Raw genomic sequence first — 288358 nt, forward strand, 5'->3', positions numbered from 1 at the left:
TACCACATACTATGGTGAGGTGCACACATCTAAACATACTGGAAAAAAGTAGTAGCAGGTCTGACAGGGAAAATCACATGAGACACATCCACTATAGAACCGGAATTGGCTATACTAAATATAGGGATTGAGGCCTACCCCAAGTCTCACACAACGGTGGTAGCACACATCCTATTCGCAGCCAGAATAGCTATCACAAGCCATTGAAAATCTTCCTTCTCCCCCAAACCTGGAAGAGGTCATTGTACGTGTGAACGTGCAATGACAGTGTGAAAACCTCCTAGACCTTAAAAGAGAAGTAAAGGAAACATTTTCTTTTCCTGCATCCACCTAGGTAATTAATACTTACCTAGGTGGATGCAGCATTGGCCCAATGCTGCATCTGTCCCACGATGCCTCTATACTGGGATCTGAGTGTTCAAACATCGCCGATCGCTCTGTTTTCAGAGCTCTGAAAGCAGAGAGCTGCAGACTGTCAGTCACAGCTTTCTGCTCTTCTCCCTCCTCGCTCATTGGAGCGCTGAGTTGTGGAGGGGGCGGAGCAGCCATCTCAGGCGCTCAGTGGCTCGCTGAGAGGCTGAGCCGGGTGTCAGTCCAGGCACCTGGCAGATCCAGACTTCCATTGTTGGGATGACCCGGTGCCTGGACTGACATTGAGTCCGGAATACCCTAAGTGGTTGTATATTCAAATATGTGCTACCATTTGACATGCATTGTATTTCTCTTACCCTAGTAAAAACTTAATAAAAACATGGTTAAAATTTAAAAAAAAAAAATAAAAAACCTTGGAGACTGCTATGTACAAAATAATATCACAAAGTTGTGTGGGTAGTGCTCCTTGTGGGGTTAGTGCTCCTCTCAATACCTCCACTCAGCCGCACATAGAGAAAGAGAAACCACCATATATAGTGCTTTATTCTTTTAAAACTATTTATTCCTACTAAAAACCTCCAGACATACACTCGCATTTACCCAAACTTTAACAGTATATACAGTGTATCCAATAGTAATCAGCTTTCCCAAGGATATAGTTACCACTCTATCTGATGCACAGAGTGCTGTGACGTCATCCAGCCCTCCCTTACACGTTACGCTACAGGGCTTCATCAGAGGGGTGAAGAGGTATGATTATAATGTACAAATATTGCAAAGGTAAATCCAGAAACTATATTAAACTGTTCATGCTAAGATCCCTGAAAAGGACACGCATCCATGATTTGAGAATAGACGAAAATAGGTATAACCTTAGATTTTGGAAAGGGTTCTTTACTGTTGGCAATTCAAATGCCCACCAGCGCTCAAGTGCTGCCATTGTCAACCCCCAGCAGCTGGACAAAACAGCAATGCACCCTGGTGTATCAAAGTTCAATAAAAGTCCAACTGTCCAGTGCCTCAGGAACAAATTTACTGTCGAAGGTGAGTACTCACCTGCCACTCACTTCCCCAGACTCTTACCGGATTGTCTGACCCACATGTATCAAAATTGGTGTTGGGCAAATGGTTCTGGATCTGTAAAACTTCAGCCCAAACATCGCAAAGTGATGATGACTTTTTCCAATCACGGCTCAGTGCCCAAAGTTACACCCCACACTATAAAAAGTTCCTGCCTATAGAAAGCTTTTGCAGTGTGTTGGAGTGAAGATAGATGGAGCAGGGCTCAGTTTGCTGCTAGTGAGTTAGAGTGTTCATTTATTGTGACTCTAAGTGTAGAGTGTTGGTGTAGTGTTAGCATAGTGTGTGAGTATAGTGTGTCAGCATAGTGTAGTGTCAGTGTAGTGTGTTAGTGTAGTGCAGTGTTTAACACAGCATTACATAACATTTAGTGCTGTATACCCCCCTCTTTTTTGTGGTTGCTGCATGTTTTTTTTGTTTTGTATTTTTTGTCTTTTTTTTGTCCCCTACCTGCCCCCCTTTTTTTAATTGTCAGCCACAGTTTTGCAATGCTGGTGTTCCCTCTTTTAAATGTTTTTAATAGTTTTTAAATTTCTGCCAGCGTCAGTTCTCAATTTAAAGTGCACCAAATACCACTTTTCATTTAATAAAGTGCATCCAATCACACATTTCCCAGTTTCTATTAAATTTGGGTAGTACCCCCCCCTCATCATTTCTGGGAGTCAACAAGGAGAGGCGTTCCCATGCCACTATGAGGGGGCCAGCAGTGTCTGAGTTCACATATATGAATCTGCAATAATTCATTTTATCCACATTAAATCTCTTGTCAATTTTATATGCCATCCCTTTGATATGTATATGTAATGTATTCATGAGATCAACACCATGTGTATACATATTAAACCTTTTCTACTATGTGCATCATTGTTATGTATTGTCAGACTCAATATGCCAACTAAATATACTTTCTAATTATCTCACCTCCACAAATCAATAGCCTCATTCAAAGTCCCACCTTCCTTGTACTCATACCTCAACCAGGGATTGCGGCACACACCGTGTGCTTCATTTAAAGTCCCAAACTCCCCCTTATTATTCTGTGTTCACAGACGGACATAGTCTGCCTTCAGGCAGAGCACCTTTTTTCTCTGTTTAGTGATGTTGCTCATGCTTTCCAGAAACAGCATGCAGAGGAGGTGGTGGACTGGCTTACTAAACAATCCTCATCCTCCTCATCCTCTATGACACAAGCTGACACTAGTGTGCAGTCCACCATGGCTGCCAAAGTGAATTATTCTGCCTCCTTGTCCACAGCTATTCCTTACATAGTTACATAGTTACATAGTAGGTGAGGTTGAAAAAAGACACAAGTCCATCAAGTCCAACCTATATGTGTGATTATGTGTCAGTATTACATTATATATCCCTGTATGTTGCGGTCATTCAGGTGCTTATCTAATAGTTTCTTGAAGCTATTGATACTCCCCTCTGAGACCACCGCCTGTGGAAGGGAATTCCATATCCTTGCCACTCTTACAGTAAAGAACCCTCTACGTAGTTTAAGGTTAAACCTCTTTTCTTCTAATTTTAATGAGTGGCCACGAGTCTTGTTAAATTTTCTTCTGCGAAAAAGTTTTATTTCTTTTCTAGGGTCACCAGTACAGTATTTGTATATCGAAATCATATCCCCTCTCAAGCGTCTCTTCTCCAGAGAGAATAAGTTCAGTGCTCGCAACCTTTCCTCATAACTAAGATCCTCCAGACCCTTTATTAGCTTTGTTGCCCTTCTTTGTACTTCCTGAGGACTGGTGCCCAGAACTGGACAGCATACTCCAGGTGCGGCCTGACCAGAGTCTTCTGGAGTGGGAGAATTATCGTTTTATCTCTGGAGTTGATCCCCTTTTTAATGCATGCCAATATTCTGTTTGCTTTGTTAGCAGCAGCTTGGCATTGCATGCCATTGCTGAGCCTATCATCTACTAGGACCCCCAGGTCCTTTTCCATCCTAGATTCCCACAGAGGTTCTCCCCCCAGTGTATAGATTGCATTCATATTTTTGCCACCCAAATGCATTATTTTACATTTTTCTACATTGAACCTCATTTGCCATGTAGTTGCCCACCCCATTAATTTGTTCAGATCTTTTTGCAAGGTTTCCACATCCTGCGGAGAAGTTATTGCCCTGCTTAGCTTAGTATCGTCTGCAAATACAGAGATTGAACTGTTTATCCCATCCTCCAGGTCGTTTATGAACAAATTAAATAGGATTGGTCCCAGCACAGAACCCTGGGGAACCCCACTACCCACTCCTGACCATTCCGAGTACTCCCCATTTATCACCACCCTTTGAACTCGCCCTTGTAGCCAGTTTTCAATCCATGTACTCACCCTATGGTCCATGCCAACGGACCTTATTTTGTACAGTAAACGTTTATGGGGAACTGTGTCAAATGCTTTTGCAAAATGCAGATACACCACGTCTACGGGCCTTCCTTTATCTAGAAGGCAACTCACCTCCTCATAGAAGGTTAGTAGATTGGTTTGGCAAGAACGATTCTTCATGAATCCATGCTGATTACTGCTAATGATACCGTTCTTATTACTAAAATCTTGTATATAGTCCCTTATCATCCCCTCCAAGAGTTTACATACTATTGATGTTAGGCTAACTGGTCTGTAATTCCCAGGGATGTATTTTGGGCCCTTTTTAAATATTGGTGCTACATTGGCTTTTCTCCAATCAGCTGGCACCATTCCAGTCAGTAGACTGTCTGTAAAAATTAGGAACAACGGTCTGGCAATCACTTGACTGAGTTCCCTAAGTACCCTTGGATGCAAGCCATCTGGTCCCGGTGATTTATTAAGTTTATCAAGTCTAATTTTAATTCTGTCCTTTGTTAACCATGGAGGTGCTTGCTGTGTTGTGTCATGAGGATAAACACTGCAGTTTTGGTTACTGAAGCCCACCGATTCACTGGTGAAGACTGAGGAGAAGAATAAATTCAATACCTTCACCATCTCCCCATCCTTTGTAACCAGATGTCCTTCCTCATTCTTTATGGGGCCAATATGGTCTGTCCTCTCTTTTTTACTGTTTACATACTTAAAGAATTTCTTGGGATTTTTTTTGCTCTCATCCGCTATGTGTCTTTCATGTTCTATCTTAGCCGTCCTAATTGCACCCTTAATTTCTTGTTGCATTCTTTATAAAGTCTGAATGCTGATGATGATCCCTCAACCTTGTATTTTTTGAAGGCCTTCTCCTTTGCTTTTATATGCATTTTTACATTGGAGTTAAGCCATCCAGGGCTTTTGTTTGCTCTTTTAAATGTATTACCCAACGGGATACATTGGCTAATGCCCTTATTTAATATGCTCTTAAAGCAAACCCATCTCTCCTCCGTATTCTTTGTTCCTAATATTTTATCCCAATTTATGCCTTTTAGCAAGGTTTGTAGTTTAGGGAAGTTGGCTCTTTTGAAATTCAGTGTCTTTGTATTCCCTTTATGTTTCCTATTTGTGTGATTTATACTGAAACTAATTGACCTGTGATCGCTGTTACCTAAATTGCCCCGTATTTCCACATCCGTGATCAGGTCTGTATTGTTGGTAATCAGTAGATCCAGTAATGTTTTATTTCTAGGTGGTGCGTCTACCATCTGACCCATAAAATTGTCCTGCAAGACATTAAGGAACTGGCGAGCCTTAAATGAATGCGCGGTTCCCTCCGCCCAGTCTATGTCTGGATAATTAAATCCCCCGTTATGATAACACTTCCCATCCTTGCTGCTAATCCAAATTGTGATAGGAGATCTGTCTCCACTTCCTCCCTCAGGTTAGGGGGCCTATAGCATACTCCCAGTATTATTTTCCCCTTATCTTCATCCCTTTGGAGCTCTACCCATAAGGATTCCACCTCCTCCCTAGCTTCCTCAGTGATGTCATCTCTCACATTCACTTGTACCTTATTCTTGATATATAGGCATACCCCTCCCCCTTTTTTACCCTCTCTATCCTTGCGGTAAAGGGTATACCCTTGAATGTTTGCCAGCCAATCATGAGAGCTGTTGAACCAGGTCTCTGAAATTCCCACAAAATCCAAATCCTCCTCGTACAACAGTATCTCTAGTTCACCCATCTTGTCCGCCATGCTCCTGGCATTGGTGAACATGCCACATAGTTTAGACTGGTCGCATATTGTCCTTGTATTGGGTGTTTTGAGATTGCAACTAGGACTTGCTACTATACTTACCTTGTGTTTCTGTGCTTTGGTTAACCTACCACTAATGCCCCCAATACTACCCTCTGGAATATCTTCCGTGCTGACTATCTCTACCTCTGGACCCTCCCCCCCATCGCCTAGTTTAAAAACCCCTCTAACTTTTTGGCCATCTTCATTCCCAGCAGATCTGCACCCTCCTCATTTAGGTGCAGTCCGTCCCTTCTATAGTACCGGTTATCGACTGAGAAGTCCGCCCAGTCCTCCAGGAACCCAAACCCCTCCTTACTACACCAGCTCTTCAGCCACTTGTTTACTTCCCTAATCTCCCTCTGCCTTTCTGGTGTGGCTCAATGTACCGGTAGTATTCCTGAGAATACTACCTTGGAGGTCCTTTTCCTCAATTTAGCTCCTAAGTCCCTAAAATCGTTCTTTAGGACACTCCATCTGCCTCTGACTTTGTCATTGGTGCCAACGTGCACCATGAAAGCTGGGTCTTCCCCAGCCCCTCCCAGTAATCTGTCCACAAGATCCGTGATGTGCTGAACCCGAGCGCCCGGTAGACAACATACTGTTCAGCGCTTCAGGTCTTGGTTACAGATTGCCCTCTCTGTCCTTCTAAGAATTGAGTCCCCTACCACCAGAATCTGTCTTTCCTTTCCCTTCGCTGCCCCCCCACTCTCACTGGAGGAGTTCTTCCCCCGGCAGCTAGGAGGGTCCCTCAGCTCCAGCAGTGCTGGTCCCTGACTGGTTTCACCAATGTCACTCAATGGAGCGTACTTATTGGAATGCTCTAGTCCTGGATCGGGCTCCCTGGCACTTCCCCCTCTACCCTTCCTGACTGTCACCCATCTACTCTTTGCAAGTGCCTGCACCTCTTTGTCTCCACCCGCCTCTGCGCTGGCCCCTGCCGGCACCTGCCGTGTACGTTCCTGGCTCTCCTTTAGTATGGAGGGACTTCTCAGTGCTGACAGTTGCTTCCCCAGATTCAGAACCTGGGCTTCCAGGGAAACAATGTGCTTACATTTTGCACAGCAGTATTCGCCCTCGATCGGATGATCAAGTAACGCATTCATGTAGCAAGATGGACAAAGAGTCACCTCTCCACACCCGCCGGGCATTGTACCTATTAAATTTAATGAGGATTGGGGATTATACCCTGTCCAAATCACCTAACAGCTAGCTTCCTGGCACTAATACTCAAGACAATACACAGATACACAAGACAATACACAGGTACACAACAAGACAATACACAGGTACTCACAGACCTATGGGCACTCGCAATACACAAGTATACAGTACACAATACACAAGTACTAACAATCCACACACACTACTCATACAACACTCAGGTACTCACACTACACAGGTACTATGACCCCTGTTATAACCTCCTCTTTTAAACTCTTGTTTTAACTCACCACTTAGACCAGACCAGACCTATTCCTGCCATAGCTCCAGCATCATGCATGGAGGAGCCACTTGCCTCTTGAGGATGCACAGACATTACTTGATTCTTATGTTGGTTCTGAGGTAGAGGGAGGGAGTAGCATGAGCCTACAGAGGGGAGAACACTGATAAATAACAAATTGACAGTCATAATCCCCCGGCCACAGCGTATTGCCAAGTTGGCTCCGTGATGATGAAGATGGAAGGGATGATGATTTTGAGGTCACTGACACGACTTTGGTGCCAGATAGAGCAGAGGAGGAAAGTGTGGGGGAGAAACAACCTCAACGAGGCAGGATGTCCTCCAGAGGCAGGCATTGTGGAAGAGTAAAGAGCAGCCACCCTATTCCATCAGATTGTGGAGCTGGTCCACTTCCCACAGCTCAGCTGTGTGGGAATTTTCTATCACATGTGCAGCCAATCGCACTGTTGCAATTTGCAATATCTGCCACAAGCAGATTAAGCGTGGCAAAAACACCAGCCATTTGGGTACCACATCGTTGACAAGACACCACATGGTTGACAAGACATTTAACCTTCCAGCTCGTTGGCAAGATCACCTGAAAGCCACACACAAGGGACACAATTCTTCTCCTCCTCACTCCTCACCTTTCATGTCTACCCCATTATATCTTGAGACCTCTCAGCATCCTCCACTGACAGGGATTGTGGTATAGCAAGAGGTGTCACAGGTCCTTGCAACATGTCTGCCAGCAGCACACCATCAGCACATTTCTCTGCCTCAGCCAATGCATCAAAAAATACCCCTACCACCCACATGCCAATCTGGTAGATTCTGCCACTTATGCAAATTTGCAGAATGAGTTGTACCACAATGGCAGGTTACCAGTCACTATTTATTTGCACGTAAGGCCATTCCAGCTCTGTACCATCACATGGAAGGCAATGTTTTGGCATCGTTGGGCAAGGCAGTCAGCTGCAAGGTCCACATTACTGCTGATATGTGGTCCAGCAAGCATGGTCAGGGATGATATATTTTGTTCACAGCACACTGGGTAACTCTGTTTGCAACTAGGAAGGGTGCAGGACAGGGCTCAGTGCTGGAGCTTGTTTTACCGCCACGCCTCCATACAGCTGGTGATGATTATGTGAGATCTGTCAGCTCCACCCCCTCCCCCCTCCTCCTTTGAACCACCAGCACCCCCTAAACGTTCAAGGGGCCATTCAATGAGTCAGGCTAAAAGAAGCAGTGCAGTGCTTCAGCTGGTCTGTCTAAGGGACAGGAGACACACCGGGGCAGAGATTTTTTCAGCTCTGCAGGGGCAGGCCCAGAGGTGGTTCATGCCATGGAAGCTTGAGCCAGGAATGGTGGTGTGCGATAATGGCACTAACTCTCTGTCCACCTTTTGACAGGGAAAGTTGACACGTGCCATGCCTGGCACATGTCCTCAATTTGGTGGGGCAGTGTTTTTTTAAACAGGTACCTCGGTTTGCTAAAACTTCTTAGGCAGGCCAGAAGAATCTGTAGCCATTTCAGGCAGTCATACACAGCAAATGTTCGGTTGGCTGAAATTCAGCAGGAATTCAACCTGCCCGTAAACCGCCTGATTTGTGACCTACCCAGCAGGTGGAACTCAACCTTGGCAATGCTGCAGTGGGCCGTCAACGAGTACCTAATAGTAGTAGTGTGCATATGGCACAAGGACAGGCTCAGTACACCTTAGTTTTTTTTTCCCCTATGCCAATGGCTGCTGATAAAAGGATGCATACACTGTAACTGTATTGTCACTATTTGAGGAGGCGACAAGGATGTTGAGCCGTAACAATGCATGCATCAGTGACACAATCCCTCTTGTGTTCCTGCTGGAGCATACTTTGTGTGGCATTGTGGACAGGGCACTCGAGGCAGAGCAGCAGGAGGAAGATAAGGACTTCCTTACCTCTGAAGGCCTGCTTTATAAAGACATTATTCTTGCTACGCCACAGAGCACACAAGAGGAGAGGGAGGAGGAGGATTCTGGCAGTTTTGGAGGCATAGAAGCAGCGGAAGACATTTGTCAAACATTAAGAGATGGTTTTCAGTCCTCAGAAACCTTAGGAGTAGTATGTGGCTGGAAGGAGGCAGTTCCAGATGCTGCAATCCTCAGTGACCCGAGCACTCTGCCTCTCATGCCTCTGCAAACTTGCGATGCATGGGCTCCCTTATTCTTCTATTCTTCAAAGCCTGAAAAAGGACCCAAGAGTTTGTGGCATCAAGGATAAGGATCATTTTTGTTGGCAATCCTCCTTGACCACCGATATAAGATGAAAGTCTCGGAACTCCTCCTGCGGTCCTGAGTCATGAGAATAGACCACTGACCAGAACCTGCCCAGTATACAATTGAGCTGCTGGTCTGCCCTGCATCCAGCATGCTTTTTGAACAGGCAGCTATCAAGCCCTTGATCCTGATGTCACTGATTAAGTGTTATTGGGATCTTGAATCTCTGCAAGACTGTCTAGGATGTCTAGCTTTGTAGGTATTGATTTTATCTTAAAGAAATGTTTTGGTATAGGTTTCATGGGCACAATTAACACCCAAGGACCAATTTTTCTGCATCAGTTTGACCGAGGCATCAAATTTCCATTTTTTACAGCAAGGCAAATTCTTGCTTTCATCAAGTGTACCTCTGTAGGGTTATGGTGTTAAGGCACCACCAACACCCAAAGCCCAATTTTTCTGCAACTGTTTGACAGGGGTGTAAAATTTCAATTTATTATAGCAAGGCCATTTCTTGCTTTCATCAAGAGTACCTCTAGAAGGTTACAGGGTGAAGGCACCATCAACACCCAAAGACCAATTTTTCTGCAACTGTTTGATGGGGGCATCAAATTTAATTTCTTTTTACAGCAAGACCAATTATTGCTTTTATCAATAGTACCTCTGGAAGGTTACAGGGTAAAGGCACCACCAACACCCAAAGCCCAATTTTTCCGCAACTGTTTGACAGGGGCATCAAATTTCAGTTTTTTACAGAAAGGCCAATTCTTGCTTTCATCAAGAGTACCTCTGTAGTGGTGTGAAGGTGCCACCAACACCCAAAGCCCAATTTGTCCACTCCTGTTACTTCTATCCAAAGTCTGCCAAAGAGACACCAGACTTTATCTAAATAAAATTGTTAATCTTGGCCTGAGTTTACTATAATTTGGCTTCTTCACATAAGGCTTGCTCACTGTGGTACAAAAATGTGTTATTTCCATCCAAAGTCTGCTAAAGAGACACCACAATTTATCCATAAAATCTCTAATCTTGTTCCGAGTGCACTAAATTTTACCCTTACCATACAGACTGGCTCCCCAAGCCGTTGTTTACAAAATAAAGAAAGCTTGCAGGGAAAATCAATTTAAATGTCATTTTTTCCTTTATAAATATATGTTTTGCTGCAGTAGGTTCTATACATGGTACAGATGCGTCACTTTACAGGCAGACTAAGGAGACCCTCCAGGAACTATATTTAAATGAAATTTTCATTTTTGTTGTTTCACTTTAAGCATCATTAAAATCACTGCTCCTTTAAAAACAATCTTTTTTAAAAGTTTTTTCCATTGGTACATGTCCCCCCAGGGCAGTAGCCTGGCCCACATACCCTTTATATGGCCAATAACTTGCATATAAGCCTTCAAAATGAGGACTTTTGATTTTTCAAGTACAGGTCCTATAGACTTCAATGGGGTTCACTGTTCGGGTCTGAACTTTTGTGATGTTCAAGAGTTGTGGTGTGAACCGAACCAGGGGGTGTTTTGTCCATCTCTAATCAAAATGGGTCTAATAAAGCTTTACAACACCCCAGTCTCTGTGTCCTCTGTTCCTTCCAATAGTGCTTTCATTTCAATGTTTCCACACCTTACACAGAAATCTTCATCGTGTCATGTGTACATCACCTAAAACATAAAAAAAACTCATATATTGCAGTAATTATGAAGTTACCATAAAATGTTGTTACATTGTGCTCACATGTATAATGCGTGTGACAATCAAGCGTGAAAATCACCAGCGATACGTGACTTCTCACCCCTCCTGCTTATCTTCTTATCAAACATCCACTTTAAAAGGCTTATAAATTCACTCCAAATCCACATTCTGCTCCCCAGAATTCTCCTCTTCACTAACTGTCACTCAAAAAAAAAATAGCCAAAATAGTGTAGTATCACCACAACGAATGTACACTGAATAAATTGTGCTCACATTAAACCTTGCCCCAAAAAGTGCAAAAGCTGTGAATCTATTAATACAAGCCACCATACACTGCCCCAATGTGCACAAAGCACCTTACAAAACTCCATCCCTAAGGCACAGGGTTGTGTGATAATGCATCTGATAATCCTTTTAGATGTCACTCCCCAAGTCCTCTTATTGCACAGACACCCAATGGGTGAGCACAATTTATTTACTTTTGTTTGAGTGACACAGAGAAGAGGAGGAGAACTTGGATTTTGAGTAAATTGATAAGCCTTTTAAAGTGGATGCTTGGCAAGAAGATAAGTGGTAGCGGTAAGAAGTCACTTATCACGCGTGCGATTATCACACATGTGTAAGCACAATATAATAACATTTTTAATGGTCATTTTATAATTACTGCACTATATGAGTTTTTTTTTTTTTTTTGGGGGGGGGGGGGTGATGATGAGATGAAGATTTCTGTGGAAGATGTGGAAAAACTGAACTGAAAGCACTATTGGAAGGAAAAGAGGACACAGAGACGGGGGGTGTTGCAAAGCTTTTTTAGACCCATTTTGATACATGTGGGTCAAAAAATCCAGTAAGAGTCAGGGGAAGTGAGTGGCAGGAGAGTACTCACCTTTGACAGTGAGTACTCTCCTGCCTGAGGCGCTGGGCAGTTGGACTTCTGTTGTTCTCTACTGCTGTAGCCATAAAAATGTGGAACTCCTCTGGATTAGAGAAAGGGGCATGAAACAAAACATGTTGTCATGGTAACCGACTTAATGTATTGTTACTTTGTGTCCCTTCAGTTTGTTCTGTGTCAGCAGCTGATGACTTCTGGGTTCTAGTGACATCACTTCCTGGTTAGAGCCCCTTGAAACTTTCCCACCATGGCTGGCAGCCATCTATCTCTTTGTCCTTGCTGGATGTTTGACTGGAGATTGGAACACTACATCTGCTGTCAGCCTTTAAAGTTTCCTTCACTGCCTGGAATTACTGCTCGACACCATGTAAGATTTATTTTATAACTTCAATAAACTTGCCACTTTCTTGGACATTCTTGTTTTATGTGGAACTTACTTTAGCCCAAGACTGTGTTCACATGCTTTAAATCCAGCTATTACATTCCCTATACATACAACATTTTGCTGGGTTTTTTACACTGGAGCGCCTGTTCAGTACTCTTTCTTCCTATTCATCTGCTCCACTACCCTAGTGGCAAATTTCAAGGCTGCCCAAAGCTACCCATGCACCTAGCTTTGCAGCTTGTGTTGGGATTCCGTGCCCAGCCTTCTTTGTAGTTATTGTATTAAATAAAATACACACTCATATACAAATATAGGGTTAACTGGATGGACCTGCCTTCAACCGTAACTATGAACAAAATAGTATTGACATCACCAAATCTTCTGAGGCTAGCAGTCAAAGGCAGACATACCAGGAAGAGTAAATAAATTATAGACAGCGCTTTCTCCACCTAGTGTTATACTGAATAAGTAGTGCTAAAATATTCAATATCTATCACTAAACCTTATCATAAAACAACTTGTACTAGTGAATTCATTAAATCAATGAATTAATTATATCAATAAATGACATATAAAGTGCATACATAAATAGCTTTGTGGACCAAAGTCTTTTCTTAATAATAAATTGATCAAAGTAATCAATAAAGAATTTATGGACAATTTAAAGTGCATAAAGTGGTGGCTGTGCAAAACAAAGCCTTTTCCTTGAAAGAAAGTGCTGTAGTGCTCCGTATCCCAATAATATCTGTGCATCCACCTCAAGAGGGACTGTAAACACTCTGCACTCACCAGATATGTTGGACTCCCTTACCATATAGCAAGATGAGTCTGTTGTGCCTGTAGGTCTTTCCAGAGACCTATCCCACTACGATATCCTCTGGTTACCCCCTGCTGGTGTGGGTTACCTCCAGTGGTGACTCCAGAGCTCTAGAAACAGAGTGTGCAAGTGTACCAGTGATATATGGAGAGAAAACTCCTCATAGTATAAAATCCTCAAAAGATTTATTGTATATCATCATACATGATAAAATTCCATGCTCTAGGCAGGGACCACTACTCACACATGTAGGGCCATACTGTGAGGAGTTTTCCCTCCATATATCACTTGTACACCTGCACACTGATCCTGGAGCTCCGAAGTCACCACTGGAGGTAACCCACACCAGCAGTAACCAGAGGACATCGTAGTGGTATAGGTCCCCAGAAAGACCTACAAGCAGAGCAGAATTCTCTTGCTATATGGTAAGGGAGTCCAACATATCTGGTGAGTGCAGAGTTTTTACAGTCCCTCACGAGGTGGATTCACAGATAATATTGGGATACGGAGCACTACAGCACTTTCTTACAAGGAAAATACTTTGTTTTGCACAGCCACTGCTTTATGCACTTTAAATTGTCCATAAAGTCTTCATTGATTACTTTGATCAATTTAATACTAAGAAAAGATTTTGGTTCACAAAGCTAATTATGTATGCACTTTATATGTCATTTATTTATATAATTTATTAATTGATTTAATTAATTCACTAGTACAAGCTGGTTTATGATAAGGTTTAGTAATAGATATTGAATATTTTAGCACTGCTTATTCACTATAACACTAGGTGGAGCAAGCGTGGTCTATAATTTATTTATTCATCTTGGCCCACTGTGGGGACAACATTGACAGCAGCAGCCCAATTATACCACCACCCATCACCAAGGCGCAGGTGTTCAATATTTTTATACCAGCAAGGGCACTGCCATTTTTCAGGAGAAATTCATGAAAAAAGTAAATTTTTTAGGGCAATGCTCATAGGCACATAGCAGATCTCCACATTTTGAACTTAGTTTCACATTAATGAAATGTATGTTTTCCTTTAAAACTATCCTGACCTTTAAATTGTTATGCAGTGACCAAGCCAGTTGAAAAAAAAATCTCTTGCATGTTCTATGTGGTGACAAATCCATGCTTCTTGGATGTATTATCATGTAAAACTCTACTACATACCAAATAGCACCTTCCATTATCATTATATACACATTTTTTAAGCCTTGCATTTTATAAGCAGCTATTTTGTATCCCCTGAGATGTTGTAATAGACACATTTTAAATATATATGCATTATGCATCTTCTATATTACAATTGTCAATAGTTATATTTTACATATATATGAAGTTCCTAAAGATATCCATCCCATTTATGTACAACCACTGCACATTTGTTTACATTTTGGAGGTTATTGCAAAACTCTATTAATGAATGAAAAATGAACAAAATAGACAATAGCAGGTGACATACGCAAAAACAGGTTTGTGTATTCAGATCCAAGATTTTCATATGCAGTTACGCTTGGCTAATTCCAATTGCATTCCTCAGCATTACTAGAAATGTTAACTTTTTTGTGTATGTTTAATTACTTCTTTCACAGCTGTACTGTAACAGATCTGCAATAGAAAAAAGCAATATAACATCACAAACATAAAATGCCTGTTTAATTATTCTATTTGCATTGTAAGACGCTTGTGCAAAGAATAATAATGATGAGCAAAGTGCACTGAACCAATACATTCCTTCTAATTTCTAGTTTATTAAATAGATTATTAACAGGTGAATTCCAATTGGTTGCTATGGGTTAAGGCAAGAGGGACTGTAAAGTCGCGTACACACGAGCGGAATGTCCGACAGAAAAAGTCAGACGGAAGCTTTTCATCGTGTATTCCGATCGTGTGTGTGCCTCATCAGACTTTTTTTTCTAAAATTCTGATGGACCTAGAACTAGAACATGTTCTCCATATTATTCCGAGGGAACCAATTCCTGTCAGGAAAACCGCTCATCTGTATGCTGTTCCGATGGACCAAAAATGACACATGCTCTGAAGCAAGTACGAGACAGAAGCTATTGGCTACTGGCTATTGAACTTCCTTTATCTAGTCCCATCGTACGTGCTGTACGTAACCGCGTTCTGGACGGTTGGACTTTAGTCAGACTTTGGTTTGACCGTGTGTAGGCAAGACCGCTTGAATGGAATTCCGTCGGAGTTCCGTCGGAGAAACCTTCAGAGTTTATTCCGACAGCAAAACCGGTCATGTGTACAGGGCATTAGAGGCTTTACCCTTAAGTATGATGCTATTTACAGATACTGATTATTCTAACCAAATTAGTAGAACAGTAAATCTTGTTAATGGAGTTAAAGTGACACTAAAGAATTTCCTTTTTCTCCAAAAATAATTCATATGCATCCACTAATTAATGGTCGTGTAATCTTTTTTTCATGAAATTGTTGTGTACTGTGTTTTTCTGCCTCTTTGTAGGTAATTGTAAGTTCCTTAACCTCGCCTTTACCCTTACCTCCATTTGTTTGAAACAAGCAGTACGTGTTAGTTGCAGTCTCATGCACTGCTCTATGCACACTACAAGTCACATAGTCCTTAGTCCCTAGCCCATCTCTAGAGTGAGCTACCTATGTTCCTATGGAGACTACAAAAAAATGAATATATGAAATATGAAAGAAGATGTCAGAGTCATCAGGTTTTAATGAACATACATTTCTTTATTTCAGAAAAAAATGTGTTTCATGTGCCTCCCATGCCTTCTTATTTCTTTTCTTAATATAGTATAATTGAAATATACCTGAGGTGTCGGTATCTAATCTTTCCAATATTCATGTATGGTTGCTGTACACCATTTTCACTTGATGTTTTGTATATGTACAGTTTATAATAAAATTTGATATTTTTATAATTCTTACTACCTCTTTGACTTTAATCTACCAGTGCCGCTATAGTCCCACCCCTTGAGGGATTTCTCCATTTCCCTAGCAGCATTAAATGCCATTGTGAAAACAGAAGGCAATAGCTTTCTGAACAGTCTCATTACATAAGGCTGTCTTGCGAAGGAGTGGCAAAAGAATACAGATATACTGTATAATTTCATACACACTATGGTAATGAATACAGAAATTTTTAATATTAGAAATGAAGACTATAAGACTTTAAACCAAATTTGGTATTAATTTGCCACAGCCCAATTTATTGTTGGTATTAATAATAAATGAATTGCATATACATATCTTCAATATTGATACTCCATAACTGTACATAAAGTCATCGGGCTGCGACAAATGGGCGGGAGGTAGGGCGTGTCTTTTTAAGCTGTCACCACTGCTCTGCTGAATAACAAACTTTTTCACTCCTATATATATATATAGGTAATCCAGGTCACCTGACCCAACTGACAAGAGCTTGTGCATACAGGTCATTTTATAGTTAAAATTATTTTATTTGTTTGATTATAATAGCTTTATGCCTACTCTGTCTCCCTACTCTGTCTCATTCCCATATGAGGCAACCTAATTGTTCCCCCTCTTTTATGGGAATGACTACTGAAATAGATTTTTAATATTGAAATTAAGACTTTAAGACTATAAACCAAATTTGGCATTAATTGGCCGTAGCAAATTTTCTCTAAAAATGTAAGGCCCAGAGACAGTAACCATGCTAACCTAGGAACTCTAAAAAATGGGGAAAGCTGCGCTAAAAATTAAGTCCATAGTAGTTGACATGAGGAAAAACAAAATGTCCATTGAAAATATGAAAAATAATAATGACACCACAGTGTGCATATACAAACAGTGTGCCCAACCACCGTAGCTGTTGATTAAGCACAGTGGGCGGCACAGTGGTGCAGTGGATAGCACTTTTGCCTAGCAGTAAGAAGGGTCACTGGTTCGTATCCCAACCACGACACTACCTGCCTGGAGTTTGCATGTTCTCCCTGTGCCTGCGTGGGTTTCCTCCGGGTACTCCGGTTTCCTCCCACACTCCAAAGACATGCTGGTAGGTTAATTGGATCCTGTCTAAATTGTCCCTAGTATGTATGAATGTGAGTTAGGGACCATAGATTGTAAGCTCCTTGAGGGTAGGGACTGATGTGAATGTACAAAGTATATGTAAAGCGCTGCGTAAATTGACGGCGCTATATAAGTACCTGAAATAAAATAAAATAAATAATAAATTAAGCTTACCAGACGGCAAGCTTAATAAGGCAGATGGCTATAGCCCAGCCAAGGCCTCTAAGCTCATTGAAGATCACAGTATTCGGATGGCAGGGAATCACAGTATTCAGGTAGCAGGGGATCACTCACTAGGGCCCACTTCCGGTATCCACATACTCACTGGAAAGCCATTTAAAAACAGCAATATCGCGCATACACGAGCCAGCCGGCATGTAACAAAAGTGGAGCCTGTTCTCCTACTCCGATGCCTTCCCAGACTGCGTGCCTTCCCAGATGTGTTTCGTCACCCCTCGTTCCCCATTGACAACGTCAGACGATGACGAAGCGCATCTGGGAAGGCACGCAGTGACGTCACCACGCCATCGGAGTAGGAGAACGGGCTCCGCTTTTGTTACATGCCAGCCGGCTCGTGTATGCGCAATATTGCTTTTTTTAAATGGATTTCCATTGAGTATGTGGATACCGGAAGTGGGCCCTAGTGAGTGATCCCCTGCTACCTGAATACTGTGATTCCCTGCCATTCGAATACTGTGATCTTCAACGAGCTTAGAGGCCTTGGCTGGGCTATAGCCATCTGCCTTATTAAGCTTGCCGTCTGGTAAGCTTAATCAACAGCTACGGTGGTTGGGCACACTGTTTGTATATGCACACTGTGGTGTCATTGTTATATTTCATATTTTCAATGGACATTTTGTTTTTCCTCATGTCAACTACTGTGGACTTCATTTTTAGCGCAGCTTTCCCCATTTTTTAGAATTTTTGGTGTTATTGCACTGTATGCTGCTGCTTTTTGTTATTCTTTTGTTAGCGCGGTATCTTTATATTTCTAACCTAGGAATTACTTCCAAAAAAAAACAAGTACTGTATTAGGAAGAACTAAATGTAATTGAAATAAATTAGCAGATAGATGTTGATTAGCAGAACGCAAAAAGGAGTACCAACATGCCCACGTGGCATTGTAGTTTGCCCCTTTACTTGGCAGGAGCCAAGTAATTCCAAACTGCAACCTGAACATTGGCTAGATTATTGACCAAAGCAAGACAGGGCATGGCTGACCATGAAGATCTGCTTCTGGAAACAATTCTCCGAAACGATCCAGCTGGAATTGAGACAAAGTGTCAGCTATAGCATTACAATGACCCGGTACATATTTCGCTTTAATCCAAATATTAAAAGTAAGGAACTTAAAAGCGAGATGGCAAGAAACAGTAAGGACTGGAAGGGACTTAGAAGACATGCAGTTAATGGCAAACACCCATTATGAAAGAGAATTATGAAATCAGTCACCCCACAATTCAAGAGCAATCAAAATAGGAAAAATTTCTAGGAAAACAATGTTCAAATTCAAACCTTTATCCAACCAAGAAGAAGGCCACAGAGAAGCCTACCAGTGCCCATTCCAGAAAACACTGTAACCAAAATATCTAAAAGCATCAGTGAAAAGTGAAATGGCTGAAGCATCACAAAAAGGAGACTGCCAATATGAACGGCCATTAAAAGAAGCTAAAAAACAATCCCAAACTCTCAAATTCTCTCTCAAAGCAGAAGTAATACAAACAAAATGGCGAGGATTCTTCAAACCAGTTAGCGCCTTGTATAAACTCTTACAATATACTCCACCAACTGCTATAACCCGTGTTGTGAAAGCCAACAAACCCGATAAAGATTGCAACGTGCGCAGAGTAACTTTAGGCCTACTAATAACAAAAGATACTAAAAAACGCAAATGTCTCACTTTATCGGAAGGTAAATGGAATTCCATGCAATCGGTATCAATCGTAATACCAAGGAATTCAAGAGAAATAGTTGGCCAAACTGATTTGTTGTCTGCCAAAGGGACACTGAATTTCCTATAAACCATCCTAAACACCGTAAACATATATAAATAATCATTTGAAGAGGCAGGGCCTATGAAAAGAAAATCATCAAGGTAATGGATCAAATTCTCAGAACCAGTGATACGGGAAATCGTCCATTCTAAAAAGGAGGAAAAGTCCTCAAAATAATAACAAGAAACCAACCGAATACCCCATGGGAAGACAGTGATCAAAGTAAAAACCACCCTCAAAATAAAATTCTAAGGTATTAAAAGCGGATGGGTGGATCGGTAACAGACAGAATGCTGACTTAACATCAGCCTTAGACAGTAAGGCAAACCTACCTACAGCACACACAGTTCATCGAATGAACTCTATGTCACCGAACAAGCATCAAGATTTATATCGTCGTTCAAAGAACTACCTGCTGGGAATGATAAGTGATGAATCAGTCGGAAGCTCTGGGGATCGTTCTTAGGAATATGACCTAAAGGTGATATCCTAAAATTCTGGAATGGGGGAGCGGAGAATGGACCCACAACCCTCCCTTCAAGCACCTCTTTTTTAAATTTTATTTGATACAAGAGCATTATACCTATTAAGAGAAGGTAAACAACCTAAACCAGAAAAGGAGGGCAATAAGAAACCAAATTGAAAACCATTAATTAACAATTATGCTTCCTGACATCGAGGCCAAATGTGGATAAACAGCAACATTTCTATTAACTTCACTGTTGTTACCACCTTTCTGAAAAATACCCTTACTGGGTGGATGGGGAGGATGCGTACTTAAAGCAATTTTTTTAAAGCATCTGGAAGCCGGATGAGCACCTATACAAGAAGCACATTCATGTTTATATCTGCAAATCTTTGGCCATTTGCATTGGCCTTCAATAAAACTGAAACAAAAGCCTTTCCGAAAAAGTATCTGACTGCATAGAAGGAGGCTTTTGAAATGATTTCTGGGGCAACAACAGATTGAGCCATAGCCCCACATCTTTCGTACCCCATTTCAAAGATTTATGAACCGCCAACTTCTGACGAAATGATTTGTCATACGAATACCAAGATGAACCTGAAATTTTTTTATAAGCTTCCAAGATGATTTCGACATGATGAAACATACCGCAACAAAGTTTGGAATGTCGCTCTCCCATCACATTCGCATATATACAAAAGGCTTGTAGCCAATTATTTAAAATGCGTGGTGCAAGCTTGCATCTATCATCATAAATTTTATCCAAATCCCTTTTATCAGATCTATTATCAGCAGATGGTAAGAGAGATAATATGTCTACATAGTCACCTTTCCAGATTTTAGCTTTAGTAGCAGCTGATAAAAGGAAACCCAAAGGCAACATTGCACATGTCATTGCTTCTCTAAAGCAACTCCCAGGTATCACAGAGCGCTTAGAAGTATGCAATACTGGATCATCAATCACTACAAGTTGTGGAACTGAAGTGGATGAATGAGACCATTAGCAGCTGGTAAAATAGCATAGACATTATCAGCTTAAATTGGTCAGCAAGAGGATTTTGAGATGACACATCAGCAATGGGCACAGGATCCTGCGCTTCTCGTGCCGGGACATGCAAAGGTTGTTCAAATTGTCCTGCATGACAGAAAACATTACAGGCAGCAGGGAAATTCAAAGCAGAATCAGAGGCAGTATTGCCGCGTACACAGGACCGGACTTTACGGCATACTTGGTCCGGCGAACCGGAGTCCGTCTGACAATTTGATCGTGTGTGGGCTCCAGGGGACTTTTTTTCTCAAAAGTTCGAAGGACCTAGAAATGAAACATGTTTCAAATCTGTCCGACGGACTCGGCTTTCTAGAGTACAAACCGGTCGTCTGTGTGCTAGACCGACGGACCAAAACTGATGCATACTCTGAAGCAAGTACAAGACGGAAGCGCTCGATCTGGTAAAACTAGCCTTCGTATTGAAGCTAGCACATTCCTCTTCTGTGATCTTTTAATACAGCACATTCTTTTTTTCTTTATAATGCGAGAGGAATGAAGTTGTTTTTCTGCTTATATTCACACAGAGTTCTCACAAACTACTTTCTTCGTTATTTATCCTCATGCCATGACTAATATTATAGTTTTTAAAAGGCAGATCTCTAGAAATAATGTATTAACTTATTTTTTTGACTCATCTTTAGTATTTTTATATTTAATCAATATCTATTTTACAATTTGTGCTAAATTTTTTTTTTTTTTGAGTTTCAAGTTACCATAATAACCTTATTATTTTGTATTGTTTTAATGAACCTTAATGAGGTTTGTGTCCCTTGTTAATTTGACATACGGGGGTTATTTTCAAAAGGCAAATTCATTTTGCTCTACAAGTGCAAAGTGTACTTGAAATTGCACTGAAAGAGCATTTGGAAGTGCAGTTGCTGTGGATCTGAGGAGCACATGCAAGGAAACCCCCAAAAATTTTTTTATCCTGCACATGATTGGATTATAAAATCAGCAGAGCTTCCCCTCATTTGAGATCTTCCCCTCAGATTTACAGCGACTGCACTTCCAACAAGTGCACTTGCAGTGCAATTTCTAAAGTGCACTTTGCACTTGTACATTGCACTTCAATTGCAAAATGATTTTGCCTTTTGTAAATAACCCACATAGTCTTTTTGACATGTACCTGCCTAATCACAAACAAAATGTCCTTTTTGAATCAAAACACATAGTCAATAATGTAAGGTAAAGAAAATATCCATTTATTTTTGGAAAAACGTAAATGAGGAAGGCAACACTGGAGACACTTTTGGAATGTGTGAAGCCTTTTGTCCCCCAGGACACACATCAAGTTAGTGGAAAAAAAAATTGTGATCTTGCAAATAGGGAACACAATCTGCATCTTCTGTCAGACCAGACTGAAGCCAGTCAACCACCTTCGACTCTTCCATGAAGCCTTCCCTGCACGCTGCCCTGCAGCCTTCCCTCCACGCTTCTCTGCAGCCTTCCTTGGGGGCTGTGCCTCTGGTGGTGTACTTGTGGCAGGAGGAGGAGGAGGGGCTTCATCTGAAATATGGCTTTTTGGAGTAGGCTCCCCTCTCAACCCCTTCTGAAAGGCCTGAAAATTAAGCCCCTCACAGAGGAGGCGTTGCCCCTTCTCAAGTTCCACCAACCTGATGGCCATATAAGTTCCATAGGCCTGTTCAGCATTGGGTGGGGTACTGAGTATTTGGCTGGCTTCTCAAATGAGGGCTAGTGATTCCTCCTCTGTTCGGCTGATCTTCCTGGGCCTATTGGTGGTAATGCGGAGGGGAGGCACCTGACATTGGGTGAGGCTTCTACTGGGCCCAGCCACCTCCTGCCTGCCACTGGGCACGGCCTCCTCCTCTCTCCCACTGGGCACGGCCTCCTCCTCTCTCCCACTGGGCACGGCCTCCTCCTCACTCCCACTGGGCAAGGCCTCCTCCTCTATACCACTGGGCATGGCCTCCTCCTGGCTGAGCTCATACTGTGTAAAAAAAAGGGACATAGTTGTAATTTTTCCTTCCGCAATTACACATAATTTTCAGCTCATGACTTGCAAATATAATTCTAAACAAATAGAAAAGGCTATCTTTTTCACCCCACCATTATTCTAGCTGATCACCAATATTTGAAGTACATTTTTGGCCACTACTGTCTAGTGATATGTATACGTATTAATGATTGTGTTTAAATCATTTTTTTTAACCACTTAAAACATTTTAGAGTTTACATCATTAATATTTACACAATCCAAAATTCTGGAGTGGAGGGAAGGGTAGAGGTGGAGGGAAGTCTGGAGGGAAGGGTGGAGGGAAGGCTGGAGGGAAGGGTCGAAAGTGATTACCTTGCTTCTGTCTGGTCATCCAGAAATCTCAGTTTGGGGTAGTACCACAGCTTGGGGACATAAACCTTGTCTGCTGCTGCTCCTGATCTGAGGGAATCCTGGATCTGCTTGTGTTCCCACCTATACATATTACGCAAGATCCCAATTTTATTTTGCACAAACTTAATGTCTGCCTGGGGGACTCGAGTCTTAAGAAATTCCAGAAGTGTCCCCAGTGTTGCCTTCCTTGCATGTCTAATAAAATACAATGGGTGCTTGACCTCCCACAGGTTTCTGTTCTCTTGATACAGATCAATAAAATGAGACAAAAAATCTTCCTCCTTAAAGGGATTCATTTTTGCTGAAAGACAAGACACAAGATAAAAACTGTAATGTCAGTCCAAACTCCCAGTATTATTTTTTGCAGAATATAGGGTACACATACACATACACACACACACACACACACACCAAACACATTCACCAAACACACACCCACATTTAAATCTTACCTTTGTTTATGACGCTCTCTACTTCCGCTCGGACATACGTAGGCCAGCGTAATAGCTTTATATACACTGCGCATGTGTCATGCTATGCCTGCGTCAACCGACCCCTGACGTTTTTTAGGACGACTAGTCCCCGCCCCTCCACTCTTCCTTGCGCAGTGGGAGTATACAGAGAAAGATAGCGGAGAGATTATCTGGAACCAGCGCAGAGGAAAGCCCGGAGCCACAACCATCCAGATCCCGGAGAAAATATAAGGCCACCAACATGGCCTTTGAAGAGATGGTGGATATGGTGTCCATATTGAGAAGGGAGGACTATGATGCCAAAAAGGACCGTACACCCAACCCAATATGCGGAAGGACAAAATAATGTCCTCAGTTGTCACCGCTCTTGAAGAAAAATTTGGCATTAAACGGGCTAAAAAACAATTGAGGAAATGGTGGTCTGACCTCAAAACTAGGGAGCCTGAACAATATTGGTGAATCAAGAAGTTGCTTAAAAAAAGTAAGTACTTGTTGTGTGTTCCTATTGAGATACTTAACTTGCATGCTGATCCATATGCTTTTCATTTATACAGCATCGTACGTAAAGACCGTTCTTTTGAAACCATATATGATAATAATAAAATGGCATTTGTTTTGCAAGAAATACGATGGTACAGGGTTGGACATACATTTAGGTCTTGATAATTTGTCGTATTCCAAAAATTTTGGGGATGTTGTGTAGATGTGTTTGAAACTAGAATGCTTATTAAAAAATGATTCAGTGTAATGTAAGGACAGGACACAGCAGCTGTTTCCACATCTGGATTCACGAGCACTAGTGTACTATGTGACACCAGACAACATTTTTGAGGGCAATCCACACAGGGCCTCCAGGGGATACTTGAGGTGTCTGCATCTGTGAAACTTGTATCAAAATGTGTATTGTTTTGCATTTTTGTTCAGAGTGCATTTGAATCCTGTCTTCAAAAATATTTTGTGAACAAACTGACAACTGTCCCCAACTTCAAAGCAAGGTTTCATATTCCTATTTCAGGACTGAAATATCACTGTGTTTTAAGTATACCTTTTGTTCCATTCTCATAGGGGAGAAAAAATTCAGACAACAGTCCGAGGATCCCAGGACCCCCCAAGTCACCAGCCTGAAGCAGGAATTACCCCAAGCCCCAGCCCAAGACCATGCCCACCCAACGATCTTGAGGAAGGAGAGGTGGAGGAAGTGTGCAAGATTTGCACCCCACCAAGTGAGTGACTGACACCCCAGCTTAAGGTAATCCATTTAGGCGTGCATATTTTTATAATTATTTTTCTCCACAAATTTTAGGTGATGTTCTGGTTGTGGAAGGCCAAGCGGCGGAGCCATTTAGCACAGACAGTGCACAAATACTGATTGGGCAGATAATGGTGTGGAATGGCCAAATTGATTGAATGCGAGAACAAATTGACAGCATGAGAAATCGGCTGGACAGCATGTAACAGGAAATGAAGAACATGATTGATGTTTTGGGCAGAATCTAATCACTTTTTGCCTAAAAACATCAATCACGTTCTTCATTTCATTGTAAAATTTTAACTTTTCAAATTTGTTTAAGTTGTGAAATAGTAAGATCAAAATTTAGCAGATGCACATGGTGCGTCATCATGTGCTATCTTCCATCAGGGGATATCAATGTACTTGTTTTGTGTTTGCAACCCCTTCCTCATAATAATGTTATTTTGTGAGAGGAAAAAAGGGATTGCACACACAAAACACACCCATTGCTCCCCCATGATAGCACAATTTGTGTGCATTCTGCTAAATTTTGATTTTACATGGGTGACACCACCAGCACTGTTTTTGACATGTTGAACTTTGTAAGTTCCTGTTATTTTTTGTTATTATGTTTAAAAAACCCTGTTGTCAAGCCTAAATTTGTAACCAAAAAATATTTTTGATAAATATGCCTAAAATAACCCCCCCCAAAAAATATTACTGTTCCAAAAAAAAAAATTAAATAAAAAAAAAAAAAAAAAACATAAACAACTTTCAATGTGCGCACAGTAAAATGTTTTTACTACTACAATGTGTGTGGCTTATTATTTATCAATAACAGTTTCTTAATTTTTGGGGTGTTTACAATGACAAAGGGCCTTATTAACTAAAGGGAAATGCCTTTTTATTTGGTAAAAGGTTAAAGTTGTTCTTGCATTGCAATGGCCCCCCGACCATTAAAATAATTGACATATCTGTCCCGCACTTGACGGGCGGTTTGGGGGGCCAAGCCAGTACGGGCAGTATCCAGGCCTGTGAGTGGAGCTTCGCCACTAAGTCCGGCCTCAGGCCCAACAGAGGTAAGATATGTAGCAGAATGTCTTCTCAAAAAATTATGGAGAATGCAGCAAGCCATTATCACATAATTTATTTTATATTCCGCCAGATTTATGGTCGAGAGGAACAAACGTAACCGGCTGGCCAGAATCCCGAAGGCATTCTCAACAACTCTTCTTGCTCTGGCCAGCCGGTAATTAAATACCCTCCTCTCAGGGGTGAGGAACCTTTGGGGGAATGGCCTCATCAAGTGCTCGCCAAGAGCAAATGCTTCATCAGCGATGAAAACTGAGGGGAGTCCATCAACGTTCTGGTCATCAGGTGGTAATCCCAGGCCACCAGTCTGGAGACGCTGGCACAACTCGGTCTGTGCAAAGACTCCTCCGTCAGACATCTGGCCATTCTTCCCCACATCCACAAACAGAAAATACAATTGTGCCGAGACCACCGCCATCAATACTACACTATGAAACCCCTTGTAGTTAAAGTAGTAAGACCCCGAATGGGGTGGTGGCACAATGCGGATATGCTTCCTATCAATCGCCCTGACACAGCTGGGAAAGTCCAAACAGTCAGCGAACTGGGAGACCACAGTCTGCCATTCCTGTGTGTTGGAAGGAAACTGTGGAGTCAAACAAGAAAAAAAAAATTATAAGTACTTTTAAAGATAACTTTGCTATCAGATTACACAAAAACATTCTTGAACAACAGCAGTTGAACATTTTTAAAATGTGTTATTAATAAAAAACAAAAAAATAAGGCCCACTTATAAGATTACTCACCCCCTCTGATGGACCATTGATCAATTTGCATGTGGGGGGAGGGGTTCTAATTTTGGAGAAGAACACACCTGACATTTAGAAACATTTCAGGGGGTGGGGGAGGGGTTCTAATTTTGGAGAAGAACACACCTGACATTTGGAAACATTTGAGGGGGTGGGGGAGGGTAAAGCAGTACAATGGAGCTGACAATATACATTGTTAAAGGGACTATAGGCTAGAGGTATAAATGGACCCAGGATTGCATGGTGGGGAGGTTAGTGAAGGTAAATATGCATGTAGGGCAAAAAATGATTAATGAAAAAAAAAATGCATGAAGATAAAGGGGACATTCACAGCATATTCCAAGCATGGTAATTATGTAACAAAGAAATTTAGACAATACATTAGCAAACATTAAATACATATCATGTTAGATTAAAGGATAAAAAAATTACCTTCATATAGTCCTTCTGCAGGACCTGAATTATAGCAGAACAGGTCTCTGGGATTATGATCCCCAGAGCCTGGGGGGAGATGCCTGTCGAGAACTTCAAGTCCTGAAGACCTCTCCCAGTCACCAAATAACGTAACGTGGCAACTAGCCTCTGCTCCGCAGTGATGGCTTGCCTCATGCAGGTATCCTGCCTGCAGATATAAGGGGTCAGCATAGCCAGCAGACGCTGAAAAACGGGGTCCGTCATCCTGAGATAATTCCTGAAATCCTCAGGATTATTCTCACAGATCTCATGGAGCAAAGGCATGTGCAAGAATTGGTCACGCTGGCGCAACCAATTCTTTGTCCATGAACTCCTCCTCGCCCTGTTCATGGACTGGACTCGGGTCAAAGTATTAACCCCAACACCAAGTCCCCAGGCAGCACGAACTCGAGAATGAGTACGTCCACGCACCATGGCTTCAAAACGGTCGGCTGGTCAAACAAACAAACTTAGAACAAACGCACTGAAGAACAGCAAGGTCTATGAAGAGCGACCTGAAGATCAGGAATGAGCGGACCAGAACAGCTTGCTAGGCAGTAGGGATGAGCTTCGAGTTCGAGTCGAACTCATGTTCGACTCGAACATTGGCTGTTCGCAAGTTCACCGAACAGCGAACAATTTGGGGTGTTCGCGGCAAATTCGAATGCCGCGGAACACCCTTTAAAAGTCTATGGGAGAAATCAAAAGTGCTAATTTTAAAGGCTAATATGCAAGTTATTGTCATAAAAAGTGTTTGGGGACCTGGGTCCTGCCCCAGGGGACATGGATCAATGCAAAAAAAAGTTTTAAAAACGGCCGTTTTTTCAGGAGCAGTGATTTTAATAATGCTTAAAGTCAATCAATAAAAGTGTAATATCCCTTTAAATTTCGTACCTGGGGGGTGTCTATAGTGTGCCTGTAAAGGGGCGCATGTTTCCTGTGTTTAGAACAGTCTGACAGCAAAATGACATTTTGAAGGAAAAAACTCATTTAAAACTACCCGCGGCTATTGCATTGCCGACAATACACATAGAAGTTCATTGATAAAAACGGCATGGGAATTCCCCAAAGGGGAACCCCGAACCAAAATTTAAAAAAAAAATGACGTGGGGGTCCCCCTAAATTCCATACCAGGCCCTTCAGGTCTGGTATGGATATTAAGGGGAACCCCGGCCAAAATTTAAAAAAAAAAAATGATGTGGGGTTCCCCCTAAATTCCATACCAGACCCTTCAGGTCTGGTATGGATTTTAAGGGGAACCCTGCGCCAAAAAAAAAAAAAAAAAAACGGCGTGGGGTCCCCCCAAAAATCCATACCAGACCCTTATCCGAGCACGCAACCTGGCAGGCCGCAGGAAAAGAGGGGGGACGAGAGTGCGGCCCCCCTCCCTCCTGAATCGTACCAGGCCACATGCCCTCAACATTGGGAGGGTGCTTTGGGGTAGCCCCCCAAAACACCTTGTCCCCATGTTGATGAGGACAAGGGCCTCATCCCCACAACCCTGGCCGGTGGTTGTGGGGGTCTGCGGGTGGGGGGCTTATCGGAATCTGGAAGCCCCCTTTAACAAGGTGACCCCCAGATCCCGGCCCCCCCCCGTGTGAAATGGTAAGGGGGTACATAAGTACCCCTACCATTTCACGAAAAAAGTGTCAAAAATGTTAAAAATGACAAGAGACAGTTTTTGACAATTCCTTTATTTAAATGCTTCTTCTATCTTCCTTCATCTTCTGGTTCTTCTGGCTCTTCTGGCTCTTCTGGCTCTTCTGGTTCTTCCTCCGGCGTTCTCGTCCAGCATCTCCTCCGCGGCGTCTTCTATCTTCTTCTCCTCGGGCCGCTCCGCACCCATGGCATGGGGGGGAGGCTCCCGCTCTTCTCTTCTTCTTTTCTTCTCTTCTTCTCTTCTTCATTTTCTTCTCCGGGCCGCTCCGCAATCCATGCTGGCATGGAGGGAGGCTCCCGCTGTGTGACGGCGCTCCTCGTCTGACAGTTCTTAAATAACGGGGGGGCGGGGCCACCCGGTGACCCCGCCCCCTCTGACGCACGGTGACTTGACGGGACTTCCCTGTGACGTCACGGGGAATGCCACAGGGAAGTCCCGTCAAGTCACCGTGCGTCAGAGGGGGGCGGGGTCACCGGGTGGCCCCGCCCCCCCGTTATTTAAGAACTGTCAGACGAGGAGCGCCGTCACACAGCGGGAGCCTCCCTCCATGCCAGCATGGATTGCGGAGCGGCCCGGAGAAGAAAATGAAGAAGAGAAGAAGAGAAGAAGAGAAGAAAAGAAGAAAAGAAGAAGAGAAGAAGAGAAGAGCGGGAGACTCCCCCCATGCCATGGGTGCGGAGCGGCCCGAGGAGAAGAAGACAGAAGACGCCGCGGAGGAGATGCTGGACGAGAACGCCGGAGGAAGAACCAGAAGAACCAGAAGAGCCAGAAGAACCAGAAGATGAAGGAAGATAGAAGAAAGAAGAAGCATTTAAATAAAGGAATTGTCAAAAACTGTCTCTTGTCATTTTTAACATTTTTGACACTTTTTTCGTGAAATGGTAGGGGTACTTATGTACCCCCTTACCATTTCACACAGGGGGGGGCCGGGATCTGGGGGTCACCTTGTTAAAGGGGGCTTCCAGATTCCGATAAGCCCCCCGCCCGCAGACCCCCACAACCACCGGCCAATGTTGAGGGCATGTGGCCTGGTACGGTTCAGGAGGGAGGGGGGGCCGCACTCTCGTCCCCCCCTCTTTTCCTGCGGCCTGCCAGGTTGCGTGCTCGGATAAGGGTCTGGTATGGATTTTTGGGGGGACCCCACGCCGTTTTTTTGTTTTTTTTTTGGCGCGGGGTTCCCCTTAAAATCCATACCAGACCTGAAGGGTCTGGTATGGAATTTAGGGGGAACCCCACGTCATTTTTTTTTTTTTATTTTGGCCGGGGTTCCCCTTAATATCCATACCAGACCTGAAGGGCCTGGTATGGAATTTAGGAGGACTCCCACGTCATTTTTTTTTTTTAATTTTGGTTCGGGGTTCCCCTTTGGGGAATTCCCATGCCGTTTTTATCAATGAACTTCTATGTGTATTGTCGGCAATGCAATAGCCGCGGGTAGTTTTAAATGAGTTTTTTCCTTCAAAATGTCATTTTGCTGTCAGACTGTTCTAAACACAGGAAACATGCGCCCCTTTACAGGCATACTATAGACACCCCCCAGGTACGAAATTTAAAGGGATATTACACTTTTATTGTTTGACTTTAAGCATTATTAAAATCACTGCTCCTGAAAAAACGGCCGTTTTTAAAACTTTTTTTTGCATTGATCCATGTCCCCTGGGGCAGGACCCAGGTCCCCAAACACTTTTTATGACAATAACTTGCATATAAGCCTTTAAAATTAGCACTTTTGATTATTCATGTTCGTGTCCCATAGACTTTAACGGTGTTCGCATGTTCGAACGAACTTTTTTCCTGTTCGCATGTTCTGGTGCGAACCGAACAGGGGGGTGTTCGGCTCATCCCTACTAGGCAGGTTACGAACTGACCAACACGCACTGAAAACCAGATACAAACCTCACAAGCACAAACTGAACCGCAGAAAATGATCAAAATAAGCTGAAGTGTGTAAAGCGCGAATCGTCTCTAACCAAACTTCTACTAACACGAGATAAACACGAGATTAGCAGAAGGAGCCCAAATGGTGGCGTAATGGGACATGAACTTCCTTTTTCTAGTGCCATCGTATGTGCTGTACGTCACAAAACCATCAGACTTTTGTGTGATCGTGTGTGTCCAAGTCCGTCCGTTTGTAAGTCCAGCGCACCTACACTACAAAGTCTGTTGGAAAGATCGCCGGACCAAGTATGCCGTAAAGTCCCGTCGTGTGTACGCGGCATAACAGGTACACATACACTGGGAACAGCATTAACCAATTCCTTTTTTGCAGAAGCTTTTTCAGTTTTATTTAGCAGGGAAGGAAAATTTTTTGCCCCCTTACCCTTTCAACAGGTCCTAGGTGGTGATGGGGATTTGAACCTGTGGCTCCTAGACCTAGACCTTCCTGACCGTTCTACGCATGTGCCAGCAGGACACACGCTATCCAAGCTGACACCCACTTCATGAGGGGTAGCCGATAACGCTGAAGGGCAGGCTGAGGAAATGGCAAGAGGTGGAGGAAACTGCTGGGAACCTGAAGCCTGTGGAGGAGGGAGTATGTTCTGGGGGACCGGAGGTGGAGCTGTAGGAGGAAACGACACAATAGCAGGAGACACCAACAGAGGATCTTCCTGCCCTGCCAAAGGAGATGGAGGAGAGAGAGACAGGCAGCGCTTAACCCACTCGTCCCTGCCGGGCGCCGCCGCCCGATCCATCAGCTGACGCAGGTAAAAATGACAAGGAGCGCAGAGAGTGTGTCTTTTTATGCTGTCACTGCCGCTCTGCTGAGTAATGACATTTCTCACTCCTTTATATAGGTAGGGATGGGCGAACGGTTTTGGCCTGAGCATAAGTTCGGGCTGAACTTTAGCTGCTCGGATATTCACCAAACAGCCGAACAAACGGGTCATTTGACCGTTTGTTCGCCCCCCGACCGGACCACAATGCATTGCGGGGCTGAACAGTACATTGCAAGCCCTGATTGGCTGCAGCGGTTGAAAGCTTCACTCAATCAGGGCACAGAGCACTGTCAGAGTCATGATTGGACATTGTCATCATGACTTTATCCAATCATGGCTCATTCCCGCCCGACAGAATAAAAGTATTCTTTTCATTTTCAGTGTGATTTTGGCGTGGAGAGAGATAGAACAGGGCTCTGTTCAGTGCTATTAGTTAGTTAGTGTGCTATACTGTGCTATTTTGCTTCAATTGTCAGTGTAGAATATTAGTTTATTGTCAGTCTAGGGATAGTGTGAGTGTAGTGAGGAGGACCATCATTCAGCTTTGCATAGTGTGCAGCTAGAGTAGGGACAGCTCAGATAGTTTCACTGTAGTGTAGCGAGACTGTGTCATTCATACATACATTAGTGTGGAGTAGGGACAGCTCAGATAGTTTCAGTGTAGTGTAGTAAGACTGTGCCAGTAATCTTTACATTAGTGTATAGCTAGAGTAGGGATAGTTTAGCATCAGTGTAGTGAGGGTCTATTTGATTGCGTTACTGCCAGTTTAACGCCATATAGTTCTGTGCGTGTTACTGTCAGTTTAACGCCATATAGTTCTGTATGCATTACTACCAGTTTAACGCCATATCGTTTTTTTTGACACAAAAATGTGTCAGAAATGTCCGATGTGTCCGCCATAAAGTCACAGTTATGATAAAAATCGCTGATCGCTGCCATTACTAGTAAAAAAAAAATTAATAATAAAAATGCCATAAAACTATCCCCTATTTTGTAAACGCTATAACAATAAACACTTATTGAAAAAAAAAGTTTTTTAAAAAAATTTTTGGGGGATATTTATTATAGCAAAAAGTAAAAAAAATGATGCGTTTTTTTCAAAATTGTCGCTATTTGTTTGTTTATAGCGCAAAAAAAATGCAGAGGCGATCAAATACTACCAAAAGAAAGCTCTATTTGTGGGGAAAAAAGCATGTCAATTTTGTTTTGGGAGCCACGTCGCACGACCGCGCAATTGTCAGTTAAAGCAATGGAGTGCCGAATAGCAAAAAGTGCTCGGGTCAGGAAGGGGGTAAATTCTTCCGGGGCTGAAGTGGTTAACACCATATAGTTCTGTGTGCATTACTGCCAGTTCAATACCATATAGTTTTGTGTGAGTTAATGCCAGCTTAATGCCATATAATTTATGTGCGTTACTGCCAGTTTAACGCCATTTAGTTCTGTGTGCGTTACTGCCAGTTTAATGCCTTATAGTTTTGTTCGTTACTGTCAGTTTAATGCCATTTACTTTTGTGTGCCTTACTGCCAGTTTAACGTCATATAGTTCTGTGCATCACTGTACATTTGGCGCATTATATTGCACTATATTATAGTGTATCCATGCAGTGTGTCTGTGTAGTGTGAGTACTCAAATTAAAGTGCACCAAACACCTCTTTACATTGATTAAAGCGCATCCACGTACAGATTTCAACTTCTTCTTTACATTTGCTTATAAGCACCGCCCCCTCCCTTCCAATAATGTCTGGGAGGACAACAAGGAGAGGCAGACATTCCCATGGCACTGTAAGGGGGCCAGCAACAAATGTGTCCACAGGTAAAGGTGGACGTGGTGGTCAGTCCTCAAGCAGGGCATCATTTGCTCTGTTTAATGAGTTTGCCCAGGCTATCCAGCCACAGCATGCAGAGGAGGTGGTGGACTGGCTTACTAAACCTTCCTCATCCTCCTTATCCTCTGTCACACAAGCAGAGACAAGTGTGCAGTCCCCTGCAGTTGCCAGAGTGGATAAACCTGCCAGGGCAAGACCCAGACCCCTATAACCATTGTATGCCCAATTACTTGCATATAAGCCTTCAAAATGGGCACTTTTGATTTTTGATGTTCGGGTCCCATTGACTTTAATGGGGTTCATTATTTGGGTCCGAACTTTCACAGTGTTCAGAAGTTCTGGGGAGAACTGAACAGGGGTCTGTTTGGCCCATCCCTATATATATAGGTAATCCAGATCACCTGATGCAACTGACAAGGGCCCGTGCATACAGGTAAGTAACCAATCAATTTAAAGTTTTTTTTTTTTTTTTTTATTTAACAGCTTTATTCCTTCTCTGTCTCATTTCCATATGAGGGGCAACTTAATTGTTCCCCCTCTTTTATTCCACAGATTCTGGCATTTTTGTGCAGGCAGAAGTCACAAGTGCACTATCCAGCCCCAATGCCAGCAGCCTGAAAAAGTCTATAAAAGACTAAAAAGGCGGCAGCTATACAAAGCTGGAGGTGTACTGAGTGCTACTAATGTTTAGGGCCATATGTGCTCAGAGATGAATGCATGAAATGCAGGCTTTATGCATTCTCATCCCTGCATACATATTGCCCTAAACGTTAATACCATTTAGTTCACCACGAAGCTACTCCATTTTCAGCCTCTGACTTTTACAGGCTTCTGAAAGTGGGGCTGGATGGTGCTCCTGTGACTTCCATAAACATGGAAACACAGAAATCTGATTTGGGACCTTAGTCTGAGAGTGGTCGAACATCTGATTATCACACAATATAAGCTCTTTAGAGATCCCATTTCAAAACCATGTGCATTAAAGCCTAACTTTACTTACAGTATAACAACTTGATAAAAAATTGTTTTTTAGCAAGGAACATACATTCCACAATAATAATTATGCTACCAAACTCAGCACATGCTGTAATTTGCCTCCTGGTTTGTTCTTGTTCTTACTGGAAGCCACCATTTCCATGAAGTCCAGAGCAATCGCTTCCTTATTGAAAACTCTTCCTCTGCTTGGTCTCAAAAGCTATATGTCACTTTCTGTAATTCAAATGTGTGCAATTCCAGTCTTAATTGTATTTTTTGATTCAGTTAGCTGACAGTGCTCAGGTTCATCGTTGCCGATGCCAGTGTGGGCAAACAAAGGAGGGAATATCAGGAAGACAAGACACTATCTTTGTATGTTTAACTCTTTTTTTTTCATCTCCCCGGCAGCGGAGTTTGTCCTGCTTCTTTTTTCTAATCTCAACTCCATCTGTACAGTCTGTGTTATTCCTGTTGTTTCCTCCACCCTCAGTAAATCTTAAAGCTGTCAGCAGATCGGCCTCCAGTGAGGCACAGCGCCAAGAATAGAGAGCAACTGAGGCTGTGCAGAGCAGGATGAGACAGTGCATTACTGCATTTTAAACAGCATAGGCAATTATTTTAAATGTTTTACAAAGCTATAACAGCAAAAACAGCCAGCTTGAAGTAATTTATCAGGACTTACTTTTCTGACTAAAGCTCCATTTTAATATAAAGTTGCTTGTCCACTGCACTTGAAGCTATATATAACATTTGCCACACTTCTTGGAATATGTTCCACATTTTAAGAGTTTTTGTAGAAATGTGTGCCCATTCATTCAAAAGACCATTTGAGAGGTTAGGTACTGATGGGCTCTGTTCAGGGCACTCAGGTTCTTGCACACCAAAATTATCAAACCATTATTGCCGTGGCTTTGAGCACAGGAGAACAGATATGCTGGAACAGAAAAGGGTTAACTCTAAACTGTCATAGATTGAAAGTGCACAGTTGTCTAAAATGTCTGTATGCTGTCGTATTAACAGGACCTTTCACTGGAAACATCTGAATTTAGAGGGGTGTCTACATACATTTGTCCATATAGTATACAGTAAGGGGTTAATATATAGGGATGTTAACAGAAAAATCTAAATACTACATCAATTTGTATTTTTTTTTTACTTTGAAAGGTTCAAGAACAAATGGGATAAATCTGAAAGTAAAATAAATTAAATAGACTTTAAATTTAATTTTAATTATCAATAGTGTACTTTTTCTTAGCACATCTTTCCAAAAACATCCAATTTATATTATCTGAAAAACTCATAAAAATACAATATGGTTGAGTTATGTGGTAGTTCAAAACTGTAATGCTCAAATAATTGTGTATGCATTTCCTCACCTTTTAAAAATTATGAGAAGGAAAAATTCAAATGCGTATCCCTAATAATGACAGTGAGGTCACTTATCAAACATATCACATAAAAGGCAGTACAAAAAAGGAAAGGGATTTACTGAAATCATTGTCCGTGCTACACTGTGTGACTTAATTTTTCTCCTTCATGTAATTTGGCACAGCTATGTTTGAATGATTGAAAATGATCTTTGAAACATTTTGTTTCTTTGAAACTAGGAAATATAATTTGAAGTCATTTCAAAGTAAGCAAGATACTTGTTGAAAGTAATACACGTTTCAGCCAACTCTGAAAATTTACCAGATCTTATTTTTCAAGAGTCTGACCTAGTAACAATGTTTAAAGGATTACTTTGAAGGTTGAACACAGACTGGTAGCTTCAATTTGTGCCTAAAGGCTTTTCAATGTGACCAATTTTCTATGGTGCATTAATTTGTGCAATCCTCCACTGAATAACAGCAGCCGTTGCCTTACTGCACAATAGAGCCCCTTTGCCATGTGCACATTTAATTTCCTCTGCAGTTGTAGAAGCAGCTTACACACAAATACATCACATGCATTAAGGACTTGTAATGCAGTTTTTTATTCCCAAGGGAAATGTAAAATCTGAAAAATGAAAAGGTCACAGGATTCTGAGTCATAACATTTAGTAAAGTTGGATTTTTAATGTCTTTCAAACAAAAGTGTGTTTTTATACTTGCACAAAGCAACTTTGATGCCTTCAGATTCATTTTTTTTTTTCAAAAGTAGTACGATTTATTAATTCAAAGCCACAGAGACATGACTCCTTTTGTAAGAAAATGATTTCAATTCCCAATTTTTATTTAGAATTAAACACTGAAAAAAATATTATCTACCACAAAACCAAATTTTTGATGCATGGAGCTGATTTACTGTTCATTAGGTCTGTGCTACCATGTCATGTCCCATACCATGATACATGTTCCATCACATTCATGAAGATCTATGCGCTAAACCAATATAGCACCTTGGCAAAGGAATGCCATTATTCATTATGTAGGTTCAGATTTTACCTGTGACTTCCAAAGATGTGCTGCTAGGTAGAGTAGGGCCAATTTTTGAAACAGGTTTTCTATGCAGGTTACTTTTTAAATGGGAATTTGATAGATATGTAATAAGCAAGATGGTATATATCTTAGAAATGCAAATTACAGTACTTTTCAGTATAAAAACACACACAGTGGCTAAGTGGTTAGCACTTCTGCCTGGCAGCACAAGGGTAATTCGTTCAAATCACAACCATGGCAGTGCCTGTCTGGAGTTTGTATGTTCTCCCTGTGCCTGAGTGGGTTTCCTCCTGGTATTCTGGCTTCCCACCACACTCCAAAGACATGCTGGTAGGTTAATTGGCTCCTGTCTAAACTGGCCCTAGTATGTGTACGTATGAATATGAGTTAGGGACCTTAGATTGTAAGCTCATTAAGGGCAAGGACCAATGTGAATGTATAATATATATGTAAATTGATGGCCTTTAAAAATGTGCATTCATGGTAGTCACGCAGCGATCTTATGTTATCTTTTGCTTGCCTTAGCAGTGGTTCCCAAAATTGAACTAATGTTTGAGGTGCCTGTTTAATAAACAGCCAAGGTTTATTTATGTAAGTTAGTAAAAAAAAACTAAATCCACAGTGGCTCATTTTCCTTGACCATAAAACATAAAAATATTTCAAAGGTGGCGGGTTGTGAATATTTTTTAGTAGCACTGTATTGATAAAGCCCCTCAATTTATCCAGTTTTAGGTTAGCGCTAACTTTTTAGTGGCAGAAACTTGGGTTCAATTCTCACAAGAGATATTATCTACATTGAGTTAATATGCTCTCCCTGTTTTTTACATCTCAGAAACACACTAATAGGTTTACTGGCTTCAACCAAAAATTGTCCTTAGTGGGTGTTAATGTTTATGACTGTGGTAGGGTCATTAGACAGAAACCTTGCTTTGGTGCAGTGACTTATATAAATATAAAGTTCTGAGAAATATATTTTTGCTATATAAATGTAGTAACAGCAATAATAAATTTGCAATGTGTATATAGTGCCAACATAGTCTGCAATGTTTATGCCATTATTTGAACCATCCATAACATTCTATGTCACAGTGAAGCTTATAATTATGCTTATAAAAACATCCATGCATTCACTGTGGTCTCATTAGTCAGCCAATTAGCCTACAACTATTTTTGGAACAGTGGAAACCAGGATAGTAAAAGAAAAAAAAAAATATGAAAAATATGCAGAGGACTGTAAAGTAGATGTGGGCAGAATGACCCCTGGTTTGGTTTGCGGCACAACTTTCGAACATCACAAAAGTTCAGAACCGAATAATGAACCCCATTGAAGTCTATGGGACCCGAACTGGAAAAATCAAAAGTGCCCATTTTGAAGACTTACAGTATATGCAAGAGAAAAACCAAATTGACAGTATGGGACTTTGTGGGTGCTTATTATAAAAAAATAATATGTAACAACAAAGTATGAAAAAATAAATCATTTTATTACAACAACATGAAAAAAGACAAAGACAATAGTCACATAGAAAGGAACAGACGTCAATTATTCTATGTGTATCCACATGTCTATTCAGTTTTCCACACATGAGAACATGTTTCACCATGCAACTTCCTCAGGAACATGCATTGACATTTTTCTCTAATAAGTAGATACAAATATGTATATTAATTTATACAAATCTCAAGTTTGAAAAAATACAAAAAATAATTTGAACCAGATACATATATACATACATAGGTGCATCCAAGGAGTGTAGCAGAAAATTCACAACTGGTAGGGTCTGGCTCCAATGCTTAGGAGATTCAGAAACCAAGCTATACTGAGTGATGTCAGAGCAAATAATTGGGCACCAGAGCCCTAACAGAAAACACTGACCTATGCCTGGTCACCCACTGGGAGGAGTACCGTTGGTAGACTTGGATAGCGTTATAAACTCTATTGTTACCTATAAATGATCAAGACATAATAGTAATATATAGTGTGTCAATGACAGTACATGTCATTGCATAGACATAATAACTGAGTCAAAGTGTATAGACATCTTATAAGTAGATATAAAATATATAAAGTAGGCTTATATAGAGGGTTACTGTTAGATGAACAAAACTGGGAGCCTGGGTGTCCAACCAAATGCAGCTGCAACTGTATGCCTACATCCAGGGTTAAAAATCCATATCAATAGTCCTGCAAGAATATGAAGAATGAATATGAATAATTTGCAAAACATAAGGGGGACCAGTTTGGGCTGTCCTAACATAAATATGATAGAAGAGAAGTTGCTTGCCTGTGTGTGTTGTCAAATCTGTATGGTGAAAAAATCCTGGGCAGGACGGGACAGTAGGCTGACCAAAGTGATCTAATCTGTGAATAGACACAAATAAAAGCCCCCCGAAAGAAAAACTGGGGCATGGCACCTCTCTTGGCTAAGCAAAAGCATTGCATCAGTTTCTCCCTAAATGGAAAGGATTGTACCTGTATGCAGCTGTGTGGACATTGTGGCTCCCAGAAACTCCAGCGGCTTCTTCAATGCTACATGGAGCTATTTGTACTCCTCTCTAATGCGTTGGGTGGCGCGACGTGTGACGTCATGCCACCCAGTTGCAAAACGGACGTTGTCGGAAGATGCTGCAAAAATGGGAGACGGCCACTGCCCGCCACACCAGAAGCCCACAGCACACACAGGGAACCAGGGAGATGGGTACTCAGCAAACAGCATGCCCCGATGGGGAGTGCTGGATGCCGTGGTACCACCCCACCTGACCCCTGGGCAACCACACAATGACCCCACGGCGTGACAGAGCAGGACCGGATCCCAGACGGAGGTGCAACCCAGAAACTGGACCCACAGAGAATGCCCCCGTCTCCACAGGAGCTCAACATGGCCCCCATTGGGAAACAGAGACCACGCTGCTGCGGGTCCCTGGGCATCCATGTGGGGATACAATGGCAAAGAAATGGATGAATGTCCCAGGCAGTGGTGTCCAAATGGATGCCCTGTAAACATGAACTGTGGTGAAAGAAATGATAAACATACAAGTGCAAATACATATGAAATAAAAAATAATAAAAAATAAATGAATTAATGAAATGACACTGAAAGTAAAACTTTTACAGTATATGCAAGTAATTGGGTATACAAAGGGTATGGGGATGTGGCTACTGCCCTGGGGGACATGTATCAATAAACAAAGTTTGTAAAAAACATCATATTTAAATGAGCAGCAATTTCCTGATGCTTAAAGTGAAACCATAAAAATTAGAACTAACAATAAAAATGAAAAATGTATTTAAATATAGTGCCTGGGTGGTCCCCTTAGTCTGCATGTATAGTAGCAGTAAATAAAGCAATAATGACATTTATAAAGCCAAAAAAATGAAATTTTCCTTGCAAAAAAAAAAAGGCGTAGGGGTCCCCCTAAAACTCCATACCAGACCCTTATCTGAGCACATAACCTGGCAGACCACAGGAAAAGAGGAGGGGACGAGAGAGCGCCCCCCCGCTCCTGAACTGTACCAGGCCACATGCCCTCAACATAGGGAGGATGCCCCCATGTTGATGGGGACAAGGGCCTCATCCCCACAGCCCTTGCCCGGTGGTTGTGGGGGTCTGCAGGCGGGGGGCTTATCGGAATCTGGAAGCCCCCTTTAACATGGGGACCCCCAGATCCCACCCCCCCCCTGTTTGAAATGGTAACGGTACATTGTACCCGTACCATTTCACAAAAAAGTGCCAAAATTCAAAAAAAAAAAACAACTCACACCGAGGGGGAAGTCCTTTATTAAAAAATAAAAAAAATCAAATGCCCCACGTAGTCCATACACCTCCACCGACGGAACGAAAAAAAAAGCCGCATCGACCTGTCTCCATGGGAGGCACCCACCTTATGACGCGTGCTCGCAGGTGACAGCTCTTTTATAACTGAGGGCGGGGCCACACGTGACGCCGATGGGTGACCCCGCCCCCTCTGATGCACTGGGACACCCCTATGCCTTTCCCATAGCGTCAGAGGGGGCGGGGCCACCCGTTCTGCCCCCTCTGATGCACGGGGACATCCCTATGGCCTTCCCCATAGGCAATTGCAATTTTGACACTTTTTTTGTGAAATGGTCCGGGTACAATGTACCCGTTACCATTTCAAACAGGGGGGGCGGAATCTGTTGGTCCCCTTGTTAAAGAGGGCTTCCAGATTCTGATAAGCCCCCTGCCCACAGACCCCCACAAACACTGGGCAAGGGTTGTGGGAATGAGGCCCTTGTCCCCATCAACATGGGGACATCCTCCCCATGTTGAGGGCATGTGGCCTGGTACAGTTCAGGAGGGGGGGTGCTCTCTTGTCCCCCCTCTTTTCCTGCAGCCTGCCAGGTTGCATGCTTGGATAAGGGTCTGGTATGGATCTTTAGGGGGACCCCCACGCCATTTTTTTTAAAATTTTGGAGCGGGGTTCCCCTTAAATTCAGGTCTGGTATGGATTTTGAGGGGGGACCCCATGCCATTTTTTTTAATTGTGGCGTGGGGTTCCCCTTAATATCCATACCAGACCTGAAGGGCCTGGTATGGAATTTGGGGGGACCGCCACGCAATTTTTTTTTTTAATTTTGGTTCGGGGTTCCCCTTAATATTCATAACAGACCCAAAGGGCCTGGTAATGGACTGTGGGGGAATCCCATGCCATTTTTTTCAATGACTTTTTTGTGTATCGCTGAGACCCGACAATTCATTATAGCAGCCGGCACTAGCGCTAGTACTTTTAAATGACTTTTTTTTTTTCCTTTAGAAATGTCATTTTGCTCTTGGACTGTTCTAAACATGGGAAACATGTGCCACTTTACAGGCATACTATAGACACCCCCCAGGTACAACATTTAAAGGAATATTTCACTTTTATTGTTTCTCTTTAAGCATTAATAAAATCACTGCTCCTGATGAAACGGCCATTTTGAAAACTTTTTTTTGCATTAATATATGTCCCCTGGGTCAGGACCCAGGTCCCCAAACATTTTCTATGACAATAGCTTAAGTGCAAAACATAAAAACTCAAATAAAAAGAAGAAACAAAAAATGTGTACATGTGAAATACAATGATATTAATAGTGTGAAAATCTGAAAATCAAACAAACTCAGTCCATGGGTTCAAATATAAAAAGTTCATCAGTGAAAAAAAGCTTTCATCCACTATACAGCTCAGCAGCAACTAATCCCCCTATGAGTGGATTGACAAAGGAGAGAGATGTGCAGGATGGTGCAAATCCACTGGCGGTGACTCCAATAAGTGAGAAAGTTATAAAGGTGGACTCTTACCCTCTGTGTTGGATCCCCTCCTTGGCAGGGTCTATCAGGCATGCAGATTTTTGCCCTCTGCAGGGACCATGTAATGAGAAGATCTCCCCAGCAGCTGTTAGGAATGTTGTCTCCGATCTGGGCTGGTCCAAGTGAAACGCCTGGAGAGGGGGGGGAGGAAAGCTCTCTTGCTCCCAGTGTGGCAAAGGAAAAAACAAAAGAGCGGAGCTCCAATAGTGTAAAAAGTTTCGGAATTTATTAAATAAAAGTACAGACCGCAACGGAGAGTGCACACTCCGTGAGGTGAAAATACAATTAAAAACAAGCCGGCATATAAAAATCGTAATAACCCGTGCATAACATGGGGCAATCGTGACGGCTTACAACGTAGCCACGCCCTACATGTTTCGTCATTAGTAGACGTCTTCAAAGGGGCACGGGCTACGTGTTAAGCCATCCCCTATATAGTATAACTGTGCACACCAAGCCTCGTTTTCACCTCCACTCTCAGGGGAGGGAAAACCCAAGCCTCTACCTGGTGCTCCTCAGTGAATGGATGTTGCCAAGGTGACACATAGGACTGAAACTAAACAAAACTTCAGCCCCTCCCAGCAGAGCCAATCTCTCGCGCCATCTGGAGGAAGAAGCCCAGTATTACTAGACAATTAATATGTCTTACAGATGCTAATTTGGAACGTAAAACTGACAGAGCAGAAAGGAGAAAATCACTGAATCTCACCAAGAGGCAAGATGTGATGGAAAAAATTGTAAGTATATATGGAAATGTACGGAAAAGAAACAACGTTCATCTCCGTAAATAAAACCACATTCAAAAAACACATGTATGAAAAAAATATATATATGTATTAAAGTCACACTGTAATAAATGGAGGCCCATCCATGAACGTGAAGAGCACTCGGTATCACAATGATGCGACTAAATCATTATAATGTATAATATCTAAACATATTACTATGCTCCCAAAAAAAAAAAATTGTGAATGGATGAAGAGATAAAAAAAGTGAATGGATGAAAAAAAAAAAAAAAAAAAAGTTGTGAATGGATGAAGAAATAAAAAAAGTGAAGAAATAAAAAAGTGAATTGTGAATGGATGAAGAGATAAAAAAAAAAAAAAAAAGTGAATGGATGAGAAAAAAAAAAAAAGAAAAAAAGTTGTGAATGGATGAAGAGAAAAAAAAAAAAATTGAAGTGGATTTGCACCATCCTGCACATCTCTCTCCTTTGTCAATCCACTCATAGGGGGATTAGTTGCTGCTGAGCTGTATAGTGGATGGAAGCTTTTTTTCACTGATGAACTTTTTATATTTGAACCCATGGACTGAGTTTGTTTGATTTTCAGATTTTCACGCTATTAATATCATTGTATTTCACATGTACACATTTTTTGTTTCTTCTTTTTATTTGAGTTTTTATGTTTTGCACTTATATATTTTTACCACTCATGGAGTCATTTACTTGCTCTCAGTAGATTGTGGTTTTTACAACTACCCACATGTATTCACATCTATGTGTGTATTTTCATATAATTAGCGCACTTTATTTATTTTTTATTTTTCATGGTATACACAGATATTGGTGTATTTTGTGTGCAGCTTTTACCTTTGACCTTTTTTGCTCTGCAGCGCAGTTTTTCTTTTTATTTATGACAATAGCTTGCATATTAACCTTTAATATTAGCACTTTTGATTTCTCCCATAGACTTTTAAAGGGTGTTCCGCGGCTTTCAAATTTACCCCAAATTGTTCGCTATTCGGCGAACGGGCTAGCAGCCAATGTTCGAGTCGAACTCATGTTCGACCCAAACAGACAGCCCATCCCTACTTGCAAGCTTTCTTTATTATGTAAACAACAGTTTGGAGAGCCAGTCTGTTTGATGAGGCCACAATTTAGTGCACTGAGAACACTCTTAGAGATTTTTTTGGATAAATTCTGGTGTCTTTCGCAGACTTTGGATAGAAGTAACAGGTGAGGAAAAAATGAGCTTTGGGTGTTGGTGGTGCCTTCACACCTTAACCCTATAGAGGTACTGTTGATGAATCAAGTAATTGCTTTGCATCGTCAAGGAGCAAGTGGCTGATACTGTGTTCAAATAACTCAGCTGACAACTCCATGCCTGATGCTGGGGCTATGGCAGGAGTAGCTGTGGACAAGGAGGCAAAATAAGCCACTCTGGCAGCTGCGGTGGACTGAACACTAGTCTCTGCTTGGGTGATGGAGGATGAGGAGGATGAGGATGGTCTAGTAAGTCAGTCCACCACCTCCTCTGCATGCTGTAACTGGGCAACATCACTAAACAGAGGAAATTATGCCCTGCATGAGGACAGACCATTTACACCTTTGCCTGTGGACACAGACACTGCTGACTCCCTCACAGTGCCATGGGAATGTCTGCCTATCCTTTTTTGGCCTCACAGACATGATGGGAGGCTTATTAACAAAATGTAATAAAGATGAGGAAATGTGTACGTGGATGCACTTTAATCAATGAAAAGTAGTGTTTGGTGCACTTTAACTTGAGTACTTTTTTTTTTTTTCCACAAAAAGATTTTATTGAAAAAAGAATAAGATAGCAGGTACAATACATCGAAAGGGTATCATAAAGAATCATACAGTACACTCATTGGAAAATGATACATCATAAAGATTATTGTTGGAACACGTTCAGATTTACATCCTTGATAGCAAGGAGTGCACCATTATTGCTAATACTGTAGCGAAGATATTCCAGTGTCTCTGGTACAGAAAGGTCCAATACCCGTCCTGTTCCTTGAGTAAATTACATGTAAGGAGACAAGTTCGAGTGTCTGTGGTGGGGAATTAGGCACGTTATGACGGTCATACGTAGCGTATGACCCCAAATTCAGAAAAAATAAAGGGATGGGTGGGGAGGGATTATTAAGGCAAGGGTTAGGGGTTGGGGGGAAGGTATAGGGGAAGAAGGGGAGAAAAGAAAAGATAGCAGATAAAGAGGAAAGGCAGAAGAAGAGAGAGAGAGGGGGACCGCCCCTCGACCCAGGCCCCACGAGCGCCCCCACAGGTCATGGAGGTCATGGGTACTGGGCTAGAAAAAGGAGGGTGTTTAAAACGGGAAAAAGGATTTATAGTAATCGGTGGTTTTGAAATGGGACCAACAAGCCCATATGGCAGTAAATTTTTGGATACGGTCTTGGGATATGTAAATCAGTTCTTCCATCTCTTCAACCATTGCCACCTTGGTTAACCATTCTGTAATGGTCGGGGGAGTAATTGAGCGCCAGTGAGCGGGAATACACACTCTAGCAGCGTTCACCATGTGCATTGCTAATGACTTGTGGTAAACTTTTTTGGACAAGGTTGAGTGATGGAGGAGATATTGGGCTGGGTTAAAATCTAAGGAATAGGTTGTTACATGTGTAATAATAGAGTGTACCTCTTTCCAAAATGGTTGAATTAATGGGCATTCCCACCAGATGTGTAACATGTTTCCTATTGCCTTATTGCATCTCCAGCAAATGTTGGGGATGGAGGGCGAAAATTGATGTAGACGAGCAGGAGTTCTATACCATTTAGTGGCAATTTTATACCCATTCTCTTGAATTGCTACGTTCATAGACCCCTTATGGGCATATGTAAGGATAGATTCCCAGTCGTCGTTGAAAAAGTTGACTTGTAGGTCTTTCCCCCAAAATATTCTTGAAGTTTCCGTCTGTGGGCGAGTCGTCTTGGAGGAAGGAATAAATCATGGAAATTAAATGACCTTGTGTAATGGGCTGAGAATACATTGTTTCGAATGGTGTAAGTGGTCTTGTCCAGATGTTGTTTGTGTTGGTCGACGTGAATAAGTGTCTTAGCTGTCTGTATGACCAAAAGGGGAACTCTTTTGTGCGTGAGATAGATTTTAACTCGTTATATGTACGTATCCTCCCGTCAACAAAAAAGTGACGAGTATAAATATCGTCATGTGGCCACTCTTGTGTTAGAAAAGAGTTTGATTCTCCAGGAGGAAACTCTGGGTTGGCCCGAAGAGGGGTCAACGGGCCTGGTGTTGAGGATATGTGGTATAAGTTCTTAGCCGTGGAGAAAGCTCGCATTGATGGATATATAAGCGGGTGTGTTTTAACATCATGGGGGTAGTGTTTCGTTGGAACCCATGTTAGGGTGTGCAGGGGTATAGTACTAAAGGCATTTTCCAAAATGGTCCATAGTTTGCTTAGTTTATGAGTTTTCTAGTTTACCACTCTAGAGAGGTGACAAGCTAAGTAGTACTTATGTAGGTCAGGCAAAGCAATCCCCCCTTTCGTTTTGGAGCATGTCAGCTTCGTATATTTGATGCGAGGGGGACCATTTTTCCAGATAAATTTTGAACAGGCTTTTTTATAGGCCAAGAAGAAAGATGGAGGCAAGTGGATTGGGATCGTTTGCATGAGATACAAAAGACGGGGAAGAATTATCATCTTTATCAATGCCGAGCGACCAAACCAGGAGACATTCAGGGTACCCCAATTTTGAAGGTCTGTTAGGATTTTCGTCAAGGCATTGAAAAAGTTGTGATCATAGAGCTCTGTTAGATGCCGGGGGATTCTAATGCCTAGGTAGGTGATATAGTCATTTTTCCATTGAAATGGGAACGAGGCTTGGCAGTGGGTGACTTCTAATGGTGAGAGAGAGACATTAAGGGCCTGGGATTTGGAATAGTTAATTTTAAAGTTGGACAATGTTCCAAAATGTTTAATATCTTTCAACAGATTAGGAAGAGATGTGCGGGGTGTTTGCAATGATAGTAAGATATCATCCGCAAAAGCGGCAACCTTAAATTCCCTGCGGTTTATAGGGATACCCTAAATATCGGGGTTAGCTCTTATTCTGTTGAGAAGGGGTTCAAGAGACAGAACAAAAATTAGGGGGGACAGAGGGCATCCTTGACGGGTGCCGTTGCTGATGTGGAAGGCGTTCGACAGGAGGCCATTTGCTTTAACTCTTGCCGTTGGGATAATAGAAATCCCTTGGTATTAGATGTATTGAGCCATCGGTGAATGTTCAGGGTGCGGATGGTATTGTCTCTTGCCTCTCTGCCCGGGATAAAACCTACTTGATCGGGCAAAACTAGGTCTGGGATCAGGGGTAATAATCTATTTGCTATAATTTTGGCATACAATTTAATGTCTACATTGAGCAGCGATATGGGTCTATAATTGGAAACTAACATTGGGTCTTTGTCTGCTTTGGGTATCACTGCTATCTGGGTTTCTAACATGTGTCCAGATGTAGCGAGTGGGTTTGAAAGAAAATTGAAGGCCGACAGCATTTTGGGAGCTAATGCCTCTAAGAAAGTTTTGTAGTATATGAGAGGTAAGCCATCAGGGCCTGGGCTTTTGCCTGCCTTCGTTTGTTTAATGGCAAGATTGAGTTCTTCTATGGTCATAGGGAGTTCTAATGCCTCAGCTTTTTGTGCTGGTATTGGCTTGGGGCAATATTGAGACAGGAACTCTTGAATTTGTAAGGACCGGTCATGTGCGGAAGGGGAATCTGGTGCAATTTGAGGTAAGTTGTACAACTTAGAGTAAAATTCCTCAAAGTGCTTGGCTATTTCCTCATTTTTGGAGAGTGTGCCTTTCGCAGTGCGGAGGTGATGTATAGTGGAGGATGTTTTAGCTGCCCGGATTGTGCGAGCGAGAAGTCTCCCGCTTTTGTTGCCATGTTCATAAAACACTTTTTGACCTAGGATATATCTTCGCCTAGTGCGTTTCCCCAGTTCGTCTAGCAAGGTTGCTTTGGCCTGCGAGAGGGCTTGTAGTGTGGATTGAGAGATGGACTTTTTGTGAGTTGTTTCAAGTTTGTGGATTGTTGCGGTAAGGGCTTTAATCTGTTCTTGGTGTCTCTTTTTTTCCGCCGTGGCTAGGGTTATAAGTTTGCCTCTTAAAATGCACTTATGTGCTTCCCACAGCGTCACCGGAGTGATATCTGGGGTTGAATTTTCCTGGAAGTATAGTTGAATTTGGGTGTTCAGTTGTCGGATTGATTCAGGATGTTTTAGGAGAGATGGGTTCAATCTCCAAGTTTTGGTAGTCTTTTGCGATTCTGGGAATGTAAGGGTTATCGTAATGGGGTGGTGGTCAGATAGGAACATGGTCTCTATTGTAGCTTGTGAAAGATATGAGAGGTCTGGTTGGGATAGAAATAGATAATCAATTCTAGAATATTTCTGGTGTGGGGGGGAGAAGTACGTGTAGTCTCTATCTGTCAGATATAAGGTGCGCCATGAGTCGTGTAGGGTGAGGTTTTGTAGTTGAAGTTTAATTTGTTTTAAGGCCCGGAATGGGAGTGTGGAGGTGCCAGTAGAGGAGTCAAGGCAAAGGTTCAATGGAACATTAAAATCTCCTCCCAGTATCAGAATGCCTGTTTGAAAGGATAAAAGTAAGTCACAGATTTTCCGGAGGAATGAAACTTGGTGGTCGTTTGGGCAGTAGATATTCGCTATTGTAATGGGTTTGGACGCATATGTGCCTTTGACGAAAATGTATCTGCCTTCGTGGTCAATCAGTGTATCAGATAGTTGAAAGTCTGCATGTTTGGAGATAAGTATAGAAACCCCTTTTGTCTTAGAAGATGGGTTTGTAGAGTGTAAGGCCTGTTTGTATACACGGTTCGTCAGTTTAGGTATGGCTTTGGTCCGGAAGTGTGTCTCCTGCAATAATAGGAAGTGAGCTTTGTGTTTTGTGAGTTCTGAGAGAACTTGAGATTTCTTTTCCGGGAGGTTTAGGCCTCTCACATTAAGTGACAGGCATTTGAGTGAGAGTTGATAGTTGTTGGTGGTACTCTTCTGCATGGTGTTAGTGTTATGGATAATAAAAAAAGTTTATGTGGGTGTTAACCTGGACTCCTGTACTGTTAGCCTGATCGGGAGAGACCAAGGGTCGACGACGGGGAGCAGGATGGAGGGGCGGCCCCCTCGAGAAAATAAAACAGAAGGAAGAAAAGTATGAGAGGGGAGAAAAGTGAAAGAGAGAAAGGGGTGGGGTGAGGTGTTAGGGCAGGGGTAGTATGAAATGAGGGAAAGGAGAGAAAAGGAAGAAGACAAGAAGGGAGGAAAAAAAAAAAAAAAAAAGAGAAAAAGGGGGGGAGGGGACGGGAAGAGACACCAGTTAATGAACTGGGTGAGTCAGTTACCGGAGGTGGTCGTAGGCGTGCCTATCCACCTAGTAAAAATTCCGGGTTGGTAGTTCAAGTCCGTACAGACAGCTATGTGGGGTACGTAGGGTTGAGCGGGTGTGAGATCCGTTGCACTGGTGAGGACGAGTGGAGAGATATGCCTCGGCTGCGTGGGGTGTATAAAAAACAATAGTAGTCTAAATTTCAGGAGGCAAAAGACATATGGCATTTAAGTAGGGAGTATGGGATATGGGCTATGGGCAGGCCACAGTGCCTAAGGTGGTCGGGTCCCGGGCACTATAGCAATGAGTAAGGACCTGGGTCAATGTTGATTGAGAGTAACAGGGCTACTAGTACCAAATTGAACTTAGAGAAAACAAAAACACAGACATAAGCATAAACATAAGCCTAACAATAACAGTAACGGTAACAGTCCGGACAGCACGGTGTAAACTCTCTCTCCAGCAGGGCTAATTTGCGTTATATTATATAAGTGGGGATAGCGTATATCAGTACCGCAATAAAACATTGTGTGAGACATTTTGTAAGTGTATCCCAAGACTCAATTGTAGTTGCTCTATGAGAAGGAGAGTAAGCTGGCTTGTCTAGAGCAGTAGTCTTATATTATCCCATTAAGGGTTATTTAATCACTATAGGGGTTTAATTAACTCCTAGAGTGAAAGACTGTGTGTTTTTGGAAGCAGGTCTTTCGGGATCGTGAGAACAGTGCACAAGTTAGCTAAGTTTATCTGCAAGCGAGTGTCTTAGAATACCCCTAGTCTGGGTTGGTGAGATTCAAAGTAGATGGGATTGGTTTGGTGACCCTCCAAGTCCATATGGATGCTCCACGAGAGTGGACACCCACGGTCCAAGAGGGTGACCAAAGTGAGATAGAGAGGTTATCTCCATCAGCATGTGTGCATGTGCAAGTAAACAATACTTGGATATAGGATGAGTAGGTTACATAAACATAAGTCCATTTAAGGCTTCTCCTTCTTCCTGTAGAAGGTAAGAGGTGGAAAGTCCCCGTGATCTTCGATGTTCTTCATTGGAGTCTGTGGGGTGCGGTAACTGAAAGTCAACATCCATAAAATAGGGCTAGATTGGTGCTGGAAAGAAAGAAAAAGCTAGTGCTGCCCGTGTATGCGTGGCTAGAGTGTTCAGGCGGTTATCATGCCAACGGGAGGTTTCGTCGCGGGGTGTCATGTCGCCCAGGACTGTGTACAGGCATGCCTCCGCATGATAGGCGGTCTCCAGGAGAGGTAGGATCCAGCCTGCGGCGTCTCGAGTGTTGCCTTTGAGCTTTGGGGGAAGAACTAGTAGATACTGGCTTCCACGGTTCCGTGGGGAAGTAGAATGAGTGCCATTCAGGGATATCCACCAGTGGAATGTCCAGCTGCTCGCAAAAATTGGGTAGGTCTTCTGGGGTTCTTAGCAAGGCTGTACGACCTCTGGTTGATGCAGAAAGACAGAAGGGAAATTTCCATCTGTATTGAATATTGTGGAAACGAAGCACATCCAATAGGGGGCGTAGGGTGCGTCTATTCTGCAGTGTGATTTGTGACAAGTCCTGAAATAATTTCACCTCAGTTCCATTAAAGGTTATAAGTCCTTTTTCTCTCGCCTTCCTAAGGATTTCCTCTTTGAGAGGGAATTTGACAATACAGCAAATAATGTCTCTGGGTGGTTGGTTGTCTCGAGGGGGGGGACGCAAGACTCGGTGTAGACGCTCCATTTCTATGGGGGAGTCTGCCGGGCGGTCAAGCAAGTCATTAAAGATGGTACTGACTGTTTGGGGAAGTACAGCCTGGTCAATCCCCTCCGGGACCCCCCTCACCCGGATATTATGCCTACGTCCCCTGTTGTCTAAATCTTCCACCTGTCTGTGTAGTTCAAACATGTGAGGCAAGTGGAGATCGTAAGTTTTTTGTACTTGCCTGATAGCTGAGGCTTGCAATCTGGCGTTCTCCTCCACTTCATTGATCCGATGGGTTATAGCATGAATGTCCTCTTTGAGATCAGAGATTGCTGACATCATGGTGTGTTTAATGTCCAGAGCGACCTTTTGGAGGTCTCTTTGGAGGTCTAGCAGGCTTGGGTGCGGATCGGTGTGGTCGCTGCTGTCCATTAGTGGGTCCGTGGCGCTCCTAATCGAGTCCGGGGATGCGGCCTGTATGGCGTGTGTGGCCTGCGATGAGGCCTGTGACGCCTCTAGCAGTGCGGACTGGCGGGTCCGGAAAATGTCCGGGATACTACCGCTAAGTTGTGGTGTGGGTTCTTTCTGTGTGCGGGGTGTGGAGGTACTCCTGTTTGACTTTCCCATCGTGGGACAAGTCGCAAATACCCCAGATTTAGCTTCTTTCGTCCTTACTGTGCGGGAGCTGTCTCTTCAAGCAGCCATCTCGGGTCCCGTCCAGGCCACGCCCCCTTAACTTGAGTACTTACTACACAGACACACTCCACTGACACACTACAATATACTACAGTAAAACAGCATTTATGATGTCAGTTATGATGAAACTAGTAAGGTGGAGTCTATGCTCAACTTACCAGTTTGTGATCTGCAGAATCTTTTAACCCAGGATATTTTTACTTTTGTTGGACTTGTGGACTCATTCAATAAATACCACGGTTTTACACTACAGTATGTGGCAATCTCTCTCTTGCTTTATATCACTTGCATAAGAAAATAAGGAAAAGGAAAAACCAGCAAGGCTGCTTTCCATGGATGGATCCTTAATGGGGTGTGTGAATCCATGCTTTGTTTGGCTCCTATAACGTGGAGTCTATCTATACAGTAAGGGCACATCTTTTATACTTCATGCAGGAAGATACACTTTGGGTGTCTCTGTTATCCTTCATTCCAGGAATCATGAGGAGTGTTTGGACACTTATATGGACACTTCTCTGGATTTATTATCCAGTTTTATTCAATAGACACTAGAGTGGCAATTTTTTATTGTTTTACATGTTTTTACACAAATGTTCTGTTGTGTGATTGCCAGCAGCTTCTTTTTTTGATTCATGATTATTTTTCACCTGCGCAGTTACTACATTTTCTTTTCAGTACTCTGTATTTAATTTAAAACTCCAAAGCTTTTAAATTTCTTTAAATCCAGTCATTGCTTCAGTGCTCTGCAATTACCAGTATAAAGGGATCCCTTTTCCAAATTCCCATTTTATAGAGAAAATGAGTTACTCCTAAAGTTATTTACATTTACACTGTAAATTAAAGACCACATCACCCTATATAATACCACTCCCTAGGCCCGTGTCTCCCAAAATATGAGACGCAAAACACAAGTTGTACTCTGCTTAGTATAGATAGGACTTTGGGATCTGGATCTCTATGCAAAACCATCTTGCAGGAGTACAGTGTGGCTCAAATGTGTTAACATCCTACGTAGGTGCTGATAGTGCAGGTGGGTGGGAATCTTTAATAGTGTCTGGTTCAACTTTATGCATTGACATTCCTCCTTAGACCCAGTATGTCTGAACAATGTGGTCATCTGCTGACTTGGCACCATCCACGGGCAGCTTAACTCTTCAATAAGACACAGAATTGAAGGCTTGAAGGCTTTTTAGTTGAAACGCGTAGGGAGTTTGCTTCCCACGTTGCCATTATTTTATTCTGTGATCACTTTTTTATCCTGTAAGGTTTTTTATCCAATAAAACCCCTTTACTTTTTGACCTATGCCATGTGGAGCCCCTTTTTTTCTTTTTTCTCCATGATTTCATCTACGATTCAATTGCCTCTGACCTCTTGAACCCACCTGGAGCTGGAGAGTGTGGTAGTGAGGGGATAGTCGCCATCTGTGACGATCTGGGCTGTCGGTGACCGCGACCCAAGGGACACATCCTGTCCATCTGTGATCGGGACCGAAGGGATAATCTGCTGGATTTCACGGGAGGCTACCTCCACAGGCTCTGTCAGACGTACTGCCATATGGCAGATATGTCCCACAACATCCGGTAAGAGTGTCCAACCTTAGATGTTTATGACGCATTACCTGTGGTTTCCGTGCAGTTCAGGTTCAAGTCAACATCCTGTGTCTAAGCACTCCCACTGTTTGAGAAGACTGTTTTCATCTTTATTTATGGACTCTGGTTACAGAGTTTAGCATATGACATTATAGACATTTATACTTACTTCAGTAATCTTTGTGGTGACTCACTCCATTATTAGTTACTATATTATATGTGGTGATTCACTTTATTGCCAGTTATTATATTACACACAATTTCACATGTGTTATTCTTTGGTATTTATATGATTTTTGGTTATGGTTTAGCGCTGCACTTATTTTATATATATTTGTTGTGACTTGGTCTGTCTGTGTGTTAGCCGCTACCCGTTATATTATTTACACAATCTTATTTTTGGGCCAGCGCAGTTTCCTTTTTATACCACGATACTACAAAACAATAACAACCTAATGCACTGTGACACCGACAAATTAGATGAAAGTGGAGCATAAGAAATAGTAGAAGTAGAACTCCTGCACTGTCAAGCTTGTGATGATGGACCACAGTTAAGCAAAGCTTGGGGAACAGAGAAATCAATGTATGTGAAAAAAGTGGTAAAATGCAAGATGTGTCTCTGTGCTTTCTGTGCTTCAAGGAATCTTTCAAAATAAACCTTGATGACTGTTTTCCTACGTATGAAGATATTTAAAACACATCCACTGAAAAGAACATCAGAAGTAATAAATGCAGACCATTTGTCCCCCACAGCACCAGTTATTACATTTAGTTGATTTTTAATAAATCATTAGTGCAGAAATGTATTTGGTTTTTTAATAAATAGAATATATTAAGCAACATGATTAAAAGATTAGTTCAACAATGTTGTGTCATCATTTATATATCTGACCACCCAACTCCATAGATTTTATTGTTCCATGGGAATTAATATAATTTAATAGCGGGCAGCCAATTACTCCAATAATTCATAATCTGAACAACAGCAAAAATGTATTGCATTTACTGACCATAATATTTGTCATATTTTCAATTAAATCAGTTTACCACTTACAAATAAAAAATATTTTCCATGGCATATGTAGAATAATTGTCACTGTGCATCTTCATAAAAATATATAGCAACTGCCAGAACAAAACTCATTTGCAAATAAATATAATTACAAAACTCCTCATTTTACATGTCAACTCAGTTGATTTTTGCTCCTACCCTCCATCCAATTTATATTGTAATGTAGCTTTTATTGTTTCTATCAAAATAACAGCTGCAATGATAATAGAACAAAGCAGACGTTTTGGGTTGGTTAATTATGTACTTATATGAAGTTGAAGTGAAATGAAGATGTTATTTTAACCTTTCATCTTAAATATAACATGTGTCTTACAAGATGGGAAGTTTTGATCTGACGCACCTATATGCAAAAATAGTATTTGAGTTGTTATGACATGAAATTATACAAAATACCTTCCACGCTTATCAACTTAAGATATTAGCCTTTTTTTTAACATTTAACACACCGTAAATAGGTCTGCAGTATTCAGCATAACTCTGAGTTAGCTATGTGAGAATTCACATCTCACATTTGCCTGCCAATTATAAGAAAATATGTTTCTGCATTTACTTGCCAACAGATCAAGTATTTTTTGGATTGAAAAAGAAATACATTTATTGAAGAAGATAGAAGAAACATTTGGGGGGGGGGGGGTTCAGAGGAAGCAACAGCTGAGGGTGAGCAAAGAACAGAGGGCAATAGTGGAGTCAGTAGTCATAATATAGCCATAACATCTAATCCCTGGGTGAATAAGTGGACAAATCAAAAATAAGGCAAGAGAAAACAAGGAGTAGTTAATATGCACTTATACAACACTGAAAGGTGTATGTACAAATGCCAGGAGCCTAGCTAACAAAATGGAGGAACTGGAGCTGCTATTACACGAGGAGGACTTAGACTTTGTGGGAATAACAGAAACTTGGTTTGACAGCTCACATAAGTGGCTGGCAAAATATTCAGGGGTATTCCTTGTATCAGAAGGACAGAGAAGGTAGAAGAGGGGCGGTGTCTATTTATCAAAAATGTGAGTAAGTCTCCAAAGAGAAAATGTAAGTGGGGAATTAATAGTGGGGGTATGTTACATGCCCCCAACCTGAAGATCGAGGAGAAGCTGGACCTCCTATCACAGTTATAAATGTCAGCGAGGCAGGGAAATGTTATCATAATAAGGGACTTTATTTATCCTTGGCAGAGGGGACAGCTCACTCATTAAAGGCCCGTCATTTCATGAATGCATTGCTAGATTTCACCACTTCCCAACCAAGGCCATCATATGACATCCTGGACTTTGAGTGGATATTTCTTAATGATGCTGGCAGCTAAAGGCAGCATTCAAATATCTTCTTTTTCAGCCTGTGAGTCCCTACACAATAAGAACAATCATAGTGGCTGTTTTTACAGGTGGCAGAAGGGGACGTTACAGGCAGCAGTAGGGGAACTCACCATAGAGAATACCACAGGCTGGATTGCCCCCAACAGTCTCTATGACCTTCGGAGGACTGGGCACAATATTATGACATCACATCCAGCCCTGCAGATGTAAACACTGCTGTGTACTTAAGTGGAAAGGCCAAGATCAATTTTTTTTATCTCAGTCTTTCCAGCCTAGAGGAGAGATGTGGGGTCTTATTGACCCCACATCTCTCCATAAAGAGGGGCCTGTCATGCCCTAATCCTATTACAAGGAATGTTTACATTCCTTGTAACAGAAATAAAAGTGATAAAAAAATGTTTTAAAGGGTAAGTTTGAAAATAAAAAAATCTAAATAAAACAAAAAATAAAATTGAAGAAGCGAACGCATAGGTATGTTGCACTCACATTTGTACTGTAAATGGCGTTCAAAATACACATGTGAGATATCCCTGCGAGTGTTAGCATGAGAGCAACAATTCTAGCCCAAGACCTCCGCTGTAACTAAACTGGTAACCTGTAAACATTTTTAAAGTATCGCCTATGGAGATTTTTAAGTACCAAAGTTTGCAGATGACACAAAAATAAGCAAGGCAACAACTTCACATCAGGATAAAGAAATTTTACTTAAAAGATCTGAACAAAATAATGGATTGGGCAACTACATGGCAAATGAGGTTTAATTTGGAGAAATGTAAAATAATGCACTTGGGGACTAAAAACATAAACGCAAACTACTCACTAGGGGGAGAACCTCTAGGGGAATCAAGGATGGAGAAAGATCTGGGGGTCCTAGTAGAAGACAGACTGAGCAATAGCATGCAATGTCAAGCTGCAGCTACCAAAGCCGACAGAATATTAGCATGCATAAAAATGGGGATATACTCCAGAGATAAAACTATAATCCTACTACATTATAAAACACTGGTCAGGACACATCTGGAGTATTCCATCCAGTTCTGGTCACCAGTCCTCAGAAGGGATGTGCTGAAGCTGGAGAGAGTCCAAAGAAGGGCAAACAAAATTAACAAGGGGATTGGAGGACCTTAATTGCAAGGAATAACTACAAGCAATACGTTTATTCTTGCTGGAGAAGAGACGTTTGAGAGGGGACATCATAGCGATTTACAAATACCTCAATGGTGATCCCAGGAACAAAACTATTCAGTCTCAGGGAGTGTAGGAGGACATGGGGCCACACAATGAGATTGGAGAAGAAGTTTAACCTTAAGCTGCACAGGGGTTTTTTTTACTGTCAGGGCAATAAGGATGTGAAACTCTCTTTCACAATTGGTGATATCAGCTGGGAGTATTGATATTTTTAAAAGACTCATGGACATGCATCTTAACCACTTCTGGACAGCCCACCACACATATACTGTGGCAGGGCAGCCCGGCTGCACAAAATATCGTACCTGTAGGTTGTTTCTGTCAGCCAACCGCGATCGCTCCACAGAGAGGCAGAACGGGGCTCTGCCTATGTAAACAAGGCGGATCACCATTCTTACACGGGACAACATGGAGATCTGCTGTTCCTAGTGATCAGGAACAGCGATCTCTGTGTTGTACCAGTGAGCCCTTCCCCCACACAGTAAGAACACACCCAGGGAATACAGTTAATTCTTTAATCACCCCTAGTGTTAACCCCTTCCCTGCCAGTGTCATTTATACAGTAATCAGTGCATTTTTTTAGCACTGATCACTGTATTGGTGTCATTGGTCCCCAAAAAGTGTCACTTAGGGTCAGATTTGTCCGCCGCAATGTCAAAGTCCCGCTAAAAATCGCAGATCTCCATCACCAGTAAAAACAATAAAACAATTACTAGATGGTGGGAATGTGACTTGATCGTCCATTTTGGCAAAAGGTTTGTGACTTAATGAAACATATCACTGAGACTTCAATTTCACAACGGCTGCTTGCTGCCTATTAAATATTTCAAATGGTAAAATGAAAAGATACAAGAGATCTTTAACACGATTCCTTCTTACAGCTGCCAAAGCCCTGATTCCCAGATACTGGAAGACCACAAAAACACCCTCTATTAGAGAGTGGCTGCTTAATATACATGACATATACAGCATGGTGGAATTGAGAGCCATAACACACAAAAATATAGAGAAATTCCACACTCTATGGAGAGTATGGGTGATCTATAAATTTTCTGAAGATTATAAGACCCTTATGAATACCTGGGCAATAAGTGAAAACCTAATAATCTCATGGTATTCCTGAAACGCATCTTTACTTTATAGTACTAACAGTATCTAACAGTATCTAACAGTATCTAACAGTATCTAATTGCAGCATACCTTCTTGTTCTTTTTTGTTTGCTTTCTGAACAAAATACAGTATATGGGATACTGAACATGATTTAGTGACCCAACCGGTTTATTGTTTTAAAAGATATGTATAATGAACAAAACTAAGTGATAGATCATAGACTTGCAAACATGTTCTATTACTTTGTTTGTACTTTGTTTGGCATTATATTGCTGTAATATGATCACGGTTTTTCAATAAAACTTTATTTTGAAAAAAAAAAAAATAATAAAACAATTACAAGTCCCTAAATCTATCCCCTATTTTGTGGACTCTATAACTTTTGTGAAAACCAATCAATATTCGCTTATTGTTATTTTTTTTACCAAAAATATGTAGATGAATGCATATTGGCCTAAACTGATGAATAAATTAGTTTAAAAAAAAAACTTGGATATATATTATAGCAGAAAGTAAAAAAATTTTGTTTTTCTTTTCAAAATTGTTGCTCATTTTTGGTTTATAGCGCAAAAAATAAAAACCACAGAGGTGATCAAATACCACTAAAAGAAAGCTCTATTTGTAGGAAAAAAAGGACGTCATATTTGTTTGGGTACAGCATCGCACGACTGCTCAATTATCAGTTAAAGCAACGCAGTGCCATATCGCAAAAAATGGCCTGGTCATTAAGGGGGTAAATCCTTGTGGGGCTGAAGTGGTTAAAGAACACAACATACAGGGATATGGGAAATAATGATCGACACTGACACATGTACACCTACACAGGTTGAACTGGATGGACTATTGTTATTCAACCTTGCTGTGACGGGAGGGCCCGTGGAACTCATAATCCCTTGGAAAGTAGTGGATGGCCTTGTTTCAGCTCCCCATACACCTCTTATGTCTAAGTCACCCTGCTGGCACAGGGTGAGTGAGAAAATATATCTTGGACTACTTAAAATGGGACAGTAATATTTGTCCACAATATCTCCCAGGATGTATGTAGAGACTATTATTGGTTTGTTTGATTCTGAACTCAACCTGTTAATTGAGTGAGCTGATCACATTAGCCTCCAGGACTGGCTAGGAGACGAACTGTTGATGACTAGGCTGAGGAGGGGGGGATATTGTTGTTTGTAATGTTAATTGTAATTAGCTCCTGCTATTGTGTTTATACTACTGTGTGAAGCTCGGTGCCCAAAAGTCTGTGTCCTACAGGTCATGTCTCTGAGTCATCTGGTCTGGGTAAATTTTTAGTAAATTAGCTCATGTTAATTAGGTTAGCTTTGAGTCATCCTGCTGTATAAATTTGTGTGAGATCTCAAATAAAGGGTTAGTCCTGATGTACTCCAAGACTGGTGTTGTCTTGTTCTTGGGGGTCCCTATAGCCAGATCCATTGGACTCGTGTTCCAGAACTTAGGAAGCGGTATACTGACGGAAGCACTCAAGTGGAGTGTGGGACGTTTCGTGACACTTACCTACTATGTAACTATGTAAACATTGTACATAGGACAATAACACCTCAGTCCCCTTTCAAGGTAGGCACCTCGATACCTCACACAGTTTTCCCAGCGACTTTTCCACAAGATCCTGCGTCAGTATCTCTGACACAGTGATTTTTTTTTTGTTCAAATACTTTTTTTTTTAGTAGGTAAGGAGTATAACATACAGAAAATAATTTTTAAGTAACTCCAAGGAGAAACCAGGTAAGCGAGATGCACAATACGAATCAAATCTATTGGGGCGCAGCCCTCAAAATCGAGACCTAAAAGGTTAGAGGAGAGAAAACATTTATAACTCAGAAGAGAAAAAAGGAAAGAAAAAACGTCACACACACACACAAATAAAATAACCCCATAATTGTTTACAGTCGTGCTCCTAAGTTTACATACCCTGGCAGAATTTATGATTTCTTGGCCATTTTTCTGAGAATATGAATGATAACACAAAAACTTTTCTTTTCCTTATGGTTAGTGTTTGGTTGAAGCCATTTATTGTCAATCAGCTGTGTTTACACTTTAAAAATCATAATTACAACAGAAAGTACCCAAATGACCCTCATCAAAAGTTTACATACACTGGTGATTTTGGCTTAATAACATGCACACAAGTTGAGACAAAGGGGTTTGAATGGTTATTAAAGTTAACCATCTTCACCTGTGATCTGTTTGCTTGTAATTAGTGTGTGTGTATATAAAAGGTCAATGAGTTTCTGGACTCCTGACAGACCCTTGCATCTTTCATCCAGTGTTGCACTGACGTTTTTGGATTCTGAGTCACGGGGAAAGCAAAAGAATTGTCAAAGGATCTGCGGGAAAAGGTAATTGAACTGTATAAAACAGGAAAGGGATATAAAATGATATCCAAGAAATTGAGAATGCCAATCAGCAGTGTTCAAACTCTAATCAAGAAGTGGAAAATGAGGGGTTCTGTTGAAACCAAACCACGGTCAGGTAGACCAACTAAAATTTCAGCCACAACTGTCAGGAAAATTGTTTGGTATGCAAAGAAAAAGCCACAAATAACTTCAAGTGAAATACAAACATGTGGCGTGCCTGTTTTAAGATGCACAATAAGGAGGCACTTGAAGAAAGATGTGCTGCATGGTCGAGTCGCCAGAAGAAAGCCATTACTACGCAAATGCCACAAAGTAATCCACTTACAATATGCCAAACAGCGCAGAGACAAGCCTCAAACCTTCTGGCAAAATGTCATTTGGAGTGATAATACCAAAATTGAGCTTTTTGGCCACAACCATAAACGCTACATTTGGAGAGGAGTCAACAAGGCCTATAATGAAAAGTACACCATTCCTACAGTGGAACACAGAGATGGATCGCTGATGTTTTGGGGATGTGTGAGCTACAAAGGCACAGGAAATTTTGTCAATATTGATGGCAAGATGAATGCAGTATGTTATCAAAAAATACTGGAGGAACATTTGCATTTATCAGCCAGGAAGCTGGTCATAGGACGTACTTGGACATTCCAACATGACAATGATCCAAAACACAAGACCAAGTTGACCTGTCATTGGCTACAGCAGAATAAAGTGAAGGTTCTGGAGTGGCCATCTCAGTCTCCTGACCTCAATATCATTGAGCCACTCTGGGGAGATCTCAAATGTGCAGTTCATGCAAGACAGCCCAAGAATTTACAGGAACTGGAGGCTTTTTGCTAAGAGGAATGGGCAGCTTTACCATCTGAAAAGATAAAGAGCCTCATCCACAAATACCACAAAAGACTTCAAGCTGTCATTGATGTTAAAGGGGGAAATACATGGTATTAACTGGGGTATGTAAACTTTTTTAGGGTCATTTGGGTAGTTTCTGTTATCATTATGATTTAAAAAGAGTAAACACAGTTGATTTATAATAAATGGCTTCAGCCAAACACTAACCATGAGTGAAAGAAAAGTTTTTGTGTTATCATTCATATTCTCTGAAAAATGGCCAAGAAATCATAAATTGTGCCAAGATATGTAAACTTATGAGCACAACTGTAGGTGCGACTAACGTCCAGTCTAATCACAACAGATAGAGGGTCTACTCTAACTCATTGATATCCTCTAGTAAGGAGGGCTAATTAGACCAATGTAAAGGAAAGGGAAAGGGAAGGAAAGGAAAAAAAAGAGCGGTAGAGAGGCAAGAAGTGGAGGAGGAAAGGTTAAACCAGATAAAGAGGGATGAGGAAGAGGAGAAAGAAGACTCAAGAAATAAAAGAAGGGGAGGGTAGGACAAGAGGGGCAAGAACCGATCCTGGGGGGAAGGAGGAGGGACATGGATCATCAGCAGGGGGGTTCAAAGGGCTCACGATCAGAGTGGTCAAGGGGATAGTAATGATTCATCTAAATTGGCTGGAAGAAAGGGGTCTGCCCAGGATTTCTAAAGCGTTCAATTTTTTTGACTGTCTAATAAAACTGCTTCAATTTTGGCATGAATCATAGCTCTAGTGATTCTATTTTTGATCTCTGTGATATTAGGGGCCGGGTTTTTCAGGCCTTAGAAATCATTTGTTTCACGTGGAAGTAACCTGCAGGAGAAGTTTAAATTGTAGCCGGGTTATATCTAAAGGTTTTTTGTTGAGTAGATCTGTGGCTGGGTCCGGGTCCAGAGGATTATCAAACAGGGTAGATAGTATACAGAAAATTTCAGCCCAAAATGCTTGGGCCAGATGACAGGACCACCAGGTGTAGTGATGTGTGCCTGCATCTGAGCAACCAAGAAAGCAGGTGTGAGAGTAATTTGGCGGATATTTGGCGATCCAGGCAGGGACCAGGTACCAGCACATAAGGACTTTGTAGTTTGTTTCTAGTGTCACAGTATTCTGAGATGCCGACTTAGAGGCGGCCCAAATATCAGAACAATCTTTGGCCTCTATTTGGAGACCTAAGTTCCTCTCCCCTTTAACTGCATAATGGAGGGAAATATAGGGTGGAGGATTTAGAAGCTGGGCATAGAAAGTGGAGATCAAACCACAAGCATGGGGTCTGATTTGCATGTGCATTCAAAACCTGTCATGTTGGGGAGGGATGAATCCCTTCCCAAACAGGAAGGAAAGCTGTTTTTTTTTAATTTGAAGGTAACAGAAAAGTTCCAGGTTTGGGAGACCGTGCAGTTCACAGAGGGCATGAAACTATTTAAATGTGTCGGGTGGTGGAATTTATAGACTCGGATTGGAGGCCAAGATTACAGGCCTCTCTCATCTTTTTAAGTGGGAGAACTTGCACAATTGGTGGCTGACTAAATACTTCTTTGTCCCACTGTATAAACCCTATTTGGTCTTTGTGAATAAATTTAGGTGAGAGGAAATTATTTTGGCCATAATCTTGATGTCACAATGAATCATCTGAGTGGGGTTTAGGTAGCATAGAAATAATGGCCACAGGGAGCAAGATCTAAAGGAATGGCCATTTAGGATTGAGTTAAAGGCCTTGGCCAAGGGTGGAGTAAGAAGATATGTGAAGTGTTTATAGTAAGCAGCCGTAAAGCCATTGAGGCTTGGACGTTTGTTGGATTTCAGGCTTTTAATTGTGTTGCTAACTTCAATGTCCGAGATGGGGCAATCTAGGGAAGCTTGCTGTGAAGGCATTAGGATTGGGAGGTTTAGGCTGGAGAAAATGTCTGTGGCCGGGTTTCATCAAAAGTAGTTTTTCGCAGAATATAGGTCCGAGAGTTGTTTGCGGAACAGGGCTAGGATTTTCAGGTGATTGCTGGAGTATGAATCCTTGGCAAGTTTTGTGGTTTGTGTGAGTGGACAAATCTCTGGAGGGTCAGAGCTAGAAAGGTGTCTGGTTTATTACCTTTCATGTATAGCTTGTGCCTGGATTGGCGTAAGGCTTTTTCTGCGGACCCTGTCAGAAAGAGATCTAATCTGACTTTATCAAGGGCTTGTCTGTAAAAGTGAGTGGGGTCATCACAGAATGCAGCATGGGACTGATGAAATGCAGATTCCAGTTGCTGGTGTAGAGCTCATCACTCCTTCTTAAGGTGGGAGGCCTGGCTAATACAGACACCATGAATTACAGACGTATGGGCTTCCCAAAGGGTTGGTGGGTAAACGTCATTGAGTTGTATGATATGTAGTCTGTAATAGCCTGATCAATGTCTAATCTATGGGAAGGGTGAAGGATCATCCTGGCGTGGAACCAGAGATTCAAGCGTTGTGAGGGCAGCTTCATGGTCCTACCAAGTGTAGGGTATACTGATAGATGCAAGGAGGGCTGGCGAATATCAATATGTGGTCTATACGGGAAAAAAGTCTGGAGTCTAGTAGGGAATGTTGTTGTAGTAGTTGCTGAGATGTGAGTTTCATAGGACTGGATGGAGCAGAAAAGGGGGATTTGTCTAGGAAAGGATAGATCATCTGGTTGGAGTCGCCACCCATCAACAGGGTACCTGGTTTGTGTTTATTGATAACTTACGGTAAATGGGAGAAGAATGAGGTGGGGTTGCTATTGGGAGCATAGTATGATACCACTGTGACTTCCTCTTCGAAGTGGTGATCAGTCAAAATAATGTATCTGACTTCTGCATTTTTGATCTCTGCCTGGAGTGCGAAGAGAGAAATACGATAGAAGGACCCCTCTTTGTTTGATGTCTACAGAAGCAGACAATACTTGCAGGTAGGCAGTGCCAAAAAACTTGGGGGTGCGTTTTTTTTGAGAAGTGAGTCTCCTGCAGGCACACTACATGGTCTTTGGATGAGGCAAAGGATTGAAAGGCCTTAACTCGTTTATGGGGAATATTCAGGCCTTGGACATTAAGTGTGAGTATGTTCAGTGGAGCCAAGGGGAAATATGAGGGATACACTGATTATGAGTGCTAAGCCAGGAGTTTAGCCACTCCCCTGGGATGGGGAGAGAGGAGGGAGAGAGAGAAAAGGGGGGGAGTAAGGTGAAAGATGAGGCATAAGATGGACCTAAGGAGGTCAGTGGGAGGTTAGAGTAGGAAGGGGAAGGATAGAAGCCAAAAGGCTACCCATCTGGGCAGGTTGGTCAAACCTGAGCATAGGGGAATGAGGTGTCCAGGGAGGGCTTACAACGGGACCTCTATGGACAGGAGTGGGGGCTGCAGTGACAGTCAGCTGAGGTCGCACTCATCACAGGGGGTAAGCGAGTGATAAAAGTAAGAAAAGGGGTCAGGCCAGGTAACTTAGGTAAGGAGCTAACGGCAACCCTGAGAGATTTGCTTAACATGAAATATAACCAGAAAGTAAACTAGGTATTGCCCCCTGGAGGAGAGGTGAACAATGTAAGCATGCTTATGGTGGAAAAACGCAGATTAAGATGGAGATGTACAAGGGAGTTTAAACAATATGGTGAGGAAAACAGCATAAGATATAAATGAGTACAATATTGTGGTATATAATCATGTGGCCGGCTAGCGACTAATCACACAGTCCACTTCCAGCTGCGCTGAGGCCCACAAAGGTGCCACGTGGTCCAAGTGGAGTGTTGAGTGGCTTGTCTCACCTATAGAGATTCAGAAACCCGATAGGGTGAGTAGTATATAAGAGCATTCTGCTAATGGTCATTACACAGGTATAAATGGTGTCCAGGGGACAATAGATGCGTATGGATTCCCAGAGAGGATACATCAACAAACAATAATTAATGAGGAGAACAAAATACTGGCTTTATGAACTCAAACCCGGGAGGGTTAGGTAGGCGAGCATAAAGCTAGAACATCTTTTGTTCGGGAGACCATGTGCCATAGTCAAAATGGTTGAATCAAGTTCAAAGAGACATATAAAAGGTAAACTAAAGCTCAACATCAATAACAGTAGTGGTTAAACCCCCTCTACGGCCATTGGTGACATGTAATTTCAACAGAAACTGACATTTAAAAAAATGAAATGACAACTAGGCATCCCAATGGTCAAAAAACAGGAGGGAGATGTTGTCACCAAGAGAAAGGAGGGTAGAAGTCAATAAAATCAACTGTGGATGCAAGCAACCACTGCGAGTGAAAGAGGGAAAAACCAGTGAAGACATATGTTACCATCAGTCCATGGAGTTGGATGGAGCCAGAGGAGGAGATGCGAATCTATCACATTTGGAGAAACCCCAACTGTTTTCTGCAAAAGTGAAGGTAGAAGTCTTCTGGGGTGAGCAGGAGGCATAGCGTCAACGTTGGCACTGTTCTCCAGGTTATGCTGATGGGGTGGTGCGGTGCAGGTCTTGAAGAAGGGCCTGCAGATCTTCTGGAGAATCTGGAGAAATAGGAGAATAAATGTTCAATATAAATGAATGGGGAGAGGTCTTGGAATAATGCTGTCATGGTGGATTGGAGGTCCACCACCATCTCAGGAATGCCCTGGATTCACAGATTTTACCTACAGGCCCTATTCTCATAGTCTTCTAGTTGAGACTGTAAGGAGAGATTTTCTTCTTGGAGGGCTTCCATCTCATCAGCATAGTTGCCAAGGAAGGCTTCCAGATCACCCACTCTGTTCCAGATCAGAGGTTCACTGGCCCAGATCTCCCTAGAGAGGCGTTCAGTGATCTGGTCTGATGTCTGCCTAAGTGCTTTCTGTAACATTTGTTTGATCTGTCTGAGCAGGTCAGGCTGGCATATAGATATTGCACTGTCAGTCGCTGATCTTTGTGGACTGCAGCCCATACACGTTCAACATTCTCAGATGTTCTGCTTGTTGCAGGCCCTCCAGAATGTGGATCATTTTCAACAGATTCTCAACAATCATCGATGCATTTGTAATCTGAACACATGGAAAGAGGCTAGCCGCAAGGAGATCACTTATACCTCAAACACCAAAGCAAACAGCTGATACAGGACAACAGGCTTTTTTTCCCGTATGCTACACAGTGGCTCATACTGCAAACCGTGGTGAAATACCTCCTTGTGGGGTGAATAATAGTGGTGAGTGTGTTTCCTATGGGGCACCTTCTAATGAAGCACTGAATAACAGTTTTGAAGAGCAATTTGTCACTGTATTATCTATATGATATCTGGTCTTTGTTGTGCACCAGCACAGTTTACTTAAGAACTTTATATACATGCTGAGACTAGTGCAATATATTATTATCATATTATTTGTTTCACTTGCGATTATTGCACAGGAATATATTAATTTTTTTTTAGTGCACCATTATGGTTTTTGATTCATGTTTCTCATTTTATTGGATAATTTAATTCAGACTGTGGGCCTCTGCACAGGAGGCTCAAATCATTGCATGGGCACCTATTTTGCTGCTTAGGATTAGCAAATGAGTATATATATATATCGTTATTTTTTTGTGTTTTTTTGCACATTTGTATTTCCTGTCGCATCATGGCAGCATACACTTTGGGTTGTGACTCCGCCCCCACAATCTGATAGGACCACATAGCTATAAGTTGCAAAGAGAGCCCCCACCCCAGTATTCTCTTATTTTTCCTCACCTGTCAGGACCGAACAGATTAAGAAGCACCCCCTTACCGCTTCGCCCCAGCCAGGTTCTAGCCTCTCCTGGGTGGAAGTCCTTACCTGTACAGCCTCTAAATGAGCTAGATGGAAGGAACCCCGCTCTGGTGATCTCAGGGGTATGTCAGCAGCTCCAGTATAAGCCTTAAATAGGCTTAGTTGTTTTGCAGCGGCCTCCAAAATCTTTTAAATCACTCTTACTGTGTTCCCTGCGCCTTGTAGTACTCCTATGGCTCCCTGCAGTGCGCCGAGCGTCTCAGCGCTTCCGTGCATGCGCAGTACACGGCCTCAGGGCGTCCCTTCATTCTGCCAGACTCCAAGATGGGGCTGAGCATTGCGCAGCGCTACTGCGCATCCGTGAGCGGGTCGTGGCCTCGGCAGCCAGGGTGAGAGTTTTAAAAAGCCCCCTGATACTGTTTTCTTTGCTCCTGCCTGCTCCTTGTAAGTTTTTGGCTACATTTTCACTCTGAATGCAATCTTGGTGTACCCCCCTTTTGGGTAAGTGGCTATCTTATTGCATGCACATTTCTTGCCTTACTCTGCATGTTCTTACCTTCCTGTCTCTCTTAGGTGTACCACTCCTTTTTCCTATGGAGGCTGCTGCCCCAGCAGATCACCATCAGCCTAACAGGTAAGGAGGGGATCCTTTTGGTAAGTAGTGAAGATTGAAAAAGAGAGCAGGATTCCACTAACGCTGCCTAATTGGGCAACCCTATCAGGTCCTCAAGATCGTTCAAATAAAGACGAAGAGAGACCTAGCACAGGAAAAGCCGCTCACGTGGAAGAAGTCGCTCAGGCCACAGGGGAAACCGTAGAAGGAGCCGGTCCTACTCAAGGCATAGTCACTCCTATAGCAGAAGATCCCCTGCATGTAGACACCAGTCACCTGTGCACCCCTCCTGTCCAGTCGGGAACGCATGCTGGGTATGCAGGGCCACAGCCCTCCCAGATAAACTGGCTTGTTGCAGATGCATTGATGAAGCCACCAGGGGGAAAGACCTGGACACCATAGAACCTACTGGAGTCTCAACTCCGCAAGTCTCAACTCCCGATGCGGAGTTTACAGCCCAAAGCGCCTCACCCACTCATCCCAGTACATCAAGGGAACAAGAATTCCCGTTGGACTATGAAGAGCTGGAAACGGTCATGGAAGCGATAAACCGGGAGGACCATAAGGAGGTACAGCAAAAATAGAGGAAAGATTTCCCAAATCTCAAAAGAGTTCCAGAGGCTTTCCCGTTCATCGATGAATTAGATGAGCTGATCAAGGAGGAATGGCAGAACCCTGAAAAGAAGACTAGTCTAACCAACAGGCTTGCCAAATTGTACCCGCTTAAGGAGCCCAAGGTGTCCCTTTTAGTTTCCCCCCAGTAGTAGACGCATCCTTGATGCGTCTAGCCAGACACGTGACGCTCCCTATCAAAGATGCGGTGATGTTCAGGGACGTGCTCAAAAGAAAGGTTGATACTGACCTTAAAAGAGCTTACCTATTTGCAGGAGGCACTTGCAGACCAGCCGTGGCACTGGCTGCGGTGGGAAGAGCTATCTCCAGTTGGTTCTCAGGCACCGCAAAACTCGTTGCTGAGGGCGCAGACCAAGAGCAGCTAGTCAAAGCCCTGCAAGAACTTAAAGTCAAAGTATAGGGAGTGGCGCTGTTTTAGAACTAAGGGTGTGACTGTAAATTAAACAAGTGCTCAAGTGTATAATATAATGGCTTTTTAGAAGTGAAGAATTTGTTATAGTACGAAACTCTGAAAAAAACAATGTATCCCTATTCTGGTGAAAAATCCTTATTTAGTGATAAAAAGAATTTGCTACTGTATGTGCAAACAATAACACAAATTTTAAATCATTTAAATCATCACCATTATATAACATATATAAATCTTCTAATTAATAATTATAAAGTGACAAGTGCCAAAAACTGTGGTTATCAAACCATAGTGCATTGATGTGCGAAAACCATTTACAATAATAAATCATTAATAATATGTAAAAACCGCAACTTTGTATCAAAGAAAATCCCGTGTACTGTTTATTGCAAAATGTTCGTAACAGTGATATAATGTGCCGTGCACAAAAACCCCATAGAAATCGTGCAGAGAGTTCTTCTTTAGTGGTAAAGAGCCGTGCTGTAATTACTGCAGTCACCCCCCAATGTGGTTACACTCACCGGAGCGCCCCACCCCTGCAGGGGTACGAGCGTATGATGTTGATCCTGTCTCCCCGGTTATATGGGTGCCAGTATCCTTCCAAGCGTCCCAATCCTAAACACAGCTACTTGCATACAAGGAGGTAGGGGACTTCCTGTCCCTTGATGTAGTAAAGGTCCCCACTGGATATCCACTTAGGTGTTAGAAAAATAAAAAAAGGTTTCCACATAGCGTGATTCTGTTTTAAAATGGATTCCTTTATTTATATAAAACAGTCCAGTCACAAAAGACTGATATCACACTGGCGAATAAAATAATTAATGTTCCCAGACAGGAGAGAGAGCTCACAGGCTCGTATGCTCTCCACACAATCCCGCCACTTGCGTTCCACAGGTTGGATATCCGGAACCACGATCCGCGGAAGTGACGTTGTGCGTGCCAAGATAGTCCCGCCTTACGCGTTTCGTCATACGGACGTCATCACTTAGGTGTCCCCTTCCTATATAGGGGGGCTGCAGGTGTAAACCAGTCTGTAAGCGCGGATCTGTTGATATATTCCTGCAAGAACTTAGCCTTGCAGGAGATTTTGTAGCAGAGGCTTCCGGGGACACTATTAGATCCGCATCAAGGTCCATGCTGGCCTCTGTAATGGCCAGAAGGGCGCTATGACTAAAGCCCTGGTTGGCAAACCCTGCCTCTAATGCCCCGTACACACGGTCAGATTTTCTGATGGAAAATGTCCGATCGGAGCGTGTTGTCGGAAATTCCGACCTTGTGTGGGCTCCATTGGACATTTTCCATCGGATTTTTCGACACACAAAGTTTGAGAGCAGGCTATAAAATTTTCCGACAACAAAATCCGATCGCATCGATTCCGACCGTGTGTGGCCTGTTCCGACGCACAAAGTGCCAAGCATGCTCAGAAGAAATTCCGACACGGCTCAGTCTGGTAAACTTAGCGTTCGCAATGGGTACAGCACTTTTGTCACGGTGCAATGTAAAAAATGGTTTAATACATCGCTCTCTCTTCTTCTTTATAATGTGAGAAGAATTAAGTTGTTTTGCTGCTCATATTCACACACACTTCTCACAAACTTCTTTCTTTACTATTTATCGGGATTCCCTCAATATATTTTGATTTGTCACATCTGACAACATTATTTTGGTGTTGTATTTTTTTTTTTTTTTGGTTTTAAGGCAGATTAGTTATTTTTGGTTTGTATTTTTTTCAAGGCTGATTTTTGTGGTTTTGGATTTTTATTTGTACTCCAGAATATTTTTGTGTGTGTTTTTGTGTCAAGTTACCACAACACCATTGATATGTTGTTCTATTTAATCTGTAGGAGATTGTTTGGTGTTGTTGTCCCTTGTTAATTTCACATTGTATTGTAGAAATGTACCTGAACCGTCACCAACAAACTGTCCTTTTTGGATGAAAACACACATAGGAGAGTATAATTTTCCCAAAAAAATCCTTTATTAAGGGCTCACAACTAAACAAAGAGGGAGGCAATGCTGGAGAAACAGCAGAAAGGGGTGAAGCCTTGGACCCCCAGGGCACACATCAACTATTTTCAAGCAAAATTGGTGGCCTGAGGAGTCCATATATAAGGGAGTGCAGTCTGGTCCAGAAGTCCCAGAGATCCGGAAAGCAGCAGATGACATCTGTGTCCCCAGGCTGTGGTCATACGAGAGACTGTAGCTTTTGTCAGACCAGACTGAACCCAGGGCCATCACTCTCTTGTCTTCCTTCCACGCTTCCTTCCACGCGGTGGCTCTGGTGGTGGAGTTGTGGCAGCAGGAGAAGGAGGAGTAGGATGGTCCGACTCAATCACGTTGGTCTTGGGTGTTAGTTCCCCACTCACCACCTAAGTTAGGACTTTATAAAGCAGGTCCTCACAAAGCTTGCGTTGACCCTCCTGCATGCCCTGCAGTTTTGTGGCAGCCATGCAGGCAAAGGCCTCTTCAGGAGTGGGTAAGGCTCGGAGGGACTCAGAAGCCTTCTGAATGAGCCTGAGCACTGAATCCTGCATGTGAGTCGTCTTCCTCGCTCTTTTGTATGGAAGGCGGAGGGGAGGAACCTGCGATTCGGTCAGGCTGCGACTGGTCCAGGCTTCTCTTGGCTGACACTTAGCCCCGCCTCCTCCTGGCTGCCACTAATCCCGCCTCCTCCTGGCTGCCACATTCCACAACCTCCTCCTGGCTGAGGTCTTCCTGTGTATGAAAAAGGGACATAGTTTTAGTTTTTTATTCATCAATCACACACAATTGTCACCTCCTGACTGTTGCAAATTGAATGTTATCAAATATAACTGATGATCATTCTGAGCCCAGGATTTTTCATTCTTGTCCCAATTTTGGGTGCCCACTACTGTCTATTGATATGTAAAACACTTTTTTCAATCAGCAATTAGTGATCAATAATAACATCTAGTAAACATCATTTATTTATTGACCAGAAATCTGTGGAAGAATGCTATACCTGACTCCAGCTGGGCTCCTCCACTTCTTCCTGGCTGGAAGGCCAAGGTTGGACATCGAAAGCCTCAGCTGGGGTGGAAGGAAGAGTGGAGAGGGATTCCCTGACTTCAGTCTGGTCTGACAGAAATCGCAGTCTCTCATAGTACCACAGTCTGGGGACATAAACGTCATCTGCTGCAGCTCCGGATCTCTGGGAATTTGTGACCTTCTTGCGCTCCCTAAGATAAGTGCTCCTTAGGCCACCAATTTTGTTTTTTAAATAGGGGATGGTTGCTGTTGGGACCACCTGCTTCACCAACTCCAGCAGTTTCTCCAGCGCTGCCTGCCTCTTTTGTTTATTATTGTAATGGGGGTGTCTCACCTGCCACAGACAGGGCAGCTCCCTGTATTTGTCTATGAACAGGGGAAGGAAGTTGTGGTCATTGAAGCCATCCATTTTCTCTGCAAGACACGACACAAGACAAACCCTAATGTCAGGCCAAACTCCCCTAATCTTGTTACAATATAGGCTTCCATTTCGAAGCAGTATAGGCCCAAGTTTAGATCTTACCTTCGTTATCATGATCGGCACCTCCGATGCTCCTTCCTCCACTCACAGATCGTACGTAATATGCACGCGTGTTACGCTTTATACACACTGCGCATGCGTGTAACTCCGCCCGCCCCTGACATTCTTTCTAGTCTATTCCTTGCCCCTTTTCGTTTGGAGCAGTGGAGGAAGAGCACATGGCGGATACACAGCAGGTGTGTGCTAATTATAGCAACGAGGAGGAGGAGGAGGAAAGCCCGGAGCCGGAAACGTCCCGATCCAGAAGGAGATTTAAGGCCTCAAATATGTCCTTTGGGGAGATGTTGGAGATGGTTAACATCCTGAAGAAGGCCGACTATGATGGAAAGTATGGACCTTACCCCAACCCCAATGTCAGAAAGGCCAAGATCATGGCGAAAGTGGTCAGGAGTCTGCACCGGCATTTCGGGGTACGACGATCGAAAGATCAGCTCAGGAAGCGGTGGTTGGACCTGAAATTACGAGAACATGAGCAGTACATTAAGATCCGGAGAGTGCTGCAAAAAAGTAAGTAGTTGTGCTGTGTTCCTATTCTTTGTTTCTTACGTTCGTGCTGCTCCATGTGCTTTTCTTACAAGTGTACATTTTTAAATGGCAACTTTCATGTTCATTGGCACATTATTCGTTCGTATCAAACATTTTTCTTTTCAGTCTATAAAACACCATTGTTTAGGCCATATGCATTTGGCCACAATTTTTATGCCCTACTTGTCTGAAACTAATTTGGTTGTGTAGATGGCTTTGTTACTAGAATGAAATGCAAACTAGATTCTGTGTAAGGAGAGGACACTCAGCAGCTGTTTTCACATCTGGACACTGCAGCACTAGTGTGGGACACATGAACACCATTTTTATTAGGGGGCCCACACAGGTGCTCCAGTGTATACTATAGGGGGGTCTCCATCTGTGAAGCTTGTACAAAACAGGTAAAGTATTGAAGCTTGACAAAGGACACTGAAAATGCTCCATTTTGGAACTCGGCCAAAATAGACAATTGTACCCCACTTCCAAGCAATGTTTCAGATTTATAGTTCTGCCATCAAATATCTGTGTGCTAATTATACCATTTTTGTTTTACATAGGGGAGAAAAGACTCGGAGGACACCCCCCATCCAAGGAGACCACAGACCCCCCACCTCTGGAAGAAGGGGAAATCCACCCAACACAAGAAGAGCAGGAGGAAGAAGACGTGGTGGAAATTGTCACCACAACAGGTGAGTGTCTGCTACCACAGACTCAGGTAAGAGATGGATGCCGGCATATTTTTGATACCTTTTTTTTTTTTGGTTTCTCTCTTTTTAGGTGATTGTGATGTTGTGGATCCAGATCCTTTCACATCAGAAAGTGCCCAGATTCAGATCGGGGAGATCATGGGCTGTAATTTACAATTGGAAAACCTCAAGAAAAACATCAATGATGTTATTACAAAAAATAAAAACATCATTGATGTTTTGGGGCGAGTTTAAAACCCCTCCAAATCCCTTTATTTTTTGGTGTGCTACAGTGTTCTAAATGTTTTAGCGATTTTTCAAAAAGCCACATTTGGAGGATGCACACAGTGTGCCAACATGTGCTATCTGCCATCACGGGAGATCAATGGACGCGTTTTGGGGGTCCAACCCCCTCCTCAATAATAAAGTAGCTGAGAGGAAGGGGTTGCTCCCCCAAAACACGTTCCTTGATCCCCCGTGATGGCAGGTTGCACATGTTGACATTCGTAAATTGGTGTGCATCTTCCAAATTTGGCTTTTCCTGGGGTGACTTCACCCCATCTGAACGCAATATCAAACACAGTTCCTAAATACTCATGTCTGATATTGCCTTCAAATTCTACCAACTGTGAACTTTGTAAGTTCAAGATTTGTGTCTTTCTTGTTGGTTTTACACATGCCTGGTTTAGCTTAAATGGACATTTCTATTTTTTATAATGCTACCCCAAAAATTGTTATACAACAAACATGTTGGTTTGTTTTAAAAACCTTTTCTAAATGCACATGTGATTGTGCAGGTATTAAAAAGATTGTTCATCAAGAATGTGTGGATTATTGTCTCAACGCTACAACACTTTTGTGGGGCTCTAATTGCTGCTTTCTGTGAAAATGGGGGTTATTTCCTAAGGGAAAATCCTCTTTGCACTACAAGTGCAGTTTCAGTGCAGTTTCAAATGCACTTGTAGTGCAAAGTGTCTTTGCCTTTAGTAAATAACACCCAACAGTGCTTTGTATAAGGTTACACAATCACGCCATTTTCTGGACTCACCACATTTCTGTCAGAGTCATCTAAAACAAACACAAGCAGTAAATGTCAACAAAGATTTTCTTTTTTTTGGTTTTTTCTTTGATAAAGGCTTCACAAATTTGCTGGCATATTGATGGCCCCCCTACCTGCAAAGAACTCCAGGTATCGTAACCGGATATCACGGGCACTCAGGGAGGGCAAGCCAGGACCGCCACTTTCAAGCGCCATCAGTGTGGTTTCATGTATCATTCCGGCCTCAGGCCCAACTGAGCCAGCATAGTTGGCCGAATGTTTGCGTAAAAAGTTATGGAGAATACAGCACGCCAGGATACTCCGCCATATGGATGGGTGTCAGAAATAGGTGGAACCGGCTGGCCAGGATTCCAAATGTGTTCTCCACCACTCTTCTGGCTCTGGCCAGCTGGTAATTAAAAACCCTCTTTTTCAGGGTGAGGGTCCTCATCGGGAATGGCCGCATAAGATGGTCCCCCAGCGCAAATGCTTCATCCGCTACGAAGACGAATGGGAGTCCTTCCACATTGTCCTCTGGAGGTGGCAAGTCCAAGCTGCCATTCTGGAGATGCCTGTAAAACTCCGTCTGGGCGATGACTCCACTATCGGAATTCCGGCCATTCTTCCCCACGTCCACATACAAAAAGTTGTAATTAGCCGACACCACCGCCAACATCACGATACTATTGAACCCCTTGTAATTATAATAGTACGACCCCGAGTTGGGTGGTGGGACGATGTGGACGTGTTTCCCATCAATTGCCCCTCCGCAGTTAGGAAAGTCCCACCGCTGGGCAAAGTGGGAGGCCACAGTCTGCCATTCCTGTGGCGTGGAAGGAAACTGTTGAGGAAAACTAAAAAAATTTGTATTTTTGCACATAAACATGGAAAGAAGATTAGAGACACAAACATTCTTGGCCAACATCCAGATAACATTTATTAAAGGGAACTTTACAACACCAAAGTATAAGGTACACCTATCATATTTCCCCTCCCCCCCTCTCATGGGCCATTTCTAACATTATAGGGGGGAATCTTGGACAGGTAACCCTCTTCACTTCATTGAGAGATGAATGGCTAAATACAGGGTATTACTTGGAACAGCCCCTCCTTAGTTACACTATTGGCAGCCCACTGGACAGGTAAGAAGTGTCATAATACAAAGATATAAACATATATACACATTTGAGCACATTTGGACATTCTGCTATTACCTAGCAAGATAATAATAGGATAGAAAAACTTTAAACAGTACCATTTGAAAGTATACAGGCAGGCCCTTGCACTACATGCTTTGGGGAATTCATCCATAAATCTGACCACAAAAGAGATGGGTATAGTGTGTATGGGTTTGGCAAAGTCAGCAGATAGATGATTGAGGATAGATAGAGAATTGGTATCAGCTGACTTAGCAGTTGGGGGGAGGGAGGGTTATTAAAAATGATTTGGGGACACCACAAAAAAAAGCCTCTGGCACTCTGCCTGAATTTAAAGCACAAATCACATTTCTAAACATTTTAGGGGGGTTTGGGGTAAAGCACTACTATGGAGCTGATAAAATACATTGTTAAGTGACTACATGAGGTGAATATAGGGGCAGGAGAGCATGCTGGGGAGGTTAGTGAAGGCAAATATGTATGAAGGACATAAAAATCCAGCATGCATGAGGACAAAGGGGACATTCACAGCATATTCCAATCATGGTAATTAGGGAATGAGGAAAGAAATACAATATAATAGCAAACATTCAATACAATAAAATGTGATATTTAATGATAAAAATCTTACCTTCATATACTCCTTCTGTAGGACCTGGATGATGGCAGAACAGGTCTCTGGGATTATGATCCCCAGAGCCTGGGGGGAGATGCCTGTCGAGAACTTGAGGTCCTGCAGGCTTCTCCCCGTCGCCAAGCACCGCAGGGTAGCGATGAGCCTCTGCTCCGCAGTGATGGCTTGCCTCATGCAGGTATCCTGCCTGCTGAAATAGGGGGTCAGCAAAGCCAACAAACGGTGAAATACGGGGTCCGTCATCCGGAGAAAGTTCCTGAAATAATCAGGATTATTCTCACGGATCTCACGGAGCAAAGGCATATGAGAGAACTAGTCACGCTGAAGCAACCAATTCTTGGTCCATGAACTCCTCCCCACCCTGTTCATTGACTGGACTTGTGTCAAGGTCAGGACCCCAACACCAAGCCCCCGCACAGCACGAACTCTACGAGGAGTACGTATACACAACATGGCTATAAAACGGTCGGCTGCTCAGAACGAAGTAACAGAACGCACTGAAGAACAGCAAGGCCTGTGAAGAGCGACCTGAAAAACAGCAACGAGCAGGCAAGATCGCACAGAAAACTCCAATACGAACTTACTGCACGCACTGAAGAGCAGATACAAACCCACAAGCACAAACTGAGCCGCAGAAAACGATCTGAAACCCACGAGTCTGAAAAAGCGCGAATCGTCTCTCACCAAACTTTTACTAAAACGAGATTAGCAAAAGGAGCCCAAAGGGTGCCGCGCTTGGTTCTGAACTGGCCTTTTCTAGTCTCGTCGTACGTGGTGTATGTGACCACGTGGTTGGCGATCGGAAATTCCGACAACTTTGTGCGACCGTGTGTACGCAAAACAAGTTTGAGCCAACATCCGTCGGAAAAAATCCTAGGATTTTGTTGTCGGAATGTCCGATCAATGTCCGATCGTGTGTACGGGGCATAAGTCCAACTGGTGCCGAATCCCATACAACGGGAAAAACCTCTTCAGGACCAAGTTAGATACAGCTATTTCAAAAGTGACCGTCGGAAAGTCAGGCCTTATCCCATCGGACAAAAGACCAAAATAGCAGAGACCACCTCCCTTCAGACGCAGTCTCCCTGAGAGAAATAAGGATGCGAAAACCTATAGGCCCGGGAAGGAATATAGAATGAGTTCGAAGAACCCTCAGACGTCCTTCCTCAAATTACAGAAACCCAAAACCCCTGCCTCCAGAGACCAGAAGTCCTTTTGAAGGTACACCCGCACAGCCAGCAGTAGTGGGTGCCAGACTCACAATGTTCAGGTTGGTTTGGGCCGAAACAATAAAAGACCCATGGACGGTGACCACCGTACGATTCGGGCACAGATGAGCTATTTCTGATGGTCATTCAAAGGACGCCCCCCAAGGGATCAATTTTGCTCAACCAAGCTACCTCCATCCCGAGAAAAAAAGCTGTCTTTAATCCAGTACATCCAGGATCTTCTCCAAAAACAGGCGATAGTGGAGGTCCCGCTAACACAAAGAGGCAAAGGCTTTTACTCCCCGCTTTTCTTAGTCAAAAAGAAGTCAGGGGATTTGCGTCCAGTCTTGGACCTAAAAAATCTCAACCGATCAATCCGGCGGATAGAGTAGTTCAAAATGGAAAGCCTACAGTCGATACTCCAAGCAATAAACCTTGGAGATTGGATGCTTTCAATCGACCTCCAGGACTCATATCTGCATATCCCTATTCACGCCGCATTCCAGAAATTCCTTCATTTCACCTTAAACCATCGGCACTTCCAATTCCAAAGCCTCCCGTTCGGGACCTCTACTGCACCCAGGACATTTACGAAGGTCCTATTACCTGTAATAGCCTACTTGAGAGAAAGAGGACTAAGGGTCCACCATTACCTGGACGATATCCTGCTTCTCTCAGACGGCCAGGAGTCTCTCATCCAACATCAGGAAATTCTGGTCTCCACGCTGCAGTCTCTAGGGTGGCTGATAAATTGGAAGAAAAGCAATGTCCAACCCACCTAGAGAATGGTCTTTCTGGGAGCCGAACTGCACACCAGGGCGAACACAGTGGAGCTCCCACTGGAAAAAATCCCTCTCCTAATCCAGAGAGTGAGGAGGTCAATCTCAGCCAACATGTTACCAGCCAGAGCATGCCTCAGTATCTTAGGCTCATTATCGGCGACCATTCCAATGGTCCAATGGGCACAATGGAACTCAAGACCCCTCCAAATCTCCTTTCTGAGCCAGTGGCATGGCACGTCAATGTCCCAGCCAATCTCTATCTCAGAGGAGGTCAGGCAATCGCTACGATGGTGGACACGGCCTCACAACTTGAAGAGATGCAAGCACATAGTCACACCTCTTCAGGAGGTAGTGACCTCAGACGCCAGCCTGGAGGGGTGGGGGGCACACTATCAGAACTACATGGCTCAGGGCCGCTGGCCATTCAGGACACAGGACTCAGTGTCGAACATTCTGGAAATGAAAGCAGCATTTCAGGCCCTCCTGGCCTTCAGCCCTCACTTGAGGGGGAAGCAGGTCCTTCTGAGAATGGACAACAGAGTGGCTGTTACCTACATCAACAGGCAGGGGGGCACCAGAAGTAGCTCCATGATGCAGGAGGTCTGTCATGTTTTAGAATGGGCACAGCTTAACCTGTCAGACTTGAGGGCGGTTTACATCCCGGGGACCAAGAACCTCTTGGCCGACTCACTAAGCAGGAGCTTCACCTCCAACAACGAGTGGTCTCTGAGCCCCCAGGCATTCGCTCTCATATCTCGGACCTGGGGATCACCAGATATAGATCTTGCAGCAACACCAGCAAACACAAAATGCCAGAGATTCTTGTCAAGAATTCCCTTAACTTCGGCAGAGGGGGACAGATTGCCTCCAACACCCGTGGGATTTCCACCTGGGCTACATCGTTCCCCCGACTCCCCTTATAGCGAGGTTCCTTCTAAGGCTCAAGAGATCAAGGGCATTAGTAAAAGCAGTGATTCCCTTTTGACTGAGGAGGCCATGGTTCACTACCCTCCTGCAACTGAACACAGCAGACCCACTCCTTCTCCCGTTATCGGCGGATCTGCTCTCCCAGTACAATCTACTCCATCCGAACCCGGAGAAGCTACATTTGATGGATTGGAGGCTGAAAGGATTAGGTATTTAGATCAAGGCTGTTCCCAAAAGGTGGTAGATACCTTACTCCAGGCTAGAAGATCTACCACCAACAACACCTACAGAAGGATCTGGGAAAAATGTGTCGCCTTCACTCAGCAGCAAGGTTGAGACTCATCCTCTTCTTCGGTATCACAGATTCTGGAGTTTCTACAGTCAGGTCTAGAAAAAGGCCTTAGGTCAAGCACCCTGAAGGTCCAAATGTCGGCCCTATCTGCCTTGACAGGAGTTAAGGGGGCACAGGATCCCCTTGTTATCCAGTTTCAAAGGGCCTGCCTAAAACTAAGGCCCCCCAGAAAACCTTCCTTCCCGGTCTGGGACCTCTCAGTCATTCTGAAAGCCCTGTCTAAAGAACCTTTCTTCCCGCACGAAAACATCTCCCTCTGGGACTTAACACTAAAAGTTTCGTTCTTAATAGCCATAACATCGGCCAAAAGGGTGTCAAAGATGCAAGCCTTACTGGCTAGTGAACCGTACCTGATCGTTTACCCAGACAGATTAGTTCTGAGGCCTTCAGATCGCTTCATCCCCAAGGTATCCTCATCCTTCAATTTCAACCAGGAGATTAATCTCCCAGCGCTTGTCAAGGACCAGGGCGACCCTCATCCATTATACGTGAAGGGCAACATCTTGGAGTACCTCTCGGCAACCAAATCCATCAGGAAAATGGAAAGCCTTCTAATCATCCTGCATGGCTTCAAGAGAGGTCAGGCGGCATCCTCACGTACCATTGCGTCATGGCTAGTAAAGGCCATCAAGAAGGCTTATTCGCTAAGTAACCATCAGATACCTGAGGGCTTAAAGGCACATTCCACCAGGGCAGTGGCAACTTCCTGGGCGGCCTACTGTAGAGTCTCAGCGGAAACCATTTGTAGAGTGGCCACCTGGTCTTCCAGGAACACCTTTATGTCTCATTATAAGGTGGATTCCGCTCGCTTATCCACGGTGGATTTCGCAAGAACTGTTATCCAGGCCAACTCTTCTATTCTTTGTTAATAAACTTAGTTTGCATTCCCACCCAGTTTTGTGCGTTATTCCCCAAAGTGTATGCTGCCATGATGCGACAGGAAAACGGAAAATTGTATACTCACCTTTCTGTAATTTTCCTTTCCTGTTGCATCTTCATAGCAGCATACAATCACCCACCCTTCTGAGGTGATGTATATTTACAGAGAATGCTGGCTCTCTCTGCAACTTATAGCTATGTGGTCCTATCAGGTTGTGGGGGTGGAGTCACAACCCAAAGTGTATGCTGCCATGAAGATGCGACAGGAAAGGAAAATTACGAAAAGGCGAGTATACAAATTTCTGTTTTTTTTTTTGCACTTTTGTTTATTGTCAGTTACCACAGCAATAGCACATTAGTCTGCCATAACTATTCAGATATTTGTACTGTCAGCACTTTCTTCACTTGATATGCATTTTTGCACTTTGTTATAGCATTTATTTGACCAGGACTAATACTAAAAATTCACTACATTAATAGAGGTTTCTGAGCACCCCAAATCCAGAACAGTGCCATTTCTATCCCTTTTTTTCTCTCATTTTTCTATTTTCACCTTAGGGTGGATTTAGTGATAGAGGCTGCAGTTCTCTTCATTTATCTCACACCATAAGCGCAGGAGTTCATATCATTTTCATTGATGCATTTGTGCCACACTTTTATGTGCACTGCATTTATTGCACCATCCCCGAAAGCCTTCTGAATCATCCAAATAGTTTCTGTGGAGAAATGTTCAGGCTCAACGCTAATTCTAATGCAGATTTGTTGCTCTACTTGCTCATTCAATTTGAATGTGACAGGAACACAGTACACATGCTCTCTCAATGGCATCTAGTGCCCCCACTGACTGATACAGTGAAGTCATCATTGTACAGGCTTGCACATTCTAGTCCACTCTCCTTAGCTGCCAGGTTACATTTATGCTGTGCAAACTGTTCTCGTTATATTAACAAAGGCTGGACTTTTTCTGGACTGACCTTATATGTATATTGTATAGAGAGAGAGGAGGTTTCACTGAAATGTGGCGTTATTTAATCAACTTCATTACAGTCAGGGGAGGTCTATTTTCAGGATGTTTGGCTCACTTTTATTAAAGTAAACTTTAAAAAAACAAAAAAAACAAGGGGTTATGAACGCTGTATAAACAGTATAAACATTTCTCAGCCTCCTAGCTGTCACAACTCTGTCTACTTTGGACTGCACAGGCTCCTGCCCAGCACACATTGAAGCAAATTTACTAAGACTGGAGCAGGTAGAATCTGAATCAGCTGTGCGTGGCAACCAGCCAGGCTTCCAACTTACATTTTCAAAGCTTAACTGGACAAGCTCAAGTGAGATGTTGATTGGTTCTTCTACACAGATGCTCCGGCATCTGACTGCTCTAGTTTTAATAAATGCCCCTGATTTCAAGCCACAACCTGGTCTGACCACCTCTCCTTGAGGCCAGGGTAAACATTCTACAAGTGTCTCTCTCCACACACATATGCTGTTACAACAGCAGCGTGTCTCCAGGGAAAAGGAGTCCTTGACTCACAGGCAGCCTCTTGATTAAAAAGGTTATGCACACCTGCACCAGGGTGCTGGTCCCTATTAAGATGTGGACACAGAGTTAGATCTGTCATCTCTTCCAAGACTCTTCAAAGTCTCTGGATTCCAGAACCCAATCAAGACTTACCATTCCTGGATAAAACTGCAAAACCATTTTTTTCCATTCATAATAGACAACCTGGAGCCCCTCAACCTGCACCATTGAGATCCCTGTGTGACATTTACCCCTTTTCTGACACTGTGACAAAGCATAGCACAGTCTCAACGGATATTTATTTAAAAAAAAAAAAACAACAAGCACAAAAGTATTTGCAGCACAAAATAACTCAGTTAATTGGTCACACATGAATACAGTATAACACAGCAGTGATGTTTCAGGCATCCCTGCTTTTTTTCACTGACATAGAAACATGGTAACCATTTGTTGACAGATTTAAACATAATGTCAAAGTAACAATTTATCAATAAAACAATATAACAACAGCAGGAGCAAACACTGATCAGCAAGAAGTCTTGTGATGTGTATACTCCAGGATGAAATCTGAAACAAATGACCAAATTGCAATCCGATTTTAATCATAAAAAACAGCTTGAATCAAAGTATGTACTCCAACACATTGCCTGTGGCTGATCTCTCCTTTGTCCTCATTCCCCTTTACCTGTCAGACATGTTTGCACACAGATCAAATTCAGCTGACAAGCATGACTTGATTTATTGAGGTGAAGTTCCCTCATAAAAAAATAATAGGAGGTTGTAACTGAAAGTAACAATAGAAAGTAACAACACAGGATTTTTGAATTTTGGAACATATATATATATATATATATATAATATTATAAAGAAAGGGCTTTCCATAAGGCTTTTCCATGGCTTTCCATACTTTTAGCGATACAGGTAGGCAAACCCTGATTTATTGTCTTGTTGAGTACCTGTGTATTGTCTTGTTGAGTACCTGTATATTGTCTTGTTGAGTATTAGTGTCAGTAAGCTATTTGTTAGGTAATTTGGACAGAGTATAATCCCCAATCCTCATTAAATTTAATAGGTATGATGCCCGACGGATGTGGAGAGGTGACTCGTTGTACATCTTGCGGCATGTATGCGTTCCTTGATCATCTGATCGAGGGTGGATACTGCTGTACAAAATGTAAGCACATTGTTTCCCTGGAAGCCCAGGTTCTGAATCTGGGGAAGCAACTGTCAGCACTGAGAAGTCCCTCCATACTAAAGGAGAGCCAGGAACGTACACGGAAGGTGCCGGCTGGGGCCAGCACAGAGGCGGGTATAGACAAAGAGGTGCAGGCACTAGCAAAGAGTAGATGGGTGACAGTGAGGAAGGGTAGAGGGGGAAGTGCCAGGGAGGCCGATCCAGGGCTGGAGCATCCCAATAAGTACGCTTCATTGAGTTACATTGGTGAAACCAGTCATGAACAAGCACTGCTGGAGCTGAAGTACTCTCCTAGCTGACGGGGGGAAGAACTCCTCCAGTGAGAGTGGGGGGAAGCAAAGGGAAAGGAAAGACAGATTCTGGTGGTAGGGGACTCAATTCTTAGAAGGGCAGAGAGGCCAATCTGTAACAAAGACCTGAAGCGCCGAACAGTATGTTGTCTACGGGTGCTCAGGTTCGGCACATCACGGATCTGGTGGACAGATTACTGGGAGGGGCTGGGGAAGACCCAGCTGTCATGGTGCACGTTGGCACCAATGACAAAGTCAGAGGCAGATGGAGTGTCCTAAAGAATGATTTTAGGGACTTAGGAGCTAAATTGAGGAAAAGGACCTCCAAGGTAGTATTCTCAGGAATACTACCGGTACATCGAGCCACACCAGAAAGACAGAGGGAGATTATGGAAGTAAACAAGTGGCTGAAGAGCTGGTGTAGTAAGGAGGGGTTTGGGTTCCTGGAGGACCGGACCGACTTCTCAGTCGATAACTGGTACTATAGAAGGGACGGACTGCACCTAAATGAAGAGGGTGCAGATCAGCTGAGAATGAAGATGGCCAAAAAGTTAGAGGGGTTTTTAAACTAGGCAATGAGGGGAGGGTCCAGAGGTAGAGATAGTCAGCGTGGAGCATATTCCAGAGGGTAGTATTGGGGGCATTAGTGGTAGGTTGACCAAAGCACATAAACCCAAGGTAAGTATAGTAGCAAGTCCTAGTTGCATTCTCGGAACACCCAATAAGAGGATAATATGCAACCAGTCTAAACTACGTGGCATGTTCACCAATGCCAGGAGCCTGGCGGACAAGATAGGTGAACTAGAGATACTGTTGTACGAGGAGGATTTGGATTTTGTGGGAATTTCAGAGACCTGGTTCAACAGCTCTCATGATTGGCTGGCAAACATTCAAGGATATACCCTTTATCGCAAGGATAGAGAAGGTAAAAAAGGAGGAGGGATATGCCTATATATCAAGAATAATGTACAAGTGAATGTGAAAGATGACATCACTAAGGGAGCTAGAGAGGAGGTGGAAACCTTATAAGTAGAGCTCCAAAGGGATGAAGCTAAGGGGAAAATAATACCGGGAGTATGCTATAGGCCCCCTAACCTGAGGGAGGAAGGGGAGATAGATCTCCTATCACAATTTGGATTAGCAGCAAGGATGGGAAGTGTTATCATAATGGGGGATTTTAACTATCCAGACATAGACTGGGCAGAGGAAACTGTGTAGTCATCTAAGGCTCGCCAGTTCCTAAACGTCTTGCAGGACAATTTTATGGGTCAGATGGTAGATGCACCAACTAGAAATAAAGCGTTACTGGATCTACTGATTACCAACAATACAGACCTGATCATGGATGTGGAAATATGGGGCAATTTAGGTAACAGCGATCACAGGTCAATTGGCTTCAGTCTAAATCACACAAATAGAAAACATAAGGGGAATACAAAGACACTGAATTTCAAAAAAGCCAACTTCCTTAAAGTATGAGCATGGGTTTGCTTTAGGAGCATATTAAATAAGAGCATTAGCCAATGCATCCCATTGGGTAATAAATTTAAAAGAGCGAACAAAAGTCCTGGGTGGCTTAACTCCAATGTAAAAATGCATATAAAAGCAAAGGAGAAGGCCTTCAAAAAATACAAGGTTGATGGATCATCATCAGCATTCAGACTTTATAAAGAATGCAACAAGAAATGTAAGGGTGCAATAAGGATGGCTAAGATAGAAGATGAAAGACACATAGCGGAGGAGAGCAAAAAAATCCCAAGAAATTCTTTAAGTATGTAAACAGTAAAAAAGGGAGGACAGACCATATTGGTCCCATAAAGACTGAGGGAGGACATCTGGTTAGGATGGGGAGATGGCGCAGGTATTGAATTTATTCTTTCCTCAGTCTTCACGAGGGAATTGTGGGGCTTCAGTAACAAAAACTGCAGTGTTTATCCTCATGACACATCACAGGAAGCACCTCCATGTTTAACAGAGGACAGAATTAAAATTAGACTTGGGAAACTTAACATTATTAAATCACCGAGACCAGATTGCTTGCAACCGAGGGTATTCAGGGAACTCAGTCAAGTAATTGCCAGACCATTGTTCCTAATTTTTACTGACAGTCTACTGACTGGAATTGTACCAGCTGATTGGAGAAAATCCAATGTAGCACCATTATTTAAAAAGGGCCCAAAATACATCTCTGGGAATCACAGACCAGTTATCCTAACATCAATAGTATGTAAACTCTTGGAGGGGATGATAAGGGACTAAATACAAGATTTTAGTAATGAGAATGGTAACATTAGCAGTAATCAGCATGGATTCATGAAGAATCGTTCTTACCAAACCAATCTACTAACCTTCTATAAAAGGTGAGTAGCTATCTATATAAAGGAAGGCTCATAGACATGTTGTATCTGGATTTTGCGAAAGCATTTGACACAGTTCCCCATAAACGTTTACTGTACAAAATAAGGTCCATTGGCATTTACCATAGGGTGAGTACATGGATTGAAAACTGGCTACAAGGGCCAGTTCAGAGTGTGGTGATAAATGGGGAGTACTTGGAATGGTCAGGGGTGGGTAGTGGGGACCCCCAGGTTTCTGTGCTGGGACCAATCCTATTTAATTTGTTCATAAATGACCTGGAGGATGGGGTAAACAGTTCAATCTCTGTATTTGCGGAGGATACTAAGCTAAGCAGGGCACTAACTTCTCCGCAGGATGTGAAAACCTTGCAAAAAGATCTGAACAAATTAATGGGGTGGGCAACTACATGGCAAATAAGGTTCAATGTAGAAAAATGTAAAATAATGCATCTGGGTGGCACAAATATGAATGCAATCTATACACTGGGGGGGGAGAACCTCTGGGGGAATCTAGGATGGAAAAGGACCTGGGGGTCATAGTAGATGATAGGCTCAACAATGGCATGCAATGCCCAGCTGCTGCTAACAAAGCAAACAGAATATTGGCATGCATTAAAAAGGGGATGAACTCCAGAGATAAAACAATAATTCTCCCGGTCTACAAGACTCTGGTCAGGCTGCACCTAGAGTATGCTGTCCAGTTCTGGGCACCGGTCCCCAGGAAGGATGTACTGGAAATGGAGCGAGTACAAAGAAGGGCAACAAAGCTAATAAAGGGTCTGGAGGATATTAGTTATGAGGAAAGGTTGCGAGCACTGAACTTATTCTCTTTGGAGAAGAGACGCTTGAGAGGGGATATGATTTCAATATACAAATACCGTACTGGTGACCCCACAATAGGGATAAAACTTTTTCGCAGAAGGGATTTTAACAAGACTCGTGGCCACTCATTAAAATTAAAAGAAAAGAGGTTTAACCTTAAACTACGTAGAGGGTTCTTTACTGTAAGAGCGGCAAGGATGTAGAATTCCCTTCCACAGTCGGTGGTCTCAGTGGGGAGCATAGATAGTTTCAATAAACTATTAGATAAGCACCTGAACGACCGCAACATACAGGGATATACAATGTAATACTGACATATAATCACACACATGGGTTGGATTTGATGGACTTGTGTCTTTTTTCAAACTCACCTACTATGTAACTATATGTAACTATTAAAGTAGTAGAGCATCCCGTGGGTTTAATATTCCTGGTCCCAGTGAGTTTATGTGCAGATTCACCCAGGATTATTATTTTTTAAATCATAATGTTTTGCATGGGCTTTTTTGCTGCACCTAGTAGGTTTAGATGAGCCAATATAGGAGCTTTTGGTTATGCCAGCCCCCTCACTATGAATAGGGGAGCACAAAACAGTCAAAAGAAGCTAAAGCTTTAGTTAATTCTGATTGCAAGTTATCTGGGCTATTCATTTGACATTTATTTTATTTTGTGCTTGATTTGTGGTTAATGGTCATTTACCATAGCAAACCTTTCCATAGCAAAGGTCCTTCCCATAGCAAACCTTTTTTTTTTTTTTTGGGGTGGTATTTTCATTTTGTGTGACTTTTTATTTTATTTTATGTTGACAGGTCCTTTGTGTTAAACTCGGATTGTTAAAAGGTCGCATTCACCTGTTACTGATTATGGTTTCTTATGCCGCGTACACACGATCGGACTTTACGGCATACTTGGTCCGGCGTACCGGAATCCGTCGGACAATTCGCTCGTGTGTGGGCTCCAGCGGACTTTGTTTTCTCAAAAGTTTGACGGACTTAGATTTGAAACATGTTTCAAATCTGTCCGACGGACTCTGCTTTCTATCGGACAAACCGGTCGTCTGTGTGCTAGTCCGACGGACTCAAACTGACGCATGCTCTGAAGCAAGTACAAGACGGAAGCGCTCGGTCTGGTAAAACTAGCCTTCGTATTGAAGCTAGCACATTCCTCTTCTGTGATCTTTTAATACAGCGCATTCTTTTTTTCTTTATAATGCGAGAAGAAGGAAGTTGTTTTGCTGCTTATATTCACACAGAGTTCTCACAAACCACTTTCTTCATGATTTATCCTCATGCCATGACTAATATTATATTTGTGAAAAGCCAGATCTCCAGAAATAAAGTAGCACATTTTTTTTTGGACTCATCTATTTTTTACAGATTTCAACAATATAGATTTTACAATGTGTGCTAAATTATGATTGTATGATAAAATCAGCCGAGCTTCCCCTCATTTCAGATCTTCCCCTCAGATTTACAGCGACTGCACTTCCAACAAGTGCACTTGCAGTGCAATTTATCAAGTTCACTTTGCAAGAGTACTTTGCACTTGAATTGCAAAATGATTTAGCCTTTTGTAAATAACCCACATATAGTCTTTTTGACCTGTACCTGCCTACTCACATGCCAAATGTCCTTTTTGAATCAAACACATAGTCAATAATGTAAGGTAACGAAAATATCCATTTATTTGTGTCAAAACAGAAAGGAGGAAGGCAACACTGGAGACACTTTTGGAATGTGTGAAGCCTTTTGTCCCCCAGGACACACATCAAGTTAGAGGACAATAAAATTGGTATCTTGCACCTCAGGAACACAGGGAGCACAGTCAGAAGTCAGACCAGACAGAAGCCAGCCAATCACTTTCGAGTCTTCCGTGGAGCCTTCCCTGTACGCTGCCCTGCAGCCTTCCCTCCACACTTCGCTGCAGCCTTCCTTGGAGCCTGTGTCTCTGGTGGTGTACTTGGGGCAGAAGGAGGAGGAGGAGTAACAGGAGGAGTGGCTTCATCTGCTATATATGTTTTTGCAGTAAGCTCCCCTCTCAAGCCCTTCTGATAGGCTTGAAAAATCAGACCCTCACAGAGGAGGTTTTGCCCCTTTTCTAGTTCCAGCAATCTGGTGGCCATGTAGGTTCCATACGCCTCTTCCGCATTGGGTGGTGTACTGAGGATTTGGCTGGCTTCGCGAATGAGGGCTTGTGATTCCTCCTCTGTTTGGGTCATCTTTCTGGGCCTTTTGGTGGTAATGCGGAGGGGAGGCACCTGACACTCCGTGAGGCTTTTACTGGGCCCAGCCACGGCCCCCTCCTCTCTCCCACTGGGCAAGGCCTCCTCCTCTATACCTCTGGGCACAGACTCCTCCTGGCTGAGCTCATCCTGGGTAAAAAAAAGGGACATGCTTATGCAATCACACACAGTTTTCAGCTCATGACTTGCAAATATAATTCTAAACAAATAGTAAAGGCTATCTTTTTGACCCCACCATTATTCTAGCTGCTCATCAATATTTGAAGTATGATTAAATCAGAGAAAAGGGAATATAGGGATTATGACGGTGCCAGGAAGAACACAATATGTTCCAATATTAAAATAAACAATTTTTATTAATACATAACAATTATGAAAAATAAACAATAGAATTACAAAAGCATGGTGTGCATAAATGCTAAAAACATATCTGTAGCGAGCTTCACGTCACTTGGCCTCATAGATGTAACGGCCAATGCAGTAGGTAGGTATTTTAAGTATCCGACATGTTTCGCCAGTATTGGCTTCTTCAGGGATAAGTTATTAATACCTAGAGTGCTACAGTAATTCTGCAAGTCACCAAGGGGGTGCCACACACTTCCAGGGCTAAACCTCCAGCAAAGATCACAATAGGTAGCTGCAGGGGGCAGTAGGAAGGACCTGGCCAAATGTGTATAAAAAAATACTCTTTAAGGTGAGTAACAGGACACCAGTGGATCCTTGGCTTAGAGAAGAACTCTAAGCAGCAACAGGAGATGTATCTCGTTAAGTGGATGTTACAGTGAGATGCTGGGCTAGACAGAGCCTACAGCCAGCGATAGCACGGGTCAGATAGCAATCAGTACGTCGGTGTCCTGTAGCATCCCTGGCGTGTGACACGCCAGGGATGCTACAGGACACCGACGTACTGATTGTTATCTGACCCGTGCTATCGCTGGCTGTAGGCTCTGTCTAGCCCAGCATCTCACTGTAACATCCACTTAACGAGATACATCTCCTGTTGCTGCTTAGAGTTCTTCTCTAAGCCAAGGATCCACTGGTGTCCTGTTACTCACCTTAAAGAGTATTTTTTTATACACATTTGGCCAGGTCCTTCCTACTGCCCCCTGCAGCTACCTATTGTGATCTTTGCTGGAGGTTTAGCCCTGGAAGTGTGTGGCACCCCCTTGGTGACTTGCAGAATTACTGTAGCACTCTAGGTATTAATAACTTATCCCTGAAGAAGCCAATACTGGCGAAACATGTCGGATACTTAAAATACCTACCTACTGCATTGGCCGTTACATCTATGAGGCCAAGTGACGTGAAGCTCGCTACAGATATGTTTTTAGCATTTATGCACACCATGCTTTTGTAATTCTATTGTTTATTTTTCATAATTGTTATGTATTAATAAAAATTGTTTATTTTAATATTGGAACATATTGTGTTCTTCCTGGCACCGTCATAATCCCTATATTCCCTTTTTCTGATTTAATCATTAAATTTTGGGATGAGGTGCTGTATCATATTGAGGACCGCCCAGCTACATAGTAATATTTGAAGTATATTTTTGCCCACTACTGTCTAGTGATATGTCTACATATTAATAATTGTGATGAAGTCATTTTTGGTGAAGCGCTTCCAAAATTTTGAGGTTTACATCATTAATATTTACACAATCCCAAATTCACCAAAAAACTATACCTGGCTGAAGCTAGGCACATCCACCTCATCAAGGATGAAAGGGCCCAGTTCTTCTTGGGACTCCTCAGCTGGGGTGGAGGGAAGGGTGGAGGTGGAGGGAAGGCTGGAGGGAAGGCTGGAGGGAAGGGTGGAGGGAGGGCTGGAGGGAAGGGTGGAGGGAATGCTGGAGGGAAGGCTCGAAAGTGATTGCCTTGCTTCTGTCTGGTCATACAGAAATCAAATTTTTTGGTAGTACCACAGCTTGTAGACATAAACCTGGTCTGCTGCTGCTCCGGATCTGCGTGACTCCTGGATCTTCCTGTGTTCCCGCCTGTACATGTTGCGCAAGATACCAATTTTAGTGTCCACAAACTTTAGGTCTGCCTGGGGAACTCGAGTCTTCACAAATTCCAAAAGTGTGCCAAGTCTTGCCTTCCTTGCCTCTCTATTCGAATATAATGGGTGCTTGACCTCCCACAGGTTTCTGTTTTCTTCATACAAATCAATAAAATGTGTAAAAAATTCTTGCTCCTTAAAAGGATTCATTTTTGCTGAAAGACAAGACACAAGATAAAAACTGTAATGTCAGTCCAAACTCCCAGTATTATATTTGGCTCAATCTAGGGTACACACACACACACACACCAAACACATTCCCCAAACACACACCCACGTTTAATCTTACCTTCGTTTCTGACGCTCGCTACTTCCGCTCGGACATACGTATGCCAGCGTAATAGCTTTATATACACTGCGCATGTGTCATGCTACGCCTGCGTCGCCCGCCCCTTATGTTCTTTAGTACAATTTGTCCCCGCCCTTTCACTCTTCGTTGAGCAGTGGCAGGATATACAGAAAGATGGCAGAGAGATTATCTGCAAGTAGCGTGGAGGAAAGCCCGGAGCCACAACCATCCAGATCCAGGAGGAGATATAAGGCCACCAACATGGCCTTTGAAGAGATGGTGGAGATGGTGTCCATATTGAGAAGGGAGGACTACGATGGCAAAAAAGGACTGTACACCCGACCCAATATGCGGAAGGACAAAATAATGTCCTCAGTTGTCACAGCCCTTCAACATAAATTTGGCACTAAATGGGCTAAAGAACAATTGCGGTGGTCTGACCTCAAAAGTAGGGAGCCTGAACAATATTGGCGAATAAAGAAGCTGCTTAAAAAAAGTAAGTATTTGTTGTGTGTTCCGAATGAGATACTTAACTTGCATGCTGATCCATATGCTTTTCATTTATACAGCATCGTTCGTAAAGACCGTTCTTTTGATAAAACATGATACTAAGAAAATGACGGGTTTTTTTTTGCCAAATACAATGGTACAGGGTTTGGACATACATTTAGGTCTTGATAATTTGTCGTATTCCAAAAATGTGGTGATGTTGTGTAGGAAAATATAATGCTTCTTCAAAAATGATTCAGTGTAATGTAAGGACAGGACACAGCAGCTGTTTCCACATCTGGACTCACGAGCACTAGTGTACTATGTGACACCAGAGAAAATGTTTGTGGGTAATACACATAGGGGCTCAAGGGGATACTTGAGGTCTCTGCATCTGTGAAACTTGCATGAAAATGTGTATTGTTTTGCATTTTTGGGCAGAGTGAATGTAAATCCTGTCTTCAAAAGTTTTGGGGCCAAAAAATGACAATTGTCCACAACTTCTAACGAACGTTTCATATTCCTTTTTCAAGACTGAAATATCACTGTGTTTTAACTATATCTTTTGTTTAATTCTCATAGGGGAGAAAAGACTCAGACAACAGTCCAAGGATCCCAGGACCCCCCCAAGTCACCAGCCTGAAGCTGACATTACCCCAAGCCCCAGCCCAAGACCACGCCCAGCCGACGAGCTGGAGGAAGGAGAGGTGGAGGAAGTGTGTGATATTTCCACCCCACCAAGTGAATGACTGACACCCCAGCTTAAGTTCATCTATTTAGGCGTGCATATTTTACAATAATTTTTTATCCACAAATTTTAGGTGATGTTCTGGTTGTGGAAGGCAAAGCGGCGTAGCCATTTAGCACAGACAGTGCACAACGACTCATTGGCCAGATAATGGTGTGGAATGGCCAAATTGATCAAATGTGTGACCAAATTGACAGCATGAGAAATCGGCTGGACAGCATGCAACAGGAAATGAAGAACATGATTGATGTTTTGGCCAGAATCTAATAACATTTTGCCTAAAAACATCAATCATGTTCTTCATTTCATTGTCAAGTTTTATTTTTCTCAAATGTTTTAACTTGCTAAATACTAATGTCTAAATTTTGCAGATGCACACGGTGTGTCATCATGTGCTATCTTCCATCGGGGATATCAATGTACTTGTTTTGTGTTTGCAACCCCTTCATCAGAATAATGTTAGTTCGTGAGAGGAACAAAGGAATTGCACACACAAAACACGTCCATTGCTCCCCCATGATGGGAGATAGCACTTGTTGACTTGAACCTTTTTTTCACCTGTAATTGTGAGCATCTGCAATTTTTTTCGTTTTACATGGGTGACATCACCAGCACCATTATTAACATGTTGAACTTTGTAAGTTCCTGTTATTTTGTTCTTATGGTTTTTAAAACCCTGTTGTGAAGCCCAATTTTGTAAACAATGTATATTTTCGACAAATATGCCTAAACTAAAAAAAAAAAAAATATTTTTATAAAAAAAAAAAAAACAGGTTCAAACAAAATGCAACTTTCAATGTGCACACAGTGAAATGTTTTTACTACTACAATGTGTGTGGCTTATTATTTATCAATAACAGTTTGTTATTTTTTTGTGTGGTTACACTGACAAAGGGCCTTATTAACTAAAGGGAAATGCACTTGCCACTACAAGTGCACTAGGAGACAGACAAAACAAAATCCAAACAGGAATCAAAACCAGAGATTGTTGCCAATTTTTTTTTATTTTTTATAGTAAAAAAATTAAAGATCTTGTTGCATTGCAATGGCCCCCGACCATTAAAATAATTGACATATCTGTCACACACTTCACGGGCGGTTTGGCGGGCCAAGCCAATACAGCCACTTTCCAGGCCTGTGAGTGGTACATCAACACCAAGTCTGGCCTCAGGCCCAACAGAAGATAGATATGTTAAAGAATGTTGTCTCAAAAAATTATGCAGAATGCAGCAAGCAAAGATCACATAATTGATTTTGTATTCAGCTAGATTTATTGCGGAGAGGAACAAACGGAACCGGCTGGCCAGAATCCCAAAGGCATTCTCCACAACTCTTCTTGCTCTGGCCAGCCGGTAATTAAATACCCTCTTTTCAGGGGTGAGTGTCCTTTGGGGGAACGGCCTCATCAAGTGCTCGCCGAGAGAAAACGCTTCATCAGCGATGAAAACTGAGGGGAGTCCATCCACATTCTGGTCATCAGGTGGCAATCCCAGGCCACCAGTCTGGAGACGCTGGCACAGCTCGGTCTGTGCAAAGACTCCTCCTTTAGACATCCAGCCGTTCTTCCCCACGTCCACGAACATAAATTCCAATTGTGCTGAGACCACTGTCATCAAAACTACACTATGGAACCCCTTATAGTTGTAGAAATAAGACCCCGAATGGAGTGGTGGCACAATGCGGACATGCTTCCCATCGATCGCCCCGACACAGTTGGGAAAGTCCCAACGGTCAGCGAACTGGGAGGCCACAGTCTGCCATTCCCGTGTGTTGGAAGGAAACTGTGAAATCAAACAAGAAAAAAAATTTAAGTACTTTTAAACATAACTTGGATATCAGATTACACAAAAACATTCTTGAACAACAGCAGTTGAACATTATTAATATGTGTTATTTTTCAAATTTAAAAAAATTTTAAAAAAGGGCCACTTATAAGATTACTCACCCCCTCTGATGGACCATTGATCAATTTGTATGTGGGGGGAGGGGTACTAATTGGGGCCAAGAACACACCTGACAGTTGCAAATATTTGAGGGGGTGGGGGAGGGGTACTAATTGGGGCCAAGAACACACCTGACAGTTGCAAACATTTGAGGGGGTGGGGGAGGGGTACTAATTAGGGCCAAGAACACACCTGACAGTTGCAAACATTTGAGGGGGTTGGGGAGGGGTACTAATTGGGGCCAAGAACACACCTGACAGTTGCAAATATTTGAGGGGGTGGGGGAGGGGTACTAATTGGGGCCAAGAACACACCTGACAGTTGCAAACATTTGATGGGGTGGGGGAGGGGTACTAATTGGGGCCAAGAACACACCTGACAGTTGCAAACATTTGAGAGGGTGGGGGAGGGGTACTAATTGGGACCAAGAACACACCTGACAGTTGCAAACATTTGAGGCGGTGGGGGAGGGTAAAACAGTACAATGGAGCTGACAATATACATTGTTCAAAGGACTATAGGCTAGAGGTATAAATGGACCCAGGATTGCATGGTGGGGAGGTTATTGAAGGGAAATATGCATGTAGGCCAAAAAATGATAAAGGTAAGAAAACAGCCATGCCTGAAGATAAAGGGGACATTCCCAGCATATTCAAAGCATGGTAATTAGGTAACGAGGACATTTAGACAATAAATTAGCAAACATTAAATACATATCATGTAATGTTAAAGGATAAAACTTACCTTCATATAGTCTTTCTGCAGGACCTGAATGATGGCAGAACAGGCCTCTGGGATTATGATCCCCAGAGCTTGGGGGGAGATGCCTGTCGAGAACTTCAAGTCCTGAAGACTTCTCCCAGTCGCCAAGTAACGTAAAGTGGCAACTAGCCTCTGCTCCGCAGTGATGACTTGCCTCATGCAGGTATCCTGCCTGCTGATATAGGGGGTCAGCATAGCCAGCAGATGTTCAAAAACGGGGTCCGTTATCCCGAGATAATTCCTGAAATCATCAGGATCATTCTCACGGATCCCACGGAGCAAAGGCATGTGCGAGAATTGGTCACGCTGGCGCAACCAATTCTTCGTCCATGAACTCCTCCTCGCCCTGTTCATGGACTGGACTTGGGTCAAAGTATTAACCCCAACACCAAGTCCCCACGCAGCACGAACTCGAGAACGAGTACGTCCATGCACCATGGCTTCAAAGTGGTCGGCTGGTCAAACAAACAAACTTAGAACAAACGCACTGAAGAACAGCAAGGCCTATGAAGAGCGACCTGAAAAGCAGAAACGAGCGGACCAGAACGGCCTGCTAGGCAGGTTACGAACTGACCAACACGCACTGAAAAGCAGATACAAACCTCACAAGCACAAACTGAACCGCAGAAAACGATCGAAATAAGCTGAAGTGTGAAAAGCGCGAATCGTCTCTAACCAAACGTCTACTAACACGAGATAAACACGAGATTAGCAGAAGGAGCCCAAAGGGTGGCATAGTGGGGCTTGAACTTCCTTTTTCTAGTCCCATTGTACGTGCTGTACGTCACCGCGTTCAAAACCATCGGATTTTGGAGTGATCGTGTGTGTCCAAGTCCGCCCGTTTTTAAGTCCGGCGCACCTAGAGTACAAAGTCCGTCGAAAAGATCGCCGGACCAAGTATGCTGGAAAGTCCGATCGTGTGTATGCGGCATTAGAGTTGTCTTTTATTCGCAGCATGGCCTGCATCATTTGAAAGATAATAGCATAAGAACAGTATACACCTTAGCCACCTCACAATATATCACTCACAATTATTGCACCACTGTTACCTTATAGATAAAATAATATTTAGGCCTATTATCCCTTATTAACCACTTCAACTCTCACACCTGTTCATCCCTTAGGGGCCAGATGAATTTTTACAATTCTGCTATGGATCTGTTTTTAGCAGTAACTTTGTAATTACTAAAGATAACAAGGTAATACATACATTATTTTTTAAGAACAGAGCTTTCTTTTTCTGATATTGTCGTGCAACAATGATTTTTTTTTTTCACAATCTTTAGACAATACAAAGCAACAAAACTAAACAAAGCATACCTTTTTTTTTGTTAACAGTGTTTGTTTCAAAATAAATAGTGTTACTGAACATTTTGTAATTTGACTTGTTTAAAATGACACCAAAATTATGGTTTAATTACAAAGTATTACAAAGTTATTTACAAATGAAAGAATGTTTTTTTTTTTTTGTTTTTTTTTTAATGGGAAATGTGTAAATATATGTTAAATATAAAAAGGGTTTAAATATACATACTTAATAAAATAGAAACAAACAAAAAAAGCAGGAAAATATTAGTTGAAGAGAGAAGGATACTAAAAGGAGTTAATTAGGGCTGATTAGAGTAAACTAAGGGTTAATAAGGGTTTAAACAGAGGAACGTTTTATTTAAAAAAAAAAAAATTTTTTTTTTTACTTGCCAGGTTGCTTTAACTGACATAATTTGCAGATCTAAGTTCATCTCTTTGATCTGCAGATGAATAAAAGAATTATACAAAAGTAACATTATGTTACACTGTATCTTTGTATAACCACAGTCTGGAGAAGTGTTGTTTATAAACACTGATTCACACTGCTTTTTTGACAGCCAGAGCTGTCCACTAGTTCTCTGAATATATAGTAATGAAGCTTTGATCAAACACATCCGACAATTACTGTATAGTGTGAGGGGGTCCCAGAAGCAGAGCAAAGAGACTGGATGTGCAACACACACTCATCGTACAATGATGACATTTTTTGGGGCAACTGTAGCATGCCCAAAGTCTGCAACTTGTTAAAATCATCCAACTGCTGGCCAGTTTTTTACTAATGTATAATTCTGCAGTATCTTAATTTTGTAGTAAAACCCCAGCTTCATTTTCCTACTACATTGGCCAAGTTTACACTGCTGTATCATCTGCAGTCTCGTTATTCTTGTTAAATATATTTATTGAGTTTTCACAGAAGAAGAAATAAAATGATACAATACATGGATACATATCAATTGTCAGAAGATCTTTGCAGTATGATAAAAAAGATAAATAAATAAGTTAATAAAATAAAGTAATTTTAGAGATATCTTACAACCATATTTACTATACACTAGTTGGGATTCAGATGTAAGATTAGAGAAATAAATCAAGTTATTAGACTAAGTATCCACAGGAATATTTTAGGAAATAAAAGAAAAGGAGAGGGAGGAGAAATAAAGATGGAAAGAAGGAAAGAAGAGAAAAAAGAGAGTTTCCCGGGATGATGATCCAGCTCTCATTAGGTATACAAATATAATATATATTTCAGTAATAATATGATATATAACTTAATGTGGTAACAACAGAGATTGGTTAAAATCTGTAGGGAGGTAGTTTTTAACCCATGGTTGCCAAATTTTGCTAAATTTATTTATTTTATTTTCTTCAATAGCTGTCATCTTAGCGTATAAAAGTGCTCTGTTCATTCTGTGTTTAGCTTCAGCAAGAATTAGATTTTGGGACTTCCACGCCTTGGCAATCGTTTGTTTAGATGCAGTGCTAAGTTGGATAAACAATTAGAATTGAGTATGGGTGAGTATTGTGGGTTAAGGCTATGTTTCCACTAGTGCGACTTTTCATGCGACTTGGGACTGAAAAGTCGCATGACAAATTGTATCCCATGATTTCCAATGAGTACCGTTCATATCTGTGCAACTTCAAGTCGCAGCGACTTCAAAGTAGTCCCTGCACTACTTTGGTCCCACTTTGATGCGACTTGAGGTCCATAGATACAGGCATTGCTTCAAATCGCGGTAAAAAGTCGCGGTAAAATCGCGGTAAAAAATCGCGGCAAAATCGCGCGACTTTGGGGACGCACTAGTGGAAACATAGCCTTAAGGTTTAGGAGTGCCGTTGCAGGATCTGGAGGAATCGTGATTTCCAGGGCTTTAGAAGCCATAAGAAATATATTCTTCCAGAATTCTTCAACTACGGGGCATTGCCACCATATGTGAAAATGTGTTCCTGCTGTGTCACATCCTCTAAAGCAATTAGGTGAATATGTGGGGAAAAATTTAGCTATTCTAGCTGGTACAAGGTACCAGCGTGCTAGAACCTTGTAATTAGTTTCTACAGCAAAACAATTTGGAGAGGAAGTTTTGGTGGCTGACCATATATTCGACCAATCTTGTTTATTAAACACTCGATTCATATCTTGTGCCCATTTAGTTGTGTATGAGGGTAGAAACTCACTAGATATCATATTAAGTTGGAAATATAATATTGAGATAAGTCCTCTAATGTGTGGATCACTTATACAAATCCGCTCAAATTGAGTCATTTGATTAAGAGTTGAGCCTGTACTAAGAAGTGGTTCATAAAAATGTTTAATTTGTAAATATCGAAATATTTCAGTTTTAGGTAACCCAAAGGTTTCGCATAGTACAGGAAATGTATAAATAGCTTTAGTCGAGGAAAGATTGTATAAACAAGTCAGGTTCGTAGAGGTCCATGCAGAGAATGATTTTGGGAATTTCCAGGCAGGATAAAAGGCTGGATTATTAAGAAATGAAAGCAAGGGATTGTGTGTTGATTGAAGATTATGTGCAAATTTACATTTATCCCATACTGCTAGGGTCTGTTTCATGATAGGATTAGAAAGATGTATTCTATCAGCAGGACAGAGCCAAAACATATTTGCCACTGAGATAGGGTCACTTTCCACTGATTCAATAGCTACCCATAGGGGAGCTTCTACAGAAGTATGATACTTGGGTATAAGTGCTAGCTGTGCAGCGTAGAAATAGGAGGAAAAGTTGGGCAATCCCAAACCACCACTCAATTTATTAAGGTAAAGAGTAGATTTAGGTATACGAGATTTGGTGGTACCCCAAATGAAGGACATAACTCTACGTTGAGTAAGTCTAAGAAAGTAAGATGGTAAAGAAATAGGGAGTACCCTAAATAAATATAAGAATTTCGGCAGGATTGACATCTTTACCGCATTATTCCTTCCCAACCATGACAATGATAGAAGAGTTCATTGTTTCAGGAAGCCGGAAGTTTGTTTAAGGAGGGGTAAGTAATTTGCCGCAAAAAGGTCTTTAAGAGAGATTGTGAGTTTTATTCCTAGGTATGGAAGCTGCTTTGGAACCCAAGTAAAGGGTAAGGAAGTTTGTGCCTGCCGAAGTTCTAATTGAGATAAGGAAATATTTAATGCATTTGATTTTGTTGGATTAACATGTAGTCCTGATATTTGGGCAAAATTATCTAGTGTTTTTAGTAGATTAGGGGTGGATATATGGGGATGAGACAAAAATATGAGAATGTCATCCGCAAAGAGACATAGTTTATGGTGATAACCACCTAGTTCGATACCTTTAATGTCAGGATTGGTTCTTATAAGGTGTGCCAGGGGTTCTATTATTAGGGCAAAAAGTAGAGGGGAAAGAGGGCATCCTTGTCTAGTGCCTCTTTTGATATCAATCATTGTTGACTTATAGCCTGCATATTTGATATATGCTCTAGGATTATTGTATAAGGATGAGACCCAGGTTAAAAAATTGTTTCCAAATCCCCATTTACCAAGGACATATTCCATATAAGGCCACGTAACCGAATCGAATGCTTTCCTTATGTCTAAGGATACAAGGCAAGCTGGGATTCGTCTAGTTTTAGCAGCATTAATAAGTAAGAGTGCTCTCCTGATATTATCTCCAGCTTGGCATTTAGGCATAAAGCCTGTTTGGTCTTTATGGATTAGTAGGCCAATAATATTATTCAGTCTAGTGGCCAAAATTTTAGCAATTAATTTTATATCGAGATTTAGGAGGGATATAGGACGATAATTAGTCCAGGAGGTGGAGTCAGAATGTGGTTTGGGGATCATTGCTATTATAGAGGTGAGAGTCTCTGTTCTAAATGAGTTACCTTTAAGGATCGAATTGAAGGCTTTAGTTAAGACAGGTGTTAAGATTGATGCAAATTGTCTATAATATGTTGCCGAAAATCCATCTGGGCCTGGTCTTTTACGTAATTTTAAAGATTTTATTGCGTTAAGGACTTCAGTATCTGTAATTGGACATTTAAGAAGATCTTTCTGTTGTTGATCAAGGTTAGGAAGCGTGATATTGGAGAACAGTGTGTCTGCTTTAGTTTTATCAAAATTTGAGGCAGAAGAATATAGTTTAGATAACTTAGAGCGAAAAATTTCAAGTATTTTCACTGGGTTACTAGTGTAAGATTCCCAGGATACTTTTAATCTGATAGGCGTATGTATATGTTGTGAATTTTTTAAAATTCTGGCCATAGGTGTATCAGGTTTCTTTGCCCTGCGATATTGAACATGCTGGCGTTTACTTATAAGTTTATCTGCGGTATCAGTAAGAAAAAGATCTAGATCCAGACGGGCTTTTTCTAGTTTGGTACTGTTGGTAGCATTCGGGGAGGTTTGAAAAGTTTAATGACAGTCATTAAAGGTAGATTCAAGTTTTGCAAACAACAGTTTGCGTTCTCTTTTAAGGTTAGTTGCTTGTTGTATCAGTCTACCCCTAATGACTACCTTGTGCGCCTCCCATAATGTAATAGCAGAGACATTGTCTGTATCATTGGATTTTAGGTAATCAGAAAGTGCTTTTTCAATCTCAACACGATGAGAAGGGTGGGTCAGAATTGAATCGTTTATACACCAAGTGGTATCGTGTGATCTAGGAATTGTGGAAGCAATGGTAATGAATACTTCGCAGTGGTCTGTCCATGAAAAAGGAATGATTTTGGATGATATGATTTCTGGTAGCATACTTGACGGGATTAGAATATGATCTATTCGTGAAAAAGAGTTATGCGGATAAGAATAATGAGTGAAGCGCCTACTAATAGGGTTCATCTCTCGCCAAGTATCTACCAGGCTATGAGTGGTGAGTAGATGTTGAAAAGTCAGGTTTATTGAGTATGTGGTAGGTCCAGGGGGAGATTTATCTAAGAACGGGAAAATAGTAGCATTAGAATCCCCACAAATAACAACAGTACCAAACTTATGTACTTCTATAAGTTGGAAAAGGTGGGATAAGAAAGCAGTTGGGCGTTTGTTAGGGGCATAATAAGACACAATAGTAATAGGATTATCAGAAATAAATCCTGTTAGGAGAACATATCGTCCTTCAGGGTCTGTTATTTTGGATACAAGGTTAAACGGAGTGGAACGGTGAAAACCAATGAGAGTTCAGCGCTGTTTAACCGTAGCTGAAGCAGTATAGAATTGTGGATATGATGATGAAAGAAATTTGGGATAAACTTTGTCAGTAAAATGCGTTTCCTGCAAACATATAATATTAGCTTTTTTCATAGCAAAAGAGCATAAAGCCTTAGTTCGCTTATGTGGAGTATTAAACCCCTGTACATTTAATGACAAGATATTTATAGGAGCCATAAAACAACGAATGCGAATATTATAGCATAACAAGCAGAGTACTCACCGAGAGCCAGGATCACCAACCCGAGAGTCAGGAGGGAATAGCAAAGATTAAAGAAAGAAGCAATAGAATAGAAAAAGAAAAAAGGAGAGGAGAATCGAACAAACCCAATATGAAGACAATTTAGCAGTATATAAAGGCTAAATAATAGGGTGTAGGAGCATCTCAGGAGAGTTTTTAGAACTCTCTGAGAGGGTCCGGGACCACCAATAGAGACCCCCATAACAATGGTAGGAGTCCTTAGGTGGAATAAAGGGCAACAAGAAATTCCTAAGGGATGTATAACATCGGAGGACCACAGGAACTATTCCATTACTATCATGGAAAAATTTCGCTTAAATTGTTACAAAAAAAGAAAAAATAAAGTTCAAAAACTTGAGAGAAAAAAAAAACAGAAAAAAGTTAATATTAAAAAAAAAAAAAAAAAAAAATATATATATATATATATATATATATATATATATATATATATATATTTTTGTAACATAACAGTAGTATGTAGCCATAACTCATTTTAGTCATGAATATGGCCAGTTAATTAACTCTGTCAGCATACTGTGCTAGAAAAAAGTAGCAAGGACAAATAACTAGTCTGGCTTAGATTGTCAGTCCATTGAATCCTCATTGTTTGGTGGTGAATGTTCATATCGACCTCGCTTGTTAAGATTTTGATGGGAAGATGTGGAATAGCTGGGTTTTGGGTCTTTGTTTTGCTGTGTAGAACGAAAAGCTGAGCGCCTATGAGACTGGTCATTTGGTAAGATTGCTTCGGCTAGGCCCATATCAAATAGGGCTGACTTCAAGTCCTCTGAAGAGCGACAAACATATTTTGTTTCCAAATGAGTAAATCTGAGACAAAAAGGAAATCCCCATTGATAGGAAATTTGATTTCTCTGGAGTACCTGGAGTTGAGGTTTAAGTGCACGTCTTTTTGCAACCATTAGTGGGGACAAATCTGTGAAGAGTTGATAGGTATTGCCCTGGAAGCTAAGAGATTCTCTCCCTCTGGCAGCTGTTAGTATCTGTTCTTTGACCGTAAAAAGTGCAATTTAGCTATAATATCCCTCGGGGGGACCATTTATTTTGCGTGGGGCTAACGCTCTATGCACTCTATCCATTTCGAACCTGTCAATAGGGGTTCCAGGTAATAATTCTTGAAAGAGCGCCGTGATATTAGCCTGCAGGTCTAGAACAGATTCAGGGATTCCCCTGATTCGCAGATTCGATCGACGATCTCTGTTCTCTTAGTCCTCTAAACGATTTTGTAATGTAAGGTTTTCCTCTTTTAGTACCTTCATCTCAGACATGTAGTTCTGTGTAAAATTATCAATTTCATCAACCCTCAGTTCTAAGTCAGCTGTTCTCTGACCTAGTTCTCTAATTTCTTTAGTCAGTTTGGCAGTTATATGATCAGAAGTCTGTTTGAGGGCTTTCTGAAGCATACATTCAAATTTTTTGAAGATGTCAGACTGTGTAGCAGCTTGTAATTCACAGTATTCATTTTCAGACTCAGACTCACCGTTAGCAGCCTGTGTCTTCTGACTGTGAGGTAAAAATTTTTCAGTGTATTCACCGCTGTGCTGACTGTGAGGTAAAGATTTTCCAGTGTATTTACCGCTGTGCTGACTGTGAGGTAAAGATTTTCCAGTGTATTCACCGCTGTGCTGACTGTGAGGTAAAGATTTTTCAGTGTATTCACCGTTGTGCTGACTGTGAGGTAAAGATTTTCCAGTGTATTCACCGCTGTGCTGACTGTGAGGTAAAGATTTTTTAGTGTATTCACCGCTGTGCTGTGGGGGAGAGGATGCCGCCGCCATTCCAGCCGCTAGCCTGTGTGCCGTTTCCTTCGTTTTTCCTGCTTTCATTTTCATTTTAGGAGCTCTCAAGACCATTGTCAGTGAAGCTGACAGTATTAGGTAGGACTTTCTGCAGTTTTGAGATACTTGCTGGTTCACTGGGACCTGTAGTCCTCCGATGAAAACTCCCGAGGAGCGGAGCTCTAAGGTAGCATTACCTTCACCTCAGGCTGCCACACATGTGCCTCTGTCTCATTATTCTTAATGAGAACTTAATAGAAAACATCAGGACAGAATTGCATTAGTTTGAACAGGGACAATTTTATATTACTCTATTATCTGAGGTCAACTAATTTCTGTAGTTAAACACCTGCCTGTACTACCTTTTTGGCCAATTCAATGAAAATGTCCTGCTGCTGGCTAATTGTATTACAACTGTATCCTCTGCAGTGCCTGTACTCTTTTTACCTAGCACATTTTCTTTAATTCGCCCCCATACAAAATGCTCTGCTAGCCAGTTTTACCCTATTGTAGCCTCTGTTGGCCTACAGTAGCGTAAAACAGTTGGATTTTAGACTGTTGGCCTAAAATCCAACCATTAGTACGCTCCATCAGACAATTATTGTCCAACTTTCCGCCAACAAATGTTGGATGGCAGGCTAGTAAATTTTCGCCGGACAATGGTCTGTTGTCAGATTTTCCTATCGTCTGTACACAAGTCCATCGCACAAAAGTTGAAAGTACAAACACGCATGCTCAGAATCAATGCTCACCAAACATGACATTAGCAGAAGGTGCCCAAAGGGTGGCGCTCAAGAGTTGAAATTTCTCGTAGTACGTCACTACCTTCGCGTTTGTTGGCCAACAATCGTGTACCATTTGTATGCAAGACAAGTTCGTGGCACACGCCCTTCAGACAAAAGTCTGACGCTTTGTTGGCCAACAATCTGATCGTGTGTACCAGGTTTTAGAGTCTGTGGTATAACATCAATTGTAGTAATAGTAAATGAATGGTAGAAGGGTGGATAAAAAATAGATGGAGGGATGATGGATGAAGGAAGAGTAGATGGATGGATGGATGGAATGTGGTTCACCTTTGCAGCTCCTGTAAGATCTGGGCAGGATGACCTCATAAAGTAGGACACAGCAAAAAGCAAGGCACTGAGATTAATATCAAGCACAAAAACACCTTTATTAAAAGCAGCACTCTTACATGTCATAAATCACCAATGGATAATAAAACACAGCATGTTGAGACACCAGAGCTGATTAGCTGAAGATACACAGAGGGAATGGACAGCTGTCAAGCATGCAGGAGCAGGGGCTCTAGAGCTACAGCATTTAGTGTGGAGAGAAAGGACTGGTGGGGTCACCAGCTGAACTGTGAAGATGACAGCTGTCATAATCCTATGGTGATGTCAGGAGGGGATAAGCATAACACATTTCAAGGGACATGGCCCTCTTTATCAAATGCAAAGGTAAAGCCAGAAGCTAAAGGTTTAAGTAGCCAGTTAGGCAGGCAAGGGAGGAAAAGGGGTGGGGAAAAGCCCAGAAACCAAGCTGCTGCATACTCAGGTATGTCATAATAGTACAATACACAGGCACATTATGGTGGGCAATCCAAGTGTAATTGGAAAAATATGCATGAAACTTGTAACCTTTCTAAACTACAATACTAGAATGACAAATATAAAAGGAAAAAGGGATAAAATGACCTATATTTTAAAAAATATAAAAAAACTATTAAAACTGTGATAAAGTGAGCAGCTATATATCAATAAACGTGGAAGAAAGAGTACAGGGGTACCTAATAGATGTGAATACTATACATGATGCCTTAAAATACTCATACTACATGGTCTGAAGAGGGAAGGTGAAAGGGGGTGGGGGGGTAAGAAAAAGAAAAGTGGGGAATTACACAAACAAACTAAATAAAAACACATGGGAAATATGCGTTAAGGCTAAATAACTAATACAGTTAGCAAAAAAGGGGGAGGGGGATTGTTATATTTTTTTAAACATGTGTCATTTTATCCCTGTTTCCTTTTATATTTGTTGTTCTAGTATTGTAGTTTAGAAAATGTTACAAGTTTCATGCATATTTTTCTGATTACACTTAATGGATTGCCTACCATAGTGTGCCTTAGGGATGAGCTTTATATTCGAGTCGAATGCATGTTCCCTGCACAGTTGCACCTACAGTATAACTGCCTGAAACCAGGTGCTTGTGTAGGCTCTTGACATATTTCCAGTTACTGTACTGTGTACCCTGCACAGTTGCACATACAGTATAGCTACCTGAAGCCAGGTGCTTGTGTGGGCTCTTGACGTATTTCCAGTTACTGTACTGTGTACCCTGCACAGTTGCACCTACAGTATAGCTACCTGAAGCCAGGTGCTTGTGTGGGCTCTTGACGCATTTCCAGTTACTGTACTGTGTACCCTGCACAGTTGCACATACAGTATAACTACCTGAAGCCTGCTTGTGTGGGCTCTTGATGTATTTCCAGTTACTGTACTGTGTACCCTGCACAGTTGCACCTACAGTATAGCTACCTGAAGCCAGGTGCTTGTGTGGGCTCTTGACGTATTTCCAGTTACTGTACTGTGTACCCTGCACAGTTGCACCTACAGTATAGCTATCTGAAGCCAGGTGCTTGTGTGGGCTCTTGACGTATTTCCAGTTACTGTACTGTGTACCCTGTACAGTTGCACATACAGTATAACTACCTGAAGCCTGCTTGTGTGGGCTCTTGATGTATTTCCAGTTACTGTACTGTGTACCCTGCACAGTTGCACCTACAGTATAGCTACCTGAAGCCAGGTGCTTGTGTGGGCTCTTGACGTATTTCCAGTTACTGTACTGTGTACCCTGCACAGTTGCACATACAGTATAACTACCTGAAGCCAGGTGCTTGTGTAGGCTCTTGACATATTTCCAGTTACTGTACTTTATACCCTGCACAGTTGAACCTACAGTATAGCTACCTGAAGCCGGGTGCTTGTGAAGGCTTTTGACGTATTTCCAGTTACTGTACTGTGTACCCTGCACAATTGCACCTACAATATAGCTACCTGAAGACAAGTGCAGGTGTTCTCATACTAATAATACTACAGGCAGGCAGTTGATTCTGCTAGCTGCAGTATAATCAGTATATTATACATCCCAGTTTTGTGCAGCTACATCTCACTGCAGGCCAATAGTATGTCTGAAAGGCCAACAAGGAGAGGCAGACAGTCACAAGCCAATAGAAGAGGACAAGCAGGCTCTGTATCTAGATGCAACAGTGCTGGTCGTGGACACGGTGCATCCTCATCAGCACATGGCCGTGGGACAGGCTTGGCCTTTTTTTCGTCAGCTGGCTGTGTTGAGCCACAACATGCGGAAGAGTTGGTCGGGTGGATGACCAAGCCATCCTCATCCTCCTCATCCTCTCTCACCCAGGCTCAGAGTACTTTGTCTGGCAAAGCAGCTGCCAACGCGGCCTCTTCCCTTGGCTCAATGGCATCAGTGACTCCTTCCCTAGCAACACCATGTCCTCCTGAGGAGTCCCCCGAACTGTTTGACCACAGTGTTAGGTACATGCTCCAGGAGGATGCCCAGCATTTTGAAGGCTCTGATGATGGTACTCAGCTAGAACAAGGCAGTAACATGAGCCCAGACAGAGGGGATGCCTAAGAAGGACAGCAATCTGGAAGCCATGTTCCCCTGGCTGCAGCATACTGCCAGGTTTACTCCAGTGATGAGGAGGGAGGGGATGATGAGGTCACTGACTTTATGTGGGTGCCTGAGAGGAGAGAGGAGGAGGAGGAGGCACATCACCAACGAGGCAGGATGTGCTCCAGGGGCCAGCCTAAGGGTAGCACACTGACTGCATCACACCGCAGAGCCCTGCATGTGCAGGGCGCTGCTGTCTCTGCGCATTATTCCAAAAGGTCTTTGGTGTGGGCCTTTTTTGAGACGAGTGCATCAGATCGCACTGCTGCTATTTGCAACATATGTCTCAAGTGTATCTCGCGTGACCAAAACATCTCCTGCTTGGGCACCACATGCTTGACCAGACATATGTTGACCAGACATATGTTGGCCTGCCATGCAGTTCATTGGCAAGCGTACCTAAAAGACCCACACCAAAGAACAAAGAGGACCTCTCCTTGCTCCTCATCAGCTGGGATCTCCAACCCCACTATACCTTCAGTCCTCTCTGAGACCTGCACTGAGAGGAATGAAGGTGTAGAATTAAGTGTGTCACAGCCAAGAACTTGCGGGCAATCTGATATCGGTACACCAACGTCAGATTGTACCAGGCAAATTTCCCTGCCCCAGCTGCTGCACTGCAGAAAGAAGTTCGCTCCCAGCCATCCACCTGCCCAGCGGTTGAATGCTAGTTTGGCAAAATTGCTAGCACTTCAACTGCTACATTTTCAGTTGGTAGACTCTGCCCCCTTCCGTGAGTTTGTGGAATGTGCGGTTCCTCAGTGGCAGGTTCCCAAACGCCACGTTTTCTGACTGGCGATTTTAGCTCTCTACCAGCATGTGGAAGGCAATGTCTTGGCCTCGCTGGACAGGGCGGTCAGTGGTAAGGTGCATATTACTGCTAACTCATGGTCCAGCAGGCATGGACAGGGACGTTACCTAAGTTTCACAGCGCATTGGGTGACTCTGCTGGCAGCTGGGAAGGATGCAGGACAAGGTGCAGTAGTGTTGGAGGTTGTTCCGCCACCACCCCCCCAAAATGCCAGTACTTGTGATTCTGACACACCTCTCTCCTCCACCCCCTCCTGTTCTTCTTCCTCCTTGGCCTCTTCCTGTGCTTTGTCCTTGGAACTAGCGGTGCTTCGTAGGCATTCAAGGGGCTACGCAAGTACGCAGGCCAAAAGATGCCATGCGGTGCTTGAGCTGGTGTGCTTGGGGGACAAGAGCCACACTGGGGCAGAGATTCTGTCAGCTCTGCAGGGGCAGGTTCAGAGGTGATTGATGCCACGCCAACTTAAGGCAGGAATGGTGGTTTGCGACAATGGCACCAACCTCCTCTCCGCCCTCCGACAGGGACAACTGACCCATGTGCCCTGTTTGGCTCACGTCCTTAACTTGGTGGTGCAGCGGTTCTTGGGCAGGTACCCGGGCTTACAGGATGTCCTGAGGCAGGCCAGGAAAGTCAGTGTGCATTTCCGCCGGTCATATAATGCCAGTGCTCGGCTGGCAGACCTCCAAAAGGAATTTAACCTGCCCAAGAACTGCCTAATCTGTGACATGCCCAGCAGGTGGAACTCAAGGTTGGCCATGCTGCAGTTGCTGCACACGCAGCAGAGGGCCATCAATGAGTACCTGTGCGACTATGGCACCAGGACAGGGTCAAGGGAGCTTGTTTTTTTTTCCCACGCCAGTGGGCCATGATCAGGGATGCATGCACTGTCCTGTCACCATTTGAGGAGGCCACGAGAATGGTGAGCAGTGACAGCGCATGCATCAGTGACACTGTCCCCCTTGTCCACCTGTTGGAGCACACGCTGTGTGGAATAATGGACAGGGCACTTGAGGCAGAACAGAGGCAGGAAGAGGAGGACTTCCTTAGCTCTCAAGGCCCCCTTTATCCAGTCAGTGTTCCTGCGTGCCCACCGATCACACAGGAAGAGGACAAGGAGGAGGAGGATTGTGTCAGCATGGTGGTGGAGCCTGGCACTCAGCATCAGCAGCAGTCTTTAAGGGATCATTTACAGTCCCAAGAAACCCATGGACTTGTACGTGGCTGGGAGGAGGTGGCTGCGGATCATGTCGTCCTTAGTGACCCAGAGGACTCCGGACCGAATGCCTCAGCAAACCTATGCTGCATGGCCTCCCTGATCCTGCAAAGCCTGCGGAAGGATCCTCGTATTCGTGGTATCAAGGAGAGGGATCAATACTGGCTGGCAACCCTCCTTGATCCACATTACAAGGGTAAGGTTGCGGACCTAATCTTGCCGTCGCAGAGGGAGCAGAGGATGAAACATCTTTGGGAGGCCTTGCAGAAAGGTCTGTGCAACGCGTTCCCAGAGTATGGGAGATTACAAACTCCTGTTCCTGGACAATGTGTTGCTGAGGCTTCGGTCAGTCAAAGAAGGAGCGGTGGAGAAGGTGGCCGTCTGACCGATGCGTTTTTTTTTTTTGATCCGCAGCCCCAAGGTATGATCAGTTCCAGCAACCATCGCCAGCGCCTGTTTTACATGGTGCAGGAATACCTAGGGGCAAGATCTGACTTGGACACCTTTCCCACTGAAAATCCTCTGGGTTACTGGGTCTTGAGGATGGATCACTGGCCAGAGCTTGCACAGTATGCAATTGAGCTACTGGACTGTCCTGCATCGAGCGTTCTTTCGGAATGCACATTCAGTGCTGCTGAAGGCTTTGTAACCGATCACAGGGTGCGTCTGTCCACCGACTCGGTCGATTGACTGACCTTCATAAAAATTAATCAGTCTTGGATCACCACCAGCTACCAAGCACCTGATGCTAATGTAACCGAATAATTTTTTCTGAAATGTCAGATCCTTTTAAGACTGCCTATGCTGATGCTGAGTGACTATCCTGTTATCCTGAGTAATTATCCTCTTCCTCCTCAAGGATCATGCTCATAGCTTGTAAGAACATTTTTGGTTCTGGGCGCCGCCACCAGTGGCTAAGGCCCAATTTTTCAGCCCCTGTTTAACAGGGGCATGTAATTACAATTTTTGTTGCAATATTTTGCAGGAGGGTTTGATGATGCACTCAACTAGAGTATCTGTGAGGAGTTGCAGTGTTGTGGCACCAGCACCAGTGCCTAAGGCCCAATTTTTCAATCCCTGTTTAAAAGGGGCATGTAATTACAATTTTTGATGCAATACTTTGCAGCAGGGCTCCTTCCTGTGTTCCAACTAGAGTATCTGTCAGGGGTTGCAGTGTTGTGGCACCAGCACCAGTGCCTAAAGCCCAATTTTTCTGCCCCTGTTTAACAGGGGCGTGTAATTACAATTTTTGATGCAATATTTCACAGCAGGGCTCATTCCTGCGTTCCAACTAGAGTATCTGTGAGGGGTTGCAGTGTTGTGGCACCAGCACCAGTGCCTAAGGCTCAATTTTTCAGCCCCTGTTTAACAGGGGCATGTAATTACAATTTTTGATGCAATACTTTGCAGCAGGGCTCGTTCCTGCTCTCCAACTACAGTATCTGTGAGGGGTTACAGTGTTGTGGCACCAGCACCAGTGCCTAAGGCCCAATTTTTCTACCCCTGTTCAACAGTGACGTGTAATTACAATTCTTGATCTAATATTTCACAGCAGGGCCTGTTCCAGCGCCCACCAAGAGTAACTGTGAGGACTTACAGTGTTGTGGCACCAGCACCATCACCAAAGGCCCAATTTTTCTGCCCCTGTTCAACAGGGGCATGTAATTACCATTCTTGATCTAATATTTCACAGCAGGGCCCTGTGAGGGCTTATGCTCTGTACACACGGTTGGATTTTCCGATGGAAAATGTGCGATCGGAGCGTGTTGTCGGACATTCCAACCATGTGTGGGCTCCATCTGACTTTTTCCATTGGATTTTCCGACACACAAAGTTTGAGAGCAGGCTATAAAATTTTCCAACAACAAAATCCGATCACGTCAATTCCGACCATGTGTGGCCAGTTCCAACGCACAAGGTGCCACGCCTGCTCAGAAGAAATTCCGAGCCGGAACAGCTCGGTCTGGTAAAATTAGCGTTCGGAATGGATACAGCACTTTCGTCACGCTGCAATGTCAAAAATTGTTTAATACAGCACACTCTCTTCTTCTTTATAATGTAAGAAGAATGAAGTAGTTTTGCTGCTCATATTCGCACCGACTTCTCACAAACTTCTTTCTTTATTATTTAGCGGGATTCTCTCAATATATTTTGATTTGGCACATCTGACCAAATTTCTTTTTTGTTGTTTTATTTTTGTTTTGTATTTGTTTCAAGGCTGTTTTTATTTTTTTTGGGGTTTGTATTTTTTTCAAGGCTGTTTTTATTTTGTTTTTTTGGGTTTGACTCCAGAATATGTTTATGTGTGTTTCGTGTGTCAAGTTACCACAACACCATTGGTATCTTGTATTATTTAATCTCAAGGAGATTGTTTGGTGTTGGTGTCCCTTGTTAATTTCACATTGTATATTCGAAATGTACCTGCCTCCTCACCAACAAACTGTCCTTTTTGAAGGAAAACAGACATAGGCGAGTATAATTGAAACAAAAAATTCCTTTATTAAGGGCTCACAACCAAACAAAGAGGGAGGCAACGCTGGAGAAACAGCAGGAATTGGCGAAGCCTTTGACCCCCAGGGCACACATCAATTATTTAACATCAAAATTCGTGGCCTGAGGAGTCCATATCTAAGGGAGTGCAGTCTGGTCCAGAAGTCCCAGAGATCCTGAAAGCAGCAGATGACATCTGTGTCCCCAGGCTGTGGTCATACAAGAGCCTGCATCTTTGGCCAGACCAGACTGAACCCAGGGCCATCACTCTCTGGTCTTCCTTCCACGCTTCCTTCCACGCTGTGGCTGTGGTGGTGGAGTTGTGGCAGGAGGAGGAGGAGGGGGATGGGCCAACTTACTCAGGTGGGTATTGGGTGTGATTTCACCACTCACCCCCTTACTTAGGACTTTATACAGAAGGTCCTCACACAGCTTGCGTTGACCCTCCTGCATGCCCTGCAGTTTGGTGGCAGCCATGCAGGAAAAGGCCTCTTCAGGAGTGGGGGTGGCTCTGAGGGATGCAGAAGCCTCCTGAATGAGCCTGAGCGCAGAATCCTGAACGTGACTCCCCTTCCTCGGTCTTTTGTATGGAAGGCAGAGGGGAGGAACCTGCGATTCGGTCAGGCTCCTACTGGTCCAGGCTTCTCCTGGCTGCCACTTAGCCCCGCCTCCTCCTGGCTGCCACTAACCCCTGCCTCCTCTTGGCTGCCACTAATCCCTGCCTCCTCCTGGCTGCCACATTCCACAGCCTCCTCCTGGCTGAGGTCCTCCTGTGTATGAAAAAGGGACATAGTTTTAATTTTTTATTCATCAATCACACACAATTTTCACCTCATGACTGTTGCAAATTGAATGTTAACAAATATAACAGACTATCATTCTGAGCCCAGAATTTTTCATTCTTGTCCCAAATAATTATGAAAACTACTGTCTATTGATATGTAAAACACTTTATTAAATCAGCAATTAGTGATCAATGATAACATCTAGTAAACATTATTTATTTATTGACCAGAAATCTGTAGAAGAATGCTATATCTGACTCAAGCTGGAAGTCCCAGGTTGGACATCATAAGCCTCAGCTGGGGTGGAAGATAGGGTGGAAGGAAGAGTGGAGAGGGATTCCCTGACTCCAGTCTGGTCTGACAGAAATCGCAGTCTCTCATAGTACCACAGCCTGGGGACATAAATGTCATCTGCTGCAGCTCCGGATCTCTGGGAATCCGTGACCTTCTTGCGGTCCCTAAGATAAGTGCTCCTCAGGCCACCAATTTTGGCTTTTAAATAGGGGATGTTTGCTGTGGGGAACACCGGCTTCACCAACTCCACCAGTTTCTCCAGCGCTGCCTGCCTCTTTTGTTTATTATTATAATATGGATGTTTCACCTGCCACAGACAGGGCAGCTCCCTGTACTTGTTTATGAACAGGGGGAGGAAGTTGTGGTCATTGAAGCCATCCATTTTATCTGCAAGACACAACACTAGACAAACCCTAATGTCAGGCAAAACTCTCCTAATCTTGTTACAATATAGGTCTCAATCTAGAAGCAGTATAGGCCCAAGTTTAGATCTTACCTTCATTATCATGATCAGCACCTCCGATACTCCTTCCTCCACTCACAGATCGTACGTACTACGCACGCGTGTTACGCTTTATACACACTGCGCATGCGTGTAACTCCGCCCGCCCCTGACGTTCTTTCTAGTCTATTCCCCGCCCCTTTTCGTTTGGTGCAGTGGATGAAGAGCACAAGGTGGAGACACAGCAGGTGCGTGCTAATTACAGCGGCGAGGACGAGGAGGAGGAAAGCCCGGAGCCAGAAACGTCCCGATCCAGAAGGAGACGATTTAAGGCATCAAATATGTCCTTTGGGGAGATGTTGGAGATGGTCGACATCCTGAAGAAGGCCGACTATGACGGGAAGTATGGACCTTACCCCAACCCCAATGTCAGTAAGGCCAAGATCATGGCGAAAGTGGTTAAGAGTCTGCACCGGAATTTCGGGGTACGACGATCGAAAGATCAGCTCAGGAAGCGGTGGTCAGACCTGAAATTAAGAGAGCATGAGCAGTACAGAAAGGTCCAGAGAGTGCTGCAAAAAAGTAAGTAGTTGTCCTGTGTTCCTATTCTTTATGTTTATTACGTTCGTGCTGCTCCATGTGCTTTTCTTAACTGTTATCCAATTTCAAAAGGCAACTTTCATGTTCATGGGCACATTATTCGTTCGTATAAAACATTGTTCGTTCGGCCTAGAAAACACCATTGTTTTGCCCATATGCATTTGCCCACATTTTTTAGGGCCTACTTGTCTGAAACTAATTTGGTTGTGTAGATGTGTTTGTTACTAGAATGAAATGCAAACTAGATTCTGTGTAAGGAAAGGACACTCAGCAGCTGGTTACACATCTGGACGCTGTAGCACTAGTGTGGGACACAAGAACACCCTTTTTATTAGGGGGGCCACACAGGTGCTCCAGTGTATACTATAGGGGTGTCTCCATCTGTGAAGCTTGTACAAAACAGGTAAGTATTGAAGCTTGACAAAGGACACTAACAATTCTACATCTTGGAACTCTGCCAAAACAGACAATTGTACCCCACTTCCAAGCAATGTTTCATATTTATAGTTCTGACATCAAATATCTGTGTGCTAAGTATACCTATTTTTTTTTACATAGGGGAGAAAAGACTCGAAGGACACCCCTCATCCGAGGAGACCAGAGACCCCCCACCTCTGGAAGAAGGGGAAATCCACCCAAGCAACGCAGAGCAGGAGGAGGAAGACGTGGTGGAAATTGGCACCACAACAGGTGATTGTCTGCGACCACAGGCTCAGGTAAGAGATTGATGCCGGCATATTTATAATACATGGTGTTTTTTTGGTTTCTATCTTTTTAGGTGATCGTGATGTTGTGGATCCAGATCCTTTCACCTCGGAAAGTGCACAGATCCTGATCGGGGAGATCATGGGGTGTAATAGGGACTTGGAAAACATCAAGAAAAACATCAATGATGTTCTTCAAAAAATGAAGAACATCATTGATGTTTTAGGGAGAGTTTAAAACCCCTCCTAATCCCTTAGTTTTTTTGTGTGATACAAATTTTTGACATTTTTTGACAAATTGGAGAAAAGCCAAATTTTTAAGAGGCACACAGTGTGTCATTATGTGCTATCTGCCATCACGGGAGATCAATGGACACGTTTTGGGGTGCAACCCCTTCCTCAATAATAAAGTGGCTGTGAGGAAGGGGTTACACCCCCAAAACATGTCCCTTGATCCCCTGTGATGGCAGGTAGCACATGTTGACATTTGTAAATTTGTGTGCATCTTCAAAATTTGGCTTTTCCTGGGGTGACTTCACTCCATCTGAACGCAATATCAAACACAGTTTGTAAATACTCATGTCTGATATTGCCTTCAAGTTCTACCAAATGTGAACTTTGTAAGTTCAAGATTTGTGTCTTTCTTGTTGGTTTTAAACATGCCTGTTTTATCTTAAATGGACATTTCTACTTTTTCTAATGTGACCCCAAAAATTGTTATACAACAAACATGTTGGTTTGTTTTAAAAACCTTTTCTAAATGCACATGTGATTGTGCTGGTATTAAAAAGATTGTTAATCAAGAATATGTGGATTTTCGTCTCAACGCTACAACAATTTTGTTGTGCTCTAATTGGTGTATTTTGTGACAATGGGGGTTATTTCCTAAGGGCAAATCCACTTTGCACTACAAGTGCAGTTTCAGTGCAGTTTTAATTGCACATGTAGTGCAAAGTGTCTTTGCCTTTAGTAAATAACACCCAACAGTGCTTTGTAAGGTTACACAATCACGCCATTTTCAGGACTCACCACATTTCTGTCAGGGTCAGCCAAAACAAACACAAGCAGTAAATGTCATCAAAGATTTGAGTTTTTTTAATTTGAAAAAGGTTTTAGACATTGTCTGGCATATTGATAGCCCCCCTACCTGCAAAGAATTCAAGGTATCTTAGCTGGACATCACGGGCAGGGTGGGCAAGCCAGGACGGCCACTTTCAAGCGCCGTCAGGGTTGGTTCATTTGGAATTCCAGCCTCAGGCACAACTGAGCCAGCATAGTTGGCAGAATGTTGCCGTAAAAAGTTGTGTAGAACACAGCACGCCAGGATAATATGATTCAGTTTGTACTCTGCCATATGTATGGGTGTAAGAAATAGGTGGAACCGGCTGGCCATGATTCCAAACATGTTCTCCACCACTCTACTGGCTCTGGCCAGCCAGTAATTAAAAAGCCTCTGGTCCAGGGTGAGGGTCCTCATTGGGAATGGCCGCATAAGATGGTCCCCCAGTGCAAATGCTTCATCCGCAACGAAGACGAATGGGAGTCCTTCCACATTGTCTTCTGGAGGTGTCGGGTCCAAGCTGCCATTCTGGAGATGTCTGTAGAACTCCGTCTGGGTGATGACTGCACCATCGGACATCTGGCCATTCTTCCCCACGTCCACATACAGGAACTCATAAGTAGCCGACACCACCGCCAACATCACAATACTATTGAACCCCTTGTAGTTGTAATAGTATGACCCCGAGTTGGGTGGTGGGACGATGTGGACATGTTTCCCATCAATTGCCCCTCCGCAGTTAGGAAAGTCCCACCGCTGGGCAAAGTGGGAGGCCACAGTCTGCCATTCCTGTGGAGTGGAAGGAAACTGTGGAGTCAAAACAAAAAAACAAAATTATTCATTTTGCACATAACCAGGGAAAGCAGATTAGACACAAACATTCTTGGCCAACATCAAGATAACATTTATTTGAGGGAGTTTTTAAAGACCAAAGTATAAGGTACACCTATCAGATTACCCCTCCCCCCTCTCATGGGCCATTTCTAACATTATAGGGGGGGCTCTTGGACAGGTAACCCTCTCCATTTCATTGAGAGATGAATGCCTAAATAATGGGTATTACTTTGGCCAGCCCCTCCTTAGTTACACTATTGGCAGCCCACTGGACAGGTAAGAAGTGTCATAATACAAAGATATAAATACACATTGTACACATTTGAGCACATTTGGACATTCTGCTATTACCTAGCAAGATAATAATAGGATACAAAAACTTTAAACAGTACCATTGGAAAGTATACAGGCAGGCCCTTGCACTACATGCTTTGGGGAATTCATCCATAAATCTGACCACTAAAGAGATGGGTATAGTGTGTATGGGTTTGGCAAAGTCAGCAGATAGATTATTGAGGATAGATAGAGACTTGTTATCCGCTGACTTAGCAGTTGGGGGGAGGGAGGGTTCCAAATGATTTGGGGACCCCCAAAAAGAAGGCTCTGGCACTCTGCCTGAATTTAAAGCACAAATCATATTTAAAAACATTTTAGGGGGTGTTTGGGGTAAAGCACTACTATGGAGCTGACAAAATACATTGTTAAGTGACTATACGAGGTGAATATAGGCCTAGGAGACCATGCTGGGGAGGTAAGTGAAGGCAAATATGTATGAAGGACAAAAAAAATAATGATATAAAAATCCAGCATACATGAGAACAAAGGGGACATTCACAGCATATTCCAGTCATGGTAATTAGGGAATGAGGAGAAATACAATATATTAGCAAACATTAAATACAATAAAATGTGATATTAAAGGATACATCTTACCTTAATATACTCCTTCTGTAGGACCTGGATGATGGCAGAACAGGTCTCTGGGATAATGATCCCCAGAGCCTGGGGGGAGATGCCTGTCAAGAACTTGAGGTCCTGCGGGCTTCTCCCCGTCACCAAGTACCGCAGGGTGGCGACTAGCCTCTGCTCCAGAGTGATGGCTTGCCTCATGCAGGTATCCTGCCTGCTAATATAAGGGGTCAGCAAAGCCAACAAACGGTAAAATATCACATCAGGATTATTCTCAGGGATCTCACGGAGCAAAGGCATGTGACAGAACTGGTCACCCTGGAGCAACCAATTCTTGGTCCATGAACTCCTCCCCACCCTGTTCATGGACTGGACTTGTGTCAAGGTAAGGAGCCCAACACCAAGCCCCCGCACAGCACGAACTCTACGAGGAGTACATATACACAACATGGCTAGAAAACGGTCAGCTGCTCAGAACGGAGTAACAGAACGCACTGAAGAACAGCAAGGCCTGTGAAGAGTGACCTGAAAAACAGTAACGAACAAACAAGAACACAATGACTGAGTCACGCGTAGCTTGCTGCACGCACTGAAGAGCAGATACAAACCCACAAGCACAAACTGAAGAGCAGAAAACGATCTGAAAACCACAAGTCTGAAAAAGCACGAATCGTCTCTCACCAAACTTTTACTAACACGAGATTAGCAAAAGGAGCCCAAAAGGTGCCGCGCTTTGTTCTGAAATGGCCTTTTTTAGTCTTGTCGTATGTGGTGTAAGTCACCACGTTCTTGGCGAGCGGAAATTCCGACAACTTTGTGCGACCGTGTGCAAGTTTGAGCCAACATCCGTCTGAAAAAATCCATGGATTTTGTTGTCGGAATATCCGATCAATGTCCGATCGTGTGTACGGGGCATTACAGTGTTGTGGCAACACCAACACCTAAGGCCGCAATTTCTGCAGAGTATATAGTGCAGGCCCCTACTTTCAAACATCCAACTTACAAACGACTCCTACTTGCAAACGGAAGGAGACAACAGGAAGTGAGATGAAATCTACCCCTAGGAAGGGAAATTCTCTCCTGTAAGAGTTAATGGGAAAAACGTTTATCCTTTCCACTGATGCTTTATCACCAATCCTTGTTTCACTAAAAACCCCAAATTTTCTAAAAACATTTGTCATTGGGACAGAAAGTGAGGTGAAATCTTCTGAAGAGGAGCACAGACAGCAAAACAAATGTCACAGGGGTGACAACCCTTCCCTATGTTTTCCAAAAAGCTTAAAATAGATTTTTTGGCTGGAGCTAAACACGTTAAAAATGTACCAGTTCAAAATTCCAAACAGATTCTACTTAACAACAAACCTACAGTCACTGTCTTGTTTGCACTGCCTGTATGCTGCTGTTCAGAGTATGGGCGGCACAGTGGTGTAGTGGGTAGTACTCTCGCCTAGCAGTAAGAAGGGTCGCTGGTTCGAATCCCAATCACGACACTACCTGTCTGGAGTTTGCATGTTCTCCCTGTGCCTGCGTGGGTTTCCTCTGGGTACTCCGGTTTCCTCCCACACTCCAAAGACATGCTGGTAGGTTAATTGGATCCTGTCTAAAATTGTCCCTAGTATGTATGAATGTGAGTTAGGGACCTTAGATTGTAAGCTCCTTGAGGGTAGGGACTGATGTGAATGTACAATGTATATGTAAAGCGCTGCGTAAATTGACGGCGCTATATAAGTACCTGAAATAAATAAATAAATAATAAAATATAGGGCCTGGTGGCCCCACACCTTTCCTTTTTTTAATTTGGGTGTGACTCGGTTAAATTGATGATAGGCAACTCCTATCCTCATATTGATTAGTGGTTCCAAATTAATAATAACTACTGCAGTAGGGAACAGACACAAAAGATACGCTCAGCATCTTTCCAAATTACTGTTCTGCTTTATTATGACGCAATTGAAGGTTTTTATGCACATGATTACGTAGGTATCACATTAATATTACAATTGTAGGTTTATCGTAACAAGGGGCGTTACATAGGCAGGCTTATTCTAATCAGGACTCGAAAGAATGTAAACATTTACTGAAAACATTATTAGTGCTGTTGCACAGTGAGGGCAGTGTGCAATACATACAAAATACAATACAATTATATACAGAACTTACAAATTTCCATTACAGTCTCCCCTCTTTTGATAAATATTTTGATCACTAACCATACCTGCTATCACCTTTAACCTGGAACCTCCACGCGCTTAGGTGGAGGTAGTCCTGGCCAAAGAAGCAAAAACTCCATTGTGGAGAAAATAATAGCTGAGCAACTTTTTCATTACCAAAATGACTTTTCATTGTGAAAAACAAATGATTGATAAGACATATTTACAGAGTACTGGCTGTACACTCCTGTGGCCAGAATGGCCTTCTAGCTTAATTGTTGGCATGCTGACTTATCAGCATATGTAAACACAGACAATTCTACATAAAATGGAAGACATACAAAAGACAAATATGACTTCAACTTGGCTGAACTACTTTTCAAATATATATATATATCCCTTACAATTAAAGTAATTGAATAAAAAAGTACCCTAGACTGTGATCACAAGAGGGAAACAAATCAAACACAGAGATTTCTTTAATTTAGTCATTTTTGCAGTGTCTGGTGTGGATCCAGGTGACTTTTTCTTCACGTTTTGCAAAAACTGTACATGAAATAGATGCTGTATTGAGTCTCCAAACTTTTCCTTATATATAAATGTCTCTTAACAATCCACAAGTCACCTGGCTTTAGTTTTAGATCCTTCCAAACTTTTAGGATCTGGAATTGGGGAGAAAACACATAAATGAGTTTGTCAAAAAACCTTAAAAGATCAGCAACATTCTCTGTGAGATCCGAATGGAGGACTTCAGCTGCTGAGACAAAATATAAGCGAGTAACACACTCCCAAACCAAATCCCATAGGGAGAGAGTCCAACATCCCCCTTAGGGGCTTGATAAAATATAAGAAAACATTCAGGCAAAAGTTTTCTAGTTTCTTACTCTACTTTGTCCGCTACATTGTAGACAGTATGGGGTGTAAAAATAAAACCTCAAAACTTCTATTAAGGACTCTCCTATAAAAAATGATTTCCTCTGTTACTCTCTGTACTTTCTGGCACTCTGTACTTACAAACTACTTCTGATAACACTTTTTACTGTGGCCTTTGCAGTAGCATTTGCCACTGGACATCCAAAAAACATGTCCATACAGACAAAATGCATACTCGTAAGATCCTAACTTGGGCATCTGGATATATCTTTTATGTAATCTCTGGGAGGGATGTTCAGCTTTTGGTAACACCTTTGGTAACAGGTAAAACAAGAAGTGGTGTGTTATAAAAACAACTGTGGTGAACCCTGGCTCTATCCCACGCTCATTTACTAAGGCAGCCATAACTTCTTGTGACTGATGACACGGTCCATGTGTCAAGCTGGAGGGAAAATGGTGGCTGGCAGACATAAATGATCACCTTTTCCAAAGTCCTGTTTCATAAGAAGTTGCCCCCTGTGGACCACTTGTTCTTCTAGTTCTGGGGTCCTTAAAGTTGAATTATTAATCCCAGCTATACTGGGCCAGAACTAGGGTGGAATCTGTGAGTTGCACAGACCCATCAAGTGTCCGGGGCTGTAAATGCAGCATCCTTAGTCACATGGTCTGCTTCCATGTGTGAAAGTTAATATGGCTACCTCAGCAAGAACCTGGAAGGCTGAAAACAGCCGATCAAATTAACTTGGCATGCTTGGTTGGTTTACCTGCCGAAGTAAAAACAAACTTCTGGCCCTTCAAATGGAACCAAAAGCTCTCTATATCTCGACTATCTATATAAATATACACTCTTTTTATAGCTCACAGGCTTTGCTAAAACATGGAGCTCTGCTTCTTGAGCTGGGGAAAAAGGATCCAATGACTTTGAATACAGAGTATCCTTCTGGGTGATAAACTGCATACTCAAATCTACAAAAAATGTAATATCTGGGTCTTCAGGGAGTGTGTCCTGCACTGGGCTCACAGCAGCTGATTCCCACATCAATTTAACACACGTGTCTTCCTTTGTCTCCGGCCTCCAATAGAGGCAATAAGGTGACTGGATTCAAATGTACGCATTTTTCATTGTTAGATTTGTACATAAACAAACTCATATTTTAAACCTTTCATTAGACAAACATTTAGTTATCTGTATATTTGCTGCACAGAATGTCGGACCATTAAAAATTAAATGTTTGACCAAAACAATATCTAACTTTGTCTAATAGCACCTTTGCATAAAAACTGCAGCTCTGATATATCGGGGTGAACCCTTCATTACTGGGTCCAGCTTGCATAAATATATTACAATGGCTTGTGTTCTATCACACTGTTTGTGTAAGAACTCCAGTTTCATGTTTCAAAAGACAACTTCTTCCTGGCAATATTATAATAAATGATAACAATACCCTGCGGTCATGGAGAGATGCCCATAAATCCAAACTATTCTTCTGCTTATACCACTGCACTTACAAGAAAAATGGGCACATCATTTCACAATCCACACATTCTGCTTTGGATTTCAAAAATAAAAATAAATAAAAACAAAAGGACCAAGAATCTGTATGATGGACCAGAAAGCATCAAAAACTATAAAACAACTGGCTGCAGGCGGCATCTATCCTAACAGGGTGTGTGGACTTGATGTTATGGGTCTGTTATATTTAAATTTTATTTAATATTACTCTTACATCATGGACCGCACATCAAGTTATTATCAAAAACCTTAAAATGTCATTTTTATAGAAGAACTTCTTATGTATTCCATCCATCTTGGCTTTGTTAAATATTATGGCAGCTTTATTCAAAATAACAACCTCATCTTAATCTTTTTTTTCTCTCAATAAAGGCTTATTGTATAAATGTAAAATTACAAAATTGTTATCTTAATCTAAACTAATCTCATTCATTACAAATTTCCCCAATAACCTGGATTTCATTTCCAACCAAAGGTTGTCTAAACCAGTTTCAATATATCTATATTATTAATAAAATTGTTAAACTCATATTAGAAATTAATACTCATTACTACTTAATTTTACTTAATTTCCCTTTTTTAAATGCACTGTTTCCACTATCAAAGGATATTCAATTTGTGTAATACACGGTTAAATGTAACCTTCATTTTACCATGTTTGGAAAACAGATTCAAAATAATTGTGATCACATTGTTTACCATTAGATTCGTTAACCCGGCACATTTTGTTATAAATGTTTTGTCTAAAAAACTGGAATTGGCATTATGTCCTTCCAGCTTATCACTAACCTCTCAGGGACATTCTTTCAGGAGAGCACAAAGGAGGGGGTCACATCTGCGTACATGACACACACAAGCAATAGAACTTAAGGTCCCAGCATTCGCACACACATACACCAATATCTCTCTAAAATCGCTTACATTTTTCCCATTTGTGCACAACACATGCATATCATTCTCTCACTTTCTTTTAACTCTCATTAATATTTTCCTGTCTAAATTCTACTTTCTTTATTTTGTTCAGATATCTTTTATATCTAGCTTCTATGATCAGACGGGCAGCCAGAGTGCTCATCCCATCTTCCCTCTCTGACAACATATAAAGTATTCTGTTTTAACTCTCATTTCTCTGTTTCTGACTCTAATAGTTATAGTGCCTGACTCCAAATTCATCCCACAACTTTACATGAAAATGTCCCTTTCTGTCTAGTGTTAATGTCACCCTTGATCCATCCTGCTCACATAGATAGCTGTTTCTCTAGCTGTTTACTCTGCATGATTCTTAGTCCCTGTGGACTTTGGTAACCCAGTTACCCAATGTGGATCCCTGTCCACTCTAACCATTAATCTAGGGGCTCAGTATAGGCGGAACCGCACCTTTGGTTCATATGTAGCGCTCCTCTTGCGCTGGGCATTTTTGAGGGTCTCTTACCCTTCATTCCCTTACTTAATTCAATGCCCATAATGACAGGCCAGTCTTCTCTCTTCTCTACTTGTGCCTATACCCTCTTGCCTCTAAACTACTTTATCTAGCAGATGTACTACATATACCTGTGAACAGCACTATTCTTCCCTTTCTTATCTATAACACTCCGATGGACAGTAGACAGGGACAACATAACATATAACCACCAATCAATACAGTTCGATTAGGGGAGTAAAATAGGTACCCTTTGTCCCGAAAATGCCTTACCGATCAAGGAAGTCTGATAACTCAAATGTAAGCAAAAGGCTTATCTCAGCCGGCTGATTATCAGAAATTCCCGGATCGTCTCAAGCTCCTCGTTTCGGATACTCAGGGTCACCTGGAATCCCCTCCTAAGGCAAAGCTCGCCATGCTGACTCGGTTAAATTGATGATAGGCAACTCCTATCCTCATATTGATTAGTGGTTCCAAATTAATAATAACTACTGCAGTAGGGAACAGACACAAAAGATACGCTCAGCATCTTTCCAAATTACTGTTCTGCTTTATTATGACGCAATTGAAGGTTTTTATGCACATGATTATGTAGGTATCACATTAATATTACAATTGTAGGTTTATCGTAACAAGGAGCATTACATAGGCAGGCTTATTCTAATCAGGACTCGAAAGAATGTAAACATTTACTGAAAACATTATTAGTGCTGTTGCACAGTGAGGGCAGTGTGCAATACATACAAAATACAATACAATTATTTACAGAACTTACAAATTTCCATTACAGGTGCAGGGTTCCCCTTAATATCCATACAAGACCCAAAGGGCCTGGTAATGGACTGGGGGGTACCCATGCCGTTTGTCTCACTGATTTTCATCCATATTGCCAGGACCCGACATTACATTAAAGCCGCAAGCAGTTTTAAATGACTTTTATTCCTTTAACCACTTTAGCCCCAGAACATTATGCTGCATAAGGACCAGAGGACTTTTTCCAATTTGGCACTGTGTCGCTTTAACTGCTAATTGCGCGGTCATGCAATGCTGTACCCAAACGAAATTTGCGTCCTTTTCTTCCCACAAATAGAGCTTTCTTTTGATGGTATTTGATCACCTCTGCCATTTTTATTTTTTGCGCTATAAATGGAAAAAGACCGAAAATTTTGAAAAAAAATTATATTTTCTACTTTTTGTTATAAAAAAAATCCAATAAACTCAATTTTAGTCATACATTTAGGCCAAAATGTATTCGGCCACATGTCTTTGGTAAAAAAAATGTCAATAAGCGTATATTTATTGGTTTGCGCAAAAGTTATAGCGTCTACAAACTAGAGTACATTTTCTGGAATTTACACAGCTTTTAGTTTATGACTGTCATTTCTTGAGGTGCTAAAATGGCAGGGAAGTACAAAACCCCCCCAAATGACCCCATTTTGGAAAGTAGACACCCCAAGGAAATTGCTGAGAGGCATGTTGAGCCCATTGAATATTTATTTTTTTTGTCCCAAGTGATTGAATAATGACAAAAAAAAAAAAATTACAAAAAGTTGTCACTAAATGATATATTGCTCACATGGGCCATGGGCATATGTTGAATTACACTCCAAAATACATTCAGCTGCTTCTCCTGAGTACGGGGATACCACATGTGTGGGACTTTTTGGGAGCCTAGCGGCGTACGGGGCCCCGAAAACCAATCACCGCCTTCAGGATTTCTAAGGGCGTACATTTTTGATTTCACTCCTCACTACCTATCACAGTTTTGAAGGGCATAAAATGCCCAGATGGCACAAACCCCCCCAAATGACCCCATTTTGGAAAGTAGACACCCCAAGCTATTTGCTGAGAGGCATGTTGAGTCCATGGAATATTTTATATTTTGACACAAGTTGCGGGAAAGTGACACATTTTTTTTTTTTGCACAAAGTTGTCACTAAATTAAATATTGCTCACACAGGCCATGGGCATATGTGGAATTGCACCCCAAAATACATTTAGCTGCTTCTCCTGAGTATGGGGATACCACATGTGTGGGACTTTTTGGGAGCCTAGCTGCATACGAGGCCCCGAAAACCAATCACCGCCTTCGGGATTTCTAAGGGTGTAAATTTTTGATTTCACTCTTCACTGCTTATCACAGTTTCGAAGGCCATGGAATGCCCAGGTGGCACAAAACCCCCCCAAATGACCCCATTTTGGAAAGTAGACACCCCAAGCTATTTGCTGAGAGGCATGGTGAGTATTTTGCAGCTCTCATTTGTTTTTGAAAATGAAGAAAGACAAGAAAAAACATTTTTTTTTTCTTTTCTCAATTTTCAAAACTTTGTGAAAAAAAGTGAGGTCTGCAAAATACTCACTATACCTCTCAGCAAATAGCTTGGGGTGTCTACTTTCCGAAATGGGGTCATTTGGGGGGGGGGGGGGTTGTGCCACCTGGGCATTCCATGGCCTCCGAAACTGTGACAGGCAGTGAAGAGTGAAATCAAAAATGTACGCCCTTAGAAAGCTTGAAGGCAGTGCTTGGTTTTCGGGGTCCCGTACGTGGCTAGGCTCCCAAAAAGTCTCACACATGTGGTATCCCCGTACTCAGGAGAAGCAACAGAATGTATTTTGGGGTGTAATTTCACATATTCCCATGGCATGTTTGAGCAATATATCATTTAGTGACAACTTTGGGCAAAAAAAAATTTGTCTCTTTCCCGCAACTTGTGTCACAATATAAAATATTCCATGGACTCGACATGACTCTCAGCAAATAGCTTGGGGTGTCTACTTTCCAAAATGGGGTCATTTGGGGGGGTTTGAACTGTCCTGGCATTTTTTGCACAACATTTAAAAGCTTATGTCACACATCACCCACTCTTCTAACCACTTGAAGACAAAGCCCTTTCTGACACTTTTTGTTTACATGAAAAGATTATTTTTTTTTTGCAAGAAATTTACTTTGAACCCCCAAACATTATATATTTTTTTAAAGCAATTGCCCTACAGATTAAAATGGTGGCAGCAGGACACTACTTGTGCTTGCCACCTCACCAGCTTGAACTGCATTAATGGGACTCGCCACGTCACCAAGTGTTACTGCAGTGCTGGTTTGACTACGACCGGGGTGTACTAGGCCACTGGTGCTTGCCAGTTCACCAAAATGCTACCACAAAAACTGTTAGCGATCGCAGGGATCAGGCCTGACTCTGCAAACACTGCAGTTATGCGTTTAGTGTTTTGTAAGTGACAGTGATCGATCGATACTGCACTTGGGTGGGCTGGGCGGAGGGGCAAAATGCAGGTGCTAGCAGGTATCTGGGCTGATCCCGCTAACACTGTGTTTTTGGGAACCCTAAACTGCTGGGGACACTAGTATAGATCTGATCGGATCAGATATTGATCCGATCAGATACTATACCACTAAGTGAGGTGTACGGTGCGTGCGTGGGTGTTAGTGGTACTGGCGCTAACCTGACGCTGCCTGGGGCTGGTGCTTGCCAGTTCACCAAAATGCTACCAAAAAAACTGTTAGCGATCGCAGGGATCAGGCCTGACTCTGCAAATGCTGCAGTTATGCGTTTAGTGTTTTGTAAGTGACAGTGATCGATCGATACTGCACTTGGGTGGGCTGGGCTGGGCTGGGCGGAGGGGCAAAACGCAGGTGCTAGCAGGTATCTGGGCTGATCCCGCTAACACTGCGTTTTTGGGAACCCTAAACTGCTGGGGACGCTATTATAGATCTGATCGGATCAGATATTGATCCGTTCAGATACTATACCACTAAGGGAGGCATATGCTGCGTGCGTGGGTGTTAGCGGTACTGACGCTAATCTGACGCTGCCTGGGGCGACGCATATCACCGCCGGGCGATCAGGGGGCTAAACCTTTATTCGGTAATAAACAACGGGTGCCCTGACACTATAAAACATAAACTATCTAACCAGCCTCACCCGTAACAGTTATATGGTGGTGAAAGGGTTAACTAGGGGGCAATCAAGGGGTTAAAACATTTATTAGGTACTATATGGGGGTCCCTGTCGCTATAAAACGCTGACGGCGAACCTAAATATTTACGTCCCTAACTAGCGTCACCAGCTTAGTGACACTGGCGACAGGGGGTGATCAAGGGGTTAAAACTTTATTAGGGGGGGTTAGGGGGGTATCCTAGACCTAAAGGGGGCTAACAGTAACTGCCCTAACGCAGTAACTGTCACAAACTGACACCATGCAGTGATCAGAAAAAAAAAAAAAATTGCTTGGTGTCAGTGTGACGGGGGGGGGGGGGGGGTTAGGGGGTGATCGGGGGGGCGGGGCGTAAAGGGGGGTTTTTGTGTGCCTGGCATGTTCTACTGTATGTGTATGTGTTGTGCACTCACAGTGATGTCTTCTCTCCTCGGCGCCGGAACGGAATGGTCTCCCCCTCATCTCTGTGATCAGCTCACTCAATTAACAGGTTGAGTTCAGACTCAACCAAACCAATAATAGTCTCTACATACATCCTGGGAGATATTGTGGACAAATATTACTGTCCCATTTTAAGTAGTCCAAGATATATTTTCTCATTCACCCTGTGCCAGGATGGCACAGGGTGACTTAGACATAAGATGCATTCTGAGTTCCACGGGCCCTCCCGTCACTTCTCTCCCCTTTCGGCAGAAGACTAACACAGGAGGATACCCCAGACGGGTTGACTCAGAAGTTAGTAAGTAGTTCCAGTCCTCTACTGCCTGTACCCACACAGTACCCCAAATAAATTGTTCCAAACAAAGCATTACTCACCCAGCCAACCTCTGCCTCTCTCAGAGAACATATCTGCCGCTGGGGAGAGGCCTGGACTGGCCCTTCTCCCTGGAGTCCTTTCTGCCACTGGAGAGAAGACAGGGTGTCTGGGCTCACTCTGTCATGCTGTTGGGGATCGGGGCCCACTGCCCAGCATCCCTGGGGTATACAGGTGGAGACTGAAGTCCCATCCACCTTCACAGGAAATCCATCCTCTGTTAGTCGAGGGCAGAGTCCAGCAGTCCTCGGCCCTGTTGCCAGCCCTTCTGCTGGAAACCTCACACCATCTGTTCCGGCTAACTGTTGGGGAGGGAGGCCGACTACTCCGCCTCCCTGGAACTCTGTAGTTGTTGCTGGTGCTGGACAGAGGTTGGTAACACTCTGCCCTGTTGCCAGCACTTCTGCTGGGGACTCCGCATCCTCTGCTCCGGCTAACCGTTGGGGCAGGAGGCTGGCTTCCTCCACTCCCAAACTGTGTAGCTGCCATTGGGGAGGTGAGCCAGCTGCTTCCTTTTCCATTCCCTCATCTGGTTGCTTGGACGACATGTCTATGGTACTGTCTCCTAGGTGCACTGATCTTTGCTGGGGAGGGAAGGCCGCTTCCTCCACCCTGACCAACTGTTGGGGAGAGACAACATACACCTCCTCTCCCTTCTCCCCCTGTATCTGCTGCTGGGAAGTGATTGCCACCTTCTCACCCTGGGCCTCCGAAACTGCCACAGGTGTGGGGCAGAGGTCTTGGACCCTCTGTCCGGTTGCCAGATCTTCAGCTGGAGAAGTTTGTTGTAACTCCACAGATACTGCTGTTGGTGCTGGACAGAGCACAGTGAAGTTTGGCCCCAATAGCAGCTCTTCTGCTGGAGGCTCATCAGGTTGTTCTTCCTCAGCAGAAAAGTCTATTAAATCCCCTACCTCTATAACTAGTGTCTGTGGATAGAGGTTCACCATCTCCTGTCCGTGGAACTCAGAAGATGCCATCAGTGCTGAGCAGAGCGCAATGAAGTTTGGCCCTAATCCCAACTCTTCTGCTGGGGGCTCGCCCGATGGTTCTTCCTCAGCAGAAAAGTCTATCAAATCCCCTGTCTCTGCAACTGGTGTCTGGGGATGGAGGTTCACCATCTCCTGTCCATGGAATCCAGAAGATGCTATCAGTGCTGGGCAGAGGTTAGCAAAGCTCTGCCCGGTTGTCAGCACTACAGGTTTGGGGATGGCAATCTCCAGATTTTCCGCTGCAGATTCTCTGGCATGCTGCTGGACAGGCACATTCCTCCATCCAAGATCATCCCATGCAGAAACAGGATCATCAAGGTCAGTCAGCACTTGCAGCATCCGCCATAAGACCTCCGCCTCCCTAGCTGTGGGGGCAGGTTGGCAAAGCACACTATTGCTCTGCCACATTGCCGACTCTTCAGCCAGGATTTCTGGGTTGTCAGCTGGTATTTCCTGATAGTCCCAGGCAAAGGGAGCCCAGCCCTGGCACTGAGCAATGTCTAGCAGCCGTCTGTAGGCGATCTCTAGCTCCCATTCCTGAACGACCAGAAACTCCAAATCTTCCTGTGCCCAGTGCACTTTCGAAATGTTCAGTAGCCCTTCTATGAAATCCATGATTTCGTCCACCCGCCACTCCAAATCACTCCCAAAGTTAGGGTCCCCTGTCAGCTTCACATACAACAGTCTCAAGCCGCCGTAGCTTAAGCCTTCCGTTGGGCTGTCATCCGCTATCCAGGGACATGCTTGGGATACATGCCACCGGAGGGCTCTGTAGCTCTCATCCAGCTTTATCTCTGCACAGACCAGCCTGCTTAATTCAGCTGTCTGCTTCTTGTGTGGTTTTCCTCCCAAAAACCGCACCCGCAGTCCGTACTGCGACCAGTACCTTTCCTCGATGGAGGGGAGAACTTTTCCCTGATGTCGCTGCTCACGGGCTAGCGCTTCCTTCCAGAGTTTGCAGCGAATAGAATCACACCATTCCAGCAGGACCTGCTCCGATACTGGTCCTCTGTGCTGTATCGGCATCTCTCGCAACCTCCTTCTGAATTCCTCATCCATGGCGGCTGGTATCTGTACCTCTCCTCTCCTGCTATCTGGACCTTGGATCCAGATGGAAGTTTGGATATCCCAGACTGCAGGAAGCTATCCCACTGCTGCCACCAATGTCACGGAACGTCCCACACTCCGCTTGAGTGCTTCCGTCATATACCACTTCCTCCCAGTCTGTATACAGATATCAGATATTCCAACCTCTCTGAGCACAAAACAAGGCGACACTTGCTTGTTGCTAACATGAACTGTTTTATTTAGAATCAAAATTACAAGACTTTATATGCCGTTGGAACCTCCTCTAACAATACAACTGTAACCTAATTAACATAATTAACATGAGCTAATTAACTAAAAAATTTACCCAGACCAGATGACAGACTTATGGGCACTGAGCTTCACACAGTAGTATAAGCACAATAGCTGGAGCTAATTACAATTAACAATACAAACAACAATCTCCCCCCCCTCCTCAGCCTATTCATCAACAGTTCGGCTCCTAGCCAGTCCTGGAGGCTAATGTGATCAGCTCACTCAATTAACAGGTTGAGTTCAGAATCAACCAAACCAATAATAGTCTCTACATACATCCTGGGAGATATTGTGGAAAAATATTACTGTCCCATTTTAAGTAGTCCAAGATATATTTTCTCACTCACCTTGTGCCAGGATGGCACAGGGTGACTTAGACATAAGATGTATTCTGAGTTCCACGGGCCCTCCCGTCACATGGAGTATCTTCTGCTGATCACCTCTGATGTCTCAACCTATTGTGTTTTATTATCCACTGGTTGATTGATGATTTCTGACGTGTAAGGGTGCTGCTGATAATAAAGGTGTTTTTGTGCTTGATATTAACCTTAATGCCCTGCTTTTTGCTGCATCCTACTTTAATAGAAATTGAACAATGGACATATTTGTATCACTGAGAACAAGGACAGCCACTGCAAACTAATGGTTATTTCTGTCTGCCAGTAAAACTATTACAGTTTGTGAAAATCCATGTGCTGCTACTGTAGCTACCTAAAAAAACCTTTAAAAGAAAAAAAACCTAAAATGACGTTTTCGTTTAAAGGATGTTTGCACATGGATTATACTGTATATGCTAATAGCCTTTTACACTTACATTATATGCATCAGGCCTGAATAATTAATTTTTGTTGTTCTGTCATGATCTGTTTCTCCCCGTTTTAAATTCATGTTTTGGATTCATGTTTTAAATTATTAAAAATATTGAAAGAGAAAAAGAATGAAATTAATCATACAACTGTTGCTGTATGTAAGCTAAGCTAATTGCAAAAAACAAACAAACAAAAAAACAACAATTCCACAGCCAAATATGTGCTGCCAGTGTACACTGCTGTCACTGAGGCTGTACAGAAAAACTGTACTGTTTTGTAACTTCATGTACAGTGACTATGAAATAAAGTTGCATCATACATCAAAATATCTAAAATCCGAGATAATGAAGCATGGTCTGGAACAGCTTATCACTGCTTCTGAATTAGAGTAGTTTTGCGAGAAAAAGTTAGCTACATTTAAAGTGGTTCTAAACCCTAAACATTTTTACCTTAATGCATCCCCTGAAATAGTATTGCCCACTGACCCCCCCCCCCCCCATACTTGAGTCCTCACTCAATCCAGCGCTGTGCTTGTCTGTAACAGCTGTCTACCCTCTCCGTGCTCTCATAGGCCGAGGCAGCGGGAGCCACTGGTTCCTGCTGCTGTCAGTCACATCCTGTGATGAGGGAGTAGGGGGGAAGGGCCAAACAGGCTTGATGTGCTTAAAGATGCAGGCTCAGGATCAAGCCAACATGAGTGCCACCCATAGCAAGCAGAGGAGGAGCCATGAGCACCGACAGGGCACCTGAGAAGAGGTTCTGGGGCCACTGTGGAATTCCATTGCATAGAACAGGTAAGTATAACATGTTTGTTATAAAAAATAAATAACTAATAAGACTTTGCAATCACTTTAACCTCAGAAATGTGAAACAGTGGTATAAAATTACCTTTTAGCTGTAGTAATGGCAGCTAACAGTGACCCTTGCAGACCCAAGTTTACATTGTAATTGCCTAGGTACCCTCCCTCTTTACAAACCACCTATTGTTAGTTGGTTTAAAATGTACCTGTTAAACAAAGATACAATTATATGTACCTTGCCCCCATATTCTGCATCACTAGGAATGATGTCACCATCCTTCCCAAAAGTTTCCTGGGAAAAACAGAGCAGGTAGAATCTTGTGAGAATATGTTCTAGCCCTTTGCAAAATCATCTTTTTGCGAGATCTCGGCTGCTTTGTATTCCCCAAGATCTAGCCAAGAGGAGTATGCTAATATGATCTCATCTTCATCTAGCCCAGTGATGTTGAACCTTGGCACCCCAGATGTTTTGGAACTACATTTCCCATGATGCTCTACTACACTGCGGAGTGCATGAGCATCATGGGAAATGTAGTTCCAAAACATCTGGGGTGCCAAGGTTCACCATCACTGATCTAGGCACTGTGGGTGGAAAATGTAGTTGAGGTAAGATTAAACGCTTTTTTTTTTTTTTTTTTTTTTACAGGTACATTTTTTTTGCAGGCACACCTATTAATAGTAGGCGATTTTTGCAGGGGAGGAGGTCTGCACAGTGTAAGTGGATCCTGCATTTTCCTGATATTTCGGATAAGTTGGCTCAGCATGTAAATGGCATAAATTACACAGGTATAATGAAGGTTTAGTTCACACTGACTAAAGTACACCAGATTATAGCAACAACAGTACAGACTGGCACCTCTGGAAAAGAGAGCCTAATAAATAAGGTACTGAAATATAATGTAGGAACAGGAGCTTTATCATGAAGTGGTCTGGAATAATCAGCTTTTTCAGTGTATTATAGAGGATAAGCTTAGAGACCTGGGAAAAAAAATTTAATACCCACTGCTTGTGCTCTCAACATTGTTCTTTCTGTCTTTATCCATAGCTTACATACATTGACTTCAGTTAGCCCTTGATTTTGGTAGCATCCATGCTGTGAATTTTCTCCAAGAGATCAATTTCCCTGCTGTGCATAGATCTCTTCGACTGTCTGTTCTCTTCTTGTTCTATCATACAGTTTAAAACCAAATCACTGAACTCATGTTTCAGGTCTTATACTTTCAAGTTACAGTTTCATCTGTCGATTGTTTTAGTGAATCCTTCAGTAATGACAGCACATTTTATGGTAATACTCCAGTCAAAATTCTATTTTGAAAGCTAAAAAAAAATAAAAAAAATCTTTGAGCATAGTAAAGATTGAAGGATCAAATATAACATATATATTTTACGTTACCGTGTGAAGTTAAAATACAGTAGCAGTTTTGATAGTGTTTTTTAAAGTTTTATTTTTTTATTTTTTACAATATCTTGCCTTTTTCTTTATAAATTAAAGTAAAATGCAGCGTTTTTTTTTTGTTGTAAATGACAGCTTTTAGAACATCTTTGTAATTTTGTCATAAATGTGTAAAATATGGTAGCTCCTATCCAGCATATAAGGCTTAATAGAGACCTGCATTTGCATCTGCAAATTTGTGATGATTTTATATATATATATATCTCTATATATATAGATATATATATATATATCTATCAGAATACGGTGCAGCAGTGCATAAAAATCAGCTTCCAGGTTTTATTGTCAAAACTTAATTGAACAGGTTGATTAGAAGCTGATTGGTCACAATGCACAGCTGCACCAGATTCTGTGTGCATCGGTTTTAGTAAATCTCCCCGTGTGTCATTTTGTGATTGGAATTTGAATACTGAATATCTTTTCTTTATTTTGCGCTTTTTGTCTGTAATTTAAAGATGCTAGTTTTAAAGCACATAAGATATTACAGTTCTGTCTTCTCAAATTATTCATGGAATGTACTTTTTAAGTACAAAAAATAAGTATAAGTAACTGAATTTGCCGTGGTATTAGCTGCAGTCCATGTACAGCAGAGGTCAGAATGGAAAAGAAGGAAGCAGCATAAGGGGCCAATCGGCTCATGTGCTAATGAAGAGTGCAAGAAAGAAAAATGTGTCACTGTGATATTTCTTTTTCTCTCTCTAGTCACAAGTTGGGGTGGGGACATAACAGCCTGGGCTCAGAGGAAGTGGGTTGAATGATGTTGAGTGATGGCACTTTAACCTGGAAAACTCAGGACATCTAGTGGCAGAAAAGAAGCCTTGCTGAGAATAGATCCTGATTTCATCCAATATTTAAAAACTATTAGAAAGTGAAAAGTTTTTTCTTGACTTCTTCTTTCTACTTCCTATATCCTGTTCTAGGATAGGTCTAGGATGAAGTCACAGCACGCCTGCATGCACACACATTCTGCAGGTCCCCCACAGCATGTCTGTGAATGCACAACATCTTACAAACTGGCTCCTAAAATGCGTGACATAGCATCACAGAAGATGTTTGCACGATGTTGCACATGCGCAGACACACTGTGGGGGCCTGCCAGAGTACTAGCAAACATCCTGTAACATGTTTAGTCACACTGCATGATCTCTGCCAGACCCTGTAGACCTGGCTGAGGCTTGCGGTGTGTTTTGAAAAATGGAGAAGCTTTGCTTCAACCAAGACAATGCTGGATTGTCTATTAAATATGTTTTTTTTGAGACAGGGATCAGTGTTAGGGACTGGGACTTTTTTTTGGCTGGAAGGGGGGAAGTGGGTTAGGCAGAGTTCCTGCTTAATTATTGCAAAGAAACAATATAATTCTATTTCAATAAATAAATGTTTTATTATGTTAGTATGACACGACTCATGTCTTTGTCTTTGCATTTTCTTTAATCATCAAATGCATCCAAGCTGATTAGCAGAGTTATGCTTTTCTTTCTGTTATTTAAACTTTTGAACTTTTTGCTTGTCATCACCTCACTAGTCATGTCATGCTTTTCTTAGATAAAGGTGAAAGATTCTAATTTTTCACTTTTATTATTGTGGTCATTGCAAACACGTTCCTGACTAACAATAATCCCAGGAGTACCACTGTGTATTGGTTTTTCATCTATCTTTCAGTTCTTGATTTCAAAGCAGCTGAACAATTTTATATATGGTTCTCAAAGGATTTTCTTTTTTTTTTTTTTTTTTTTTTTTTTTTTACTTTTACAGTTTTCTTAGTTTGTGAAGTTTGAGCAATATCATGTTCATTAAAAAGTAACTGTTTAATTAAATAACTGCTGCACATAATGAGAGTTTTGTCACTGTTTTGCATCTGTCAAACCTGGAAAACCTTTATGTCTAGAGCTTTGTACTGTAAGAAAATTTATTAAAAATTAATGAAAGGATTAGTCCACCAAAAGCAATCCAAAGTTAGTGGCCTTAATCATTCACTAGGGTGTCCTTTTATGAAACTGAGATCAGCTGCGATCCCGAGTCTCGCCGCTGATCTCAGCTCATTACCAGTTTATGAAACTGAGATAATCAGTGGAGAACATGTTGATTATCTCAGCACAGTGAGAATCTGTAACTGACTGTCACAGAAACGACCAGTTTATGAAGGTGCGATCTTGGCACCTCACTGGCGATCTGTGACAGAATTCTCACTTTCTGATTCACCATTCCAGAGATGGAGAATCAAAGTGAGAATCATGAAGCTGGCTGAGTATTCTGGAGAAAGCAAGAAGACTTTTGACTTCTTTCTTTCACCAAACAGTCAGAGCACATCTTCCCCACCATCACACACCCCAAAACCAGCAGGATAGGAATTAATAGTGTGTATATATATATAATATATATATATATATATATATATATATATATATATATATATATATATACATATTTACATATGTAAATACACATATGTATTTATATATATGTATTTATTTATATATATATATATATATTTATTTTTATAGATAGATAGCGTACCACTGCAGGTGTCAATGTAAAGTTAATGACACCCCCAGATCATTTCACAGATTGCAGTGCGAACCATGTAATGGTGCAGGAATCGGATCGCATGGGTGTTCACACCCATGCAATCCGATTCCAGTGCGGACCAAATAAACCATTTGTGGTGCAAATGCAATATGATTTAGGGCCAGTTCCCACTGCTGCGGTGTCCGAGATTGGATGTGATTCGCACCGCACTGCAGTGCAAATCACATCCGGTCTATGTGCGATGCGATTTCAGCCATACAGATAGTATGGCTGAATTTGCATTGCATTCAGACCAAACTCGTACAGGACCCTTTTTTTGGTCCGCAGCAGAATCGGATCGCATGGGTGTTCACACCCATGCGATCCAATTCCTGTCTGAGTTTGCAGATCGCACTGCAATATGCGAACTGATTTGGGGGTGTCGTTAACTTTTAGGCCCGGTTCACACTTGTGCGATGCCAGACATTGCACAGGCATTGCATGTAATTCGCAGTGAACTGTCGTTCACATTACATGTGATGTCTGTGCGGTGCGATATTAGCCGTACAGATAGTATGGCTGATATTGCGCCGCATTCGGTGAAAACACGCACAGGACCCTTTTTTCTGTTCGGACCAGAATTGGATTGCATGTGTGTTCACACATATGTGATCCGATTCATGTCAGTTCGCAGTGCGATATGGAAGCTGAACTGGGGGTGTCGTTAACAATGTATTGACACTCCTCAGCGATTCGCATATGGCAATGTGAACTGACATGCGAGTCGGTGCGATGGGGGAACCTGCAGTGGATTCGCATTGTTCTCTTTTCGCACCAGTTTATCAATTTTTATGTTTATCAATTATGAAATATATTTTATTTTAATTTATTAATAAATATTTATACTTGTATACTTTATTAAAATTATATTTTAATGATTATAAATGTATTTTGCATTTATATGAATGGTGTATAGCTGCATTACATATGTGGATTACATTAATTTACTATACACCATTCACATTTAAATAGGGACATGTATGATCTTTAAATATTGATAAAACAATGTTTTTTTTAATAATTAGGTTAATGTATATTGTGTAGGGGGAATTTAACTTTATTATTTTATTAATGTGTTGGGGAATAATGTGTGCTGTGTGTTAAACTTCTGTATTTTTTATGCTTCCTCATACTGTAATCCCGCTACATCACACGAGATTACAGTGAGAGGAGCTGTTCTGAGGAGTTCCCAGCGTTTGTAGATCGCTCCTCAACTCAACATGAGAAGCGATCACACTTTCATAAACAGGCACTCAGAGGAGAGCGATCTCCTCTAAGAATGCCTGAGAACTGAAAAGCGGTATTTTTATAGGCAACATATCTAGAGCTTTAGGCTCTGACACTCTGCCCCCCCCCCCCAACTGTTTTTTTCTTTTTTATTGTGTTTTTTTTATTCTTTTCTTTGCAAATTTACAACGCTAATGAAACTTCCAGCAGTGGTAGTAAGACCTTTCATAAGACAGGTGGTCAGGCATACTGTCTCATGTTCAACTTTTATGCAGCCACTCTTTGTCTGCATGTATGCATTCCAGGGGTAGCTACATGACATTTCTCAGGAAGGTTTGCTGGTAAAGACAACAATGGATCATGCCTGCATAATGTGTCTTGAAATGATTACTGTTAGTGTCCATCGAAAAACTGTGTGACAGGTTGACAACACAGGAGCACAGCTTAGAAACAGGGACATCGTTTTGTCACTCTATAACTGGAAAATTCCTAAACAAGGAACTTCATGTTATGATCACCAGGTATTATTTTACCCAGAGCTGCAGATTTAAACATATTGAAGATGATTTTTAAAATTACAATTACCACTTGCTGTTCGCCCTAAAGCAGTTAGGGCGGCAGCTGTGCTTAGGATCATGTATATATTTGTGATTCTGCATTTCTGCCTCCAGGGGGCACGCATGCACCGCTGGTAGGGCGCTTCTCCTGTGATTCTTCACAGCAGAAGACGATTTGCAGGTGCCGGGCACTCAATGGACTCCCACCCTCCAATCCTAAGTAAACAACACAGTAAACACAGTAAAAATGGGCACGAGATGTCCTCCCACACGCCGATCGTCAGTAAACAACACAGAATGGGGATCTGCCAATGTAAACAAAGCAGATTGCCATTCTGACAGGAGGGACAGGGAGAGAAGGGATAGATCCTGTGTTTCTGCAAAGCAGAGACTAGAATCTATCCCTTTCCTTAGTAAAAGCAGCACATACAGTACACATACACTGGCTAGGCACACCGTTAACCCTTTGATCGTCCTCCCAGCCGGGGTCATTAATACAGTGACAGTGGAAATTTTTAGCACTGATCACTGTATTGGTGTCACTGGTTCCCACAAAGTGTCACAAGTGTCAGTCAGTGTCTGATTTTCTGCTGCAATATTGTAGTCCTGCTATAAGTCACTGATTGCTGCCATTACTACTACTACAAAAAAATTCCATAAATATATCCCATAGTTTGTAGACACTATACTGGCTGCGTTAAACAATCAATATACATTTTTTTTTTTTAACCAAAAACATGTAGAAAAATACATACTGGCTTGCATTTATGGAATGGATTTTTGGATATGTTTTATAACGGAAAGTAATATATATATATATATATATATATATATATATATATATATATATATATATATATCTTTTTCAAAATTGTCAATATTTTTTGTTTATAGCTCAAAAAAATAAAAAACTCAAAACCACCAAAAAAGCTTTATTTGTGGAAAAAAAATTACATCAATTTTTTTTGTGCACAGCATTGCATGACCGCGCAATTTAGTTTTGAAAAAGGCTCTTGCGCTACTTTGAAGCAGTGAACTAAATCAGTGTGTGATATAAATAAAAGTGCAGCAAAATCTATAAGTGTAACACATAACACTAAACAGTTTAAGTGAATAAAGTGATTTCGTGCAAATAGTGATAAAAGATTCAAAATAAATTATCCCACATGGCATATAGAGAGTATTTTAAATATTCTAAAGTAAAATTAAATAAATTGTGTGTTAGACATCTATCTATAATAACCAAATAAAATAATATGTGTAGATGATGTAATTTCACTCTTGCCGTGTACACTCAAACAGCATCCTTAATATACTTATGTGCAATTGGATGTGTATCACCTTGTGTAAGCCAAACCAAAAAAACAAAAAGAAACAAAAAAAAACACAGCTTTAAATTTCAATAAAATAGTGACAACAAATTCAAGTGATTGCTACAGTGAATGGGGAGTGGTGAAGTTCTTAGACTGTTGGAATAGGTGGAGATGATTATTCACAATAATCCTGTTGTGGCTCCTTTAACAGTCTGGTCTCCCAGGACTCTTACCTCAATGCTATAAATAGCCAGCAATCACCAATTGGGATACCCACTGACCTCCCTGGATAGTCGATGTGATCTTTCTGGATGATGTATTTAACAGTATTCCTTCTTAGGGTGCAGCGGTATGTTGTCCGATCAAATTAGTATAAGGAGGTACCTCAGTGTAAGAGAGGGAACAAAGAGGAAAAAAGGCCTCCAATAGTGTAGTATGTCAGATCTAAAAACGTGTTTATTAAAACATAGTAGCGTGGACTCTTCCCCAGATGAAGGTGTGAGAGGCAACGTAATGCGTATTGATTGGCCGGGAAGAGCAGCGACTGGAAGTGACGTGAGAAGGCGAGGAACAACGCCAATTTTGTTCCCTGTGTTATTTTTAACTTTTCTGTGTAAGAGTCCACACTAGGGATGAGCCGAACACCACCCTGTTCGGTTCGCACCAGAACATGTGAAGAGGAAAAAAGTTCGTTCGAACATGCGAACACCGTTAAAGTCTATGGGACACGAACATGAATAATCAAAAGTGCTAATTTTAAAGGCTAATATGCAAGTTATTGTCATAAAAAGTGTTTGGGGACCCAGGTCCTGCCCCAGGGGACATGGATCAATGCAAAAAAAAGGCCGTTTTTTTCAGGACCAGTGATTTTAATAATGCTTAAAGTCAAACAATAAAAGTGTAATATCCCTTTAAATTTTGTACCTGGGGGGTGTCTATAGTATGCCTGTAAAGGGGCGCATGTTTCCTGTGTTTAGAACAGTCTGACAGCAAAATGACATTTTGAAGGAAAAAACTCATTTAAAACTACCCGCGGCTATTGCATTGCCGACAATACACATAGAAGTTCATTGATAAAAACGGCATGGGAATTCCCCAAAGGGGAACCCCGAACCAAAATTAAAAAAAAAAATGACGTGGGAGTCCCCCTAAATTCCATACCAGGCCCTTCAGGTCTGGTATGGATATTAAGGGGAACCCCGGCCAAAATTAAAAAAAAAAAAATGACGTGGGGTTCCCCCTAAATTCCATACCAGACCCTTGAGGTCTGGTATGGATTTTAAGGGGAACCCCGTGCCAAAAAAAAAAAAAAAAACGGCGTGGGGTCCCCCCAAAAATCCATACCAGACCCTTATCCGAGCACGCAACCTGGCAGGCCGCGGGAAAAGAGGGGGGGACGAGAGTGCGGCCCCCCCCTCCTGAACCGTACCAGGCCACATGCCCTCAACATTGGGAGGGTGCTTTGGGGTAGCCCCCCAAAACACCTTGTCCCCATGTTGATGAGGACAAGGGCCTCATCCCCACAACCCTGGCCGGTGGTTGTGGGGGTCTGCGGGCGGGGGGCTTATCGGAATCTGGAAGCCCCCTTTAACAAGGGGACCCCCAGATCCCGCCCCCCCCGTGTGAAATGGTAAGGGGGTACAAAAGTACCCCTACCATTTCACTAAAAAACTGTCAAAAATGTTAAAAATGACAAGAGACAGTTTTCGACAATTCCTTTATTTAAATACTTCTTCTTTCTTCTATCTTCCTTCATCTTCTGGTTCTTCTGGTTCTTCTGGCTCTTCTGGTTCTTCCTCCGGCGTTCTCGTCCAGCATCTCCTCCGCGGCGTCTTCTATCTTCTTCTCCTCGGGCCGCTCCGCACCCATGGCATGGGGGGAGGCTCCCGCTCTTCTCTTCTTCTTCATCTTCTTCTCTTCTTCTTTTCTTCTCTTCTTCATTTTCTTCTCCGGGCCGCTCCGCACCCATGCTAGCATGGCGGGAGGCTCCCGCTGTGTGACGGTGCTCCTCGTCTGACAGTTCTTAAATAATGGGGGGCGGGGCCACCCAGTGACCCCGCCCCCCTCTGACGCACGGTGACTTGACGGGACTTCCCTGTGACGTCACGGGAAATGCCACAGGGAAGTCCCGTCATGTCCCGTGCGTCAGAGGGGGGCGGGGTCACCGGGTGGCCCCGCCCCCCGTTATTTAAGAACTGTCAGACGAGGAGCGCCGTCACACAGCGGGAGCCTCCCTTCATGCCAGTATGGATGCGGAGCGGCCCGGAGAAGAAAATGAAGAAGAGAAGAAAAGAAGAAGAGAAGAAGATGAAGAAGAAGAGCGGGAGCCTCCCCCCATGCCATGGGTGCGGAGCGGCCCGAGGAGAAGAAGATAGAAGACGCCGCGGAGGAGATGCTGGACGAGAACGCCGGAGGAAGAACCAGAAGAGCCAGAAGAACCAGAAGATGAAGGAAGATAGAAGAAAGAAGAAGTATTTAAATAAAGGAATTGTCAAAAACTGTCTCTTGTCATTTTTAACATTTTTGACAGTTTTTTAGTGAAATGGTAGGCCCTTACCATTTCACACAGGGGGGGGGGCCGGGATCTGGGGGTCCCCTTGTTAAAGGGGGCTTCCAGATTCCGATAAGCCCCCCGCCCGCAGACCCCCACAACCACCGGCCAGGGTTGTGGGGATGAGGCCCTTGTCCTCATCAACATGGGGACAAGGTGTTTTGGGGGGCTACCCCAAAGCACCCTCCCAATGTTGAGGGCATGTGGCCTGGTACGGTTCAGGAGGGGGGGGGGCGCACTCTCGTCCCCCCCTCTTTTCCTGCGGCCTGCCAGGTTGCGTGCTCGGATAAGGGTCTGGTATGGATTTTTGGGGGGACCCCACGCCGTTTTTTTTTTTTTTTTTTGGCGCGGGGTTCCCCTTAAAATCCATACCAGACCTGAAGGGTCTGGTATGGAATTTAGGGGGAACCCCACGTAATTTTTTTTTTTAAATTTTGTCCGGGGTTCCCCTTAATATCCATACCAGACCTGAAGGGCCTGGTATGGAATTTAGGGGGACTCCCACGTCATTTTTTTTTTAAATTTTGGTTCGGGGTTCCCCTTTGGGGAATTCCCATGCCGTTTTTATCAATGAACTTCTATGTGTATTGTCGGCAATGCAATAGCCGCGGGTAGTTTTAAATGAGTTTTTTCCTTCAAAATGTCATTTTGCTGTCAGACTGTTCTAAACACAGGAAACATGCGCCCCTTTACAGGCATACTATAGACACCCCCCAGGTACGAAATTTAAAGGGATATTACACTTTTATTGTTTGACTTTAAGCATTATTAAAATCACTGGTCCTGAAAAAACGGCCGTTTTTAAAACTTTTTTTTGCATTGATCCATGTCCCCTGGGGCAGGACCTGGGTCCCCAAACACTTTTTATGACAATAACTTGCATATTAGCCTTTAAAATTAGCACTTTTGATTTCTCCCATAGACTTTTAAAGGGTGTTCCGCGGCATTCGAATTTGCCGCGAACACCCCAAATTGTTCGCTGTTCGGCGAACTTGCGAACAGCCAATGTTCGAGTCGAACATGAGTTCGACTCGAACTCGAAGCTCATCCCTAGTCCACACTACTATGTTTTAATAAACACGTTTTTAGACCTGACATACTACACTATTGGAGGCCTTTTTTCCTTTTTGTTCCCTCTCTTACACTGAGGTACCTCCTTATACTAATTTGATCGGACAACATACCGCTGCACCCTAAGAAGGAATACTGTTAAATACATCATCAAGAGAGATCACATCGACTATCCAGGGAGGTCAGTGGATATCCCAATTGGTGATTGCTGGCTTTTTATAGCATTGAGGTAAGAGTCCTGGGAGACCAGGCTGTTAAAGGAGCCACAACAGGATTATTGTGAATAATCATCTCCACCTATTCCAACAGCCACAGAACTTCACCACTCCCCATTGATTGTAGCAATCACTGGACTTTGTTGTCACTATTTTATTGAAATTTAAAGCTGTGTTTTTTCTGTTTCTTTTTGTTTTTTTGGTTTGGCTTACACAAGGTGATACACATCCAATTGCACATAAGTATATTAAGAATGCTGTTTGAGTATACACGGCAAGAGTGAAATTACATCATCTACACATATTATTTTTATTTGGTTATTATAGATAGATGTCTAACACACAATTTATTAAATTTAACTTTAGAATATTTTTTTTTTTTAACAATAGATTTTTATTGAATTTCACTTTGTACATTACAGAGCATTCAATATAGACATTTCTAAGATTATACAAGGTGACGATGTATATACAACACTTACTACTTAAGTAATCAAGAATATACATCATGTATTCAAGCTACCGATTGGATTGTATGCTTGACCTCTATAAGAGGTACAGCCTGTCACCCCCTTTGGGTTCACACTGTGACCAGGCTTATTGCTGGGTAGGGATGAGCTGAACACCCCCCGGTTCGGTTCGCACCAGAACCTGCGAACGGACCAAAAATTTGCACGAACGTTAGAACCCCATTGACGTCTATGGGACTCGAACGTTCAAAATCAAAAGTGCTCATTTTAAAGGCTAATTTGCATGGTATTGTCCTAAAAAGGGTTTGGGGACCCGGGTCCTACCCCAGGGGACTTGTATCGATGCAAAAAAGACTTTTAAAAACGGCCGTTTTTTCGGGAGCAGTGATTTTAATGATGCTTAAAGTAAAAAAAAAAAAAAGTGAAATATTCCTTTAAATATCGTACCTGGGGTGTGTCTATAGTATGCCTGTAAAGTGGCGCGTGTTTCCCGTGTTTAGAACAGTCCCTGCACAAAATGTAATTTTTAAAGGAAAAAATCTCATTTAAAACTGCTTGCGGGTTTAATGTAATGTCGGGTCCTGGCAATATGGATGAAAATCAGTGAGACAAACGGCATGGGTATCCCCCAGACCATTACCAGGCCCTTTGGGTCTTGTATGGATATTAAGGAGAACCCCGCACCCAAATTAAAATAAGGAAAGGTGTGGGGCCACCAGGCCCTATATACTCTGAACAGCAGTATACAGGCGGTGCAAACAAGACAGGGACTGTAGGTTTGTTGTTAAGTAGAATCTGTTTGTAATTTTTAACAGGTACATTTTTAACTTGTTTAGCTCCAGCCAAAAAATCTTTTTTAAGCTTTTTGGAAAACATAGGGAAGGGTTATCACCCTGTGACATTTGTTTTGCTGTCTTTCCTCCTCTTCAGAAGATTTCACCTCACTTTTTGTCCCAATGACAAATGTTTTTTGAAAATTTGGGTTTTTTTGTGGAACAAGGATTGGAAAGCATCAGTGGAAAGGAGAAATGTTTTTCCCATATTAACTCTTACAGGAGAGAATTTCCCTTCCTAGGGGTAGATTTCATCTCACTTCCTGTTGTCTCCTTCCGTTTGCAAGTAGGAGTCGTTTGTAAGTTAGATGTTTGAAAGTAGGGGCCTGCCCTATATACTCAGCAGAAATTTGGGCCTTAGGTGTTGTTGTGGCCACAACACTGTAAGCCCTCACAGGGCCCTGCTGTGAAATATTAGATCAAGAATTGTAATTACATGCCCCTGTTGAACAAGGGCAAAAAAATTGGGCCTTTGGTGGTGGTGGTGCCACAACACTGTAAGTCCTCACTCGCTCTTGGTGGGTGCAGAAATGGGCCCTGCTGTGAAATATTAGATCAAGAATTGTAATTACATGCCCCTGTTGAACAGGGGCTGAAAAATTAGGCCTTAGGCACTGGTGCTGGTGCCACAACACTGCAACCCCTCACAGAAACTCTAGTTGGAACGCAGAAATGAGCCCTGCTGCAAAGTATTGCATCAAAAATTGTAATTACTTGCCCCTGTTAAACAGGGGCTGAAAAATTGGGCCTTAGGTACTGGTGCCACAACACTGCAACCCCTCACAGATAGTCTAGTTGGAACGCAGAAATGAGCCCTGCTGCAAAATATTGCATCAAAAATTGTAATTACAGGCCCCTGTTGAACAGGGGCTGAAAAATTGGGCCTTAGGCACTGGTGCTGGTGCCACAACACTGCAACCTCTCACAGATACTCTAGTTGGAACGCAGAAATGAGCCCTGCTGCAAAGTATTGCATCAAAAATTGTAATTACACACCCCTGTTGAAAAGGGGCTGAAAAATTGGGCCTTAGGCACTGGTGGTGGCGCCCAGAACCAAAAATGTTCTTACAAGCTATCAGCGTGATGATTGAGGAGGAAGAGGATAATTACTCAGGGATAGTCACTCAGCATCAGCATAGGCAGTCTTTGAAGGGATCTGAGATTTAAAAAAAAATGATTCGCTTACATCAGCATCAGGTGCTTGGTAGCTGGTGGTGATCCAAGACTGATTCATTTTTATGAAGGTCAGTCGATTGACCGAGTCAGTGGACAGACGCACCCTGTGATCGGTTACAAAGCCTCCAGCAGCACTGAATGTGCGTTCCGAAAGAATGCTGGATGCAGGACAGGCCAGTAGCTCAATTGCATACTGTGCAAGCTCTGGTCAGTGATCCATCCTCAAGACCCAGTAACCCAGAGGATTTTCGGTGGGAAAGGTGTCCAAGTCTGATCTTGCCCCTAGGCATTCCTGCACCATGTAAAACAGACGCTGGCAATGGTTGCTGGAACCGATCATACCTTGGGGCTGCAGACCAAAAAATTGTCTGAACGCATCGGTCAGATGGCCACCTTCTCCACCGCTCCTTCTTTGACTGACCCAAGCCTCAGCAACACGTTGTCCAGAAACAGGAGTTTGTAACCTCCCAGTCTCTGGGAACGCGTTGCACAGACCTTTCTGCAAGGCCTTCCGAAGATGTTTCATCCTCTGCTCCCTCTGCGATGGCAAGATTAGGTCCACAACCTTACCCTTGTAACGTGGATCAAGGAGGGTTGCCAGCCAGTATTGGTCCTTCTCCTTGATACCAGGAATACGAGGATCCTTACGCAGGCTTTGCAGGATCAGGGAGGCCGTGCAGCGTAGGTTTGCTGAGGCATTCGGTCCGGAGTCCTCTGGGTCACTAAGGAAGACATGGTCCGCAGCCACCTCCTCCCAGCCACGTACAAGCCCATGTGTTTCTTGGGACTGATCCCTTAAAGACTGCTGCTGATGCTGAGTGCCAGACTCCACCTCCATACTGACACAATCTTCCTCCTCCTCCTCCTCCTCCTCCTCTTCCTGTGTGATCGGTGGGCACGCAGGAACACTGTCTGGATAAAGGGGGCCTTGAGAGCTAAGGAAGTCCTCCTCTTCCTGCCTCTGTTCTGCCTCAAGTGCCCTGTCCATTATTCCACGCAGCGTGTGCTCCAACAGGTGGACAAGGGGCACAGTGTCACTGATGCATGCACTGTCACTGCTCACCATCCTCGTGGCCTCCTCAAATGGTGACAGGACAGTGCATGCATCCCTGATCATGGCCCACTGGCGTGGGGAAAAAACCAAGCTCTCCTGAACCTGTCCTGGTGCCATAGTCGCACAGGTACTCATTGATGGCCCTCTGCTGCGTTTGCAGCTGCTGCAGCATGGCCAACGTTGAGTTCCACCTGGTGGGCATGTCACAGATTAGGCAGTTCTTGGGCAGGTTAAACTCCTTTTGGAGGTCCGTCAGCCGAGCACTGGCATTATATGACCGGGGGAAATGCACACAGACTTTCCTGGCCTGCCTCAGGACATCCTGTAAGCCCGGGTACCTGCCCAAGAACCGCTGCACCACCAAGTTAAGGACGTGAGCCAAACAGGGCACATGGGTCATTTGTCCCTGTCGGAGGGCAGAGAGGAGGTTGGTGCCATTGTCACAAACCACCATTCCTGCCTTAAGTTGGCGTGGCGTCAACCACCTCTGAACCTGCCCCTGCAGAGCTGACAGAACCTCTGCCCCAGTGTGGCTCCTATCCCCCAAGCACACCAGCTCAAGCACCGTATGGCATCTTTTGGCCTGCGTACTTGCGTAGCCCCTTGAACGGCTACGGAGCACCGCTGGTTTCAAGGACAAAGCACAGGAAGAGGCCATGGAGGAAGAAGAAGAGGAGGGGGTGGAGGAGAGAGGTGTGTCACAATCATTAGCATTTTGGAGGTGTGGTGGCGGAACAACCTCCAACACTACTGCACCTTGTCCTGCATCCTTCCCAGCTGCCAGCAGAGTCACGCCTGCTGGACCATGAGTCAGCGGTAATATGCACCTTAATGCTGACCGCCCTGTCCCGCGAGGCATGGACATTGCCTTCCACATGCCGTTAGAGAGCCAGAATCACCTTCCGTGAGAAAAAGTGGCGTTTGGGTACCTGCCACTGAGGAACCGCACATTCCACAAACTCACGGAAGGGGGCAGTGTCTACCAACTGAAAAGGCAGCAGTTGAAGTGCTAGCAATTTTGCCAAGCTAGCATTCAACCGCTGGGCATGTGGATGGCTGGGAGCAAACTTCTTTCGGCGGTGCAGCAGCTGGGGCAGGGAAATTTGCCTGGTACAATCTGATGTTGGTGTACCAAAAGCAGATTGTCCACAAGTACTTGGCTGTGACACACCTAATTCTACACCTTCATTCCTCTCAGTGCAGGTCTCAGAGAGGACTGAAGGTATAGTGGGGTTGGAGATCTCAGCTGATGAGGAGCAAGGAGAGGTCCTCTTTGTTCTTCGGTGTGGGTCTTTTAGATACGCTTGCCAACGAACTGCATGGCAGGTCAACATATGTCTGGTCAAGCATGTGGTAACCAAGCGGGAGATGTTTTGGCCACGCGAGATACGCTTGAGACATATGTTGCAAATAGCAGCGGTGCGATCTGATGCACTCGTCTCAAAAAAGGCCCACACCAAAGAACTTTTTGAATAACGTGCAGAGACTGCAGCGCCCTGCACATGTGGAGCTTTGGGGTGTGATGCAGTCAAGGTGCTGCCCTTAGGCTGGCCCCTGGAGGGCACCCTGCCTCGTTGGTGATGTGCCGCCTCCTCCTCCTCCTCTCTCCTATCAGGCACCCACGTTGAGTCAGTGACCTCATCATCCCCTCCCTCCTCATCACTGGAGCAAACCTGGCAGTATGCTGCAGCAGGGGGAGCATGACTGCCAGATTGCTGTCCTTCTTGGGCACCCCCTCTGTCCGTGCTCACGTTACTGCCTTCATCGAGCTCAGTATCATCATCAGAGCCTTCCAAACGCTGGGCATCCTCCTGGAGCATGTACCCAACACTGTGGTCAAACAGTTCGAGGGACTCCTCAGGAGGACATGGTGGGGCTTGGGAAGGAGTCACTGATGACATTGAGCCAAGGGAAGAGGCCGCTGCTTTGCCAGACAAAGTATCCTGGGCATGGGTGAGAGAGGATGAGGAGGATGAGGACGGCTTGGTCATCCACTCGACCAACTCTTCCGCATCTTGCGGCTCAACACGGCCAGCTGCCGAAAAAAAGGCCAAGCGTGTCCCACGGCCACGTGCTGATGAGGATGCACAGTCTCCACGACCAGCACTAGACACAGAGCCTGCTTGCCCTCTCTTATTGGCTTGTGACTGTCTGCCTCTCCTTCTTGGCCTTCCAGACATACTAATGGCCTGTAGCTGCACTAAGCTGGGATATATATATATATATATATATATGTACTGATACTGCAGCTAGCAAAATCAACTGCCTGCCTGTAGTATGAGAACACCACCAACCTTCTACAGGTAGCTTTAGCTGAACACTGTGCAGAGCTCGCAAAAAACTAACTTGTAGCTTTTTTAGCTGCCTGCGGTAGTGATAGGATCAGGAAAACACCACCAACCTTCTACAGGTAGCTTTAGCTGAACACTGTGCAGAGCTTGCAAAAAAATAACTTGTAGGTTTAGCTGGACACTGTGAGGAGGACGCACCACACTAACTTGTAGTTTTAGCTGAACACTGTGAGCAGGACGCACCGCACTAACTTGTAGGTTTAACTGATCACTGTGAGGTGGACGCACCGCACTAACTTGTATTTTTAGCTGAACACTGTGAGGTGGACGTACCCCACTAACTTGTAGTTTTAGCTGAACACTGTGAGCAGGATACACTGCACTAACTGACTGTAAATAGTCTAGCTGCCTGACTGTGGTACTAATAGGATCAAAAGAACACCAGAAATTGTCTTCAGGTAGCTGTAAATACTGTAACAAGACAAGCCTGCCTGTCAGTAAGAAGATAACAGGAACGGATCTAGCTCAACACTGTGAGCAGGACACACCGCACTAACTTGTAGGTTTAGCTGAACACTGTGAGGTGGATGCACCACACTAACTTGTAGTTTTAGCTGAACACTGTGAGCAGGACGCACTGCACTAACTGTAAATAGTCTAGCTGCCTGACTGTGGTACTAATAGGATCAATAGAACAACAGCAATTTTCTCCAGGTAGCTGTAAATACTGTAACAAGACAAGCCTGCCTGTCAGTAAGAAGATAACAGGAACGGATCTAGCTGAACACTGTGAGCAGGACGCACTGCACTAACTTGTAGCTTTAGATGAACACCGTGCAGAGGTCTCACTACGCTAACTTGTAGTCTTAGCTGAACACTGTGAGCAGGACGCACCGCACTAACTTCTAGGTTTAGCTGAACACTGTGAGGTGGACGCACCGCACTAACTTGTAGTTTTAGCTGAACACTGTGAGCAGGACGCACCGCACTAACTTGTAGGTTTAGCTGAACACTGTGAGGTGGACGCACCACACTAACTTGTAGGTTTAGCTGAACACTGTAAGCAGGACGCACCCCACTAACTTGTAGGTTTAGCTGAACACTGTGAGCAGGACGCACCCCACTAACTTGTAGTTTTAGCTGAACACTGTGAGCAGGACGCACTGCACTAACTGTAAATAGTCTAGCTGCCTGACTGTGGTACTAATAGGATCAAAAGAACACCAGCAATTTTCTTCAGGTAGCTGTAAATACTGTAACAAGACAAGCCTGCCTGTCAGTAAGAAGATAACAGGAACGGATCTAGCTAAACTAAATACAGTGTATATATATATATGCAACACCTGGGATGCATATATATACACAATACACTGTAAGTGCAGCTAACTGACTGACTGTTCTGCCTAATCTATCTAACTCAAATCAAATGACACTGTCTGTCTCTATCTATGAACGCTGGAACACACACTACACAGGGCCGCCGTGTAGGCGGCCTTATATAGTGTGGGGCGTGTGCTAAATCCCCTGAGCCATAATTGGCCAAAGCCTCCTTGGCTTTGGCCAATTACGGCTCTCTGTTCAGACGGCGCTGTGATTGGCCAAGCATGTGGGTCATAGTGCATGCTTGGCCAATCATCAGCCAGCAATGCACTGCGATGCCGCAGTGAATTATGGGCCGTGACGTGCCACACAAATTTGGCGCGAACGGCCCATATTGTTCGCAATTCAGCGAACGGGCGAACAGACGATGTTCGAGTCGAACATGGGTTCGACTCGAACATGAAGCTCATCCTTATTGCTGGGTATCCGCATAGTAGCCTGCCATGGATACTATGAAGGATCCATGGTAAGGTAGACTGTGAGCAGTAAGTGCTATCAATTCAGGGTTATAAAACACAAACAGAGATATATAGTTGTCATAAATGCAGAGTGCAGAGTTGTCCCCACCCACTCAACACACCTCCATTATTTGCTCATTGGTAAGTATCCAACCTCTTCAGGTTGAAAGATGCTGTTAGCATACCACCGCACCAGAGACATTCATTGTGCGTTAGTGTATCAGTAAGGGGATTTCATGAATGTGAGGAGGCGTATTTAGAGGATTTCCAAATTTCCCACTGTTTATGGAAATTCGGGGATCCTCCTTTAGTATAGGCAAGAGCTCTTTCCATTGTATATTGGGCGTTTACTCTAGAAATAACTTCTTCTATTTTAGGGGGTACTAGTGAAAGCCATTCTTTTGCTATTGAAATACGGGCCGCAAATAGGATATGGATTACTACCTTCCTCATTAGGGGGGGATAGACTTCAATGCCCAGGATCAGCAGCGTTAGTGCTGGTTCAATTTTGAGGTGGGTATTGGTAACATTGTAGAGGAGGGATTGGACCTCCTCCCAGAACGGTTGGATGATTTTATAGCTCCAAAATATGTGGAGAAGGTTGCCTGTGGATAAGCATTCTCTCCAGCATAGTGCTGATATGGAGGGTTTCATCTTGTTCAGTCGGGAGGGTGTGAGGTACCACCTATGTAGTAATTTTTGCGTGTTATCCCAGTGGTCTATGCAAGAGGAAGATTTGCTATTGTATTTTATAGCTATGTGCCATTGGTGCAGAGGATATTCCCTTTGTAGGTCCCGCTCCCACTTATGCATTTTAGGTAGTTTGGCATGCAGATAGGTAGGGGAGGTGAATGTGTAAAACAAGGAAATGCCTTTGCGAGTAGGCGGGGATTTATTGAGCAGGAAATCCCATAGAATCTGCGGGATTATGATCGGGCGGGTCGGATTGGAGTGTGAATAGTGGTTTAGTTGGAACAGTTTGTGTCTATCAAGTTCATTCATTGTATCCAGGTCATTAGTGTAGAAGTGTACTCCCTGTTTCTTTCAGCTGTGGGCTGAGAAGCTCGGTATTAGGTACTCATATGCTGCTAGCGGTATTCTTAATGTGTGGGTTGGGATATCAGTGAACTTAGAATTCACTAGAGAGGACCATGCATTAACAGTAGCTTGTATGGCTGGGTATGAGGGAACTTTGGGTTTGTGATGAAGGCTAGCGGCTATAGCTAGTGCTGGTAGATCGTGACCAGGGGTCACTGTACTTTCAATATCTGACCATCTATTGTCCGTTTGACAGGAGAACAAGTAGCACATCTGGTCCAGTAGTGCTGCTTTATAGTATAGTTGAGCATTGGGGAGGCCAACTCCACCTAGATGTTTAGGTTTATAAAGCTGTGCTAGTGCGATCCTCGTTTTTTTTCCACCCCATATGAATTTTTTAAGTAGTTTATCTATGTGTATAAAGAATTGCTGGGGGACAGGGATGGGTACGGTCCTGAAGACATAGAGAAGTTTGGGCATTACTTGCATTTGATATGCAGCTATCCTCCCCAGCCACTTGAGTGGGAGTTTACTTATTTGATTTTGTTCCGCTTCCATTTTAATCAAAAGTGGAGGGAAATTGCAAGAGTAGATGTTGGTGGAGGAGGAGGACAGCTGCACACCCAGATATGTAATTGAAGGTGGGTCCCAGTTGCAGGGGAAAATTACCTTTAGTCTGGACTTTGTTGTTTCAGGCATGTTGATGGATAATGCAAAACATTTGCTAGTGTTGACCTTGTTGTAGGAAACATTTCCAAACTTATGTAAGAGGGAGTTAATAGCAGGTAAGGATGCAAGTGGATTAGTTAATGTTAAAATAATGTCATCACGAAAAGCCCTATTTTATGGGATTCGTGACCGGTGTTGATGCCCTCTATCGCAGCATCGCCTCTTACATATTCTGCTAGTGGCTCTATAATCAAGGAGAAGATTATCGGCGAGAGTGGGCATCCCTGCCGGGTACCATTAGATAACCTGAAGGGGTCTGAGAGCAACGTGGAAGTATAGATTTGTGCTGTGGGGTTCGTGTATAGAGACATGATGGCAGAGTGGATCAGGCCCGAGATGCCAAACTTGAGCAAGGTCCTGGACAGGTAACCCCAGTGGACCCTGTCGAAGGCCTTTTCCGCATCTAAGGCCAGAAATATGCTAGGTACCTTTTTGGTTTCAGCCATTCTCAGGAGATTCAGCATTCATCTAGTTCCATCCGGTGCCTGCCTGCTTTTAACAAAACCGACCTGATCCAATCCTATAAGGGAAGGGGTGATGTCTTTTAATCTATTCGCTAGGATTTTAGCATAGATTTTGAGGTCTGAATTCAGTAGGGATATGGGCCTAAAATTTTGGGGGTTCGATGTGTCCTTGCCATTTTTCGGTATTGTGACTATAACAGCTTGTAGCATCTCTTTGGGGAAGCTGCCTGATGTGGCCGCTATATTGAAAGCTTTAACTAGTGCAGGGGTGAGAGTCTGGGTGAGTGCCTTGTAATACTCGGCGGAAAATCCGTCCGCACCTGGTGTTTTATGCATGGGTAGAGATGCGATTACTGTTTCTACTTCTTGGTGGGTAATATGGGAGTTAAGTTTTTGGAGAGACGCTTGGTCCACCGAAGTTAGACGAATTCCGTTAAGGCACTCGTCTATCTCCGCGTTTGTGGGCTGGTGTGTTGCGGGATCATTGTTTAGGTTATACAGGGATTCGTAGTATTCTTTAAATACATTAGCTATGTCCTTGGGGTTTTGAAATACAGTGTTGTTGAGGTGATGCTTAATGTGAGCGATGTTCGAGTGTGCCTGTTTTTTCTTGAGTTGGGCAGCTAATAATTTTCCCGAGCGGTTGTTCTGGGAGTAGTAAGTAAGTTTTAGTTTTTTAAAGTACGTTTCGTAATCTGCTCTTAGTTCCTGTCTCAGCTCTTCCCGGCAGGTTGTAAGCCGGGAGAGGACCTCGTTGGTTCTGGTACTGGGATTTTTGTGTTTCAGCTCTAGGTCTGCTATAGTATCATGGAGTTGTGACATACGTTTCATTTTTTTTTTCCTCTCTCTAGAAGCAATCTGAATGAGGACACCTCGAGCAAAGGCCTTATGAGCACACCATGTCGTCATTGGGGAGCATTCCTCATTATCGTTAAAGTTAAAATATTCAGTCACTTTTTCTGCTATTTCATCCCTAATTTTGGGTTGCGATAGGAGAAATGTATTATTGCGCCACAGCGGTTTTTGAGTGGTCTTGCTGCCATCCACAACCTCAATTGTCACAGGAGCGTGATCAGACCAAGTGATGTTTTGGATGTCAGCGGTCTGGACCTTCTGTAGCGTGTACATATCTGTAAGGAAAAAATCTATTCTAGAATAGCTGTTATGTACTGCAGAGAAGTGTGTATAATCTCTTTCGGTGGACCTAAGGCAGCGCCAGGGATCAAAAAGCCGTTCCTCATGACAGAGGGCTCCCAAAGAGGGCCTCTGCCTAAGAGCCACAGAAGAAGTGTCCCACTCCACATTCATAACCATATTAAAATCGCCACAGATAATTAAACTACCTTTCTGCATTTTTTTCGTCATTGTGAATACTTTACGAATAAATTTTAGAGATCCCACATTAGGTGCATAGAAGTTTACCAGGGTATAGGTGACATGGTCCATTTCGGCTACTAGGATGATAAAGCGACCGCGGGGGTCAGCATGTACCTGCAAGAGAGAAAAGGTTAATCTGTCCCTGACCGCTATTAGGACTCCATTCTTCTTAGTGTTGTTGTTGGCAGTAAATGCTTGCTGAAATTTGGGATGTGAGCATTTCGGTGGTTTCGTGCTGGAAAAGTGAGTCTCTTGTGCACATAGGATGTCGCAGTTCGCTTCCATGGCAGTTTTCCAAAGAGCTCTTCTTTTGTAGAGACTGTTCAGGCCTCTCACATTGAAGGTCATCAGTTTAAGATTCATGCAGGTGGTAGAAGGTGCAGCTATGCCATCTGGTGGTGGAAACGAGCGTTGGAGGTGACGTAGGTGGTGCGTCCAGTGTGTAGGGAGCTCCCTGCATCCCCGCCCCATGCTGATCAGACAAACTTATGGTGTCAGGAACCATAAAAACTTGAACTAGTGAGATCTTATAACGTATAGATCGCATCAAACTTGGAAAATGTGTTACGGACATCATCTTGTAACTTGAATTGGGGTACTAGCGTAGAAGGTCAAAAAAGAAGAATAAAAATAAAGAAAAAAGAAAACAGCCGAACAACAGGCGGTTGATCCATTAGCATCACACTCACTATGTAGGGAGAAGGCACAAAGATAAGGGTATATCTGGTGTACCGAGTACATTAAGAGGAGGTTGGAGGCTTGTGAGAGGCAGTACAAGCCCGGATAAGGTGGTTACTTGGTTCTTCTTTGCCGGTTGATGGTGCTGTACCTCCCGTATAGAGGGTCAGGGTCTGCTAGCTCACCATTCTCAGGCAGTAATTTCCATTTGCGGATAAGCTCCAGGCCTTTATCCAGTGATGTGATTGCATGCGATTCGTTATGCATATCCACGATTAGTTTGGCTGGGAAGCCCCATTTATAGATGACTTTATGGTTACGTAGAATTTTGGTAATTGGCACCAGATTGTGCCGTGCTGTAAGAGTCGCTTGTGACAGGTCAGCATACAATGCAATCCCGGTAAAAGGGTCAGGAAGAGCAGGGTGTTGTCTTGCGTACCTCATCAGTTGATCTTTGATATGGTAGAAGTGGATGCGTGCGATAACATCCCTGGGGATCTGGGCAGGTAGGAAGGATGGCTTCGGAAGTCTGTGGGCCCTGTCAATTGTTAAATCCGCAGGTCCTAGTGCTGGGAGGGCCGTTATCATGAGCTTTTGAAGGTAAGCCGTAAGTTCAGCCGGCTTGACTGACTCAGGGACACCTCTGAATTTGATGTTGTTCCTGCGGGCCCTGTCTTCGATGTCGGCCATTTTAAGTCGCATAGTTTTGATCTCTTCCTTAACATCAAAATGTGCATCCACTAGCTCGTTATGTGCTAATGTGAATTCTTCCATTTTTTTCTCCACATATGTCACTCTTGTAGATACCTCTGCCACTTCACGTTTGGTGGTCTGCATAAATGCTGCCATATCGCACTGGAGGGCCCCTCTTAGTGTTTGTAACATCTCCTTCATGGTGGTGTCTAAGATGGGCTGCCCTGAGGCAGGGAAGGCATCTAGCTTCTGTGTGTAAGCAGAGGATTCCTCCATATCTTCCCCCTCCATCCCTGAGCTATCCCGGGTTCCATCCTCTTCCCCAATCCTCCTTTTTTGCTTTGCAGGGCTACTAAATAGGGAAGATGGAAACGGATGGTCACTGGCATTTGACTCACCTGAGGATGGCACTGGATGGCTGTGTGGCTGTGCTGTGGAGGCTGTTGAGCGGCTCTCTGCGCCGGCGCCATCTTGGAAATCCCGGGCCGTGCTGAGGGGATAGAAATCCGTCAGTTTTCTAGGTCCTTCTCTCTCCTCGCGTTTGGACATCGCTGCCGCTGTGTGCCCCACATCCTAGGGAGTCGGTAGATGTGCTTTTGGGGTGTTGTGATGCGCTGTGAGCCGCTTAATGTCGCCCGTTGTAGCAGAGCTTAGGTGTCACACAACCATCAGCTCTGGCTGCCGGCTCCGCCCCCTACTTTAGAATATTTAAAATACTCTCTATATGCCATATGGGATAATTTGTTTTGAATCTTTTATCACCATTTGCGTGAAATCACTTTATTCACTATGACCGCGCAATTGTCAGTTAAAGTAATGCAGTGCCCTATTGCAAAAAGTGGCCTGGTCACAAAGGGGGTTAAATCTCCAGGAGATCAAGTGGTTAAAGTATATGTAAACCCTCACCTGGTAAAACAACCAATTCAGTTTAAAATATAATTTAAAGGCAAAACATTTGTACCTTTTTCTTTCCAGTTTTATATGTGAACATTTACCTTTTGTTCTCAGCTGCATAGGGAGCTTAGGCCCCTTTCACACAGGAGGTACGTCGGCGGTCATTTTAGCAGCGGTATTCGGCCACTAGCGGGGTGGTTTTACCCCCGCTAGCGGCCGAGAAAGGGTAAAGAACCACCGCAAAGTGCCTCTGCAGAGGCACTTTGCCAGCGGTATAGCCGCGGTGCCCCATTGGTTTCAATGGGCAGGAGCGGTGAAGGAGCGGTGTATACACCGCTCCTTCACCGCTCCAAAGATGCTGCTAGCAGGAATTTTTTCAGCGTCCTGCTAGCGCACCACTCCAGTGTGAAATCCCAAATCTTTCACACTGGAGACACAGCAGCGGCTGCTTCAACTGCTTCAACCCAGTGTGAAAGGGGTCCTAGAGAGGAACTAGAGATAAAAGAAACAGCAGCACGCTGAACTTCCTAGCGAATGACATGTGCTGGTGCTGGCAGAATCCCTGCCAGGACTTTCAGAGATCCCAGTAGGTACACTGGGTGTGTCCTCTAACTAGCAAATGTAGTTAGGCATTTGACATGGATGGTGCTGTGTCTTATCACCAGCTATCCTAATGCATAGAGGTATAATACTTGCTTGTGAGATTGCCTGACTGTAGTTAACTGTGAGATTTACTGACTGTTTCAAACTGTAAATTTGCCTGACTGTTGCCAATGTGGATTTACCTGACTGTTCTCTTGCTTTCTGCCTGCCTAGACCTTTGTTTGGACCAGACTAAGCTCTTTTTTGCTGCCCACCTAAACGTCTGTTTATACCTTACTATCTCTTGCTGCTGCCTGACTTGTTCCTTGCTGGTCCTAATTACTCTCTCATCTGCAGCCCTGTAAACTGTCTCCAAACCATAGCCTATCCGTTCTAGCCACCCCCTTGGTGGGGTGATCCTGAGAGCTGTAACAGGGTGAAAGTAAATCAGGACCACTGTGGTTTCTGGGCAATCTCCACCTTCAGGAGCCAAGACCCAGACTCCCCTTAGGAGAAACCCACATCACCTGCAAAAGGGCAAAATAACACATTTCAAAGTGTCTAGTTTTATCGTGACCGAGCAATCCATACTTCTGTGCATCCTAACAAGAATGTAGGTTGAAACATACAGTCACTGGTGCAGTACACTGCGTGATGTCATAAGATGGAGTAAGTGGTATCAGAAGTACCAACTCACTATTTTTTTTTTTTTTTTTTTTATCACCTGTGAAAATCTGAGTGTAAAGTAGCCTACTGCCCATGGAAGAGAAAAGCTTATTTCTATAACAAGTGGCACAAACATCTACCTAGAAATGCATGGGTAGTATGCTTTATGCTAAATTAAAATCAAACCTCATTGTCCCCTTTAACTTTCCTCTATTAATATATGATTGCTGGTCTGAATGGTATGTCACATTGTGTAAAAAGAGCAATGATAGTCAGTGTTCTCATTTGCATGCAATGATCTAAACCTAAAATGTCATTACAGTTTAATAAATTATATATTTATGCAATCTTTAAATTGCTAAAATGTGCTCTGGGGATTTTATAGATATGAAAAAAAGAAATAATGAGACTTATCACAAGCAGATTTTTTCTTTTATGATAAAGCAAAGGCAGTTTGACATGAGGTATTTATAAATTACTAAAGTTAGAACTGCTACAGGCTACTATAAAATTAGATTAAGGCAAGGAAATTACACATATTTAATATTACCTGGTAAGAAATGAAAGAAATGCATTTAAGTTCCATGAAATGATCTCAGGTTATGGCATCTTCCTGCTTATTACATTTCTTCTTTGTTTCATTTAATGAGTCTATTGAAAGGATTGCTGGAAATTTGCTAAGGAAAAAAATGATAATATTCTATAAAACACTGCTACCTTGTAACTATAATATATTACTGAGACACGAAACCTAATTGTATTTCTTTATTTGTACATCTGTAATACTGAAAGATCTTTGCAGTGAAATGTATTATTTTAGACAGCTATGTATAAACTTGGTTTGCAAAAATTAAATACAAATATTCATATTTTAATCCTATTTGGAATGCCAACAGTGGTTTATAATATACCACATTAAAACAATGTTTAATTTTTTTTTTCATTTAACTGGTTTTATTGGTACAATCAATAAAATATACATTAAGAACATTATCACAGTAAATGTCAGGAAGGGTGACAATGATTTCAGTATGAGGGAAGAGAAAGTCATATCATATAGAATGGAGATTGTAATTATAAGTAACAGGGGGTTTACAGTATAGGGTAATACAGCAGGAGATATGGAAACATATTGTGTGTGGCACAGCAAATAATCATCATCCTTATAATTCCCACTCCACTGAGGGTACAATTGGGGGACCCATCTACCTATATACAAAAAACAAGTATGGAGGCGGGGCATCATCACAGAGTCTCTGGGGCTTGCAACCACTTGTCCCAAATTTTACCATATTTTAAAGGGCAACCTCTATGCGAATAAATCCATTTTTTGTATTTTAAACCGTTGTTTACTTCCATTAGCCACATCTTAAACTCTGGTGGGGTAGACCTCATCAATTCTCGCGCTATGGTTTTCCTAGCAGAAAACAAAATTTCATTTAAGAATATCCTAATGAATTTATTGATGTCTGGTTCTGGGTATATGCCTAGTAGGCACAATTTAGGGTTTAGTGTGATGGGGGAGCCTATGGTGTCATGGAGGAATTGGACTACTTGTGCCCAAAAGTCCTGTATCTTAAGACACTCCCAGATCAGGTGGTAGAATGTACCAGAGGCCTGAATGCACATAGGGCAGTTGGCGGTTTGGTCATTTTTGTACCTCGACACTCTAGTTGGGGTAAGGTATGCCCAATAGGTGATGTATATCTGTGTAAGGCAATCTGAGAGTTTGGGGGATACCAGTTTAAAATGGTCTAGAGCTTCACTCCATTCCTCATCTTCGAGTGCCCCAACATTTTCCTCCCACCTAGCCTTCAGTGCAAAAGCTGACCTACTCGCCGAAGGCGTGAGCAACATATTATAGAATGTAGATATCAGTTTTTTTGGATCCGAGCTACATATTACAGCCACAAAGGGGTTCACTACAAGTGGGGTAAAACCTGCTGAAAATTGTGTTCTGAAAGCGTGACGAAGCTGAAGATAGTGGAAAAATAGTTGGGCCGAAAGTCCAAATTCATCTCTCAGCGTATCGAATAGCTTCAGATCGCCATTGGAGATCAAATTGCATAGGTAGTATACGACCCTGGATTTCCATAGTTCCGAGTCTGGTAGGGAGCGAAATTCTGACAGGTCAAGATTATACAAGAGAGGAGTGTGGTCATGTAGTGGTGGTAGTTGGATTTTGGTCATTGTTATGGCACAGATACATCTATAGTGATGTAATAGAGTTGTCCTGTCTTTGGTTAAGTTGAGGTTTTGCGTCCGGCCTATAATGGTTATAAGGGGGTCCCCAGTTGAGTGGGCCCATTTGGGGCATAGGAAGGTTAAGAATCTTGCTCTATCAGTTTTCCCTATGTGGAACACTTGTGACAGTTGTGCTGCTATATAATACATATTGAGTTCTGGTAATGCTGTCCCTTCAAAATCAGTAGGGTTCTACAATTTGTGCCATGGGAGTTTATGCCTACTCTTCTAACATATGAATGCTTTTAGTATAACTCCCATTGCCTTGAAGTGCCGAAGCACCAGATATACCGGAGAGTGCCAGAGTATGTATAAACTTTTTGGTAATAGCACCATTTTAACAAGGTTGATTCATCCCATGACCCCCAACGGCAATCTGGCCCAAATTTGGGCCTTGTACTTGAGCATATCAAAGAGAGGTTGTACATTTAATCTGATGTAGTCCGTTGGTATCCTGGTGACGTATATACCCAGATATTTAATACAATCTACTCTCTGTAGAGGGAGTTGAGCCTGCACTTGGGTCTCTGGGAAACTGTCTAAGGGGAGTATATGTGATTTGTCCCAGTTGATTTTTAGACCTGAGAAAGAGCCAAATCGTTCTATTGTAGTTAAGGCCTTGTGAAGTGCATCTGTTGATCTGTCAATATATAGCAATGTGTCGTCAGCGTAGGTGCTAACTGTGTCCATTATGGGCCCTACTCGGAGTCCCACTATGTCTGGTTTAGAGCGCAAGGACACTGATAAAGGTTCTGCTGCCAGTGCATATAACAAAGGGGAAAGGGGACACACCTGACATGTGCCTCTGGTAAGGGGGAACTGGTCGGATGCCCAGCCATTAGCTATAACCCTGGCTACTGGGATCTGGTACAGTAGTTGAACCCACTTTATGAACCTGGTTCCTATACCAAACCGTTCCAAACAAGCCCATAAGTAGGTCCATTTGACAGAGTTGAATGCGTTCGCTGTATCCAGCACAACTATCATTCTAGTACCCGTATTGTCATGTTGTGTCTGCAGATTAATGAATAGTCTCCTCAAATTAAAGGAGGTATTTCTTCCCGGCATGAAACCTGCTTGATCATCATGTATAAGGGAAAGAATAACAGTATTGAGGCGGGTAGCCAGGATCTTAGCAAGGATCTTGACATCAACTTGCAATAAAGATATTGGGCAGTATGATTCTGGACGGTGTGGGTCCTTAGCAGGTTTGGGGATTAGTACTATCATGGCTTCACGCATTGAAGAGGGTAGAGTGGAAGTCTCAAATATATGGTTGTATAGTTTGTGGAGTCTAGGGACTAGAATCTCGGAGTATGTCGAGTAGAGTTCCACCGGGAGTCCATGGGAACCCAGTGACTTAGAACGAGGGAAGGCCGCTATGGCTTCAGCTATTTCCTTCGTGGAGAGAGGTCTATCAAGTTTCATCACCTGTTGCTCCGTAAGGTGTGGTAGTTGTATCTTGCCTAGAAGATTCAATGAGTGGGTAAGCATCGACTACTGTGGAGGTGTATAGGTTGGTGTAAAAGTCCCTGAATATCTCCGTGACTCTTATGGGTTCTAGTATCATTGTGCCATCCCCAGATCTAAGTGAAATAACTACAGCAGGGCAGTCCTCACAATGTACCAAATAGGCCAGTAATTTACCGGTCTTTTCACCATGCTCAAAAAGGTTTTGTTTGCAGAAAAAAAGTTTACGTTTTGATTCCTCATATTGCATGTGCGTGACCACCCTGGAATGCAGCTTAAGTGTAGCAGCCCTCTTCACTGAGGGGTCATGTAAAAATTCCTGCTCTGCTCTAGTTAAATCCGCTGTTGCATTCTCCAGGTCAGCCGCAGAAGCTCGTTTTAAACTATTTATGCGTGTGGTTAAAGTAGATTTGACATGTAATTTAAAGGCGTCCCAGACTACATGAGGCAGGGCAGAATTGTCATTTTCCGCAAAGTATTGTCCCCATGCTACAAGGATATCATCATCCTCCGGCAGCAGTGTAAGCCAGAAGAACAATGTTTCATTTTAGTTACATAGTAGTTACATAATTACATAGTAGATGAGGTTGAAAAAAGACACAAGTCCATCAAGTCCAACCTATGTGTGATTATATGTCAGTATTACATTGTATATCCCTCTATGTTGCGGTCGTTCAGGTGCTTATCTAATAGAATAAGATCAGTGCTCGCAACCTTTCCTCATAACTAATATCCTCCAGACCCTTTATTAGCTTTGTTGCCCTTCTTTGTACTCGCTCCATTTCCAGTACATCCTTCCTGAGGACTGGTGCCCAGAACTGGACAGCATAATCTAGGTGCGGCCGGACCAGAGTCTTGTAGAGGGGGAAAATTATTGTTTTATCTCTGGAGTTGATCCCTTTTTAATGCATGCCAATATTCTGTTTGCTTTGTTAGCAGCAGCTTGGCATTGCATGCCATTGCTGAGCCTATCATCTACTACGACCCCCAGGTCCTTTTCCATTCTAGATTCCCCCAGAGCTTCTCCCCCCAGTGTATAGATTGCATTCATATTTTTGCCACCCAAATGCATTATTTTACATTTTTCTACATTGAACCTTAATTTGCTATGTAGTTGCCCACCCCATTAATCTGTTCTGATCTTTTTTCAAGATTTCCACATCCTGCAGAGAAGTTATTGCCTTGCTTAGTATTGTCTGCAAATATAGAGATTAAACTGTTTACCCCATCCTCCAGGTCGTTTATGAACAAATTAAATAGGATTGGTCCCAGCACAGAACCCTGGGGGACCCCACTACCCACCCCTGACCATTCCAAGTATTCCCCATTTATCACCACCCTCTGAACTCGCCCTTGTAGCAGTTTTCAATCCATGTACACACCCTATGGTCCATGACAATGGACCTTATTTTTTACAGCAAACATTTATGGGGAACTGTATCAAATGCTTTTGCAAAATCCAGATACACCACGGCCTTCCTTTAGCTAGATGGCAACTCAACTCCTTATAGAAGGTTAATAGATTTGGTTTGGCAAGAACGATTCTTCATGAATCCATGCTGATTACTGCTAATGATACCGTTCTTGTGACAGACCCACTGGGACAGAGGCTTTTAGAGGGGACTGAATGCTAGCCTCTTGCCTACCGATTATGGGCCCTGGCATTTGGGGGAACGGTGCTCTTTGTGAGCTGTATGTCAAGGGACCCTTGAGGTGGTGTTACTTTAGATACAGGTCCATGTCCCCCAAGACACACAGACTCTGGGAACCCTGTATATGCTATATTAGAAATAGTGACTGATACATATTGTTGGATGCTAATGTCATCAACTCCAGCCACCTGTTTGTTGTCTTCTATAATGTAAATGAGTCTAGTCTGGCTTGCCACAGCTTCTAATGTCCTGTACACACGGTCAGATTTTCCGATGGAAAATGTGCGATCGGAGCTTGTTGTCGGAAATTCTGACCTTGTGTGGGCTCCATCGGACTTTTTCCATCGGAATTTCCGACACACAAAGTTTGAGAGCAGGCTATAAAATTTTCCAACAACAAAATCCGTTAGCATAAATTCCGACCGTGTGTGGACAATTCCGACACACAAAGTGCCACGCATGCTCAGAATAAATTCCGTGACGGAACTGCTCAGTCTGGTAAAATTACCGTTCGTAATGGATATAGCACTTTTGTCACGCTGCAATGTTTTAAATTGTTTAATGCAGCGCATTCTCTTCTTCTTTATAATGCTAGAAGAATTACGTTGTTTTGCTGCTCATATTCACACAGACTTCTCACAAACTTCTTTCTTTATTATTTATCGTGATTTCATGAATATAATATTTTGATTTGTCACATCTCCCGAAAAAAAATTTTGTTTTTATGTTTTTAGATTTTGTATTATTTTATTTAGTTTTTTAAATCCTGTTCTCCTGTTATTTTTTTTATTTTTTTTTTAACTCCAGAATAGTTTTGGGTGTGTTTTGTGTGTCAAGTTACTGCAACACCATTATTATCTTGTATTATTTAATCTCAAGGAGATTGTTTGGTGTTGGTGTCTCTTGTTAATTTCACATTGTATTTTGGAAATGTACCTGCCTCCTCACAAACAAACTGTCCTTTTTGAAGGAAAACACACATAGGCGAGTATTATAAAAAAAAAAAAAACATTTATTAAGGGGTCCTAACCAAAGAAAGAGGGAAGGCAACACTGGAGAAACTGCAGAAATTGGCGAAGCCTTTGGCCCCCAGGGCACACATTAATTATTTTCAGGTAGAATTGGTGGCCTGAGGAGTCCATATATAAGGGAGTACAATCTGGTCCAGAAGTCCAAGAGATCATGAACAGCAGCAGATGACATGTATGTCCCCACGCTGTGGTCATACAAGAGCCTACATCTTTTGTCAGACCAGACTGAACCCAAGCCATCACTTTCTTGTCTTCCTGCCACTCTTCCTTCCAGGTTGTGTCTGTGGTGTTGGGGTTGTGGCAGGAGGAGGAGGATGATGCAACTCACACAGGTGGGTATTGTGTGTGATTTCGCCCCTCACCCCCTTAGTTACATAGTTAAATAGTTACATAGTAGGTGAGGTTGAAAAAAGACACACGTCCAACCTATGTGTGTGATTATGTGTCAGTATCACATTACATGTATGTTGCGGTCATTCAGGTGATTATCTAATAGTTTCTTGAAGCTATCAATGCTCCCCGCTGAGACCACTGCCTGTGGAAGGGAATTCCACATCCTTGCCGCTCTTACAGTAAAGAACCCTCTACGTAGTTTAAGGTTAAACCTCTTTTCTTCTAATTGTAATGAGTGTCCACGAGTCTTATTAAACTCTCTTCTGCGAAAACGTTTTATCCCTATTGTGGGGTCACCAGTACAGTATTTGTAAATTGAAATCATATCCCCTCTCAAGCGTCTCTTCTCCAGAGAGAATAAGTTCAGCGCTCACAACCTTTCCTCATAACTAAGATCCTCCAGACCCTTTATTAGCTTTGTTGCCCTTCTTTGTACTCGCTCCATTTCCAGTACATCCTTCCTGAGGACTGGTGCCCAGAACTGGACAGCATACTCCAGGTGCGGCCGGACCAGAGTCTTGTAGAGCGGGAGAATTATCGTTTTATCTCTGGAGTTGATCCCCCTTTTAATGCATGCCAACATTCTGTTTGCTTTATTAGCAGCAGCTTGGCATTGCATGCCATTGCTGAGCCTATCATCTACTAGGACCCCCAGGTCCTTTTCCATTCTAGATTCCCCCAGAGGTTCTCCCCCCAGTGTATAGATTGCATTCATATCTTTGCCACCCAAATGCATTATTTTACATTTTTCTACATTGAACCTCATTTGCCATGTAGTCACCCACCCCATTAATTTGTTCAGGTCTTTTTGCAAGGTTTCCACATCCTGCGGAGAAGTTATTGCCCTGCTTAGCTTAGTATCATCTGCAAATACAGAGATTGAACTGTTTATCCCATCCTCCAGGTCGTTTATAAACAAATTAAATAGGATTGGTCCCAGCACAGAACCCTGGGGAACCCCACTACCCACCCCTGACCATTCTGAGTACTCCCCATTTATCACCACCCTCTGAACACGCCCTTGTAGCCAGTTTTCAATCCATGTACTCACCCTATGGTCCATGCCAACGGACCTTATTTTGTATAGTAAACGTTTATGGGGAACTGTGACAAATGCTTTTGCAAAATCCAGATACACCACATCTACGGGCCTTCCTTTATCTAGATGGCAACTCACCTCCTCATAGAAGGTTAATAGATTGGTTTGGCAAGAACGATTCTTCATGAATCCATACTGCTAATGATATCATTCTTATTACTAAAATCTTGTATATAGTCCCTTATCATCCCCTCCAAGAGTTTACATACTATTGATGTTAGGCTAACTGGTCTGTAATTCCCAGGGATGTTTTTTGGGGCTTTTTAAATATTGGTGCTACATTGGCTTTTCTCCAATCAGCTGGTACCATTCCAGTCAATAGACTGTCTGTAAAAATTAGGAACAACGGTCTGGCAATCACCTGACTGAGTTCCCTAAGTACCCTCGGATGCAAGCCATCTGGTCCCGGTGATTTATTAATGTTAAGTTTCTCAAGTCTAATTTTAATTCCGTCCTCTGTTAACCATGGAGGTGCTTCCTGTGTTGTGTCATGAGGATAAACACTGCAGTTTTGGTTACTGAAGCCCCCCCGATTCACTCGTGAAGACTGAGGAGAAGAATAAATTCAATACCTTTGCCATCTCCCCATCCTTTGTAACCAGATGTCCTTCCTCATTCTTTATGGGGCCAATATGGTCTGTCCTCCCTTTTTTACTGTTTACATACTTAAAGAATTTCTTGGGATTTTTTTTGCTCTCCTCCGCTATGTGTCTTTCATGTTCTATCTTAGCCGTCCTAATTGCACCCTTACATTTCTTATTGCATTCTTTATAAAGTCTGAATGCTGTGGATGATCCCTCAACCTTGTATTTTTTGAAGGCCTTCTCCTTTGCTTTTATATGCATTTTTACATTGGAGTTAAGCCATCCAGGATTTTTGTTCGCTCTTTTAAATTTATTACCCAATGGTATACATTGGCTAATGCCCTTATTTAATATGCTCTTAAAGCAAACCCATCTCTCCTCCATATTCTTTGTTCCTAATATTGTATCCCAATTTATGCCTTTTAGCAAGGTTTGTAGTTAAGGGAAGTTGGCTCTTTTGAAATTCAGTGTCTTTGTGTTCCCTTCATGTTTCCTATTTGTGTGATTTATACTGAAACTAACTGACCTGTGATCGCTGTTACCTAAATTGCCCCGTATTTCCACATCTGTGATCAGGTCTGTATTGTTGGTAATCAGTAGATCCAGTAATGTTTTATTTCTAGTTGGTGCGTCTACCATCTGACCCATAAAATTGTCCTGCAAGACATTAAGGAACTGGCGAGCCTTAAATTAATGCGCGGTTCCCTCCGCCCAGTCTATGTCTGGATAATTAAAATCCCCCATTATGATAACACTTCCCATCCTTGCTGCTAATCCAATTTGTGATAGGAGATCCGTCTCCACTTCCTCCCTCAGGTTAGGGGGCCTATAGCATACTCCCAGTATAATTTTCCCCTTAGCTTCATCCCTTTGGAGCTCTACCCATAAGGATTCCACCTCCTCTCTAGCTCCCTCAGTGATGTCATCTCTCACATTCGCTTGTACGTTATTCTTGATATATAGGCATACCCCTCCCCCTTTTTTACCCTCTCTATCCTTGCGGTATAGGGTATACCCTTGAATGTTTGCCAGCCAATCATGAGAGCTGTTGAACCAGGTCTCTGAAATTCCCACAAAATCCAAATCCTCCTTGTACAACAGTATCTCTAGTTCACCCATCTTGTCCGCCATGCTCCTGGCATTGGTGAACATGCCACATAGTTTAGACTGGTCGCATATTGTCCTCGTATTGGGTGTTTCAAGATTGCAACTAGAACTTGCTACTATACTCACCTTGTGTTTTTGTGCTTTGGTTAACCTACCACTAATGCCCCCAATACTACCCTCTGGAATATCTTCCGCGCTGGCTATCACTGTCTCTGGACCCTCCCCCCCATCGCCTAGTTTAAAAACCCCTCTAACTTTTTGGCCATCTTCATTCCCAGCAGATTTGCACCCTCCTCATTTAGGTGCAGTCCGTCCCTTCTATAGTACCGGTTACCGACTGAGAAGTCGGCCCAGTCCTCCAGGAATCCAAACCCCTCCTTACTGCACCAGCTCTTCAGCCACTTGTTTACTTCCCTAATCTCCCTCTGCCTTTCTGGTGTGGCTCGATGTACCGGTAGTATTCCTGAGAATACTACCCTGGAGGTCCTTTTCCTCAATTTAGCACCTAAGTCCCTAAAATCATTCTTTAGGACACTCCATCTGCCTCTGACTTTGTCATTGGTGCCAACGTGCACCATGACATCCGGGTCTTCCCCAGCCCCTCCCAGTAATCTGTCCACAAGATCCGTGATGTGCCGAACACATAGTTAATGTTTTATAAATGATTTCCTCACACATGAGGCATTGGCCCTCCTGCATGTCCTGCAGTTTTGTGGCAGCCATGTAGGCAAAGGCCTCTTCACAAGTGGCGGTGGCTCTGAGGAACGCAGAAGCCTCCTGAATCAGCCTGAGCGCTGACTCTTCCACGTTACTCCCCTTCCTGGGTCTTTTGTTTGGAAGGCGGAGGGGAGGAACCTGGGATTCTGTAAGACTCCTACTAGGCCCGGCCTCCTCCTGGCTGCCACTAAACCCCGCCTCCTCCTGGCTGCCACTAACCCCCGCCTTCTCCTGGCTGCCACGTTCCACAGCCTCCTCCTGGCTGAGGTCTTCCTGTGTATGAAAAAGGACATAGTTTTAGTTTTTTCTTCATCAATCACACACTATTTTCATCTCATGACAGTTGCAAATTGAATGTTAACAAATATAACAGACTATCATTCTGAGCCTAGCATTTTTCATTCTTGTCCCAATTATTTTTGCTCACTACTGTCTATTGATATGTAAAACAGTTTATTAAATCAGCATTTAGTGATCAATAATAACATCTAATAAACATCATTCATTTATTGACCAGAAATCTGTAGAAGAATGCTATACCTAGCTCAAGCTGGGCTCCTCCACTTCTTCCTGGCTGAAAGTCCCAGGTTGGATGTCGGAAGCCTCAGCTGGGGTGGAAGATAGGGTGGAAGGAAGAGTGGAGAGGGATTCCCTGACTTCAGTCTGGTCTGTCAGAAATCACAGTCTCTCATAGTACCAGAGCCTGGGGACATAAACGTCATCTGCTGCAGCTCCGGATCTCTGGGAATCCTGGACCTTCTTGCGCTCCCTAAGATAAGTGCTCCTCAGGCCACCAATTTTGGCTTTTAAATAGGGGATGGTTGCTGTGGGGACCACCGGCTTCACCAACTAAAGCAGTTTCTCCAGGGCTGCCTGCCTCTTTTGTTTATGATTTTAATGCAGGTGTTTGACCTGCCACAGACAGGGCAGCTCCCTGTACTTGTCTATGAATAGGGGGAGGAAGTTGTGGTCATTGAAGCCATCCATTTTATCTGCAATACACAAGACAAACCCTAATGTCAGGCTAAAGTCTCCTAATCTTGTCCCAATATAGGCCTCAATCTATAAGCCGTATAGGCCCACGTTTAAATGTTACCTTCGTTATCACGATCGGCGCTTCCGAAACTCCTTCCTCCGCTCACAGATCGTACATACAAAGCACGCGTGTTACGCTTTATATACACTGCGCATGCGTGAAACTCTGCCCGCCCATGACATTCTTTCTAGTCTATTCCCTGCCCCTTCTCTTTCAGCACAGTGGGGGAGAGCACATGGTGGAGACACAACAGGTGTGTGATAATTACAGCAACGAGGAGGAGGAGGAAAGCCCGGAGCCAGAGTCACGATCCCGAAGGAGAAGATTTAAGGCCTCAAATATGGCCTTTGTTGAGATGGTGGAGATGGTCGACATATTGAAAAGGGCCGACTATGACGGGAAGCATGGACCTTATCCCAACCCAAATGTGAGAAAGGCCAAGATCATGGCTAAAGTTGTGAAGAGTCTGCACAGGAATTTTGGGGTACAATGATCCAAGGATCAACTGAGGAAGTGGTGGTCGGACCTCAAATTAAGGGAGCATGATCAGTATAGAAGGATCAGGAGAGTGCTGCAAAAAGTAAGTAGTTGTCCTATGTTCCTATTCTTTATTTTTATTACGTTCGTGCTGCTCCATGTGCTTTTCTTTACTATTGTACAGTTTAAAATGGCAACTTTTATGTTCATGGACACATTATTAGTTCGTAGGAAACATTGTTCGTTCGGCCACTAAAACACCATGTTTTGTCCAGATGCAGTTCAATACATTTTTTATGCCCTACTTCTCTTAAAATAAGTTTGTTGTCTAGGTGGGTTTGTAACTAGAATGAAATGCAAACTAGATTCTGTGTAAGGAGAGGACACTCAGCAGCTGTTTACACATCTAGACGCAGGAGCACCCTTTTTATTATGGGGCCCACACAGGTGCTCCAGTGTATACTATAGGGGTGTCTCCATCTGTGTAGCTTGTACAAAACAGGTAAGTATTCAAGCTTGACAAAGGAAAAATATATTTCTTCATCTTGGAACTCTGCCAAAACAGACAATTGTATCCTATTTCCAAGCAATGTTTCACATTCCTATTTCTGGGCTCAAATATCTGTGTGCTAAGTATACCTATTTTTTTTCACATAGGAGAGAAAAGACTCAGAGGACACCACTCATCAGAGGACACCAGGGACCCCCCACCTCAAGAAGAAGGGAAAATCCCATAAACACAACCAGAGGAGGAGGAGGGAGACATTATAGAAATTGTCACCACAACAGGTGAGTGTCTGCGACCACAGGCTCGGGTAAGAGATGGATGCCTGCATATTTATAATACATGGTGGTTTTCTTTTTTTCTTTTAGGTGATCGTGATGTTGTGGAAGAGGAATGTAATTTCTCAGGTGAAAGTGCCCAGATCCTCATCGGGGAGATAATGGGTTGTAATAGGGATTTAGAAAACATTAAGCAAAACATCAATGATATTGAAAACAAAATGAAGAACATCATTTATGTTTTAGGGAGAATATAAAACACCCAGAAATCCCTAACTTATTGCAGGTTTATTGTTGTTTTTATGACAAATTTTTGACATATTATAGAAAAGCCAAATGTTGAAGATGCACACAGTGTGTCAACATGTGCTATCTGCCAGCAAGGGAGATCAATGTATGCGTTTTGTGGGTGCAACCTCTTCCTCAATAATAAAGTAGCTGAGAGGAAGGGGTTGCACCCACAAAACACGTTCATTGATCCCCCATGATGGCGGCTTGCACATGTTGACATTAGGCAATTTGTGTGCATCTTCAAAATTTGGCTTTTCCAGGGGTGACATCACCCCATCTGCTAAACGCAATATCAAACACAGTTTATAAATACTCATGTCTGATATTGCCTTCACTTTCTATAAAAGTTGAACTTTGTAAGTTCCAGAGTTGTGTATTTTTTTATTGTTTAAAACATGCCTGTTTTACCTTTTAAAAGGAAATTTCTACTTATTATTAATGTGACCTCAAATATTGTTATACAACAAACATGTTGATTTGTTCAAAAACCCTTAAAAGAAACGCACATGTGATTGTGCTTTGAGTAAAAAGATTGATAATCAACAATGTGTGGCTTCTTCTTTCAATGCTCAATAGCATTTTTTGGAGTATTAAGTTGTTGTTTTCAGTGGCAATGGGGGTTATTTACTAAAGGCAAATCCACTTTGCACTACAAGTGCAGTTTCAGTGCAGTCTTAAGTGCACTTGTAGTGCAAAGTGTATTTTCCTTTAGTAAATAACACCCAACAGTGCTTTCTAATTTTACACAATCACGCCATTTTCAGGAATCCCCAAATTTCGGTCACGGTCAACTAAAAGAAAGCCAAGCAGTAAATCAAAGCAAATATTTGTTCAGTTTAAAATGTATTTTTATTTTAAAAATGTCTCAGACATTGTCTGGCATATCGATGGCCCCCCTACCCGCAAAGTATTCCATGTATCTTAGATGGACCTCACGGGCACTCTGGGGGGGCAAGCCAGGACGGCCAGTTTCAAGTGCTGTCAGGGTTGGTTCATTCTGAATTCTGGCCTCAGACCCAACTGAGGCAGCATAGTTCACAGAATTTCTCCTTAAAAAATTGTGGAGAACACAGCACGCCAGGATGATGTGATTGAGTTTATATTCCGCAATGTATATGGGTGTAAGAAATAAGCGGAACCGGCTGGCCATTATTCCAAACATGATCTCCATCACTGTTCTGGCTCTGGCCAGCCGGCAATTAAAAACCCTCTGGTCCGAGGTGAGGGTCCTCATAGGGAATGGCCGCATAAGATGGTCCCCCAGCGCAAACACTTCATCCTCAACGAAGATGAATGGGAGTCCTTCTGCATTGTCTTGTGGAAGTGGCAAGCCCAAGCTGCCATTCTGGAGACACCTGTAGAACTCCGTGTGGGCAATGACTCCACCATCTGACATCCGGCCATTCTTCCCCACGTCCACATACAGGAACTCATAAGTAGCCAACACCACTGCCAACATCACAATACTAATGAACCCCTTGTAATTATAATAGTATGACCCCGAGTTGGGGGGGTGGGATGATGTGGACGTGTTTCCCATCAATTGCCCCGATGCAGTTGGGAAAGTCCCACCGCTGGGCAAAGTGGGAGGCAACAGTCTGCCATTCCTGTGGGTTGGAAAGAAACTGTGACGTCAAACAAGAAAAAACATTTTTAATCATTTTGCACATAAACATTGAAAGCAGATTAGACACAAACATTTTTGACCAACATCAGTATAGCGTTTATTTTAGGGAGTATTTAAAGACAAAGGTATAAGGTCCACCTATCACATTCCTCCCCCTCTCATGGGCAATTTTAAAAATTTTAGGGGGGGGGATGTTTTGGACAGGTAACCCTCTCCACTTCATTGAGAGATGAATGCCTAAATAATGTGTATTACTTTGGCCAGCCCCTCCTTACTTACACTATTGGCAGCCCACTGGACAGGTAAGAAGTGTCATAATGCAAAGATATAAATACACACTGTACACATTTTAGCACATTTTTGCATTCTGCTATTACCTATCAAGATAATAATAGGATACAAAAACTTTAAACAGTACCATTTGAAAGTATTCAGGCAGGCCCTTGCACTACATGCTTTGGGGAATTCATCCATAAATCTGACCACAAAAGAGGTGGGTATATAGTGTGTATGGGTTTGGCAAAGTCAGCAAATAGAGGATTGGTATCAGCTGACTTAGCAGTTGGGGGGAGGGAGGGTTCCAAATGATTTTGGGACCCAAAAAAACAAAACCTTTGGCACTCTGCCTGAATAAAGCACAAATCACATTTTTACACATTTTAAGGGGTATTTAGGGTAAAGCGCTACTATGGAGCTGACAAAATACATTGTTAAGTGACTAGACAAGGTGGATATAGGCCCAGGAGAGCATGCTGGGGAGGTAAGTGAAGGCAAATATGTATGAAGGACAAAATGTTTTTTTGGTAAAATCCAGCATGCATGAGGACAAAGGGGACATTCACAGCATAATACAATCATGGTAATTAGGGAATGAGGAAAGAAATACAATATATTATTAAACATCAAATACAACAAAATGTGATGTTAAAGGATAAAAATCTTACCTTAATATACTCCTTCTGCAGGACCTGAATGATGGCAGAACAGGTCTCCGGGATAATGATCCCCAGAACCTGGGGGAGATGCTTGTCGAGAACTTGAGGTCCTGCAGGCTTCTCCCCATCGCCAAGTACCGCAGGGTGGCGACTAGCCTCTGCTCCGGAGTGATGGTTGCTGCATGCAGGTATCCTGCCTGCTGATATAAGGGGTCAGCAAAGCCAACAAATGGTGAGAAACGGGGTCCGTCATCCGGAATAAGTTCCTGGAATCGTCAGGATTATTCTCATGGATCTCACGAGCAAAGGCATGTAACAGAATTGGTCACGCTGGAGCAACCAATTCTTGGTTCATGAACTCCTCCTCGCCCTGTTCATGGACTGGGCTTGTGTCTACGATGAGTATGTACACGCAACATGGCTAGAAAACTGTTGGCTGGTCAGAACGAAGTAACAGAACGCACTGAAGAACAGCAAGGCCTGTGAAGAGCAACCTGAAAATCAGTAACGAACGGACAAGAACACAATGAAAAATCAATAGGAACTCACTGCACGCACTGAAGAACAGATACAAACCCACAAGCATAAACTGAACACCATAAATATGATCTGAAAAACACGAGTCTGAAAAAGCGCGAATCGTCTCTCACCAAACTTTTACTAACGTGAGATTAGCAAAAGGAGCCCAAAGGGTGCCGTGCTTGGTATTGAACTGCCCTTTTATAGTCCCGTTGTACGCTGTATACGTCACCGCGTTCTTGACGTTTGGAAATTCCGACAACTTTGTGCGACTGTGTGTATGCAAGACAAGTTTTGAGCCAACATCCGTCAGTAAAAAAATGATGGATTTTGTTGTCGGAATGTCCGATCAATGTCCGACCGTGTGTACAGGGCATAAGAGTATTTCACCCATTGTTGTTTGTGCTAATTAACCCTACTATTGTATGAAGGAGTTCTGTGTTGATGTTTATGATCATGTATAATCCTGTGTGAAGCTCGGTGACAACAAGTCTGACCTGTAGTGAAATCCTGATTAATCATAACAATGCTCAGGAGGACACGGAGTCACATCAGCTGCTTTAAGGGATTAGTTAGTTAGCTTGTGTTACTTCTATTTCTGGTTACAGGTGTATTGTTAGAGTAATATGAGCAGGAGAGGGGACCTCCTCTTCTACTGTATATAAGACTTGTATTTTGGTTCTAATAAAAGAGTCCATGTTCAGCAACTAAAGTATCTTCTTGTTTTGTGCTTGTGAGCGGTTGGATTATCTGATATCTATTTTCAGACTGGGAGGAAGTGGTATGACGAAAGTGTGTGACGTTTCGTTACGGTTCTCATTAATAAAATCTTGTATATAGTCCCTTATCATCCCCTCCAAGAGTTTACATACTATTGATGTTAGGTTAACTGGTCTGTATTCCCAGGGATGTATTTTAGGCCCTTTTAAAATATTGGTGCTACATTGGTTTTTCAGCTGGTACCATTTCAGTCAGTAGACTGTCAGTAAAAATTAGGAACAATGGTTTGGCAATTACTTGACTGAGTAAGTACCCTCGGGTGCAAGCCATCTGGTCCCAGTGATTTATTAATGTTAAGTTCCCAAGTCTAATTTAATTCTGTCCTCTGTTAACCATGGAGGTGCTTTCTGTGATGTGTCATGAGTAGGGATGAGCCAAACAACCCCCCGGTTCGGTTCGCATCAGAACTGTCGAACGGACCGAAAGTTCGCGCAAACTTTTGAACCCTGTTAAAGTCTATGGGACTCAAACGTGAGAAATCAAAAGAGCCAATTTTAAAGGCAAATATGCAAGTTATTGTCCTAAAAAGGGTTTGGGGACCCGGGTCCTGCCCCAGGGAACATGTATCAATGCAAAAAAAGTTTTAAAAACAGCCGTTTTTTCTGGAGCAGTGATTTTAATGATGCTTAAAGTGAAAAAATAAAAGTGAAATATTAATTTAAATATCGTGCCTGGGGGGGTGTCTATAGTATGCCTGTAAAGTGGCGCGTGTTTCCCGTGTTTAGAACAGTCCCTGCTCAAAATTACATTTCTACATTTCTAAAGGAAAAAAAGTCATTTAAAACTGCTTGCGGCTTTAATGTCATGGTCATGGTCCCGGCAATATGGATGAAAATCATTGAGAACCCCCCCCAGCCCATTACCAGCCCCTTTGGGTCTTGTATGGATATTAAGGGGAAACCCGCACCCAAATAAAAAAAGGAAAGGGGTTGGGCCCCCAGGCCCTATATACTCTGAACAGCAGTATACAGGCGGTGCAAGCAAGACAGGGACTGTAGGTTTGTTCTTAAGTAGAATCTGTTTGTAATTTTGAACTGGTACATTCTTTACGTGTAGCTCCAGCCAAAAAATCTATTTTTAAGTTTTTTGGAAAACATAGGGAAGGATTATCACCCCTGTAACATTTGTTTTGCTGTCTGTGCACCTGTTCAGAAGATTTCACCTCAGTTTCTGTCCCAATGACAATTGAATTTTAAAAATTTGGGGTATTTAGTGAAACAAGGAACTCTTACAGGAGAGAATTTCACCTTCCTAGGGGTAGATTTCCTCTCACTTCCTGTTGTCTCCTTCCGTTTACAAGTAGGAGTTGTTTGTAAGTTGGATGTTTGAAAGTAGGGGCCTGCCATATATACTCTGCAGAAATTTGAGCCTTAGGTGTTGGTGTTGCCACAACACTGTAAGCCCTCACAGTTACTCTTGGTGGGCGCAGGAATGGGCCTTGCTGTTAAATATTAGATCAAGAATTGTAATTACATGCCCCTGTTGAACAGGGGCAGAAAAATTGGGCCTTTGGTGGTGGACGGTGTGGTAGTGTTGCCATAACACTGTAAGGCCTCGCAGTTAATCTTGGGTGCAGGAACAGGCCCTGCTGTGAAATATTAGATCAAGAATTGTAATTACATGGCCCTGAAAAATTGGGCCTAAGGCATTGGTGCTGGTGCCACAACACTGCAACCCCTCACAGATACTCTAGTTGGAGCGCAGGAATGAGCCCTGCTGCAAAGTGTTGCATCAAAAATTGTAATTACTTGCCCCTGTTAAACAGAGTCAGAAAAATTGGGCCTTAGCCACTGGTGGTGGCGCCCAGAACCAAAAATGTCCTTATAAGTATCAGCATGAAGGGATCTCACATTAAAAAAAAAATTATTCGGTTACATCAGCATCAGGTGCTTGGTAGCTGGTGATCCAAGACTGATTCATTTTTATGAAGGTCAGCTGATCGGCCGATTCGGTGGACAGGTGCACCTTGTGGTTTGTCACAAAGCCTTCAGCAGCACTGAATGTGCATTCCGAAAGAACACTGGATGCAGGACAGGCCAGTAGCTCAATTGCATACTGTGCAAGCTCTGGCCAGTGATCCATCCTCAAGACCCAGTAACCCAGAGGATTTTCTGTGGGAAAGGTGTCCAAGTCTGATCTTGCCCCTAGGTTATTCCTGCACCATGTGAATCAGACGCTGGCGATGGTTGCTGGAACCGATCATACCTTGGGGCTGCAGACTAAAAAATTGTCGGTCAGACGGCCACCTTCTCCACCGCTCCTTCTGTGACTGACCGAAGCCTCAGCAACACAATGTCCAGGAGGACCAGGAAATTGTAATCTCCCAGGTTCTGGAAACACGTTGCACAAACCATTCTGCAAGGTCTCCCAAAGATGTTTCATCCTCTGCTCCCTCTGTGACGGCTTTCCTGGCCTGCCTCAGGACATCCTGTAAGCCCGGGTATCTGCCCAAGAACCGCTGCACCACCAAGTTAAGGACGTGAGCCAAACAGGGCACATGGGTCAGTTGTCCCTGTCGGAGGGCGGAGAGGAGGTTGGTGCCATTGTTGCATACCACCATTCCTGCCTTAAGCTGGTGTGGTGTCAACCACCTCTGAGCCTGCCCCTGCAGAGCTGACAATCTCTGCCCCGGTGTGGCTCCTGTCCACCAAGCACACAAGCTCAAGTACCGCATGGCATCTTTTTGCCTGCATGCTTGCATAGCCCCTTGAACGCCTACAGAGCACCGTTGGTTCGGAGGACAAATCAGCACAGGAAGAGGCCATGGAGGAAGAAGAAGAAGAGGAGGTGGAGGAGAGAGGTGTGGCAGAATCACCACTAGTAGAATTTTGGAGGCATGGTGGTGGAACAACCTCCAACACTACTGCACCCTGTCCTGCATCCTTCCCAGCTACCAGCAGAGTCACCCAGTGTGTGGTGAAAGATGGGTAATGTTCCTGTCCATGCCTGCTGGAACATGAGTCAGCGGTAATATGCACCTGACCGCCCTGTCCAGCGAGGCATGGATATTACCTTCCACATGCCGGTAGAGAGCCGGAATCACCTTCCGTGAAAAAAAGTGCCATTTGGGAACCTGCCACTGAGGTACCACACATTCCACAAACTCACAGAAGGAGGCAGAGTCTACCAACTGAAAAGGCAGCAGTTGAAGTGCTAGCAATTTAGCCAAGCTAGCATTCAACCGCTGGGCATGTGGATGGCTGGGAGTGAACTTCTTTCGCCGGTGGAGCAACTGGGGTAGGGAAATCTGCCTGCTAGAATCGAGCATTGGTGTACCGATAGCAGAATGCCCGCAAGTACTTGGCGGTGGGCCACCAAATTCTACACCTTCATTTCTCTCAGTGCAGGTTTCTGAGAGGACTGAAGGTATAGTGGGGTTAGAGATCCCAGCTGATGAGGAGGAGCAAGGAGAGGTCCGCCTTGTTCTTTGGTGTGGGTCTTATAGGTAGTGTTGCCAACGGGCTGCATGAATGCTCGATATATGTCTGATTAAGCATGTGGTGCCCAAGCGCTTGCTGTCTAGTCCACGCTTGATACGCTTCAGACATATGTTGCAAATAGCAATAGTACGATCTGCTGCACACGTCTCAAAAAAGGTCCACACCAAAAAACTTTTGGAATAACGCGCTGAGTCACCAGCACCCTGCACTTGCAGAGCTCTGCGGTGTGATGCAGTCGGTTGGCTGCCCTTAAGCTGGCCCCTGGAGGGCATCCTGCCTCATTGGAGATGTGCCTCCTCCTCCTCCGTCTCCTCCTCCTCTCTCCTATCAGGCACCTACGTAGAGTCAGTGAGCTCATAATCCCCTCCCTCCTCATCAACGGAGCAAACCTGGCAGTATGCTGCAGCTGGGGGAACATGACTGCCAGTTTGTTGTCCTTCTTGGGCAACCCCTCTCTCTGGCTCACGTTACTGCCTTCTTCAAGCTGGGTACCAATCATCGGAGCCTTCAAAATGCTGCGCATCTTCCTGCAGCATGTACCTGACACTGTGATGGGGACTCCTCTGGTGGGGCTAGGGAAGGAGTAACTGATGATGACCTCGAGTCCAAGGAATAGGCCGCTGTGGCACCTGCATTGGCAGCCCAGGTAGCCTGGGTGACAGAGAATGAGGAGGATGAGGACGGCTTGGTCATTCACTCTACCAACTCTTTGGCATGTTGTGGCTCAACACGGCCAGCTGCCGAGAAAAATGACAAGCATGCCCCACGGCCACGTGCTGATGAGGATGCACCGTGTTCATGACCAGCACTGTTGCCTCTAGACACAGAGCCTGCTTGCCCTCTTTTATTGGTCTGTGACTGTCTGCCTCTCCTTGTTGGCCTTCCAGACATGCTGTCCTTGATGATGTATTGGAATAGGTACACAAGGAATGGCCTGCAGTGAGATGTAGCTGCACAAAGCTGGGATGTGTGTGTGTATGTATATATATATATATATATATATATATATATATATATATATATATATATATATATTATATATACTGCAGCTAGCTGAATCGCCTGCCTGCCTGTAGTATTATTAGGAAGAAAACAAAAGGAATTGTCTGCAGTGAGCTTTAGCTGCACACTGTGCCCAGTATACACTAATATACTGCAGCTAGCTGAATCAACTGCCTGCCTGTGGTATTATTAGGAAGAGAACACCAGCAATTGTCTGCAGTTAGCTTTAGTTGCACACTGTGCACAGGATACAGTACACTGACTGAAAATACTGCAGCTGCCTGCCTGTAAGTATATTAGGAAGAGAATAACAGGAACTGATCTAGCTAAACTAAATATAGTGTTATATACATATATATATATATATATATATATATATATATATATACTGTATATAATATAAAACACCTGGGGTGCATATATATATATATATATATATATATATATATATATATATATATATATATACACACAATACACTGACTGCAGCTAACTGACTCGCTTGCCTGCTCTATTTGATCTAACTCAAATGAAATGACACTGTCTCTCTCTCTGGCTCTCCGTTCTTACCGCGCTGTGATTGGCCAAAGCATGCGGGTCATAGTGCATGCTTGGCCAATCATCAGCCAGCAATGCACTGCGATGCCGCAGTGAATTATGGGGCATGATGTGCCACTCGAATTTGGCATGAACGGCCCATAATGTTCGTAATTGGATGACCGACCAATGTTCGAGTCGAACTTGTGTTCAACTCGAACTCAAAGCTCATCCCTAGTCATGAGGATAAACACTGCAGTTTTGGTTACTGAAGCCCCCCGATTCCCTCATGAAGACTAAGGAGAAGAATAAATTCAATACCTTTGTCATCTCCCCATCCTTTGTAACCAGATAGTAACAAAATAGGCATTGCATTAAGGAAGTGACTGATTAGTTCCCTTCTACCCCAATAAACCATAATTATGCAGTTAATATCAACATACCACTTTGTATTTCTTATAAAAATAAATACCGTTTTATACTATATGCTTTTGGAGTTGGATCCAAGACCCAATTCAAACTTGCAAATAAGTGCAGGCAGTAAGACCCACTGAAAGCAATGGAAGCCTGACAGCACCCACAGCTATTTGCGGCATGTGAAGTTGCATTTCAAAAAGAAAGTTGCACTTTGCATGGGCATTATCCCCAGAGCTTAGTGAATGTGGTGAAAAATCACTTTCGAAAAAATACCCACACATGTGCAAAAAAAAAAAAAAGAAACAGCATGTTTGCTTGAACTTGATTGCATGATGGAAGTCAGCAGAGCTGCACCTTATTCACTAGGTTCAGGGAACATTCTTCTCATGCAAAGTACAAATTCCCTTGCAAAGTAAACAGTCTATTTGCCTTCAATAAATCAACCACCATGCCTCTTGGTAGACTTAAAATCTGCAAATTGGACTGCATGCTGTTCTTAAGTGTACAATGTAAAAGGATAATTAAATCTTCTTACATCAGTAATTGAATCAGTTCCCCCAACTTTTAGACTGTAGTCTAGACAGATGTCAGAATATATATTTTTTTCATTAACGCTACATGCAGCATTTGTAAAGGGTAACTCCATTTACGTGGGAAAAAAAATATGAAATAAAAAAATAGCATGAACAACTGCTACACAAATCATATTGTAATTTAACATTCCTAAAAATTACCTTTCCAATCTGCAGCTGCTGTAATTTTCTGTATAATGCAATGCAATATGGCAACCTGGGGCCCTCCGTACAAAGTTGGTGTACAGAACTTCCCCAGAAATGCTGTTTCCTGCATGTGTGAGTAACTTACTGATTTACCTAGAAGTCTGTGCTAAGAAACAAGTCAGATTTTAGGCATCCTCTACAACGAAAATGTATTTTTTTATTTTTGGTGAGATATTTACACATAATTACTTCTAAAGGGATGCAGACACTGTGACTTTCCTCATTAGAACACTGCAAGTGCATCAGCTGATCAGAATGAACACAGACACTCACATTCAGAAGTCAGCCTTCCAAGAACATAGTTTAACATGTTTAACATAATTTTCGATTTTTCTAAAGAACAAGAAACAGGTAGGACTCAAAGGGCAACAAAGTTTGTTAAATCCCTTGCAATGTAACTTGATCACACTTTTTCAACAAAAATGGAGTTACTCCTAAATTACTTCAACATAAATAATATTTGTCCAAAGAGTTTCACAAACTTGAGCATGTAGCATTGTGTGCCTGGACTTGTGACTACTCTTGTCTGACAACCAAGAGACTGGATTTGAGGAATTGAGAATGCTAAAGCCATTAGTGCCAGTACACACTGAGCTATGAATAATGCTTACTAAGTAGGGATGAGCCGAACACCCCCCTGTTCGGTTCGCACCAGAACATGCGAACAGGCAAAAAATTCACTTGAACATGCGAACACCGTTAAAGTCTATGGGACACGAACATGATTAATCAAAAGTGCTAATTTTAAAGGCTTATATGCAAGTTATTGTCATAAAAAGTGTTTGGGGACCTGGGTCCTGCCCCAGGGGACATGGATCAATGCAAATAAAAGTTTTAAAAACGTCCGTTTTTTTCAGGAACAGTGATTTTAATAATGCTTAAAGTGAAACAATAAAAGTGTAATATTCCTTTAAATTTCATACCTGGGGGGTGTCTATAGTATGCCTGTAAAGGGGCGCATGTTTCCTGTGTTTAGAACAGTCTGACAGCAAAATGACATTTCAAAGGAAAAAAAGTCATTTATAACTACTCACGGCTAATAATGAATTGCCGGTCCGACAATACACATAAAAGTGTAAACCCTTCAGGTCTGGTAAGTGTAGACCCTTCAGGTCTGGTATGGATTTTAAGGGAAACCCCGCACCAAAATAAAAAAAAAAATGGCGTGGGGTCCCCCCAAAAATCCATACCAGACCCTTATCCGAGTACGCAACCTGGCAGGCCGCAGGAAAAGAGGGGGGGTGAGAGAGCGCCTACCCCCTCCTGAACCGTACCAGGCCACATGCCCTCAACATTGGGAGGGTGCTTTGGGATAGCCCCCAAAACACCTTGTCCCCATGTTGACCACCGGGCAAGGGTTGCGGGGTCTGCGGGCGGGGGGGGCTTATCGGAATCTGGAAGCCCCCTTTAACAAAGGGAACCCCAGATCCCGGCCCTCCCCCCTGTGTGAAATGGTGTACCCCTACCATTTCACAAAAAAGTGTCAAAAATGTTAAAAATCACAAGAGATAGTTTTTGACAATTCCTTTATTTAAATGCTTCTTCTATCTTCCTTCGGTTTCCTCCTCCATCTTCTTCCTCTTCTGGTTCTTCTGGTTCTTCCTCTGGTGTTCTCGTCCGGCATCTTCCTCCACGGCGCCGGCATCTACTTCCCTTCGTCTTTTGGGCCGCTCCGCATCCAGCATGATGGGAGGCTCCCACTGTGTGAAGCTTCTCGTCTTCTGACGGTTCTTAAATAACAGAGGGCGGGGCCACCCGGTGACCCCACCCCCCTCTGACGCACGGTGACTTCCCTGTCCGCCCCCTATGACGTCACGGGGAATGCCAGAGGGAAGTCCCCGTGCGTTACAGGGGGGCGGGGTCATCGGGGGGCCCCGTCCTCCGTTATTTAAGAACCGTCAGAAGAGGAGAAGCATCACACAGCGGGGGGCCTCCCATCATGCTGGATGCCGAGCAGCCCAGAAGACGAAGGAAAGAAGATGCCTCGGAGGAAGATGCTGGACGAGAACACCGGAGGAAGAACCAGAAGAACCAGAAGAACCAGAAGAAGAAGAAGATGGAGGAAGAAACCGAAGGAAGGTAGAAGATAGAAGAAAGAAGATAGAAGAAACATTTAAATAAAGGAATTGTCAAAAACTGTCTCTTGTCATTTTTAACATTTTTGACACTTTTTTTGTGAAATGGTAGGGGTACTTTTATACCCCTTACCATTTCACACAGGGGGGAGGGCCGGGATCTGGGGGTCCCCTTGTTAAAGGGGGCTTCCAGATTCCGATAAGCCCCCCGCCCGCAGACTCCTACAACCACCAGCCAGGGTTGTGGGGATCAGGCCCTTGTCCTCATCAACATGGGAACAAGGTGTTTTGGGGGGCTACCCCTAAGCACCCTCCCAATGTTGAGGGCATGTGGCCTGGTACGGTTCAGGAGGGGGGGCGCTCTCTCGTCCCCCCCCCTCTTTTCCTGCAGCCTGCTTGGTTGCTTGCTCGGATAAGGGTCTGGTATGGATTTTTCGGGGGGACCCCACGCCATTTTTTTTAAATTTTGGCACGGGGTTCCCCTTTAAAATCCATACCAGACCCTTCAGGTCTGGTATAGATTTTGAGGGGGACCCCACGCCATTTTTTTTTTTTTTGGCCGAGGTTTCCCTTAATATCCATACCAGACCTGAAGGGCCTGGTATGGAATTTAGGGGGACCCCCACGTCATTTTTTTTTTTAATTTTGGTTCGGGGTTCTCCTGTGGGGAAAGCCCATGCAGTTTTTATCAATGAACTTTTATGTGTATTGTCGGACCGGCAATTCATTATTAGCCGCGAGTGGTTTTAAATGACTTTTTTCCTTTGAAATGTCATTTTGCTGTCAGACTGTTCTAAACACGGGAAACGTGTGCCCCTTTACAGGCATGCTATAGACACCTACCAGGTATGAAATTTAAAGGAATATTACACTTTTATTGTTTCACTTTAAGCATTATTAAAATCACTGCTCCTGAAAAAAATTTTTTAAACTTTTTTTGCATTGATCCATGTCCCCTGGGGCAGGACCCAGGTCCCCAAACACTTTTTATGACAATACCATGCATAAAGCCTTTAAAATTAGCACTCTTGATTTCTCCCATAGACTTTTAAAGGGTGTCCCGCGGCTTTCGAATTTGCCGCGAACACCCCAAATTGTTGGCTGTTTGGCAAACTTGCGAACAGCCGATGTTCGAGTCAGCTTCCAGGTTTTATTGTCAGAGCTTAATTGAACAAGGCAGAGTTAGAATCTGACTGGCTACCATGCACAGCTGCACCAGATTTTGTACTCTCCAGCTATAGTAAATCAACCCCAATGTGTCCAAAATAATGTCTTTTACTATAAGAGTAATATATCACATACTCATTCTAAAAAAAAAAGATTTTCTTGTAAATTATATAGTGAAAAGGCCTAGGGTGATAATACCATAGCAGCCTATTATGTGTATATATAATCATCATTATGTGATTGTGGTATTATTCAGTATTCCTAGCAGTCTAAAATAGATTTGATTTTTAAAATTCTTTAACCCCTTGCCGACTGCCGCACACAGATGTATGTCAGCAGAATGGCACAGGCAGGCAAATGGGCGTATCTGTACATCCCTTTGCATTTGCTGCCTTTCAGGCGCGCATGCCCGCCGTGCGCCATGGGAGCGTGCCCGTGGGCCCCGCAAGCTCGATGTTCACCAGTGGCCCATGATTGCGGTGAGGAGAGGCAGAATGGGGAGATGCCTATGCAAACAAGGCATTTCCCTCTTCTGCCTAGCAACATGACAGAGATCCACTGCTCGCTGTCATCGGGAGCAGTGATCTCTGTCATGTTGTAGTGAACCCATCCCCCCTACAGTTAGAACATCCCCCTAGGACACACTTAACCCCTTGATCACCCCCTAGTGTTTAACCACTTCCCTGCCAGTATCATTTATACAGTAATCAGTGGCTATTTGTAGCTCTGATCACTGTATAAATGACAATGGTCCCAAAATAGTGTCAAAAGTGTCCGATGTGTCCACCATAATGTCACACTCCCGATAAAAATCGCAGATCACTGCCATTATTAGAAAAAAAAAAATAATAATAAAAATGCCATAAATCTATTCCCTATTTTGTAGATGCTATAACTTTTGTGCAGACCAATATACGCTTATTGCAATTTTTTTTTTACCAAAAATATGTAGAAGAATACATATCAGCCTAAACTGTGGAAGAAATTTTTTTTTAAAAATTTTTTTGGATATTATAGCAAATAGTGTAAAACTTTTTTTTTTTTTTCAAATTTGACGGCTTTTTTTGTTTATAGTGCAAAAAAATAAAAACCGCAGAGGTGATCAAATACCACCAAAAGAAAGCTCTATTTGTGGGAAAAAAAGACATCAGTTTTGTTTGGGTACAATGTCGCATGACTGTGCAATTGTCAGCTAAAGCCAAATCGCAAAAAATGCTCTGTTCAGGAAGGGGGTAAAATCTTTCGGGCTGAAGTAGTTAAAAAAATTTGCTCAAGGAGGATTTGTGATATTACGTTTGGGTTAAAGTTAACCCTATTACTGCAATCTCATCTAAGCTTTAACCACTTGCCCACTGAGAACTTATCCCCCCTTCCTAACCAGGCCAATGTTCAGCTTTCAATGCTCTCACACTTTGAATGACAATTACGCATGCAACACTGTACCCACTGTTTTTTTTTTTGCTCTATAAATAAAAAAAGACTCAAAATGTAAAAAAATGCATTTTTTTTTTTGTTTCTGTTTAACATTTTGCAAATTAGTATTTTTTCTTCATAAATTTTGGGAAAAGTTATACTCAAATCGGTGTATATTATTTGGTCTTCATTGAAAATTGATCACACCTGATGTACTGATGGCCTATCTCATTTCTTGAGACACTAACAAGCCAGAACAGTACAAATACCCCCCAAATGACCTCTTTTTGGAAAGTAAACATTCCAAGGTATTTAATAAGAGGCAAAGTGAATTTTTCAAAGTTTTTTTCACAAAATTGTCATATTAACAGGTTATTTCTCTTACATGGCATATGCATACTTGCAACTACACCCCAAAACACATTCTGCTACTCTTTCTGAGTATGGTGATACTACGTGTGTGAGACTTTTTCAAAGCCTGGGCACATACAGAGGCCCAACATGCAGGGAGCATGTCAGGTGTTCTAGGGACATAGATTACACATCTTTTTTTGTTTGACTACCTATTATACATTCGAAGGCCTTGGACAATGGACACGTTTCATTTCCTGACTACCTATTAAACTTTTGTGAGGCACTGGAGTGGCACTAATGAGCACTGTGATGGCAATGATGTGGTGCGGATGAGCACTAATGTGGCACGGATGAGGCACAGATGAGCAATGATGTAGCGCGGATAAGTACTTATGTGGCACTGTTGAGGCACTAATGTGGCATGGATGAGGCACAGGTGAGCACTGATGGGGAATGGGTGAGGCATGGATGAGCACTGATGTGGCAAGGATGTGGCAAGGATGAGGCACGGGTGAGCACTGATGAGGCATGGATGAGCATTGATGTGGCATGGATGAGCACTGATGGGGCATGGATGAGGCATGGATGAGCACTGATGTGGCATGGATCTGGCATGGATGAGCACTGATATGGTATGGATGAGACACGGATGAGTACTAATGTGGCATGGATGAGGCACAGATGAGCACTGATGTGGCATGGATGAGGCACAGATGAGCACTGATGAGGCACAGATGAGCACTGATGAGGCACGGATAAGCACTGATGTGGCATGGATGAGGCATTAATGAGCACTGATGTGGCATAGATGAGGCATGGAGGAGCACTGATGTGGCATGAATGAGACATGGAGGAGCACTGATGTGGCACGGATGAGACATGGATGAGCACTGATGTGGCATGGATGAGGCATGGATGAGCACTGATGTGGCATGGATGAGCACTGATGTGGCATGAATGTGGCACAGATGAGCACTGATGTGGAATAGTTGTGGCACAGATGAGCACTGATGAGGCACAGATGAGCACTGATGTGGCATGGATGAGCACTGATGTGGCACAGATAAGAACTGATGTGGCATGGATGAGGTATGGATGAGCACTGATGTGGCATGGATGAGGTATGGATGAGCACTGATGTGGCATGGATGAGCACTGATGAGGCATAGATGAGCACTGATGAGGCACGGATGAGCACTGATGTGGCACTGATGAGGCACGGATGAGCACTGATGTGGCATGGATGAGGCATGGATGAACACTGATGTGGCATGAATGTGGCACAGATGAGCACTGATGTGGAATGGATGTGGCACAGATGAGCACTGATGTGGTACAGATGAGCACTGATGTGGCATGGATGAGTACTGATGTGGCATGGATGAGCACTGATGTGGCACGGATGAGCACTTGATGTGGCATGGATGAGACACAGATAAGCACTGATGTGGCATGGATGAGGTATGGATGAGCACTGATGTGGCATGGATGAGGCATAGATGAGCACTGATGAGGCACAGATGAGCACTGGTGTGGCATGGATGTGGCACAGATAGGGCCACGGATGAGCACTGGTGTGGCACGTATGAGCACCGATGTGGCACGGATGAGCACTGATGTGGCACTGATGTACAGATGAGCACGGATGTGACATGGATGAGGGATGGATGAGCACTGATATGGCACAGATGAGCCCTGATTTGGAATGGATGTGGCATAGATGAGCACTGATGCGGCATGGATGTGGCATGGATGAGCACTGATGTGGCATGGCTGAGGTGCATGATTTCACGTTGAAGGGCCGCCCTGCTGCAGTACATGTATGTGGGGCAGTCCGGAAGCGGTTAAAGTGCAAATAAAAATCACATGTGTGTATATATACACACATACAGTATATACATATACAGTTGTGATTGGTTATAAACAAACAATAATGTGGCAGTCCATCCATGTTAATTGATAAAGTTCATTTACAAGCCACAATCTGTGTGCATGGCATAAAAAAAATATAAGTAATGAGAATAGTCCCATTTCTAATGCTTGTGATAAGATCGGTGTTAAATACACACAGAGTTCAAATGTGATCAACTGACAGTGCTCCATCACCATGCAAATGATGGATGCTTACCGGATCTCTGTTAGGCCTTTAACCACTTAAGCCCCGGACCGTTTGGCTGGCCAATGAACAGAGCACTTTTTGCGATTCGGCACTGCGTCGCTTTAACTGACAAATGCGCGGTCATGCGATGTGGCTCCCAAACAAAATTGACGTCCTTTTTTCCCCACAAATAGAGCTTTCTTTTGGTGGTATTTGATTGCCTCTGCGGTTTTTATTTTTTGCGATGTAAACAAAAAGAAGCGACAATTTTGAAAAAAACGCATTTCTTTTTTTACTTTTTGTTATAATAAATGTCCCCCAAAAATATATAAAAAAAAACCAAATTTTTTTCCTCAGTTTAGGCTGATATATATTCTTCTACATATTTTTGTTTTTATTGATTGGTTTGCGCAAAAGTTATAGCGTCTACAAAATAGGGGATAGTTTTATGGCATTTTTATTAATTTTTTTTTTTAACTAGTCATGGCAGTGATCTGCAATTTTTATCGTGACCGCGACATTATGGCGGACAGATCGGACACTTTTGGTTCTATTTTGGGACCATTCACATTTATACAGCGATCAGTGCGATTAAAAATGCATTGATTACTGTGTAAAATGTGACTGGCAGTGAAGGGGTTAACACTAGGTGGCACTGTAGGGGTTAAGTGTGTTCTAGGGAGTAATTATAACTGTAGGGGGATGGGCTATGTGTTACATGACACTGATCACCGCTCCCAATTACAGGGATAGTATAGTATAGTGTCCTGTCACTAGGCAGAACTAGGAAATGCTTGTTTACATCAGCATTTCCCCGTTCTTCCTCTCTGTGAGACGATCACGGGTATCCCTGTAGACATCGAGTCCACAGGACCCGCAATCACACTCACGAAGCTTGCGGCAGTGCGCATGTGATGGCACGATGGCAAATTTAAAGGGACGTAACAGTACGGCCATTTGTCTGTCTATGCCATTGTGTCGACGTATATCTACATGCGGCAGTCGGCAAGTTAACTTTGTATATAATGTGAAAGATGATATTACGCCGAGTAAATTGATACTTAACATGTCACGTTTTAAAATTGCGCACACTTGTGGAATGGTGCCAAACTTTGGTACTTAAAAGCTCGATAGGAGATGCTTTAAAATTTTTTACAGGTTACCAGTTTAGAGTTACAAAGGAGGTCTTGAGCTAGAATTGTTGCTCTTGCTCTAACGCTTGTGGCGATACCTAACAACATGTGTGATTTGAACTCCGTTTAGATTAGTGGGTGTGAGTTACATATGTGTCCGCTTCTGTGCACAAGCACACGAGGACGGGGGCAGTTAAATTTTTTTTTTTAATCACTTTTATTCCTATTACAAGGAATGTAAACAAACATCCCTTGTATTAGGAATGGTGTGTGACAGGTCCTCTTTATGGAGAGATCTGGGGTCTATAGGACCCCAGATCTCTCCTCCAGGCTGGAAATTAACAATCTCTTTCTTTCCAGCCGAGTACTCAGCATTGTTTACTTCCGGCCGGACATGAGGCCATAACATCGGGCCCGGGCCTCCGAAGGTCATAGAGATGACTGGGGACCATCTGTTCACTGGAATCCTCTATGATCAATGTTCTGCAGCAGCAGAATTCTTCTCCAGCTCGCCGATCACAAAAGCAAGCCGGTAGAAGCACTGGACGGTGGCAGGAGAGAGGGGTGTCCCCTCACGACACCTGTAAGAATGCTGAACTGCTCCTATGATTGTCCTTTCAGTGCACAGAATCATCGGCTGTAAAAGATGATATCTGAATGATTCCTGTAGCTGCGGGTATCATTCAGATATTCCCACTCAAATTCAAAGACGTCATATGACGTCCTTGGGCTGGAAGTGGTTAAAATATGTTTTGCATTGATGCATGTCTTCCAGGGCAGTACCCGTGCCCCCATACCCTTTTATGGCCAATAACTTGAATATAAGCATTCACAATGGGGTCTTTTTATTTTTCTAATTCATGTCCCATAGACTTCAATGAGGTTCAGGTCTGAACTTTTGCGATGTTCGAGAGGTCTGGCGCAAACTCAACCGGTGGGTGTTTGGTTCAATTCTATTATAAAGTAACAATGCTGTGTCTGTGTCCAAGCTGTGACCATGTAATGTCATCCTGTCACACAGGCTTCCTATGGAGACTACTACTGGCTGTTTAAACACAATTTGTATAGTGCTCGGTTGTCACCATCAGGAAGCCTGCCATGAAAAACCATGCTATCACCACTGGAGTGAGTCTATGTTAACAGAAAAAGGCTGAAGGAGCTAATTAGCACTGAGGCTCAACACAGGGTAAAAAAGAGTTTAAAAGCAAATATATTATTAAAAAAAAAAATCGCCAATAAGTTATGATGCATAGTGCTTTGGTAAATGAAATGTCGTTCATTAAGGTTTACATGCAGTATCTCACAAAAATGAGTACACCTCTGACATTTTTGTAAATATTTTTATATATTTTCATGTGACAATACTGAAGAAAGTACATATTGCTACAATGTAAAGCAGTAGGAGTGAACAGCTTGTATAACAGTGTAAATTTGCTGTCCCCTCAAAATAACTCAACACACAGCCAATAATGTCTAAACAGCTGGCAACAACAACCCCCCGGTGTCATGTGACATGTTAGTGTTACAAAGTCTCAGGCATGAATGAGGAGCAGGTGTGTTAAATTTGGTGTTATCACTCTCACGCTCTCATACTGGTCACTGGAAGTTCAACATGGCACCTCATGGCAAAGAACTCTCTGAGGCCCGGTTCACACTGGTGCGATGCAAGAACCCTGTGAATCCACTGTGGGTTCACACTGCCATATGCGAACTGCTGGGGAGTGTCAAAACATTGTTAACTACACCCCCAGGTCAGGTTGCGTATTGCACTGCGAACTGACAGTTCGGACATGAATCGGATCGCATATGTGTGAACACACATGCTATGCGATTCTGGTCCGAACAGAAAAAAGGGTCCTATGCATGTTTGGACCAAATGCAGTGCAATATCAGCCATACTGTCTGTATGGCTGAAATCACACTGCACAGACATTGCATGTAATGTGAACAGCAGTGCGCTGCGAATTACATGCGATGTCTGGCATCGCACAAGTGTGAACCGGGCCTAAGGATCTGAAAACAAGAATTGTTGCTCTACATAAAGATGGCCTAGGCTATAGGAATCTTGCCAGACCCTGAAACTGAGCTGCAGCACAGTAGCCAAGACCATACAGCAGTTTAACAGAACAGGTTCCACTCAGAACAGGCCACACCATGGTCGACCAAAGTAGTTGAATGCATGTGCTCAGCATCATATCTAGAGGTTGTCTTTGGGAAATAGAAGTATAAGTGCTGCCAGCATTGCTACAGAGGTTGAAATGGTGGGGGGGTCAGCCTGTTAGTGCTCAGACCATTCGCTGCACACTGCATCAAATTGGTCTGCGTGACTGTCATCCAAGAAGGCAGCATCTTCTAAAGATGATGCACAAGAAAGCCCACAAACAGTTTGCTGAAGACAAGCAGACTAAGGACTAGGGATGAGCCGAACACCCCCCCTCCCCGGTTCGGTTCGCATTAGAACCTGTGAACGGACCGAAAATTCACACGAACATTAGAACCCCATTGAAGTCTATGGGACTCGAACGTTTGAAATCAAAAGTGCTAATTTTAAAGGCTAATTTGCATGGTATTCTCCTAAAAAGGGTTTGGGGACCCGGGTCCTGCCCCAGGGGACATGTATCAATGCAAAAAAAAGTTTTAAAAACGTCCGTTTTTTCGGGAGCAGTGATGATGCTTAAAGTGAATATAAAAAAGTGAAATATTCCTTTAAATATCGTACCTGGGGGGTGTCTAGAGTATGTCTGTAAAGTGGCGTGTGTTTCCCGTGCTTAGAACAGTCCCTGCACAAAATGACATTTTTAAAGGAATAAAAGTCATTTAAAACTGCTTACGGCTTTAATGTAATGTCGGGTCCCGGTAATATGGATGAAAATCAGTGAGACAAACGGCATGGGTACCCCCCAGTCCATTACCAGGCCCTTTGGGTCTTGTATGAATATTAAGGGGAACCCTGCACCCAAATTAAAAAAAGGAAAGGCATGGGGCCCCCAGGCCCTATATACTCTGAACAGCAGTATACAGGCGGTGCAAACAAGTCAGGGACTGTAGGTTTGTTGTTAAGTAGAATCTGTTTGTAATTTTGAATTGGTACATTTTTAACGTGTTTAGCTCCAGCCAAAAAAATCTATTTTAAGCTTTTTGGAAAACATAGGGAAGGGTTATCACCCCTGTGACATTTGTTTTGCTGTCTGTGCTCCTCTTCAGAAGATTTCACCTCACTTTCTGTCCCAATGACAAATGTTTTTAGAAAATTTGGGGTTTTTAGTGAAACAAGGATTGGTGATAAAGCATCAGTGGAAAAGAGAAACGTTTTTCCCATGTTAACTCTTACAGGAGAGAATTTCCCTTCCTAGGGGTAGATTTCATCTCACTTCCTGTTGTCTCCTTCTGTTTGCAAGTAGGAGTCGTTTGTAAGTTGGATGTTTGAAAGTAGGGGCCTGCCCTATATGCTCTGCAGAAATCATGGCCTTAGGTGTTGGTGTTGCCACAACACTGTAAGCCCTCATAGTTCCCTGCTGTGAAATATTAGATCAAGAATTGTAATCACATGCCCCTGTTGAACAGGGACAGAAAAATTGGGCCTTTGGTGATGGTGGTGCTGGTGCCACAACACTGTAAGTCCTCACAGTTACTCTTGGTGGGCGCTGGAACGGGCCCTGCTGTGAAATATCAGATCAAGAATTGTAATTATTGAACAAAAAAATGTATCAAAGCACAGAGTGGTACTGTGGATACATAGTTGATAGTTAGGTGCCACGTCCTAAGAATAATGCATATACATATTAAAAAAAGGGAGGGACTTTGGACTTTTTAGGCACAGTATTACAAAGTAGTTTACAAAAAAGGGGGTATTTTATTTATTGAAAAAAGACATATAAGATACAATTATTAAAAAAACACAAAGCAATCTAAGTTCATGAATATTCAATGTTTCAATATATTTTTCCCACTGTATAAAGCCATACATATATATACAGAACCCAGAAGTCTGGAGATCAATCCAAAAAAGATAGAGATCCGAGGGTGTGGCTGGGCAGTGGGCATACGATGATTAGTTCAACTACTAATTGTGCTCAACATGTTACGCGTGCCTTCACGCTTCTTCAGGAGCTAAGATTAATGTGGCTAAATAAAGACAGATAGGAGAAAATAGATATAAACAATCAATAAATAAAGTACAATAGACACAAGGATTTGCATGATTTAACAGAACAGTAAAAGACAAACAAAAGTCAGACTGCACCAGCAGGGAGTAAGCACGAATGAGGCAGAAATGTAACGGTCATTACGGGGGGGCGTACAAAACATTATCAAATAATATAAAATGGTAAAATACCTTAAATGGTTACAATACGTTACGTTATGTTTGTATTTTATATGTCTTTTTTCAATAAATAAAATACCCCCTTTTTTGTAAACTACTTTGTATTACTGTGCATAAAAAGTCCAAAGTCCCTCCCTTTTTTCAATATGTATAAGAATTGCAATTACATGTCCCTGTTTAACAGGGACAGAAAAATTGGGGACTTAGGCACTGGTGCTGGTGCCACAACACTGCAACCCCTCACAGATACTCTAGTTGGAGCGCAGGAACGAGCCCTGCTGCAAAGAATTGCATCAAAAATTGTAATTACATGCCCCTGTTAAACAGGGGTTGAAAAATTGGGCCTTAGCCACTGGTGGCGGTGCCCAGAAACAAAAATATTTTTACAAGCTATCAGCATGATCATTGAGGAGGAAGAGGATAGTCACTCAGCATCAGCATAGGCAGTCTTAAAGGGATCTGACATTTCAAAAAAATGTATTCGGTTAAATCAGCATCAGGTGCTTGGTATCTGGTGGTGATCCAAGACTGATTCAATTTTATGCAAGTCAGTCGACCGACCGAGTCGGTGGACAGGCGCACCCTGTGATCGGTTACAAAGCCTCCAGCAGCACTGAATGTGCATTCTGAAAGAACACTGGATGCAGGACAGGCCAGTACTTCAATTGCATACTGATCCATCCTCAAGACCCAGTAACCCAGAGGATTTTTGCTGGGAAAGGTGTCCAAGTCTGATCTTGCCCCTAGGTATTCCTGCACCATGTAAAACAGATGCTGGCGATGGTAGCTGGAACCGATCATACCTTGGGGCTGCGGACTAAAAAATTGTCTGAACGCATCGGTCAGACGGCCACCTTCTCCACCGCTCCTTCTTTGACTGACCGAAGCCTCGGTAACACGTTGTCCAGGAACAGGAGTTTGTAACCTCCCAGTCTCTGGGAATGCGTTGCACAGACCTTTCTGCAAGGCCTCCCGAAGATGTTTCATCCTCTGCTCCCTCTGCGACAGCAAGATAAGGTCTGCTACCTTACTCTTGTAACGTGGATCAAGGAGGGTTGCCAGCCAGTAACGATCCCTCTCCTTGATACCATGAATACGAGGATCCTTCCACAGGCTTTGCAGGATCAGGAAGGCCATGTAGCGTAGGTTTGCTGAGGCATTCGGTCCGAAGTCCTCTGGGTCACTAAGGACAACATGATCCGCTGCCACCTCCTCCCAGCCACATACAAGTCCATGGGTTTCTTGGGACTGTAAATGATCCCTTAAAGACTGCTTCTGATGCTGAGTGCCAGGCTCTACCTCCATGCTGACACAATCCTCCTCCTCCTCCTCCTCTTCCTGTGTGATCGGCGGGCATGCAGGAACACTGTCTGGATAAATGGGGCCTTGAGAGCTAAGGAAGTCCTCCTCTTCCTGCCTCTGTTCTGCCTCAAGTGCCCTGTCCATTATTCCACGCAGCGTGTGTTTCAACAGGTGGACAAGGGGGACAGTGTCACTGATGCATGCACTGTCACTGCTCACCATCCTTGTGGCCTCCTTAAATGGTGACAGGACAGTGCATGCATCCTGAACAAGGCCCACTGGCGTGGGGAAAAAAAACAAGCTCCCCTGACCCAGTCCTGGTGCCATAGTCACACAGGTACTCATTGATGGCCCTCTGCTGCGTGTGCAGCCGCTGCAGCATGGCCAACGTTGAGTTCCACCTGGTGGGCATGTCACAGATTAGGCGGTTCTTGGGCAGGTTAAATTCTTTTTGGAGGTCTGCCAGCTGAGCACTGGCATTATATGAACGGCGGAAATGCACACAGACTTTCCTGGCCTGCCTCAGGACATCCTATAAGCCCAGGTATCTGCCCAAGAACCACTGCACCACCAAGTTCAGGGCATGACCCAAACAGGGCACATGGGTCAGTTGTCCCTGTCGGAGGGCGGAGAGGAGGTTGGTGCCATTGTCGCAAACCACCATTCCTGGCTTAAGTTGGCGTGGCATCAATCACCTCTGAACCTGCTCCTGCAGAGCTGACAGAACCTCTGCTCCAGTGTGGCTCCTGTCCCCCAAGCACACCAGCTCAAGCACCGCATGGCATCTTTTGTCCTGCATACTTGCATAGCCCCTTGAATGCCTACGGAGCACCGCTGGTTTCACCGCTGTGATGCAGTCAGTGTGCTACCCTTAGGCTGGCCCCTGGAGAGCATCCTTCCTCGTTGGTGATGTGCCTCCTCCTCCTCCTCTCTCCTATCAGGCACCCACGTGGAGTCAGTGACCTCATCATCCCCTCCCTCCTCATCACTGGAGCAAAGCTGACAGTAAGCTGTCCTTCTTGGGCACCACCTCTGTCTGGGCTCACGTTACTGCCTTCTTCTAGCTGAGTACCATCATCAGAGCCTTCAAAACGCTGGGCATCCTCCTGGAACATGTACCAAACACTGAGGTCAAACAGTTCGGGGGCTCCTCAGGAGGACATGGTGGGGCTAGGGAAGGAGTCACTGATGCCATTGAGCCAAGGGAAGAGGCCGTGTTGTCAGCTGCTTTGCCAGACAAAGTACCCTGAGCCTGGGTGAGAGAGGATGAGGAGGATGAGGACAGCTTGGTCATCCACTCAACCAAGTCTTCTGCATGTTGCGGTTCAACATGGCCAGCTGCCGAAAAAAAGGCCAAGCGTGTCCCACGGCCACGTGCTGATGAGGATGCACCATCTCCATGACCAGCACTGTTGCCTCTAGACACAGAGCCTGTTAGCCCTCTTTTATTGGCTTGTGACTGTCTGCCTCTCCTTGTTGGCCTTCCAGACATACTATTGGCCTGCAGTGAGATGTAGCTGCACAAAACTGGGATGTATAATATACCATTATACTGCACCTAGCAGAATCATCAATGTAGTATTATTAGTATGAGAACCCCTGCACTTGTCTTCAGGTAGCTATACTGTAGGTGCAACTGTGCAGGGTACACAGTACACTAACTGGAAATATGTCAAGAGCCTACACAAACACCTGGCTTCAGGTAGCTATAATGTAGGTGCAACTGTGCAGGGTACACAGTACAGTAACTGGAAATACGTCAAGAGCCTACACAGGCACCTGGCTTCAAGTAGCTATACTGTAGGTGCAACTGTGCAGGGTGCACAGTACAGTAACTGGAAATACTTCAAGAGCCTACACAAGCACCTGGCTTCAGGTAGCTATACTGTAGGTGCAACTGTGCAGGGTACACAGTACACTAATTGGAAATATGCCAAGAACCTACACAAGCACCTGGCTTCAGGTAGCTATACTGTAGGTGCAACTGTGCAGGGTGCACAGTACACTAACTGGAAATTCTGTAAAAACACCTGCCTGCCTGTCAGGATATTAGGAAGAGAAGAACAGGATTTAGCTAAACTGAATACAGGTGCCTACACAAGCACCTGGCTTCAGGTAGCTATACTGTAGGTGCAACTATGCAGGGTACACAGTACACTAACTGGAAATACGTCAAGAACCTACACAAGCACCTGGCTTCAGGTAGCTATACTGTAGGTGCAACTGTGCAGGGTGCACAGTACACTAACTGGAAATACTGTAAAAACACCTGCCTGCCTGTCAGTATATTAGGAAGAGAAGAACAGGATTTAGCTAAACTGATTACAGTGTATATGTGTGAGTGTGTGTGTTTTTATATATATATATATATATATATATATATATATATATATATATATATATATATATATATATATATATATATATATATATATACACAATACACTGTAAGTGCAGCTAACTGACTCGACCTGCCTACTATATCTAACTTAAATCAAATGACACTGTCTCTCTGTCTATCTATCTCTCTCCATTCTCCACCGCAACACACTACATAAGGCCGCCATGGAGGTGGCTTTATATAGTGTGGGGCGTATACTAAACCATGCCATAATTGGCCAAAGCCTCCTTGATGAGACCAAGATAAACTTATTTGGTTCAGATGGTGTCAAGCGTGTGTGGGGCCAATCAGGTGAGCACAAAGACAAACACAAGTATGTCTTCCCTACAGTCAAGCATGGTGGTGGAAGAATCATGGTCTGTGGCTGCATGAGTGCTGCCGGCACTGGGGAGCTACAGTCCATTGAAGGAACCATGAATGCCAGTATGTACTGTGATGTACTGAAGCAGCGCGTGATCCCCCTCCCTTTGGACATTTGGCCACAGGGCAGTATTCCAACATGATAACGACCCCAAACACACCTCCAAGACGACCACTGCCTTGCTAAAGAAGCTGAGAGTAAAGGTGATGGACTGGCCAAGCATGTCTCCAGACCTAAATCCTATTGAGCATCTGTGGGGCATCCTCAAATGGAAGGTGGAGGAGCACAAGGTCTCTAACAGCCACCAGCTCCATGATGTCATTATGGAGGAGTGGAAGAGGACTTCAGTGACAACCTGTGAAGCTCTGTGAACTCCATGCCCAAGAGTGTTAAGGCAGTGCTGGAAAATAATGGTGGCCACACAAAATATTGACATGACACCAACTTTAACACACCTGCTCCCCATTCACATCTGAGACCTTGTAACACTAATGAGTCACATGACACTGGGAGGGAAAATGGCTAATTGGGGCCAATTCTGACATTTTCACTTAGGGGTGTACTCACTTTTGTTGCCAACGGTTTAGACATTAATGGCTGTGTGTTGAGTTATTTTGAGGGGACAGCAAATTTACACTGTTATATAAGCTGTACACTCACTACTTTACATTGTAGCAAAATGTAATTTCGTCAGTGTTGTCACATGAAAAGATATAATAAAATAGGTACAAAAAAATGTGAGGGGTGTACTCACTTTTGTGAGATACTGTATACTTTAAAGTAAACACACCAGTGAATTTTATGTCATGTGAAGTGCAGTTTATGTATACAATATATTTTTGAACATTGTCATCTGACCGCTTTTATAAATAGAAATTGTAGCTGTTCCTATAAAATGCATAGATTTATGGACCTGCCCCCTGGGGGAAGGGAAGGGGCATTAACACTATTCCCTGTACTCATGTCCCAATAACGCAGAGAATAATGGTGACATCATCCCTTTTTTTCTGAACCATAGATGATTTCCCAGAGCCAACAGTAAGGCAAAAAGAAAGAGGACCATGCACATGACATTACTGTACCTGTTCTGAAGACTTCTGAAAACAAATAAGTATAAAATAGTATATATACAAAAAAAAATTCCTGCTAGGGCCCAACCGATCAGAAGAGGGAAAAAATGGGGCATGAAATTGAATTTTAATAGCGATCTTTTTAAAAAGGATAATTTGTTAAAGCAATTTATCACTAGGAAAAATATATCTTTGTATAATCAGCCTTATTACAACGAAAAAGTTTTTAATACCTCCAGGACAATGATGTCAAACCTGCTTATCTCCACACCAGTAAAGTGTCCTAAAAAAGTTTCCTGCTTTGAGTCCAAAATATCTGCCTACATCAGAGGCTTCTGGAGCAATTTGTAAAGGTAACAAAAAGTATGTGTGTTTTGTTTGTTTTTCTTAAGTTTATGTATTAGGATCAGCAGTAAAAATTAATTTTGATAATAACTTTATTTTCCTTTATATACAGGGCAGTGAAACAGGTACAGGTACAAATCTTGATCCAAGATTACTGGTTCACTGCTGTATTTGTGTGTATGGGTGAGGGGGGGGGGGCAGGGGTGTGTTTGTGTGTGTGTATGTATATGTGTGTGTGTATATATATATTTTTTTTTTTTTTTTACACTTTTTAACTTTTTTGCACTTTTTTAACTTTTTTAAATTGTATTGCTATCACAAGGGGCATCAAGCCCCCTTGTGGTAACTTTGGGCAGGTGACAGGTGTAATGGTCCTGCATACTGGACACACGAATAGCTGTGTGTGGTATCCATTTTATTCAGGTCACAAGTCTCCCATGCCATTTGACATAACTGCAGTGACCTTCCCCCTCCCTCCTCCTTCACTTCATACAATTCCAAAACTGTTAGCCAATGCCGCAAAATCCTTATTGGATCCTTGAGGGGACAGATTCAGCCCTCTCATGCCTATTAGCCCGATTGCACATTTCAGTCTACAAACCCCAATAAAAATTTCAGATTTGCAAACCTGAGTAACTAGAGTTGTAACAGATACCCAGTCATAAAAAGCTCAGCTAGGCCAATGTACATTTCTGATTAACTGGTTATTAGCAAATAATCTAAAACTTCAGTATATTTCATAATTTCTGAAATAATGACAGTACAGCCATAATAAGGGCATGTTTACCTAGTTAGTAATGTATTAAGTCCAAACACCCCTAGATTGGACAATATGGAGAGCCAACAAGACACATTAACCGTAAAACAGACATCTGAAACCTGTCATATTTATATCCATTTCAAAGCTAATTCCATGCTGGACAATAATATTCATGTTAGCAGACTGTAACCTGTTGGTATTCAGAGATATGAATACCTATAGAAAATTGGATCTGTGGCATGATCGTAAACACAGAGACATCTCATGACCATCCCTCAGCCTCTTTGGTTGGTCTGATCATTTCTGACAACACCTCCCTCACCGACAAGAAAAGGGGATTTCTCCTGAACTGGTCAGCTCTCATTTAACATCAATCCAAGGAACTCTAATGCCCCGTACACACGGTCGGATTTTCCGACGGAAAATGTGTGATAGGACCTTGTTGTCAGAAATTCCGACCGTGTGTGGGCTCCATCACACATTTTCCATCGGATTTTCCGACACACAAAGTTTGAGAGCAGGCTATAAAATTTTCCGACAACAAAATCCATTGTTGGAATTTCCGATCGTGTGTACACAAATCCGACACACAAAGTGCCACGCATGCTCAGAATAAATAAAGAGGTTAAAGCTATTGGCTACTGCCCCGTTTATAGTCACAACGTATGTGTTTTACGTCACCGCGTTCAGAACGATCGGATTTTCTGACAACTTTGTGTGACCATGTGTATGCAAGACAAGTTTGAGACAACATGCGTCGGAAAAAATCCTAGGATTTTTTTGTCGGAATGTCCGATCAATGTCCGACCGTGTGTACGGGGCATAATGAATACCTAGTTCATATGAGAGCCAATGTACCATCTTGCTCAATAAATTGAACTCTGCTGACCAGGACATTAAGTATTCTCACCCTCAACTTCTTTTTGTTTCTCTGTTGCATTGTTGTTTCTTTGTTATATCTTTTTTTTTTTTTGGAAATATTTTATTTGCACCATTTTGATCTTTTAATTATTAAACCATATTTTAAAAGTGTTAAAACTGTCTCTAATGCGCTATCGTAAATGAAAAAAGAATCCCCGTTTCTTGAAGAGCGCTACTGTAGTCTAAATCTCTAAATATACCTGTCTGTGGTGACAGTGTGTGCTACAGACCTTTATTCTAAAATCATAACTTGCTACTTCACTATAAAATTAGTTGGTGGTGGCAGTTTAAAGAGTTAGTTGCTTAGTTAACCTAACCCAGTGACAATCGCTCTGTCTGTTGGCACTTAGATTGTGGTCCTGCAAGCTGGAAAATCGTTGTGCTAGGTAAGGCTACAAGTGTAATTATTGCGAATCAGTGACAATGTGGTGTGAGTTTGACCAGCCAGTTGTCACAAGTTGGTGAGAAAGGGAAGTGGTCTGACCCACGTTTGTCACAACAGGTACTTTTATAGAGACATTATAGACCCCTGATGTTTCCCCTGCCCTTCAAAGTACTGTAACTAACCAAGCACATATCATGCTTGTTAGATGACACCAGAAGTAATAAAAATCCTCATTACTTCCAGGATCATTCATCACTGAGGAGATCGAGGATCGGATGTTCTACGACCAGCTCTGTGGTCAGCCAACCTGACCGCTGACCATGGTCCTGAGCTCCCCAGTGTAATAAAGTCTGGGAACCACTGCAGGTGACAGTGGAAGGGGGGGGGAATCTTTGGAGCAATGTAAAAATTATTACAGCTGCCCAGATTTCTTTTACAAGAAAGCTTAAAAAAAATAATACCAGAATCATGGCTGCAGCTGCCATTTATAAGCAAAGCATGTGCTTCAAGATTCAAGAACTGAGTGCTCTTGAACATTGAGCCATTTGGCCCTATCCATGTTTTCAATTTCCATGTCAGCATATCTTATTATCTTATGATCAGGGCCTAATGTCTGAATCTCACGAACAACAAAAATATCATCCACTTTGCATGGCACTACACGGTTTTCAATGCTGAACTTTTAGTGTTTTAATAAACTTAAAAGGTTACAGTATTTGCCTTAATAACAAATGTGTTTAAGAAGTAACTGCTATGTATCTTCAAATGCTGTCAATTACATGAAACAAATGAAGATAATAACTGAGTCATAGGTCATTGGCATATTTACATGAATTTAATGCCTAAGGCTAAATCTGCATTGATATTGCATGTGTCATTTTTTTATGTCTCTGATGGGTGCCTACACTAAAAAGAAATGTTTGATCCTTATCACTGTTGTCATACTGACATTTTGTAGCTTTGCATGTGACAGCACAGGGATTTTAAAAAGGTAATAGAAAGAAAATGTATTTTTAGACATTGCATAGTTCCACATAAAGTAATTTTCAGGATTCATCTTAATTAACCATGGAACGAGATTTCTAATACTACACAAAGAACACAATGAGTGCGATTTACTAAAGAAATCCAGAATCTTCATACAATAAATTCAGTTATCCAATCATGTAAAAGGCAAGTTTCTTTCTACCTATTTCTGTTTAATAACATTTTACAGAAGGTTTGCAATACTGTAGCAATGTCAAAATTCATAACAACCAAATTAAGTTGAAAATACAGCATATCACCTGAAACATTCAACCGTGGATCTCCATAAGGCACTAGTACAGTTGAAGACTCTAGATGTCCACAGGTGCACAGGTACGCAGATGTGCAGATGTCTGTTTTCCTGTGCATAACCATGCACAAATGCGAGTGCGTGAGCATGCACCCGTGCACACTCACTGCTAATGTTGGCACCAATGACACTATTTAAACTGCAGAAGTGCTGTTAGCCAGTGCTGTCTGATCTGCAGCTTTTACCTGTGTTCCTGCATCCATTCCTGTATTGACTCCTGTTATTGGCCTGGATTGCCTTGACCGTTCTTTAACGCTTCCTGCCCTGACCTTGGCCTGTCCCTGGATTTGCTCTATCTTCTGTTCATCTATCTGATTCTAAATTGCTGACCCCTGCTTGTACCCTGACCGTTCTTTGCCTGCCGTCTATGCCTGTATCTGACTGTCTGTTACTGACCTGGATTGTCTGACCTGCTTGAGTGTTACCAGTCCTACCGCACCAGCCACCTGTTAGCTGCCCATCAAGCATCTGCCACCTGCTGTCTGCCCAGTCTGCTGCCGTCTGCTGTTCCAGTGATCTGACCAGTCCCTGTTGACATACCCATTACCTGCTGCCACACCTGATGGAACATCTTAAAAACACCCATACCTCACCACGCTTTTGCCGCCACTGGTCTCTGGTCTCTGAGTCAGGGCTGTACCAGAGGCTTCCCTTTGCACATTGTGGCGCTACACCATAAGGTACATGACAGTATTATTAGGACATAAATACTGTACATGCAGCTTTACACAAAGTAAGTGAGCCTAGCACATCATATAGCCAAAACGGTGGGTTAGTGGACATGTACCCATGAAGAATAAGACAATAGGTGGTGGTATAAAGAGGCCAAAATGCTGAAAAATTGTCAAAATGGAGAACGTAATGGAGAAATAGTGAACATCAATAGTAAGGATGGTAAGAATCTCTGGGGATCTGATCTGCTCAAATTTTCATCCTGAGTCCTTAAGAATTGGAGATATTTTCTCATGGGTTAGGAATCCCTGTCATCTTATGCTTTACTTGCATAATCATGGGAGTGAAATAGCACCACATCTTTGCCAGAACTTGCTTTGCCATTGTAAAAAAACTTTATCAAGCAAAATTCTGAATTTATACATTCGGATGATTTCAGATTCAACATTGGCTCCCTAGTTGACCTTTGTATGCCCTTAACCAAGATAATGTACACTGATTGGTACATACTGACCCAGAAACTCTTTAATCTATGGTATCTCCCTCCATATGTGTAGAAGGATGACACGCACTTGTGGGACCATATACCATTGCATAAGCAGTTTGTAGTTTCTATGGCCAATGCATTTAGTATGGAAGAGCCCTGGGGCCATCATAAAAAAAAACTGAATTCTGACTTTGAAACTCAGAATTCTGAGATTGAAATTCAGAATTGTAAGTTTAAAAAATACAGAATTCTGAGATTCAAAGTCAGAATTCTGAGATTCAAAGTCAGAATTCTGAGTTTCAAAGTCAGAATTCTGAGTTTCAAAGTCAGAATTCTGAGTTTCAAAGTCAGAATTCTGAGTTTCAAAGTCAGAATTCTGAGTTTCAAAGTCAGAATTCTGAGATTCAAAGTCAGAATTCTGAGTTTCTGAGTTTCAAAGTCAGAATTCTGAGTTTCAAAGTCAGAATTCTGAGATTCAAAGTCAGAATTCTGAGTTTCAAAGTCAGAATTCTGAGTTTCAAAGTCAGAATTCTGAGATTAAAAGTCAGAATTCTGGGGGGGCGTGGCTACCGCGCAGCTGAATGGACGCTTAAACCCACAGCTCCGCTCCAGCTTCAGGAACCGAAGCCTTGTGGACGACACAACGACCCTGCTCAACCTCAAAAACGAGCCTAAAAGCCCTGCAACTATCGCAAGATGACCCGCAGGAAAAAGGACAACGATCAGCTGAAGAAATTACCGGATTTCTTCCAGATGAAAGACCGCGCCCTTCTCCAAGATGGCGCCGGCGCCATGCGAGATCCTCCTTCCCCCACAAGCAGCGCGAGGTCTGCGTTCTCCAGCCCGGGCTCACAAGCAGGCTCCAAGCACAGCTCTCCTGGTGCCTCCACACCCATGTCCCGCAGCCCAGCAAAGTCCAAACCTCGGTTGGCGGAGGATACTCAGCAAGGCAGCATGACTCCGGATACCATGGAGGACACAAGGGAGCTGGTGGACCCGTTCACAGCCTTCCCAACAACGGGTAAGCCTGTATCAGACACCACCTTAAAAGATATGCTTGTCTCCCTACGCAGCTCTATGCATACAGATATGATGCAATGTGTACACAACTTTAAATCTGAACTAGGAGCTATAGGGAGAAGAGTTGATCACATAGAGGATAAAATGGGGGATTTTGCAGCATCTCACAATACTCTGATTGACGCCCATAACGACCAGTCTGATGAGATTACATGGCTTAGGTCAAAGGTCGCCGACCTTGAAGACAGGTCAAGAAGAAACAACATTAAGATTAGAGGGGTCCCTGAAAATGTTCTTCCCCCACAACTCCAGCAATATGCACAGGATCTAATCCAAACCTTCTTACCTAACATCCCAGATAATGAAATCTATATAGACCGCATTCACAGACTCCCAAAACCAGCACACCTCCCTGACAACATACCCAGGGACGTGCTGATGCGAGTGCACTTTTACCAGACCAAGGAACAACTCATGTCTGCGTTCCGTAAAAACCAACAACCCCCAGAAAAGTTTGCACATCTCCAACTGTTCGCAGACCTCTCACAATTCACCATGCAAAAACGAAAAGCCTTATTGCCGGTGACCAAAGCTCTCCGCAACCACGATATACCATATCGGTGGGGATACCCCGTGAAACAGTCACCCATGATGGTAACACTACGGTAATCACAGACGTGGAGGAGGGACTCAAATTGCTCCGATCACTAGACATACTACCCGTTCGCCCCTCAGAGGGCCCCTCACCCCCTGCAAAACTCGACACTCAGTACGAATGGCAAACAGTGTCCAGAAAGAGCAGTACCAAAGGAAACAACTCAAAAACACCCAAATATAAAACCTAATTCTACTTCACCGCATCAAGGTTCCTGCTAAGGCCTGGAGCATGTACCAAAGTTCCCCCCCGCTTGAGATATGGGCATTTGCTGTGCCCTCAGATGCAAGTTCAACCCCACAGTTATTTTGCAATACTTGTTTTTTTTACAATTATCTTTTATTTTTTCCCCTACTCTGATCTCTCTCTCCCTCTACTGATCTGAGCTCCAAGTGGACATCCTCATCAAAATGGACCCGAGAAGCAACAACCAGCCCAACCAACGTCGACTCATCAAAACAAGATGGACTACTCCAAAGAGACCAAGGTACAACACGCACCACTCCCCATACTACTCTAAATGGCGCTTAAAATAGTTTCATTTAATGTAAATGGTCTCAACCACCCGTCCAAGAGAGCTTCTGTATGGAAAGAAGCAATAAAGCTCCAAGCAGATGTCTTATGCCTTCAAGAGACACACTTTGCCACTGGTAATACCCCACATTTTCAACACCAGCAATTTCCTCATGTTTTTCTAGCCTCAGCTCCTTCGAAACAAAAAGGGGTCCTTATCGCTATTAGAGACTCTGTAGCCTTTCATCTTTTGGAAACACACGTAGACCCAGCTGGAAGATATATAATACTCATAGGAAAGCTTAATAACAAACCCTTTACCATCGCTAACTTATATGCTCCTAACTCTCACCAACTCCGTTTCCTGAGGAGACTCTACCGTAAAATTTCTACCGTTCAACAGGGGTCTCTGATTGTCTGTGGAGACCACAACATAGCACCTGACCACTCTTTGGACACTACCTCCAAGGCCAAGCGTCCTCCTCCTTCACTTCAGCCTCTGCTACACTCGGAAAATATATTCGATGTATGGCGCTGCCAACATGCAAATGAGAAGGACTACACCTTTCATTCTGCTAGACATAATTCATATTCCAGAATAGATTTGATTATGGTTGATAAAATGTTATTGCAGGCAGTGTCCTCCTCCACCATACATGACATCACATGGTCTGACCATGCTCCTGTATCGATCACGGTGATGGAGGGGCACACTCCAAGCCCGGCATATATATGGAGAGCCAACACATGTATTCTTCAAATGCCACAGCATGTTAAGAATTTAAGTAAAAACCTAACTGAATTTTTTGAAGCCAATACTGGTTCGGTGTCAGATCCGGCAGTATTGTGGTGCGCCCATAAAGCGTTTGTTAGAGGGTTGATGCTTCAGATAAGTGCAAGGGAGAAGAGGCAGAGGACGCAAAAGCTAAACTCACTAATCAATGATATCAAAGACCTGGAGACAGTAAACAAACAAAACCCTACCCCTCACAATGCCCAAAAATTATCCCAGCTCCGTTTGGATCTCAGACTCCTATTGATCGAAAGATATGACAAACACATACAATACCTTAGAATGTCTCATTACTCATCGGGCAACCGTGCAGGCAAATTCTTAGCCCAGAGGCTCAAGATAGCTAGAACCAAGTCCAAAATTCCTTTCTTGACACACCCCATCACTAAACACAACATTTACAATCCCAAAGACATAGCAAACTCCTTTGCTGAATACTTCTCTACGCTATACAATCTGAAAACAGACCCTGACACTCCACAGCCAACTGAGGAGAAAATTCAGGCTTTTCTAGCGCAACTCAATCTCCCTTCTCTATCTCATACACAACTTGAGACCCTTAATGCCCCCATTACTGAGTCTGAGATCCAAAGGGGGATACGATCACTCCCCCTGGGTAAATCTCCAGGCCCAGATGGCCTCCCTAATGGGTATTATAAGGCATTCCAATCCATACTAGCCCCAACCCTGCAAACAGTATACTCTGCTGCGGTGTCCTCTGCCTCGTTTCCCCCAGAAATGCTTAAAGCATATGTAGTAACTATCCCAAAGCCTGGTAAGGAGCCTACCTCCCCGGCCAACTTCAGGCCAATATCATTACTTAACACTGATGTTAAGCTTTATGCAAAAATATTGGCCCACAGACTGCTTCCAATCCTCCCACTTCTTATAAAACCCGACCAATCTGGCTTCACGGCAGGAAGACAACCGGCCGATGCCACCAGAAGAGTCATCAACATAATACAACATGCCGGGTCGTGTCGGACGCCTTCTCTGCTCCTCTCTTTGGATGCAGAGAAGGCGTTCAACAGAATACATTGGGGTTACATGAACCAAACCCTGCAAAAATACGGGTTCGCTGGCCCCATCCTATCTGCTATACGGGCATTGTATTCTTCTCCCTGTGCACAAGTCTTTACATCTAATTTACTATCTGACACCTTCAACATATCAAACGGGACTAGACAGGGCTGTCCCCTCTCCCCCTCAATTTTTAACCTACTGATCGAACCCCTTGCAGAAAGAATCAGAACACATCCGAAAATCTTAGGCTTCTCCATACAAGGGAAATCCCACAACATAAATCTATTTGCAGATGACATCATCTTATTCCTCTCTCAACCCAAAATATCATTAAGCCATGCACACAATACCCTAAATGAGTTTAGCAACATCTCATATTATAAAGTCAATTTTACAAAATCAATTATACTAGATTTAGGAATACCCCCCTCCTTAAAATCCGAACTGCAGACATCCTTCCCCTATACATGGAGCAAGACGAGCATCACCTACCTAGGTCTTACATTGACCAAAAACCCAAATGACCTAGCAGAAACCAACTACTCCTCTTTAATTACTAAACTCACCAAAGAAACAAACAGACTAGCAAAAATAGAACTAACTTGGTCGGGCCGTCTTGCCTCATTCAAAATGTTAATCTTACCCCAAATACTATACATATTCCGAACATTAGCTGTCCCAATACACAACACACATATCAAAGCCTTAAATACTCTACTTTCCAGATACATCTGGCAATCCAAGAGACCAAGATGCTCTAAAATCCTCCTGGTCAAACATAGAAGAGCGGGAGGGATGGGACTGGTGGACATTAGGGACTATTATCGTGCTGCAGTTCTTACACAACTTAAAGAATGGTTTGACCCAACATCTGACAACCTATGGTGCGTAATTGAAAGAACTCTGATTCCTTCTAACAACCTACAAAGTTTCCTACTTTTCGATGTGTGGAAACCCCACCCACTACACACCCTCCCACTCACCCTCCAAGCATCATTATCTGCATGGAGAGACCTATGTAAAAACCCAACCACGCCACCCCAACTCCAGGAAATCCCTATACCCATAGCAATTATCTCTCAAGCCATCCCCAATCTTAACATGGGAGAATGGCACAACAGAGGTATAAAATTTATCACGGATTTATATTCCAATAACTCCCTTATCCCCTTCACCACACTGCAGGACCAATATAATCTATGCCCTACAGATCAATATAAATATAATCAAATAGCTCATCTCCTACGCTCTATTAAATCATACCATATATACCTACCTAAAGAGGCGTGGAAATATCATACCTCGAAACCCACTCCTCCAAAAGGTATCTCTCTGTTCTACAACATTTTTCAAAGTAAACTAGATTTTATCAAATCTCAACCTTTCCAGAAATGGGAAACAGATCTAAACGTGCGCATTGCGAACTCACAGTGGCAGTGTGCATTTAGATCACTCTACAAAGCTTCAAAATGTGTCAACCACTGGGAACTTTCCCAGAAAATTGCATTACGCTGGTATCTTACACCTTACAGGATTTCAAAATTTGGAAACAATGGCTCCCCGCTATGCTGGAGAAAATGTGGCTCCATAGGTAACCTATTACATATGTTCTGGTCCTGTAGGCACCTAACTAGCTTTTGGAACTCTGTCTTCCGGTTTATTTCTAGCATTACGGGAATTCTGACCCGCCCTAAACCAAGCTTGGCAATTTTAAATGTGGGTATTGAAAATTTCCCTCCTGAATTCAAAACTGTAATCACACATATTCTCCTAGCTGCAAGAACACTAATAGCCAAACATTGGAAGGCAGACAGAGCTCCAAATGTATCCGAAGTCCTCACAAACACCCAGACACATTATGTTTATGAATCTCTGATAGCCATTAAGAATGGCCAAAAAGAAAAGTTTGATAAAAATTGGAAAATTTGGACAACATGGTTTAAAGGTAACTGACTTTAACAAATATTAGATGAACTATTCAAAATCTAGATGCTTCCACTATGTCCACATGAGATCAGACCATGGATGAACCTCCTTCAACCTTTCCCCCTCCCTCCCCTACTCCCTTCCCTCCCTCCCTCCTACCTTCCCTCCCTTTATGTTATTATTTTCTTTATACGTTAAATTTCCAGCAATATTATATCCGCATATGGATAACATGTTATTCAGCTATAACTATAATAATGATATTAATACGCCTCACGAGACCATTACCTTAATAACATCTTGAAGATTAGATTGTCTAAATAAAATAGATATACCTATGTTAATGTAATATGGTACAACATAACGGTGTAACACTGTACTCTATGTATAACATGCAAAACTCAATAAAAATCATTTAAAAAAAAAAAAAAAGTCAGAATTCTGAGATTAAAAGTCAGAATTCTGAGATTAAAAGTCAGAATTCTGAGTTCATAAATATAGTAGTCTTTATTAGGAAGATTTTAGGACCAATGAGCAATAAGGTAGTAACACCCACAGATCATCATTCTGCAGACATACACGTCTTCTGCTCTGTATATGAATATGTAAATCTATCTTAGTTACAGCACACAGTATAGGGAAGCAGGCAGTGCTGGGTTCTCTGGTTCCTCTACTGTATTAATTAGTTCCTTGGTTTGCTGTCTTATCCTTCTTCTCTGTCATCTGCTCCAACATAAAGAGCCATGCTGAAAACGTGTGTATTGTGTGTGAGTGGGGGGACGCAGCTTCCATAGATAACAGAACACAAGGGCCAGCACAGCTCTGCACCCCAACTTGTAGGACACATTGCACTATTGCCCCTACATGAGGGAATTGTGAATGGCTAGAAGGCAGCAGGAAAATGTGTGTCTATGGTCATAACAGATTAATCATAGCAATGAATTGTATGGGCTAATAAGGTGTTTCACACACAATTTATCTCATATTCAACATAAAAAGCATTGATAAAGTGTCATTAAGTTATAGCCTAGTGGCTAGAGTAACAGGCTTATAGTGTTGAAAGTTATGTGTTCTAATCCAGTTCAGGGTATAATCTTTAGTAATATATTAATTTTATATTAAACATATTTTAAAATATATTATATATATGTATTTTATTTATATATCCAAATTGATTTCAAGGCATATTAACAAAGACATATTGATAAAATTGTTGTATATGCTGACTACTATAAATTAGAGAGTAGGGATTTTTTTTACAAATCTGTGTATATATTGGGATGATTTTGGTGACATGGGGCCAGTTCTCAATTTCAGGAGATTGTCCCTGGAAGCTGCATTATAACCATCATATCTCACAACTCAGCCCTGAGCTCTGCACTATAATCTGTGTGTACTACAATGTACACGCCCATATCTCCCCTTCACTAATTGGCTGCACTTTATCCCCACTGACACTGATGCAGCGCCATTTTCCTCTTAGCTACACCATTGACACAGAAATTTTTTCCATCCAATGACACCTCCGATGCAGGGTCATTTTTCCCATCTAATGACATCACCGATGCAGGGTCATTTTCCCATCTAATGACACCACCGATGCAGGGTCATTTTTCCCATCCAGTGACACCACCGATGCAGGGTCATTTTTCCCATCTAATGACACCACCGATGCAGGGTCATTTTTCCCATCTACAGACACCACCGATGCAGGGTCATTTTTCCTATCCAATGACACCACCGATGCAGGGTCATTTTTCCCATCTAAAGACACCACCGATGCAGGGTCATTTTTCCTATCCAATGACATCACCGATGCAGGGTCATTTTTCCCATCTAATGACACCACCGATGCAGGGTCATTTTTCCCATCTAATGACATCACCGATGCAGGGTCATTTTTCCCATCCAATGACATTTCGGTCACTAGCGGGGCGCTTTTACCCCCCCCCACTAGCGGCAGAGAAAGGTTTAAAACCGCCCGCAATGCACCGCAATAGCAGTGTTTTGCCGGCGGTATCCCAGCGCTGCCCCATTGATTTCAATGGGGAGCAGCGGTGGAGGAGCGGTAAACACATCGCTCCAAAGAAGCTGCTGGCAGGACTTTTTTCCTGTCCTGCCAGCGCAGCGCTCCGGTGTGAAAGTCCTCGGGTAGAGTAATGTGAAAGTCCTCGGGTAGAGACATGTGAAGTCCATCCAATGACACCACCGATGCAGGGTCATTTTTTCCATCCAGTGACACCACCGATGCAGGGTCATTTTTTTTCCATCCAGTGACACCACCGATGCAGGGTCATTTTTTTCCATCCAGTGACACCACCGATGCAGGGTCATTTTTTTCCATCCAGTGAAACCACCGATGCAGGGTCATTTTTTTCCATCCAGTGACACCACCGATGCAGGGCCATTTTTTTCCATCCAGTGAAACCACCGATGCAGGGTCATTTTTTTCCATCCAGTGACACCACCGATGCAGGGTCATTTTTTCCATCCAGTGACACCACCGATGCAGGGTCATTTTGTTTCCATCTAATGACACCACCGATGCAGGGTCATTTTGTTTCCATCCAGTGACACCACCGATGCAGGGTCATTTTTTTCCATCCAGTGACACCACCAATGCAGGGTCATTTTTTTCCATCCAGTGACACCACCGATGCAGGGTCATTTTTTTCTATCCAATGACACCACCGATGCAGGGCCATTTTTTTCCATCCAATGACACCACCGATGCAGGGTCATTTTTCTTCTTCACTACTGTTAGCCCCTTATGTGTGCTCCAGTTTTAAACTCTAAGACCCCCTTTCACACCGAGCTGCCTATAGCGTCCGCTTTAAAACGCAGCTATTTTTATAGGCGTTTTACCGTCGGATTAGCGGCGCATTTTGGCCGCTAGCGGGGCACTTTTACCCCCCGCTAGCGGCAGAGAAAGGGTTAAAACCGCCCGCAATGCACCGCAATAGCGGCGTTTTGCCGGCGGTATCCCAGCGCTGCCCCATTGATTTCAATGGGGAGCAGCGGTGGAGGAGCGGTAAACACATCGCTCCAAAGAAGCTGCTGGCAGGACTTTTTTCCTGTCCTGCCAGCGCAGCGCTCCGGTGTGAAAGTCCTCGGGTAGAGTAATGTGAAAGTCCTCGGGTAGAGACATGTGAAGTCTATCCAATGACACCACCGATGCAAGGTCATTTTTTCCATCCAGTGACACCACCGATGCAGGGTCATTTTTTTTCCATCCAGTGACACCACCGATGCAGGGTCATTTTTTTTCCATCCAGTGTCACCACTGATGCAGGGTCATTTTTTTCCATCCAGTGAAACCACCGATGCAGGGTCATTTTTTTCCATCCAGTGACACCACCGATGCAGGGCCATTTTTTTCCATCCAGTGAAACCACCGTTGCAGGGTCATTTTTTTCCATCCAGTGACACCACCGATGCAGGGTCATTTTTTCCATCCAGTGACACCACCGATGCAGGGTCATTTTGTTTCCATCTAATGACACCACCGATGCAGGGTCATTTTGTTTCCATCTAGTGACACCACCGATGCAGGGTCATTTTTTTCCATCCAGTGACACCACCGATGCAGGGTCATTTTTTTCCATCCAGTGACACCACCGATGCAGGGTCATTTTTTTCTATCCAATGACACCACCGATGCAGGGCCATTTTTTTCTATCCAATGACACCACCGATGCAGGGTCATTTTTCTTCTTCACTACTGTTAGCCCCTTATGTGTGCTCCAGTTTTAAACTCTAAGACCCCTTTCACACCGAGCTGCCTATAGCGTCCGCTTTAAAACGCAGCTATTTTTATAGGCGTTTTACCGTCGGATTAGCGGCGCATTTTGGCCGCTAGCGGGGCACTTTTACCCCCCGCTAGCGGCAGAGAAAGGGTTAAAACCGCCCGCAATGCACCGCAATAGCGGCGTTTTGCCGGCGGTATCCCAGCGCTGCCCCATTGATTTCAATGGGGAGCAGCGGTGGAGGAGCGGTAAACACATCGCTCCAAAGAAGCTGCTGGCAGGACTTTTTTCCTGTCCTGCCAGCGCAGCGCTCCGGTGTGAAAGTCCTCGGGTAGAGTAATGTGAAAGTCCTCGGTAGTGTCACTGGATGGAAAAAATTACCCTGCATCGGTGGTGTCATTGCATGGAAAAAATGACCCTGCATCGGTGGTGTCACTGGATGGAAAAAATGACTCTGCATCGGTGGTGTCATTGCATGGAAAAAATGACCCTGCATCGGTGGTGTCACTGGATGGGAAAAAATGACCCTGCATCGGTGGTTTCACTGCATGAAAAAAAAAATGGCCCTGCAGCGGTGGTGTCACTGGATGGAAAAAAATGACCCTGCATCGGTGGTTTCACTGGATGGAAAAAAATGACCCTGCATCGGTGGTGTCACTGGATGGAAAAAAATGATCCTGCATCGGTGGTGTCATTGCATGGAAAAAAATGACCCTGCATCGGTGGTGTCACTAGATGGAAACAAAATGACCCTGCATCGGTGGTGTCACTGGATGAAAAAATGCCCCTGCATTGGTGGTGTCACTGGATGGAAAAAATGACCCTGCATCGGTGGTGTCACTGGATGGAAAAAATGACCCTGCATCGGTGGTGTCACTGGATGGAAAAATGCCCCTGCATCGGTGGTTGAGTTGTGAGATATGATGGTTATCATGCAGCTTCCAGGGACAATCTCCTGAAATTGAGAACTGGCCCCATGTCACCAAAATCATCCCAATATATACACAGATTTGTAAAAAAAATCCCTACTCTCTAATTTATAGTAGTCAGCATATACAACAATTTTATCAATATGTCTTTGTTAATATGCCTTGAAATCAATTTGGATAAATCAATAAAATACAATTTAAGTTCTCAGTAACTTATAGTTTAAAATAAGTTTAATATAAAATCAATATATTGAAAATATATATAATTAAAAAATGTGGTCTGAATTGGATAAGAACCAGAACTTTCAACACTATAAGTCTGGTACTCTACCCACTATACTATCACTTAAGAGTTCTTAATTGTTGCTTTCTATGTTTAATAAGAGGTTAATTCTCTGTGAAACAACTGTATTAATCCAGACGAGTGAATTATGATCGATTTGTTATGACCAGTCTCCTGAACTGCCCCCCAGGGGAAACTGAAGATGACACCCTAATGATCCCATCTGATCACCCTAATAATATATACACACTTTTTTCTTTGAAATCTCTACTCTCTAATTTATAGTAGGCAGCATATACTACACTTTACCACCTAAGAAGATTTTTCTGCACAATTGTTATGAACTTTTCTTGCACCAAATAACATATGGTTTTGCGATTTTTAGCTGCGATTTGGACACATGATTAATGATTTTATTGCTTATAATTATTGCACATTTACACATTATTGGTGCACAATTATTGCTTTTGGACATCTATTGTTTTTGGCACTTCATCACTTTATATTTATTCATGTGAAGATGTATTTATGGTATTCAGAGATGCTGCTTGATATTTGCGATTCTTTGCACATATAATACTAATTTTCAGCTGATCAAGGTGTTTTTGCACTAACACAAGGGCATATACACAAAAAAGTTTTTTGGAAGTAATTTTTTGGATCATACCAAAGAATTTCACACGTTTTATTTTTATTTTTACACTTTTATTCATACACTTGTACTTCTTGCTAATTTTTATCTACACCCCTAACACAGCGCCACTCCCTATACTTTGATTTATAGCATATACTACAACTTTGTGTGCTCAATATATCAGTGTGTCTTTGTTAATATACCTTGAAATCAATTTTGGATATATTGATAAAATACAATTTAAGCCCTCACTATCTCATATTTTAAAATATATATGTATAAAAAAATGCCCTCACCTAGACTAGAACCCACAACTTCACCAATATAAGTCTGCTGCTCTAACCACTATACTATCTCTCAGTAGTGGTTGTATTAGCTTTTATGTTTAAAATGAGGTTAATTGTATGTGAAACATCTCTATTAGTCTAGACAAGTAATTGCTATGATCAATTCGTTATGAACATAGACACACATTGTCCTGATGCTTTCTAGCAATTCACAATTCCCTCATGTAGGGGTGCAGAGCTGTGCTGGCCATTATGTTCTGTTATCTATGGAAGCTGTGCCCCCCCCACTCACACACAATACACATGTTTTCAGCATGGCTCTTTATGTTGGAGCAGATGACAGAGAAGGATAATACAGTAGAGGAACCAGAGAATCCAACACTGCCTGCTTCCCTATACTGTGTGCTGTAACTAAGATAGATTTACATATTCATATACAGAGCAGAAGACATGTATGTCTGCAGAATGATGGTCTGTGGGTGTTACTACATTATTGCTCATTGGTCCTAAAATCTTCCTATAGACTACTATATTTATAAACTCAGAATTCTGACTTTTAATCTCAGAATTCTGACTTTAAATCTCAGAATTCTGACTTTTAATCTCAGAATTCTGTATTTTTTTTTTTTAAACTTACAATTCTGAATTTCAATCTCAGAATTCTGAGTTTCAAAGTCAGAATTCAGTTTTTTTTTTTTATGATGGCCCCAGGGCTCTTCCATAATTTAGAGATCAGTGGGCTAGGGTCTGCTGAATTTGTTTCTAGTTCTCCAGATACACACTAATCCCTACGTTCCTCTCCCATTTTTACTAAGTAAGAGACAGAATTCGGTGCCTGACTTGATGCATAAATAGTAGAGATAGTCTCTTTAGATGTGTGTATTGTGTAAGCATACATGCTCAAATTATGTCAGTGTCTGGAGGAAATGTGGATGTTTAATTTTTTGAGCAGCAAAGTTTTTGATCTGGAGGTACCTGTAAATTGGAACTTTGTGTAACTGTTGCATGGAGGGGAGACTAAGGACTCAAATGAGGAGTATCAAATTATATGTTCTGTATATGTCTTTAGAGCAGTGGTTCTCAACTCCGGTCCTCAGGACCCACTAACAGGCCAGGTTTGCAAGATAACTAAAATACATCACAGGTGATATCATTTGCTGCTCAGTGATTGCAGTATTCTAGTCTGCATCTCCCCAAGGTAATACTTAAAATCTGGCCTGTTGGTGGGTCCTGAGGACTGGAGTTGAGAACCACTGCTTTAGAGGAACCACCATTTAAATTGATTGGGATGGATCAAGGTGTCCCAGGAGGGACTGGCTTGCAAATGAGAGTTGGAAGTGGTGTGTAAGGAGGCATTTGTTAACCAAAATATTTAACATTGTCCCACACCTAAATGGGATTGAGAATTCATTTTAAAATGTTGTATCTTTACCAATTTCATCTGTATATTATTGGATACTTAATGGGAACACATGACTCGATAATTGAAGTCAATATTTACACAATTTATTGTGTACAGGTTCTATAATCCTAGTGAATCAGTGCAACTGCCTAGTGCATTTAGTAAATGAGCAGATTACCAACATGGTCATCACCTTCTCAGGAAAAGATCCTTGCAAGCTACATGAAAATGTAGCAATGTATTCTGAAATGTGGACTGTATTGCACATGCTAGTTCTTGTGACACTACATGCACTGAACTTGACTGCTTTCTACCGAACTAGCACCAAAAATAGGGGTAGAATGCAGTCTGGCTTTCAGGAACACATACCAACTTTAAATTTAAAATCAAAGACTCGTATAGCCAGTGTGGACCTACTCCAACCAGACATCCAACATGACCGTGTATGGCCAATTTCTGACTACATTGTTGACACAAAATGGATATTAACCTTGTGATACCATTCACAGATACATACAAGCTATTTTAATACACAAAGAAATTACTAACTACATTTACATTGTATATTTGAATAAAAGGTGATGATCTTGTTGTCCATTGGGCTCTAGAAACTTTTACTTATCAACATGTTATTTACTTTTACCACAAGTATGACACTTAAATATGGTTACTGATTTGTTCCTATGGTCCACTGCACTTTACGCATAAATCTGTGTCTTACTAGACCTTAGACTAGAGATTACTACTTAGAGATTACTACGACTTTTGCTATAAATTAAATGTCAAGTAAATATTTATCTATGCAGATTGACTGTATTTGCTTTATAATGTACACCAGTAATTAAATAAGGGAGAACAGAGAATGAATATCATGACATTGCAGACTAAACCTGTGCATTGCAATTAGTAAAACATCTATCTATCTATCTATCTATCTATCTATCTATCTATCTATCTATCTATCTATCTATCTATCTATCTATCTATCTATCTATCTATCTATCTATCTCTTAGTAGGAATCATTAAAGTGGGCTACATCTAACCACCAGATAGATAAATATATATGGTTATATGTACAATTAGTACATTTTCTACCTACAATATATACTGTATGTCTATGTATCTTTCCAGTTGGAATCATGGAAGTGTACTGACCAACCACTATCTAAGAAAGGCACTGCCAGGCATACTGCAGTTTCAGTTTGTATGTTGTCTCTCTGAGGATATAATTTTCCTCATCTGTCTTTTATCCACAATCCAAAAGCCTATGTATTGGTTAATTGGCTTCCACCCAAAGTGGCCTATGTATTTGCAACTGTGGGATAGACATATAAATGCCAGCTCCTTCATAGTTAGAGACTGCCATAGAAGAAGAACTGAATAAATAACATCCCTCCCACCCTCCCCCGAGTTAAATATTTTTTTTTTTTTTTTTATTTACATGCTGTAGTTTGTAGACTCTTTCAACTTTCACACATTCCAAATAATATACACTAATTTAATTTGGGTTATTTTTATCAAAGAAATGTGGCAGACTACATTTTGCCCTAAGTTTATGAAGAAAGGTATTTTGCTTGCAAATTTTTATAACAGAAATTAGAATTTTTTTTTTCTGGTATTTTTTTATAGCAAAAACTAAAAACCTAGTGGTGATTAAATTCCACCAAAAGAAATCTCTATTTGTGTAACAAATGTTTTAAAAATGTAATTTGCGTACAGTGTTGCATGACAGAGCAATTGCCAGTTGAAAAAGCACAGTGCTGAATAGCAAAAAATGCCCTGGTCATGAAGAGGGTAAAACTTTGCAGAAGTCAAGTGGTTAATCAAGTATAACTTTGTCTATTATTAGTTGAAAGAAAAGAGACCTTTTTTTTTTCTTTACAAATACTTTACCCAATGTTGGCATTATCACATCCATGTGATTGGAGATTGCAGAGCGTAAAGTGATTGTAAAGGCAGAAGGTTTTTTATCTTAATGCATTCTATGCGTTAGGATAAAAAGTCTTCTGTGTGCAGCAGTCCCCCTCAGCCCTCCTAATACTTACCTGAGGTCCCTCTAGATCCAGCAATGTTTCAGGAGTGTTTTGACTGCCCCAGACTCCCCTCCTTATTCCCCTCTGTCAATCAAAGTTAGTCAGCCAATGAGGAAAGAAAGGGGATGGGGACGGGCCGCACCTTTATGTCTGAATGGCCACAGGAAGCTGTGGCTCAGCTCAGGTGCCCCCATAGCAAGCTGCTTGCTGTGGGGGCAATCAACAGGAGGGAGGGGCCAGGAGAGCCAAAGAGGGACCTGAGAAGATGAGGATCGGGGCTGCTCTGTGCAAAACCATTACACAGGGAATAAACAGAAAGTAAGTATAACATGTTATGTTGTTATCATGCAGGGGGGCAGCGGCTCCCACCGCTGTCTCCTTTCTTATTGGGCAGATTGATAGCAGTGCCAGCCATTGGCTCTTGCTGCATTCAATCAATTGCTGTGAGGAGGGAGCAGGGGGTGGGGCTGTGTCGCTCAGTCTGTGTCAATAGACCCAGACTGGGCAGCTCAGGAGGAGCGAGCGCATATGGGTGCCCCTATGGAAAGTGGCTTTCCATTGGGGCACTCCCCAAAGAGGAGGGGCTTGGAGCACCATCAAGGGACCCCAGAAAAGGAGGATCGGGGTTGCTCTGTGCAAAACCATTACACAGAACAGGTACTGTAAGTATAACATGTTTGTCACTTTTAAGAAGAGCTCCACTCTGGGCAAAAAAAGGGAAGGGTGTGAGCAAGTAGAGCTTCCCCTTTTGGGTGGATCTCCACTTTAACTTCTGGCAACAAATAATAAGTTCCATTTGCAACTGATGCTCCATTTATACTTTCCTTGAGATAAGAAAGACCTTGGATTATTTAGGAGTAGATATTTATCTTCTGCTTGCTTCCTCAAGACCTTAAAGCGGAGCTCCACCCTAAAGTGGAACTTCCACTCATCTGATTCCACCCCCCTCCAGTGCCACAATTGGAACCTTTCAGGGGGAAGAGGGTTGCAGATACCTGTCTAATACAGGTATCTGCACCCACTTCCGGGCATAGATAGCCGCAGAATAGCCGCAGATACCCACCCCCCATTGTGTTCTGGGAAACAAACAGTTCCCAGAACACAACAGGGACCAGTGAAGACACGCAACACGACTTGCGCATGCGCAGTAGGGAGCCGGGCAGTGAAGCCACAACGCTTCATTTCCTGATTCCCTGACCGAGGATGGCGGCGGGGGCAGCCGAGAGATGAGCGATCGATCGGCTTTGGCTGCCGACATCGCTGGACCCTGGGACAGGTAAGTGTCTATTTATTAAAAGTCAGCAGCTGCAGTATTTGTAGCTGCTGGCTTTTAATAATTTTTTTAAGGTGGAGCTCTGCTTTAAATGGGAGAAAGCCTGTACTTCTAGATGAGAAGAAGCACCATGTAATTCTTGCTCTTGCCCCCTCCCTCTTCCCCACATCATCATTCCAGGTACTTTCATGTAAAGACTGTAAGAAGGTCCTTACCCTATGAAAGCTTCAATTCAATACTGGGTTGCAAATCACAGTGATTCAGATGGGAAGACGGAGAAGCGCATAGAAAACAATTATATGCCCCTTACCCTCCTTGCTCTAAAATTAATCTGCTATCTGGACCTGAATCTTGGCAAAATCTGGTACAATCTCAATGCAGATCATTTTAAATGATCAGTATCAGAATTTTTCTATAAACAGATTTTACCTGTTTTATTAATTTTGTGATATGTTAAAATCAACAGCGATTATTGTACGTTTACTGCTTTATAGATGAGGCATAGAGATGGATTTACTAAAGGCAAATAGACTGTGCATTTTACAAGTGCAGTTGCTCCAGAGCTTAGTAAATGAAATGAAACTTAACTTTGCAAAGAATACCCAATCACATGCAAGGAAAATGGAAAAAAAAAAATAAAAAAAAAAATTTTTGCTTGCACATGATTTGATAATGGAAGTCAGCAGACGTTTCCTTCATTTACTATGCTCTGGAGCAACTGCAGAGTACAACTGCACTTGTAAAGTGCACATTCTATTTGCTTTAGGTAAATAAACCCCAAAATGTTATATTCATAATTCTGAAGACAACACTAATATTGCTAATATCATTTCTTCCAACTAACAGAACAGTGGGTCTGACTATCTAATGGGAAACAGGGAAAATAGTTATTAGGAATGCAGCTCTACCTTGAGACTGAGCCTAATGTATTACATTTTAATTGCAGTAGGGTGAAATTAAGTGAACCTGTGTTCATTTTAAACAGGAGAAACAGAAATTCTATCATACAACCACTGGCAAAAATTATGGAATCACCATTCCCTGAGGATGTTCCTTCAGTTGTTTATTGTTGTAGAAAAAAAGCAGATCACAGACATGGCCAAAAACTAAAGGCATTTCAAATGGCAACTTTCTGGCTTTAAGAAACACTAAAAGAAATCAAGAAAAATAATTGTGGTGGCCAGTAACAGTTAGATTTATAGAACAAGCACAGGGAATAAAATTATGGAATCACTAAATTCTGAGGAAAATATTATGGAATCACCCTGTAAATTTTCATTACAAACACTAACACCTGCATCAGATTAAATCTGCTTGTTAATTTGTAGGTAAAGAGGGTAAATCATCACGCAGTGTTGCACAAGATGTTGGTTGTTCACAGTCGGCTGTGTCTAAAACATGGACCAAATACAAACAACATGGGAAGGTGGTTAAAGGCACGCATACTGGTAGACCAAGGAAGACATCAAAGAGTCAAGACAGAAAACTTAAAGCAATATGCCTTGAAAACAGAAAATGTACAACAAAACAAATAAGGAACAAATGGGAGGAAACTGGAGTCAACATCTGTGACGGAACTGTAAGAAACCGCCTAAAGGAAATGGGATTTACATACAGAAAAGCTAAAAGAAAGCCATCTCTAACACCTAAACACAAAAAAACAAGGTTACAATGGGCTAAGGAAATGTAATCGTGGACTGTGGATGATTGGATGAAAGTCATATTCAGTGATGAATCTCAAATCTGCATTGGGCAAGGTGATGATGCTGGAACTTTTGTTTGGTGCCGTTCCAATGAGATTTATGCAGACGACTGTCTGAAGAAAACATGCAAATTTCCACAGTCAGTTATGATATGGGGCTGCATGTCAGGTAAAGGCACTGGGGAGATGGCTGTCATTAAATCTTCAATAAATGCACTTTGGACACTTTTCTTATCCCATCTATTGAAAGGATGTTTGGGGATGATGAAATCATTTATCAAGATGATAATGCATCTTGCCATAGGCAAAAACTGTGAAAAAATTCCTTGAAGAAAGACACATAAGGTCAATGTCATGGCCTGCAAACAGTCCGGATCTCAATCCAATTGAAAATCTGTGGTGGAAGTTAAAGAAAATGGTCCATGACAAGGCTCCAACCTGCAAAGATGATTTGGCAACAGCAATCAGAGAAGGCTGGAGCCAGATTGATGAAGAGTACTGTTTATCACTCATTAAGTCAATGCCTCAGAGACTGCAAGCAGTTATAAAAGCCAGAGGTGGTGCAACAAATTACTAGTGATGTGTTGGAGTGTTATTTTGTTTGTTTTTCATGATTCCATAATGTTTTCCTCAGAATTGAGTGATTCCACAATTTATTCCCTGTGCTTGTTCTATAAATCTAACTGTTACTGGCCACCACAATTATTTTTCTTGATTTCTTTTAGTGTTTCTTAAAGCCAGAAAGTTGCCATTTGAAATGCCTTTAGTTTTCAGCCATGTCTGTGATCTGGTTTTTTTCTACAACAATAAACAACTGAAGGAACATCCTCAGGGACTGGTGATTCCATAATTTTTGCCAGGGGTTATATAACCCCTGCACAAGATTTAAAGCATCGGTTTACCTTTAGGAACAGTCCACCTGTACTTAAAGTGGATGTAAACCCGATTTTTTTTTTTATGTCATAATGTAGAGTATAAGATTTCCTATCATTTGAGCCCAGTCTTGCCACAAAGAGTTAATCCAGATCTAAGCAATTCTCTTTTATTGTTCAGTGAGATAAATATTGACAAATATAGAAAAACTTTGTCAAATCCTCCCCTTTGCTGTGAGTGACAGGTGATTAACATATCTTGTGTACTAGCCTAAGACATGCATTATTTTTTAATTCCCACCCCCACTCCTTTCTTCAGCAGCTCTGCAAGGATTGGCTGTTCCATACCTCAGAATGATTTGGCATGCTGAAGTCATGTGGTTACTTTCCTGTCTTTTCACTGGATGTTAGAGATCATAGCAGAAGTTCAGTGTAAGAAATACACAGGAGAAAATGCATATTGACAAGGGGAGTGTAGAGGTGGGCGGGGAGTCTACTGACATCACGACTCCACCCACCGAGCTCCAGACAACAGACCCACCCACAGAATCTGCAGTTTTTCGGCTCTCATAACAGACAGAGGGGAGACATTTGACAGGTAAAGATACATGTAGGAGGCCTGTATATCCTTATAGATAACCCCTATGGCAGTAGTTTAGAAAGGTATATACAAAAAACACTCCGCGCCAGTGCAAAGTAAAGTTAAAAAAGTGAATATAAATAATAGGCTGCTCCCCTAAAAAGTGAAAGACACTCCTAGATATCAAATACGTGCAAAGAGGGGGCGCTCGTTTAGTACATGTGAATACATTATATAAATACTGTGAAAACAATGTGCAAATAACTGAATCACACACTAAAAAAAAACTAAGTAAAAAATTCCTAGCAAAACCCTTATATTAAGGATCTTGACAATGAGAAACAGCAAATATTAAGAACGACAGTCCCAATAAAATGTGATTTTCCAAACAAAATGGATTAAAGCAAGTGGTTCTGGATTAGTGCTTGATAGTGGGTACTCCTTCACCATATCATTAGCAGAACACCCAACGTGAGCAGATAAAAAAAAACTGCTTACCAGATGTATTTGACTTCTTTAATTAAAAAGAAAGTCAAGTAACGCTTTGGCAGGATAATGCCTGCTCACATGTGTATGGAGCTCGGAGATGTGCAGGAAACTTCTTCCTCAGAGTTTTAAGGCAGAATATGCAAAAACAATCAAGAAACTTCCCATAGTAGTTTAGAAAGAAAACCAAAAAAGGAGGGTGTGCCCCAGAGGGATAAAATGGACAGTGTATCACCGGGAAACAAAGTGGCTGGTGCAGTGAATCAGATATACAATTTTGTTAAAATTAATAACAACGGGGGACAGGAGGCGGAGCCTAGCGGAGCAGACATGCATTGTTAGAGCTCCACACCGCTGAGGAGAGAAGAGAAGGACAAAGCGGAGCCTGCAGGCTCAAAAGGTATCCATTTGAACCTTTTTTTTTTTTTTTTTTCCATAAAGATTTTATTGTGAAAAGAAAAATATATCACATACAGAAATCGTACATAGAATCTTGTACAAAAGTCATTTAGCTTAAAGAACAAATAACATTGGATTCATATGTTTTCCAACAAAATGTTAGTAGGCGGTTGATCTGGAGAGAGATTTATGTTAATGTTGGAAGCAAAAACGTGGAACTTCTCAACAAGGTGTTATATTCCAGTGCCGAGCTCCCCCCACTCACATCATCATTCGGCGAGTATTAAGGGGAGAGCCGAGCACCGGGCCAGTCCCGGGTAAGGGTTCAGAGAACGTCGAGACCCCTCCGGGCATAAATGTTAAATGTCTCGAAGTTCCCGGATCGACAAGTGGGTGCCCTCATCAAAGGGCCTAGTATACATAAGACCACTGTACAGTGGTTGCAAACTAAAGAAGGGAGAATAGAATAGTCTAAAAAGAAAAGAGAAGAGGAAAGGAAAGGAGAAAAGGGAAAGGGGGTAGAGAAAAAGGGGGAAGAGGGAAGAGGGAGGAGAAAAAAAAAAAAAAAAAAAAAGCGGGTAAAGAAGGGATGGGGGGAGTACTCAAGAGAATAAGGGAGGAGTTCTTTGAGGTGAAAGAGTAAAATAGTAAAGAGGGGACAGAATGAAAAGGTGGGTAGACCCCCAGGATTGTAGATGTGGGAGCCTAAAGTGAATCATGGGTTAAAGAGAGTCGTATTAGGTAGGGAGGAAAGGGGAAAGGGTTTAGTGTGATGAGTGAGGTGTATATTAAAGAAAAGAGGGGGTAGAGAGGGCTGCGTTTGGAAGTAAGGCAAGTGACAATAGAAGAGTGTGGCTCCGGGGTGTAACCAAGTCCTCCCCCCCCAAACCCTGCAGGAGAGGCACCAGCAGGGGTGCCTTCCTGAATGAACACAGTTATGTTTGTGTGGAGGCTCGTGGAAGGTATTGGCGGTATCTCTCAGTGGTCGTGAAGTGTATCCAACAGGACCATGTGGCCGTGAATTTCTGAGTCCTATCCTGAGAAACGTGAATGAGCTCTTCCATGTCTTTCGTTTTGGAAATTCTTGTACACCATTCACCAATTGATGGAACCGATGTCGATTGCCAGTGTTTAGGGATGCATAATCTAGCAGCATTCACCAGATGCATCGCTAGGGATTTGAAGTAGTTTCGTTTGGATAATGAGGTATGGTGTAGAAGGTATTGGACTGGGGTATAGTCAAGAGTAAATGTGGTAATTTGTGTTATTAATTTGTGGACCTCCTTCCAAAAGGGCTGGAGGATTGCGCAGTCCCACCATATGTGGAGCATTGTACCCACCTCCACTCCACAACGCCAGCAAGTGTTGGGGATAGTGGATTTGAATTTGTGAAGTCTGGAGGGGGTTCTATACCACCTAGTAGCTATCTTGTATCCATTTTCTTGTGTAGTTACATTCAGAGAACCTTTGTGTATGTACTCATGGACCTTATTCCATTCCTCATTAGTTAAGGGTGTCGGAAGGTCTCTGTTCCATGCACTCTGAGAAGGTGAGATTGTGGGTGTCAAGGGGTCATTTAGTAGAGTGTACAAAAGAGAGATGAGGTGTCTTTGTGGGATTTTACGGTGACACAGGGTTTCAAACTGAGTGAGCTGTTTAATCCCGTGGGTTTGATTGGCGTGGGATTCCAGAAAATGTCTGATTTGCCTGTAAGTCCAGAAGGAAAATGCAGAGGTTTTGGATATTTCTATGAGTTTTTCATGGGGCATGATTTTCCCATCCTGATAGAAGTGCATGATTAGAACGTCTTCATGTGGCCATTCTTTCTGTAGAAAGTTAGTGTGGGAGCCTGGGGGGAAATCAGGATTTCCTCTCAAGGAAGTTAAGGGGCCCGGGATTGAGGCTAAGTTCCCCTTAAGTGATGCTTTTTTGAATGCTAATAGGGATGGATAGATTAGTGGGTGTGTCATTATTGATTGTGGCCAGTGCTTAGGGGGTAACCATGGGATTAAGTGTAAAGGAAGATGTGACACAGCATTTTCTAGGGGAATCCAGGATTTCTTAAGGGAGTGGATATTCCAATCCGCTATCCTCGTAAGATGACTTGCACTATAGTATTTGTTCAGATCCGGCAGTCCTATTCCGCCCCTGGATTTGGGTAAGGTGAGTCTAGAATATTTAATGCGGGGGGGGAGTCCCTCCATAAAAAAGTTGAGCATATTTTTTGATATGTTGTGAAAAAGTTAATTGGTAGGGCTATAGGTATTGTTTGTATGAGGTAAAGAAGGCGCGGTAAGATAAGCATTTTAATTAAAGCTGCTCGTCCAAACCAGGAAACATTTAACGTCTTCCATTCCTTAAGGAAATTTTGGGCTTTAAGAAGAGCTACCTGGAAGTTCAGTGTGTATAGATTTGATAAAATGGGTGGGATTTGTATTCCCAGGTAGGTGAGGGCATTTTTTTGCCATTGAAACGGAAAGGATTCCTGGCAGCTTGTCACTTCTTGGGGGGGAAGTGAGATATTCAGGGCCTGTGATTTAGTGTGGTTGATCTTTAAGTTGGATATTTTGTTAAAGCGATCGATTTCCTGTAGAAGATTTGGGAGAGAGACACGGGGAGCTTGTAGTGAGAGCAAAATGTCGTCGGCGAATGCCGCAACCTTGTACTCTCTCCCTTTTACCACAATGCCCCGAATATCAGGATTGTTTCTTAGTTTGTTGAGGAAGGGCTCTAAAGTGAGGATATATAGAAGTGGTGATAGGGGGCATCCCTGACGTGTCCCGTTCTTGACCGAGAAGGCGCCTGACAGGAGGCCGTTGACTCTAACTGCAGCGGAGGGACCAGAGTACAGGGCCATAATAGAGGAAAGCATACGGTTTCCGATCCCAATCGCCGAGAGAGTTTCGTACATGTAGTCCCAGGCCACCCTGTCAAACGCCTTCTCGGCGTCTAGAGAGAGGAGAAAGCCCTGGGTTTTAGTGGCCGTAATCCAGTGGTGTAAGTTTAACGTGCGGATTACGTTGTCTCGGGCTTCTCTACCCGGGACAAACCCTACCTGGTCCAGGGATATAAGGTTTGGTATTAAGGGGAGTAGTCTAATAGCAAGGATTTTTGCGTACAGTTTGATGTCTACGTTTAATAGGGATATTGGCCTGTAGTTCGCGACTAATGAAGGATCTTTACCCTCTTTTGGTATGACCGTGATATGGGCCATTAGCATTCTGGAGGGATCAAATTGGGCATCAGCTAATGTGTTAAATGTGGCTAAGAGTGTAGGGGAAAGAATGTCTGCGAATGTTTTATAGTATTGGAGAGTGTATCCGTCAGGACCAGGGCTTTTGCCAAGTTTCATTTGTTTAATTGCCACAGCAATTTCAGTTAAAGATATGGGTTTATCAAGTTCTAGTTTAAGTTGGGGTGATATAGGCTTGGGGCTATATTTGGAGAGGAAGGATTTAATGAGGTCAGATCGGGTTTTCTGTGCGTTTTGAGACCTTTGATCAGGACATAAGTTATATAATTTTGAGTAAAAAGTCTCAAATTCTCTAGCTATTTCCTCGTTCTTGACCATGAGATCCCCCTTGGAATTGCGTAGGTGATGTATTCTGGTAGAGGTTTTAGAAGATTGGACCGAACGTGCCAGCAGGCGGCCACACTTGTTCCCTTGCTCGTAAAAGATTCTCTGGGAGAGAATGTAGCGTCTACTAGAGCGTCTGTCCAGTTCTATTTTTAAGAGAGAGCGTGCGTGGGATAGTTCTTGTAAAGTGGCGGCTGCTTGTGTCTGTTTGTGTGCTCTTTCCAGGGATTTAATTGTTCCGATAAGTGAGTTAATAAGTTCTTGGTTCCGTTTTTTGGTTTTAGCTGCCAGTGACATCAGCTCCCCCCGGACCACACACTTATGAGCTTCCCATAGGGAGATAGGAGATATTTCAGGTGACGCATTCTCAGCAAAGTAGTTGAGGATGCATGTGCGTATGTGGTCTAGGGAGACCGGATCCCCCAGCAGTGAAGGGTTGAATCGCCATACTTTAGTTCGGGGGTGGGTTTCAGGGAAGGTTAAAGTGACCGTGATGGGGTGGTGGTCTGATAAAAACATGGGTTCTATCGTAGACTGATTTAAAAAAGAGAGATCGGATTGGGAGAGGAAAAAATAGTCTATTCTGGAATATTTTTGGTGTGGGGCAGAGAAAAATGTGTAATCTTTTACTGTGGGTGATAGTGTGCGCCATGTGTCATGAAGAGTCAAGTTTTGCAATTGGGTTTTGATCTGGCGTAGGGCCTTGTATGTTAGGGCAGAGGAGCCTGATGATGAGTCCATTAGTGGATTTAGGGGTATGTTGAAATCTCCCCCAAGGAGAACTAATCCTTCCTGGAAGGTTGTCAGTCGGTCGCAGATGTCTCTGAAGAAGGAGACTTGATGTTCATTGGGACAATAGACGTTTGCCAATGTGATTGGTTTATTTGCGTATTTCCCTTTAAGGAAGATATATCTACCCGCCGGGTCAATTAATGAGTCTGAGAGTAAAAAGTTTGCATGTTTGGAGATTAATATTGAGACACCTTTCGTTTTGGCATCTGGGTTAGTGGCGTGGTGAGCTATACGATATGTATTGTTGGTAAGCTTAGGTATTGTGTCGGAGCGGAAGTGGGTCTCTTGCAAAAAAATAAAATGGGCTTTATGTTTAGAGAGAGATGTCAAGACCTGGGAGCGTTTCTCAGGAAGGTTAAGACCTTTCACGTTGAGGGATATACATTTTAGCGTTAATGAAAGATCAGGTAATGATTTCGAATGCATGGTTATACACTTGTTTGCGTCTGGGGGTCAGGCCCCACCAAAGTGCAATTCGGTAAGTAGTGGAGGATAATGTGGGAGGGTTGTCAGGGGGGGGCTGAACAGAGTTAGTGAACCCCCGGAGCCAAGAAGCCGAACAAAAGAGAGAGAAAAATAGCAAAGGGAGGGAGAAGAAAAAGGAGGGGGAAGAGAAGAGAAGAGAGGGAGAGGAGGGATGCGGAGAAATAAAGTAAAAGTTGGTTTAGAGTGTAGGGAGCAACGAAGGAAGGGAACGAGAAAAGGAAGTGGTAAGAAGAGGAGGAGAGGAAAAAGAGGAGTAAGTAGGGTAAAATAGGACAAGGGAAAAGGTAGGAATCGAGTAGGGAGGATACACCAGAGGCGAGGTTTAGAAAATCTGCCTCGCCTAGGGGGAGAAAAAAGGAGTTCTGGAGTATCAGCTGGTGTCCTTAGGGACTTGCTGTGTGGGGGAGCGAGAAAAGACGGGGAACCTCGATCGGGTGTGGATCGGGGGACAGATCCGCCTCTCTGCTTAAGTGGAGAAATATAAGTTGAAGGTTTGTATTTTTGTGTTTATGTGATTTTAAGGGGGAGCCCACTTTACATTATATTCTACTATTGAACCACCGGTGTCACGGTAAAGTGATCCGTGAATAGAAACATAATACAATCCTCAGAAAAACAAAAACTTAATACAACATAGTAGAGGTAGCCTATAGGTTGTATCCGTTACCTAATCAGCCATGTATTGAGCTTATCCAACATAGAGGAGAAAATAACAGTGTAATTCCCCTAGAACAGACCTAAAAATAATAACAAGAATACTGATAACCGCTATCCGGTGCACATTATGGGAGATATATCGAACATAAATTTTTCCCTGCTAGGTGGAAAGCTAATCACTATCTTTAGAGGTGAAAGCTAAAGTGGCAGTTCTCGTGAGGGGGGTCAAGGGTGAGGGTGAAGGAGGGGAGGGCTGGATGGGTGGGGGGAGTAGATGTAGGGGGCGTTGGGAGGAAGAGGGAAGGAAGGAAGGAGGGAAAGGGAGGATGGATGGTGTGGGACAGGGGATACTAAAGAGAAAGAAGACAAAAAAAAAAAAATTTTATCCACATTTGAATGGCAGGATCATAATGCGCGATCAAGAGGTTGTAAGGTTATAGCTTATTAGATACCCCCTTTGGGGAACCCATTCATCAGGTAGAGCTTATTGTATGTGTTCTAGTTCCTGTGATAGGTGGATAGCTCACTGAGGACCAGGGACGTCCGGGTTAGTGAAAACTCTCCTACCCACTACAAGTGTAGGTTGCGTGGGAAGTGGTTAAAATCCAAGTGAAAGGTTGGAACCCCCCTAAGGGGCTCTTCGGATCGGGTAAGGACCCCGTCCCTGGTGGTCAGGGTAGTCATGCGTTTACCTTTGCTACATACATAAAATCGTTTACCTTAATGATATCGCTCTTTAAACATTGTTTTTAACTGTTAATGCTATACATGCTTTATCTTCTATTGTGGATAATGAAGAAGTACTCAACCTTATCTTACGGAGGTAGAGGGAAGGCAGACCCCAGTCTGTTCTGTAAGCTATTCGAGTTAAGTGATTTTGGGGTGTGTGCATTTGTGGAAAAGATCGGTAAGGTCTGCTGTACCTCCACCCCCGGCAAGATTACTAAGGCCTAAAAAGATCACAAAAAAAAAAAAAAAAAAAAAAAAAGGGGGGGGGGGGGGTGGGGGGGGATTTGAAGATCTGATCTTCTGAGTCCTGAATGTCATTTTCCAGAGGGAGATTTGTCCAGTTTGTGAGGCGTGAGAAAGTGCCTGTATATCATACAAGGGAAAAGTCGGGTAGGGGCGAATCGGGTGAGGGTGAGAAGTGTCAGGGGATAACAAGTAGTTGCATTCCTGATGTATAGCTTAAAGCACGATAGGAGATCAGGGGGAAGTGTTCATCGGGGGTTAAGACAGTAACTCACTGCTGCTGCGGCATGGCTGGGCGGGTGACGTCAGTCCTCCGGATGATTGCGTCCCGGGGGGGACAACGGAGCACAAGCAGGGCTTCGTTGGTAGAGATCTCGACGAGATGAGTGTGCTTTCGGTGATGCCGATCCTGCCTTGCGTCTGCGTGATCTCTGGCGTGGTGCTTTCGGGGATGGGTTGAGGGTAACCGGATGCCATGGTTCCGAGGGGAAGAAGAGGTCATACCATTCCGGAAGCTCAATCCGTGGGATATCGAGTTGATCGCAGAAGTTCTTCAGGTCCTCTGGTGTGCGGAGAATGGCCGAGCGTCCCCTGGTGGACGCAGTTAGGGCAAAGGGAAATTTCCAGCGATACTGGATGTTCCTGGCGCGTAGTGCATCTAATAAAGGTCTTAGGGCTCTTCTGTTTTGTAGTGTAATCTGTGATAAGTCCTGAAAAAGCTTTACTTCGGTCCCATTAAAGATTACTCGGCCTCTTTCCCTGGCTTTCCGTAGGATTTCCTCCTTAAGGGGAAAGTTAACCAGACAACACACAATATCTCTGGGTGGTTCATTCTCCCTGGGCTGGGGGCGTAGAGCACGGTGGGCCCTCTCCATATCTATGGGTGAGTCTGCAGGTCGTCCTATTAGGTCATTGAATAGAGTACACAGGGTTTGCTGTATTGAGTTTGGATCAATACTTTCAGGTATCCCCCTTACTCTTATGTTATGGCGTCGGCCGCGATTATCGAGGTCCTCGACGTGCCTATGGAGATCGAACATTTGGGAGAGTTGTGAGTCATAGGCAGATTGGACCTGGCGGATGGCTGCTGCGTGAGTCACGGTTGTTTGTTCTACCGTGTCAATGCGGTGTGCGATCGCCTGCATGTCCGACTTTAAGTCAGCAATAGCTGCCGTCACCGTGCTTTTAATGTCCGATGCTACTTTTTCTAGGTCGAACAGGTTTAGCATGTGTGCTCGTCCGGCATCGGTTGTGGGAGTGACAGAACTCATGGTCTGCATGTCGGATAGCTCAGTAGGAGAGGCCGGCGCCTGGGCCTGTGAGGCCGCGTGTGCGGACAGTCTTTGGGTACGAAATATGTCAGGGATGTTTCTGCTCAGCTGCGTACCTGGATCTAATGTGATCCGAGACGATGAGGAACTCCGGGTGGATCTGTTCATGCTGAATTCAAGGTGTGGGCTCCCCTTCAAGCTAAGATCTGTCCCCGGATCGCAGGAGCTCTTGGCTTATGCTGCCATCTCGGTCTCCGTCCAGGCCACGCCCCCCCATTTGAACCTTTTTGCCTCAGGGAACAAACTGTGAAAGTTTGGGCAGGAAATATGGTACTGGGAGGAAACCGTGGCAGAAATAAAAATCACCTCACAAAGAGCTCACAGGCACTCACTGCAGATGAAGCAGCTCCAGTCACCTCACAAGATACAGCATCAGGGCACTCTCACAGACAGAAAATGTCACAGCAAGACTCTCCATTTGAGTCAGATACAGAACAAATCCTCTCACAAACTTCTCCACAAGCCTCCTCAGTATCCCCAGTAACATTATTACAATTTGAAAAGATGCTTCATAAGGCTTTAAAACAAACCTCAGACCAAATAACAAAAAGCCTAACCAAAGAAATAAGAGAGCTGGGAAACCGCACCGCAGCCTTAGAAATAAAAATGGATGAAATTGAAATTACAACCCAAGAAAATATAACAGAATTGGAACAATTAAAAAAAGAGAATTTAATACTTCAAACTAAGCTCGAAGATTACGAAAATAGAGCCAGACGTTCAAACTTGCGCATAAGGGGAATACCTGAAACTGTGACAGACCTGCAATCTACTATTACTGCTCTATTACAAGAACTAAAGCCAGATATCCCTATTGAACGTTTAGAACTGGACAGAGTACACAGAGCCCTCACAGCCAAAAAGAAAGATGGACCCCCACGTGATATAATCACAAAATTTCATTATTACAGAACGAAAGAACAAATACTAATTGCTGCAAGAGAAAAAAAAGGAACTTAATTTTCAAGGACACAATTATCAAATTTTTGCTGACCTATCCCAACTTACTATTACTAAAAGACGATCCATGAAACCCCAACTAATGGAACTGCAACGCCACAACATTATGTATCAATGGGGCTTCCCCTTTTCAGTCAGATTTAACTACCAAGGTACAATTTACAGAAGCAGATCAGCAGATGAACTACAACAAACCCTTTTAAAATTAAATCTGACAGAACCCACAAGCAGCAACACTCCCACACACAGAAGAATGGCGTCATCTTCACCTTCAGGCAGCACCCAGATAATTTCAGAACAAAATGAGAATCATCATTCTCACAAAAGAGGCCGTTATGCCACATCATCCATGGACCAAGAAGATTCAATGGACTGACATCCTAATTCCTGATATCTTTTCATTTATTATACTAAGAGATGGTTCTCTATAAAAAACCTGTATTTATAACTGAATGTAACTGCATTCTGATAGTCACACACTGTGTGGGATCATGTTACATTCCAGTTATATTTCTTATTACTTCTGATTCATATAGCCTTAGAATATATAAGTGAAATAAGGAAATTCTTGTTCAGTTATATATTATCAGGTAATAACAATAGATTTATTACTTTTTTAGGACAAATATGTTCAATAATCCAGAAGTAATGGAAGCTTTTTCTTTCTTTTCTTAAAACAAATATATTATTACCTAACTAGTTCCTAGAATTATGTTTTTGTTTATTCTAATCTGAAGCAATACAACCTCAATTTTATAAGTTAACATATCTAAACAGTTACATATAAATAAAATATGTAATTGTTTACTCTAAAAGGGTTAAAATCCCAAAATAATTCAAACTATCTTCATCAATACCAAAGTTATTAACAGTACCTTTCTAACTGAATTATTTAGCCTAGGGCAAGACTAACCATATACAACCACCCTGGAATAAATAATTTCAACAAAAACTATATTCTGCACTCCAATTAATGAAACATCATTTTGATGTCTTTTGACATAGCACTTCTCTCCTGTAAGCGGAAGATCCGTGTACCCCCATTAGCCCTCCTCATTCTCCCAACCATATTATGTGGGAGTGTGACGAAGGCACTTATTCCCTGAGAGAGATATTTATTCTCTTTCATGGGTAAATTGTGATTACTTGCAAAAAATAATTTATACAATGTATCATCTAATCTCATATGTTTTTTGTTTACTCTTTACTCCAGAATTCACTGGTTTCTTTTCTATCTATTCATCTCTTCAGTCCACACAGGTTGATCTGCGCAGTCAGCTCTGCATAACAAAAAGTAAGTCAAAACTATTTGATCTATTGCCATGGCACCACTGAATATACTTTCCCTGAATGTTCAGGGAATAAATGTCCCTCAAAAAAGGACCAAAGCCTTCCGTACTTTCCATAACAAGAAGGCTCACATAGTATGCCTCCAAGAAACACACTTCACCAAAGATTCTACTCCAAAATATATTTCTCCTTTTTATCAACAAATTTACACGGCTTCTGCCTGTACCAAGCAAAGGGGAACTCTAATTGCATTTCACCGATCCACACCATTCACCTTATCATCAGAAATTAAAGACCCAGAAGGTAGATACCTGATACTCATGGGTTATATAATGGATACAGCAATCACGGTGTTTTCCTACTACGCTCCTAACAAACAACCTACACCATTCCTCTCACATATATTACAAGTGATTAATACACACAAAATAGGAACAGTGATAATGGGTGGGGATTCAAACCAGGTCCTCCTCCCATTTCTAGATAAATCACCTTTTACACCATCCAAAATAACCTCTAGATTACCTTTTTCTCAACTTCTTTCCAAATACAATCTGGTAGATTCATGGAGAGAAAGTAACCCAATGAAAAAGAAATTCACTTATTTCTCGCACCCTCATCAAACCTTCACCAGAATAGATCATATTTTTCTAACAATAGGAATGATACCAGAAATTATTGCATCAGATATAATTCCGATTCCGTGGTCTGACCATAATGCAGTATACACTACTATAGCCTCAGCCATACCAAAAGCGCATGACCCAACGTGGTACTTACCGGACATAATGCTCAAACACCCACTACATCAGATGGCCATTGAACAAGCTTTAAAGGAATACATATCAATTAATAATACAACAGACATCTGTTGCGGGGCGGCACAGTGGTGTAGTGGTAGCACTCTCACCTAGCAGTAAGAAGGGTCGCTGGTTCGAATCCCAACCACGACACTACCTGCCTGGAGTTTGCATGTTCTCCCTGTGCCTGCGTGGGTTTCCTCCGGGTACTCCGGTTTCCTCCCACACTCCAAAGACATGCTGGTAGGTTAATTGGATCCTGTCTAAATTGGCCCTAGTATGTATGAATGTGAGTTAGGGACCTTAGATTGTAAGCTCCTTGAGGGTAGGGACTGATGTGAATGTATAATGTATATGTAAAGCGCTGCGTAAATTGACAGCGCTATATAAGTACCTGAAATAAATAAATAAATAAATAAATAAATAAACATCTCCCCAATAACACTGTGGGAAGCTCATAAGCCTGTCTTGCGTGGTACAATACAAAGACAAATGGCACTATTTAAACGGGAACGCAAAAATCTAGCAAAAAAACTAGAACTCAATTTTAATGCAGCCTACATATCATTTCAAGATAATCCATCTCAGAGTACAAAATCTCATCTGGAAAAATCTAGATTGGAATACGATCTATTTCTCACTGAGTCAGTTGATAAATCCCTCAAACGCTCCAAACACAATTTCTACATGAATACAAACAAACCAGGTACATATTTGGCTCGGGCATTAAATTCAACTAACAAATCTTTCAAACCAATACGTTTGAAATTATCAAAAAATGTTTACACTTGTAATCCAGTTAAAATAGTCCATAAATTTCACTCACATCTTGCAACTTTATACAAGACAAACAATGAATTTAATCCTACAGAAGCTGAATCCTTCTTCTCAAAAATAACCTTACCTGAGTTATCTCAGAATCAAAAAAGCAGTTTGGATGAGCCTATAACTATAGATGAAGTTGCTAACGCCATAAAAGACCTAAAACTTAACAAAAGACCAGGCCCAGACGGCTACTCGGCTTTATACTATAAAACATTCTCAGAAATACTCTCTCCCATTCTCACTGAAACTTTTAACAAACTTCTAGATGGACATTCTTTTCGGCAAGAAACACTAATGGCAATTGTTTGTATGATCCCAAAACCCCTTTCTGATGATACTTCCTGTGTGAATTATCGGCCTATCTCTCTGTTAAACCTCGATATTAAATTATTAGCAAAAATAATAGCAAAACGCCTCAATAGCATTATAGGAAAATTAATACATAGAGATCAAGTAGGCTTCATGCCAAATAGACAGGCAGGCGATAATATACGCAGGGCAGTGTTATTGGCACATATTGCTAAAAAACGGAAAATCCCTTTATGTTTTCTATCTCTCGATATTAAGAGGGCATTTGACACAGTATCCTGGCAATATATGCAATATTCATTACAAAAATGGGGTTTTGGACCCCACTTTTTAACATGGATCAAAGCATTATATAATAAACCCAAAGCCTATATAAAATATGCTGGATACAAATCTGAAGCCTTTAATATCGAAAGAGGTACCCGACAGGGTTGCCCATTATCTCCCTTAATATTTGCCCTTATACTCGAACCCATGGCCCAATACATCAGAACAAACCAAACTATAAGTGGCATTGAAGTAGGAGGTATTACACACAAATTATGTATATTTGCAGACGATATATTACTTTTTCTATCATCACCACAGGTCTCTGGTCCTAACTTAATACCAGCTCTTGATGGATTTGCAGCCCTATCCGGCCTTATGATTAATCCTAAGAAATGCCTAGTGCTTAATATTTCACTCACAAACATGGAATTGATCCCGGCTAGGGCTGCACTCCCATTCACATGGGCAGAAAAATCAATCCCATATCTTGGAATTCATTTAACAGCATCTCATTCTGACTTATTCTCAACCAATTATCCTCCTGTATTAAGACAGATCACAAATCTAATAAAACAATGGTCGCAACTTCCTTTATCCTGGATAGGGAAGATTAATGCAATCAAAATGACTATTCTACCCAAATTGCTTTATCTATTCAGAGTCCTCCCTATTCCAATTCCTTCCTATTTTTTGAGAATAGTACAAAAAAGAGCAACTTCGTTTATATGGGGCTCTTCTAAACCACGTATACCTATACACACACTACATCTTCCCAAAAATAAAGGAGGCCTGGGATACCCTAATTTTACTAACTACTACAGAGCAGCACATTTGGCCAGTCTGTCCAAATACCATGCAAAACAGGAAATCCCATTATGGGTATTTATAGAGGCTTCAGAAAATGACCCTCTATTAATATCAAATTTATTATGGCTTGATCCTAAAGACCGCTTTAAAATTCATAATCCCATAACTAAACACTTCTTATATCAGTTACAATCTCCACACAATCCTCTCCTTTCTTTTATCAGAAATCTGGCCTTTTATCCGGCATGGATCTACCCAAATTCTTTTAAAGCTTGGACAACATCAGGCATTCAGACACTAAATGACTTCATAGCATCTAAATCATTCCTTTCATTCCCATCGCTTAGAGAAAAATATGATCTACCAAACTCTGAGATATTTAGATATCTCCAAATCAAAAATTTCTATACACCATTCCTAAAGGGGGATACACCATTATCCCAATTATCCATTTTTGAATCAATCTGTACAAAAGATCCATTTGCTAAAGGTACAATTTCATCACTTTATAATCAATTATATGGAGTAGCAAATCTTAATAGACCCTCTTACGTTCAGAGGTGGGAGGAGGACCTGGGACGAACTTTAGAAGACACGGACTGGTCTAACATATGGCTCACATCTAAGTCATCTTCACCCAACATCTTAGCACTGGAGACAAATTATAAAGTCCTAGCTCGCTGGTACCTTGTACCCGCTAGAGTGGCAAAATATTCACCTAATACCTCAACTCTTTGTTTTCGAGGATGCCCAGAAATAGGCACATATTTACACATATGGTGGACGTGCCCAGTAATCCAAACCTTCTGGAAGGAAGTCTTCGTGATTGCATCTAAAATATTTAAAAAAATAATACAACCAGATTCATATTTAACTTTACTTAATCTAAAACCGGAATGGTTAACACTCTCTCAATTCAAACTTATGATCCAACTAATAACGGCTGCAAAACAAACAGTGGCCAAGGAATGGAAATCTCCTACATTGGTACTAGCAGAAACAGTTCACAGAATGAATAATACAATGTCCCATGCTAAGATGGTAGCCATCGATCAAAATCAAATTCCAAAATTTGAAAAACTTTGGCATCCTTGGATAAAACAACAGTTCCTGTCAAACTTCAATGACTCTGTCCTGTTGCCATGGTAACAGATTAAATGACTTACAGAGACACCCATTCTAAGGCTTCAAAGAGAACTAAAAAGAATAATAAACTGACGAGCGGGACAACCTTGTGGACCATACCTCTGCCTTTCAACCCTTTTTCTTCTTTCTCTTTCCTTTTCTCCACCTTACGATTAAAACTCATTATCAGAATTTATTTGACCTATATACACTCTACTTGTAAACAATATGTATAGTAGGTATAAATCATTTAAATACCTACAAAAGTAACTAAGGAAATGATATATATCTTTAATTTAGGTTTACGTGAACCCAATGTTTAATATTTGAAATTTCATGATATTTACCTATATAAACCCTACTGTAAAACAATGAGCTTACTTTATAGATCCTTGTAAACTTACTTTATGTATCTTTATAACATTGTATACTCAATAAACTTCTTTTGACAAGGAAAATTAATAACAACGATTTTTATTGGTTACAAAGTGTACAAAATATAGAAGCAAAACAAAAAAAGAGGCAGAAAAGACAGTAATCAAACATAATCAAACTGCTAAGGTGCTGTCATGCAACAACCCAGGAAATTCAAGAATTTCTTCGCTGGGGTGAAAGTACGGCAACACGTGATACTCTACATGTTTCGGAATATAGAAAGGCTCAATTCCTTCTATACTGTATATTTCCTTCTTCGGGAGTTTCAAAGTAGCAGTTTAGATAAATTTCTAAGGAAAAGAAAAACAAGGATATATATGTATATGTAGGTATGTATCACAGAGTATAAGTATGATTAGCACCAGCATGGAGTATAAAACAATTGTGTTACCAAGTATAAGAGACTGTTAAACTTTAAGCAAAGCATAAGGATAAAAACAAAATCTCGGTCTAAACAGGCATGAACATTTTGGTGTACTCACTAGAAAACTTGTCTCTTCAGCATAAAAATTGCACACACAGGCATCAAGAGATGGACTCCCACCTCCTTCAGTCCAGAGGATTGAGGTTGATTGAGTGGAAAGCCAGCAGTAAGTGTAGCTGTATGGTTGAAACCCAGGAGAGGAAAGGAAAAATCTGGGGTGCTGCGCACATTCCAGACTTGGCGTGGATCCCCACAGAGGCGGCCGGCCAGGGCTCACAAGAGCCACTAATGTTAGGCGGTCCAAGCACACATCTATGAAATTGGAATTAAAAAGAGGAAATCAGAGGTATATTTTGCTATTTACAAGCAATGAGTATGTAAAGCAAAATGCAGGGCGCTTGGCTCTCCAAGTTCATGCCTTGGGGTGTAGGGGTGTGTAAAAGGAATAATCAATATGTATAGTAAATGAGGTTGTAATTACATACCTAATTTCTGGTGTTTCTCAGCATAGGCATACACTTAACAGGGAAAGCAAGATCCTCCTGGCTGTGTAGCAGAGGAAAGTGTGTGTATGAGTGGTAATAAGTACCCTGTGTGGGACAGGGTGTGGAGTTAACGGGCCAATCATTAACTTCAGAGGCGGGGTAAGCTCAAATGCAAATGAAACAGCTGATTTGTAGGTGAGCAAAAGCATACCACACCAGGTGATCATCAGCTGTCTGTGTGAGTGATGTGTGGGCCGCCCACTGTGATTCCTCAGCCTAAGCAGCGGAGGACGCCAGCGCGTCAAAAGGCGCGGTGACATCATCCGCTGACAAAGGCCGCCGACACGGAAAGACAGCAGGCTGGCGGGGTCAGGATGGAAAACTACCATATGCGCAGGCGCGAGACCGATCGTCGTGCGCATGCGCATCAGCACTGCTAAGAGAATGCCTCCGTCTCCCTGAGAAAAAAGAGAGACAGAGGCCTTTCCGTGTCGGGGAGCACCAACGAGCCATCCGAGCGGGGACCCGGGCCCAAGCCGGGATCCTGGGTTCAATAATTGTGTATAATTAGCGTAAGTACTTTGAAAAAAATTCAATTGATCTCTCATGGATTAGCTGGACATGGGAGTTCCATCTTTACATTGTAATACATCCCTGGAAATAAAGCATAAACATATATAAGTACAAATTCTTGGTATTCAAGTACAAATGTATATTGAAGACAGACAAGTAGGATGACAATTAAAGTGAATACATTTGTTTAATGTTCCTCCCTTTAATAGGGTGGACCCTTGACTGTGTCCAAAATTTACATTTATTTAAACCCAAAATTCAGACTGGTAGGGAGCGTGATGGAGAAGAGTGTGATAAGAATGGGTTAGAATGACAAGCAGGGAATCATAGGTGTGCGCAGCCTATTATATTAGGGTGTGCACCCCAAAGCTCAAACACACGTGCCTTACTCTGCAGCCTCAGCTGCACAGGGCAGTGAATGAATCAGAAGTGCTCTGTGCTGAGGGACTTCCCGTTCAGTCACAAACTGAAGCATAGCAAACAGTTTACTATGCTTCTGTTATGAATGGGCACAGTGAGTGTGTTTACTGTGTTCCTTTAAAGAAGGAAAGGGCTGGCAAGTGATATACTTACCAGCCCCTTCCCTGGTCTCCATCCTGAAACATCCCCCACAGCACCCCGCAGTGGGGAGAGTAGGGAAGCTGGCAGCACTGCGGGGTGGGGTAACCCAGGCAGTAGGCTGTATGGGTACCGTACATAGGGATTAGGGTGTGCCCAGGCACACCTGGCACACCCCCTGCGCACGCCTATGCAGGGAATTGTTGTAAAACATGAACCAAAGAATATCTGCCAGATACCACACACTAGTAAAACCGGTAAGACAGAGGTTGATGAGTATATATGAAGGATGGGGGATAGTGCGAAATACTAGATCGCCTGGTAAGAGGAAAAAAATAGGACCAGGTGACTTAATGTGGTAAGTATTAATCCTATAGTTCTTTGTCATAGCCTCCTGTGGAGAAACCAGGAAGAAAGGGTTTTAAATTAAAAGCTTCGTTTAAGCCTGGTGGCATTGTCGCATCGAGGTTGGATATCCAGCGGAGTTCCCGTTGTAGGAGAATCTTGTTAAGGTCCCCCCCACGAGAACTCGGATGCAGGCGATCCAGAATTAGTACCGAAACTTTGGGGCATATACCTCCATGAACTTGGGTCACATGCCTGCCCAGAGGGAGGTCAGGATCAGCAGCTTGCATCGCTCTAAGGTGGCGATAGATGCGTTGCCATAATTTTTGTAGCGTTTTCCCCACATAAAAACAACCACAATGGCATGTTAGCATGTATACCACTACTGTTGTTTGGCAATTTGCGAAATGTTTTGGAACAAAACGCTTCCCGTTTGGTAGGAGTATATTCTTACGTATGTCCATGTACTTGCAGTAGGCACATGACCCACATTGGAACGTGCCTACTGCTTTGCAGGGATCACCTCTTTCCTGTCCTTTAAACTCACTTTTGACTAGTAAGTCTTCCACAGAGGTGGAACGTCTGTATGTGATTGGAGGTCTAGGGGGCACTAATGGACCTATAGTCGGGTCTAAAGTCAATAAATGCCAGTATTTCTGGCAGATCTGTCTGATTTTATTATGATCGTTTGTATATGTTGTAATTATTCTAGTTGGGGCATCAGTAATGGATTTTTGTTTGGGAATTAGTAGTTGGCGGCTGTCTTTTTGGTTGGCACATCTGAATGCTCTTTTCAGGCATTTATGACTATATCCGCGCTGTAGTAATCGACACTTTAATTTATTGGCCTCATGTTTGAAATCTAATTGATTTGAGCAGTTTCGTTTGATTCTCAGATATTCCCCGTAGGGAATTGAGTTAATTAAGGGTTTGGGGTGAAAGCTGGAGGAGTGGAGTACTGTGTTTCCAGCAGTCGGTTTCCTAAATAGTTTGGAAGATAATACATTGGATTCATCAATTGAAATTTCAACGTCCAAAAACGTGATGGTGTTCTTGTCTGAGGTCTTGTGAGCCCTGGCCGGCCGCCTCTGTGGGGATCCACGCCAAGTCTGGAATGTGCGCAGCACCCCAGATTTTTCCTTTCCTCTCCTGGGTTTCAACCATACAGCTACACTTACTGCTGGCTTTCCACTCAATCAACCTCAATCCTCTGGACTGAAGGAGGTGGGAGTCCATCTCTTGATGCCTGTGTGTGCAATTTTTATGCTGAAGAGACAAGTTTTCTAGTGAGTACACCAAAATGTTCATGCCTGTTCAGACCGAGATTTTGTTTTTATCCTTATGCTTTGCTTAAAGTTTAACAGTCTCTTATGCTTGGTAACACAATTGTTTTATACTCCATGCTGGTGCTAATCATACTTATACTCTGTGATACATACCTACATATACATATATATCCTTGTTTTTCTTTTCCTTAGAAATTTATCTAAACTGCTACTTTGAAACTCCCGAAGAAGGAAATATACAGTATAGAAGGAATTGAGCCTTTCTATATTCCGAAACATGTAGAGTTTCACGTGTTGCCGTACTTTCACCCCAGCGAAGAAATTCTTGAATTTCCTGGGTTGTTGCATGACAGCACCTTAGCAGTTTGATTATGTTTGATTACTGTCTTTTCTACCTCTTTTTTTGTTTTGCTTTTATATTATAGAATATTTTGTACACTTTGTAACCAATAAAAATCATTGTTATTAATTTTAACAAAATTGTATATCTGATTCTCTGCACCAGACACTTGGTTTCCCGGTGATACACTGTCCATATTATCCCTCTGGGGCACACCCTCCTTTTTTGGTTTTCTTCCTTACATGGGATGTGACAGTGATCCCCGGGAAAGCTCAAACATTGGCTCCTTTTCTTATTGTTGATTCCATATAAATCCGGGTAGCAAATACCCACGTGGCCCCCCCATTATGTAGGCAGCCAATATGTTTTGAGTTTTACTATTTTTTTCACCAGTATTGTAGCTGCTTTCAGCAGACTACTTTGAGACTGTTTTTTTTTTTTTTTTCTCTTTCTACTCTTTTCCCTCCGCCCTCTTCTCCACTTATTTAAGGAAAATGGCAGAACTTTATAGTCAATCATGGGATAACTTTGTAACTAAACTTCAGCAAGACTATGGCCAGAACGAATCTCGTGAATCAGAGCTAAGCTTTTTATTCTCCAGCCTAACCAAATGGCTGGAGAAGAAATCGCTGACCTATTGGCATGTCCAAAGCTTTAAGGATTACATCAAAGATGACATAAATCCGTTAGGACTACGAGTCCAAATTTTTCCATCATTTGATAACATAAGTGCTACATTTAAAACTGCCTGGGAGCATAATTTAAAAATATGTTCAATGGGAATGATGAAATTATTAATGGAGGAATATCAAAAACATATGACAGAGATAGATTTAAATATAGACCAGATATATTCAAAAATCAAACCTCTAGAGACCCACCCCTCCTTTCCGAAACTCAATGAAAAATTAAAAACCCATATTGAACTTTTCAACAAAAACATTCTCTTGAAGAAAGAGGGCAAATTTCTCAGAGATAAACAAGCGTTTGAAGAAGGGAGGGCTTATAAATGGGCCCAACAATCAGGGAATAATAGGACCAAACGAAATCCACGACCCTATCCCAAAAATACAGACACGTCCGATTCCTCCTCCACATCATCTAATTCCCACTCCTCACATAGACAGCCTGGACGGAATAGGAAACCAAAAAGACGCCAAGAAGGCGATCACCCCATAGGCAATGACATGAAAAAACCATTTGTTAAAAACCAGTCACGGACTCCCCGTGCAGGTGACCAAAGCTCGGTGACAAACCCGCCACCATCAGCTAATGATTCCAGTATACCACCGTTAGTTGAAAACTCTTCATCAACACTTCCCGTGAAGGTTCCATCAATATTTTTCCCAAAAAACCAGGGGAACCCCCAAGCACCTCCAAACCCATGACCACAGGAATTGCACTACCGTCATTGGATGTAGTGAACCTATCCTCACACACTCCCACCCCGGAAGAAATACGAGTGCTTTCAAAAGGCCTCACTTTCTGCCCCAATAATAAATTAGATAAATTCACAGCCATAAAGGACCTACACTTGTACACACGTAAATTATTATTAAAAAGTATGTTTGACAAAAACAAATATGACTATGAAGGCTGTCGCACCTTCAGTGAGCGACAAGCTCTTGATAACCTTAAATCACTGCTACAAGAAAGTGAGACCCCTGACCTAATAGACACCTTAGACTTGGAGACCCTCCTAGAAGGAAATGGGGACACACCTAGTACAATCAAAAAATCGTCTCTGAAGAAAGCCTCCTCTATCTATCCAGCTCCTAGCTCTAACCCCGGGGTAGCGACCTTTTTAAAGATGACATCTCAGGAGATAAAATCGCTCAAATCCACACCCCTTCATACTCCCAATTTGACCAAAAATGAAAGAACAGCTTTATCTAATCTTTCCACCAACTATAACATCACCATCAAACCAAGTGATAAAGGGGGCAACATTGTCCTAATGGACAACGATTTCTATAAAAAAATGTGTCTTAAAATTCTTAGAAACAGGGACTGGTATCGCCCAGTCGGCACCGATATTGTAGAGGCCTTTAATAAGAAATTCTACACGTTTGTAGATGAGGCTTTCCATAACAACACCATTTCCAAACAAACGTGGGAGTTCATTCGAACCCCATATTCCCGGGTGCCAACCTTCTATGCACTCCCCAAATTACATAAGAATCTAAAAGACCCCCCAGGGAGACCGATTCTATCAGGAAATGGTTCACTGACAGAAAATGTATCGAGACTCATAGATGAACACATCAGACCATTTGTCGTGACCATCCCTTCCTACATCCGAGACACAATCCACCTTCTTCAAATACTGCAGGATATCCATATCCCAAGTCAATGTACCCTTGTAACCATAGATGTAGAGGCTCTCTACAGCTCTATTCCCCACAGTAAAGGGTTGGCGTGTATTCGAAGGGTGTTGTCGCAGACCAGCCATCATGAAACAACTTTTAATGAATTTATATCTGATTCATTGGAGTTTATACTCAACCACAACATCTTCTCCTTCGACGGGGGACTCTTCCTCCAGGTGCAGGGCATAGCCAGGGGCACTTGCTGTGCCCCTGGCTACGCCAATCTGTACCTGGGGGAATGGGAAAAAACCATATTTAACGATGAGGATCTCTCTATGTACCTGTGCCACGTCCTTGTGTGGCACAGGTACATAGATGACATCTTCATCGTATGGGATGGCACCCAGTCTCTACTGAACGAGTGCCTACAAGCATTAAACGAAAACCTTTTTAATCTCAAATTCACCATGACCTCAGACAAGAACACCATCACGTTTTTGGACGTTGAAATTTCAATTGATGAATCCAATGTATTATCTTCCAAACTATTTAGGAAACCGACTGCTGGAAACACAGTACTCCACTCCTCCAGCTTTCACCCCAAACCCTTAATTAACTCAATTCCCTACGGGGAATATCTGAGAATCAAACGAAACTGCTCAAATCAATTAGATTTCAAACATGAGGCCAATAAATTAAAGTGTCGAATACTACAGCGCGGATATAGTCATAAATGCCTGAAAAGAGCATTCAGACGTGCCAACCAAAAAGACAGATGCCAACTACTAATTCCCAAACAAAAATCCATTACTGATGCCCCAACTAGAATAATTACAACATATACAAACGATCATAATAAAATCAGACAGATCTGCCAGAAATACTGGCATTTATTGACTTTAGACCCGACTATAGGTCCATTAGTGCCCCCTAGACCTCCAATCACATACAGACGTTCCACCTCTGTGGGAGACTTACTAGTCAAAAGTGAGTTTAAAGGACAGGAAAGAGGTGATCCCTGCAAAGCAGTAGGCACGTTCCAATATGGGTCATGTGCCTACTGCAAGTACATGGACATACGTAAGAATATACTCCTACCAAACAGGAAGCGTTTTGTTCCAAAACATTTCGCAAATTGCCAAACAACAGGAGTGGTATACATGCTAACATGCCATTGCGGTTGTTTTTATGTGGGGAAAATGCTACAAAAATTATGGCAACGCATCTATCGCCACCTTAGAGCGATGCAAGCTGCTGATCCTGACCTCCCCCTGGGCAGGCATGTGACCCAAGTTCATGGAGGTATATGCCCCAAAGTTTCGGTACTAATTCTGGATCGCCTGCATCCGAGTTCTCGTGGGGGGGACCTTAACAAGATTCTCCTACAACGGGAACTCCGCTGGATATCCAACCTCGATGCGACAATGCCACCAGGCTTAAACGAAGCTTTTAATTTAAAACCCTTTCTTCCTGGTTTCTCCACAGGAGGCTATGACAAAGAACTATAGGAATAATACTTACCACATTAAGTCACCTGGTCCTATTTTTTTCCTCTTACCAGGCGATCTAGTATTCCTCACTATCCCCCATCCTTCATATATACTCATCAACCTCTGTCTTACCGGTTTTACTAGTGTGTGGTATCTGGCAGATATTCTTTGGTTCATGTTTTACAACAATTCCCTTCCCTGCTTGTCATTCTAACCCATTCTTATCACACTCTTCTCCATCAGGCTCCTTACCAGTCTGAATTTTGGGTTTAAATAAATGTAAATTTTGGACACAGTCAAGGGTCCACCCTATTAAAGGGAGGAACAATAAACAAATGTATTCACTTTAATTGTCATCCTACTTGTCTGTCTTCAATATACATTTGTACTTGAATACCAAGAATTTGTACTTATATATGTTTATGCTTTATTTCCAGGGATGTATTACAATGTAAAGATGGAACTCCCATGTCCAGCTAATCCATGAGAGATCAATTGAATTTTTTTCAAAGTACTTATGCTAATTATACACAATTATTGAACCCAGGATCCTGGCTTGGGCCTGGGTCCCCGCTGGGATGGCTCGTCGGTGCTCCCCGACACGGAAAGGCCTCTGTCTCTCTTTTTTCTCAGGGAGACGGAGGCATTCTCTTAGCAGTGCTGATGCGCATGCGCATGACGATCGGTCTCGCGCCTGCGCATATGGTAGTTTTCCATCCTGACCCCGCCAGCCTGCTGTCTTTCCGTGTCGGCGGCCTTTGTCAGCGGATGATGTCACCGCGCCTTTTGACGCGCTGGCGTCCTCCGCTGCTTAGGCTGAGGAATCACAGTGGGCGGCCCACACATCACTCACACAGACAGCTGATGATCACCTGGTGTGGTATGCTTTTGCTCACCTACAAATCAGCTGTTTCATTTGCATTTGAGCTTACCCCGCCTCTGAAGTTAATGATTGGCCCGTTAACTCCACACCCTGTCCCACACAGGGTACTTATTACCACTCATACACACACTTTCCTCTGCTACACAGCCAGGAGGATCTTGCTTTCCCTGTTAAGTGTATGCCTATGCTGAGAAACACCAGAAATTAGGTATGTAATTACAACCTCATTTACTATACATATTGATTATTCCTTTTACACACCCCTACACCCCAAGGCATGAACTTGGAGAGCCAAGCGCCCTGCCTTTTGCTTTACATACTCATTGCTTGTAAATAGCAAAATATACCTCTGATTTCCTCTTTTTAATTCCAATTTCATAGATGTGTGCTTGGACTGCCTAACATTAGTGGCTCTTGTGAGCCCTGGCCAGCCGCCTCTGTGGGGTTCCACGCCAAGTCTGGAATGTGCGCAGCACCCCAGATTTTTCCTTTCCTCTCCTGGGTTTCAACCATACAGCTACACTTACTGCTGGCTTTCCACTCAATCAACCTCAATCCTCTGGACTGAAGGAGGTGGGAGTCCATCTCTTGATGCCTGTGTGTGCAATTTTTATGCTGAAGAGACAAGTTTTCTAGTGAGTACACCAAAATGTTCATGCCTGTTCAGACCGAGATTTTGTTTTTATCCTTATGCTTTGCTTAAAGTTTAACAGTCTCTTATACTTGGTAACACAATTGTTTTATACTCCATGCTGGTGCTAATCATACTTATACTCTGTGATACATACCTACATATACATATATATCCTTGTTTTTCTTTTCCTTAGAAATTTATCTAAACTGCTACTTTGAAACTTCTGAAGAACGAAATATACAGTATAGAAGGAATTGAGCCTTTCTATATTCCGAAACATGTAGAGTATCACGTGTTGCTGTACTTTCACCCCAGCGAAGAAATTCTTGAATTTCCTGGGTTGTTGCATGACAGCACCTTAGCAGTTTGATTATGTTTGATTACTGTCTTTTCTACCTCTTTTTTTGTTTTGCTTTTATATTATAGAATATTTTGTACACTTTGTAACCAATAAAAATCGTTGTTATTAATTTTAACAAAATTGTATATCTGATTCTCTGCACCAGCCACTTGGTTTCCCGGTGATACACTGTCCATATTATCTCTCTGGGGCACACCCTCCTTTTTTGGTTTTCTTCCTTACATGGGATGTGACAGTGATCCCCGGGAAAGCTCAAACATTGGCTCCTTTTCTTATTGTTGATTCCATAGTAGTTTAGAAAGGATGACATTGGGTTTACATCCACTTTAAGGTGTAATGTCCCAGCTCCTGCCAACTCTCCCCCCAATCTCCCCTCAGTGTGACAGCAGGCTGGGGTTCTTCTCCCTGCACCCGCTGTCACAATTCAAAAACAGCACAGGCATGTGGGGCTGCGCTCACACGACCTCTTCATTCATTCACAGTTTGAATGAACTACAAGTATTGTCAGCCAACACAGCAGAGGGCTTGTAGTTCTGAAAGAACTGCAAGAGCGCTAATGAGCACCCTTGTAGTTCACTTACAAGCACTGCAGCTTTCAAACTGACAGTCTCTATGTAGGAACAGGCTGAAAGCGGTTGGGCTTGTCTGCAGAAGCTTGACATTCCACCCCTGATCCACTGATCCTTCTGAGGGAAAAATAACAAATGCACATTCTTTTCTGCAAAAATGTGCATTTATTTTCTAAAAATGTGAACTTATCCTTTAACCAAAGTGGGCCCTGTGTGTTATAACAAGTTATGGGGAAAAGACACAACTGTGTCTTAAAGGAGAACTCCAGTCTCACATTAAAAACACAGCTTGTAGACAATAAAAACATGTTTAAAAAATCATTTTAAGTGTTGTTTGAAGAATTTTTTTTTACTTTTTCAGAAATTAGGCCACACAGTGCATCATAGTGTAGCAGTTTCCCTGTGTAAATATAGAATATTAACAGAATACAGACAGCTTGTTCTTGTGAAGATACTTCCATTTTTAATGAACCCTTGCAGATACCTAACCTTGGAGGAGTTCATGGCTGCTGTTTTGTAGAGTTTGAGTAGAACAATGAGCATCAAGACCCTTGCAATATGTCATTGATCAGATTTTTTGTTTAAAACACAAGCAACATAAAGCATGGGCAACCTAAGCTGTTCTACAGAAACTAAGGCGGCATTAGGCACATAGCAAACAGCTTGGAGACAGGAAGGCACAATTCAGTCAGCCAGCTAATTCAGCACAATGTTTTGTTAAAGAAAGATGCAGTAGTTTATCATCTAAGACTCAGCTTTTTTGTGTGATTTCATTTGTACATTTACATTTTTACTTGGACTCCATAGCCAATTTAATTCATGTGAAACTGATACTTTTAAAATACATACAGATTGACACGCTCCATACAAATGACACATTTCATTTAAAACAGTTTGTAACCTAAAAAGGAAGTAAAGTCTTCATTTTTAATTGTACCTACAGGTAAGCCTATAATAAGGCCTACCTGTAGGTACTGTACATATCACCTAAGCTTGCACCGTTTAGGAGATATTTACTATATACGACAATGTCATTGGCGCATGCGCTCTGAAGAAACGGCCGCCCATGCCGTTTCTTCAGGACCCTGTGCCGTGGCTGGTGATGTCATCGCAGGTCCGGCCAATCACAGCAATGGAGCCCACAAACCCAGAAGAAACACCAGGAAAAGTGTCAGCCTCCTCCAGTATGCAAGCGCCGCTGAGAGAGCTTCATTCTAAGGTAAGCTAGTATGAGATGCATACTAGCTCATTATGCCTTTGTCTTACAGGGTTTTTGTTTTGTTTTTTTTTTATAGGGTGTAAAACCTCTTTAAAGTGGATGTAAACCCTCGCATATACCCAGTGAAGTGAACAGCCTCAGATGATACACAGGGATTAAACAAATCTCCATACATACGTTTTACATGTATATCTGCTATCTTCAGCTTTATATGCTGTTTAGAAAGTGCATGTCCTGTTAGAATTTTCACTTCCTCATTCATCTGTAGGGGTGGATTATTGATAGACACTGTGAGACAGCTGATTGGAGGAAAGGCACACACTCCCTCCCCAAACATGCAGAGGTTGCCTGTGAATAGTTTATCAGTCTGCTAATCTATTTATAGCAACCTCCCCCGACACACACTTCTATCTCCAGTCTCAGAGAGCTTGTCAAAAGTTATCAGGCTGATGACAGAACAACGGAGCAGGACAAAGCTACAGGACATAGGGCTTTGAAGAGAGATAAAAAAATACTACAGATATGTGTGCAGCACAAATTTCATGAGTCAGGTTTATATCCACTTTAACTTAGATGGCATTCAAATATTTTTGTGTATAGTAAATAAAGAGTATGCAATATAATTATATAAACACAGTTCTAGTTGGGACTAAAAGGAGACCACACAAATTAGCCATGGTCACAAGCAAAGCAAAGCACAGCAAAGCAAAGCAAAACAATATGATGAATGGACTGCCCACCCTGTTGACTATTAGGTCAAAGTACATCTGTACAGGCTACTCTACTATTATTTTAGCCACTTAACCTCCCTGGCGGTATGATTATTTTGGATTTTAGGTGCTGAAAGCGGTACCATTATTTTGCATGGAAATTTTGCGTTTTATATTGTAGGTCTGTAAATCTTAACAATAACACACTTAAATCTGTCCAAACCAGAGTCTAGTAGATATCCCGGGTATGATAAAGTTTGAAACACAAAAACATAAATTATAATATAATAAATTAAAATAAATAATTAAAAAAAAAAATAGTAATAAAATAAATTTCCCCACAATTCACTATCGCTCAATTCTGCAAGTGTTCTAATTTACTATCACTGTTTTCTAGCTGGTCTAAAGCCACTTTTGACGTAAAGGGACACTTTTTGGTTGCTATGGACAATCTCCAGTTTCCAGGCAGAAAGAACAGTGTATATCATGTAAAACTGCATGCAGGGCATGGGACAAAGCACTGGGGACAAAAGGGATGTGAAATCATTTCATACAGTACTGTAATCTGTAAGATTACAGTACTGTATGTGTTATGCTTTTGACATTTTTTTGAATTTGCCGCCAGGCTCCGCCCCCGTGCGTCGCGCCGCTCGCAGGGAACGGAGCCTGGCACAGAGAGGCTTCAGAGGAGGACAGAGCCCTCGGACACTGCGGGTGACATCGCAGGATCCCGGGGACAAGTTAAGTAACGCCGCCCCAGGATCCTGCAATGCGATCCCGAGTGTGGCTCGGGGTTACCGCTAATGGTACTGAATTTTAACCCCGAGCCACACTCGGGCAAACCGCCAGGGAGGTTAAAGAACAGGCTTTTTCTTGCACTTTTTGTTTACAAGTTTAAATCACTATTTTTTGCTAGAAAAATACTCATAACCACCAAACATTATTTATATACATATATATTTTAGCAGAGACCCTAGGGAACAAAATAGCAATTTTTTATGTCACACGGAAATTGTGCAGCGGTTTTCAAATGCAATTTTTTTAACCACTTCAGCCCCAGAAGGATTTACCCCCTTCCTGACCAAGCCCTTTTTTGCTATACGGCACCCTGTCATTTTAACTGACAACTGCACGGTCGTGCGACATTGTATCCTAGCAAAATTGGCGTAATTTTTTTCCCACAAATAGAGCTTTATTTTGGTGGTATTTGATCACCTCTGTGGTTTTTATTTATTGCGCTAAAAACAAAAAAAAAGAGCAAACATTTTGAAAAAAAAGTAATATTTTTTACTTTTTTGCTATATATCCCAAAAAATATATATAAAAAAAATTTCTTCCTCAGTTTAGGCCGATATGTATTCTTTTACATATTTTTGGTAAAAAAAAAATCGCAATAAGCGTATATTGATTGGTTTGCGCAAAAGTTATCCTATCTACAAAATAGGGGATAGATTTATGGCATTTTTATTGTTATTGTTTTTTTTTTATCGTGACTGCGACATTGTGGTGAACAGATCGGACCCTTTTGACACTATTTGGGCACGTTGACATTTATATAGCGATCAGTGCTATAAAAATGTACGGATTACTGTGTAAATGTCACTGGCAGGGAAGGGATTAAACTCTAGGAGGCGACAAAGGGGTTAAGTGTGTTCCCTGGGTGTGTTTTAACTGTAGGCAGGATGGGCTCACTAGAACATGACAGAGATCACTGCTCCAGATCACTGGGAGCAGTAGATCCCTGTCATTTTGCTAGGCAGAACAGGGAAATGCCTTGTTTACATCTCCCCGTTCTGTGGGCATGCTCCCACTGCTGGACGCACACGCCCGCTAGCCACCGATCATGCAGCGACATACAGGCATGTTGTTTTGCTCACCCGTGCCACTTTGCTGACGTATATCAGCGTGAGCCGGTTGGCAAGTGGTGAAATACGCTTTAATGAATTCAAAACAAAACACAATATATACCCAATTTTTTTGTGAAATATGAAAGATTACACCGAGTAAATAGATACCTAACATGCCACACTTTAAAATTGTACACGCTTGTGGAATGGCGACAAACTACAGTACTTAAAAATCACCATAGGCTTTGAAAGTTTTTATAGGTTACCTGTTTAGAGTAAGGAGAGATCTAGATAGAGAAGATCTAGCACTAAAATGATTTCTCTCGCTCTAATGTTTACCGTAATACCACACATGTTTGGTGCGAACACCGTTTACATATGCGTTTTTTTTATTAATTGTATTTTTTATTTTTACACTGTCCCTTTTAATTTTATGTAAATATCCTTTGCAATAGAAATCAGAATGAAAAAAGAATATAAGGTCCAATTTATGGAGAGATCTGGGATCAAAAAGAGTCCAAATCACTCCTGTACCTTTAAAAAGCAAAAAAAAAAAAAAAAGAATTTTTTTTGCTTTAAAAAATGTGTTTACTTCCTCCCTAGACTGGAAATGATGTCATGGTGTCGCCTTGGTCCTCCAAGGACAAAGAGGTGATCAGAGATGATCTGGTCTCTGTTTGCCTATGTGACCAGCCAGCGACACCGCCGGATCGTTTCTTGGGCACACCGGTAAAACCGGTAATCGCGCAAAACACCAGCGAGTAGTGGGAGGGTGGAACATCCCCTCCTGCTGCTTCTGAAAGCAATCCAGCGGCTAATGAGCCACTCGGACTGCATTCATGAGAAAGTCAGCTGCCGGCTGAAGAAAACAAAATACTGGAGTTATGGTTGATAGCTTTAGCCATAAACCTTGGTAAACCATTTGCAAACTGCAAGGTATATATTCGTATTGTGGTTGTCAAGTGTATTTAATAACACTAACTGAGCCTGGATAGTTGGAGCCTGACTTCCAGTGATTTTGCCATCTATTTTTATTTAGATGTTAAGCAAACCATTGATGAGAATGTAGTGGTATTATAAAAATAAATCAAGATGAAGATAGTTTTTGCAAGCCAAATTGGTATTATTATTATTTCAACTTCATGAAAACGTTTTTCATTTTTTAGGGGGCAGGGGGAAGGGTCATATCTGTGCAAAAGGAAGTGGGGATGATCCAGCACCTGTCAAGTAGATATGGCTGTAGCTAATATACAGTGAATTTAAGTTGCTGCAACAGTTGAATTTGTTTTGTGACTACATTAGTTCCATATTTAAACTATTTCTAAACAAATGCACACTGAAGCTGTATTGAACCCAAAAATGAAATATATTGCACCAATCATTAGATGTAATAGCTGTGTAAGTTTTCTTTTTTTTAGGCTTTTTTCCCTTTGCTTTCACCTGATGATCTGGCCACTAGGGATGAGCTTCGTGTTCGAGTCGAACCCATGTTCGACTCGAACATCGGCTGTTCGATCGTTCGTCGAATTGCGAACGATATGGGCCGTTCGCGCCAAATTCGTGTGGCGCGTCACGGCCCATAATTCACTGCGGCATCGCAGTGCATTGCTTGCTGATGATTGGCCAAGCATGCACTATGACCCGCATGCTTGGCCAATCACAGCGCCGCCTTAACAGAGAGCCATAATTGGCCAAAGCCAAGGAGGCTTTGGCCAATTATGGCTCAGGGGATTTAGTACACGCCCCACACTATATAAGGCCGCCTGCACGGCGGCCCTGTGCAGTGTGTTCTGGTGTGCTTAGAGAGAGAGAGAGACAGTGTCATTTCATTTGAGTTAGCTAGATTAGGCAGGACAGTCAGTCAGTTAGCTGCACTTAAAGTGTATTGTGTATATATATGCATCCCAGGTGTTGCATATATATATATATATATATATACACTGTATTCAGTTTAGCTAGATCCGTTCCTGTTATCTTCTAGACTATTTACATTTAGTGCAGTGCGTCCTGCTCACAGTGTTCAGCTAGATCCGTTCCTGTTATATTCCTACTGACAGGCAGGCTTGTCTTGTTACAGTATTTTGAAGAAAATTACTGGTGTTCTTTTGATCCTATTAGTGCCACAGTCAGGCAGCTAGACTATTTACATTTAGTGCAGTGCGTCCTGCTCACAGTGTTCAGCTAGATCCGTTCCTGTTATCTTCTTACTGACAGGCAGGCTTGTCTTGTTACAGTATTTTAAAGAAAATTACTGGTGTTCTTTTGATCCTATTAGTACCACAGTCAGGCAGCTAGACTATTTACAGTTAGTGCAGTGCGTCCTGCCCACAGTGTTCTGCTAAACCTACAAGTAAGTGGGGTGCGTCCTGCTCACAGTGTTCAGCTAAACCTACAAGTTAGTGGGGTGCGTCCACCTCACAGTGTTCAGCTAAACCTACAAGCTAGTGGGGTGCATCCTGCTCACAGTGTTCAGCTAGATCCATTTCTGTTATCTTCTTACTGACAGGCAGGCTTGTCTTGTTACAGTAAATACAGCTACCTGAAGAAAATTGCTGGTGTTCTTTTGATCCTATTAGTACCACAGTCAGGCAGCTAGACTATTTACAGTTAGTGCAGTGCGTCCTGCTCACAGTGTTCTGCTAAACCTACAAGTTAGTGGGGTGCGTGCTGCTCACAGTGTTCAGCAAAACCTACAAGTTAGTGGGGTGCGTCCACCTCACAGTGTTCAGCTAAACCTACAAGCTAGTGGGGTGCGTCCTGCTCACAGTGTTCAGCTAGATCCGTTCCTGTTATCTTCTTACTGACAGGCAGGCTTGTCTTGTTACAGTATTTTAAAGAAAATTGCTGGTGTTCTTTTGATCCTATTAGTACCACAGTCAGGCAGCTAGACTATTTACAGTTAGTGCAGTGCGTCCTGCTCACAGTGTTCTGCTAAACCTACAAGTTAGTGGGGTGCATCCTGCTCACAGTGTTCAGCTAAACCTACAAGTTAGTGGGGTGCGTCCACCTCACAGTGTTCAGCTAAACCTACAAGCTAGTGGGGTGCGTCCTGCTCACAGTGTTCAGCTAGATCCGTTCCTGTTATCTTCTTACTGACAGGCAGGCTTGTCTTGTTACAGTATTTTAAAGAAAATTACTGATGTTCTTTTGATCCTATTAGTACCACAGTCAGGCAGCTAGACTATTTACAGTTAGTGCAGTGCGTCCTGCTCACAGTGTTCTGCTAAACCTACAAGTTAGTGGGGTGCGTCCTGCTCACAGTGTTCAGCTAAACCTACAAGTTAGTGGGGTGCGTCCACCTCACAGTGTTCAGCTAAACCTACAAGCTAGTGGGGTGCGTCCTGCTCACAGTGTTCAGCTAGATCCATTTCTGTTATCTTCTTACTGACAGGCAGGCTTGTCTTGTTACAGTAAATACAGCTACCTGAAGAAAATTGCTGGTGTTCTTTTGATCCTATTAGTACCACAGTCAGGCAGCTAGACTATTTACAGTTAGTGCAGTGCGTCCTGCTCACAGTGTTCTGCTAAACCTACAAGTTAGTGGGGTGCGTCCTGCTCACAGTGTTCAGCTAAACCTACAAGTTAGTGGGGTGCGTCCACCTCACAGTGTTCAGCTAAACCTACAAGCTAGTGGGGTGCGTCCTGCTCACAGTGTTCAGCTAGATCCGTTCCTGTTATCTTCTTACTGACAGGCAGGCTTGTCTTGTTACAGTATTTTAAAGAAAATTGCTGGTGTTCTTTTGATCCTATTAGTACCACAGTCAGGCAGCTAGACTATTTACAGTTAGTGCAGTGCGTCCTGCTCACAGTGTTCTGCTAAACCTACAAGTTAGTGGGGTGCATCCTGCTCACAGTGTTCAGCTAAACCTACAAGTTAGTGGGGTGCGTCCACCTCACAGTGTTCAGCTAAACCTACAAGCTAGTGGGGTGCGTCCTGCTCACAGTGTTCAGCTAGATCCGTTCCTGTTATCTTCTTACTGACAGGCAGGCTTGTCTTGTTACAGTATTTTAAAGAAAATTACTGATGTTCTTTTGATCCTATTAGTACCACAGTCAGGCAGCTAGACTATTTACAGTTAGTGCAGTGCGTCCTGCTCACAGTGTTCTGCTAAACCTACAAGTTAGTGGGGTGCGTCCTGCTCACAGTGTTCAGCTAAACCTACAAGTTAGTGGGGTGCGTCCACCTCACAGTGTTCAGCTAAACCTACAAGCTAGTGGGGTGCGTCCTGCTCACAGTGTTCAGCTAGATCCATTTCTGTTATCTTCTTACTGACAGGCAGGCTTGTCTTGTTACAGTAAATACAGCTACCTGAAGAAAATTGCTGGTGTTCTTTTGATCCTATTAGTACCACAGTCAGGCAGCTAGACTATTTACAGTTAGTGCAGTGCGTCCTGCTCACAGTGTTCTGCTAAACCTACAAGTTAGTGGGGTGCGTCCTGCTCACAGTGTTCAGCTAAACCTACAAGTTAGTGGGGTGCGTCCACCTCACAATGTTCAGCTAAACCTACAAGCTAGTGGGGTGCGTCCTGCTCACAGTGTTCAGCTAGATCCGTTCCTGTTATCTTCTTACTGACAGGCAGGCTTGTCTTGTTACAGTATTTTAAAGAAAATTGCTGGTGTTCTTTTGATCCTATAAGTACCACAGTCAGGCAGCTAGACTATTTACAGTTAGTGCAGTGCGTCTTGCTCACAGTGTTCTGCTAAACCTACAAGTTAGTGGGGTGCGTCCACCTCACAGTGTTCAGCTAAAGCTACCTGTAGAAGGTTGGTGGTGTTCTCATACTACAGGCAGGCAGTTGATTTTGCTAGCTGCAGTATCAGTACATATATATATATATATATATATATATATATATATATATATATATATATATCCCAGCTTAGTGCAGCTACAGGCCATTGGTATGTCTGGAAGGCCAAGAAGGAGAGGCAGACAGTCACAAGCCAATAAGAGAGGGCAAGCAGGCTCTGTGTCTAGTGCTGGTCGTGGAGATGGTGCATCCTCATCAGCATGTGGCCATGGGACACGCTTGGCCTTTTTTTCGGCAGCTGGCCATGTTGAGCCGCAACATGTGGAAGACTTGGTCGAGTGGATGACCAAGCCGTCCTCATCCTCCTCATCCTCTCTCACCCATGCCCAGGGTACTTTGTCTGGCAAAGCAGCGGCCTCTTCCCTCGGCTCAATGTCATCAGTGACTCCTTCCCTAGCCCCACCATGTCCTCCTGAGGAGTCCCTCGAACTGTTTGACCACAGTGTTGGGTACATGCTCCAGGAGGATGCCCAGCGTTTGGAAGGCTCTGATGATGATACTGAGCTCGATGAAGGCAGTAACACGAGCACGGACAGAGGGGGTGCCCAAGAAGGACAGCAATCTGGCAGTCATGCTCCCCCTGCTGCAGCATACTGCCAGGTTTGCTCCAGTGATGAGGGGGGAGGGGATGATGAGGTCACTGACTCAACGTGGGTGCCTGATAGGAGAGAGGAGGAGGAGGAGGAGGAGGAGGCGGCACATCACCAACGAGGCAGGATGCCCTCCAGGGGCCAGCCTAAGGGCAGCACATTGGCTGCATCACACCCCAAAGCTCCACATGTGCAGGGCGCTGCAGTCTCTGCGCGTTATTCAAAAAGTTGTTTGGTGTGGGCCTTTTTTGAGACGAGTGCATCAGATCGCACCGCTGCTATTTGCAACATATGTCTCAAGCGTATCTCGCGTGGCCAAAACATCTCCCGCTTGGGTACCACATGCTTGACCAGACATATGTTGACCTGCCATGCAGTTCGTTGGCAAGCGTATCTAAAAGACCCACACCAAAGAACAAAGAGGACCTCTGCTTGCTCCTCATCAGCTGAGATTTCCAACCCCACTAGACCTTCAGTCCTCTCTGAGACCTGCACTGAGAGGAATGAAGGTGTAGAATTAGGTGTGTCACAGCCACGTACTTGTGGGCAATTTGATTTTGGTACACCGACGTCAGATTGTACCAGGCAAATTTCCCTGCCCCAGCTGCTGCACCGCCGAAAGAAGTTTGCTCCCAGCCATCCACATGCCCAGCGGTTGAATGTTAGCTTGGCAAAATTGCTAGCACTTCAACTGCTGCCTTTTCAGTTGGTAGACTCTGCCCCCTTCCGTGAGTTTGTGGAATGTGCAGTTCCTCAGTGGCAGGTACCCAAATGCCACTTTTTCTCACGGAAGGCGATTCCGGCTCTCTACCAGCATGTGGAAGGCAATGTCCATGCCTCGCTGGACAGGGCGGTCAGCGGTAAGGTGCATATTACCACTGACTCATGGTCCAGCAGGCATGGACAGGGACGTTACTTAAGTTTCACGGCGCATTGGGTGACTCTGCTGGCAGCTGGGAAGGATGCAGGACAAGGTGCAGTAGTGTTGGAGGTTGTTCCGCCACCACGCCTCCAAAATGCTAATGATTGTGACACACCTCTCTCCTCCACCCCCTCCTCTTCTTCTTCCTCCATGGCCTCTTCCTCGGAACCAGCGGTGCTCCGTAGTCGTTCAAGGGGCTACGCAAGTACGCAGGCCAAAAGATGCCATGCGGTGCTTGAGCTGGTGTGCTTGGGGGACAGGAGCCACACTGGGGCAGAGGTTCTGTCAGCTCTGCAGGGGCAGGTTCAGAGGTGGTTGACGCCACGCCAACTTAAGGCAGGAATGGTGGTTTGCGACAATGGCACCAACCTCCTCTCTGCCCTCCGACAGGGACAAATGACCCATGTGCCCTGTTTGGCTCACGTCCTTAACTTAGTGGTGCAGCGGTTCTTGGGCAGGTACCCGGGCTTACAGGATGTCCTGAGGCAGGCCAGGAAAGTCTGTGTGCATTTCCGCCGGTCATATAATGCCAGTGCTCGGCTGACGGACCTCCAAAAGGAGTTTAACCTGCCCAAGAACCGCCTGATCTGTGACATGCCCACCAGGTGGAACTCAACGTTGGCCATGCTGCAGCGGCTGCACACGCAGCAGAGGGCCATCAATGAGTACCTGTGCGACTATGGCACCAGGACAGGGTCAGGGGAGCTTGTTTTTTTTTCCCCACGCCAGTGGGCCATGATCAGGGATGCATGCACTGTCCTGTCACCATTTGAGGAGGCCACGAGGATGGTGAGCAGTGACAGTGCATGCATCAGTGACACTGTCCCCCTTGTCCACCTGTTGGAGTACACGCTGCGTTGAATAATGGACAGGGCACTTGAGGCAGAACAGAGGCAGGAAGAGGAGGACTTCCTTAGCTCTCAAGGCCCCCTTTATCCAGACAGTGTTCCTGCGTGCCCGCCGATCACACAGGAAGAGGACGAGGAGGAAGAGGAGGAGGAGGAGGAGGAAGATTGTGTCAGTATGGAGGTGGAGCCTGGCACTGAGCATCAGCAGCAGTCTTTAAGGGATCAGTCCCAAGAAACACATGGACTTGTACGTGGCTGGGAGGAGGTGGCTGCGGACCATGTCGTCCTTATTGACCCAGAGGACTCCGGACCGAATGCCTCAGCAAACCTACTCTGCATGGCCTCCCTGATCCTGCAAAGCCTGCGTAAGGATCCTTGTATTCGTGGTATCAAGGAGAAGGACCAATACTGGCTGGCAACCCTCCTTGATCCACGTTACAAGGGTAAGGTTGCGGACCTTATCTTGCCATCGCAGAGGGAGCAGAGGATTAAACATCTTCGGGAGGCCTTGCAGAAAGGTCTGTGCAACGCGTTCCCAGAGACTGGGAGGTTACAAACTCCTGTTTCTGGACAACGTGTTGCTGAGGCTTCGGTCAGTCAAAGAAGGAGCGGTGGAGAAGGTGGCCGTCTGACCGATGCGTTCAGACAATTTTTTGGTCCGCAGCCCCAAGGTATGATCGGTTCCAGCAACCATCGCCAGCGTCTGTTTTACATGGTGCAGGAATACCTAGGGGCAAGATCAGACTTGGACACCTTTCCCACCGAAAATCCTCTGGGTTACTGGGTCTTGAGGATGGATCACTGGCCAGAGCTTGCACAGTATGCAATTGAGCTACTGGCCTGTCCTGCATCCAGCGTTCTTTCGGAACGCACATTCAGTGCTGCTGGAGGCGTGGTAACCGATCACAGGGTGCGTCTGTCCACTGACTCGGTCGATCGACTGACCTTCATAAAAATGAATGAGTCTTGGATCACCACCAGCTACCAAGCACCTGATGCTGATGTAACTGAATAATTTTTTTTGAAATCTCAGATCCCTTCAAAGACTGCCTATGCTGATGCTGAGTGACTATTCGTGAGTAATTATCCTTTTCCTCCTCAATCATCATGCTGATAGCTTGTAAGAGCATTTTTGGTTCTGGGCGCCACCACCAGTGCCTAAGGCACAATTTTTCAGCCCCTGTTTAACAGGGGCGTGTAATTACGATTTTTGATGTAATACTTTGCAGCAGGGCTCGTTCCTGCATTCCAACTAGAGTGTCTGTGAGGGGTTGCAGTGTTGTGGCACCAGCACCAGTGCCTAAGGCCCAATTTTTCAGCCCTTGTTTAACAGGGGCGTGTAATTACAATTTTTGATGCAATACTTTGCAGCAGGGCTCGTTCCTGCATTCCAACTAGAGTGTCTGTGAGGGGTTGCAGTGTTGTGGCACCAGCACCAGTGCCTAAGGCCTAATTTTTCAGCTCCTGTTCAACAGGGGCATGTAATTACAATTCTTGATCTAATATTTCACAGCAGAGCCCTGTGAGGGCTTACAGTGTTTTGGCCACAGCAACACCTAAGGCCCAAATTTCTGCTGAGTATATAGGGCAGGACCCTACTTTCAAACAACTAACTTACAAACGACTCCTACTTGCAAACGGAAGGAGACAACAGGAAGTGAGAATAAATCTACCCCTAGGAAGGGAAATTCTCTCCTGTAAGAGTTAATATGGGAAAAACATTTCTCCTTTCCACTGATGCTTTCCAATCCATTGGGACAAAAAGTGAGGTGAAATCTTCTGAAGAGGAGGAAAGACAGCAAAACAAATGTCACAGGGGTGATAACCCTTCCCTATGTTTTCCAAAAAGCTTAAAAAAGATTTTTTGGCTGGAGCTAAACACGTTAAAAATGTACCCGTTCAAAATTACAAAGAGATTCTACTTAACAACAAACCTACAGCCTGTATACTGCTGTTCAGAGTATATAGGGCCTGGTGGCCCCACACCTTTCCTTATTTTAATTTGGGTGCGGGGTTCCCCTTAATATCCATACAAGACCCAAAGGGCCTGGTAATGGACTGGGGGGTACCCATGCCGTTTGTCTCACTGATTTTCATCCATATTGCCAGGACCCGACATTACATTAAACCCGCAAGCAGTTTTAAATGAGATTTTTTCCTTTAAAAATGACATTTGGTGCAGGGACTGTTCTAAACACGGGAAACACGCGTCACTTTACAGGCATACTATAGACACCCCTCAGGTACGATATTTAAAGGAATATTTCACTTTTTTTTTTTTTTTTTTACTTTAAGCATCATTAAAATCACTGCTCCCGAAAAAACGGCCGTTTTTAAAAGTTTTTTTTGCATTGATACATGTCCCCTGGGGTAGGACCCGGGTCCCCAAACCCTTTTTAGGACAATACCATGCAAATTAGCCTTTAAAATGAGCACTTTTGATTTCGAACGTTCGAGTCCCATAGACGTCAATGGGGTTCTAACGTTCGTGCGAACTTTCGGTCCGTTCGCAGGTTCTGGTGCGAACCGAACCGGGGGGTGTTCGGCTCATCCCTACTGGCCACCTCCTGTATTATACAAACACCACTCTGGATGAATTGGCACAAGTGGCACATTTGGACAGCAGCATTGTCAGTCTGGTGGGAGGGGAGTGTTAGATGTACTAGCTGATTTAAATACGGTAACACATTGAAACCAATACTTTATAATCAGTTCCAGCACAATGTTTTTACATTTTGTGATAAAGGTTTACATTATAAATAAAGCTCATCATTTTAAGTACTCCTGTCAGTGTTAAATAGTATGTCTCATCCCTGTAACTGCAAGAGAGCTTTTCTGTCGAAAAACAGCAGACTTACTGGCTGGATCACAAGATAAAAAAAGAAAAAAGGAAACCTTACAAAGGAAACTAATGCTGCCGTTATGTCTAAGAATTGGTAAGCTTCAATATAACAACTGTTTGCTTTTGGGTTTAATACAGCTTTAGTATCTTTAGTATATGCTTGCTTAATAACACCAATAGAAAATTTAGACATAGTAAAGAGACTCAGATGTTGGTTGGGAAATAATCAAATTTGAAAAAAAGTGGATCTTTTACTGTGGAAAGATTGTTGGTGCCAAAAAGTTTGTGATAGCTTTTTAGATAATATTGACCTGAAATGCTCTCACGTTCTTTAAAGTTTACAGACAACGATGCAAAAACCCAAAATTATCAAATTAATAATTCTTTTACCAGGTTTGATGGGTCTCTACTTTTGTACTAACATATAGATAATAAGATCCACAGTTTGTTTATACAGCATGAATCTGTAGAACCTGCCGTGTTTTGCCATCAGTTCAGAGTGGTGCTAAAATGGTGCAGTAGCTATGTATTTGACACTCATTAGGTCCCATTACACTGTCTTCATCATTCAATCATTTTAATCCCACAGCATGCCAGAGTATTACTGCTGACTATGGGGTACATTTATAAAGCAGTGAGTGTGACATTCAGACATTTACTGCAGGTGTATCTTCCTGGTGTTTGCATTTCAAAATCCAGTGCCTGATTCACCTGCAGTGAATGCTTGGTGTTTACCACTATAACTGCTTTATAAATGTGCCTTGTGCCTTTTTAATGAATGCTGTCTAGCCATATTCTAAGCTCATTCCACAAACATGACATCAATTGTGCAGTACAATTGAGTCATCGTAGAACAGCAAAACCTCCTCATTCCCTGAAGAACTTTAGGCCTCATGCAGACAAGACGCTGGTGCAAACTCTGCTAAACACATGTTTTTAAAAGCTGAAACTGGTGTTTAGAAACGCCCATTTTGCCGCATTTGCATGCCGCGTTTAGCCGCATTTTACGGCGTTTCCATCTAGATGCATCTGCGGAGCAGACAATGACATTTTGCAACCCAACTTTGGGGCCCTGTATCTCAGGGCCACTTTGTGCTAAGAATCCCAAATTTGACGTGCTAACATAGTTGGACTAACACTATAACATATCCAAATTTGGGGTTCCTAGCACCAAGTGACCCCCAAGATATGGGGCCCCAAAATCGGGTCGCAAAATGTCAAGCACTTTTCTGCAGCAGAGAATGACATTTTATGACCACTGTGTTAGCACACCAAATTTGGGGTTCCTAGTGGCCCCAAGATATGGGGCCCCAAAGTCGGGTCATAAAATGTTCCTTTAAAAACACTTATAAAGGCAAATGCGGCTAAACGCAGTACCGGCGTTTAGCCGCGTTTGGCGTCTGAAACGTGGAAAACTTTTGCGTCTGAACTCATTTATTTGGTTCTGGAAAAACAAGGTTAAACGCAACTGCCTAAAAACGGCAAAAAACGAGACTGTGTACATGGACACATAGCATAACATTGAATGGGTTCAGGGGCAGCTGAAAAAAGTGTCCAACTGCCTCTGAACGCCAGTTTAACAGCGTCTCATGTGCATGAGGCCTTAAGCAGTTTATTCTGACTCCAGTCATAATAGATATATCCCTTCCTGCGATCTCTATGCCTGGCCGTAACAGAGAGAAACACGGCAAACAATCTTCATCAGGTATCTGAACTTACCAAATATTAGGCATCCACAAATATATTTAATACATGCAGAAGAGATGAGGTGAACATAGATTTTGGTATTTTCAGTTTTTGAAGATCAAAATATCTCCTTCTGAACCTCAGTGCATGTTATGTAGGAACAATACAAGAACTGACAATGAGGAAGGAAGGAAGTTGCATCATTGAAGGAGGGTACACAGAAAATGTAATATAATGTGTACAATGACCACAAGGTGGAAGCATACCCATAAACAATTAACTTAATGAAACAGCATAGAAAATTAAACTTAGATGCAATTGCACTGCTCATTTAACCATAGGATTGTACTAGCATCCTTAAAAAGTACATTCTTAAAATATACAGTATATAAACATTAACAATTAACTTTTCTTACAGCTGCAACCAATAAGCTGCGGGGTGAATCAGTGTATTCTGACAGTGGGGAGGCACTTTTAGAATACAAAGACACAGTGCAGAGGATTCTCTTATCTACACTGTATGTGTGGATTGGGGAATTGGGTCAGCTTTTTTTCTTCAGTTGGCTGGCTGAAGGAAAAAACTGACGTATGTATGGGCAGCTTTAGCTGAGCTAATTTCTGGCAGATTAACAGGTAACTTGCTGTATTTGCAGGGTCTTTAAATGCACAAAACATGGTGAAATGTGCATATATTGCAGAGATATATTGCATATGATTTTTTTTTTATTTTGCTTTGATATACAAAGCAGCAAGTGCTTGCCAGTGACCATTGTAGGAAAGGTGAAATGAGCCTAATTTACCTTACTTTTTGCTGTACCATGTTAATTTGAATGCAGGCTACATTATCAGTCAGCATTGATGTTTCATCCTTCATTCATTTCCCTGGATCCTTGGGACAGAGACCCTCCTGGGAGAATGTCAGAATGCAATCTCTGACACTTGCTATTTCTCCTGGATTCCCACTGTGCGTTTCCAGTTTATTATGCTATGTTTGTGTGGAATCAAACTTGGAAACAATCTATGAATGCAATATTATGCAAAGTCTTTGGTAGTTTTTTTAGTCTATTTTTACTTGTTTCTTATACAAAAAAGTGTTTTTTTGTATTATGTGCTATGTTCCAAGAAGTTGTGCAGTACGTATTAAAATACACATTTAAATGTGTTACTCTTCCACCCACATCCATGCATACACGTGTCTGGAAACCACATCCACCTTTTAAAACTAATGTATATGTAATGCATGGTCTTCCTAATTATGAAATCCTGCTTTGCAAACTGTCAGATAATATAGCAGACAAAACACGTTCCAAACTCACAAAAAAAAAGATTTTGATAAAAAGTTACATTTAAAATGTAATAAATGAAAAATAAAGAGACTGTCAGTGTAGAGCATATATATGACATTGAGATAATGCAGAAAAATTATCCTCAAACAGTAACAGAGATGACTGATTGTTCATTGTTATGCCTCTAGCTGAATTTAAAAAGCAATTATCTGCACAGGTCTTTGGGGACTTGTAGGTAAAGGCCAGATAGCTAACATTTATTGGATAAAATGTAATTGGTAAAGTTTCTGTAACCAGTTTGTAAAAGAGAAACATATTGTAATTAAGAGCATTCCCAGGGGATTTGGGCCATATAGTATATGTACTTTTCAGTGAAAGTTTGCATTTTTTTTTTCATTTTAAAGAAACAATATCATTCTGTTTAGAAAGTAAATTGTTTTTACATTTATTTTAATGTTTTGACAGTAAAACTTTACCCTAATTTTTTTTTTCTTTTAATTCCATTTGGTGTAAAGCAGTGATTTTTTTAAAGCACTGATGTTTAACCCTTGTGCGCATTAAGCTCTGCAGGGTGTAAATTTAGGTCCCCGTCCCCTGCTTTGTAGAGCTGGGGGATCCTGTGTAAATTCTGGACTTTTAATCACTTGCCTACTGGGCCCCTTTACCCCCTTCCTGCTCAGGCCAATTTTCAGCTTTCAGCTCTGTCACACTTTGAATGACAATTGTACTCATTCTCATTCTCAAGTCTCCTTGTGGATTGTTTTAGGAAAGGAAGAAGAAATGGAGAATTGACCTGGGGTGTGCCGTGGTCACATGGTCAGTATGCCTAAAGGGGGGCATACGCAAGTATAAAATTCAAATGGAAAGTAAAAGAAAGAAGGGGAACGGGTGGGTGGGATACGTGAGCTACCAATGACAGGGAAGGAGGGACGGAGGGCAGGCTTTATGCAGCCCGACTCCTCCTACAAACACAGGCTGACCTGCGGTCAGCCTTGCACTTGTACTCGGAGTCTCCTTGTGGATTGTTTTAGGAAAGGAAGAAGAAACGGAGAAATGACCTGGGGTGTGCTGTGGTCACGTGGTCAGTATGCCTAAAAGGGGGCAAAAATAAAGACAGAATGATGAAGCTATCAAAGATTTATTGCAAAACTGAAATGTAACATTTATTCCGTCAAAACAACAAAAGCCTGTGACATCTTGACCAGAAGATCTTGGATATATCTAGAGAAGTATGATGACTTCCATCTACCTAATTTTTTGATCATAAGAACAGGAACCCCTTGACGAGAAGCCGCAGAAGCTGCACTGATTCTAAGAGAATGGCCAGAATATGCCTTGGGGTCCAAACCCAAATTGGACAGTAGGGTGCGGCAATGATGCATGAACTGAGCTGTAGAGAGGGGAGCACTAGGGAAAGGCAACAGTGGACTATCCCTGGGCCTGTCTGCTGTTGCCCTCACGACCAAAACCGGACACCATGCATTGTTGGTCTTGTAAAATCTGATGTCAGTGCCGAATCCCGTCTGCTGGATCTTGCAAGTATGCAGACACAACTGAAAGTAGTCAGGGTACCTGACTAGCTGGCCAAAAGTATACTGGATCCTGGCCCAGAACATGTAAACTCCCCGGGCCTCAGGAAACCATAAAAGGATAGATTCATGGCTGCCTTAAGCACTAAGCTAGGTGGCAACCTGAAGGGAGACCTGGCTAATGATGGGAAGCCTGCTAGCTACAGCAGGAAGGCTACTCTTCTGAATCCCTTTCAGGATAGCCTTGATGGGGTGTGCTGATAAAATGGATGGCCTGTAGGGGTCCCGTAAAGACAAAGTGCTGTATGCCCGCTAGATATGTTCTAATGGTGCCATGGGCCAGTTTAAGCTGAGAGTGGCAAAAGGCAGTGAAAGCTAGTAAATACTGAATGCTGTAGCCATCAAACCTAGGATACCATGACTGAAAGCATTCCAGGCTGTGACTTATGCCTTCCTGGTGTTCACCGACAATGATTTGTTGATCAAGGCTGACACGACAGCCCAGTGGGTATCTAGTCCATCATTAGTTGAAGAAAATGTGGGGATGGAGTGGCACAAGCGTTTGCTTCTGGGACCTGCCGGAAAAAGAGTGAGTAATTAAAACGGGACAGAGCATCTGCTGCTACATTCTCTACACCCTTGATGAACCTACAGTGTATGCAGACATTAAATTGGCGGGACAGCCAAATGAGCCTGTGCACAAAAGACATAATAAGTAAAAACATGGATCTGCCCTTGTTGACAATCTCTAATGTGGCTTGAATATCCGTGGAAAAAAATGCAGTCTGACCTGCCCACAAATAACCCCACACCTGTGCTGCCACAACTATGGGGTAAATTTCAAACAAAGCTTACGTCTCTGTGAACCCCGGAGTAGACAAAACCTCATCCGGCCAAGGCCCCGCCAGCCAGTGTAAGCCAAAAATAGCCACATAGCCATTTGTGGCTGCTGCATCTGTAGAAACTTGGGGGGAAAACCCCGACTCTGCAGGGATAAACACAGTAACACCATTCCAATGTTGGAGGAACTTGTCCCACATGTGTAAATCCGACAAAGCGGAAGGATCTAGTTTGACACGAGAATCAGTTTTGTGGACTGAACGTAACAAAGCCAATAACCTAGAAATTAAAGAACTCCCCTGGGGAATAATCCTCATCACAAAATTCAGCATACCCAGCAGAGACTGTAATTCAACCCTGGTACAGACTTGAGAGATCTTGAATGCATGTATGCGTTCTCTGATCCTTACCAGTTTGTCTGTAGGAAGACTGGCCTGCATGGTCTGAGTATCAAGCATGATCCCCAGGAAAGTAAGTTTAGTAACTGGGCCTTCCATTTTCTTAACTGCCAGTGGGATGTCTAGTGCCGCAAAAACTAATGACAGTTTCTGTAAGTTGGCGGGGGTCTGTTCACCACTCTCGATGAGGAGAAAATCGTTCAAATAGCGGAAAACTTCCTGACAATTCTTTCTATGTGTGAGGATTCAGCTGAGTTCTTATGAAAAACAATCAAACAGCCGGGGGCTACTCTTAGAGCCAAAGGTAAGTTTAGTGGTAAAATAATAAAACCCCCTCAACTTAATACCATGCCACTGCCAGAGTGATGACAGATTCGGAAGAAGTTTAAAGGCATCCACAATGTCAGCTTTGGACAGCCAAGCGCCCTCGTCTACCCCAATGATACATTGTATCGCTTGATCCACCGATGCATACTTAAGTGAAAACTACTCTGATGGAATCAAAGGGTTAAGGCTAGGCACCTGCAAACAATGAGGGGTGGAAAAGTCCTAAATCAACCGTACTTTATTAGAAAACTTCCCTTTGACAAGGCCCAAGGGGTTGACCCTACAAACCCGGAAGGGTGATGTTGGAAAAGGACCAATGACAAAGCCCTTCTTGAGTTTGGACTGAAGTAAATCCACCGCCTCTATGTCTGTGGCAGATGACCTCAGATTCTGACACTCAAAAGTGCCTAGCGGAAAGGAAACAAACCCAGTGTGGAACCCCTCTGTGAAATCTTCCACCAAAATTTGCTCAACCATGGTGACGGATGGGAGGCTAAACAAGACTGTAAAAAAGGCACGTTAATGTGGCTTAGTCACATGGACTTATTCTGTCTGTGTACAGGCCGACTTGGTGTGAGCCCTAATACGACTGGTACAGATAAGTAAAAGACAGCATTGGCTATAGTTGCATGAACCAAGGTTTAAATTGTTACTGATCTGTGATTTGCCTAGAAAATGAATGGGCTGGCCTAATTTGTCACAAGGTGCGGGATGGACTGGGGTCGGGAGTGAATTGCCTGAAACCCTGGATGTCCCTGGTAGCACGGGGGTTCCGAATTGGTGCACCAGTAAGCGGTGTGAGTGGACCATTGGCAAGTAGCATAAACTGGCGACCTAAGCCCAGTAAAATGACAGCAAAACAATTCCGTGTCTATGTTACTCCAAACTGTCACCACTTGATATTGAGCAAAACAGAAAAAGAACGATAATAGTCGTAAAAATTTGACCCCCCATACTTCTGACCTAATTCTACCACTGTATAAAGGTAAAGGTCCAGCTCTTCCCTCCTGAGTGGACTCACAGAGCAAATTACATCTCTGAACACACTAAAAGCCAAGAAAAAACTCTGGGATGGAGAGCTTGCAGCTGAGCCTATGATCCCTGGTCTTAACTACCACCGAAACATCACCGCAAGCGTAAGATTTATTATTGGCAACATCATGGGTAGCTATTAAGAGAGATGCTAAATTAACATCTTTGCCCTCCAGAATGTCTTTTCTGATGTTCACAGGAATAAAATGTGCTGGGTTAATGAAAGGAACACCTATGCCATTACCTGGGCCTATAGGTACAGGGCTTGGTACTAGGGATGAGCCAAACACCCTCCTGTTTGGTTTGCAGCAGAACATGAGAACAGGCAAAAAATCTGGCGGAACACACGACCACCGTTAAAGTCTATGGGATACGAACATGAGTAATCAAAAGTGCTAATTTTAAAGGCTTATATGCAAGTTATTGTCATAAAAAGTGTTTGGGGACCTGGGTCCTGCCCCAGGGGACATGTATCAATGCAAATATTTTTTTTTAAAACAGACGTTTTTTCGGGAGCAGTGATTTTTTGGCCCCGCCCTGTCTGACGCTACGGGGAAGCCATGGGAAAGCCTCCGTGCGTCAGAGGGGGTGAGGTCACCCAATTATGTCACTGGGTGGCCACGCCCTCAGTTATATAAGAGCTGTCACAGTGAAGATGCACGGCGGGAGCCTCCCATGGAGGCATGACAGTTGTGGCTTTTTGTTTTCTTTTTCGGTCCGTCGGGCGGCGTGAACTTACACAGTGGGACATTTTAATTTTTTTTATGTTTTAATAAAGGACTTGTCCCAAGCTGTCTCTTGTCTTTTTTACCATTTTGACACTTTTTTTGTGAAATGGTAGGGGTTAGGGATGTCCCGATACCGATACTAGTATCGGTATCGGCACCGATACCGAGCATTTGCCCAAGTACTTGTACTCGGGCAAATGCTCCCGATGCTTCCACCGATACCTGGAAGTCAGCTGTGATCGGCGCGTGGGGGAGTTACAAAGATTCTCCCCCAGCGGCTTTCAGCTGCTTTAGTGACATACAGCTGTGATCGCTCACAGCTGACTGTCACTGCATCTTCCTCCGTGCCCCCTCCTTTCCTCTGTGCCTCTCCGCTGTCCCCTGCATTCCTCTCTCCTTATCTGTCCCTCTCAGCTGTCCCCTCCGTTCTGCTCTTCTTATCTGTCCCCTCCGTTCTCCCCCTCCGTTCCTCCGTCCTCCTCCTCCTTCCTTTGTTTATGGAGAGAGTCAGCTGACTCTGTCCATTCACATAACTGAAACATTGTAATCACCTGTGATTACGATGTGTCAGTTTATGAATGGAGAGGAGCCGCTGTCTTCTCTCCATTCATTCTCAGTGCAGCTGACGCTGCAGAGAAAGGGACTGGGGAATCTCTATCCTCTGTCTCTTTCTCTGTCTCAAGGGGGAGATATCAGAGGTCTGTTAAGACCCCTGATATCTCACCAAAGCCCCCCAAAAGGGCTGATTAAAAAAAAAAAAAAAAAAACAATAAAGAATAAAAAAAATATTATTGTAAAAAAAAAAAATTGTAAAAAAAAAAAAATAACACACACATACAACGTTCACCCCCTCCCCCCCCCCAAAAAAAAAGCAAGCACTGTTAAAAAACAAAAAAAAAACAAAAACAAAAAAACTGTCACGTGACATTAAAAAAAAAGTATCGGTAATCGGTATCGGCGAGTACTTGAAAAAAAGTATCGGTACTTGTACTCGGTCCTAAAAAAGTGGTATCGGGACAACCCTAGTAGGGGTACATTTGTACCCCATTACCAATTCACACAGGGGGGAGGCCGGGATCTGGGGGTCCCCTTGTTAAAGGAGGCTTCCAGATTCTGATAAGCCCCCCACCCAAGGACCTCCAAAACCACCGGGCAGGGGTTGTGGGGATGAGGCCCTTGTCCCCATCAACATGGGGACAACATGCTTTGGGGGGCTACCCCAATGCACCCTCCCCATGTTGAGGACATGTGGCCTGGTACGGTTCAGGAGGGGGGGTGCTCTCTCACCCCCCTCTTTTCCTGCAGCCTTCCAGGTTGCGTGCTCGGATAAAGGTCTGGTATGGATTTTGGGGGAACCCCTACGCCATTTTTAAAAAAAAATTTGATTCGGGGTTCCCCTTAATATTCATACCAGACCCGAAGGTCCTGGTAATGGACGGGGGGAGGGGATCCCATGCTCTTTTTTTCAATTATCTGTATCTATATTGCCAAGACCTGACGATTCATTACAGCCGCGATCAGTTTTAAATGACAATTCTTCTTTTAGAAATGTCATTTTGCTGTGGTACTGTTCTAAACACAGGAAAAATGTGCCACTTTACAGGCATAGTATAGACACACCCCAGGCACGATATTTAAAGGAATATTTCATTTTTATTGTTTCACTTTAAGCATTAAAAAAAAATCACTGCTCCCGAAAAAACGTCAGTTTTAAAAAAAAAAAATTGCATTGATACATGTCCCCTGGGACAGGACCCAGGTCCCCAAACACTTTTTGTGACAATAACTTGCATATAAGCCTTTAAAATTAGCACTTTTGATTTTTCATGTTAGTGTCCCATAGACTTTAACGCTGTTTCGGCAGCTTTCGAATTTCCCTTTGAACACCGCATATTGTTCGCTGTTCGGCGAACAGGCGAACACCCGATGCTTGAGTGACTTACGTTCGACTCGAACATCGGGCTCATCCCTACTTGGCACCAAGAGGGTCCTGGGACCTGCTGATGTCCCTGGAGCAGTAGACACTCCTGACACTGGGTTCGGCTGAATCTCCAATACCTCAACCCTGGCATGCAATTCTTGGCAGAAAGTTGCTAGGGAACTCAGGGTAGCGTGAATTTGAGAGAGGGATGAGGCGACAGTCCAAAGGGTAACTTGCTCCGCATTAGAGCCTGAAGCACAGGGCAACAGTAACCTGAACAGCTCAGTCTTGCTTGCTGAACCCTGCTATGAAATACCCCTGTGCTGCAGTTCAGCCATGAGTTTTGGGACAGTCCAGGTTCTTAAGGAGGGTGTGCTACTATGTTTCAAACCCCTAGCCAGAGAAGGAGGGATGGATGCAAAGTCCTCAATGTCAGCTGCTTGTGACATGACCTGCATAAAACCGAGAACAACACTGTCATATGCCAAGAAATGTAAATCAACTGTACCCATCACCTACCTTTGACCAACCGGCCACCCCCCCCTTTTTTTTTTTTTTTTCTTTTTTGTAACTGTGAAATGACGAAGGAACTTTGTGCAGGACTGAAAAGGTGTCAGCCTCGTGAATTTACCAGGCTGAGTTACCTGAGGCTTATCAGACAAATTAACAACGAGAACTCAGGGCTTTGAACCTGAAAACATGTCAGGCTACAGATGTGAGTAGTGAAATGATCGTAGCATGATTCGTGATTCATCTCAATCCGTACGTAGCTATAAACGTGATAGGTAATGACCTAATCGTGAAGATGTGATGCTAACATGAATGTGATAACAGAAATTAGCACGAGAACCAAATGCCGGGACGTATGTGAAGAAAAGACTAAACGTGACAGCTTTATGACTCCCCTGAGGCATGGTAGGCCACCCTACCGTGAACTCAAGCCCAAGCAGCCTGTCATTTGCCTAGCCAAATAATATGAGTACTGAAACGTGTCTGCGTGAGAAAATCGAAACGTAAGCAGCGTAGAACGGATGAAGAGACTTGCCACTGTACAAGCCAATTAAAAACAATCACCTCAATCTGTTTGGCACCCATGTGATGTGATGGTTAAATGCTACAGTGGTGTATGACCGTGAGACCCAAGGTGTAAGCTACGACATGTACCGTGAAATGGGAAAACAGAAAATCAACCTGGAAAGAACTGAACCGGGAAGAAAAACAAAACAAGATAAACTCAGAGAATCTTTTCAACCGTAGTAACACCTGTAGGGAAAGAAAACAAAACATGAAGCTACCACTTAAAAACAACGCATATGTACCAACGAGTCGGGTTTGAGAAATGGAAGCAAACCACCCCTGAAAATCCGTCATGAGGAAACAAACGATACCTACCTAAAAAATGGCTGAAACTGCAAAATATAAAACTCAACAGAGTCCTATTGATATGTAGAAAAACCAACTATGGAAAAGGGACGTAAGCATACAAAACTACCACTTAGTATAAGTATATAAGTATAAGTATAAGTACATGAGACATGTATGCTACTAATCTAGGACAAGGATTCCTCTACTCTATACTGTGAAGACATGCATGCTCATATGACCCCCTGACCTAAACGATACCTATCTGAGTGGATGAATAGTGGTATGTGAGCATATGCTTAACCAAAGTAAGCTATGGTAGAAACAAAAAAAATAAAAAAATTCCTTTAAAGTTTATAATAGCAGCAGCACCTGTGGCAGTGATGTATAGCAGTGTCCAGCCATTATGCCCAAGTATAACGTGGTAGTGGTAGTCTGGTAGTGACACAATATATAGCAGTAGCGATGAAAACTGAAGGTGTACCAGTATATGCAGTAGTGATGACAAAAATGGTGTACTAGTATGTAGCAGAAGCCATGGTTGAAAAAGCATGAGTAGTGAGCAGTAAGTGCCGTGGTACATGTGGCAGTAAATAGCCTCAGTGAAAGCCAATAATCTTGACAATGAAAAATCACTGTTGAGAATGACACTGTGACACTTCAGACATAACACTTATAGCAAGGGAGTGAAATGTCAAACGTAATCAACAGACATGAGGTGATCTCTGCGGTAAATGTCACTTAGCAATATAACAGGTGCAAATCAAAGAAATGCTATTAACTTCAACAAAGTGTACTGAGCTTTTCCCTCTTACTAGATAAAGAATGCATTGACCACACAGATGGCAACTGTCTTTTTTTTTTTTTTTTTTTTTTTAACAAAAAAAAAGGGACCTTTTAGGATGAAATTTTCAAATGAAATGTGTCTGAACTATGATTGTACACCAAGGACCGGAGGGAAGAAACGTCCCCCCCCTTACCTGCTCTGTAACGCCTGAAGCCTCTGATTGGACAGTGAGGATGCAGCTGTCCTACACGAGAGAGGAGAGAGGGAGAAGCGGCCGCTTCTCCTGGATAAACTGGAAGCAGGCCCGGACTAGTCATAGGGCAAACCGGGCATTCGCCCGGTGGGCCGCCTGCTCCGTGGCCTGTGTTGATGATCAGGCTGCACAGCGGAAGGTAAGCGGTGCCCTCGGCCTGGACAGGGTTAACACAGATCGCGGCCGCCGCTTACCTACCCCTATGCAGCCATACCTGTGTCATCTCCGGTGTTGTTCTCGCAATTACAAATGATGTTAGAGGCTGATTGGCTGAGCTGTGTGTCTCTCTCGCATATAAGCTCAGCCTCAGAGCTGACACTGACACTTCTGCTCTCTCCTCAGACACTTCTCCTCCTCCTCCTGCCTCTCTACTAGTGTCTGTCATGCCCATGCCCCGGTGTCTGCCTCGCCCACACCCCCTGTGTTTGCCCCGCCCACACCCCTTGTGTCTGCCCCGCCCACACATCCCCGGGCACATGTGAAGGAAGATTGATCACATGATAAAAACTGCAGGCAGCCTGCTCCTGAGCTTCCATCCTGAGGTGAGTAAACCCCCCCTCTCTCCTGCCTCCCAGTGTATATATAAAACAAATTTAAGGGGTGCTCTGTGGACTCTGATGCAAGAGGGGGGCTTTGGTGAGCAGAGACCCCTTACATCAGAGTTCCGCTTTACACCAGAGTCCACAGCACTCCCCCTTAAATCAGGGTTCTCAGAACACCACTTTACATCAGACCCCCCTTAAATAAGGGCTCCCTTTACATTAGAGTCCACAGAGCTCCCCCTTAGAGTAAATGGAAATTCTGCAGACTCTAAGGGGGGTCTGTGTGGACTCTGATGTAATGGGGGTCTGTGCGGACTCTGATGTAATGGGGGTCTGTGCGGACTCTAATGCAATGGGGGTCTGTGCGGACTCTGATGCAAGGGGGGTCTGTGCGGACTCTGATGCAAGGGGGGTCTGTGCGGACTCTGATGCAAGGGGGGTCTGTGTGGACTCTGATGTAAGGGGGGTCTGTGTGGACTCTGATGTAAGGGGGGTATGTGTAAACTCTGATGTAAGGGGGGTCTGTGTGAACTCTGATGTAAGGGGGTCTGTGTGGACTTTGATGTAAGGGGGGTATATGCGGACTCTGATGTAAGGCGGGTATATGCAGACTCTGATGTAAGGGGGTCTGTGCGGACTCTGATATAAGTAAGCAGGGGGCGGGAGGAGCTGGAGATCTGCAAAGTGAGTAGAGAGTAAAATGGGGGGCATGATTGCAAGGACACTGTAGTATAAAGGGGACTGCACTGTAAAGGGGCACTGTAATCATTACAATGCAGTCCCCTTTATATTTATACCCCCCCTCCCCCGGGTCCCTGGAAAGATTGGCTGCTCAGTCTAAAATGCCCTGGCCTATATTTTGTCCCAGTCTGGGCCTGACCGGAAGTGATGTCAGGAAAAAGTCGCCCGGAAATGATGCCCAAACGTGAGCCACCGTAGACAGGGAAGGAGAGATGGAGGGCAGGCTTTATGCAGCCCGACTCCTCCTACAAACACAGGCTGACTTGCGGTCAGCCTTGCACTTGCGTGGTCATGCAACACTGTACCCAAACAAAATTGTTATAATTTTCTCACACAAATAGAGCTTTCTATTGGTGGTATTTAATCACCACTGTTTTTTTGTTTTTTTTGCTAAATAAACGAAAAACGACAGAAAATTTTGAAAAAAAAACATTTTCATACTTTTTCATAAACTTACTTGTTATAAAATTTAGCAAACAGGTAATTTTTCTCCTTCACTGAGGTGCGCTGATGAGGCTGCACTGATGTGCACTGATGAGGTGGCACTGATGGGTATTGATGGGTACTGATGAGGCAGTACTGGTGGGCACTGATGAGGCTGCACGGATAGGCGACACTGATGGGCACTGATGGGTTGCACTGATGGACTCTGATAGGTGGCACTGATAGGCTGCACTGATGGGCACTGGTAGGTGGCACTAATAGGTGACACTGATAAGGAGGCACTGATTGGCAGCACTGATGGGAATTGATTGGCAGCACTGGTGGGCATTGATTGGCAGCACTGGTGGGACTGTACTGATAATCAGGACACTGATAATCGGTGCCCTGATTATCAGTGTTCATGTCCTTTTTACACAAGCTGGTTATCGGCTCTCCTCTCCTCATGCTGTCAGCATGAGGAAAGGAGTGCCGATAATTGTCTTCTGTTTACATCATGATCAACTGTGATTGGACACAGCTGATCATGTGGTAAAGAGACGCTGATTTGCTCTTTATCTCAATCTGTGTTCAGCAGTGTCTGGAGGATCACAGAGTGTGCTGCCTTTGCACCACAGTGGACATGCCGCGGGCACAATCACAGAAAGCCATCATATGACACCCTCCCAAAACGGGCTGGCCACGCTGTAACTATCATTTGTCTATAGCACTGTCGGCAAGTGTTAATGGATGTTCAGGACAGATGGCTGCAGATAAACAAGTACAAAGTAAAAAGTCCCTACAATGGAAAATGGTTTTACATTTCTGGCAAAATACATTCCCCTGCTGGCTTCTAAAAAAAAAAGCACACCTTTGGGTCCTTTGGAGGGGGCTGTGTGCTGCACTGGCATGTTCATTTTTTTGTAAATGTCACTTTTGCTGTAGCACATCCTACAGCTGTAACTCCATTGTCAACCTTGATGCCTGTCACCCATCAACTCACCAAAATTAAAAACCCTACAGGCCCAGTGCACATTACCCATCCCGACAGTACTGCTCACCAAATAACAGTACCCTGAGTCATTAGCTATATAAGGGAATCGGTGGGGATTGTAGCAAAATTGACTAGATTTGGCCTTGGCCCAAACATGGCCAGAGACTATATTTGGACGGTGATGTCACTGCTATACCCGCCCTTCTACTCCCATGGCCAGGGATTCTCAGACATGCAAGTAATGTGCTAGTGACGGAAAGGGTTGATAGAGACGAAGTTGGTGCCAGCATCCGCTGTTTCCTAGGAAGATGTGATGTACCAAACTTACAATGTTGTAGGCTCATGACTGACTCTTAGAGAATTATAGTGGATATAGTGTATAGCAACCCACTAGTGGAACACCAGGCTATAGTGTTAGACTCAGTTATAGGCAACACAACCTCCAGCTCTGAAAAAGCCCCTTTAAGAGACATACCCTCTAAAGCTGCAGCAAATGAGTCTCTCCACAGATATAGCCATGTAAAGCTTTCCAAAAAGATCTTGATCTTGGATTCAGCTATGTGTTTGACTTCTTTCATTACTGTTAATACATATTGTGCCCAATGGTCCCAATCTTGTCCATCTGTGTTCCAGTTGTTAGTCCTCTGTCAGAGGAAGAGATGCAGAAGTATATTGCAGCTGTATATTCCAACTTGTCCACACTAGAAGTTATTCCTGTGTCACATCGCCAAGGACCCAGGCAACCATCCTCCTCACATACAGGCAGGTGCTAATGTCAGGCCCCAATTCAAGGACCAGGATCATCTCAGGCTGGCGAATGAATCCTCCACAAAACTGCTTTACAACATTTGCTGACTGGATAAATTTTCTGTGAAACCCATCCACTTTCTTTTGCTACCTAGTTAGGCTGTGGACCTCTTGATTTACTAGTGGGACATACTATTTTCACAGCAGTGCCTGGATTGGTGTTTTTTTGGTTTATCTTCATAATGCATGATGTAGGGTAAGGCTGGAGGCAGGGGGTTGTAAAATCTGATTGTATTAGAATGTATTATTATTATTATTATTATTACTGTATTTTTCCCAATTGATGAGCTTAAATGGTATGTTTTATTACCGTATTGGCATATAACATGCACTTTTTTCCCCTTAAAATCAGGGGACAATCGAGGGTGCATGTTATACTCCGATCCCCACCGATCCCCCACTGACTGTGAGCGGAGCGAACGCCGGCCACCGATATACATAGATAGCCGAGTGTACTCGGCTAGGTTCGACTAGCTCCGCTCACAGTCACGCCCAGTCACGCCCTATGATGGACACAGGGACTGGGCGTGACTGTGAGCGGAGCTAGCTGAACCTAGCTGAGTACACTCTGCTATCTATGTATATGAGCGGCGCTCAGCTCAGCTCACAGTCACGCCCATCCCGGGCGGGACTACAAGAGGAGCCGAAAGCGGTCAAGAGCTGCCGAGATACACTGGACCGGCTCTGTGTGTCTCGGCAGCGCCATTTTCAAACTGCAGTGACACTGACAAGTCACTGCAGTTTAATTGCAGCCTGGGTAAGGCTGCAAATGGACACTGACAAAGCTGCAGATGGACACTGACAAGGCTGCAAGGCTGCAAATGGAGACCAATAAGGCTGCAAATGACACCAAGGCTGCAAATGACACCAAGGCTACAAGGCTGCAAATGACACCAAGGCTGCAAGGCTGCAAATGACACCAAGGCTGCAAATTACACCAAGGCTGCAAATGACACTGGACAAGCATGCAAATGGATGCTGTGCAAGGCTGCAGATGGACACTGATAAGGCTGCATTGATGGGCATTTAAATGTAAGTTTTTTCCTTAAAACATTTTTTTTCTTAAAATTCCCTCCTAAACTTGGGGTGCGTGTTATACGCCGGCGTGTGTTATACACCGATAAATACGACAATCATAATCCTAAATTTGTCCTAGGTTATTGTATATTGATTATCTATTCTTGGTTACTTGACATAAATTTTTATACATCCAATAAGATTGACATTTAGTCTTAAGGTTGGATTCACGCCTATGCAGTTTTCGTGCTTTTTGCATTTTGCAGATTTGCACTACAGTTCATTTAACATTGTTTCCTATGGAACACATTCTGTAGTGCAAATCTGCAAAATGCAAAAAGCACTAAAAATGCATAGACGTGAATCCATCTTTAAAGTGTAACTCTACTATTGTTGAGAAAAAAAACAATAATCTCTGGGTTATCAGTGTACATTGCAAGGATTTTAACAAACTTTGTAACAGAGCCCTACCTGTTTCTGTTCTTAAGAAAAAGCTGTATGTTCAACCTTATCCTTGGAATACTGATTCTTAAATGGAAGTGTCTATGTTCTTTCCAATCAGCGGATGCACTTGCAGTGTTTATTAAGGAAGGTTGAAGGGTCTGCACCCTTGGGGAGTATCTCACCAAAAATATAATTCCTATTGCAGAGAACACCTAAAATGTTACTTTTAGAATCGCACAAGCAGAAAATGATCTTTGTGGAGAAGGTCTATACACCAGCTGTGTACAGAAGGCCTCCAGGTTGCCATATCAAATTGAATTTTAGAAGTATTTTTTAAAAACATTAAATTACAATATGGCCTATTTAGCAATTGTACATGCTTTATTATTTTGTATTTGCTATATTTTTTTTCACTAAAGTTTAGTTACCCTTTAACTAGGACCATTAGGAGGGTATATCATATTGAATGTATCGTATCGATATGAAAATGCCTTATGTTTTTTTATAGCTCTGATAAAGGGACATTTTTGAAACATGTTGGATACTTTTTGGATCCTCTGCCTGCCTTTTTTGGTATAAATTTGTATCTGGACCTTTTAGCAGTGGTATGGTGCTTGAATTTCCATGTTTATTATATTATACTGCAAAGGAAACTGTGGAGATCCTTTGGGGTGCTGGGAAGTAGAAGCTGCCTTTTTGGGAACCAGATTATTTACATCAACATCAATACTTTAAGATAACAATACCAATAAAATAACCTTATGGGGGCATTTTCCAGAATCTTTCCAGATTCACTATTAAAATATTTTTTTTTTTTGCATTTTTTATTAGGTATTAGACCATCCACATTCATTTTATATCTGAATAATGTTTCTGGGGAGGTTCAGCCACTTAGTCGGAATACAATTTTTACAATAAATGTAGGAACTCAATGTCATATGCAACAAACAGATAATATAGCACTAGTAGGTATCATCCTTGAAATATTGAATAAGGCAAAAAAAACTCCAAAGAAAAAATGTAGGACTTTAAATACAACCCTACCACTGGTGTGTGTGTGTGTGTGTGTGTGCGTGTGTGTGTGTGTGTGTGTGTGTGTGTATACAGTATGTCACAAAAGTAAGTACACCCCTCACATTTTTGTAAATATTTTATTATATTTTTTTCATGTGACAACCCTGAAGAAATGACACTTAGCTACAATGTAAAGTAGTGAGTGTACAGCTTGTATAACAGTGTACATTTGCTGTCCCCTCAAAATAACTCAACACACAGCCATTAATGTCTAAACCGCTGGCAACAAAAGTGAGTACACCCCTAAGTAAAAATGTCCTATTTGGGCCCAAAGTGTCAATATTTTGTGTGGCCACCATTATTTTCCAGCACTGCCTTAACCCTCTTGGGCATTGAGTTCACCAGAGCTTCACAGATTCCACTCCTCCATGACAACATCACGGAGCTGGTGAATGTTAGAGACCACCTTCCATTTGAGGATGCCCCACAGATGCTCAAAAGGGTTTAGGTCTGGAGACATGCTTGGCCAGTCCATCATGTTTACCCTCAGCTTGTTTAGCAAGGCAGTGGTCATCTTGGAGGTGTGTTTGGGGTTGTTATCATGTTGGAATACTGCCCTGCAGCCCAGTCTCCGAAGGGAGGGGATCATGGTCTGCTTCAGTATGTCACAGTACATGTTGGCATTCATGGTTCCCTCAATGAACTGTAGCTCCCCAGTGCCGGCAGCACTCATGCAGCCGCAGACCATGACACTCCCACCATCATGCTTGACTGTAGGCAAGACACACTTGTCTTTGCACCTGGTTGTCGCCACACACACTTGACACCATCTGAACCAAATAAGTTTATCTTTGTCTCATCAGATCACAGGACATGGTTCCAGTAATCCATATCCTTAGTCTGCTTGTCTTCAGCAAACTGTTTGCGGGCTTTCTTGTGCATCATCTTTAGAAGAGGCTTCCTTCTTCCTTCTGGGATGGCAGCAATGCAGACCAATTTCATGCAGTGTGCGGCATATGGTCTGAGCACTGACAGGCTGACCCCCCACCCCTTCAACCTCTGCAGTAATGCTGGCAGAACTTATATGTCTATTTCCCAAAGACAACCTCTGGATATGATGCTGAGCATGTGCACTCAATGTCTTTGGTTGACCATGGCGAGGCCTGCTCTGAGTGGAACCTGTCCTGTTAAACTGCTATATGGTCTTGCCCACTGTGCTGCAGCTCAGTTTCAGGGTCTTGGCAATCTTCTTATAGCCTAGGCCATCTTTATGTAGAGCAACAATTCTTTTTTTCAGATCTTCAGAGAGTTCTTTGCCTTGAAGTGCCATGTTGAACTTCCAGTGACCAGTATGAGAGAGTGAGAGCGATAACACCAAATTTAACATACTTGCTCCCCATTCACACCTGAGACTTTGTAACCCTAACGAGTTACATGACACTGGGGAGAAAAAATGGCTAATTGGGCAATATTTGGACATTTTCACTTAGGGGTGTACTCACTTTTGTTGCCAGTGGTTTAGACATTAATGGCTGTGTGTTAAGTTATTTTGAGGAGACAGCAAATGTACACTTATACAAGCTGTATACTCACTACTTCACGTTGTAGCAAAGTGTAATTTCTTCAGTGTTGTCACATGAAAACCTCTAATAAAATATTTACAAAAATGTGAGGGGTGTACTCACTTTTGTGAGATACTGTATATATAGTTCGATTGGTAGCCACGGCACTCTATGCTTGAAGTAAATGCCCAGGTGCTCACCCACAAAGAAATGCATATAAAGGCTTTATCCTCACCTTTAATTATTTCAAATTCGATGACAAATTCTACCTACAGTGTTTCGAGACTGCTATGGGTTCTAATGTTGTACTCTCTTTTGCCAACATATTCATGCACCAATATGAACACAACATTTTGTTGCTTAGACTGGCACCATATGTGTTGTTATGTATCGCCATATAGATGACCTATTGCTTCTTTGGTTTGGGAGTGGTGATGATCTGACAAGGAGGATTGACAAACTCAATTATATGTCTACCCCAATCAAGTTGACTCTTACAACTTCTGATACCGATATCAATTTTCTGGACCTCAACATTTATAAATGTTGGTCATCGGCCACAAAATCATTTGGAGACCTGGCTATATACAAGGTAACTCATAGAAACACTGTGCATGCAGTGCACATCCCCCCAGCACTAGTCCATGGAATTCCCTATGCCCAGATGCTGAGAGTTAAAAGGAGCAACTCCAACCCCATAACATTTGAACTACACCTTGACAAAATGATGGAATGTTTTTCTGAACGTGGCTACTCAAGAAAACTCCTCCACCAACAGAGACAACAAGTAGCAAATGCTAGGGAGCCCCTATTGTGTCCCCGGGACAACATTCCACAAAACCAAACCTTATATCCACTGTGTTACTCAGGAGTGAGTCATACAGTGAAGGATGTGGTTTATTCCTGTTGTCCAATTGTTTCTAGCGATCAAAGCCTAACTTTAGCTAATACACTTCCCCCTATTATGAGTTATCGGAAAGGAAGAAGCTTGAAAGATATCCTTATGCACACAGAATTACTACACATTACTAAAACATCCACCTGGTTTACTGCTGTGTTACTGCTGTCCAGATTGTTCCACATGTCGCCATATGCTGACATCATATGCTGTCAATTCTTTCTACACCTGCAATCGGGAAAACGTGTGTGTATTAAAGACTTTCTTGTATGTCAGAATATGTGTTATACTTGCTTTGCTGTCCCTGCAGTCTGTACTATATAGGTAAGACTATCACTTGTAAGAATCGGTTCAACAATCACAGATCTGCCATCTGCCAGGCAATTGCTTCCTGAACATCTAACCAACCAATGGCACACCACGTTTTGGAACAGAATCATTCTATACCAACTTAGAAGTTCATGCTGATTGACCATGTCTCATCCCTACCTGGGGGGGAGGGGGGGTGACCGCCATTGTCTGCTGTTACAAAGGGAAAGCTCATTGTTCCATGATTTACAAACTTTGGCCCCTAAGTGGCTTGATGAACGGCTAAGCCTCTGTTGCTTTTTATGTTCCTTTGGAATGTCTGGCTGACTACCTGTTGGTGCTATTGACACCCTGAATGATAGAGAAATGATGGGCAGAACAGTTATACATGCTCCCTGTTTGGATGGCAAAACTTTTTTTATGCTAATTGCTGTAGTAAGCCATTTTTTGACTTGTTGGTGCTACATTAGACTGATTCTTCCGTGTGGTGTTTATGGAGTCCAGACCCTTTTTCTTTAATAGAAACTTCACTTGGTTTCCATACCCACTCCATCTATTTGGGATGGCATGGTATTTTCCTAGTAGTGTTAGTCTTGGGGTTCTCACCATCATTCATCCTCTGCAACTATTAATATTTCTGAATCCACTTGTTTCTTCTTTCTGGTTGTGTAGTATTAATTTATGTTGCGTATATTTGTATGTATTCCTATTTTTGTGCGCTGTCTGTGTTTTCTGCGTAACCATTGTCATGTTATGCCTTTTAGGTGCAATACTAGACTAATTCTTTTGTGTGGTGTTCTGGGTGTCAAGACATTTTTTCATTAATGGAGGTGTCCACTCCTATTTGGGATGGCTAGTTTTTTCTCCTTAATGATGTTAGTCTTGAGGTTCTCACCATCATTCCTCCTCTGCAAGCATTTATGTATCTGAGTCCTCTAGTTTCTTTTATCTGGTTGTGGAGCATTGATTTATAGTAATTGTATTTGTATGTATATCTATCTTTGTGCGTCTATTGTCTTATGTTGGGTGCTATTCACACTCCTACAATTGTTTACTTTTGGCACACATGGTCTTGGGTAGTATCTTTTGTTATCATGTCATTTTTAATTTGTTGCTATGTTGTCCTAACATATCACTTGTTTTATTGTTTTTTTTATGGTACTAATTAAGGGTGGTCCATGTCTGCCTGGTGTTTGCCATGTGTTATGGTGGCCATCTTGTGAATTTTTATTACCTGCATTGTTTGTTCAATTTTTTTTCTGCAATTCACCATGTTTATGTAAGAGCTGTTTTTGATAGCTTCATTTAAGGTAGGATTTTGTATATTTTTGCTTTTTGATGAACCATTGTGATTTGCTCCTTGTATGATCTTTCTTTGACCTCTACTCTGCATGTGTCTTTTAACCCTTGCACTTGGTGAAGTTATCACTAGGGGGTGTTGTTGGTGGGTGGGGCTTTGGGTTTATAAGTCTCTTCACTTCCATGCTGTATTGTGTTGAGAAAGATGGACTGAAACGCTTACAATAAAAACACTGCAGTTTTTAATCTTTCTCCTCTGCAAGACAAGTGAGTGCCCTAAACCAGTTTTGGATATATATTTGAACACCATTACATTTGTTATTAAAAATAGACAATTCTTATTGTATACAACATTTAAAAACCTATATAAAAGAAAACCCTGGCACTTTGAGGGTTACAGATACAATCTAGACAGACCAGCTCTATTAGTCTATGCATTCCGAGGAACTTCTGCTTCATCAGGACATTCAAAATAGCTGTCAGTGAGAAAGAGAATAATGATCCATCTGTAATCAGTGTTATAACAGATCCAGGTGAGGCAACATAGATACCGGTAGGCGTGCCCATTGTACTTCTTCTAGATCCCCCCAATCCAGCCTGTGGAACAGCATGTGAGGCACCAATAAGGGGACGGATGGAGCGCTATAGGACACAAGCCCTATTGATGTGTCTCTAGAGGGAATAGCGTGTGTCCCACAGGTTTTTAACTTGGTTGGAATATCCCTGCTTTCTAAAGTACTTGTGGGGGTTGCAGGTGCAGATCTATGGGCCTAGCTCCCCTAGCCCCAGTGTTTTCTACATTTACCTATGTTTGCTTTCATTCTTGGACTATCATTGCAATTTTACAAGTTCATGGTCATAATTATTTCTGTATGCATTACGTCTTTGTTGGGTCCACCCAAATGTTCTCACCTTCATTAGAGATAACTTGAGGTATATGTCCTCTACTGCTACTGTTACATGAATGTCACTATATCTAAACTGAACATACGTTCTTACGTTTCTTACAATGTACTGGGTTTTTGCTTGACACATAAGGAAACTATGGCTAGAACTTTATCATTTGGCACTGAAATTAATGGTTTGGTTAGTATTTTTTTTTTTTTTTGAATTTTAAAATGTTTATACAAAAAATATAACATAAACAATAAAGTGTAGCGCTATTGTGTAAAATTATTATGCAATGAGTGAGAAAGGCAATCAGGCAATGATGCTCACAAAAGCCCAAAACATGTGATGGGAATATGAAAAACCGCCCTAAGCGATTATGTGAAAATCTAAAAACTAAAATCGCACTAGACAAGTGAAGAATGTAACCTCATACACAACAGTGAAAATACGATAAAGGTGGTGATCGACAATAAATGTGAACACTAAATTAAAAAACATTAGAAAATGGAGAGGCAACGTTGAATCTTTAGATTTGTTTATGTCCACTTTAAATGATAATCGGAGGGGAATTAAGTTGACTTATGAAACTAGCAGGTCTACTATTCATTTTTTGGATCTGGAGATCTCAGTGGTCAATGACCACTTGGTGACTAAACTTTCTTTAAGGCCACCGATCGGAATGGATACATTCCGATCGACAGTTGCCATCATGCAGCGTGGCTCAAATCCATTCCCCGTGGCCAATTCTTGCGTATCAGACGCAATTGTTCACAACTTTCAGACTATTTCGATCAGGTGAATACCCTGAAATCAAGATTTATCGACAAGGGCTACAATGAGGCCCAGTATGATGAAGATATCCATAGTGTTGCATTGGTGGATAGGGATAGTCTGATCTTAGAACAACCCAAACGTAATCGTGACAACAAACATAAGTGATCTTTTCTCACTAATTTTTCCATTCAATATAAACAGATTAAGGACATTGTCCATAGGCATTGGAAGGTTTTAAAGAATGATACGATTCTGGGCCCCATTCTTCCAGAACATGCAGGGATAATTTACAGAGGTGCTATGTCCTTAAGAGGACAGATTGCGCCTAACATAATAGACCCCCCTACTATCCCCTCATTTTTTCACAACCTGAAGGGGTTCTTTCCATGTCGGAAGTGCAGTGTATGTAAACATAATGCACACAGACCTGGAAAGATTGAGACCTTCGGGTCAACCACAACTGGTAAAGAATACATTATCAAACACTTTGTTACGTGTTCTACGAGGTATATTGTATACCTCCTCACATGTCCCTGTGGGAAGCAGTACGTGGGTCGAACCATACGTACGTTTGCCATAAGGGTTAACGAACAGATTAAGGCCATCAAGAAGGGACGCACTAATCATAGTGTACCGAAGCATTATTTGCTTTGTCATAATCAGAACCCTATGGGTACTAAGTTTCAAATAATAGATAAATTTGTACCACACTGGAGGGGTGAATCCAAGGTCAGAGGTGTATCTAGGCTTGAAACTTTTTGGATACACCAGCTGAGGTGTCACACGCCATATGGACTTAATGTCGAATGGGACATTAATTCCTTTATTAACCAGTCCTGAATTTGTGATATCCAAGTTGGTTGAGCTCTCTCTCGTCCCCTCTTTATATAGATGACTTTTTCCTTTCCCCTTCGTTTTTTTTTATGTTTTCTTTACTTTTGGTTTAATAATAATGGTAGTTACATACATTTCTCACCAGACACACTCTTTACTGTGACCTCTATAGGGGTATATAATATTGAGACATGTCTTGTATACTTAGTGTGACTTTCTACACTTTCAGGGCATGATTTCACGGTATATTGGATATGTACTGTGGTAATTTTATATCCTTGAGCTTCCCTGGTTTTGCAGATAATAGTATTGAAACTTGCATTCTGACTTCCTTAGATTATTATTATATGACTTGTACTATATTATTCAGCAAAAAGTTTTATTTTTAAATAGATAAAAGTGCGGAAGTCTAGGCTTCTCCTGACTCCCCCTCCCCCCTCCCTCTATTCCATCCCCCCCCACCCCCCCCCCCCCCGGGAGCCTCGGTACTTATGGTCTCCCTCTGCCCCTATTCTGCTTTTTTAAGCTCTGTTTATATGTGTGCGTGGCTGTCAGTGAAACTGCGCCGTAGCTATAACAACCAGATGCCGAAGCCTCCACGTGATTCCGCTCTGACGTTATTTAAGACGACATTATTCTCTACTGCGCATGCTCTGAGGAAATCCGAGACCCGGATGAAACGCGTCAGCATGACGCCATCACGCTGCCTATAGCGTCCTGGCAGTGGCGTAGAACCACCCACCAGCCTCTCCAAACCTCCGGCCTGCATTACCACGCTTACCTGCACATATTCGGAGTAACGGAAGAAAAGAGGAAGCATATCATTGCCTGTATACCTGACACCCCACCAGGACAATTACTATTCTGATTCCCATGGGACTGTCAACGGCTCTGCACCCTAATTGACCCTGCGGAAGACCCAGTAACCCGCAATCTACACGTGTGAGATGGTGAAAGTTATCATCACCCTCCATCCCTGAAGAGGATAGCAGCTGACACCGGGTGAGATTTAACCTTTATGTATCCCAGCTACAGGATTGCCACTGTATTAATACATCCTGAGTCTGTCTACTGCATCCACTCTACTGAATCAGTTACTTTGTGTATCTTCGGGTTAGGTGCAAGTTGCCTCTCACATCTCTAGCGATAAGCTAGCTAGAGAGACATTCATCATACAGGCGTGTATATTCACCATTAATGCTGTTCCCCAGCCTGGGGTCCCACGATCCGGTGGTTTATTACTACAGACCCCCTACATCCCCAGCATCTTCTCCTCTTCTCCTGATCTCAGCAGGCATCTACCTTTACAAACAGGCCGGTTTCTTTACTTTTATATTGCCCAAGCTCAGTCTACATGCCCCAACCAGCTGCCCTCCTTTGATTACTAAGGACTTTTTTGCATACTGGCGCATCTAAATCTTTT

The sequence above is a fragment of the Aquarana catesbeiana genome, linkage group LG05 (assembly GCF_042186555.1).
Source record: "Aquarana catesbeiana isolate 2022-GZ linkage group LG05, ASM4218655v1, whole genome shotgun sequence".
In the NCBI taxonomy this organism is placed as follows: Eukaryota; Metazoa; Chordata; class Amphibia; order Anura; family Ranidae; genus Aquarana; species Aquarana catesbeiana.